Here is a 220871-nt window from a genome sequence, read left to right on the forward strand (position 1 = left end):
CTACTTGTCTTTTCTCTCCAGAGCTCCAGAAAAGTACAGATGCCTTCTTCACTTGTCCAAAACACAATTCATAAAATGGCCCACCTAACAGTAAAAGTATTTCTAAAACATGTTGCTTAAACATAAAGGAAAAATCCCTATCGATTATTTCTCATTACACTTATACTGATTTTCTGTGTTCTTCCATTGTAATGCAAATTATGAATCCTGTAATTTCACACTTCCATTTGTTGATAATGATAAGCAATTTCAGCATGACAGTTAGTGCACACAGTCTGGGTCAGATCTGCAGCTTCATGTCCAGTGAAGATAAAAGTTATTACATGTACATATTGTATCACATAATCACATGCACACAATATAAGTTCCAGGGGGTGCAGGCTGAAAGCAGTGCCCAAGTCAGGAGCTATGGAAAGGTGTCTGAGCATGACCACAGAGCTAGAGACTGACAGAGAAAAAAATTGGTAATGAATAAGGAACACTATTAATACCAGAAGATGCAGAGACTGCCATACGATTTGAAAGGCACTTACCAGGGCCTGTTCAATCTTTTCCTATAAAAAGAAAGGGAGCAGGGAGTGCTTGCTAACCTGGTGACAAGGCATATTATTGTGCTGAAGGAGTGTGAAGCAACAACAAATTAAACTTGTTTGAATTATTCTTTCAGAGCCCACTGAGGAACAAACAACCAGAGGTAATACAGAGTACAGTAGAGATAGTTTATAACAGTATATTTCAATTACAGTTCATATAACTGTTGTTTAAAATGAAAGGCTTTAAAGTCTATACTTAGAGGTGCTGCACTAGGTGCTAACATGACGGCTTGTAAAGCAGATAAGCTGCCTAGTCTACAAACAGCTTGCATGCTCCCCACTCATAATACCTAGTTCTGGCCTCACACAGGTTAATTACAGTGTCTGAGGGCAGATAGGAAACACTTCTTTTAAAATATTACAGTAATCTTTTTTCACTCTCAGGTAGCTTATGCCTCAAATGCAAACCTGCCTTGTTTTTTAGGAACTCATTCAGTTGAGACTGAAGTCAAAAGTCAGCCTACCAGTGGAGCTAGCTGATAACTTTTTGACCACTGACAGCATCCCAGCTGATGATGGTTATCAAGGACCTAGACTTCTTAACAATAATTCTGAGATGGGTTTTTTTTGGTCTTTAAAAGCAGGTGGGAGGGATAGCATAGTTTCTCATGCATTTGTTTAACACATAAAGACTGCAGTTAACAGCTCCCTTCCTGAGATAATACAACAATTTCCACTGTGAGGTTACAGCCCACCTGTTAATATTTTCAGGACAGAGTCTGAGGCTAAAGAAAAAACTCTTGCAGCCACTAAGAACCACCTTAAATATTAGCATCCTCCACCTTTCAAAAAAGACATTCCTCCTGAGCCTTGCCTTCTCTGAAAATAAAATGTAAATACATTTACATAGATTTATTCATACAAATATATGTATACATGTATATATATATATACATATATATATATATATACATAAAACATAAACAAGACCCTATTAAAGGAAAAATCTAAGCCTATTAAAACAAAGCCTTACTCCAAACACAATTTTCCTCAAGAGAGTGATGAGGCTGAGCTGTTACTGACAAATAGCGGATCCATCATTTCAGGTTTGCGCTTTGATATGACTATGAAGAAAGTAAAATGAAAAGCCACATCAAGAATAATGGAGCACTCACTCTACATGTGCCAGAACAACCATCCGTGGAGAAGAGGACACCCTTGTAAGAATGAAGAGCTTGGCACAACTCAGAGCTGGGGTAAGGATTACAAGGTGCTTAACCCTATCCCAAACCTGTAGGTTTTTTGCAGCACCTGAACTGAGGAGGAAGCAAGGGGACCACAAGATTTTACTCATCGATACAGGGTCCACTCATTTCCCTCATCTTCAGAGCACAGAAGGGCAGATGTTTCCTTTTTGCTTACTATCTAGTGAGTGTAAAACCCTGTAATGGAAAGAAAAATAAGAAATAAACAAAACCCCAAAATGCTATTTCTCAAATTCTAAAGCTGAAGGGTTGAGCAAGTGTTTACCTGGTGTCCCTGGGTTTCAAAAGGCAACCTGAATTAGCACGGCTGGACAGACGTTGAAAGGCCATGAGCTAGCTGGGGCACTACAGAGTGGCACTGAGGCAACCTCTTGCAAGGATTTAGCAGCTTTGTTACAGGAGAAAAGTTATACTGGATATTTATGCAAGCTATTGCTAAGCTGTTTAAAGCACTATGCACATTAACAAATAATTGAAATAGCTCAAAGGAACAACAGGATAAATTTATTGTAATCAAGTAATAAATGATGCAAAATATGGCAGGATCCCAAACTCCAGTAAGAATAGGTGTGTGTCTAAGTAGCATCTTGATCAAATGCAATGCCAGCCTGTGAATAGGTGTGTTATTTTCACTGAACAGCCTACAGATACTTAAGCAATACTTAAATATATAATAGGTCTGCCATTCCTTTCTGTGTCAGACAACTGGAGAGACAAATGGCAAATATCCAGAGGAGGCCATGGAAGACCCAGACATCATGGACTCAAACACCAGATTTTAAATAGTGTTTACCTTGAAGCGATATTCCATCTCAGGACATACTGAATAGCGAGTAATATCAGTGAAATGATCCTCAGACTTGAAATTGCAGCAACAGCTCATGAAGAGTGAGTAAGCAAAGCTGAAGTGTCCTATTAATATCATAGCTGACAAAACAACAGTAAAGTCTTTTCTTCTTTGTCATGCAAGCTGTAACTAAAACATGAACTGGCTAATGGCACAATTCCTTAGAAAAATATTATATTAGTATTTTCCTGGAGTATGCCCAGTCATAAAGACGGCATTTCCAGTAAGGAGAACAGAGCTTTGCTGCAGGAGCTGAGAGAATTTTCTACAAAGTATGGAAACTACCTTAATATATTTCACTTATTTTCTTCCTGAAAATAGGAGCTGAATAAAAGTTGTATAAATAAAATGTTATTATAATATAGTTAAAATACTAATTCATATCAGCATTAAGTTACATGTTTCTCCCACCTTTTTTCTTGGAAAAAAAGAGAGGGTGAACACATTCTTGCCTCCTCTAGATTAAAAAAGTTGCTGGCAGAAATGAAAAAGCTGAGGAATGAAAGGAGACACTTTTTTTAACAACTTTAAACAAAACACATAGGTTTTACCGAGTGCTGCTCAAAGATACCAGAAAACCCTATAGCACATACCATTATCACTTCAATCTACCTCTCAAGTAGACTGTCAATCCCATACACAATCCAAACTTTCCATACCATCTGGCAGGAAGTTTACACAGAACCAGAGAAAATTCCTTGTATTCCAGTCCAGATGGACCTAACACTGTGATCTCTGAGGTTGATCTAATTAAGCAATACATTTGCATACTTGTCTCATGCATAGCCAAATTTCTTGGCCCTTGGAGAAGGCATTTGTTTTTTATTGAGAGAATGGAAAACAAAAAGTATGCATTCAAGTATTTATTCAAGCATTAGGAACCTGAACACTTGTGGACAGAGAACAAGAGGCTGAAGTCGGGCCCTCCTGACAGAGATCCAGAAAGATCTCTTCTACAAGACTTACTTGGATTAGAAGAACAAATAAATTCAGTAGTTTTTATCGAAGTGAGCTACTGCACTGTATGCATGCTTTGTAATCAAGCAACAACAACAACAATGTTCTACAATCAAGGAGCTCCATAATATCCTACAGCAACACCTCAGTAATTCTTCTGGATATGATGTGCCTTCCAGTCAGAAACATGAGTTACCAGCCACACACATCTCAGTCAGAGAGCTAACATCTTACACTGGTGACATGGCCCCAGGATTAGTCCTTTGGCTGTTCTGTAGCTGTTAGAGATGTAAAAACACAGGCAGGCTTTCAGCTCCAGAAGTGCCAGGAATCCAGGCACTCCACGGTAACCTGACTGTGCAGGGAAAGCCTTTTAAAATGGCTTCATGACACAAATGGAATAACATGGACTGTGAACTGCACTGCTTCTAACCAGTTTCCAAATTTCACATATAAATAACTTCTGTGCAGTATTAGCAAAAAGAAAGCCTCCTGAAAAGTATACTGCACAATGCATATAAACTGTGTTCATTCACAACCCCTTATACTGACTGAAGCACTATCTGGTTAAGCAGGTAATAGTAACTTGATAAAATAAATATACAGAAAAATCAGTATTGCTCCAGTCCAAGTATTTCCTTTTTCTCTCCCCAAAAGAAACACAAGAAGAAACCGACTGGTTTAGTCAACCCATTAACCTGCTGGAGTCTTCACCTCCTGCCAGAACTGAGCTTCAGGGGAGCTGCTTCTGAGGGTCTGAAATAATTCATTTTTCACTGTTGGTTTCCAGATGAGTCCAGGTAAGGAGTGCAGAAACAGGAAGGGGCAGGGCGGGGGGGGCGGGAAAGGTGGTTATCACAAAATTTCCAGGCCACATTTGAAGCAAGAAAACAGCAACTCATTTTAACAGTGTTTTTCAAGAATACTACCCTCCAATTCTGGAAATTCATAATGTGCCATTGCTTAGATATGTATTCAATCTCTAGGTCTGTATTAAAGAATAATGTAATCCAAAATGTTGGGAAAATTGGAAACTTAACACTCCCTTAAAAAACACGTATAACATATTTAGGACTTTTTTTGCTTAATGAATCCAGTGCATCCTCATTGCACTGTTACTCTGTATCTGAGCCTAACCAAACCCCAAATAGCCTCCCATATTAATTTATAAACTGTGACAGTATTTAAATTATAGATGGCTGAGAAACAATGTCTGGGGTTTTGTATGCTGACACCCGCTGTGGCATTTGCTTAGCCAAGTTTGTCACCTGTGAGGAAACACTAGCATCCTCCAAGATACATATAGAAGAACGTATGGAAGAACACTGGAGGATTATCTGCATTCAGGTCATTTGGTCTCAGGCTTCACTACAAAATGTGTGATTTGCAGCCCAATTTAAAGAAAATCCCACTCTCTCATCCATCTAAGTTAATTTAACAGCCCTCCTGCTCTGAAGTCCAGAAAGACTTTTTAATGAGGATAGAAGTAAAATGCTTGGTAGAAAACTCATCTAAGAGCTCCAATTAACAGGCCAGTTACAACACACCTGAAATCCATGTCTCCACCATTAGCAAAGCAGGAACATCACTGAACCATACCCTTGATTTCACATGGAGAGAAATGTGTGTGACCTACAACACAACAGTGACAGCAGTTCTAACATGACAGTAGCCAGAAATCAAGGGAACTGCTAGATTTGTACAGTCAGTGTGCCTGGGGGGGTGAGGGGGGAAATGCAAATATAGTAATCTAAGGCAAACACAGGCAGCTTAACATGCAAAAGAGGAACTGGATTGTACCAAGTGAAAGAAACAGACAAGAATGTTTTTAATTGCATCATTTAATTATTCAATGCAATGACCCCAAAGTATGTTATTAACATGAATTATTTTTTCTATTGCAACTCTCTCACCTTTTGTAGATACCTATTAGTAACACCAACTTGCAAATAAGAGATGCAGGTTATGAATTTGACCCAAGGCCCACTAGAGCCAGAAGTCTTTTCTCAGAGCTGAGAGGACAAGCTATTTGATCTGCTCTGGAAGACAGAGAAGATCTAGTGATCTTGTTTGTACACCTCCAGACTATGAAAAATCTTGTCCTTCCAGCTACCATGGGTTCATTTTTTATGCCCGCAACAGGAAAATGCATCAGGTCCTACTTCTTTGACAAATTAATAGCTAGGCAAACCAATGTGGCAAGGCCATAAGCTATCACTTTTATTATTAAAAATTACATTAAGACCTAAGAACAGTCTTTGCCTATTTTTAACATGGAGGTTCAGAATTAAAGCAATAAATTTTATTGCCTTTCCACCTAATCATGGCTGCACTCACTTAAGACAGCAGAAGAAAACGAAAGTGGCACCTCAGGCTGCTGAACAGAACTGCACATTTTCACCATTCTAGCTGATATATTAAATTAGCCAAAGCATTCTCAGCTTTAAGAAACAAAGCTTTATCCAAGAAATCACTTTAGAAAAATCATTGGGTGAACTATCAGCTGTAACACAATGGGTTAAAGTTATCAATAATGGTTGCTAGAGTCATTGCTATGGTTTATCACCAGAAAAACAACAACAGCAACAAACAACAAACCACAAAAACCACCAAAAACAAAACAAAACAAAAAAAAACCAACACACCACCACCACCACACAACAGAGAACAGAAGCCTCTGGCAAAAAAAATGGAAGTAGATTTGAGTTTAAAGTGAGTTTTGTATTTTGTAAAGGAGGTTAAAAGGAAGCCTTAAAAAGTGAAGGTGGGTGATTTCTGGCATCGCAGATCAAGCTATCCAGTCAGCTCATGACTTCTACTGCTGCCATTAAGTTAAACATTATCGTAATTGTAGTTCTGTTTTCCTGTAGAATCAATAAACATGTGAAGAGTCTACTGCCCTTGCAAGCATTCCTGAAGCCCTGAATTTTCTGAAGCATTTTGAAACTGCTAAAAAGAAAGAAGTGCTGGAAAGCTCAAAGTTGTTCAAGAGCAGCATGATACATTCAGTGCATAAAGGAAGAATTCCATACAAAACTGCTCCCAATGATCAACTAATTGGCTTCTTTTTGCCCTTTGTATGTAAAAAAATAGTCAGAAGGAGCTGCTAACAGAAAAAGGAGTTTTAGTGGTCGCATCCAGTTGATTCGCAAATTCAGTGGCTTCTGCAGAGCCTGCTATGATTTTGTAACCTGTTTCAAAATCTTGACATTATTGATCAGCACCATGGCTGCCACCAGCTTCCATTAACTCACTATTCATGAGCTTATTACCCAATTGATTTTTATCAACATACCATACCGCAGAAGAATGCCTGGCTGAAATAGCAATGAGTCAATTTTTCAGCTAGATATTTCCCTTCTGGGAAGCAATCCTTTGTAGTTTTATGCATAATATCAAAGCTTCATGTATTTCAAAAAAATCCAAGTATAAAGGATTTAGGCTGTCAGTTATGTGCTTTCAGCCAGTACATGAAATGGTTTTATGAGTTTTTAATATGTAGTAGGAATTTTTTTCATTGACTGGTGGACGCAGATTATACAAATCTTTGCTTAGCTAACACCTCAGAGCACAAGTTGTTATGCTCCAGTACAAATATAGGCAGAGTCAGTGTCTTCAAAGGTTATAATATGGTGACTGAAAAAAATGCATAATGTTGACCCACCTTCATTCTCTCAGCCATTCCTCTACTAATGGTGCTGTTTACAAGCAAAATTACCTTTTCTACTCCTAGCTTAACCTGGGCTCTGGTTGTTAAGTTAGATTTTTACTGTTTGTAAATCAGTGGTGACTTATCTTTACAGAACTGGCTGAAATTCCAGTTACAAATCTACTGCTCTCATGTCACCTTTCCCAGAGAAGTATTTGAATAATTAAAAAAAGAAATCACAACTGTCCTTCATCTCTCAGAATGCAGCTTTACAGCCTTTGTGCCCAAAGAAGAAGCTGCCAGTGCTAATGCACTGACCAGAACGACGCTGAATGAGCATTTGGTGGATTCCAAGTTGGAAAGAAATGTTGTATTTTTCCAAGATCCAGCTAAGAAATGTGGTAAGATTGGTACTATTCTGTCAGCAATATTAGGATTTCTTTGCTCAGCTTTACCTTACCTCTCTTTTTTCCATGCTCGCATCTATGCATGATTTTGATGAAGCAGTCAGTTCACCCTAATAGTGCCTATACATTAACAGCAACGAGTATGATCACTGTGTAACCTCTCCTCCCACACTGAATTTCGCCTTACAGCAGGCAGTAAACACAATTAATAAATTCACTTTACAGAAATGGCTCCCCCGCTTCTCACCCCTACCCACCCTCCTTCTTTCCAAGGAGGTGTTTTCTTTTAAGAAAAAAAAAAAAAGATTGATCTAAGTACCAGAGCCTCAGTGCTTTTTCCGTCAGAGTAGCTGTGCTCATACCACGTGGTGCCTGGCTAATGCTGTGCAGTCAATTATGCAGTATCTGGGCAGAGAAGCAATCACAGCACGTATGAGCGTAATGTTAAAGTCATCACCTGACGTCCCTTTCTTAGCCCAATATTCACTACTGCTGCTAGTGGGAAAGAGTCTCTAAATAACAATCTCATGCCTTTTTTTTTTTTAATTCTCTGTCTCCTTCCCTGTTTCAGTAAAAAACTTGTTTTGTATTAGCCACAATTACAGTCAGGCATATAGAAACAATGGAGGGTTGTTAATTATATTCCACTGTAGCAACTAGTAGAGGTCTCACTTTTTGTACACCAGTATTTAATATAGCAGTAGAAAGACAAGCACAATTACAAGCATTCACACACATTGTCAACATTGGGTTTGGCCATTTTTCTCTTCTTAAAGAGGGCAAGGAAAACCATTTACCATACTTGGACTAAAACCATCTCAAGCTGTTGTACCTTTTTCACTAGCATCACTGTAGGATATACATCTAATCAATATAATATGAAACATTTTCATTATTACATTATGTTTTTAATTTAGGAGTGTGAAAAATGATACCTCCTGCTCTTTTCATAACACTGGTACCTTAGCATTACATAATTTTGCTTGGGAGGGATGTGAAATATTAAAAAACAACAACACACAAAAGCTGAGTTATATACCTGTAATTCCTCTGCTCCCAGTGCTAACATTTACTACCCTACCCTCTGTAATTTCTGCTGAACGCCTCAGCTCTCACCCTCACAGTCAGAAACCTGAATCTTCCAGCTGCAAAGAAAAGGTTATCACTTCAGTTCATTCATGAGCAAATTGCTCCAACTCAGCTGTCAATCAATGGTCCACTCCAGCATCTGAGCTGATTTGTATCTATCATGGATGTTTACTCGACAGATTCTCACAAGCCAGCTAGAGCAGAGAAAATGCATCTAATGACAGCATCATGCCGATGACACATTTTCTGTAGATAACATTTGCATTATGTGTTTACTGTTTGCAGAGAATCTGGAAGACATCAACTGAAAAGGAAGACATATTTCTTTTTTCTGAGCACATATTCCAACAAAAAAAAAAGAAAACACGAGTCCATAGGGAAGCACTTCAGATGGGGAAACCTGGATGTAACTTTGCCTTTTCTTCCTGCTCCCTTTTTACCTTCTCCATTTCTTTTTATCCTACCCCATTACCTTTCTGTCCCGTGTTTTTTTTAATCCCTGTTCTTCTCTTACTTCAGAAAAAATATCTCGTAAGGCAGAAAAAAAGCAGATGCACTCATATCTTACTCTCATAGTTTCAGTGATCTATGGATTTTGAATATGAATAGAGATCGAAACTGATCAACAGATGGTAAGAAACATGAATATTCATGAGTTCCGAATCCCTGTATTGCTCTGCCAGGTATTGTTCAGATGTAAAGAATATACATGTTGTCTAATCACTACTTTTGGAAAAGAAAGCTAGCCATCTCTTTGTCTGTCCTATGAAGAGCACATTTTGGACAATAAACTGTGGTACATGCATGTATCCTTTGAAAAGGGGAAAAAGAACTAAAGCCTGATAAATGTCTTTATGAATCTCTAATGCCTTCTGCTGGAAAAATCAAATCATCCCAAAATTTAACTTCAGTGACAGGCAGGAATAAAATATCTTAAGTATTACTACAAATTAAATACTAATTTGGATTTGCAGCTCCACAACCTAACACAAATCTCAGGCACTCATGACAATGAACCAGTAAAGAATTGTGAAATTAAGTATTTATTTACACTTGGGCAGACATTAACATCTAGAAGCACTCTATTTTATATAAGTAATAAGCTGCTGCCACCTTCTGAAAAAAGCTCAGCATGACTACAAATGTCATGTTTCTCACAAGGCCAAAGTAATGTGAGGTATGCATACTGAGCCAAGAAAATTAGGCAGCAAAACAAGTTCTGCTCCAGCATCAATACTAAAAAACAAAACAAAACAAAACAAAACCTGCTGCACTTACACATTCTTGCTCAAGAAGTTAATCTGGGGGGGGTCTCAAAATTTCCAAGCACAAAGGTAAGTATGGCATCCTTATCCCAACTCCGGAAAATGCATTGGCAGTTAACCATCAAACGGGCTAGAGTGCCTCCGCAGCAAACCAGCAGTACAGTTCCCTCTCTTCAGCCTTCTTTACCTCTTAAATGCCCGTCTGCTAGAAAAAGAGTCTACTCTCCTTGGGGACACCTTCCAACCACAGCTTCCTCATTATAAAGTGACAGAAAGTCAAAAATTCTCTGAGTGGTTGTGCAATCACTTCTTGAACACTGTCAGTCTTGGGGCCATGACACCTCCCTGGGGAGCCTGTTCCAGTGCTCCACCACCCTCTGGGGGAATAACCTTTTCCTAATGCCCAACCTAAACCTCCGCTAGCACATCTTCCTGCCATTCCCTCTGGTTCTGTTGTTGGTGGCTAAAGAGAAGAGTTTAATGCCTGCCCTTCCTCTTTCCCTTGTGAGGAAGCCATAGACCACAATCAGGTCTCCCTTCAGTCTTCTCCAGGCTGGACAAACCAAGTGACTTTAGCTGCTCCTCATACGGCTTCCTCTCCAAACTCTTCACCAACTTCATTGCCCTCTTCTAGACACTCTCCAGTAGCTTTAAATCCTTTTTATCCTGTGGTGCCCAGAACTGCACCTAGTGCTCCAGGTGAGGCCACACCAGTGCAGAGCAGAGTGGGACAATCACCTCCCTCGCCCGGCTGGCAGTGCTGTGCTCTATGCACCCAGGACACGGGTGTTCCTCTTGGCTGCCAGGGACACTGTTGCTCAGACTCATGGTGTGAATTTTGGGCTTGTCATATGCAGGGACAGGAGTTGGACTCGGTGATCCTTGTGGGTCCCTTCCAACTCAGGACATTCTATGATTTTATGACTCTGTGGTTTCTGCAAAAAGCCACCTGCCTCTCCAGAGGTGCCATGACCACCACTGACATCCAGGAGCCACCTTTCTGGTAGAACTGGGTACACCGAGGGTGGTGGCATGAGCAACCCTCTATGCCCTGTAAATGGGGTCCTGCTAATCAACACTGACTGCCTGCTGATCCAGAACTGGGAGCTCATGCTCAAGCAGAGGAGTCCCAAGACTTTCATGCCTGTGAGGAAGTCACGACCTGGTGCATTTGCTCCCTCTGCCATCACAGTGATGGTATGTTTTACTTATGGGACGCATTCTGGCAGAACAGGTAGTATCAGCAGGTACAGTGGCAGAGCAGTAGCAAACCAGTGTCACTGCTGGCAAATCAGCACTTCACAGTCAGTACCTCTGCTATGACTGAGCACCTCTCAAAAAAATTCCTAAAAAATAAAATCATGGCGTTTTAGCCTTATTTTCAAAGTAAATGAAGATTATATCATTTTTCTGGCTGGCTGGCTGCCCCCTTTTCCTATAACCTTTGAATGCATTGACTGTTTTCATCTAAATTTGATAAGAAATTGAAAGTCTCAAAAAAATATAATTTCTAGAAATTTAGAGAACCAACAGACCACATAGACAGAGAAAAGCAATCTTCACAAGCTGCGCTGCTGATGGGCAACTTGCTTCAAAGAATCACTGAACTATAGTCCTGTGATTTGAGGGAGAAGGAAGAAGAATCACAATCTGAACCTAAGTTGCATGTGCGTATCCTGGGCAACACCTAAAGACCCATGATGGCCGAATATGAAACCAGATTTGTCTTAGAAGCAATTCTGAGATATGCTAGGAACATGGCCTAAACTAACACAAAAAACAGGAAGGGCAGTCGAAATACGCCGCCATAACGATAAGGAGCGAGGGCCGCCCCCTGCCCACCGTTGCCAGGGGGCCCAGGGCCGGGCGGGGCGGCCCGCGGGAGGGGCGGAGCCAAAGAGGGGCGGGGCCAGAGCGGTCCCGCCTAGCGGAGCTGTTCAGGGCGGCGGGTGCTGAGCGCCTCGTGCAGCCGGGCGGGGCTGCGCCTCCCCGCGCCGCGCTCGCGGGTGCCGGCGGGGGGAGCCGCTCCCGCCGCTCCCGCCTGCGCGCCGCCGCCGCCGCCGCCGCCGCCTGGGGCCATGGCGGCGCTGGTGCTGGTGCTGCTGGCGGCACTGGGCGGGCGGGCCGTGCTGCCAGGCGGGCAGTGCGCGGCGCCGCTGGCCGACCTGCGCTCGCAGATCTCGGGCGTGGAGTCGCTGCTGGAGGAGTTTCGCCGGCAGCTGCAGCAGGAGGAGCCGGGACTGCCGGCGGCGGACGGCGGCGGGGAGCGGTGCGGCGGCAGCACCAGCTTCTCCGCCAGGCCCGACTCCATCATCCGCACCAAGGACTCCATCGCGGCCGGCGCCACCTTCCTGCGGGCCCCCGGCGCCGTGGCGGGCTGGCGGCAGTGCCTGGACGCCTGCTGCGCCGAGCCGCGCTGCACGCTGGCCGTGGTGCAGGAGCCCGCCCGGCCGCGGGGGCCGGCGGCGGCGGAGCTGGGCTGCTACCTCTTCAACTGCACGCACCGCGGCCGCCCCGTCTGCCGCTTCGCCCCGCACCGCGGCTACAGCACCTACAGCCGCCGGCCCGCCGGCCTCGCCCCGCCGCCGGGTAAGGGCCGCCGCGGGCGTCGGGGCGCGGGGCCCGGCCCAAGATGGCTTCGCGCGGGGAGGACGGGCCGCGTCGTGCCCGGGGAGCGGCGGCCCCACAGCGGGAGGGAAATGGCGGCAGCGGGTCCCGGCGCGGGGGCGGGCAGGGCCGGCGGCCGGGTCCGCTCGCAGCGCGCCGCTGCCATCTGCTGCGCCTTGGGGAGCTGCCGAGGAGGGGAACCGTCCCTGCGCCGGAAACCGGCGCCCCTGTCCTGAGGGGCGGACGAGGAGCGCCGGGCCTTGCAGAGGGACCCCCTGAGCCGGGAGAGGCGGCCCAGCCGTGCCCGGGGGTGCGGGGACTGCGGGTTTGGGAAAACCCGTCCCAGACCCCTCTGCAGAAACCCTGTGCGCGGCCGCGCCAGCAGGGCTGTATCTGCCAGCCGGCCGTGGGGTGAGCATGTCCACGGGCCCCACACCCCCGCGGGCACCACAGCGGCCCCGGCTGCACGGATCAGGTTCCTCAGGGAACTGCGAGCCCTGGAAAGTGTGAACCGGTGGTGACAGCGACGCTGGGACTGGTGCAGTGGCTTGAGAGCAGGCACATACCCTTCTTCTTGGTGATGAGGTCCAAATGTCATCACCTAAACGAGTTTCGCGTTCACTTAATTTAGAATTTTTCCTGCTTGAGAACTTGAGAGTTAGACTGAAGAAGAGAAGGATACTTCACTGGTAGTCCAGAAGCAGCATGGAGTCTCCATGTAACTACCTCTGGAGTCTGGGCCACATCAAAAGCACCAGTTTGTTCAGCTCTGAAGCGTGAGAGCAAGCAGCTGTAGATGAAAACAAATCTTGATTTCTAAATTTGGAGTCTGTTTCCTAGTGTCTGATCCAAGGAACTTACACTTGCCCACCTCCTGTTGTGGAACGGTTGCATCTTAATTCACTTTGTCTTAATTCCATTACCTTCTGTTGGCAATACTTTCTTAAGTGTCCTCTTCTTCATCTTCTTCAGAGATATATCTCAAATTGACGTAGTCACTGCATGCAACATGAAGAAAACCTAGTGGTGGTGTAAATGAAAGCAATGTGTCCAGGTGGCACCTGCTACTACTGCTTGATCATCCAGTCCTGTGTGTTTTACGAGAATGCCAATGGGAATCCCCTGGAGAGAAACAGGAACAGGGGCTCAGTTTTTACAGGAGTTACAGTGCTGAAATATTTTTTGTAAAATGCATAGGCAGGTAAACTAGAGAGCTATAGGGAGGAACTTGTGGCAGTAAAAATGATCCTATGATACCAGAAAAACCTGTGGTATCATTTTGACATTTTCAATAGGAGAAGTATTAGATCCACAGTAATTCTGGGTAATTAAGTTTTATAACCCTGTATGCACTTGCAAAGGCCTAAGACTAGGTTTTGCATCTAAGTCACAGAGAATTAGGCTTCTTTGAAAACCTTTGAAAGTATCTTTCATAAATTTGAGCTGCCTTAATACTGTTAAAACCTGACACTAATGTAGTAATGTATGGCATGTTACAAATAATCATGTTGTTCAAATGATTACCTATTAGGAATCTTGAATTTCTTGAATTCCTTGCATTCTTCGATTTTGGAATTATTGAACGGCTTGCCTTTTTGGCAGCTTTTATCAGCACTTGCCTTGCAAGGCAATTTCAGTTCCTAATCTGCAAATTGCTCTGTGTTCTGTTGGGTTTATTTAAAAGTCTGTGTGCTATCAGAAACGGGATTATGACTTCCTAATGCAATTACAGTGGAGCTGAACCAGAGTCACAAAGGAGAATGAACTTTTATTCAAACATCTGTCAGCCATGACATAGACCAGGGGAGAGAAAAGTAAGACTGAATTGTTTTGCTGTCTGATATTATGTTACCACTGCAGTCTGGACAACAGTGCATCATCACACAACAGTTAAGTTACATCTCTTTTCACTTATGTCACCCCATGACTGAATTTAGGAAATTTAAGAAAGAGCTATTCAAGATTTTCTTTCATGGGGGGATCACATTTTACCTGTTCTTTTTTTCTTTTCTTTTCTTTTTTTTTTGTTTTTTTCTTTAGAGTACTGTGGTGTTAAATCTTCCACTGTTTTCAATAATCCCAAGACAACATTTATGCATAAACATGGTGTCGTCATAATTCAAAAATATTTCTAAGCATTACTATACAGTGATGTCTGGGGTGTTGTGGTTTCATTTATGTTAAGGATCTTAAGTAAACCAAAACCAATAGCTTATTTAATTCCAGGAGCAATTAATGACAGGGTTGTATTCTTCAGATCGAGCATATCTCTGTGTACTTCCAGGACAATCAGTGGTTGGATGAATTTTTGAGACTGAACATTTCAGTGTAAATCTGAGTGCTTCGCTTTAAACCCCATTTGTTCTGGTTTGGCCGTGGATTTACTTTGCACTTGCAGGCAATTAGTGTTGAGTTAACAATGCAACGCTGTATGCCAGTATTGAAAGAAGAGGCAATTGATTTTGCCTTTTTTGGGCAAATTTTTAATTTTTTGATGCAGAAAGAGGACTTGAGTGACTCACCAGAAATGTCTGACACCACTACTCAGTAGTGGTGAGCAATGAGAGGGTTCAACATGAAGGTAAACTACCATCAATGACATTCAGGGATCAGCAGTGAAAGAACCTTTTATAACAAAGCCTTCATTCAGAAAACTAGCTGGCAGCTTCATTATTGGCAGTCAGTCTGTATAAAGGATGGAGAAAGCAGAATAAATTAAGCCTGTTGTGTTCCACCTCTAAGAAAAAAGTGATGCTCATAAAGTTGCAGCCCCTCTTCTAGAAAGTAGCCAGCTCCTGCATCTCAGAGCATTGCTCTGTGGTATCAGCTTCATATTGCTTTTTTATGTTCAGCCTAAATAAAAGTTAGAAAAAGAAGTTGAAATATGCTTTCTGAGCCTGATTTTTCTGCTAACTTGGCTGTCAGTCCTTTGCTCCTGTGAGGGGCGGCTGTAAGTGGCTCCTGAGTATGCCTCCTTGCTTTTTTAAAAAACATGTATTCCCTAGATTTGGAGGTGTTTCGCTCACTAAAGATAATGTATTCAATTGCTTAAAATTTCACTGTGGAAAAAGTCTTCGACTCAATAGGCAGTCTCCTCCCATTCCAGATGTCTTTCTCAGGCCAGTTTTTTCTTTACTAGAGCAAAAGACAGGCTGATTTGCAATTTATCTTTCTGAAGATCTTTTGGTTCTGGTGGATTAGAAGCACAAGCATGGTGCCCCTATCCTTTGGGACCAGAGGCCTGAGTGTGATCACAAACTCATCTTTAGCAAAGAGCTGGCATGAATTTCTGTGACCTGCCTCTGCATGAAATGGTCCTGCCATTGCAACTCAGGCTGCTGGAGTATAAAATCAGAATACCCTTATTTAAGCCCTTATTGAGGGCCCAGGGGAAATGGGGCTTTGCTCTGCATCTGCAGGACATTGATTTAGTGATGTAAGCCAAACAGATGACATGAAAACTCTCTCCTGGGTACAAGTGGAAGAATGAACTGTGCTGTTTCAGACCCAGGTCAGTCTCTTTTGACAGTGATCGGTAAAGTAAATTATCATGTGAAGACTTCACATAATTCATATATACCAAATAAAAGATGCCCTGCCACCATAATGATGGTGTTTATTAACAATGTGTATGGTTTTTGCACCTAAGTGATGCTTTTTAAACATAGTTGGTTTTGAGAACCAAGTGTGTACAAATCAGGCAAAGCTTCTTGTGTCAGGTGGATGAGCAAGAATTGTTTCATATTTTCTATTATTAGAGCCAGTTTTTGGTTATTTGTAAGTTTTCCTAACTTAAGGCATTTGCCTTGAAATTTACTATGCCTGGCCTATTTCTGAGAAAAACAAGAAAGAAATGGTTTGGTGATTTGTCCAACTGTTCTGATGAGCTCCGTACCTTTGAGCAAGTTCTTGAAACTGGAGAGGAGGACGTGCAATGGAGAAAACCTACCCTGATGAGGAAGCACCTTTTCTTTACTTGCACAGCTCTGCCTTGTGTTCAGTAGATGCTTTTCTGAGCTTGACATTAATATCCTTCACAGGGTATTGCACCTGTGCAGGCTCAAGAGCAGAAAGCACCCTGGCACTTCAGGGTGCCGGGAACATCCCATGCCCAGAGAAGAAGTTAAACTCGGGCAGGGAACTTTGGAAAGGTCCGATCTTGTGTCTGAAGTTGTCAAATGCTGACTTGGGGAGCCAGATTTTACCCATCTCTCTTCCCTGCACTGCCTGAAGGTTGCAGAGCAAAGGATTTAAGCCGCTTCTCTCAGGCCATGTCACTGAATGCACCATGGGTTTTGTTAGTGTAGCCTGAAAAACTTGTGGCCAGATTGGCAAAGGTACTTAGTACTCACAATTTTATAAAAAGGGATTGTGTTTGAATATAGCAAAATGCTACAAATCCTAGATAGTCTGAAAATCAAGCTTTGAATGTCTTAAATTAGACACTTAAAATCAGCAGTCATTTCTGATTATTTTCAATCATTATATTATTGTGCAGTGCTTCACCAGGATGCCAGCTCATGTTAAATATTTCACTCCTGTAATGATGTATTATAAAAAGAGACTTAAAAGACTATGAAGTTATGCAGAGGCCTATAAAAGGTGTGCAGTAACTGCCATCTGAATATGTATGCAATTCATATTTAAATCCATTTTCCTTATTTCAGATTAAAAAAACACACTGCTGCTAACAATTCTGTTGTATTAGAGAAACATCCATGTACATAGAGACATTTTCTATGCCATGTATTTCTAATGTAGCTGTTACTTGCTGAAGAAGTCACTCAATATGGAACAGGTAACTAAAATTTAAGTAGGTACTACTTTGAGTAACAAAATGTGCATAGATGAACATGTCCTGTCTTTCAGGAAGGTGCACAGCGCTGAAACAATGCCTTAACCAAGAAAGAATATGTTTTATATAAATAAACACTCAGCTTCCCCTGATAAATAACTAAGTTTCTCTTTTTTTTTTGGAGAAGAAGAAGAATTCGACAAACTTCCACAGTGCAAGGCAGGACAAGATATTGTGCTGCAGTCACCTGTGGACTGGGTGCTTTTGGATGGCCGAGAAAGCTCAGATGACCACGGCATCGTGCAGTACGAGTGGACGCTGCTGCAAGGTGACTCGGCGGTGGAAATGAAGGTACACATGCAGCCTTGCAATTAGCCGGTCACTCGCAGATTCTCGTGTTCATGAGAGCACAGTTTTAAATACAGAGCTAAGAATATTAAATGTATTCAAATGGATGCAGCTACCAGGTGCCAAAATTAGGATGACTGTACAACCTGAGCATTTATTTCATAGAACCGTAGAGCAGCCCAGGTTGGAAGGGGTCTCGAAAGATCATTTGGCCCAACCTTTTGTGTGTCAGGGGGCCTAGGTGAGATTATCTAGTGCCCTGTCCAGTTGCATTTTGAAAACCTCTGGTGATGAGGAACATACCGTGTCACTGGGGAGGTTGTTCCAGCGATTATTTCTAGTGTTTTATACAGTTAATCTGTATCCCAGGTGGCATGAGACAGCCAGTAGCAAACACATAGACACAAATACTCTACTGTATTTCAGCTCTGCTCTCTTTTGCCGTTCTTTGTGCTCATGGCACTTGGTTTTTGGCTTCTGTGATCCAGGTTAAAGACACCTTAGTAGTTCTGCTAAAAACAATAAGATATTTTCACCAACAGTCTTCTGTCAATGCTTATGGAGAAGCTGCAAAGAAATTTGTGATGTAGAGCTTATGAGATATTTTCATATACTCTTTTATTTAATCTGTACAATTTCTGTGAATCTGTGCAACTTGGTTTCAACTAACTGTCAAGAGAGGGATTCTCCATCTTACCATTCATTGTGAATGCTCTGGAAACAGCAGGAAAGGAATGAAAAATGTCTCAAACCCATAGAATCTACTCACAGTCTGTTCATAGCCCACAATATTCAGGGCCCAGCAGGGACTCCACCTAAAGCAGGAGGGACAGGTAGAGGGGAGAATGGGTGGACCACAGACCTTGGTGTTGCTGAGATGCTGTTGATGGATAGGAAGAGCTTAAACAGGAGAGGATGAGCAGCGGGAACAGTGCAAAACCCAAGACGCCATGTGTGCCGGTGCCACCATGAGCAATACCTGACAGTTGCTGCTTGTGTCTGCTGAGCCCAGTAACATCAAAGACAAGACGGACAAACTACCAGGTATCAGTGAACTTACTCGAGGTTTGTAATGATGGAGCAAACCAGAGTTTTGCCTAACACAAAGAGTTAGCCAAGTGGATTAAAACCTAAAATTGTCATCCATGTAAAACTCAACGGAGCAATTGGTTATTCCTTTGTCTCCTGGAGGGCAGTGTAGGTAACATGTAGGTAATTGAAAATCACAATACCATGGCTAGGAAACATGCTACTGGATGAACCCTAAGAAGACAGTTGGGTTTGTCTGGTGAATAGTTACTGAAATTTGTCCACAAGTAGTTTTTTATAACCATACTCTGCAGAAAACACAGCAGGGGCATTCAAAAGTATTAGTTAAGCCAGTGCTACGTACTTTTGCAAATTTTATCTTCTGCCGCAAGATCCACATCTGTGGAAGGGTCAGCCTGTTCTGAGTTACTTGAGGCTGTATTGCAGTTTTAAACTATGTCAAAGACCACTGTCATTGTATCTTCATTTATTATTTTGTTGACTTGAAAATTAAAAAGTCAAAAGGCTTTCATAAGGAGTGCAAACAGTATAATACATAGAAAATGCTTGAATGAAGCTTTAAGAGTAGTTGCTAGATATTATCTGGATAAAACAAACATTTTATTATCAAGAGTTTTTAACTTAACTCTTTGCAGCATTATTTTCAGTAAATAGATGAGATATCATTTGAATTTGTCTGTGATGTAGTAATATAGAGTAACAGAAAATCAGAAGTTAATTTAAAATTTTAAAGTTTGTGTTTTTACTTTTACTCAGTCACTCGGTAAAACAGAGACCAGTCTTATTTATTTAAATTTGCAAAATTAACATGAATCTTGGTGGTTTCTTCATATTTGATAAATGAAAACAATCTTGACACAGGTTTATCTTTAGATAGCTACTTTTCCATTGTGTTCAAATGGGCAGGGTTTTCTTCCACAGATATGTTCTCTGATGATTATCCATGATCATGTAATTTTTGAAGTTGAATTAATAATTGTGATTATTCGTACAATCATCGTTTGCTATCTCTAGTCATTTAGTTACTATCCTGAAGTTACTGGACTTCATGTCATCTATTCTTAGAAAACTTATCTATGAATCCATAGCTACAAGGGAGAATGGGGCTGTGTTTAAATAAGATAAAAGGCAGCTGTTGCACTGCACTTACGTACCGAAGAATAAATAGAATGTGCAGGAGGGGGAAGATCTGCTATAAAGAGATCTTATTGTATCGTAGAAGGAAGCCAGTGGAAATTTCTTTCCAATTGTGACTGACTATTTCTTCTTGGATAATTTGCTTCTTGGATTGCTACCCACATGCTGTAGCTGCGCAGCTCTGTGACACCTGTGGGAAATTCTGGGGCTTTTAAAATGCAGATTATCTGGAAATTTACTGTCTAGTTTGAGCCAAAGTTTGTAAGAAAGCAGGTACAGTTGGGCATTCTCCAAGTCAGGACAGAGACAAAAGGGAAAGCACCGATGTCTCCAGGAGGAGTGGCTCCATTCAGAGGTCAGAGGTGTTTCTTTGGGTCTGCACTGAGAGTTGGACCCCACAGCTCATGAGTTTTAAATACCGTATTTTCTCATGTTGAACAGCAGCAGGTGGTTTTTACAGCATTATTTATTTCTCTAATTCAATAAAGAATAAAATTCTAAGGTGTCTAATACTCCATCAGGAGGTGATCAACAGCAAGATCAGGTAACTGAATGCCTTTTGATAAATAGAAAAGGAAAGAAATTTCAGTTAGGAAATTCACTTACCAGATGAGAAAAATGAATTTATCAGTACATCCTGCTATGAAGCTAGGTCTGCGGCTCTATTGTTATACCTATCGAAAATTCCTGTTCTCTTTCAGGCATGAAAACCAAATATAAATATGCAAAACTAAAGGCCTTTATGAATTTTTGTTTTAATATTAAAGATAGTCACAGAGGCTTTTCATGTACCTTTCAGTTATTTATCAAGATAACCCTGTATGCTTCGTTTGTAAAAACACACTACGTATCAAATACACCTGTAAAGCTTCTTTTTAGTTGCTGAAGTATGTGTAAGTGAATTCTCAGACAGCTGGAGTTATTTGTGACTAGGATGTCACAAGGCTAGAAAAAATTCAGCATTTGATACAAATACCATAGTCATTTCATATAAACTTATTTCTAAATGGCCACTGTACTAGCAATACCAGTTTGGAACCTGTTTTAGATTTGCTATTTTTTAATTATCTAATCCAATTTAAATTACAGTTCAGAGCAAGGCATGAAAATTCAGTGTGGGGCATAGAAAAATTCAGTGTGGCAATTTATAGAAGTTGCAAGTGACTACATTAAATGTCATACTGGACAGAGGTGAGCAGTCTTATTAATAAAGCAAGGCTATCAGTCACCTTTTCATACACCAATGAGTAGCAAAAGTAACTTCTGTGAATATATGTATATTGTCTAAAGACTAAATCAATAGAGGACATAAAGTTTTACTGCCTAGCCTCTAAAATTACATTTCTAACTACTGTAAAATTGAGTTGAATTTATGGTTCCATTTATTCTCCAGATCCACAGCTCCAGGTAACGGAGTGTACCAGGAAAAACAGTACATAAATGTCAAGCATGTTTATTTTTACAAACGGATGCAAACAAAAAAAGAACAAAATGTTGCAGCTTGATACACATGCTTGATTGGGCTGGCTAGACTGAAGGAAGTATTCAACCTGTGTGAAAAGTGTTGTACAGAAGTTAGCTCCCTATTCCTAGAAGTTTATGGGTGGATCCTTTATTTTTTTTTCACTGTGTTTCTTTAATCAGGTACCGCAGCCAGGAACACTGAAACTCTCTCACATCCAGGAAGGCAGGTATATTTTCCAGCTAACTGTGACAGACACCGCAGGCCAGCAGAGCTCTGACAACGTGTCCGTGACCGTTCTGCCCATGGTTCATTCTGCAGTAGGTGAGACAATGACCAGAGCTATTACCTGAGTGACACCTGGGGTGTGATTTTCAGAGCAAGGGTCAGAAATCTTATTCTCCATTTTTAGTGTATTATTTTGCCCTTATTCATGACATAATGACATCTCTTTCAGTTTTGATTTGCTGTTTCAAATGGATAAAGTGTCACATGTTTGTTAGAGCAATACTTTCAAGCATTTAAACGTTCAGCCTTGTATTTCTAATAAGCATGCAGGGTTGGAAAAATTAAATACTGCCACATGTGTCAGGCACATTATAACAGTTCATTGTGTAGCCAGACAGTGCATGGAACGTGACAAGGCTTGTGCTATAGGGAAGGCCTGGTTAAAAGCGTTTGACACTAGGCGTGACACACAAACTAATAATAATACTGACCTGCATCTGTAGTATAAAAGATGGGATTGTTTCTTTTTCATGCATTTCAGCTTTTTTTGTGTAATGGTTGTTATCAAATCCCTGTGTTACTGGGGAAACTGAAACTGGAATTGACCCATCATTTTAAAACTCTGAGCTCAAGGAACACATAAAAAGCATAAAACATAGAAAGTAAGTTAGATTTCAGTGGCTGTCAATTCTGCACTCTTTAATGTAATAATTTCTAATTATATTGTGACTAGCAAGTTGGTAAAAGAGATCTGCTGCTCTGGCACAAAGTAAAAGTTAAACTAGCATCACGACTATGTTCAGCTGAACCAGTGAAAAAAAAAGCTTTGCTCCAGTGCAATATCTCTACACAAGAGCGTGGTCCCAGTGGCAATAAATTGGTATTACAAGAAAACAGTTATGAGTCTGTTTAATGATGCCTGTATTCCAATAATGGATGATAGAGCTGTATTCATTAACATTTAGTTTGGCTAAAGCAGCCAGAGAGGTTTTCTGATTTATTTATTTGTTGCTGTGAGCATCTGTAGTACCTTTTGGGTGGAGCATGTAGAGGACTTGCTGCCTTTGTTCTTCTAACACCCCAAGTCCTTTTACAATGCAAATGCTACTGCAGTATTTAAACCAGCCCAAGGTGCCTTCCTGCATGCAAGACCAGTGCTATTACTGCTGAAATTTGGGAGGTGCATTTTCTAAGTATGATTTTAGGCATTTTAAATAGGTGCCTGTGTTCCTGACAGACTTTCCTTGACATTGTGCAGCTTTTCCAGTGCATAGCAGGGTAACAACCAAAGGCTGTGACTTCCTTATGCAAATCAATTTGCTGTTAGAACATTAACCAGACACTGAATTTGATAGTGCTTTACAAAGCAATGAACTACACCGCTGTTGGAAAGACAAAAGCATGGATGTAAACACTTGATAATTACAAGGTCAGAATGGGTTTCAGGAAAGCTTTGAGTATGCAAAATTATATGTCCAGGCACACTCTCAATTTCCAGGGGAATCTAAATATTAAAGCAGACAGCAATCAGTTCTTTCTGATTGAGGTCACCTATGAGACGTTGTGCTTAGCCCTGTTCTGGCATGTGCAGTATTGGATTTACATTGCTCATGTAAATAAATGACAAGCGTTCTTTTGGGATTTTAATTAGGTTGCAGAAAACATGCCATAAAAGATCCCATGTAGTCCATATATGTGTATGTAAAATAACATCTTGTCAGAAATACAGAATGGGTATGTAGTAGGAATTATGTATCGGAGAAATGCAGTTATAGCCATGGAGATTTCATGTATCTATTTTCAGGACTGTCCTGGGTCTTTCAAGTCTGGGAAGATCTCCTTTCAGCTTAGGCCAGGAGAGTTTAAAGTGCTGTAGGGGTACTGCACAAGATTTTAGGTGCAACAGCCTCCAGGTTGAGTATTCCTGTAGTAAAGAGATTGCCAGGATAGTGATGAGGGTTCCAGGAACAGCTATTAGCTATATTAGTTCCTGTGTCTATGTAGCATCAGATAGCTGAGCCAGGCATTCTTCAACAACTTTCTGCCTTGTTCCTGGTCCTTCTTGACACAGCGTGGTTTTGCTTTTTCCTTGGTGCTGCACATTTTCGTCATTGACTCAGTATTTACTGCTTGGATTTCTCTCTTGGTAATTTTGGAACCGTTTCTCAACAGCCTGTGTCGGGGTTTGCTCTCGCTACCAGTTTATCTGCGATGACGGCTGCTGCATTGACATCACCTTTGCTTGCGATGGCGTGAGACAGTGCCCTGATGGGTCGGATGAAACTTTCTGCCAGAACTGTAAGTACAGTGTAGATTGTGAAAATAACCACAGACTGAACAACTAAGGGGAAATGATGCCACTTCTGTGGCCTCTCTCGCCATGAGCAGCTTGAGCCCACCATAGAGACTTTGATTGGAAATAGCAGATGAGAAGGTTTAATTCCATATACAGCAAATGCTCAGGAATTAAATCCCTTTTCTTCACAGCGTATCAAAACTGTTAAAGGTGCCCAAATGACAGATTTTGTGTTAGAGTTTTCAATATTTAAAAGATCTGTTTGTTACTTGCGTGATGGTTCTGGAAACAAGGACCCTGGTCTTTGTCTGAAAGAGTGTCTCAGAGATGTGCTTCGAAGTGCAGTAATGCACCTTGAAAGAATCTGAAACACTGGAAACATGAACATGTATGGGAACCAGTTGATTCACTGTTGCTCTGTTCACTTTCATTAGTCATCCCCAATATGTGCCCATGCTCAGCTAAGTGAACACAGATCAGTAGCTGATGAATTGGCACGATGGCTGACCACTCTGTCATTGATATTTCAGTTGCTGGATTTCACTTTAGGGTTCACATGTATCTTCTTGCTTAAGAACTAACAGCAAGCAATTGCTAATTTGCTGTGTATCTGGAACTCACATTTCATTATGTGTCCGGAACTGATGAACTTGTTTAGCCTGCCTCAAGGCCCATATCACAGGGTCTTCCATCAGAACACTCCCATTCCCTTCAATTCTATGTGAAAATGATGATTTTTGTTTCCGTTAACACAGTCAGCCCAGGCCGGAAGACGGTGACGCACGCGGCCCTCGGTGCTGCCCAGCAAAGGACCGTAGGACGGACAGAAAACATGGATGAAAACTCCTCTGCAGAAAACACCCAGAAAGCCACTGCCAGAAATCAACCACTTCTTTCAGTGGATGCAGACATGTCTAACCAATCGCTTTCTCAGGGACCAAAGAAACAAATCAGTGGATTTGTGCCAGGTAAGAATTGAAACGAACCGGTTTCAATAAATCTTTCTCAAGGAAGGAAATGTCTTGCACCTTAAATGTAATTGTCTTTTGGTGCCTGGCTAAGAGTAAAAATTTGCAAATGTACAAAATGCAAAAGAAGCTTGTAATAATGAATTTACAACTATGTATTGCTTTATAAAGTCAAGTTTGGTTCTTACCAGGTGCAACAAGAAAGGTAAAATGTAGAAGTGCTAGGAAAATATACAGTCCTAAGGAACAAAACATGTAGTGAAATAAATACAGATTCTGCCACAGGTTCAGCTGTGTAAGCTGATGTATAAGGCTCTTTAAATCTGTAGGGGGTACATTCAGAAGAACATAACAAAGTCTTGTACAGCTTGGGTGAGAGCAATTGCATCTCTCTTGGTGCTAATCAATGACTCTTTTTTTCCTTTCCCTGGAAGTAATAGCTTGATTATTATGGGCACTCTTTTTCCTGAATTGTGTCTCCAGGGCAGGAGAAACCTTTTATCGCTATGGAGAAGTCTTTGACTCACAACAGGCTTGCAGCCACTGTGCAGAATAGTACTGGGGACCTGGGGTTGCTTGTTACCAGTGTGTAGTGATGTTACAGGCAGAGTCACCAGCCCTTGCCTTGGTAAAACTCCAGAAGCTGCAGTGAAACTGTTATGTCTTTTAAGGTTCTTGCTGTTTTATTAAAATGATCTGAAATGGAAACTGAATGAAAGCAAAACTGCATGCACAGAACCTAAAATGAGTACAAGACCTTCCACTTTTATTTCTTCAGAGTTCAGACTGATTCTTGCTGCCCAAGATGCAGCCAATTATAAACAGCTTTATTTTCTCGTTACAACAGAGGAGTGCTCAGTGCCCTCTGCTGCTGACTCTTGTAAAGGGCACTTCTCTGGCTGGCACTTTGATGTTTCTTCAGATGCTTGTATTTCATCTGTGAAGACCCCAAAGGGAGTAATGACTTAAAATTTTGAAGTCTGCCCCCAAACTTTCTCATTCGCGTAGTCCTGAGTGACATCTGATACGTGGCCACCCAAGCCAAACATCAGCTTGCCAAAGGGCATTGTAGGCTCCAGAGTAAAGTCAGCTGCTAAGCACGTCTCAAGAACTACTTGACTTGTGCATCCACAAGTAAAACCAGAATGGAGGTAACCAACCTTGGCAGTCTGTAATCGAAGGTTATAATTGGAAGAGCATGGCACTTTTGTATAGTTTTCTGTGTTTACCCATTGCACAGTGACCTATTTGCACTGGTTTTGCTCTCAAGGTATATATAAAACTAAAAAAATGCAATGAGGCTTCAGTGATTAGTGTACTACCAGAAGGTGTTGTAATCTTTTTAAACAGGCAGGATTTCCAGCTGGCCATGTCTGGTTTTAATTCTTGTGGTTTTAATATTGCTCTTTTGATAAGGCTCAATCAGAACTTAATTTCAGCTAAATTATAATTAAGGACTTCCTTGTAGAAGGACCCCATTCTTACTGATCCAAGCAGCAAACAGCCTAGTGAGTTTTTAAACCACTTATGGATCAGTTTGGAAAAGGGTGCATGTAATGGGGTATGAAGAGGTGCTAGGTGCCTGAGTCCGAAGGGCAGCTGCCAAAACCTGCCTTGTGTTGCTGTCTTCTCGTGCAGACACTTAAACTCCATAGAAGTCACATGCTGTACACTGACGATTCCCGAAGGTCCAGAGAGGTTCAACTCCTGCCCCACTGGCAAGCACCACTGTCTTTATGGAGTTGAGGAGACAGGTGTCTACCCTGAAATTCCACCCAGATCCATTAATTAGATTTCTCTCCATCACTGCCATCTCAAGGGGATTACAGGCCAAATCTAAAAATTAGGTGCTACAAAAATGGGAGACACAGAAACACGGGAGCAGCTCAATGAACGCTACTTGAAAAAGTGTTCAGGAGGGCAATAATTGCTAGATGCATTTTTGAGGAGAGGTGAGCAGCACTGAACAGAACTCATGCCAGCAGCCTCAAAAGTTCACCATTTCCACTGGCAGAATCCTGTTCTGGGATGGACCTGCCGCAGTGTGCTTCCGACTCACCCTGTAAAAGTCTTTGCTGGACCAAGACAAGAACGTTGCTTGTTGTCCTAGAGTTGACTTTGCAAGAGTCCAGGCTCCTTGTATACTATTATCAATAAATTTCAAAACCAAGATTTAATTATTTCAACGTCAACATGGTGAAAATCTATCTACTTAAGATATATATTAAGGGATATGGCCTTACAGCAGCAGCACAGGCTCCAGCATTTCACTTGAGAATGCTCCGTTTGGTGCTACATTTGTTTTGTTTCTTAGTTGGCATTTGCAGATCATAATGGAAATACAAGCCAGGAAGGAAAACATGATATTCTTAGATACAGCGCCAGCAAGGCAGAGCATGATAAGGTGTTAATTTTAAGGGTAATTTACTTACCAGAGACAGCATGTGGCATATTCTAGGTGGCTGCTAGATATGATGCTTGATTCAGGAGCTTTTAGCTGACTTTTTAAAAACAGAAGTTTTTCACAAGAAGTTGCAGGAGTGGAGAGTTGCTTTGTTTTCTTTTTTACTTTTTTTTTGTACAGTGGTCATTACAGTACCAATAAAAACAGGTCCCATCTGCTACTTACTTCCCCATAAGAAGCTTTCATCTCTGAGAGCCCAGTAAAGGTGTCCAATAAAGGGACCTCCTTGTCAAGGACAGCCGTATTTATCCTTTCTCTATTTTAAAAGGAGCTGGGCTAAGCTGTAACGTTTTGGGCTATGAGATAGTTCCTCACAGCAGGAGTATGAGCTTTACGACTGTGAGAATAATACCAGGGTAAATTTGTCCCAGAATCCATTTTTTCCAATAGTTTCTCCATTCCAAATTTTCCTTAACCTGTTTTCTTTACTCAGTAGCCTCTCATGTTTAGCTCTGACTTGGTACAAGCATTTTAAGGATTTATGCTTGAGTATGCAAATGTAAAAATATGGAAATCCAAGGTAAGGACTGTTCAAAACTTGTACCTGACCTAGCAGCGGATCTATTCACAGTAAAGAGGAAAAAAAAATTAAAACCCCAGAAGTCATTGTTGACAATGGGTGCATCTTGCTCTGCACCCCTGCCTTTACAGTGGGATTCCTCTACAGCAGGGTGACTTCAGGGGAACACCATGTCCAAGGTAGAGATAACCTCCTCGGGCACTCAGGGCATGGGGTCTTCAGCAACAGACTCATGGTTTACTTTTGCCCAAGCTGGGAGGCCAAACATTTTCTTCCGTAGTTGAGAGCAGATGCAGGAAGAGGTGTCTGATGTCAGTAAAGGAGTCCTTTCCCTTTGCAGACATATCTCCAGAGTGAAGTAACCCAAACTGCAGCTCCTCCAAAGGCCAGCACAGCATTTCTGTATGGCTGTCCCCAGAGTGCACCAGTGTCCCTTTCCAAGGAGGCTCTCAAGCACAGCTGCATGTTCTTGCACTGCTGCATGTGTAAATTAATATAGAAAATAGTTGCAGTGCAAATGAATATAGCAAATAAATATAAATAGCAAATAAATATAGCAGTGTAAATGAATATAGCAAATAGTTGCACACTGGAGTGAGCACTGGGATGGCTTCTAAGCAGCCAGTCTAGCAACCACAGTCATGCAGATGGGTTGAATTTGCAAGCAGACTGAAGATTTGCGCTCCCCAGCACAGCCAACTCAAGTGTATAAATCACCGTAACAGCTTTGCATTCCCCTGGCACAGGGTCCCTGCCTCTCCCCAGGCTGCCCGCAGCAGCTGCTGTGCAGTGCTGTCCAGGGCTGGGATTACAATGTTTGACTGAGTGCCCAAGCCTTAGTCATGTTTTTGCTGTGGAGGCATCAACAGCAGTAGCTATAGCCTAGATCTCTAATTTAGGGTAACTGGAAAGGGCTATAAATTGCAATTTCCTAGTCATGGACGAGAAAATGAAAAGAAAGTGAAAACAAAACAAAACACACGTAATGTGCTTTATGTCAGGCTCCTAAAGCTGTTTGGGGAAATCTCTGTTTTGTAGTTGATAACAGGTAAGATGTTGAGCCCCTCCAGTCCTGTAAAAACAGCCACAAGTCTTAACAAAAACCTACAAGCTTTATTCAAAGGATTCTGTTATTCTTCTACCCTTCCAAAATTTTCCTGCTAAACTTCTCTCCATATTCAGATACATTTGCCAGATGTCTTTACAAGCAGTTGACTTAAATAGTCCTGTTACTCAAATAGCAGGGAACCAAATTTATAAAACAGGCATTCAGATCTAGCCTTGTCATACAGGTGAGAGCAGCTCTAAGAAGAGCCAGTGTCTTTTTGGTATTTCCAAAATAAAGACAAATATTAATTTAATTTCACTTAGGGAAGACAGAAGCAAAAAATAGGTGCTGGTATTGGTCTCAATTACATTCAGATTATTTTGTACAGCTCTGATACTGTACAGGGACCTTAGAGCCAGTACAGTTTATGCTTAGGATTTCCTTAAGTCCCTTTTACATGTCAGAACAACTTAGAGAGCCTGAATTCTAAGGCATTTTCTGACAGGTGAAGATGTTTCTGCACACCCGTAACCATAATGGCAGGGCAATAAAGCCAGTGCCTGGGAGCCTGTGCTGTGCCTTAGAGTAGGGGGGGACATTAGCACTCACCTCATGCCAGTATCGATGAAACAATTTAAGCTTTAATGAATGGTCCTGTGTCTTTACTGCTGCCACTGCATTCTGCAGCGCTTCAGAGCTGGTTGTGGTGGGTGGGAGCTGCACGTGGTGCACGTTCCAAGCTAATTAACTTAAACACTTCCTTAACACCCACCACTGTATGTAATTCCAATTCTGTTTCACGTTCATAATTTACAGATCTTGTAGCACAGTATGTTTCCATTGGCATTGTCACAATTCTGAGGGTTGACAGCAAATATATCACAGCACAGTCAAATTACCCTTCAACGTTTATCAGGAAAAAACAAACATAGTCATTAGATTTAAAAAGATAGGCTTAATTCTGATTTTTGCAAGGGTGTGTTGGTAGATGAGGGAATCCCAGCTGAGTTACTTTTTGCTCCTGTGAAGCAGAACAGCAGCTGCCTGTACTCCCAGCAGCAAACCGTGTGTTGTCTCTTCTTGTGCGGTTGCAATGCTCTGCTATGTCCCCTGTACTCCACAAAGCTGAAGTGACTCCAAGTCATCCTCTTTGAAATGCTTTCCCCGTGTATTTTTATGTCTTCCAAATACATAAGTTCTGCATCTGTATGTGTCAGGTAATGGGCAAAATTATTTTGTGTAGCCAACCTATGCATTTCCCGCTTTGCAAGTTCCGAGGGTGGTGACCAACATAACTGGAAATAGCCTTATTTTCACCTATATATAACTGCTTTAGTAATATTTTAGCTCAGATTGGTCTATACTCCATTATGGAAGTTTGTAAAAGAGAATTTATATCCATGTTTTTTTCAGTGGAAAATTATCCAGTTGGGTTTGGTTGAGATGCATTGTGGTTTGCCATACAAGATTGAATTTACATTTTAGATTTAGTTTCACTTTATTTCAAAAATTCAAGTTATACTATAGGAGTTAGAAGTTCTTTAACTGTTTTTTTTGTTTGTTTTCTAAATGTAAGCGCTTTCACATTGTTTAATTCTAGTATCTGTGGATAAGTCTTCCTGAGCCACTGAACTGCAATATTAATTTATCTTGCTTGACTTTGTGCAGATAATAGTTCCTCAGGGAAAAGAACAGATGATAAAAATGGGAATGGCATAATTGTGCCAAAGAGAGATCAGCTTGGAGGTGGTCGTCCAGTCCCAGAAACAGGTAAGATTGACCATGTGAATTTATTTGGAATTATGTTAGTTTTTCAGTCAGGTGCTGTAGATCCAGCTACTACAGTCAATAATTGAATAATGTACTTCCATATTCTGAACTGTTCCTAACTTCTACGATCATACAGTTTAGTTTCGCAGCATGAGTTGCTCCAAATATTAGCACCAAAGTAATAGACGAGCTGTATTTTTTAAGAAATATTTCAGATTTTCTCTACTGATTTCTGACTGTATTAAATAAAATGTAATTTCTCTTAACCTCGTTGTAGGTGCTGTGTTACCCTTAGCCTTAGGCTTGGCCATCACTGCTTTACTGCTGCTCATGGTTGCTTGCAGACTGCGTTTAGTGAGACAGAAGCTTAAAAAAGCTCGACCTATTACATCTGAAGAGTCCGATTACCTCATCAATGGGATGTATCTCTAGAACTTGGACTTAGGTCAGTTGTTTTCTCCCATTTCTCCTGTGTCCATGAACCTCTGCCTCTATAAAAGGACCAAAATCTTTAATTAAGTTTCAAGTGTAGAAGAAGCCTACAATATAAGGAATGTGTTCTTCCCCTAGGTGATAAAATAAAAAAGTGGGTAGATGCCTGTGCTCAGAACATACAAAGCATTCCGGCTCCAGAGACTTAACTCCAGTTAGCCCTTGTGTGGAAGACGCTGCAAGGTGGGGCTACCCCAAACTGGGTAGGGGATGCCCTTGCCCTCCCCATGGCAGTCGGGGTCCCAGCTGGGACCCAGTGTGTCGCAGGGCCTGGGCATGGGATCAGCCAGGGCCCAGCAGCCCTGGCTGAGGTGGGGAAGGGAGCTTGTGCCACCATCCCCTTCTCAGCGCTGCCACCCACCGCTGTGCGTCGCTCTGGGGACTGGGACACAGCAGGCCAACACGTTACTGTACTGCCCAGCAGAGACTGACTGATTGGTGTGCTTTCACAGAATGGTAGGGATTGGAAGGGACCTCAAAAGATCATCTAGTCCAATCCCCTTGCCGGAGCAGGAACACTTAGATGAGGTTACACAGGAATGTGTCCAGGCGGGTTTTGAATGTCTCCAGAGTAGGAGACTCCACAACCTCCCTGGGCAGCCTGTTCCAGTGTCTGCCACCCTCACTGAGAAGTTTCTTCTCAAATTTAAATGGAACCTCCTGTGTTCCAATTTATACCCATGGCCCCTTATCATTAGTTGTCACAGAGAAGAGCCTGGCTCCATCCTCATGACATTCATCCTTTACATATTTATAAATATTAATAAGCTCACCCCTCAGTCTCCTCCAAGCTAAAGAGCCCCAGCTCCCTCAGTCTTTCCTCATAAGGAAGTTGCTCCACTCCCTTGATCATCTTTGTTGCCCTGCGCTGGACTCTCTCCAGCGGTTCCCTGTCCTTCTTGAACTGAGGGGCCCAGAACTGGACACAATATTCCAGGTGTGGTCTCACCAGGGCAGAGTAGAGGGGAAGGAGAACCTCTCTTGGTCAACTAACCACCCCCCTTCTAATACACCCCAGGATGCCACTGGCCTTCCTGGCCACAAGTGCATCCTGCTGGCTCATGGTCATCCTGCTGTCCACCAGGACCCCCAGGTCCCTTTCCCCTACGCTGCTCTCTAATAGGTCATTCCCCAACTTACACTGGAACCTGGGGTTGTTCCTGCCCAGATGCCAGACTCTACACTTGCCCTTGTGATATTTCATTAATTTTTTTCCCCGCCCAACTCTCCAGCCTGTCCAGATCTCGCTGGATGGTAGCACAGCCTTCTGGCGTGTCAGCCACCCCTCCCAGCTTAGTGTCATCAGCAAACTTGCTGATAGTACACTCTATTCCCTCATCCAAATCACTGATGAATATATTGAATAATACCAGCCCCAGTACTGACCCCTGAGGCACTGCACTAGATACAGGCCTCCAACTAGACTCTGCCCCATTGACCACAACTCTCTGGCCTCTTCCCTTCAGCCAGCTCGCAGTCCACCTCAATACCTGATCATCCTGACTGCACTTCCTCAGTTTAGCTGCAAGGATGCTGTGAGAGACTGTGTCAAATGCCTTACTGAAATAAAGGTAGATCACATCCACTCCTTTGCCATCATCTATCCACCTCGTTATGTCCTCATAAAAGTCAATGAGGCTGGTCAGGCACGACTTCCCCTTGGTGAAGCCATACTGACTGTCTCTAATGACCCTCTTATCCTTGATATGCCTTGAGATGGCACCAAGGATAAGTTGTTCCATCAGTTCCCCAGGGATGGAGGTGAGGCTGACTGGTCTGTAGTTACCCAGGTCCTCCTTCTTGCCCTTTTTGAAGACTGGAGTGACATTTGCTTTCCTCCAGTCCTCAGGCACCTCTCCCATTTCCCAGGACTTGGCAAAGATGATGGAGACCTCAGCCAGCTCCCTCAGCACCCGCGGGTGCATCTCATCTGGACGCATTCCACCTGATACACTGGGAGTATTTTCGTTAAGGAATTTGTCTGCTTTGTTAATTGAAAGCAATCACTAACTAAGCACCAGCTTTTGTAATGAAATTTGGGATTTGAGGAATAAAGTATTTTTTTTTCATTTGTAGTTTAACCCTCTGTGCAGCTAACAGAGAGTCACGCTTACTAACTGCTAAAATGAAAAAAATCAAGTCCTCAGCGGATGAGTTTGGACTTACCAGTGCTCGACAGCAGTCGTGTGCAATCCCAGAGCTGTCCCTCCTCAGAGCTCAGGGCTTGTTCAGCCTGTTCCATGCCCAGCTCGACACCCTCCAGGCTGTGCGAGAGCAGCACACAGCAGCTTTTACCTGGGATGCTGGAGTGTAGGATTCCTGCTGGTTATCCCGCAGCTCCCTGCAAAGCTTGAAAGCTTCGGCAACCTGCCCCCACCCCAGCAAAATTCTCATAGAATTAGAGCAAGTAATTGATATGTGTGAGTGAACTTCAGATGTGTTAACAGTAAAATGTGTACAGTACATGTTATATATACCTATATATATATATATATATACAGACACCGTGCTGTCTATCTTGTTTGACTGTCCAAGGATGTCACATTCATCACGGGTCCCAATAAAAACAGAGGCAGATGAGGCATGCATCTTTTTGTACGTCGTCTTTTGTACTTCGGTAACTTCAAATCAGCGAGAATATCGCCATGGTATACAAATAGCTCTTCAAGTTGCTCGGTCTTAATTACTTTATGTAAAATAGCTCTAATAAACCTATTTTATTCTTATGTTTCTTGCATTGCCTTTATTTTCAGCTACCGGCTAAAGTTTGGGCTATGAGAAGGTCGCGTGAGAGCAGGCAGAAGCATGTTTCTCCTCTCTATGAAACAGCACTCAAAGAAGCTGGAACATATATGGTGGGGGAAGATGTTGAGACATTTTGTTGTAGGAAGATTGAGAAGAACAGGGCGTCTCCCTCCGTGACCTGTCTCTTCAGCAGTACTTGAGCTGAGCAGGACAGCAGTGGCTGTGTCACCTGCTCAGGGGATCCAGCCACCAGTGCTGCTTGCACAGAGCCCTCCTGCCACATTAGGCAAAGCCTGGTTGTTTGTACTTCAGCATTACAGTGAGTCCAGGAGACCTTCTGCTGATGCTGCCCATTCCTACCTTGGGAGCACGGCCTCTCCTCCATCCCAGCCTACAGCAGGCATGGCAAACAGCATTTTAAATACAGCCTTCTAGGAAAGCCATGCTGCCCATCTGGTTGGGGTATTATTTCCCATCATTCAAATTTGTTTGGGGTTTTAATTAAATATCTAATTCTCCTTCACCATCTTACCATAGCAGCAGGAAAAGTAGTCTTTTCTCACCATGCCCATGGTGCTCCTATTACCGAAACCCATTACTCCAGCATGCAGCCAGGAGGAGAACACACGGTTTGTTTTTGTTCTTTGGGCAGGACAACAGTGAGATCCCACAGGGAGCACAAGCCAGCCACTACAGCTGTGGTGTGAGAAGCTGCTCAGCTCTCCAGTCGCTTTACCTGACAGCAGGCGCTCTTGCTGTGCTGCTGCAAGTGGAACCAACCTTCATGGGTTTCATGTATGACAGCCAGGAATAAACACCTCTAGGCATCACTGGAGTGGGAGCAGCAGACAGCAGGTGTAGCACAGGAGTCGAGCTATCACTATGTTACAGTTCTTTCAGTCTTCCCAGGGATTCTTACTTCTAGGAGGTAAAATGGTGACAGTTGCTGCTGTGCGGACCACCAGCCTGAGGCCTGATACTTCTCAGGTAATTGCAAACTCCCCAGCTGGACTGAAATTTAAAAAGTTTGCGCCTTACCAGAAAACCTGGGCATCGGCAGCTACATGAAGAGCAAGAGAAAGTTAGCAAAGTGACACATCAGCTTGGCAGCTCCTGCAGTGCATACGTGCTGATCTTGATAAAGTGTTTTCATTTAATAGCTTTAATGCTATTGGACTTTAAATAAGTGATCCTGAACTACTGAGCCAGAGCACCTCTGAGCACCAGCAGAAAAACCTGTGACAAGACACCCGTGTTGACATGCTGGGGGTGCTTTCCCCTCTCCGCAGGCTGCTCCCAGCCATCGCCTCCTGCTGACATTGTGTCTGTAGCCCCTTCCCAGCTGCTGCCAAGGTTGGGGCTCACTCCCCAATTGCAAAGGAGTGCTCAGAGCAGGCACTGCTGCTACTCCATCTGCATGGTTGCATTGCCAGCTGCTTTCATGGCTTCTCACACAAACTTCAGGAGCTAGGGAGCTGTATACAGTGTTCATGCTGCAGCAGAAGGCAGATCCTCTGTGTGAAAAATCTCTGTTTGTGGTCTGTCAGATCTGTTTTACCTGTCCTAAATGCTGACATGTGTCTATCCACACATCTTGGAATATGCTTAGTCCACCTAATTTTCCTACCATCATGCTTCAGACAGATCAGCAGGGAATATCAATTGCTCTGATAGCGTATACCTGTGGATATTACTCCTCTGTGTATTAGGAGAGGTCATTACAATTTGTTTTGTCAGTGTATTTTCATGTCGATCAAGACACATGTCTCGGTTAGATCGCATTTTAGGTTTTCAATTGTTTTGCCCTTCAGACCTACTTACATACACTTAAGGGTACGCATTATTTCAAGGTAACAGACAATACTTACCTGAGTTTTATCCATAATGAGAAGTCCTATATTTTTTTCCGTAATGCAGGTAGCTTGCTGCCCACTTTTGCAGAGGATCCTAGCCTGAACATCCCCGCTGTGGTCTCTCCATAGCACTGCAGGATTATCGAAGGGGCAGTTCCAAAAGCACATTTGCAAAACAAAAAGGCTGAAACAGGCTGGTGTGATGCTCCATTTGCTTTTTAAATCCTAGATAAAGCATAAGAGTTTCCATCCCAAACTCCACAGAGCGAGTCAGCTGCACGAACCAATTGCAACACAAACATGTCACCCCAAAACAAAGAGTGAGCCCTTCTCGTAAGCCCCAGATTCACCATAATGCATCACTGAGGTCTGCGCTCGCTGCTTTCACAAGCATAAGGAATTGGGATTTTTCAGTTTCTAACGACAAAAGCTAGAAGAGTAAAAGCAAAGGGAAAAGCTATAAAAGACTCGGGGAGAGCTGATGGGCATAAAGACCAGACAGCTGCAATAAAAATGTAGTAATTAGTATGAAAAAGCCAATGAAACAATCAGCTTGACCTGCATAAGAAAAGTGAAACATCCTGTAAAAGTACCTTTGCTATGTTTTTTCAACTAATAGTTACTTAAAACAAGTCAGAAAGTGAGAATGCTACTAAATGCTACTAAAACATTTGTAATGTAACAGAAACACTTGCTGAACATTCCACTCTGCACTGGAGCTCTTAAAACACAGAGAGAAGTCTAGAAGGACTGAATCAGCACAAAAAAAGCTGGTTTAGAAACAAGTTTTTAAAGATACCTGCTAGAATTTTTGTATGTGTAAGGCTCTTGGCTGACAGTTACACACCACTCATACACCAATGAAAAGTGTATTTTGAGCAGGCTAAGAAACAACAGACAAGGCAGAAAGGTTCAGTGCTGGGAAGAACCGAGAGTCGCAGCTTGCAAGGACGTCCTCAGCTGTTCGGCCAACAGAAATGTTTAAGCCGATTTTAAAGATGCCAGAGGAAGACATTTTAACATAATTCTTCACAACTACCAGCTCCTAATGCACAGACAAGACTCGTTAAAGATATCTAAATTCAAAACAAAATGGGTGAACAACATAGTTATAGAAGGAGCAGGAGACCTGAATGGGTGCAGGGCTGGGAAGGACAGGAAAGTGGGCAGCACAATGGGAAGCAGGGACTATGAAGTCGAATTCCATGCACAAGGGACAACTTTCCTGAGGCTGCCTCTATATCCAGAGGAGATGAGCGGCTCCAGAGCTCTGGTCAGGGCACATGCTTAGGCAGATGCTCTCAATCACGCATTTCCCTAACCAGAAGCCTCTTAAAATGTCCTAGTCCACAAGGCACCTGAAAGTAGAATTACTGATTAACCTCTGATGCCCCATCTCCATTATAGCGAAAAAAGGATTTGGCAGAATATGGTAAACAAGATACTTAGCCTGTTTATAATAAAGACACATAATATGCAAACATGTGCCTAAACATGGTTGAAAAAGGGACTTCAGCTTCTCAGAAGCTTCTCGTTTTCCAGAATATCAGGTCAGTTCCTCAGAAGCATATAACAAAAATGTCTGAATTACAAAAAAAAAATTAGAAGATCAAAGTGAGATCTCAGAGAAACCCCGTCAACAATCTTTATGAAAATAGTCTGTTGAGAGGTTTGTTTAAAAGGCACAGGATTAAGCCTCTCAAATTTTCAAGTTTGGTGTGATGAGAAACAAAGCGAGTTCTTTCCATTTCTCCTTCCTGAGGCTTTCAAGCAGTTTTCAACAGGCAGCTGAATCTCCTCCATACGTAATTCAGCAATAACTATGTCCATTCAATTCATAATTTAAAGAAGTATGGGTTTAGTTCCTGAGCACATTCTGCTGAGCATCTCATTACCACCCTGCCAAGAGCGCGAGACGACAATAACAGCCTTTCATAAGAAAACTCAGAATGCATCAGCTGCGTTACGAATTTGCACTGCGTGTAAAACAACCACCTGGAACAGAAAGCAGCCCTGCAAGTCACAGGTGAGATGTGGGAAATAGACAGGACAGACAGAGGAAAATCTACGGCATTTTTGCTGCACAAGGCCAAGCTTTAGTCCAAACCAATTTCCTCAGCCCTGACTGAGCCATGGCAACCCAAACCTTGCCACCGGATGCTCTGAGCACACAATTGCATGGCAAAGAGTGTAAAGGCAAAAGGGCTTTCTCATACCTTAAGAGTGTCTGTGCACTTCCCACAACTGCTCTTCAACCCTTCACAATTCTAAGTGGGCAGACAAAAAAATCAAATAGAACCAAAGGCGAACTTTATGAACCCACAAAACCAACATAAACCCCATGCTTGAATCCATCTTTTGTATACCACATCTGAACTCCAGTTTACACTTCCTGACGTGTAAAGTCCAGATGTCCTGAAATGCAAAAGACCAATTTCACACCTCATCACCTCCTGCATCCCCCTGCACACATGCTGCTTTTCGGGCAGCACTTCCCCTCCACATTTTTTGTTTGGTTGTTGTTGCGGTTTTTTTGGCACAACGTGCTTGCATGACCTCATCATGCCTTTTTGCTGAGCCAGGGTCACTGCTCATTCAGCAGAATACCTCTTCCACATAATTTGGGACAAAGAACAAGGGTTCCATAAAGATAATTAGTATTTTTGATCTAACTGCATCCTAATATGTCCAAAATCAGCTAAATGGAACCAGAGATACAAATCATGAGCTTAGGTTGCATTACTCACGCCAAAATCAGGACGGAGTTTCTATCGTATCCTCTTTCCGGGAACTGCATTCCAATCAAATCCCACATGTCCTGGGGCACATTAATGAGTAAAAGGAAGAAAACGCTGCTGTTGCAAGAATGGGTTATCACCCTTCTTTCTGGCAGGAATGCCACTATTAGTTCAGAGTTTTCCTCTGGACATTTTAGTTTACCTCTTTGTGCTGATGGTTAAGTCCCCAGTCTCTCCACACTGGAAAACCCTGGAGCTTGTCACCCTGTCACAAAAGCTCTGCACGCAGGGAGAGAACTGCTGCCAGCTGGACGCTCTGGAGCCTGCCATGCAGTCCCCTGCTCCAGGCATTGCTACCGGTTTCAAACTCGCTGACTACAAAACATTTCGGGAATGATCCAGGTGACGTCTATCAGCAGTGCTGGTGCACACTCTCTGTGCACTGGCTTCCCTCCAAAAAGAATTTAAGAAAAAAGAAAAATCTTGAATGGAAATAGTAAATAAGCAGGCAGTTCCTGCTATGCAAACAGAAAGCATCCACATGGCACACCAAACTGCTCTTCTCTGTGGAGCACCCACAACTGTTCATTGCTGTTCAGGATACAGGTACAGGCTCTTGGTTCCTCTGCTCAAGCTCTGGAGGTCTTCTACTGCCTGATCCCTGAAACAGCCAGACAAGCAACTCGCTGGTTCAGTCAGTCTGTGCTCTCCAGTTCCAGCTTAGAAGTGATCAGAACAACCCCGTGAAACATCACTGCACCTCTTACAAAAGCATAGACTTTAATCCTTGCAAGTGGCAGATCATACACTCCTACTAGCTGGGTTCAGCCACAGGCGGCAGGCAGAACTCACACACTGCGCACGCAGCCTGCTCCCCAAAACACATCAGTGTGAACTCACACAGATTCCAAACAGCCAAACAAAACTCCACTTGCATTCCATGTGGTACTGCCAGGCTTGGTAACTGCTGCAATACAGTAATTAACAGAAAACAGACACATAGTTCTGGTCATCTAGTAAACCAGTATTTTTGTAGATGCTTGCTTTATTTTTGGACATGTGAAGTCTTAGAAAAACAAACAAACAAACAAACAAAACAACACCCAACACAACAAACCATGACACCACAAAAAACCCCAGACACTTCGATACAGCTTCCTCTCAATTTGTTTTATTTGGCAAAGTAGCAATTCAGACAGTTCACACAGCACTTTCAAGCTCTTCAAATCTGCATTTCAACTTGTCCTCTTCTCCAAGAAGTTTCTACTTCAGAACCATTGCTCCATCATGGAGGGGTTTTCATTTTCCAGCTCCTAAATGCTACTTCTGGATACTCCATCCTGTCTGAGTACCGTGACTATCACCAACCCCTTCAGTGGAAGGGCTGCACTAATCCCAACAGCCTTGGTCCCTGAAGTCTTACACCTCCTGAAGTGGTTCTCTCCAAAAAAAGTTGTTGCTGGTTCTCAGCTTTATCACCTCTTCCAAGTTAGGCTAGCTTATTACACTGTGTCCAGAGATAAGAATTTGGATACAGTTGAGCTCATATCTTTAATTCCACTGATTAAATTAGTAAGAAGATGTAAATAAAGCTGAACTCAAATTGAATGATACAGTGACCAAAAGGTTGAACATCAGCATGCATCATTTAAGATATTTCACTTCAACACCAAGAACTAGATTCACAGTTGATTGTGGGTTAGTACAAATTTGTCAGACGCAAGTGGGTTTTTCTGAATTGTACTTTCTAGAATACACACTATATTAATTCTTTTGTAAGATTTATCTTTGTGTATGTGCTCCCAGGCTGCAGTCAGATTAGGAGGTGGTACATTAACTTGCAAACATCTAAATAAATTGATACGTGTCTTTTACATATGAATAGGATGGGGCTGACCTTCAAAACTCAAGTTATTTAAAATGTTCCTCTTTCATATTCAGAGGCCTTTGAATTTTAACCTTTATGCTTTCAGGGATTAAGCCTATCACTAAACTATTGCTGTTCAACTATAATGAGTCAAAGATATTTTTGTAGTGATCACTATGGGTTGTTTGTATGCAAGTTACTTTAGTCTATAATCCTTTTTACCATAAAAAAAATAAAACAATGCTAACATGCTGTTTACTTTCACTCCTGGTTGCTGAAATCTGAGCAAGATGACTCAAGACACACTTTGACCCTTTCCAAAGCAGCTCACCTTACTGCACTGCTTTGCAATTTGCTGTTCACATTTTACAGTGCCAAACCAGAAAACCTTGGGCAGAAAACACATTTATAGCCTTCCAACTACTCTTCGTTATGCACATTGAACAACCGCATCTCTATCTATGCTTAGGAGCCCAGGATTTGTTATTCCTTCTGCATGTATCATGTTTTCTTTTTATGGCAATTAAGAATTCACTTTCTGAAAAAGCCAGAATTTTTCCTGGGTGCCCACAATTAGAAAAATGAGAACATTAATACAGCAAGTGGCTTTGCCAAAAGCTACTTTCTTTTAGAACCAAGCTGGATTTTTTTTAAAGAATCTAGCAACCCATATCTTTGTATTCCACTACATACTAATCCTAATCCTTCACACACAAGCACCGCTCTCCACTTTTGTTTTTAACTTTATTTGGCAAAGCAGTGTTGCATAAACTGTTCGGTGACTGGGACACAGCTTACAGCATATTTAAGGAGTTAAATTCATGTGCATCACAACAGTAGTGAGCTATAAACCAAACAAGAATTTCAAGACTCCGTGAGTTAATTTTAGAAGGAAAGGGAAACCCATGTCTGTTATGTCCGACTTGAACAGCAATGTTTTGTAAGAGTGGCCACCCACCTCTGATCTCTTGAAGTTTAATATATACAAATGCCTGGTTTTAAGGTAATAAAGCAGCTGATTGTATCTACTACATGCTAGTCTATGACACCATGTCAAAAGCTTAAAAAGGAAGTTTATGTCCTTTTAGTAGCATCTAGCAGACATCGGAACACACGAAACCTGGTATTACCTACATAGTGTCATAAGGTGCACAGAAGCAGTTTTACCAAGGGACACAGGAGCTGAGAAAAGTGAGTGTTCAAGTACCCCCATCAAAATTAGAGTTCACAAGCTATAGGTCTTTATCTGCCATTCTGCAGAAATTCACTTTGAACAAATGAAAGTAAAATAAAGGCATGTTAAATAAAACAGTGCCCACGTAAAACTTTCCACCATTTCATCAGATTTGCCTTGAGCATCTAAAAAAATAAAACAAACACCACGCTTTTCCATGCTGATAACAACAGTATAACGAAGTCCAAAACAAGCTGCAATGCTGTTGGTTTTCAAAAAGCTTTTAGAACTGGAGATGAGCAGTCCACTGTAACACTATGTTTGGGTCAAGATGGTGTAGCTTTTACAATTCATCCCTGTAGAAAGAAAACACATGTAGTTATGTTTCTCCTTCTCTTAGAAATCACATTTGAACATTTTTTATATTGAATCAGATGACGTTTAAATGCTCAAGCACACAGCAAAACTTGAGAAATCTCCTCAAGTATTTAAGAAAAAAAGAAAAATGGCAACAGCAATCCCATATCTTCTCATACTATTGTGTGAAATATTGTGAAATATGGGTCCCTCTATTTTACGTTTAATGGATCGTTTGTTTTAGCGAACATCCCCCGCATCACACAGCGAGTTACACAGCTACCTGTCATCCAGACTCTCTTGGCTACATGATGACAAATAACTGAGCCAACTTGCTAGACAGAGTATTGGCAAAAAACATTCTCTGTAGCTGCCAAAAGGCAAGTTTAGCTTCAGCTGCAGTCTCTCAAGAAAGCTACGAACACAATCTCACCTCAACCTCATGCAGTTTGTACTACTTATTTTATTTGTTTCGCAGAGGAGCTCGATGAGCTCCTGAAGGAACTATGCTAAATCAAGTCTAGATTATGGAAAGGGGGTGTGTGTGTGTGTTGAAATGAGAAAGGATGCATCAAGAAGTCTCTGTAAATCTACAAGGAATCTAGAAAATGCAGGCTTTTGTTCCTGCAGGACATTGAAAACACATTAAAACAGGAAACCCATAGAACCCATATTCCAACAGTGAAATTATAATATATTAGTGATTTTTAAAAATATTTCTAAAGCATTAACTTCAATGCAAAATATCCATCAAATTCAATAACTCTGCACTGTGCTGGTGGGAAATTCACACAAAAGTGTTTGCCTTTTTTTTTTTTTCCCCCACCACCAGGCAAAAAGCAACTTTATAGATCTTATATTTAGTAGATGCATCATCCTCATGAGCCAAAGCAAACACTGTTTGAATTAAGAAAAACTTCACTAATGTGATTGCTGGCTCCATACACAATAGTATTTCCAGCTATCATGCAAACTAACCCACAAAAATAGTGCTACATGCATATAAGCAAAAGCTTAAATGTTACAAAGGCATCACCCTTCAGGAACCGTATAGCATGGAATGACAGCATGCAAAACATTTGAAAAGCAACAGAAAAAGCTGTCACAACTAGTGCTTTAATTGCTAGTTTTCTATCTAATGCAGCTGGGATGCAAAATTAGTGATTTCTTAGTGACAAATATTTGCATTCTTTGCACTTTGCACTGCCTTCTATTAGTGAGGTACTAACCATCCAGCTTCAGAGTATTGCAGTAATTACAGAAAGCAGAAAAAAGCAGAAGGGGGAAAAACATATCTTGGCAGGGGTAAATAAAAATATGTTTATAGCCAAAGCTTTGGAAGTTCTCCATATTTGCCTATTTCATAGAATGGGTATTTGCTTACTTTAAACAGATAAAAATAAATCAACATTTGATACTCAGTTTAAAATGCACTGCCGGTCGCTTTAGGACAAGTACTTCATTCTTCTAAGGATGTAAGGTATCTAAGGATACCTCCAGGAGCTACATCATCAGTTAATACTTACAACTTCAAGAAGCATATGTAAGTAATGGTGGTTTAGTCTCATATGCCTCATTGCTGGTTTGATTTTCATCCTGATTCCTACCAGACCCTCTTTGTAAAAGCCTTTTACTGTGATAAATAATTTTTACTCTTTAAATCCTTGAGAAAATGTACACCTAAGAAAAATCCCATATTTACTCTGAAACTATTAAACATGATAATTTTACCGAGCCACAGATGTTTGCAAGATTTTTGCACGATGTTGCTAACACACTTAAGGTATTTGAAGTGTGGGATTTTTTTTTCCTTTTACAAAATGGTAATTGTATTTACAATTCAAATAAGTAATATTAACATGCCAATGTTTTAGTTCTTGGCATTTTGTACTGCTTTAAACTATTCCTGACCACATAATAATGTCTCTGTAAGTTACGTATATTCCAGATGTCCCGCTCAAAATATTTTCATATTGTTAGATCATTTACTGTATTAAGTGGATCAGCTTCCCTCGGTAGATTTTTTCACTTGCTCTTCACTAATCTGAGAGCAGCATGCCAGCCCAAAACAATCCATGATGTATGTGTTAAAATTATGCAGCATTTATTTTCTATTGCTATGAGCAGCTGAGCTTGTATGTTCGCTATTGGAATATACGTATCAGAAAGTTATAGAAAAGTCTTAGATCATCAGGCAGGTAACACTTCTCAGCTTTCCACCTAATGTGAACAGCTTGCAGACTTAAATACACATTGCAAAACAGCATCAGCTGATCTGAACTTCAGTTGTATGATCAGAAGCTGTCAAGCTGTGAACTCTACCAGCTCTCAACTACTGGTAAAAACCAGGCTGCTTGCCTGCTCTCTGGTCAGTAAAACATCTATCCTGCTACAAAGCTTAAAAGTAGACTCAAAAGATGACTGCTGTTTCCTTGTTAAAAATATCCTGCTGTCCTCTAGAGCCACAGAAAAGATCTACTACTTAAGTTGTCTTTTTCTCCCCTTTTCTGGCCACAACTATTTGCTGTGATTCTTAAACAACCCACAACTTCCTTCCACCTTCATACTCATTCCACCTTCCACTCCTTCCAATCTGCTTACTAGCTTCTGCTTAGTAAGCAATATATATATATATATATATATATGTATATTTAGGTTTTCAGTCATCACAATAGTCCTTCTCAGACCCTTGGAATTCTAGCAAGAGAATCACTCATCTAGTATCATCAGTTGAGGCATAAGCAACTTTATAAACTCAAGTTCAAGCAAATTTCAGAAGTCATTAGCTCAAAATTACTATTCTAAAAATAAATGTAAGAAAGTTTGAAAGACTTTGGCTTACTAGTAGGGGAAGCATATACAGGAATATTCCACACTTCCCATTAGGAGTATCCAACAACAAACTAAGACAAATCTAATACGTAGCATTTCAGGTAAATGTCAAGAGCTCATTGTGGAAAAAAAAATAAACAAAAAAAATTAAAATCACACATCTGATGAACAATAAGATATAAGCTTGGGATACTGGTCAGTCATCAAGTTTTGTGATATGTCTGCACCTCTTTGATGGAAGACATTCAAATTAAATATTTGAATGGGCATTTATAAATTTATCTGAAATCTGTAACTCACTCTTTTTGATCTACCTCAGTTTTCCTGTCATTAGGCAGCATTTGACTTTCCCTTTTCGATATATCATTCATCTATGAAAAATATGCTGTCATTACTGATACTGTATTTCTAATTCATATTAGAATTCATATGAATTTCAGTATCTGCTCAGTGTTTCAGCAACCAATTATTTCTCCCTTCGTAATTTTAAAGGTACCTAGACACAATATTTAGACTTGTAGCATTTTAATCTGAAAAGGTGTTGTTACAGAGTATTTAGTATTTGCTATGATCAGTCATCAAACTGAAAGAGTAGGTTGAAATGACAAAGAAAATGAAATTTTCTCTGCAACCTATTATATTGGTTACATCACATGCATTTTTGCGTAATACATAAATTTTGAATTTAACCTAAAATGTTTTGTGCAGAGATTTTTTTTTGCTAAAGTAAAATAAAAACTTTAGCGATAATCATTAGTCTGCATAGCCTAAGAAATTCTGGGAAAACAATTTCTGCTAATTTCAACTGAAATTAAACAACTATAGCTCATCAGGGGCATTTGAAACACTGAATAAAAGTTTATAAGGAGAAACATATCAAAATATTTCCTAACAAAAGTGTTTTTCAAAAGGGTGATTAATCATGTTGTATTTACAGATAAGTGGGATACAGTAACAGCCCCAGTCTACTCACTACAGTTTTTGCTCAGAAAGGTTATACTGTCACTAAAACTTTGTATTTTATCAGCAAATGTGAATTTAGCAGTACATTTCTAAATTATTTCTACTAATGCAATATTTTAAGTTTAAAAAGTAGCTTGTTAACTTTTTGAAACAGCTGGATGTTTGGAAATAAAATCCAAGACTGCAACAGAGACTCACTGCTAGGCATTCCTTACACTGTTATTCTCTTTAAATTGTCCCTCCATATAAGTAGTGAGTGAACTCTCAGAGAGAAGTAAAACCAGAGAGATCCTAATTTGCCAATAAGGTACCAAATAAGCTGTGTCCTCAACTGAGTGGCACAGGAAGTCTTCTCTCCTCCCTACTTATCAGTAAGAAAAGATAATAATTAGAAAGTTATCCTTACCAGTCTAATCATGTAAGTGGGCACCTACTGCTGGATCTCTGGTACACTAATGCATTTCATTTTGTACCAGTGATTAGATTCCTGTGTATGTTCTACTTCTAAATGTACCATGGAGCCACACTTGAGAAGATTCCCCCTAATACTTGGAGCTTAAAAATTCTACTGCAGCTGAACCCAAACTAGAAAATTATGGACTAAATTTAAAGAAATCCAATAACATTCACAAAATAAAATTCTTTATCTAGCATCACAGCATCAGTTTATTGAAATCTAAGGAGTCTTCTCCCTCCAGCTAGTCCATATTTTCTTCTGCCAGAAGTTCCAGTTTTACATAGTGAAGAACAATGCAAAATGTCTGCAGGTAGGTCTGACCTCGAACACGCTTGGAGATCAAATGACTGTTGTGCAGCTTTGTAAAGACCACCTTGCAGCCCTATAGTAAGGACCTTTACTAACTTCTCCAACATGTGAATGTCTAAGCAAAACCTGAAGTGGCTTCTTTCTTGCCAACTGGCAGGTCTACCAGCCTAGGAAAATGCTGCTGGCCTATCGATTGTATTTTGTGAAGGGACACCAGTTCTTAACGTGACAAAACTGTTACCTGCATTACGAATGAAACTGTATAATGTAATGTAAACTAAGAAAAGGACAAGCTAAACACAGAGGATGATTCTTCAGCTGCTCTAAAATCAATTATTGTTCAATGAATTCTAGAGTCTCTCATATACTACAGCTCTTTATTACAGAAAGACTTAAAAGATGCTCTCTCAGAGGAATCTCTGATCTCTGCTCACAGGTCTTCAACAATTTCAGAAAGAGAAACTGAAATCTAGGAAGTGCAGAAAAAATACCTCTCTCATCTTTGCTGCTGGCATAGATAACAAATGTTGATTTATAATTACGAGTTTTCTTAGCAGCAGCTGGCTGACCATGCACTTCGGACTCACCAATAAGAAAAAAACAAAAAACCCCGCCATTTGGGACCTTCTGTAAGGTCAGTAGTGCACTGGCAGTTATCCTTGAGAAGGAAATGGGCATTTTCCTCAGATCACAAAATGGACAATTACAGAAAAAACAAACATTACAAGAAGTGGACTTCTGAAACTTCCATGTCCGAACCAAATATAAATGTATGTAGCAAGAAACAACCTCTATGCCACTGTAGTGATCAAGGTAACTATTCAGACTAAGCACTTACCTTTTCTGATAACACCAATGTATATTCTTAACACTTTATTTAGAAAGAAATAATTAAAAACATGAAGTATTTCAGAAAATCACACACAGAATAACACAGAATCGACTGGGTTGGAAAAGACCTCAGATAGCAGAAATTGATAAGAAAATCTGGGGAAAAGAACCCCACAGTACTCATGACAGAAGAAGGCCTAAGGACAATCTATTACTTTTTCCTGAGCTAGCAGAGAAGATGTAGTACAAAACTGCAGAGAAGAGATACAATGGCCTTAGAAGTCTAGTCCTTAATACACTACACCACCTTCTCTAGCACCAAAGGATAATCACTGCCATTCCAGAAACCCTTCAGTAAATGCTGTTTATAAGAACATACGTTGCTGCTACCAAAGAAACCTTAATTGCTACTATAATCAGATCAGGTGGAAATGCAGAAATATCTATAAAACCTCACTGAAAAAAGGAAGGCTCAGGAAGAATACTTCTTTTTTTTGAGTAAGCAGAGCATGGACTCCAAACTTGAATAAGGTCCACCACATTTGCCAGAGTAGGAAAACAACCACAAAGCAAGACTTCCAAGGCCTTACAAGAGGCAGGAAACCCCCAAGTACCCTAGTGAGGGATTAGTGGCAAATATAAAATCTAAAGTTAGGAGTTATAGAGCTCTAAGTCATTTTCAGAACTCAATACATATCTATGAACTTCATTAACAGAGATAATACATTCACAAGTGTTTTCTGCCAGGAAGCAAAACAGAACTGCTGCTTTGTTCACTTGCATACTAATGCCTAGTATGGTTTAAGCTGACAGCTGTGTTAACGTGTATGTTACTGGCCATCCAATTCAGCAAAATGGAAGGTTTACTACCTCTAGAAAGGCCTCCAGAGTTTGCTGTGTTGTTGAACACAAATATAACCCCATCAGAGACAGACTTTTAATAACGTGTCTGAGAATTTCTTTCTGAACGCTGCTCAACTACATTTATACTTCAGGGAAGATGGGATTACCTCCTCCACTTTCTGCTACTTGGAGGCTGAGGGAAAAGTGCTCACCAGATCATCTATATTTCCCACAAAGCATTTTACAAAGATTTTATTTCATTTGTGACATTTCAGAAAAATAAAAAATGAACACCCAACTACCACTAACTTACAGAAAAACACAATATTTATTCATAAGTAGTATTTTATACTTTACCCTAATTACTGGGCAAGCTAGTTATCAACAGTTCATTATAGTGAAATTTAAATTTAGAAAATACTGTGTTTAAAACAACAAATAAGAAACTTTAACACACCAAAGACTAAAGAAAACATGTCCGAAAGAGGCAAAGTGCAACCCATGCAATACTCCTCTTCTGCTTTTAAATTAACTCAGAATAACCTCCTTTTGGTGATGTAGTAATGCAGACTGAGTCACTTTTCATGGTATGGAGGAGCAGAAAGCAATGACAGCAGCAAAGGCAGGCTTTGCGGTCTATCTGCTTAAAATTCACACCCTTTCACCTTGTGTGTGTGTGGAAGAAGTAAGTGGAACAGAAAATCACTTCCACCTGGACCACTGCTTCTCTTTATCTGTTAAAGGCACATATATCACTCCCATCAGAGGCTTCATTTTGACACTGCCATCTTCTAGTTTGTCATACTGTTCGAGCATCTGGTTTCCCCCTGCAGGGCCAACTGGTAATATCAATCTTCCGCCAGGTTTTAACTGATCTATAAGCTAGAACACAACACAGAAATTAGAATGTAACCAGCCACTTCAAAGAAGCTGGATCCAAAGTTTATTACATTAGATTAACAGCTTTGCCACAATTCATCTATCTACTGTTATGCAGTAGATAATTACTTCAATTAGGCAAAATAAAAAAATGCACTGAAAATGAGAGTATCACGACCACACGGTACAACAACTGGTATTACAGAAGCATTCACAATCATCTTACATAATTTCAAAGGAAGGTAAAACTGCAATTGGATTAACTGGGTTGGTAGCAGTTTTAGCTTCTACGTAAGAGGGGAAAATGTATATCACAAGTTATTTTTACAGCAGATTCAATATTTTAAAACTGCTAGTTTAACTGATGCTTACTGTGCGTCAGTACAGGCCCACTGTTGAACATTTTTGGGATAACTGATCTCCCCTTAAACCCACAGAATAAGATTTGAAATTTGTGACTTTTAAAAACATAACTTCCTGGAATAATTTTAAGTTGTCTACAATACACTCGCTACCCAACAGCCCCTCTTTCATTCTGTGAATGGAAAGCATTTTATGAAACCAGTCTAAAATATATGAATATGAGTAAGATAAGTGACAAGTAACACGGTATGTGATAGACTTGCTTGTATTTTTTTTTTTTTTTGCTTTCATAATTAAAGAAGGAGGCTAATCACAGTAGTCTTAAGGAAAATTCAGTACTTCCCAGATGCCAGGAAAAAATATTAATCCCTATTACTAACAGAAGTTACAATTAAGAACTGTTTAATTCACGAATAAGCTTTAAATTACCTTTTTAATTTTCCACTGCCAACACTTATCTGGTAACAGCCCCTCTCCCCATAAATAAATAAATAAATAAATAAACAAACAAACCATCAAAACAGGAAAAATAAAACAAAACAAAACACCAACAAAAACCAACCAAACAAAAATACACCAAACAACCCAATGGCTGTTGTCTGGAAAAGTCTAACCCATCTATATCGCCTCAAACCTCCAGTCCTTCACTATCTCCCATTAAAACTCAAGTTAAAAAAAAGTAACTGATAACTAGCATAACAAAATCATGGTACATATTTCCATTCACCTCATGAAAGGAAGAAGGAAAAAAAAACACCTTATCTGCAAGAATAAACTTCATGTATACACACTCTGAAGTCCCTAGTTAGTCTTCAGCTTTTCCAGCAAGAACTGCCCTATATCCACCCTGAAAACTAAAGACACATGGCATTGTCTGTATTTCCAGCTGAGCATTTCACACCTTTAACAGGCTCAATACCTTGGAACCTGGGAAACAAATACTTAGATTTTTGTATTTCAATGTTTGATAAAACCAAACTGTTTTATTAAATAAAATGTTCATAACCACTGTTGTAATAGAGGGTTGTGCACAAGTCATTTTAAAATAATTTTATTTAGAGTTATTATAACACAGAACTTTTGCAAACCAACAAGAAGGCAAATTGTAACAGAAATAAAAAACCCCACACCATAATGTAATACCATCCTGCCCACTGATACTCCCAACAGTGCAAGTCTACCAAATATTTTACATAGATATGTATGTAAAACGTTCTTTACCACTAAGAGATTACTGAATCACACACATAAAACATAGAGGCTTACTGCTTGGGGCACAATGGGTGCTGCAGCTCCTACATGAATCGCATCATAAGGAGCTTCTTCTGCATATCCCAGTCTTCCATCTCCCACTGCAAGAAAACACTTTTTTTAACATTTTCAAAACGGAAAAAAACAGCTGATCTGCCATATCTATATGTACAACAAGGCTGTGCTCAGATTTCAGCTAAAATTCTGCTGAGCAGTAGTAACATGAAGTCAGTTTTAAAATATTAACACAGTTGTAAAATAGATGCAACAAAACACCCCCACACGTATATACACACTTATAAAAAATATTAAATACTTTGAAGCACCTGAACGGATGGATTTATAATTATAGTTCTTCGAGACACGTAGTTCACCCAGAAAAGGTACTTAAGTATGTGCCCTACCGTTCCAATGCAAGTGACTTTTCCCCTCCTCTACCCTTAGAACATCCGCTTTGCCTTCAGGCACACCATTCCTAAATATAATGCAAATCATAAGTCTAAAGCATTAAATTCAGAAACACGTATCAAAAGACTCCAAAGGTGAGAAAAAGATAACCCAAGTATTCACATGGACTATACACCTGTAACTGCACTACGAGGTGGAAGGAAGTCTGCACCTACATCTATACATTAATACAGTACCACACTAATCCCCATGTATCCCCCTTTGCCAGCAGACTGGTCTCACTATCCTTCCTGCAGACAAGTGCTGGACTAACATGGATGGCCAGGTCAGACCTGTGGCTAAAGCTCCAGGTGGCTGCTTGGAAGATGTTAGGAGTAATTAAGTTATTCAGAGGGCTACTGATGCAGCTTCTGCTCTGGTGGAGAACTCATGAAGAAGCACCCTACCACAGATGTCTCATATCATCCCAGTTATGCAGGATGAAATGAGAACAGACTGGTTTTTTTTAAAGCCACTGAAATGTAGCAAACTAGACTAGACCCTGAGTTAAGTTTTGTAAAAAGATTATGTGAATGTAGTAGCATCCACAGTACTTACAGGAAATCACTGGAAAATTCAGAAAAAGTCAGGCTAGCTCTCTCTGGAGTTATTTAGGAACAGAAGTAGTGAATCTAAGCCATTCATAAATTCATACTCAGTGACTGCAGAAGTCCAAGTAATCAGTCAAGAAAAAAAAAGCAAGGCGGCTAACGAACATAGTCCTCTGCTCAGCACAAGTAGTTGTTTGGGGTTTCATGTCTTCAGATTAAGCTTCGACTTCTGTGCAATCACTATTATTGCAGGTTAATTAAAAGGCCGAATGATTAAGTTCTAAGATCTTGCTAGAGGCTGAAAATTTGTCAACTTTTTGTTTTCCAACAACTCACAAGGCAGGAAAAATACACAATGGCCATAGCAGGTTTCGCTTTGACCTCAGTGATAGGGAAGGCCACCTGGACACTAACAACACCCTTAAGTATCAAAGAATGTACAGGAAGAGTTCGTAATCTTTCACATTGGGTCCTGAAATGAGACCCTGCAAGGACCTTCTACACCCAAAGCTAAGAAGAGAGCACATTTCCCCAGTAGCTGAGAAGCCCCTTAAAATTCAGAGACTTAATTCCTCTTTATCACCAATTCTAACCAGTACAAGCTCCAATGAAGGGCCACAGGCAGAAGCTGCCAAGCAAGAACTACCAATGCTTCAAAGAGAACCCATGCCTATTGATCACCAGTTCCACTAACTCAGCTTTTATTACTGTCACCAGGAATGAAGATGAAAGTTCCAGTATTTCCAGGGTTTAATCTCTCTGATTCTGCTGAAGTTGCTTCTACTGGAACAAGCGCTTCAACGCAGTCAAGTATATAATTTATATTTGCTTATATCTTATTACAACTGTATACCTCCTCTAAAGATAAAGTAGTAACATGTTCCTGTATCAAGCCACTGTCCATCAGAGAAAACAATGGAGAAAGACTTCTTTTGCTCAAACATACAGATACTGCTTTGAATGACCTAAATTACACAGGGAGACAGACCCTCAATCCCCAAGATGGGACATCAGGAACAGTGATCTCCAGTACTGCTGGCAAAAGGAGAGATTGTCAAGATCAAGAAACAGCTGTGAAAGAAACCACTAAGTCATCTGCTGAAGAATACTTGTATTCTGAGACCTAAATGCACCTCGTATGCCTATCCAGAAGTCTGTATGTAACTTCTGCACATATTATCAGTTCACTGATAGTGGTAAAAAGGACTCAAAACATCTATACCCTTTGCCCTTACATCAACAGCCCAAACCAAAGCTACCATCTTCAGAATCAGCACCAGCCCACACCCCCGTCCCCCCAAAACAAAAAAAAAAACACACAACAACAAAACCACGCTCTTCTATTTGTAGCAAGTGCAGCATGGCTCTTTCCTTTTAACATCCACAAAAATTCTCCTGGCTACAGCAGTCAGGTATATGCCCACCCACAATGGGAACACACTTTTAGACATCCAGAATATTTTAAAAAATTAAGTCAGCATTCATATATTTAATGTGATACAACTTATTACATTATTCAATGTCCAAAGGAAACAGCAGCCTAAATTTTGAGCTTGTGCTTACATCCTGAATAATGTCACCCATCCTACTCAGATCTCCAGTTACATGCAGTCTGTTAAAGAAGTGATCACAGTGGCAGGTGGTGATGAGGAGGGAAGTAGTGTCAGGACTTTCTCACACAAAAGGTTTTTGCAGCTTGTTCTTGACCCTAGAACTGATATGCTGATCACAGCACTCAAGCCTTCAGTGTCTCTAAGCAGACCTTGTAAGCACGAGCACAGAAACAGAAGAAAACTACTTCACTGTGGTTAGAATACCCTCATCCCCTCTGGCTATGTCTGCATCAGCAAATAGTGCAGTACAATAGAAGTAGATCTGTATAGCAGAACAGTTTTTGCTGAGAACCCGATGTCCATGCAACATAATGCATTTCAGAATGATCATTCTAGTCTAGTTCTAGTCTTATTGACTTAATATCCATTAGCATATCAAACATTTGATTGCTTCTCAGAGCACATATTCCCATCTAGTTCCATCCACAAGGAATCAAACTTTATGCTCTCCAGGAGTACTTTCAAAGTGTGGTAAGTGGAAGCAGTTGGGATATTGACCTCAAAAGCATCCTCCTGATCTTAAGAGGAAACAAAAAACCAACCACACCAAAAAAAACCAAAACAAAACCAAATCAAAAACCAATCCATAAACTAATACAGACATATCCTAACTATACCTGTATACCTGTTCCCAAGTTCTCAGTGCAGTTCTATTACTAAGACACCCCAAAATAATGTAGATGCTTCAGAAATGCAGTTATGGCACAACTTAAATGTGACAAAGCAACAGAGAACGTTTGAAGCATATTTGTTAGAAGCCAGAAACTGACTTCTCTAATCCTAATTCATATAGTTCCTATCACAAATCAGCTCTGGGTTTCCAAGGATTTTGTTTGTGTGTTGGGGAGGTGGGATGTTTGGGTGTTTTTCGTTTTTGTTATTGTTTTAAGAAACAGCTCTGTCCAGATTCTAGCTCCACAAAGAGCTTCCAGGAACCCAGCACAGTTGAAACATTCTTCTCCACCTGTTTCACAGAAGTGCTACTTGTTCATCTGTATTTTTTTTTAAATGTACCTCACAACAAAACTATTCAGAAGTCTCTTAGTCATCCTTCTAGACAGTCAAACACAATATAGGTGATGATGTTTACTTAGAATTCTAGACTACCAAGAGCATCAGAGTTTGTTTCAGGTATAACCAGAAGCTGAAGTACAAATTGCTCCTCTATAGCAATAAGGGGATAATTTCCATTATTCCCCCTCTGCAGCCCAAACAGTCTCAGTATAACTTTTTTTCCAAGAACATTTAAGGCATAAGTGTTCTCAGTGAGGGACACTGCATTTTGTACACATGTACATGTGTTGATTTGTGTATTTTAAAAAGATGTAGAGAACTCCTTCATTTACAAAAAAAAAACAAAACCAAAAAAACCCCCACAAATATCAAAATAGTACTTAAGAGCCAAACACCACAGATTAATCAATTTTCTAAGCATTCTTGTAAGAAGCCTCAAAATAATCCAGACATTCAAATTCTTTTTAAACCTAACAATTAGAATGATAACAAAATGAATGCTTTCCTCTTGCCAGCTTTGCATCTTCTAAAAAAAACAAAACAAAATTAATTTTTATTCAAAAAAGTATTATTTAAAACAATTTACTAACAATTCACTGTGTTTGTATAGCATTATTTCCTCTCAGTAACTCTGACTGAAGTATTCTGGTGTCAATTAATTACTTCCCTAACATACAAATACTGCAAATTTTAAAAACAAGTGAAATAAACTTCAGTGATGCATACTGCCAACCTAGTACTTTTTCCATTCAAGTCTTTGCATGCAGGTTTCTCAATTACTGTATCAAAAGTAAGAAGGCTTTGTTAAAATGCCCAAATTTAGATAACAGTACATTTATTCAAGAAAAGGTGTGCATTCAAACCCAGTTTTAAATGGCCAATTTAACATGACAGACCTTCAGCATGTAAAGTATTTTTACCGGAAAACACTTCCCTGTTAAGCTTCTCTAATAGAATGATTACATATTATTTAAGATTATACCAGAAGTCATATTCTCAAAACTGTGTAAAGAAGATATTTTTCAAAGGCCTAAAGACAACTTGGACTTTTAAACTTTCATTTGGCTCTTCTTCTTTGGTTTAACTTCCTAAATTATAATTTCACATCCAATTCCAGTCATTTTCAACCAGCTGCTAGAAAGAATATCAGTTTAATTAGTAAGTATATCAGTCTGATGCTCACCAATCAGTTTCACTCTTCCTGAAGACAGCAATGTGGGATCATCTTTTTTGACATTATTTATTGAGTCATCTACTAGTTCTTTGATATGATCAATTCCTACAACTTGTCCTTTGGGACCAACCTGGAATAAAAATATACAGTTGAATAATTTCTGCTAGTTTGATTTACAGAATGAGTATTTCTATCTCCTGAGACCATTTCTCTAAAATAAAAACAGAAACAGTAAAGTGGAATTATATTTTCCCAAAATTATTAAGACTTCTGATTGGAATAAAACATCCTAACTGCTGGAAGCAACTGGTAATTAAAGCTTGTCAGTACAGTCTTATAAATGCTTGTTACAGTCAGCTTTTTGAGATGTGATTCAGATGAGTTATGCTGATTCAGTTCAGTTATACTACTAGTGGAGATTTCTTCTCTGAATTTTTAAAGTTAAATTTGATCATAAGTGTCTGCATTACCTGCAATAGAAAGTAGAAACTTCAAGAACAAAGACTAAAACTATTCTCCTTTGATGCTGAATAAACTTACTTAAAGATTATGTTTTTTCTAGAGAAGACCTTACTTTAAGCAAAATAGTAACTCATGCATTTTATTCTAAGATAACTCAAGAGTCCTATCCTTTCAGAAGCAAATGCACCTATTAACAGTCAAGGACAAACAACCTTCCACCTACCCTTGCCTTCATTAATCTACTTTCAGATTTACAGCTTGCTTCCAGAACAAGAGTGGAATTTTGAGAGCTCATAACTCACAAAAAGGTCACAAAAGATCTGCGTATTCTGAGGGGAAAAAAAGGCCTACTAACAAAAAACTTCTCTATTACAGGCATTTCATCTGCAAGTGCATCTTTATTCCAGAAAAAAAAACAAAAAAAAAACAAAAAAAAAACCCCACAACATTCCAACTTTGGAGAGAGGAAAAAAAGATCCAAATCTGACCATCTTTAACAGGATCCACCTCAAACAACACAATGGTAGAATATGTCCTAGCAGTGCATGTTGACATACAACTTTGCCTTCAGAAACATTTTAATGTCTTGGTTATATTTCTGTATCTTACATTTTAATGTTTCAAAGTCATGGAAAATGAATAACTGGTTATTGATATCATGGGGACTTTTTTATTTTTCATTATGGACAAGTCCTGTGCTAAAACCATTAAAAGAGCAGTGTTATCTCTTCTTTTTCAAATGGAAGACACCCAGCCTAGCCTTTGAAACAGAGCAAAACACATGGCAAGTTTTCACTATGACAACCACAAGTTGCTATTTGGAGGAATGCTTGGCAGTCAGTTTTACTGCAAGCTGCTGAAAGATCCACTGTAGTCCAACAAAGGTTAATGTCATAGAAATTAAAATTTAGCAGAACAGTCACAGCATTAAACAGTCTGGTATCAGGTAAGAGAACCTCCTACTGTATGTCAGTCTGTTAAGCTATTTCTGAGTCCTCATCAATTACCTCTGTCTATTAGCCTGGAACTCTGAAGTGTATGCAGTTGAGACAACAGTGAAATCCCACAATTTTTGGGATCTCCATGGTCTGTTTGGAATAAAAACATACCACACTCTTTTTATAATTCCAGTGCTTTCAGGATGAAAACTACAATTCATTTAATTTGCCAGGAACCTTTAAAAGCAAATAAACTTAGTTTAAGTTTCTATGCTATGTAGTTAAGCTTCTCCCAGCAGTTTAATATGAAAACCCAAACAAAAATCTTAGAGATGCTTTGCTACTCTAAGTAAACATACAGCTTTCCCAGAAGTACCACAGATGAGATCATAATAGGAGTAAAACTGTCAATGACATCAATGTGCACTCAGGTACTTCTGTCACAAACGTGAGCTATTCATTCTAGATCTCAAGCAGACTGAGAAGCAACATCCCCATGATTCAGTAAGCACATCTTCAACTGAATGTTGATAGTGAAACATTTTATCATTATTCCCCATAGCATACTTCTTTCAAGCTTTTGTTACTGTCAGAAAGAACTTTACAGAGGAAGTCAGAACAGTATATATTGCCTTATTCACTGAAGTGGATGAAGCAAGATCCATATTGCACAGCAATAATGCTATCAAACAGAACAAAAACATTTATCGGATCTTTCACAAAAGACATCTGGAAGGCATTCCACAGCACACCACCAAGGAGGATTCAGAAGAGGTACATAACACTCATATGACAATAAATAGTGTGATTAACCTCAGCAAAATCAGAAAGAAATTTCCTTTTTGTGGTAACTCTGACTTCTCTGCAGATGTTTTCAGCTTTTCCTATATAGTTTTAAAATAAAGTGCCCACAACTACGTCTTATTGAAAATGGCTAATCCTCTATGCATTTGTAACCTCTTAGTGAGAAATACACACAAGCTGGATAAAAGTTTTAATGTTTGTAGGATTGAAGTTCACATGCATGGTACTAGCACTTGATTATTGACTACAAAGCTAGATCAAAAATAGTGGGTAGAAAGTTGAATAAGTGATATTTAAGATTTCCTCTAAACTGCAGTTTGGTTAACTTATCTCAACTACCTTTTTTTTTTTTTTTTTTAATTTTGCAGCTAGCACTTAAAAAACAAATATTTTTTCTGGTGCATTGGCCAGTCCCCTAAGTGTTCTTATCTAATTCTTAACATACGAAACCAGAAGCAATCACAGACTCAACAGATCAATGCTTGAAAATAGAAAACTACCAAAAAAACCCATATGATGATATATCAAATGCATCACAATTCCAATTTAACTTCTCAGAAAGACAGAAAAAAATCTAGTTGGCAGTTTAATGAAGGTCTCTGCTAGTTATAAAGCAATAATAAAATCCTGCAATGGAGAAGAAAGAACTGATTATATTCCACTACATAAATTAGTCTAAAAGCACTGTAGTTACAGCCATCATAAAACATTTTTTTCCCCTGCTGTAAGATAGGGTGGAACCACAGAGAATTCCTTACATACAGGTTGAAAAACCCAGAGATTAAGTTACTTAGAGAAGATGTAAAAAAGAGTATAAATTCTGATCTTAGAAAAGATTACATGGATAATACTTATAGTGATGCTCATGCAACATAGTAACAAGGAAAAAAGGGAAGTTAAATTCAAAGACAATTTATATACATACATTGTATTTTCCTGTGGAAAAATAATACGTCTCACTAAGTTCTCGTAACAGAAAGACATGCAAATTGATCACAACAAGAACATTCATTGCTACACAAAGTAACATAAAAACTGGGCTGTACAAGATGAACACCTCCTTCCTTCAAGCTATAAAGGAACACTGAAATATCACCAAGAAAAAAAACTTCTTCTCTAGACAGTTTCTTCACCAACACACAATTTACCAGATCCTTTAACTTCACCATGTAGTATCAGGTAGGGTAAGAAACGTGTACTAATCACACCCAGTGGAGTAAATTACTTTCTACATCAGTCCACTGTATGAAGGGTACTTTTTTTTCTGCCCTTTAGTTCAGAGTTATGCTGCAGTTCAAACAGTTCTGATGGTCAAGTGATTAAACGAAGGATCTCACCATTCGCGAAAAGCATGCTGTAAGAATTCCACTTCCAGATCCTACATCAAGTGCTTTGGCTCCTTCATGTAACTGGTCAGACAGAAGTTCAAGAGCATATGCATGCTAAGAGAAGAAGACAGAAAATTTCAAAATATTTTAAGTGTCTGTTTTACCCAATATATGTTCATTTCTTCAGTGATTTTGGGCAATGCACTGAGGATTCATGTAAGAAATTTCAGAATCATTTTGTATTACAAAAATGTGGGAGGGGAGTTAACTACATTATATAATCATTGTTATTTCATTGATTTCAACAAATTTTGTGCATGTCTGTGTATATACATTATTCTTTTTAGTATATATAGATATAAACTCATCTGACCATTCAAGCTTCTCTAATAGCACACACTTGAATTTAGATATAGTTATTAGGACAGATATCATAAATCAATTTAATTCTCTTCAGGTCTGGTGGTTCTTACTGTTCCAGCAGCATGTGGTCGATAAAGAATTCAGTTTATCATTATGCTATATACATTTGAACACGCTGGGACAGAGGTTAGCTGGGAAGAAGGCAGCTCTGGAGCATCATGAAAAATGTCTATCAAAACTATCTCTTACATAACCTGCACACTTGCTGAATCAAAGAGCATGAAAAAGAAGTTAACTTTTACAAAGGCACATAGCCAGGCTCATATATGAAATGTAGATACACTTCATAAGTTTCAATTTCCTACATGGTGGCCTGGTACAAAAACTAAGCTTAGGTTGCAGACTAAAAAAACTATTCATTCTTTAATGTTTCAGAGATAACCATTACCACACTCTTATGGCTTAATCAACCACACGCAGAAAAACAGAAGTGATTAGAACACTTACTATTAGAACATTTATTGTTAACATTTGCTTAGAGTACGCATTTCCTTTTTGCTCTAACACTTCACATACTACTAGTGATAAACATAGGATAATTCAAAGATAATGCCTTAGGTGAGTTAAAATTTTGAAAACATAATACTTATTTTCTCCCTTAGCCACAGTGCCACCTTCTCTGTCTTTGCTTGAATAAAATCATTACCATTTCTACACAGAATTCCTGGGTTTTTTATATTGGTATCTAGGTAAATTTTAACCCAACTATGTAGTTTTTAGTCAAGAGCAGACTTCTACTATGTTTTGACATGTTTCAAACATTGCAAGGACAAAATATATGCTTTTACCCATACTTCATCTCAAATAAGGAAACATAGATCTAGCACAGATATAATTTCTCTATGTACTGAAATTCCCTCTTAAAGCTCGGTCATGAATGCCCTGGTCAGATGCATTTCAGTACGAAGTATTTTCTTCCTCTCCAAATAATTAAAGGCATTACAGCAATACCACATCACAGAAATCATTGTTATCCACTCCTGAATTCTTATATTTTTAAAAATCACAGTCAGAGTAATTTAGGTTGGAAAGGATGTCTGGGAATCCTGTGGTCCAACATTCTTTCTATACCAGGGCAATTTAAATTAGGCTGCTTAGAGCCCTGTTCAGTCAGCTTCTTTGTATATCAAAGAACAGAATTTCCACAATCTGCAAAACCTGTTCCAGTGTTTAACTACCCTCAACGTGATTTTTTTCTTCCCATTCTAGAAACTAACCAAAATTCCCCATGTGGCACTTTTTTGTCCACTACCCTTCATTCTGTCACTGTGCATCTCCAAGAAAAATCTGGCTAAATCTTTTCTGCGCCCTCCCACTAGGCAGTTGAGACAACAGTATCACAGCAATCAACTGTTCATTAAATTTGCTATGATAAATATTTTCTTTCAGAAGCATCTGGATGTTTATAAAATCACCTATACTAATGACATAAGTTTAAAGCTTACCATATGTGGAGCACTGATTGTTGCTTGGAAACCTGTAAAACGATAATGGAAGAATGTGTTGATCATTGTTCAGACAGCAACCTTATGATCGCTATTACCTTGACTGCACAATGCAATACCTTAATTGTTGCTGTCATTCAGGGCACTATACCCCCTCCTACCCAATGGTTACATAGGTACTCTTTCTTCAGAAGTGAATTAAGGTACATCATCTGAAAGTTATGCTTTGTCACCTCTGGACAATAAAAAAGTTTCTATCATCCTTGATCTCAATTACAATCTCTATTTTGTCACTATATCGCCTTAGCTTGATCAACTGTGTTGAATTCAGAAGAGTAATGTCTCCCAGAATAATCTAATAGCTTTATCACTCAGTGCCTATGTAAAAACCTGGATTTGTTTGTTCAAGTTTGATGTGGTGGGGACCCTAAAACTCCTGGAAACAACAACCTTGTCTATGTTGCAAACAGCACACAACTATGAGAAAATGTGGAGGAACACTCACTTATATTTGTTTCTCTGGAGATGTATAAGCTTTTGAGTATGTTTCTTACAAGATTTTTAAATTTTCGTATACAAATAATAAAATCCCATTACAATTCATAGTTCTGACCACCCAAAAAAAAAAAAGGTAGATTCGCCTAATTCATTCTCTTGCCTTTGAAAGATAAAACTGGGATCTGGATAGGAAACAACTGCCCTAAACCACTGTCCTACCAGAAGATCTTGTCATTTAAAGCCTATTTTCATATTAAAAAAAAATCTCACGTAAAAGTTTAAGGAACCTGACATTGATCTCAAGTGAATCACTTCTGAAAAGAGAGAGATTGTTTCTGATGTAAACTGGATATAAACGATTTTAAAATATTTAAACATCAGCTACACCACCACAAACCGTGGTTTAAATAATAAACACATATTACACATATTAATGTTGACTAAAGGCCACCCATCTACTTGATGTAGACAAGTATGCCAATTGCATTCCATAATAAATTGAAACTTAGTTAAAAGGTATTAAACTGATAAAGAACTAAACATGCTTCCAAATTTTAAAAATTGTGTTCCCATTCTTAAAATATATGACAAAGGCAGTGACAGTTATGCAAATTCGTACAATATCAATCATTCTTACAAGATGCTCTTACCTATAGACTGTGGAGAATCCATGTAAGGGTTGTATTTTGCATAGTGGCAACGGTCTGTAGCCAGCATTACTTCAAATACCTTGTCTGATTTGATTATTCCATTTTCTACAAATAAACAGATAAATCAAATTGGAGGCATTGTTTCTCTTCTGCAACACAAGAGCATGTGAAATACGTTAATATATTCCTAACATGGTGAGAAATCACACTACCTTACCCCCTCTAAGATTCTAAACCTCATCATGCTAGAATTTAAGCTTTGGTCCCTAGATCAAACAATGCTTAGACCAGTGAACTTTGAACAGGACTTCCCCAGCAGTTGTAGATGCTTTTCTGAAACAGTAGAGACCATTTGCAAAGATCTGTCCCCTAGAAAAACTCAGCTTCCTGCACACCTTTGATATTCCTGAAAACATAGTAAGAAACTGATATTACTTTACACACCAAACAAAACATAATTCGTATTTCTAAGAAGCTATAAGTAATTACTGAAAAATATACAAAGGCGATTAGAAATGTGAAGCTGCAGCATTCTTGCTTAGTATTTTATTTTCAAGACCTGTTTCTCTTTTGTGTTAGCAAAAGAAAAAAATCCTATTGTAAATAAACTCCTACAGAATCAGAATTCTTATGCTGGGTCTGGCCAAAGAGTTTTTAAATCTAAACACTTTGCATCTTTGTTCACTTTTCAAGATAAAATGATAATTCTTTTTTTTTTTTAAGTTCTGAAGAGACATTTATGAGTAACAGAAAACTTTAGAAAACAAGTGGAAAAAATCAACCACTTCCATTAAAAGACACAATATAAATTACAAATAACTGACATATCAACAATGGATTGCTTCATTGAACTATTTACTTTAGACAAGGAGGATTTATTTGGAAAGTTATACTTAAAAGGAAAAAATAGATAATTTGGGTACTTTAAAAATTTAACCCACAATGCAGTAACAAAAGTCAGATTAAGGAGCTTTTGTAAGATTGTCCTAACTGAAGTCGCACCACTGTTATTTTAAAGTACTACCAACACTAACACAGCTGTGCCCAGGCTTGGGCTAACTTCTGCAAAGGCTTCTCTGACTGTTTACAGTGTGCCCTCAACTACCCTTTATCAATCATGGAATTTTTTTTTATTTTTTTTTTTTCTTAGCTACTACCTGGATTTAATTATCCTGTGTAAGGGTAGCTTGAATTCAGGGAGCAAAATAACCCACCCAATCATTTTGCTTTCTAGTCTGAAGACAAACTATCAAATAGACCTGCAATAGGAATATACTACCAAATTACTAAGGAAAATAATATTTTTTTACATTTTTTTTTTAGAATTATTTCTATACCTGGTAAGTCCCAGAAAAAGTATATAGTCCCCTCACAGACCACACACATTACACATATTCCGTGCTTTGACTTAATTTATAACTGTATACTGCAGTCCCAGTTAGAGGAAGCTCCTCATTTCAATGCAAGTTTTTTTTTACATCTGAGACAGCAGGCATTTGCAGCAGTTCTTGAGTTTACTTAGTGAGCAAAATTGTACCCCAAAAGAAAACAAACAAATCAATCCATTAACACACTGGCACTGACAATTTAAGATAGTAAGAAACAAAAAAAAAAAATCCCCTGACCACTTGGAATTAGTTTAATATCAGTTCTGTGAAGAAAGCATAGAAACAAACAAACAAAATTGACTGTTAGATTGTCCCTAGGTATCACCAGAAATCAGTGGCTCCAAAAAAAAATGATTACAATAGGGGTGAAGAGAGAAAGGCAGAAGGGTCAAAAAGCAGCAGCTAAGAAGCACTCAGGAAAGATATAAAATAGCAATTTATTCCTTGAGATTGTGTATTGCGCAGATAGATACATACATTCTAGAAGTTACAGGTAGCCAACTGCTCTTCCTTTTGCGCCTTGGGGAAAAAGCCATGAAGAGAATACCCGGATCAAGTTTCCAGCTTGAAAGAGCCACTGCAGGCCCCTACGGTAAGGCTGAGAACCTCCTACAGTTTTCAGGGGACCCTCTCTGTACTGCTGTAACTTCAGGCTTCTTCCAAACCTCTTCTTTCACACTACCCATAATTCATTTCCCCTCTTAAGCCTGCCACCTCTCTCATCCACTTCTGTTGTCTTTCTGCTTAAAGCAAATTCACCCTCTCAGCATTTCAAATTTCATTCCACCTCCATTCTATTACTTTAGTTATATATTTCACTCATTCTTTCCCCAAATTGTTTAGTCAGAGTATAGGAGTTCCATGACAGAGACTGTCTGTGGATGTCTGTGCAAAACAAAGCACAAAACTTTGTTTCAGCCGAAGTATGTACAACTTTATCAAGTGTGATGCTTACACTGACAGGCAAACGACCCCCTCAAAAATTAAAATAATAGCTGCTTATAATCTACAAATTCTGAGCACTCAGGATGCTCTCATTCAGCTAACACCCCTGAGATTTGCTGACTGTAGTGTCATCTTTTTCATCAGTAAATCAAAAGTGACTCACTCACAGAGTCCCCAGCATGTTATAGTTGGCTGTATTTTGCTTTTGTAAACTGTATCCAAGATTCTCACCTTATCTTGAAATTTCACAGGTGGTATACAAGTTTTTATCTCTTAGTTTGAGAGTAGAGAACTGAAAATTAGTTCTGTTAGTTCTCAGTAAGTCCTTATCTTATCTTGAACGGATAGAACGTGCTGAGGATGCGCATCTAAGAAACCTGAGTATTTTACATGATTTTATAATGAATATAGGAATAGTGCGCATGTGCAGTGACAAAAGGTGAAAAGTTCACGAGTGACGAAGACTCCTTACTTCATCCTGAAGACCCCCTGAACGACCACCAGAGGACACTGCGCATGCTTAGAGTAGTTCCAAGGTGTTGCAACTGATATTGTGAAATAATGATGTAATCTGATGAATATGCAATACATACATTGTAACCCTACTGAATATGTATGTAACCAAATTGTATAAATGTAGTGGAGTTCGAATCAGTGGTCGAAGCCAGCTTTGGGTGCGAACCCCTGGTTTCCCAGCGCTGAAATAAAAGCACAGCATATAACTACGTCCGTGGTTATGAGTCCTGTTTGCTAACAAGCAGAACCAGAGGGAGAACCTGGACCTCATGTCTCAGCCATGTACTTCAATTACAGAATAACGTTCCCTCTTCATAAAATATACACCCACTCAGATATGAATGTGGAATTACAGGGTATCACATTATCCCCCTACAGATTAAGTCTGCTTTTCAACTTTGCTTATTATGCAATGGTGAACAACAGAATTAAAACAAACAAACAAAAAACCCAAACAAACAAAAAAATGAACCACTCTTGGAATACTAGTGCTATTCAGTCCTAAGTAAAAACAACAACAAATTTTAGGTTGGAATTTAGAAAAGTAAGCAAGCCCTAAACAGTAAAATCAATACTGACTTTGTAGTAATTTTTTCTGTGTTGACAACAAAATTAGTTTTTCTTTGTCCCATGGTTTCATACAGAGGAAACACAGCAACAAGCAAGGTACTGAACTTCAATCAAAGTTCCTTCCTTCCTGCAGTCCCAAGATGACCAGCTGCCACGATCTTAATTCTGTCTGGAACAAACCCCTATCAGATTCTGAACTGAAGCCCAGAAAACAAGTATATAATCTAAAAAAGTCAATACTAAAAGTCTACATTGCAAAGAAGAGGGCAATTTCATGCCATCTCTCAATGCCAAAAAAGCCCCAAGACAGCAGTAAATGATTTATGAATAAAATGCCAATGCAAAACATTTTCTAAATCTTAAAAGGAAGCTATATATTGCAGGAAATGATAATGTGCACAGAAGACTCTTCTTGAGGAGACTATGAGGTTCCAAGACTCTGATAATTTAATATCTGATTTGTTGGAAGTACTGATTATAACATGTTTTCCAGCAAAGGCTAACACACAAACATACCAGCTTATAGCTTAAAATCAAAAGTAAACTCTATGTATCAGAGTTATATCAGCACAACTCCTAAGCTTCAAACGGCTGAAGCCAAAAAGTAACCACTTAAGAGTGGAGAACAGCCTGCAGAGTTCAACAGTTACTCTGCAGAAGCTGTGGCAATGACAGCTTGACATAATTGGAGCATGTTTTGAAAACTCACTCTGGTTTGCTTCTTTTCCACAAATAACACCATGAAAACAGGAAAAGAGCTCACAGAGCAGTCCTTAGACTTGAAGGTGGAAATATACCACTGTTGAATGTAACCTGGGAAACTGGGCAGTTGGCTGTCAGAGAGCAAGGAAAAAAGACCTGAAGTCTGAAAAGACACCAGGGACTTGCAACAAGTAAACAACTTATCTTTTTATTTAGCAACAAATACATTACTGTAAAGCTTATATTTCAAAGAACTGCCTACATCACTGATGGTATCCTGACTATCAACCAAATAAGTTTCCAACCAAGCCATAAAATACTAGCAGTCAACATTTGCACTAAGACTAGCTTCCAGACCACAAAAAGGATGTCTCATTGCCACATGATAAAATCCAGCACACGAGCTCACTATGCAAACTATAAACAGCTCTTCAGACACCTCCTGTTGCTGGCTTTACATAAAGAAAATGCTCCTGCAGATCCCAAAACCATTTACTGTGGGACGATTTCAGCATCCACGTAGTTCGGTTTCTCCCCCAGATTACTTTATCCATAAGCACTGCAGAGTATTTCACTTATGGAGATGACTTTTCAGGAGAACATATATTAGAAAAAAAAATGAAATCAAGTAGTTTAAAATTTAAGTGACAACAGTTTCCAGATGTCTCTATCTGACCCACACAAACCAGCTAGGAACTTTCAAGAGGAAAGTGAGCTGGAACAGAACCACATCTTGATTTTCAAGCAATGTGAAGTTACTTGGTTTTAAGCAGCTGATCAACTGATGTTTTTAAGGTCAGGGTCTTTTTGTGTCGGGGGAGGAAGAAAAACAATGTGAAAGAAAACAATTCAGTTAACAGAATTTTTTGTAAGTATAAAGCATAGGGAGATTTCACAGTAAACCTTAAACACAAAGAAAGCACTTTGAACAAGAAGTGATGGATTAGCATCCCAAGATCCACAAAAGGACAGTTGACCCCAAAACATATAAAGCCCTTTGTGCTTAAGAAACTGAAAGTAGGTGTTTGGAAACCCGCGTTTTTTAAACCACTTATACATACAAACCTCTTGAGCTTTGCTCATAATTTAAGATCATCTGCCTCAAACATTCAGCTGCCTGCCTGTTCCCACTATGATCCAGATTCACAGTAACACATTATTCAAACAGAATATTGCATACTGCTAATCCAAAGGAATCAGTTGAGTTTGTCATTCAGAGACACAACAACAGAAAGACTGAGGAAAGTAAGGGCCTGTCAGAACTAATCTTAGAGTCCAGAAATTAAACACAAAGTTTGAATCCCATGAAAATCCCAGAGGCACATTTTTTTTTTTTAATGTTACATTAGCATCTAAATGCTACTCAAAACATGCACAGATAAAAACCACATGGGAACCAAAGCCAGGTTCAACATGACGAATTCATATACAGCCCTCAGATTCAATTAAATACAAACTTACTTTCCAAAATTTCACTTGAAATTTATGGGAGTACTCCTTCCCTACTTAATAATGATCAGCTTCAAAAACAAGAAGTCAGTTTCAGTATAATGGATAAGATCTCTCTATTAATTTTCATGGATCCAAAAGTCTGCAGATTACTAATTTAGACATATTTAACCACAGCCAAAGTTGAAAAGTTGGTATTAACCATTTTCTTCTCTGGGGGTGGAGAAAGGCACGCTAATTCTTTGCTCATAGTCCTATAATGCATATCTTTATCACAAAAGCTGTCTATAACATACTCACATTTATTGAAATGGTTACGTTGATTTTTCCTAAATCTGCATCAGCAGCTGAGTGAAAGAAGTGACTTTAAGGTTAGGTTCAACCTGCAAGAACACAGAACTGCGTTTTCCAAACACTTTAACGCCCATGCACAGATGAGCAATGCTTCACCTCTGAGTACACATTGATCCTTCTCCATTTGAAAGGGCTGAACTTCACCTACAAATCACACAGAATGTCAAAACTCCAGAGCTCATTACAAAGGGGCAACAATCATTAACAGTAACTAAAAACTGTTGCAGAGGGTAAGATAAACTTAGCCGGATAGGACAGACAGATAAGCAATTCTAGTCACAGTAAGGCCTGATTAAAGACTACTTCAATACCTTTAGTAGATCTTTAAAGAAAGGCAGATGCTGAGTATCTCATACCTTACTGAGCAGATTCCATGCAACCACTTTGCTGATCCATTTCAGAAAAGCCAATGCTGTCAAGAACAGCAGCCAGACCACATAAGTTGTCTGTTATTATGAAGATGGTTTCATTAAAACAGGCACTCTTACTATGCAAAAGCTGAAGAGGATCAAAAGATCAGCAAAACATGATGCCAACTCTTGCAACAAAGCTGTCATAATAGCAAAAATACAGAAGTATTTCAAAAGTTATATTTGTCTGACCATCTCTTCTAGATTTTGACAATGCAAGCGTTTAAGAGTACTTTGTGCTCAAGTCCAACATTGCAGTATTCAGGTACTGAAGTCTTAGTACATAACTCACAAGTCAACCGGTCCAAAAGATGTATCATTCAAAAAATTGACTTGTCTTGAGTTCTGAAAGAGTTTACTCCAAGAGTTTACTCTGAAAGAGTTTACTCCAAGGGCAAGAAGGAGGACCCGGGTAATTATAGACCAGTCAGCCTCACCTCTGTCCCTGAGAAAGTAATGGAACAGCTTATCCTTGGTGCCATCTCAAGGCATATCAAGGATAAGAGGGTTATTAGGGGCAGTCAGCATGGCTCTACCAAGGGTAAGTCATGCTTGACCAACCTCATAGCCTTTTATGAGAATGTAACAAGGTGGATGGATGATGGCAGAGCGGTGGATATGGTCTACCTTGACTTCAGTAAAGCCTTTGACACAGCCTCCCACAGCATCCTCACAGCTAAGTTGAGGAGGTGTGGTCTAGACAATAGAGTAGTGAGGTGGGTTGCAAACTGGCTTAAGGAGAGAAGCCAGAGAGTGGTAGTCAATGGTGCGGAGTCTAGTTGGAGGCCAGTATCTAGTGGAGTGCCTCAGGGGTCAGTACTGGGGCCAATATTATTCAATATATTCATTAACGATTTAGACGAGGGAATAGAGTGTACTATCAGCAAGTTTGCTGATGACACTAAGCTGGGAGGAGTGGCTGACACGCCAGAAGGCTGTGCTGCCATCCAGCGGGACCTGGACAAGCTGGAGAGTTGGGCGGGGAATAACCTAATGAAATTTAACAAGGGAAAGTGTAGAGTCCTGCATCTGGGCAGGAACAACCCCATGTTCCAGTATAGGTTGGGAAATTACATATTAGAGAGCAGTGTAGAGGAAAGGGACCTGGGGGTCCTGGTGGACAACAGGATGACCATGAGCCAGCACTGTGCCCTTGTGGCCAGGAAGGCCAATGGCATCCTGGGGTGTATTAGAAGGGGGGTGGCTAGTAGATCGAGAGAGGTCCTCCTTCCCCTCTACTCCGCCCTGGTGAGACCACATCTGGAATATTGTGTCCAGTTCTGGGCCCCTCAGTTCAAGAAGGACAGGGAACTGCTGGAGAGGGTCCAGTGTAGGGCAACGAAGACGATTAAGGGAGTGGAGCACCTCCCGTATGAAGAAAGGCTGAAGGAGCTGGGTCTCTTTAGTTTGGAGAAGAGGAGACTAAGGAGGGACCTCATTAATGTTTATAAATATATAAAGGGTGAGTGCCATGAGGATGGAGCCAGGCTCTTCTCGGTTGCAAACAATGATAGGACAAGGGGTAATGGGATCAAGCTGGAACACAAGAGGTTCCGCTTAAATTTGAGAAAAAACTTCTTCTCAGTGAGGGTGACAGAGCACTGGAACAGGCTGCCCAGGGAGGTTGTGGAGTCTCCTTCTCTGGAGGCATTCAAAACCCACCTGGACATGTTCCTGTGTGACCTCACCTAGGCGTTCCTGCTCCAGCAGGGGGATTGGACTAGATGATCTTTTGAGGTCCCTTCCAATCCCAAACATACTGTGATACTGTAATTTTTGCCAAAATTTGGTAATTTAAATCAAAAGTAAAAACATTAATAAGGTGAACCTCATCTTAAGATAAACTTTTACTTTAAAAGTGTTATTGGTTTTATATTCAGGTATTGTATTCACAGAAAAAAATAATTCAGAAGAATACGAACATTATGCGTTTCTTTCCAAGCTTATTAATGGCTCTTACTGAGCTGTTGATACTACCCCAAGGTGGAAGAAACAGTAGCATCAAAAGAAAGGCTGTGAGTTACATTGAAACTAAATCATGCGAGATTCCCAGTTTTTAACATACCCGCAAGCAAGGGTGATCACCTCCAAGGGAACAGATTTGCAAAATTATTTCTATTTTACTACGGGTTACCAGGCAGCTTTGGACTACCAAACAAACAAACAAACAACGAAAAAACCCTATACATTTTTAAACTAAAATGACTGATTATGAAGTGTTGTGATACAAATAAGCAGCCAAGAACAGGCTCTCCTTTTTCCTGGATGACTGAGAACTTGGACTCTGTTGCACTGAATTTTGGGGTTGTTGTGGGAAAAAGCAGGTATGTTTTTAAAATTACATGGACACATTGTCTAAAATTGAGGGGGAAAATTATGCCAAAGAACCAATTAAGAACACCATCATAATTTACACACAGATAAAATGTGATGAATGTTTTAAAAGTTATTCTTCCTTTCTGTTAACATTTCTTGTTTTCTGAGATGTTAAACTGCCTTGATTTACTTCAAGATCTCCCTCTTAAAAGGTTAGGGGTATAGAAAGTCCTCCAAAATATTTCACTGACATGTGCAAATCAGTAAGAAATACTTAAATCACTAACAGGAAAGCCTCATGGCAGCTCTTTTAGGCAATTATTTGAATTGCTAACAACAACAAAATCCCAGTGCTCAAAAAAAATAACATCATAGATTTCAACTCTATGCCACCTGAGACTTTAGCTAAATTTATTTTTTTTTTAAATTTAGATATTCTTAAATGTTAGTATGTTAATATCAGTGAATGTGTAAACTTTTTAAAAATAAAATTGAAATTTTCAACTGTTTCATTATCCCGCCATGAATTACAATGCTCAGTCATTCATGCCTCAATACTACAAGGAAAGTGTGTTTACCAAATGCACACAACAGGCAGCATAACTGCTTGTACAGTGGTAATACTAAATTTGGGTTAAGTGTTTTTTATTTGTCTAACTTTCCATTGCTATTTCGCTTCTTCATGTTCATCCAAGTTACGTTATTCTTCCTTGAGCAAAATTAGACAGATGTAGAAGAGATTTGGACAAACTAAGGGAAATAACACAGAAGGGGAAAAAAACAAAACAAAAATAATGTTTCGTTTTTGCTGAACCTAGCTTAGGCTTAGCAATGCCATATTCAATGCCTTCACATTAATGGCAGTTCCCAAATAAATATATCCTCAGCAATCAAACACCTGCAACAAATGTGCAGATTCATTATAGGCTACCCTTCACCATGATGAAACTTGCCAAGACGTCATTTCTAATTATTTAACATCTAAGTAATAAAATACTCAGAGAAATACCTTTAGCATATCTAAGAACAGAATTCACAAAGCCTGACAATATTTGAATATGTATTGATTCAAAACACAATTCACACTGAAAAATTAGGAATCTGGTCTCAAATGAGGCACAAAATTCTATGGAATTTGTGGTATCTCATAAATTACAGTTGCTAATTTTTATGATACAGGTTTATTGGATGATGAAGAAGAAACAGTGTAGCAGGAAAGAAGCCCACAGATGGTTAACATTATGCAGCACTCGAGCCACAGTCAAGTTAATTCACCTTCAATTTTGCCTGGAAAGGTGTATTCAGGAGAATGTATAACACCACGAAGCTTATAACACCACTGGTATGACATGATCAGAGAAATAAACAAAGAAAGAGCATCATATGGCAGCACACCATATTGATTTGAAGGAGAGAAGGAGAGGTGCGATATAAAAACTTAATTAACTTTGATGGATTGTAAATTGGACAGGGACCAATTTTTCAGTTCTGCAGGTGGGGAAGAAAACATGATTTCTACGATGCTGGCATGTAAAGCAATAGGACTTGGCAAGAGCCCAAGAATAAAAGACAGAATGAGATTAAAATGATCCAATAGTAAGATGAGAGAACAGTGGACAACTGAAGATAAAGAGAGGGGGAAAAAAAGATACAGATACAGAATCTAAAGATCTTAAACCAAGCAAGATAACAGTACATAAATCAATTAACCAGTCTTTCCCTGTCTTCTCAGCATCCCTATACAGTAGGTTCATAACAAAAAGAAACTCCAGTCACAGTTATGTATTTAAACACAGTCAATTATTTCTATGTTTAGCATGATTTCTAACCCTACAGTAATCCGCATTTAGATAGTTTCCTAGAAGTGTCATCTTCTAAAAGATCTTTATTTAAATATTTTTAGGGCAAAATTTTGCTCAAATTTGAAAGCCTGTGTTCAACTATTTTCAGTTAGGAAGAACCCAAGATTGAAGTAACTACTCTGTAAAGGAGAAAAAAATATTTTTAAATAACTTTAAAGCTGGAAGAATCAAACATTTAAAAAAAAAAAAAAGTCATTAAAATGAGAAGTAGTTTCGAGAATCACTGGAAAACAAAGCAGCTGAACACCTTGTGGAAACAGCACATTCAAGGACAGCATTTTTATTGTGAAGAAAAAGTGGATTTTAAGCAAATTTATTTTGTATATGTCACAAATCACGTATGTATAATGCCTCAAATGAACGGTGCAATAACATGTTTATGATGCAACAAACAGCTAAAAATGAAAACAATAAAACAAAAAGTCATGGAACATTCTTCAGTCACTTGTCTCTATGCACTGAAAAATATGCAGAGTTCCAGGGCCCTCTTCATTAGTTTGTCTCTTTTAAGACACGAAAGCAAAGATAAGACTTGTAAAGAACACATGCCTAAATCTGCATATAAACACACAAACGCACTTACCGCTGCTCTAAAACATCGATCTTTACCATTATAGAAAAGTTAATTCTGTAGTTAAGGCAACAGTGAAATGAGCAATAAGCTCATGTTAATATAGTTTCATGAAATTACAGCTCTTTATTGCCAAAACATCGAAGAGACAGTAACTGTCAATAACAACTTACAATAAAGAATTATCTTTTAGCTGTTTCAAAGGAAAAGAATATGTAGCCTACAGGAGTCTTCCAGTGAATGTTTTTATTTGGAAGCAAAACCAGTTTAAGAAGCTCCTACTCTCCCCAGCGCATTTACACCCAAAACAACGTTCACTGTTTCTCTAACCATTATAGTACAACAGCTTCCAGATATTGAGGAGTTTAAACCTCAATGTTTTGCAAGGAAAGTAATGAGAAAGTAACCCAGTCACACAACACAGTCTCCCTCACAAGCAGTTCTATAAGCACAGTAAAATGAAGACTTGTGGCATAGGGGCAGGAGCAAGAACCTCTCAACCAGGCTGCAGAAGAAAACATACTGTGTCACTACAATCCGCATTATTTCCTTTAAGTTATGCAAATTACAGTTACCCACAAGATAAACATTAAGACAACATGAAATTAACCTAATCGGCCTTGCATTCTTACTTCTGTCATAAAAATGCCAGAAATGCTCTGCTGCTTAGCTGTTTTTAGAGAAAAAAAGTTTCATACATTGAGGGATCTACTATTCAAAAAGAATTACCTAGAATATTTTAGTCTTTCTGTAATCAATTATTTGAAGTTTCTTTAAAATATACCTGAGAGAAGTAGGTATCATATAAAACAGTATTTTCTTCTAAACCTGCTCCCAACTTTAGCAACAAGGTATGATCTTACCTGGAGAACTCTTATTTAAAAGTTATGGTCCATAAGGTGCAACTGCTCCGCACTGACAATGCCCTACGGCATCACTAGAGTCAACAACACAATTCTGCTGCAAGATCAAAAATATTTGTGCCTCTGCAATATTTAATTTCCAATCCACTATTTCACACCCCTCAAAATATTTTGGCAAATATTTTTGCAAACCAGAGGGGGAGAGGGAAATTACAGACTATAATTTTCCAGGTAACTACCACCACTGTATATTTTGAGATTAGCATCTTAAACACGTGTAGTTTACTTCCCTCATCCTATACTGGCTGTTATTGTTGTGTACTAACTATAACAGTTTTTAATTTGTTATTATTTGCAAAGCCCTAAACAGCTTTCCATGTGTTGAAAAACAGTGTCATTGTTTTCTTCAACAAATAAATCAGTTTTGCCCTCAGATTCTCAGAGCCATGGACAATTCTGGCAATAATGACCTTTTGGATATATTTTGGAAGTTGACATTCATTTTTACATCAGAAAGTCTTCCCCTGCTGTGTTAAGTGAACAGAATTTCACCAAAACAGTATTTCTAGCCCTTACAGTTGAAAAACAATCAAGCCAAAAAATGCATTGCAACTGTCATAACTAGAGAAAATATTATCTATTTGTTAACGAGGCAGTTTTTACAGTGAAACTGAAAGTCACTTCAACACACATTGTGCTACTGGATGGAAGAGTTCTCAAAAGAGCAGCAAAAGAAAATGCTGGTAAAGACCACAGAATCAAAGGATCCAACATAATCAAATTGGAGAAAACCACAAGGATGGTTCTCCTCCAATGCCTCGAAAATAATGAGGTCAAACAGGTGAAGTTGTCTGTGGACTTGCAGCACAACTAAAATAGGAGACGACTGCCATAATACAGGCTCCAAATCTGCATCCTTTTATGTCTAGGATATGGACTTGAGGAGAGGAATGGAAAGAGCAGGAATAAAGAAAAGACACTTCAAGTGTATCTAATACAGGTTAATTCGAAATTAATACAAACAACAGAAGCTCTGAACAGGGAGGTGCTCTCAACCTGTCCTCTCAGCCCAGATCACATGTAAACGAGCCTGCAGACTTGTGCTGATGTATGTCAGTGAAGGGCACATGCCTAACACCTTCCACATACAGCACGGGGACAGCACAAACCTCCGGTAAGGACAAGGAACGCCAAGTGCCAGGCAGACACGGGAAAGCTATAAGAGAATGTGAGTCTGTAACCTCAGCATAGTTCCTTTCCTGTCCCAGCGGTCCTATCCACCTCTTCAAAAGGAGCAACTCGGGACTGGGGCGAGAAGCGAGTATTTCGGACCTCATGAGTGGCCTGCTGCCACACGTCCCTTTCACCAAACAAAAACAACCTCGGCCTCCCCACTGCGGGAAGCCAGGGCCTGAAGGACCGAAGGACAGTCGCTGCGCGCCCGCCGACACCACCGCCCTCCCGACAAGGGGCCTGGGGCACCGCTCCCCACCGCCCAGGGGCGCGCTGACTCGGCGGCGACGGCAGGTGCGAAGCCAGAGGGACACCGAGCCCGGTGCGTGCGGCGGATCACGGGCCCTCCGGAGCTGCCGCCGGGGCCCCGCCTCGGCTCCCACAAGAGGGTTACGAGCAGGCGGGGACAAGGCGGCGGGAACGGGGCCGGAGAAGGGGGGGGAGGCGGCGGGCTGAAAACAGCCACGGCCGCCACACAGCGTTTCCCTTTCGGGACCGCCATCGGCGCCGCCCCTCCCGCCGCATCTCCTCCCGCAACAACAGCCCGGGCCCGCCCTGCGCCAGCGGCCGCCGCCCTCCGCCCGGCTGCGGGACGGCGGCGGCGTTTGCCGCGCCCTCCCGGGAGGGACCCGAACGGACACCCAGACACACACCCCCCGGCTGGGCACCGCCTTCGCCTCCTCCCCCCGCCGGCACTGCTCCTTGACAGTTGGCGGCTGGGCGCGCGCCGCGGGAATGCGAAGTGCGTGCGGCCGGTAACGGTCCCTGCGCGGCTGAGGCGAGAGGGGCCCCGCCCGCGCCCCCCGCCCCAGACTTACTGCGGAGGTTGTGGATGAGCTCGGAGTGGCTGCTGCCTCCCGACTTCCAGGCCATTGCCAAACACAGTCTGCGGAGCAGGTACAGAGCCGCCTTCAGCGCCGCGACTGCGCACAGCAGCTTCCCCAGGAAGGACACAACCTCCAGCGCCGACACAGGCGCCGCCTCCTCGCCTCCGCCCCCCCCCGCCGTTACGGCTGCCGCGCGCCCGCCGAGGGGAGGGGCCACGCGCCCACTGCCCCGCGCGCCCGACATTCTCCGGCCGCCGCGGCTCCGCCGGCCCGCGCTGCCCCCCGCGCATGCGCGCCCGTTGCCCCCAGGGGCGCGCGTGGGGAGATCCCCGCGCGCGCGGAGGGGGTGGGGTCGCTCCGCCGCCGCCCGTCAGGGGCCCGTCTCCTCCCGCCCCGCCGCTGTCCGGAGGCTGCGGGCGGAGGGGAGCGCGGCCGGGCCGCTCGCCCGCTGCTGCAACAGCCCACGCGGGGCAGCCGGCCTTCCCCGCCTCCGCGGTCGCAGTGCCACCGCGAGCACCCGGTAACACACGAGTGCGCTTACCGCCGCAGCGCGTCGTGGCCACTCGCGCGGCGCAGGGAGTGCGGAGAGCGCGCGGGACGCACCCGGGCCGGCGGAGCACACGGAGGGCCCAAGCCCCGGTGCCCATAGCGCCCTCCCGCCCAGCCTCCGGGCCCTGAGCCCGCCCCTCCCCACAGCCGCAGCCTGCGGCGCGCGGGCTCGGCGGCTGCTCCCGGTTCGCAGGTTTGGCTGCAAGGGTGGCGGATGCCGCGCTGGCAGCGAGGGGGCAGCCCTGCCCCCGCCCCAGAAGCGGCGGGGCTGCGGGAGTCGGGACGGGTCCGTAGGCTTGTGAGCTAAGGAGCTCCGTGAATGAATGAGTTAGCGGAACAGCGCGTCGGTGCTTTCTTTCCCCTCCGCGCCCCGGCTTTGGCCGCTATCGTGACAGGAGCCGGCACACGCCGCGTACCGAAGAGGCGGGACAGCGGGGCAGCGCTCCTCGGCCCGGCCGCACTGCCGCTCACGGCGGCGCCGCCGGCTCCGCGCAGCGGCCCAGCGCGCGCCCCGCCGCCCTGGCAACGGAGCCAATTACCGCAGTCCCGCGGCGCGGTACTTTGCATGGGGCGCGCCTATTGGCCTCGGCCAGCCTGCGCGGGCCAGGCCTACGTGTTGGAGGCTGCCATTGGTCAGCGGGCGCGGGCGCGCCGTCGGCCCCGCCAGCCCTGACCCGGCCGGGGGGGAGGCGGCTGTCAGCGGCAGCGGCGGCAGGACAGCGGCCAGGGAAAGGAAGATGTGACTAGGAAACGACACAAAAAACGGGGAGGAGTGGGAGCTTATGAGAGTTGGCACCTGCGTGTATGGCTAAGCGCTGCCAGGGTACCAGTGATCTACAGCAGCATCTGCTGGCGCAATGCTGTTCCCGGACAAACTTACAAACTAGAATTCCTTTCAAAAGGTGTCTAGGCCATAAAATCAGTAACTCAGAATTTAATAAATGCCAGAGTGATGCTTCCGGTGTGGCCTTTTCTCTGTCCCAGTGTAGGCGCACAGTGAAGTAGCAATCTGAAGGGAGAAGTAGCACCTCTGGTTCCTTCCCCAGCTCTGGCCTAATGCACTTAAGCACAGAATTAACTTCCTACAGTCAAGTAGTATTCCCGGGTGCTCCTAAACTCCTTAATTTTTAATTTTGTCACCGATATTCATTTGCCACCTGTTATTTATATGTGTTTCTGTTGTTCTTAACAGAAAGCAAATTCCATTGTGGCTGTTTTGGGAAACCTACTGTCAGTGCTGTGACTTTTGCATTTGTCCCCCCTTCTGATCCCGGTAAATGAGCTCTCACAGGTCCGGGATTCCAATTTTACAGTGCTTCCTCTCTTAGTCAGGCACCACAGTGCAAGTATGTCATCTGCTCGGTACCAGACAGCACGGTTTTCAGTTCTTTGCTTTTGAAACATGAAAATAGTGATAGATAACTATGAATAGATAGGCCCTATCAATTGGATCACGTATAAACATTAGAGAAAATAAGGTATCATCCATCAGATATAAATTCAAATCTTATATTGTTTCTTAAAAGCATTCCTGATCCAAGGACATACACAGCCTAACATACCCTCATGGGAGACACAAGTAACACCATCTTCTGTGTGAGAACCCATCCTGGGAGGGATAAGCCTGTTCCAGCTCCACGCAACACATATACGACATCCCATCAATGCTGGTTCAGGTGAAGAAAATGAGGTGAAGGTGGGAATCTGGTTTTCTGTTTAGCAGTCAAACCAGTGCAAATCCAGCAGGTGCCCAATGCATATACCAGGTCACATCCATAGACTTCCCAGACCTTTCCCAACTGATTCTTTTAATCCTGGGGGCAGATTCACTGCTTCATTTTGTATTCCCCATCTAACTTCTCCTAAGCATGATCTGGCAACTGTTCTACAGTCTGTGAGAGACTCCCAGCCTATCCCAGAATATAAAAGGTCTCCCTGTTATATCCAGTGGGCTGGGAGAGAAGGAAAGAAGTCATGCAGTTAGAGGAATTCCCGAAGGGCAGCAAGTACAGAGAACAGACGGACATTGTAAAAATACATACACAAAAATACTTCATTGTTTTAAATGTAAAAGACATTTTCTGTTGTCAGATGCAAGCAAAATGCATTGCTCTCACATAGAGAGGCTGTTGGCAAGAAACTAGCTGGCCTGTGTTTAAAAGCATTCCAGGGATACTTACCCCCTTGGGAGACCAGAAACACAAGAGAAACCATTTACATACAAACTGCTTACTGAGACCAGCATGAATTAGGGTTAAGCTTGTCACAGAGCATCGAGAAAGAGCCCACCTTTATCTCTTAGGAACTTGCAGACTTGCCCAGGTACTTTCGGAATGAATGTACCTATTGGCCATTTCTTGGCTATGTTCTTGGCATGACTATTCAGAGAATGACAGGAACGTAAGTGTGAGCCTAAGCACTATCTGGGGTGTCTTGGATGGATACCAGGCATGTGTGAAGGGAACAGCATTTGGCTCTGCAGGTTTCCGGGAGCTTTAAGACAAGCCAAGTTGCCTCAAAGGGCCCTGAGAAACTAACGTGCACCGGTAGCGGCAGGATGCACCCATTTGTGCAGTAAACAAATGTGAGGGTCCCTAGCTCTTTCTGCTCTATAATTCCAGGCCATGAGTCTATTTTTAAAACTTATCCAGAGTACATCCTTTAAGATAAAACTAAAAGGAACACAGACATTCTACACCAGAGTAAAAGACAACCAGAAATTTAAAAAAAAATAAAAAAATTCTGGACATCAGCATTCATGTGAAACTTCTCCATCTGCTCTGGCACTCAGCATTCTTGCATCCTCTTCCCCCGCACTTGTCCAAACCCACATGAGCACCTTGGTCCCTGGGTGCCCACTGTTGCAGGCAGCTCCATCTCCCACAGGTACAGCCACCTCCCTGGACTCCCCAGGGAGCTCCTGCATGGACAACTCTGTTAGGGAGGAGGCTCGGGAATGCCAGCAGCCAGAGTGGGTCACCACTTGATTATTCTGACACAGAATACCACGAATTTTAAGCACATGCTGGATCTCTCTTCCACACATTCACCCACATCTCAATCCCTTAGCAGTACTTACACGAATTTATACATAAAGCCCTCCATGCTACTTTTTCTGGTTCATCCCTTGCTTTCTACCTCCTGAACCCATTCAATTTTTAAAGTTCTTTGAATTTAAAGATTTTAAAAATTCTTTGAATCTAAAAAGCATATGAAAAATTGATCATCACTGCCTGATCTTATCTGCTTATGCATATGCATATCACAAGCAGAAATTTCCCTATGAAATGTTCCTGCTGAACATTTCCATAGTTATGTCCCAAACCTCACACTAATTGGCTTCTACACCTACACTCACTCTTCTCCCTGCCTTCATTCTTGTTTTAACTTAATCACTCTCCTTCCTCTTAATTCTTTTCCTGCAATCTCAAGCCAGCTTGGTACATACCTCCATTTTTTACTTCAATTTCAGAAGTTCACATTATTTTGAACTTGGCATCCCTGCTTTCTGCGCCCTGCACTTAAAGAGGAGGTGGGAAGGACCCAGGCGCATCAGTGACCCCCTGTGTTAGAGAGCAGCAGAACTGGGACCCCTCCATGAGGGAAGGTGAGCCTGGAGCCAGGCATGACAATGCCACTCAGCAGGATGCCATCCCATGGTGTCCGAGCGAGGCAAGCAGAGCAAGGCTGGGCACAGTAATGGTTTTGCCATCAAGCAAAAGCAAAGTGACAAGTCAGGCCTCAAGTCAAGCCATTCACCCAGTCAGGGACATGGTTGGGCACGGGCCATCCTATGACACAGCTCAGGCCAGGAGCGGGTGCCCAGCCCAGGTGGGAACCCCGGGTAAGGGAGTGTAAGGGTTACGAACGCACTCAGGGCCCTGGCACTCTGCTTTTAAGTCTGCTCTGCAGCTCCCTGCAGAGCGACTGCGCTTGTTCAAGAGATCAAACTGGGCACAACTCCAGGAGTTATGACCAGCAGTAAATACGGCATCTCCAAATAACCTTCTTAAAATATTGCTGAATGATAATTAGAGGAAAGCAGATTATAAGCAAATAGAGTTCAGAATTAGCTTTATCCTGCCCTAGTACATCCACTGATCTAGTAAGTGCCTGCGTTCCCAGGCTCCCTAACCTCTGGCAGAGAGAGGCATGCTTTCCGTTTTCTTCCTTTTCACTCACACTCCTAGCTATAGCCGCATTTAAGGACAGTCCATAGATGGTTCTCGTTGTCTCAGCTAATATGTTTGGACCCAATAGCCAGAGTCAGCTTCATCTAGACTTAATGTAATTTTTGACAACCTTGGAAATATTCTAATGAGGCATATTTTCTCTTGGTGTTTGTTTCCTCCTTTTGTTTATTTAAATCTGATATTACACTGAAACAACACACTAACACAGTACACATCTTTCATAATGACCAAACAGAGAATATATTTAAAGGCTTACAGAGCAGTCCTAAATCCATCACAGCTCTTCCCTCCATCACATAGCATGCTGCCAACATTTTCTTAAAAAAAAGTGTAAGACTGGAAAGAAAAATTGTGATTCTTTCTTTCCTTCTCAATGAAAATAGCCTCTATGTCCAACCTACTCCTCTTAATACTACCCAAATGCTTCTGAACAAACAACCTGAGCAATGAAATAAATCACCCAAGAACACAAGAGAGAAAATAAAGAAATCACAAAGTAATCAACAAAAACATTTGCCTAATAAAACATTTCAATAATCCCAAAGTATTCTCTCTTCAACTTTTAGCTGTCTGGTCTGTAGCTGTATTCCGAGGCTGCCTGTTGACCTTTCTCACGAGTGTTACAAAAATTAGCAGAAAATACCCTTGGAGTTCACAGTGACTTGCAGGATTGCTGTTAATTTAATAAAGGGCCCCAAAGTTATTGACTGCTGTACAATAATAATGATACTGTGGAGTACAACAAAGCTGTTTTAAGGCTTACGGTATGGTAGACTATAATAGCATCCAGCTTTTTGAATATGTTCAGTGTTGCACTCTGCAGTACCTAATTATTAAAAAAAAAAACCCAAACATTCCTCAAAACTGAAGTTAAAATGATGCATAAATCATATAAAATATCACTGATTTGGTATCACATCTGAAAGATTACAAAATTTCACAGCAGACTTGATGAAAAACTCAGAAATGCTGTGTAGAAGAAATCTGACAGATGGCTTTGGCGGGCAAACGGCAATAGCACAGGCAAAAGTTTGGCCAAGCCACTGCTGCTAATGCTGGTAATTTCACCTGGCAGAACCTCAGAGAGCTGGCAGTGGCAGCTTTGGAAAAAATGCAGCAGAAAATTGGTTTGTAAAAGTAGGAAGGTGCTTGTGAGAAAGCCCTTCACTGCACTGCAGTGACTGCACAGACAGTCCTATCCTCCAAAATGACAACATAGCTACTATGTCAGCCTTAGCTCATTTTACAACCAACCTCTGAACTTTATTTATTGCATGGTTGTCTAGGTCTCCAGTGAAATACGATAAAGGAAGCACATGTACGTTCTTGTTTGATTTAATGCACTATTTGGGACATTAAAAAATATTGTTGTGCTTCCTTCTGTCCAGGTAGGAATCTGACTGAAGGAGGAGGATATCAATCACAGATATTTAAAAGCAAATCTAGACTGGAAATCATCAGTTGCTGTACAAGTCACTATTTTCGGAAAATAAAAGTTGGCGGCCTTGTGAGGATGTAACACACCCGTGTGACATTCTGGGGGGAAGGCAGCCCAGCTGCGCACACAGGTGAGCACACTGCCAAATTCACTTATTTGCTCCTTTCTCTCGCGGACCCGATTCCGCGCGGAACTGGGCGGTACGCGCGGGTGGAGCGGTGGCGGTCCGTGCCGGCGGGGCCCGCGCACGCAGCGGCAGCGCCCGGCACTCTCTGCTCCTGCGTTCCCCAGGACGGGAACGCAACCGCCGCGCCCACTCCTCCGGCTGCCGATTAGCTGACAGCCGGCGCTGATAGGGCGCAGCCCGCCCCGGCCTCTCCGCCTCGGTAAGCGCTGGCAGCTGGCGCGGCTGCTACATACGGCGGGTCCAGGCCGGCAGCCGCCTCGCTTCCCTGCCATGGCTGGCCCCGGTCCCGGCCCCAGCCCGCCCGGGCGCGTTCTCGCTCGCCGCCGCACCACAAGCTTGTCCCTCCGCGCTCGCCGTCGTGCCGCAGCCAATCAGCAGGCGCGCCGCGGGTCGGGCGGGAGCCGGCGCGCAGCGTGGGCGGCCATGGAGGATGTGTGCGCCAAGTTCGTGTCGCAGAAGATCAGCAAGACGCGCTGGCGGCCCCTGCCCGCCGCCGCGCTCCAGCCCCCCGACCTCTTCGCCACCGGCTCCTGGGACAACGAGGTAGCGGGTGGGCGGGCCCGGTGCCGCGGCGCGTGCTTCCCGCTGGTGGGTGGGACGTGCGGCGGCACCTGCTGCCCCCTCGGCCCTCTCAGTCTCCGCTTAGAGAGAGCCGGAGCTCGGCGTGAGCGTTGTCCGTCCCGGCGTTCCCTTGGGTATGCCTTGCGTGCATTGCATCCCTAAAGAAGCCAGAGCCCGCCCCGCTGCTCGGCAGGGCTATCCCGCCGAGTCGGCGCTTCTCTCAGGCGGGCGATGGCTTCCTCAGGAGCAGAGCGGCCTGCAGCACAATGCTTTCCTTGGCTGTGGAGAGAAGGCTGTGACATCTGGGCTGGTTTATTGTTAGAGACTTCTAGAAGCGTTTTAGAGTAAAACTGATGGTGTTGTTTCCTCACAGGATAACAGGATCTCCCTTTGGTCTGTTGGAGACCTTGGAAATGTGGGCCTCAATGGTGAATATCAAGGAGAACCTCAGCTGCTGTGTGACATCAGGCACAATGGTGATGTTATGGACATGCAGGTAAAATTGCTGTGCTGAACAGATCTGTATTTTTTAAGGGCTTGTCACTTAGGAGAAGTTCAGTGATAGTGATCTGTCAAAATGCTGAGATTGACAAAAAAGGTCTTACTAAGAAGAGAGACGAAACCAACCAGAATCAGATTGTGGTGGGGTTGTTTTGTTTGTTTTGCTTTGGGTTTTTTTGACTATACCTACCAATAATTTAGGTTACTCTAAAATCAAAATGATCATCTGGGTTCTGATATCAGCCAATAGTATGCTTATTGTTATCTATCTTTAGTTTTTGGATCAAGAGAGAATTGTGGTTGCCTCATCAACAGGAACTGTAACTATATTCCGTCATCACCAAAATAACCAGGTAAGTAACTTGCACTGGCTTTAAGCTGCTATTCTGTGTGATACAGGTCACTTTGATCTTAGGATAAGATTTCTCAAAACTGCTAGAGCAAGACACATCTGCATACCAAAATCAGTTTTTTTGAAATGTGTTTTAAAAAGCTTTGGCTTCATAAATAAAAGAAACAAAAAAGCATTCTGCATACATGCCACATAAGTTAGATTCCAGAGCTAGATAGGTTGGGGTATCCACTACTGTATTTGTGTAACCAAATGGTCCATTCACTGGAAACATACTTGTAAGAGTCAGGATTGTTTGGGGAGAGTAGGTATTAATGGACTCGTACCTGCCTTATTAAAGTTTTTGCATTCTCGAACTAAATGACTGATGTGGAATTTCTTCTCACGAGTATTGTGTGAAGGAAGATATGTAAAGTCTGTAGTCTTTTGCTTTGATTGTAAATTGCTGAAAATAAATGCGTGATGACTTTTTATATATTCACAATGACACAATAAAGACTAATATCTGTTAACAGTTTGAGGTGGTGCCTAAAATAAACTAAATTCCTTGCAATCAAAATCTAAACCAGACCTTGTATTTTTTGAAGGCCTCAGGCTCTTTTGTCCTGGGAAAAGATTGAAGGGATAAGTCTAGTAAAAAACATTTTCACAGTTCATAAATAGATTGTGTTCTTTCTGATTTCTAGCTCATGTGAAAAAGGTTTTTTAGAGAATAAATAATCCATGTTCCATTGAAGGGTTGTATGCTCAAGAGTTGAGGAAAACTTAGATCTCTGATTCTTATTTGTATAGGAGAGTAATTCCTGGGAGTTAGTGTGACTTTCCTGGAGCTTGTTTCTGGTTTCATGAGTATTCTGGAAGCTTTGGTCTATCAGGATCATTATTTAACAGCAGAATTTCATGTCTGGTTACTACTTAGACTTTATCTGCCAACCAGCGGTGGGAGAAAGCCCATTATCATGTGGATCAAGACACGTCTTGTGGTGGAGCAGCATGTACCGGGGTCATCTGCAACAACCCAGAAATTGTCACTGTTGGAGAAGATGGTAGAATAAATCTCTTCAGAGCTGACCAAAAGGATGCAGTGAGATCTATAGGTATGTCAAATAACTGTTCAAATTAGTTTGATTTGGAGTGGTTTGTTTGGATTTAACTTCTCAAATGATAACACCACAAAGTCAGTTGAGAATTGAATTAAATATTCCAAGTTGATTGTGTTTGCTCCAGACTATTCAGGTATTCCTCCAGACTTCAGATACTTGAAGCACATTTCAGATATATTTCTATGGTCATTCAGATATTTGGCAGTTAATGTTTTAACAAATGGAGTAGTATCACGCCTAGCATTCCCTGTAGGCTTCTGGTTCATCTAGAACTATTAAATGCCAGGACTGTATACATTAAATATGGTTAGAAGTATTGTGTCCAAGTTCTTTGTAACTGGAGGTCTATAACTGGCTCTTCTACCATACTACTCTCATGGAAATAGAATACAAGTTTGTAGCATCTGTTGGAAATGAAATTTAATAGAAGAAATAACTTAAAGGACAGTAACACTGAGTTTGATAGCAGCATTATTAAACCAGAACCTTCTCCCTGAAACTTCTGTTTGACACAGCATCTGTGTTTCTCCTCAAGTGAAATCTTTCCTCCAGCAGATGAAGGAATTCACACAGTGATAAGCCAATTAAGGAAGGAAGTGCTCTGGGATTTCTAGAGGGGATACTTGTGTGTGCATGGCTGTATATACACACACAAGATAAATCCTATTAATTGCCGCCCTTTACTGAAGCTCCTTGAGAATTCCTGTAGGAAACCTTTTAATACTTTTTTTTTCTTTCACAAAACACAGTAACTTCTCCTTTGAGGAGTGAGAACATTAACTAGTTTAAAAGGATTATTTTATTTTTGAATTTTTACTTACAGATACTAACATAGAATGTTCTGATACAAGTTAAATAGAGTAGAATATTTTGCTGACTCACAGGAAGCACATGTCCACACAAACAAAAAAAAATCGATATTTTTCGCTGAGTAATTGCTAAGATGCTTACATACAGATTTAACCATGTGTAGGATTCAAGCTGTTTTCTTAGTGCTCACTTGATAGTACTATGTAAATATACTTGCTTTGTGATTGCAGCATCAGCCAGTGTTATGCTGCAGTAAGACTTTGCATTGAGATTTCCTGGTCCATAAACATTTAAGAAATCACGTGTAAATTAATTGAGAAATGTTCTTTTGGAAATGGGAAAGGAAATGTTAAAATAGGCGTGGTCCATAAATAAGTCAATCATACCTATGACCTGGTAAGTGAAGCTTACCTGGAGTTATGTGGAAGGGGACTAGCACAAACTCATTGACCAGGGATTGTTGTATAATAAAAGTTGGAGAGGGGAGTGAGAACATCTTGGAAGATGCTTTGAAGTTCTTCAGGATGGCATTCTATAATGTAAGCAATTCTTCGTACTGCTTCCCAATTCAATGACATCTTGATGTTTCCCATGTGCCAAGACGAACCCTCAACATGTTTTAACATGAAGATAGAACTCTTGTACCTCATGAAATATTTGTAAAGGAGTACTTTGCTGTTACTGTTTAATGGATTTAACAGTACCATACAAAGCTGATGGGTTTATAGTCAGTTGTGGTAGGAAAAAAAATCTTCAGAGTTAAAAACAATGTAAAAATCTTTCCGAGCCATAAAATATATCATTGCTAAAACACTGTTATTCTGTTACAAAATTTTAAATCCTTTAGAACTTCAGTGTTCAGTAATCTAACACTTTTTAATGGTATTTTGGTGTGTGTTTGTTTGTTTTTTCTTTCCCTTGACTTTCATTTGAATAGTAGGCAGAAAAATTATTCAAATATCTGGAACTAGGCATCAATGTAACTTGTCTGTCTCAATATCAGAAAAGGTTTCCATCTTATGCAGCAAGAGATTTGCGTATATTTTCAGTATGGGCTTACACAAATAATTTTAAAATTCTTGAGGTATAAGTAGACTTAACAATGTTACCCATCATAATCAAGGTGATAATTTTATATACAACAACAACATGAAAATATAAGAAAATGGTGTCTATATTATCTCCTAAAGCCTGAAAAGTTTCACCTCAGTGCTGTGAAGTGTTTGACACTGTAAATTATTGTGACCAAGAGAAGCACTGGAGAAAAGGACCTGAAAAAAAAGAGCCTTGCTATTTAGTTAACAAGCACAGCATAATTCTGGTTTGGCTGTAAGGACAAGGATGGATATCACATTGACATTATTGGAAAAAGTCTAAAGAAAGTTGGTGAATTAAGTGCTTCTGCACACAACTGCTTAATGTTCTCAGCCAGAGTTACTGTTTCTTATGTTCAAAGGAAGAATTGCATTATGAAAAGCTCCATTGCTTGCCTCCTGTCAGCAGATGCAGAGCATATAAAGAAAACTCTTAGGAAAACCATGGACCTGGGTAAATAGATTATTCTTCTTAGGAACTATAGAAAGAAATCTTACAGATCAACAAATAGTTCTGTAAGCACCAGAGCAAATTAAATATAGCTTCTTACAGATTTGTCTCAGCAGTGTTTGATATAGGAAGCAATGGCTTCTTATTCATAGGGTACCCTTGCAAGACTTAAAGTTCACATGACGCTGGTCTGTCTCCGCCGTTGAAAATGCAGAAATGTTGTATCGATGTTTAAGCAGCTGTGTTCTGTTTTCTAAAGAGTTCTTTTATCATAGTTAAATGGAGACTAGCATTCCACAGGTTTACCTGACTGCTTTCTTTATCTCTCTTGCAGACAATGCAGACAGCAGTACACTCCATGCAGTGACTTTCCTTCGCACAAATGAGATCTTGACAGTAAATTCAATTGGTCAGTTAAAAATATGGGATCTCAGACAGCAAAGAAATGAGCCATCTCAAATATTTTCTTTGTAAGACTTTTTTTTTTTTTTTTTTTTAAAAAAAAACGTATTTACTGAGAAGGATGTGTTTCTTTATATAATCTGATTTAAATATTTCCTGACACCTTCTTGACAATGGGATCATGATTGGTTTTTGGTTTGGTTTGGGGTTTTTTGCTGAAAATCCTAAAAACAAACTTCTTTGGTATTTAAATGATCAAAAGCAGATTCTGCGTAATGGCTGAATTACTATTGTGGTTGAGCATTGTATTTAGGTGGTCTGTATTATGACTTAACTCTTGAAGGACTAGTGCAGCTGTACAATTGATCTTTTTTTAAGAAGAGAAACCAAAAAAACCAACCCTTCACCTAAAACTCTTTCCTTAATTGAATATACTTTACATCTGTGTTTCTCCACAAGCTCAGTAGAAAGTTTCTGGCACTTGAAATGAATTTCAATGACAACTTTGTGTCTTATAAGGTATTGTGAGAAAACAAACTGAGCTAGACTCAAATCCTCTTGCCTGTGGAATAATTCCCATTGCTGTTAATAGGCTGTGGTTTATGTACCTGCTTTTGCAAGCGCCCAGTCTGCCTTTGTAAGTCTTAGTATATGTTGAAACTGTGATTAGAATATGAATTTCAGGGTAAACTTCTATTATTGTAGGTATACTTAGAGCAGACTTAGACTGTTATCTGTATGTGAGGTTTTCCCACTCCTGTAAAGCTGTTGGATACTCTGTAGATGCCTGTATACAACAAGGCATAGAACCTGCTGCTCATCCAATTGTAGCTTCCTGTTATTGCCGTACCTTTAATTTCCAGTAGATGTCATGCGGCTTCAGCCTGCAGTGACCAGATGCTGCAGGAATTGAAGCTGCAGCCTATGCAGTTACCTTGTTCATCAATGCTCAAAGAGATAAAGAAGAACAAAATAGAAACTGAATAAAGAATTCATGTTTGGTTAGTGTTGGTTTTTTTTCCTTCTCCTTTGCAGGACAGGTGACAGAGTTCCTCTGCACTGTGTGGACAGGCATCCCAATCAGCAGCACATTGTGGCCACGGGGGGCCAGGATGGGATGCTGAGTATATGGGACATCAGGCAGGGTACTATGCCAGTGTCCCTGCTAAATGCTCATGAGGCAGAAAGTAAGTATCTGAAATGGAAGGGAGAGAAGAAGGTGACATTTTAGAAAAGTTTCTGATTTCTGTAAAAAAATGAGGTGGTGTTTCTACAATAGAAAGCAGTCACATAGTTGCTACTAAGTGTGTTTTCATACAGTTGGCTTCAGTTTGTTCCTTCTCTGTATGTGAGACTGTTTTTATCTAAAAGCCAACTCTATCCAAACTAAAAGTAGACTTAGTAACCAGTTCTTCAATGAATCATTAGATGCATTTAATCAGAATGGCTGTGATTCTAGAAGGGTAGGTATGTAAATAGTCATAGAAATTGATGCTGTAGTATGCACTTGCAGTAAAGCAAGAATGCAGTTACTAACAAACCTGAAAACCTGAGGAAGGAGAGTGAAGATGGTACAGATCCATCTGGTACCTCCACAATGCTGAAACAGCTCACCTTCCTGGTAACTTTTCATTAAATGAACAAGACAGCAATTCATTTCCTGCTCAAAATTTCTTGATGCCACAATTATATTTAAGGAGTGAAAATATTTCTTGAGAAGTTAAGTTTTACTGTTTTACTGACTTAAATATCTTTTGTACAGTTGTGTTCAGACAAAAAAATAATGCGTGTGCTGGGAAGGAATGCATGCTGTGTGCAAACTGAAACTTGATAGCAGGGAAGATGGCATGAGAAAGTATTCAGAATGCCTGAATTGAGATAAGATTTTAACCTTTAACAATTTCCACAGTACTGAAAATGCAACAAAATAGCCTTTTTTTTTTTTCTTTCTTTCTTTTTCCTCTCCTCCTAGGGGAGGGAAAACAGCACTAAATGACGTAAGGATGGAATTTTGGGTTTCTTACCCACACACACTTAACAATTGAAGGTTTTGGTGAGGGCCTGGGTTCTTGATAAGTGCATGTCCACATCATGCTGGCCAAAGCACTCTGAGCAAAATACTTGATACTTGTTCTTGTTTGATTTTTGTTTGATACCTCCAGTGTGGGAAGTTCACTTCCATCCTTCCAAGCCTGATCACTTATTTACGTGTTCTGAAGATGGGTCTCTTTGGCACTGGGATACTTCCACAGATGTATCTGAAAAACCATCTTTTCTTCATCAAGGTAAGGATGTTTGAAGTCGATCTGCACTGAATTTGTCAGTTGGCAACATAATTTAAGTTGGTGTTCTCACATGACCCAATTAATAACACAAGCCTAATACAGAAAATTACAAGAAAGCCCTGATAGGCACTTTAGGATAAAATAAGGCAAATAGTTGTGTGAGTTTCTTGTGGTCTGCATTTGTTTTATTTTAAATGTGCTGTACTCTGTCCAATGTGTGAAGGGGCACATCTGTTATTTCAAAGATAGATCGTGTTCACTTAAAAAGCATCTGTATATAGCAAAGAATATTGTGTCCAGTTCTGGGCCTCTCAGTTCAAGGACAGGGAACTGCTGGAGCGAGTCCAGCACAGGGCAACAAAGATGATTAAGGGAGTGCAGCATCTCCCTTATGAGGAAAGGGTGAGGGAGCTGGGGCTCTTTAGCTTGAAGAAGAGGAAACTGAGGGGTGACCTTATTAATGTTTACAAATATATAAAGGATGAGTGTCACGAGGATGCAGCCAGGCTCTTCTCGGTGACAACCAATGGTAGGACAAGGCGTAATGGGTTCAAATTGGAACACAAGAGGTTCCACTTAAATATGAGAAGAAACTTCTCCTCAATAAGGGTAACAGAGCACTGGAACAGGCTGCCCAGGAGGGTTGTGGAGTCTCCTACTCTGGAGACATTCAAAACGTGCCTGGACACCTTCCTGTGTGACCTCATCTAAGTGTTCCAGCTCTGGCAGGGGGTTGGGCTTAGATGATCTTCTGATCCCTAACGTTCTGTGATTCTGTGACAGACATGAAAGAAGCCTAAATGACACATTATTATCTGAGTCTCTGAGGGAGATATGCAAAATGTTATAATACCAAAATAATTTTTCCCTTAATAGCATAGTGGAATTACAAATTCAGGGTCATAATTGGAACTTTCAATGAATGAAACTGGATCCCTTTGTATTGTGGCTGGATTTTTATTAAGGATATGATACTGACTTAATGTGAACATTCATTTTCACATTCTAGTCACAAAGACTGCTTAATTGCTTGTCACTTCAGACTGTAAACAGTAGGGAAAGTTTCAGGTGTCATCTGTTGCCTTTGGCCTCAAAGTTGCCATTCAAAGCTCAGTTCTATATAGGAAAACAATAGCATAAGTGATTCAAGTTGTAATCTGAATGTTTTCAGGTATACTAAATAGAAATTGTTTAGCACCACTTCCAGACACTTGTTAATTTTAGACTGATTGATAGTTCTCAAACTGTGAGACGTCAGTTTGAATGTAAAATGTTATCTGGAAAAAATTCAAAGTGAAATCCAGGTGTATCACTTGCTGCAGACTAAGTAGGGAGAAGAGATGGTAGGGCATAAGTGTTACTAAAGGGAAGCTGATGCCCCAAATGTATCATGACATTGTATAGAAAGAATTTTGTTCCTAGGTCTGTCCTTGCTTTAGTCTCCAGCTAGAAAAACTTGCAGCTACTTACACTGTTTGTTCAGCAAGGTGAGTTCATAACTGTACTGACCTATTTTTCTTAACTGAGGACAGAGCTGCTAGCAGGTTTCTGTGATCACCTCAAGTACTTGACTATTTTTTTTTTTTAGCATTTTTTCCTTTGTTTACCAAAGGAACGACATCTATTAACTAATCTGAAAACTGACTTAAATATAAAATGATGTTCCCATTATGTCTGTCCCATACCTATTATGTTTCTCCAAGTTCTGATAATGCATAAACTAAATTGGAACTTATTTCCCTCTCTTTCTTTCAGGAGGAAGAAGTAGTACGTATTTTTCCCACAATGCCATTAATCAGTCTGTAGTAAGTGCCTGGCTAAGCAACGATCCTACCAAAGACCGCATGGAAATCACCAACTTAATTCCAAATCAGACTTTGTCCGTGAACAGTTTAGATGTTTTAGGACCATGCCTAGTATATGGTACCGATGCAGAGGCTATTTACGTGAACAGACAACTCTTCGCGTGAAATGACTCCAGTGTCCCTCTGAAGTACTGATCACCTTGAACTACTGGGAAATGTCAGGTTCATTCTTAATGATGCTCACTAGTCTGTTGTCAGCATGTGGGGCAGAGGCCTCCAGCTTGGTTCTGGCACTGCAGAAGAATTGTAAGGTACCTCAAATTCTGAAAGCTGTAAGATGCTCCAGGATGGGTCACTTATTTCTTCCCCGGTGCCTGTTTGGTTTCGGTAAGCAGGTCGCTAGCGCAAGATATTTGCTGCAAACTGATGCCCATAATACACACGTGCATACAAAATGAAGAGAAGGTAAACCCCTGATTATTCCCGCCCTGGTGAAGATATTTTTCAAGGATTAATTCTAAGGCCAAACTATGGGGTTCTTTGAAATTCTTTTTATGTCACCTGAGAGAGGGTTTTTTTAATCTGAGTTTTATTTAGTTTTTATTTAGGGGACCTAACTTTTTATGTTAGCTCATGAGAACTGGAAAGGAAAGCTGTTGAAGCTGTGAAATGTGAAAGGTTCTATAGGAACCTTAGCATTTTGGTAACATTATTTTGGATTATCTACAGCTTCATCATGGATGCTGAATGTTAAAACGCGATAATGTGCTGGTAACTCTCATCAGCTTTTTCTTTTTATAGTTGAGGTCCGAATTGACAGATGTGTTGGCTGTGTTTTCAGATGTGAGAACAAGACTCTTTCTAAACTGGAGACATAGTCTTTGTCACAATCAAAATTTCACATCTGGTCTGTTGCAAACTTTGAAAAGTTAAATCTTATGATTGGTGTTGTACCTACTGTTTTTTGCAGAGAACCCTTTCTCTTTTTAATAAAAAGCTTTGCACAGGAATACTGGTCTGACTGCTAAATTAGTTTGAATAGATGTAATAATCTTTTCAGGAAGGTAAGTAACTGCAAGTTATTTGTACTGATGCTGGGGATACAATTTGAAAGATGGAAGGAAACCTCAGGACTCGGGCAGCAGCACGTCAAGCTACAAGGTTTTATATGGCATTTTCCATCAAAACCGCGTTAGAGTGCACTTTACTTCCACGTCAAGGAAAACGGTAAAACGGTGTTCTTGATCGCTTGCGATAAGGAAACCTTACCTGCTCTGGATCCCTGCCGGGGCCAGGGCTCTCCTCTCTTCAGGAAGCAGCGCACGGAGTTGCCAAGAAGAATTTACTTCGAAATGGAACGTTCTGCCTGAGAAGAGAAACGGTCGAGCTGCATCTCCGAGGGATAAGTGATGGGTTTTCCTCCCTGGTAACTTGGGCACGCCGGTCCGCAAGGGGTCCTTCCTTCAGGCGTTAATTGGATCACGGAGGCCCGACAGAGCCTTTTTTCCCCTTAGAAAATCGGTATTTATCCCTCGAAGGAAGCAGCGGCGCCCGCAGCCTGGCGGGGGAGGCTCCGTGCGCTGCCGGGCTCCATCCGGGTCGGGGCTGCGGGGGGAGCGCTGTGCGCGCAGGGCAGGCTGGGAGCTGCCCATATCCGGGAAGCCCTCCGCGGCGGAGACACCGACAAAATGGCGGCGCCGAACTGAGAGGCCCGTGGCGGCGGCGGCGGGCGCTGGCGGAGGGACCGAGGAGCCGCTGCCGGCATCGCGGAGGGCCGCGGCGGTTGTCGCTGCGTGGGCGGGGCCGAGCCGAGCTTCGTGCGTCCACGCCCGGGCTCGGGGCGCTGCCGCCGCCGCCTTCTCGCCGCAGGTAGGTCGGTTGTGCCGCGGCGGGTTGGGGGCGGGAGGCCGAGGCGCGGCTGCAGCGCGGGGACGACAGCGAGCCCTCTCCGCGGCGGCCGACCGGAGGATCCTGGGGCTCTTCTCGCTTCGTCGGGAGCGGGCGGAACGCGGCCGCGGAAGACGGTGCTGTCGCCGGTGCCCCGCTGGGGGTTGGTGCCTCCGCAGGCGGCTTCTTCTCGCCGGGAACGGCTCCTGGGGAGGGGCGGCGGGACCCGCGCCCGGACGCCGCACAAGGGCCCAACCGCCGCCGCCGGGGCTTGGGCGGCGCGGGGAGACAGCGCCGCACGAGAGCGGCCTCGGGGCGCGGCCTGGGGCTGGCTGGGCGGCAGGTGTCCCGCTGCCGTAGGCAGGGTCGGGCTGTCGGTGGTTGTGATGTGTCCAGCGCTCCTCCCGGTGCCGGGAGCCTCCTGGGCCTGCTGTGCTGCAGGAATTACCTTGGTACCTGCCCGTGCAGCTTACAGTTTGGTCCTCGGTGGCTGTCCTGCCGGTAGCCAAAAAGATCACTCTTGCATGCTCTGCAAATAACTGCTGCTACTGCCGCCGAGAATAACTAAGGGTACGTTTGTACGTGAGAAGAGGTTATGTTTGACTCGATGATCCTGAGGGTCTCCTCCGACTAAAATGATTCTATGATTCTGTTCCGTGATTCTAAGAGCTGTATCCTGGTAAAGGAGATAGCAGAGCATAAGAGCGGAAACAAGCAGACTGAATGCACAATGTTCCCAGTGTTCAGCCAGCCTTGGGTCATTTGCAGCTCAGTCTTCGCTGAACATATGTGCTTGTGTTTATTTGCTAATGTCAGGGTCCAGTTTTTTCCTCATCCTATGGAAACTTTTAGCATTTGAAATGCATCCTTTGGCAGATTACTTTATGACTCAGTGACTTGTTATCTGAAAAGCAGCTTCCTTTTGTCAGCTTGAAACAAGCTACTACAAATTTAGTTTTATATCTCCCAAATTCTTGATTTTTTTTCTTTTCCTAGCAATAAAGTGTTGTGATGATGTATAAAATAAGTTATAAGAACAGGTACATGATAGCAAACCAAAATAGATTAGTATGTGGCAATCAACACTTAACTGGAAAAATGAGTATTTAAAAGTATGCTTAAAACTTTTGGAGATAAGAAATGTTGCAGAGCTATTACAAAGAAGTGTATTTTTTTCCCCCAGAAAAACTTGGAACTCGTTGACAGTTGCATGCATGTGTTTTCATTCAAATGCTTGTTTTTAAGTGCAATCTTTCATGATTACACTGTAAAAGACAAGTAATTTTTTTTTTTTCTGTACAGTTTCAACCTGTAGAGGAATATACTTTGTCCCCATATGTTGAGAAGACAGGAAAAATACTTTAACAGCTTTAGGGAAGCGGTGAACTTCATCAGTGGAAATAACCGCATTAGCAAATAGATCTATCAATTACTTTTAATGATACAAAACTACAAGGGAGAATAGATGTCAGTTCCCTTGGCTACAGTTAGTGTTTGCTAGTTAGAAGTACAAAATTGAGGTAGGTTTCTTATTGAGCAGGCAAAACTTTCTTGCTTTAAAGTATGTGTGAACGTCTGTAAGAGGACGCGACTTTTGAATTTCGAGGTTTATATGTAAAGCATGTTGAACGGTAGTCAATGGTAATACTTGCTTTCTTGTACTTCATTAAACCAGAGGACCAATTTAATTTGGATTCTGAGCAATTAAGACTGTAGTGTCACATACACATCAACTGCTATTAGCCAGCACTGCTGCTAAAAGAAACAACCCACCAAAAAAAAAGCCCCTGCTATTTATCTGGGTAAGTTCCTCAGCTTGATTCATTCTGTGTGGCCTTACGAACAATTACGCTGGCGCTAGTAAGTGGTGGGAGATAAGTGGACTGTCTGGTTTACACTGGTAGAGCTCTGCTTCTGCAAAAAATTTGTGTGAAAGTGCAGCTTTATTTTCCAAGACTGCTTAGTCCATATCCTGTTATACTGCAGTTGCCAGCAAAATAATAGCCATCAAACACTCACAGCATCCCTTGTCTTAAAGTTCTCAAAGCACTTTAGAAAGAAATGCAGTTCTCTCAGTTTTCCATCTAAAGAGGTTGGAGCACAAGCTGACTCCGACCCCCCCCGCCGCCCCAGTGGTAGGCTCTAGGTCTCCTCATTTATGGTTTTAGTGTCTGTTAATTTAACATTGATTTCTCTGAGGGGTGTTATATTTGTTTATCTCATCCACCTGTGATGTAACCATAAAGTGCATATTGAAATAGCAGGTGAAACAATGGTAAAATATGTAGATGCAAACCAACTGTTTTCTCCTGAATTCCAGGCTTTTGGGACTTGTTAAAAGGAATAAGTTGTGTATGGGCATTTCTTCTTTCATTGGTATTTGTCTGAAACAAGATCAATACCAACTGTTTTATCTAGCTTACCCTGCCAGTGGTGGACTAGTGATTACTCCTAATTCTAACTGGGTTGGAACAAGTAATCTAGATCACTGAGCCTCTAAAGTATCTGGCCTGGTTGTCCTATGTTTTGGGATGAGTTTATGCTGGACATTTCACTTTCCTGGAGGTGATTATTCTCTCAAGCATTAGTAGCATATATCCTTGAGTATATATGTGCTTGAGTATCCTGGATAATGAAAGAGTGACTTTTTGTAGACTGTGTGAAACTTAGACACCTGTTTAATTCGTGTCTAAAAAGAGAAACAGCTACATGCTGCTTTAAGAGACAAAAGATGCTTGCAGACACCTGAATTCTCAAAAATAATCCTTCAGAAAACTAGGAATGCAAATTTTTAACACTTGGAGAAACAGAAACAAGTAAGAAAGAACACTTCAGTATTGGTATTGCTGTTAGACGTGTTATAGTGAAGGAACAGTTTGAGTTGAGCTTTATAGTTGCCTATGAAGAAAAGACAGTGCTAAAGTATTTAAATTTTGTATCCTGCACTTAGTAACTGATCATCCTCTGTGGAGCATTAGAGACTTCAAAAATTCTATTTTATGATACTCTGAAGAGGGTAATGCTGTGTAACCTCTTCAGTGTTTCACCTTAGTTGCTCTGTCCTTTGCTGTAACAGTTACAGTCTTACAGTACTAATGAGTGCACAGCACAAATGCAGAGATTTGAGTTCTCTGCAGGCATAGGGTTCTTCCCTGATGAGTTAGCACCTTCAAAATGCAAACATTATTAATTTGGTTTTGGCAGAAAATTCTGTTTCCCTTACCACGTGTCACAGCTATGCTTTCAGTACATTTGGTGCTGGAGTTGTTAAACAATTTTATAGTAAAGAAGTTCGATTATGTTTTATTTGTTTTCTTACCTCTGCTTTCATATTCCTTCATGTAAACTAAATTTTAAAATTACTGAACTATTGATGAAGACTTGTCCAAGGAGACTCAAACTAAGAGACTGTGACAGCCTTAGGAAACTGAACCCTTAAACGGGTTTAAATGGCAAATGGTACAAGAAATCATAAAGTTGCATGCAATGAACTAGGCAGGTATTTACTTTGTACATATGCAACTGCTAAAGAATGGATAAAATCATGGTAATTATATACTCTCACTGGTGTACTTTGTGCTTCTCACTTCCATCTGTTAGTGGAGCTTGATGTCAGAATTGTTGAACAGCTCAAATATCTGGTCCTTACTCTAGCTGTGTAGCAGAGTTGGCACCTTCAGCTGTGAAAGCGTTGATGGACAGAATGTGAGTGGTGAACAGAGACAGCACCACCAGAGGGGTGTAGGGATGCTGCAGCGCACACAGCAGTTCGTATCTGCTCTTGGAAGCCTTGTCCACCACACCATGTCCCTCTTTGCTCTGTCCACATCCTTTGCAATTCAGGACTGTTTGGACTTGAGGCACCTAAAACGTGTTCCTGTTAACGGACTGTTAAAATCCCGGCACAGTTTGTAATTTAGGTTGAGTAAAGACTGTCTGAAGAAGTTGCTTGGCATGTTTTTAGTAACTGTGAAGACAGTGCTGCATGTGAGCGTTTCAGTGCCACCAGTGAGTGCTACATTGTGAACTCTTTTGCTGCTGTACATATAATAGTATTTTCTCTGTTGTTTTGTTAACAGGATAGCAGTTTTGGGTTGTGACACACTCCAGCACTACAGGAACCACGATTTAACGGTGAAGAGCCCCTGCTTTCACAAGTTCTCAAACAACCAGCCAGTCTTCCTTGAATTTTGGTGTGTGCAAGTCCTTGGTGGAGGTTGCATATATAGATGTTTTCATGAAGAGAAGTGAGAAGCCAGAAGGTTATAGACAAATGAGGCCTAAGACTTTTCCTGCCAGTAACTATACTGGCAGCAGCCAGCAGATGCTACAGGAAATACGAGAGAGCCTCAGGAATTTACCTAAACCCTCAGATGCTGCTAAAGCCGATCTCAGCATGGGCAAAGTGTTATCTGAAGATCCTAGACAAGGCCGAAATCCCCCCAAATTTGTAACATATCATAAAGTTTTGCAGGAGATAAGAAACTCACTTCTGCCTTTTGCAAACGAAACAACGTCTGCTGTCAAAGGAACATCAGAAGTTAATCGACAAATGCTGCAAGACTTACAAGCTGCTGGCTTTGATGAGGTGAAATATTTTATTTTCAAGATTTGGTGTTCTGCTTACTGTAAAACTATTAGTACGTGTCAGAGGAGGTGTTAATCATGGAATGTTTGAAAAGCATATGATAAGCAAAATAGCTTCTTCAAAATCTGATACGTTTCTAGTTAGGATGTAGTGAAACTGCTAATAATTGATGACAATTTTGCCTCTGACACTCAGTGGAATTTTGGATTGTGCTCAGTTAAAATATGTTGATAAAGTATGGCCATTCTAAATTGAAAGGGAGTACCACATATTTTGGAAATGAATTTTAATGAGCTTTTTACACCTATGGTGTATACAAACTCAAATTCTGTGGAGAAATAAATTTGGCTATCCTTACTTTACACGCTTTGTTGGATAGAGATAAAATGACAAGGTACGTGACAGATCCGGTTGGAGAATATCTTCTCTGTGGTATGCTCTCAAGACAAAAATGTCAAGTCTCTTGAAAACCTTGGCAATAAGTAATTATTCTGCTGTTATTTTCATTACAACAACAGAGAACTAAATTGTTCGTTGTTTTTTTGTTTGTTTGTTTTTGTTTTTGGTTTTTTTTGTTTGTTTGTTTTGTTTGTTTTTTTAATTATTGACTAAACCTATCTATTTCCATTCATTCATTTCAATAAGTGAAAGGAGTCTGAAAAGTGGTTTCCAGGAATAAAAAATTAGTACACTTATAGCTTCTGTGTTTTTACTGGGATTTGCACATTGAAGTAGATTACACCTGTAATCTTCAGGCCTTCTCTGTAAACCTGAGTACAAAAGCAAGTTTAAGCAAAAAAGCAAACCAGTCATCTTTCCAAAGAAAAAGGCCCTGTTACTACAACAGGGATTGCCTTTGCAGGAGAGCACTGCTTGCAGTAGTGACAGCTCAGGAGTTCTGCTGGCTGTGATGCTTTGATATTTATGGAGAGATCTACCTCTACTAAGAGGAAGCTTCTCCAAAACTACCAGCTGGCTTTTCCTCAGCAACATCTCAGTGTCAGGTGGTGATTATGGTTTTACATGTTCCTTTTGCTCACTCTGATACACAGCCCAGGCGGTGCTTTCAGTAAGAATGAAAGAATTTTACAATGATAAATTATTTTGCTTCTGGTCTGTGGTTTGTTCCTGAGGTTGTGGTGGGGTTTTTTTTGGTTGTTGTGTGTTTGTGAAATTTTTTCTGGTTTTTTTTTTTTGGTTGGTGGGTTTTTGTTTGTTTGTTTTTTTGTTTGTTTGTTTTGAGTAGATTGGTTCTCAGATCCATTTTTATGGATTGTCACTGCAGTCATTTTTATAAACTGAGGAATGATATGTGGCTGAAAAATAAGTTAGTAAGGTATCTTGAGTTAGTATTTTTGTTGGAACCTTTATCTTGAAGCCTTTTGCTCCTACCCTTTGTTCTTAGATAGAGCTGAGAATTCCCAGGACGCTTGTGGTTGTATGGACCTTTTTTCAGGCATGGTGCCAGCATCAGCCATTTCTACCATGTGTTAACTCACAGTTGTGTTGTCACAATAGTCCATATGGCATTGGCTCGTGAACACCACCAGGAACAGATATAGCTGAAATAGGAAAGCATTTTTCTTGGGGGGTATTCAAGAGAGCAAGTAGGAATGAAATGAGAATGCATTTTGAGATGGGATTGTTTTATGGACTGGATCATAGCTGGGATGTGTTGGCCAGCTGTAAGCGGCTAATTTTACCTTTTTATTATTTTTTTGTTGTTGTTATTATTATCATATTGTATGTCATAAATGTTCTGGTAATTCTTCCCACCCCTCAAGTCATAGATATTACTTAGTCTTATGGCTGAACAGATAGATAAACATCTATCAGTGTCAGGTATATGTAGGCCTGTGTGTATGTATAACATACATGTAGATAGTAATATATATATGCATAGTAATTATGGGAGAATACAGTTCGTTATGTTTGGGTTTTTTTAAAAAAAAAAGAACAAACCACCCTAAATAGCTTATAGGAAATCTCTGTTGCTTATTATTAATAGGATTCAAGTGCAGTCATTGTATGTTCTGTGTAAGGTGATACTCTTCAAGACATTGAATACTTCATGTTAAATAAGTGACCAAGGTGTGTGTTCTTCAGTTAGAGGGGAGAGAGATCCTTTGGCTCTTACTCAGGTGCTCTAGTTATTGGAGGGGGAACCAAATTTCATCTCTTAAAATATTCCTGGTTCTGTACTTTGAACGTCTATGCATCTTTATGGCTTGGTGTTGTGAACTTATAAGTTTAGGTTTATATATTGTATAATTACTTGCTAAAAAGACAGTAAATTTGGGTTTGAAACTAATTAACAAGAAAATTAGAATTGATAGGTAGAAATGAAAGATGGGTCCTATAAAAGTGTATTCAAATTGGAAATTAAATGCTCTGGACAACATAACCTTCTGCTTGCACAATAATCAAGTAGCATACTGGTGCTGAAAAGGTATGTTTTGCAACAGATCAGTCTTGTTTATAATAGTAGAAGTCTTTGCAGACATAAGTCATGAAGGAGCTATGAAATGAAAAGTTGTATCTGCTTTTTCCAACAATGTCAGCTGGTCTGTAGGCGTTGCAGAAACGTTGTATGTATTTATTTTAAAATCCTCTTTTAAGGTTCTGTGCTATTAACCCGATTTAGTTATTGTTTCCAAAGGTTGTTTTGTAATTTTGTATGTCTGTAGTGTTAAAAATATGCACAGGCATGGTGAAAGTATAAATGTGGGTTTGAATTTGACATTGATACTGACCGCTTCCCATCTGAGCCCTCTTTCATGTCCCATTGATTTTTAGTAGGAGGTGAATGCTGTAGTATGTAGGTAACCTGTTCAAATATAATGTGAACTGAAATGATTGCTTTGATATGACAAAGTATGTCTGTAACAAATCACTGAAGACGTTGTGCTTAACTACATGGAGTTATGCTGTGGATTTGTTTCAGGCTGAGCTGCAACAATCCTGTGCAGTGCCTGACTTTTAACTACCTCTGAAATTCTGCCTTTTGCCTGAGCTTGGTCTTGTTCAAGTTAGTGGAAAAACCATTGGTCCATAGTGCGTTTTCCATTGACAGAGCTGGGATTGGCCGTCAGATCGAAACTTGTGTTTGAACTTCTAAGAACACAGGACCTAAATCTATTGGCAGAAATTCTGTTACTTTTGTGGTAATGTTGTCTTTGTCATGAAGAATTCTTAGGTAGAAACTAATGGATATTTGTTGACAAAAAGTCATGCTGACTTGAAGGAAAATGAGCAAAAGCCAAACTTCTGAATTTTACATTGGGTATTTTTCATAGAATGACTTAGTTTGGAAGGGACCTCTGGGCATCATGTAACCAGATGTTACCTGGGTAGTGTGTATAAGCAAACCATTTGTATGAATAGCAAAGTGACAAGAATTACATCAAACTACAATGCTTCAACACATCAGCTTTTTTTTTTTCCTGAAAATCCAGACTGTATTAGTGTTTTGGAGGATCTGTTGTGGAGAAAACAATTTAAAACTAGTTTTGAATTGTTTGGGAGAAGTCAGTTATACTTAAGCAAAATTACTGGAGTATATTTGGCTAAATAACTGTGATTTTTGATATATTTGTAATTTTCTTGTAATTTATTTTTTTATATAATTTTCTCTTTAGGATATGGTTATACAAGCTCTTAGACAAACTAACAACCGCAGTATAGAAGCTGCCATTGAATTTATAAGTAAAATGAGCTACCAGGATCCTCGTCGGGAACAGATGGTTGCAGCTGCAGCAAGACCTGTAAACGCAGGTATGAAACCACCAGGTAGGTGTATCCATGGTAACTCAGTAACTCACTGGGTGTATTCTTATAGGTGAAAGACGTAAAATAGCAAATTCCTCGTTCATGTGCTCACAATGGAATGGAAAAGATGTTGAGATACCGTTTTTTTGCTTTTAAATATAATGCTGTATCATGTAATTCTTCTGAAAGATAGGTGCATTTGACATTAATTTATTTTTATAACTGCATGGTTTTAGTATTGTATGTCAGTATTTTATACAAGGAATGGCATTAAGATCTCATTTCAGTAATTTTTGTCCCTCATTAGTGTGATGCACATATTTTGTTCTCAGTGTCAGGTGCAATTTACAAGTCAGTTGTGAGCAATGAATTTTTATTTTAATTTTTTGTCTCTTTTCACACACTGTCCCACACAACAGCGCAGTATGTATGTGTACTCGTATATATGTGTTATTTGTATATGTGTGTGTATATTTATAAATCATATGGCAGCAATATTTGTATTTTAGAATGTCCTGTTTCAAGATCCCCCTCTATACTTAATTTTCTGCTTGGTTCCGGATTTTGTTGGTGTGGTCTGTCTTAAGGCAGACTTTGTTTTTATAAAAGTTAGGGGACAGTCTATAGCTTTAGTAGCAACAGAGTCAGGATTTAGCTACTTGCTGTTATTGCGCTCGACATGCACAAGCACATTTTTAATACATCTCAATTTTTTTTTTACCAGGTTTTAGTAGCATACACCTAAACAAACAGTAACTTTCAGATGCAGCACAATACTGAACTTCTATTTGACTGAAGTTGAGCGCTGAGCTGCTAGCCCTGTAAAGTTACATTTTAAATCAACCATATAGGTACGAGGAAGAATTAGTAGTTAAGAGTAGCAAAATGCAGCATGATTTTAATTTAGTCTGTGAAACACGGTTAGTCAGTGCTTGTATGAAGCTGTTGGCTTAATGGCATAATATAGCTGTGATTTTCATTGTTACTTGCATAGATAGAGTAATTAACACATTACTGAAGATACAATGACTTGCAGCAGTTACAGTACTGTGTTCGCAGTAATAACATTATACAAAAGCGTGGTAAGACTGCATGTGCTATCAGATCCTTGCATATTATTTTGTTTATATGATGCAAAATAACATCTGTAAATATTTGTAGAGTTTGGCTCTGTAAGTTTTATACAGTTTTGCTTCTATGCAACAGTGTTACCCATAAAGACATAACTTTAAAATTGAAGTATTTAATCAGTTTCACATGCAAGGAGTATAACAATTTTTGGTTGAACTGTATGCATACAAGGGTGTAAGCGGGCTGTTGGATTTTTACGGCATTCAGTTAAGTTTTAGTTTAAAAACACTTCATTTATTATAAGTGTTAAACTGGAAGGCATAACAACATGATTAAGCCTATTTTTCTGTGCTGTTGTTTTTTTTGTGTTTGTACTGAACATCTCTTCTGAGAGTTGCTTGTATGCATGATTAAGAATATATAGTATGCCTAATAATTTTGCATATTATTGGTTTCCATTAAAAATTGAGTGCATCTGTAACTGAAGCAAAATGCATCTTCAGAAAATTGATTTCTAAAAGCTCTGATACTATAATTTCATAGCTTTTTTTCTCCTTATACTGAGTACTGAGCATATTAACCTCAGCATGCTTTGTATTACTAGACAGATAAAATTTTCATGTGAAGCGCAGTGGATTATGCTGTGTCAGAGAATTCCCATCTGATTTCAGTAGTAATTAATGCAGAAGAATAAAATATTCAAAGCCATAAATAGAAATAATTTCTAATAGTATAAATGCTGTGTCTTCTTCTTGTAAAAGCAGGGACTGTACAACAATCAGTTAACCGCAAGCAGAGCTGGAAAGGTTCTAAGGAGTCCTTGGTTCCTCAGCGGCATGGCCCTTCCCTGGGAGATGCTGTAGTTTATCGCTCAGAAAGTCCCAGCTCTCAGCCTGACGTAGGAAGGCCATTATCTGGATCTGGCATTGCAGCGTTTGCTCAGGCTCATCCTGGCAATGGACAAAGAGTGAATCCCCCACCTCTACCACAGATCAGGAGCGTCACTCCTCCTCCTCCACCTCCTCGAGGACAGACACCCCCTCCAAGGGGGACTACTCCTCCACCTCCTTCCTGGGAACCAAACTCTCAGACAAAGCGTTACTCTGGAAACATGGAGTATGTGATCTCCCGTATTTCTCCAGTGCCACCAGGAGCGTGGCAGGATGGTTATCCACCTCCACCTATGAATCCTCCACCCATCAGTTCTTCCACGCAGGGTCAGAGAGGTATGAGCGCTGTCCCCATTGGCAGGCAACCAATCATCATGCAGAGTTCTGCCAACAGCAAATTCAGTTTTCCCTCAGGAAGAGCTGGAATGCAAAATGGCAGTTGTCAGGCAGAATTCATAGTTCACCAGAATGTGGTGTCTGGGAACTCAGTGAGTCGCCAGCCACCCCCGTACCCCATGAATCCAACTAACAGGCAAAGTCCCACAGCACTACAGATGCAGGCAGGAGGATCTGCTCCTCCTTCAGCATACACCAATGGGAATCTTCCTCAGGCAATGATGGTGCCGAATAGAAATAGTCACAACTTGGAACTTTATAATACAAATGTAGCTGGAATACCTGCGTCCTGGTCACAGCCTTCCCCTGTGCAACCGCAGTCATCACCTGGCAATGGGCATGACATACCCACATGGCAACCCAGTGTTCCCGTGCGGTCAAATTCTTTCAACAACCATCATGGCAACAGGCAGAGTCACTCTAGCAGCTCTCAGCCTTCGGCTACAACAGTAACGGCTATAACACCAGCTCCCATTCAGCAACCAGTGAAAAGCATGCGGGTGTTAAAACCAGAGCTACAGACTGCCTTAGCGCCCACGCACCCTTCCTGGATGCCACAGCCAGTGCAAACTGTTCAGCCTATTCCCTTCTCTGAGAGTCCGTCTACAAACATGGCAGTTATGGCTCCTGTTGCGGAGGCTCCAAATTACCAGGGTCCCCCACCACCTTACCCAAAACACTTGTTACACCAGAATCCCTCTGTTAATCTGTATGAGACAGGACCCAAGCTCAACAAAGAGGAACCACCTGTTTTATCCAAGGAGGATGAGACTGAAAGGAATTTTGAATGTGTTGATTCAACAGATAAGGAAAAGAAACAAATTACAACATCACCTGTTCCTGTTAGAAAAAACAAGAAAGATGAAGAAAGAAGAGAGTCTCGCATTCAAAGCTATTCCCCTCAAGCCTTTAAATTTTTCATGGAGCAACATGTGGAGAATATACTGAAGTCACATCAGCAGCGCCTACATCGGAAGAAACAACTAGAGAATGAAATGATGCGGGTAAACTGTTTTTCTTTCTAATTTTATGCCTAGAACTGTTCCTGTATTAATTTTAAGAAATATGTCTTAATTGTAGAATGTTTAAATAGTAGAGATAAATAGAACATTCTGGTATATTATAGTATTGAAGTCTATTATTAGTTTTTGTGTTTGAGATGTGGCAAGTTTTTAGATCTTTTGTTTACATACTTCGTTGTCTTAGAAATTTTTTAAGTAAGATTTTTGCATCTCTAAATGTAGTTCATCTGGCTTACGTATGATAAGGCAGGAGCAGCAAAATAATTATTGCATGAACTGAGATTTAACTAGAAGGCTCGTAACTTTTTGTTACAGGTTCTAGTTAATCCTGATGTTTGAGTTATACGCAATATTTAATTTTATTTTATTTTTTTTTTTTTAAATACTGCAGGAACAAGCAAAGCAGAGACAACTGGTAGGCTGGTTAATGTGTTTATATAGTCACCCAAACAGTGATACCTTTTATATTCTGCAGTTAGTTTCCACTAGCGATAGGGTTTTTTAAGTTCAAATAAAAAAACCCAGTATTTAAAAGTTAGATTTTTAGAATGAAAGAGATGTGGTAACTTTTGCCTAAGTATTTTATAATCCAGGCTTTTAAGGGTATCTATTTAAAACAAGGGGTGATTGAAAGGGATAGTGATTCTTCACCATGAGGGTGGTGAGGCACTGGAACAGGCTGTCCAGAGAAGCTGTGGATGCCCCATCCCTGGCAGTGTTTGAGGCCAGGCTGGATGGGGCTTTGAGCAGCCTGGTCTATGGAAGGTGACACTGCCCATGGCAGTGGGGGGTTGGAACCCCATGATCTATAAGGTCCCTTCCAACCCGAACCATTCTATGAGTAAAAACCAGACATCAACACAAACATGTAAAATCAACTTATTTGTGGCTACATGAAGTCAGTGGTCTATTTCTAGGATTTCAGTGTTGTACTAAACCAAATCAAAAGGGTAAAAACTGGAGCTGATGTATACATATATCTTTTGAAAAAGAAAAAATAGTGAAAAGTAATGAAATAAAGATTTGCAGAAATGGAAATTTGAGATGTATTATTTATATATATTTCTTAACAATTGTAGTTGAAATTTTGACAGAAGTGTAAGGTACCTTGTAATTCTGTGAAATAATGTATTTGGCTTATGCCACTTTGTTCAATTGCTGTTTTTTAAATCCATCTTTTCTTACTCTTTGAAAATTCTTACTGTAAGCTGTAGTGTTTTATAAGTATTTGCTTAATCACGAATATGTAAATGTTAGCAAGATTTCTTCCTGGAACTCTTTCTAGCTCTTTATTCTTAGTCTTCTCTCTTTCCTTTTCACTTCCACTAACAGCTGATTTAAACTGTTAAGGTGTGGGAAGCTTTCCTGAACTCTGTAGCCTCCATCCCTGTGTAGACAAGTAAGATTCTGGAGCAACAGTATTTATTAAGAATAGCATGATCCCTTTTTATAGGGCTTTGCATGCAATCCTGCATCAAAATTAAGCATGAATTTATTTTGACTACTTTTCAGTACTTAAATGTAAGATTATAATTAATGTTGATTTGCAAACTTCACTTTCCCTTCTTACTGTGTTGTGTTCCATGGTATTGCAAGCATAAGTATTACTTATATGAAAGCACTAATATAACTTTTCTTGATATTTTTCCCGTGCATTTAAAGCCCCCTAGTAAATGTCTTTTCTTACATGAAATGTAATTTATAATATTTGTACTAGGTTTGAAGTTGAGATGTTTAAATACAGGCTGAAGGATGCAAAATGGGGTCTTACACTGCAGCAGACCTCTCCTTTTTCATGAGGGTATAGGAGAGGAATCCCACAACAGTGAAGTGTATTTTGGGTCTTCATGAGAAGAAGAAAGGGAAGTTCAGGGGGATTAAACAAGTATTGAATCCCTTATTTTTCTCCCCTTCGGTAGGAATTTTGAAAGGGAAAAAGATAGCAGAATGCATCCCTGCAGAAATACCTACCTTCACAGGATGCTGTATTTCTAGCATATGTGATGTATTTCTATCCTATCAGGTTTCCTAGAGAATAGGATGAAACTGTCTCAAAAATACTTAATTTAGATATGTGAATTTGTCCAAGAATTATGATAGATGTTTTTTGCTGCAAAGAGAAACTTAAGTCATTATTTAAGGCACCCCAAGATGAGAAGGGAGCAAAATGAAAGCAAATTGTGTGATACCATAGAACAATTCAAGAAGCTTTCCTGTCTGGCATTGACAAGAAATAGTTGGAGGTGTATGTGCGTGACTTTTGTGCAGCTGATAATGCTGGTTAGTTTTTGGTAAATGCTGGAGCTGAGGAAAGCTTTAGGGAAATACAGCAAAGCAGAGAGCGATCAGTTTATGATTAACATTTGTTTTAGTGGATGGCACAGGAAAAAGCGAAGATGGGTTTGTGAAAGACATGACAAATTGTGGTACTTAGGCTGGTTTTTGGAACAAAACTGTTAGGATGCAACAACTAGAGAGCATGTACTAGAAGGTAAAACTGTCACGGTTTTGGAGACTATTTGTCTATCTTGTGGTGATTAATTACTGTACTGGGTCTCACTCCTTCTAGGGTTTTGTTGCCATCTAGATTATGTTCTTTGCCAGTTTTCTAACTGATCAGTGGGGGTCAGTTTGTGTGCAAGTGAGGCTGTACTGAAGCACACTTCATGGTCGGATGGGACTTGAGAAGGTGGCCTACCATTCTCTGAACATTAATAGGGTCAGGTCTTCAAATGTCCTCTTGACATTTGTAAGTCTTCAAAAATCCCTCCTGCATTGAAGTGTGCCTTACACATGTTCATTCACAGAAAACCTAAGATGTTTCTGTCCTGGAAGACAATGCCTGAGTATTCCTGCAGTAATGTGTTGAGAAAGACACTTTCTTGATTCAGAGTAGGGAGTAATAGTCCTGACTACCTGTCTGATGTCAACAAAAAATATTTTCTCAAATTTGAGACAGCCTTCCCCATTTAAATCCTACTGAATTGATATTTCTTGTGAAGTTTGTTTGGATACACAAGCATTTTGTATGCATTTTCCTAATTGCATCTCCTTTGGATCTGTTTTTATTACGATGCCTGTAAGAAAGTTTCTGTGTTCTAACAGTATTTTCTTTAATAGGTGACATATAGTATCCTGAAAGCATTTTTTAAATACTGAGTGATATCTGATTGATCTTTTGCCTTGCCTTTTTTCTCAGTCACATCTCTTGTATTGTGTTTCAAGTTATGTTTTAAGTTAGGCAAAGTAGAAGTCATCTATTAACATGTAGTTTATACAGGCCTAGACTAGTGGTTACCTAATCCTGATGGTGGTCTTGAGTACTGTTATCCAGACAGTGTCTTACACATTGAAGCATTAAGGACATGGAAGCAGCAAGATTTGGTATCAAGAATTGATCAGATTTGACAATAAGAAACTGAAAACTTGCAGAATAGCACTTGAGTAGCAGTTGTGATGTTTGCAGGGATTCATTTTGGCCAGGTTCAGTTTTATGATCAGAATGTCCAGGAAAAAATAAGAAAATATACTTTAGGTTGGACTTGGAAATCATTGCTGTAGGATAATGATTTCAGGCTAGCTAGGCAGATAAATTAATTGAGATGCTATGAAAAAGGAAGTATATCAGATCTTGAAAATGCTGACAGAAGACAAAAGAAGAAATGAGCTATGTGGAGGTGGTGTCACAGAGAGGAGTATAACAAATTAAAGATTCTGAATGGCACTTTAAAGGAGTTGAAGCCAGCAAAAATACACTAGGAGGAACCTGGGTTGGAATATGTCAAGAATGCTCAGAGTGGTTCTTGTAGATAAGGGTTTCTACACTGTAGGTGATGAGTAACATGGGGCCTTTGAGTGTTTCAGCTATCAGAATGTTAGTGGCATTGAGCAGAACACCGTGGATGTTCAGTCAAGATAGGGGTGTGCACATAGATGGGAGCCAAGAGCTGGTATGGTGGGTAGGAGTGGGCTACTTCAAAGGAATTTCTCTGCTCAACTGGTTGGTATAGAGAGTGGAGAGCAGGAGAGAGAGTGTGACCAAAGTCTTGTTAGAAAGAGGGAAGATAAGAGTGAAGATCAGGTCTTGGCTTGTGGCAGAGGCAGGTGCTTGGTGTGTGTGGATGGTGGGAAAGAGTACCGTGTGGATCTGGTTTGTGTTGCTATGAAAGGAAGTATGAGAGTGAGAGGGACACATAGTCCCTCCTGCAACTGGAATTCCTCTGACACAGTCAGGATGTTAGTGACTTCTGCTCTAGCTGGTCTAGGAAGTGGAAGCCTTTCCCACAGCAGCTCCTTAGTTAGCCCTCAGCAACTTACTGCTTCTGGGCACCTCTTGGCTTGCTTTAGCTTTGTAAAGAGAATCAGGGGGACATGTGATGCACACTGTTACTCTGATAAGTGTTATCTGCACTGTTTTTATCAGTAGTTTTTAAATTACCCTTTCTCTCCTGGAGAACACAGTCCCTTCTCAAGAACCTCCTGGTGCATGGCACCTCCTGCATTTTGCTGTTGAAAGTGATCACGTTTTGTTTTTTTCACTCCTGTATGTTTTCATAGAATCCTAATGTATACATTTTTTAAAAAGGCAAAACAAAACCCCTTAAAGTATTGTTTCCCATGCTGTATATAAGTATTTGGTTTGCTTTGCCTAAGTCTTGTCATTATAAGATCAGCACCACAAATTAAGAGTACTATTCACTCTTTGGATTTAATTCTGTTTGCTGCACAGGTTGGATTGTCACCAGAAGCCCGAGATCAAATGAGAAAAATGTTGTGCCAGAAAGAGTCTAATTATATTCGACTAAGAAGAGCTAAAATGGACAAGTCGATGTTTGTAAAAATTAAAACCCTGGGAGTTGGTGCATTTGGAGAAGTTTGTCTAGCCAGAAAAGTGGATACTAATGCTTTATATGCAACAAAAACTCTGAGGAAAAAAGATGTACTGCTTAGAAATCAAGTTGCTCATGTTAAAGCTGAGCGGGATATCCTTGCAGAAGCAGATAATGAATGGGTGGTTCGCCTGTACTATTCATTCCAAGATAAGGACAATTTGTACTTTGTGATGGACTACATTCCAGGAGGTGATATGATGAGTCTCCTAATTAGAATGGGTGTCTTTCCAGAAAATCTGGCACGGTTCTACACAGCAGAACTGACTTGTGCAGTTGAAAGTGTTCATAAAATGGGCTTCATCCACAGAGATATTAAACCTGACAATATCTTGATAGACCGTGATGGTCATATTAAATTGACTGACTTCGGGCTCTGTACAGGTTTTCGATGGACCCACGATTCAAAATACTACCAGAGTGGTAAGAGAAATATAAAAGGTTTATTTGTTACTTTGTTGACTTGTCATTCTTTGCAAAGAATTAAATAATACATTAGTAGAAAGATGACTGTGCTGTTTCCTTTCTGAATTATAACACATCTAAAAATATGTCTGCACGCCACTCAAATTACAGAAAGCAACGTTTAGTTAGGGAGAGTTTTTAAGTGTGAGCAACAAGGAATGCTCTAAGTTTGTCCCACTAGTGGCTTCTGAAATTTGGAGACAGAAAATCACAGTTGTGGCAGGGTGATTACATAAGCAACAACCCTAACTCTGTTTTAAAGATAGGACTGATGTTTCAAATGTAGTTGTTCTTGAAAACTCTGCCATGAGTTCAGAGTGTCTCGTGTACTTCCTTCTAGTATAACCTATTGTTTTCTGAGAAAGTTTTAAGTAGGCTTTTAAAAATCCTACTTGATTACTTAACAGTTAAAAAAAATAGCAAAAAATTTCACAGTTCTGACAGTGGTAAAACACAGATTTTGTAATAACCTGTTTTTAATTAAAAAAAAATAAAAACATAACCTTCAAACACAAATTTGAATGTACTTTTAACTTGTCTTTATAAAAATATAATGTATCTTAGGCCAGACTGTTACACAGTCTCTGGAGAGAAGTTGAAGATTTAAAATCTGATTTTAGTTTTTGATGCTTTAAATATATATTTTCTTTCTATTTACGTAAGAGCAAGAACAATATACATCCTTTTCCTTCAATGTGATTATATTTAGGAACAACTGAGAAAAAAATCAAACTTGATACTTTCTCATAGTTATGTCAAAAATTAACTTAAAAAAACAATGTCCTCAAAAGTTGGTATTTTGTATCATAAGCAAAACATCAAAATTCTGACGTTGATGATCTTTTGAGCTCTCAAATTGTGTGTTGAAACAGATTGTGTCTTATAACAAGAGATCTTATAAAGAAAATTTCATACTAGTTAAGAACTAAAGTAATCTTCCTGAATTTTGGCATCTTTCTCACTCAATTATAGGTGATCATGCACGTCAAGACAGTATGGATTTCAGCAGTGAATGGGGTGACCCAGCAAATTGTAGGTGTGGAGATCGGCTGAAGCCCCTTGAACGCAGGGCTGCACGCCAGCATCAGCGCTGTCTGGCCCATTCACTTGTTGGCACACCCAACTATATTGCGCCAGAAGTGTTGTTACGAACAGGTAATGCATTTGTGTACTGTAATCTTGCTGCAAAGTAACTGATATTCAGTTTGCTTCATCTTCCTTACACCACCACTTTTCCCAGATGTATAATATTTTTGCAAAAAATAAATGATTGTTAATATGGAAATTTTAAACAAGTATCTAATAGAATTCTCTTGTAAACCTTTTTTTTTCCTTAGAAATACAAGATTAAAATTATACTAAGGCTTTGACTACCTTGTTTTGCCTTCATTTCAGGTTATACACAGTTGTGTGACTGGTGGAGTGTTGGAGTGATTCTCTTTGAAATGTTAGTGGGGCAGCCTCCATTCCTGGCACAAACTCCACTGGAAACACAAATGAAGGTAACTTTAAAAGCATTGTATTAATAGTCTGAAAAAGCAGGCTTGAAATTTACATAGTCTGTCTAATTTGTAATGGAATCAAAGGTGGTGTTTGAAAGTGCTGCTCTATCCAAGCATGTTACAAACTAACAAGATTTTGAACTTTACTGTGGCAGTGCACTTAATTTGTAAAGGGACTTCAGGGGTTACGTTCTTACCTTTTATCTGGTCATACAATAAACACACCAACTAAAAATCACATTTCAGGTCTCAGATGTTCCCTTTCACTTTCTGCAGCTATTCCAGTTATTCTTTCCTTCTCTTCTTCCAGCATCTGGGTGTTCTTTTCCCACTGCTTAGTTTCTGTGCCCACTTACATTATCACAGGAAACCCTGTGCAGGTATCTGCAGGTGCTCAGGACACAAAGGCAGAGGAGCAGCAGATGACCCTGGCTGCTCAGGGTCATTGGCAGCTTAAAGCCACTGGTGTCTTCCTTCCTGAGAACCAGCTGTTCCAGAGAAACCACCAGGACAATCTTCTGCAGGTTGCAAATGCAAAAATGCAAAACTGCATTCAGCTTGCAACGTATTAGTTGGCTCAAATGTAGTGCACTGTTGATGTTTTGTTTGTGTGTTGTTTTTTTTTCTTAAACTTTTAATCTGTTCATCTTTCCAGTGGATCAAATAAACCAAAATTCATTCACCTTCCCCTCTTCTTAAGATTGTGCATAATCTCAGGTTCCAGGCACTAGTTTTTATGGTATCTTTGTTAGGTTACAGCAAGGGAGCTCTGTGCCAGACTCTAGTTTAAATCTGGAATGTGAATAAACTTTACCTGGATTTTGCCAGATTTACAGACAAAACACTCCTTGTGTTTCTGAAAGAGCAGTTTCACATTTTCTCCTCTCTAGTGTGCAAAGACTTAAATGTGTTGAATAATTCCGTTGTGGCTGTTTGGTTTTGTTTGTGTTTTTGTTTTAATTTTCACTATATTTTTTCCTTTTTATGAAATTGTAAACAGAATGACACCTCTTTTTTCTTTAAAGGTTATCAACTGGCAAACTGCACTTCACATTCCATCTCAAGCTAAACTGAGTCCAGAGGCCTCCGACCTTATTATTAAACTCTGCCGCGGGCCAGAAGATCGTTTAGGCAAAAACGGTGCAGATGAAATAAAAGCTCATCCGTTTTTTAAGACAATTGATTTTTCAAGCGATCTACGGCGGCAGTCTGCTTTCTACATTCCCAAAATTGCTCATCCTACGGATACGTCAAACTTTGATCCGGTTGATCCAGATAAATTGTGGAGTGATGATGATAAAGAAGGGAACAGAAATGATACACTTAATGGGTGGTACAAAAATGGAAAACATCCTGAACATGCTTTTTATGAGTTCACCTTCCGAAGGTTTTTTGATGACAATGGCTACCCCTACAACAATCCAAAGCCCATTGAGTATGAGTATGGTAGTTCCCAAAACTCAGAACAGCAGTCAGATGATGATGATGATGATGAACAGGCAGGTAGAGGGCTTCAAAATCGTGATCTGGTTTATGTTTAGTAGAGGAATAAAGATGAAAAACTAAGTAAACTTATTTTGCAGCTGCAAATTTTGAAAATGCTATTCTCTTAAGAGAATTGAGAGGAGATTGCTAGGGTAAATACGTGCCTGCCTTTTTTTTTTTTAACACTAAGAAAATCGTGTCTTCTGTTTCCCCTCTCTGTACGTTTTGTTTCCCCAGAATACAGAGAAATTATTCTCAAATCTTAATTTATTCCAGCATTGTTAATTGTTTAATTTAGAAGAAATTTGATGTTAGGTGAAAAAAAAAATCACTTGAATTTTATTATCTGTTCTTTGTACTCTAAGTACTCAAAATAGGAAATAGTGATCATTATATTTTTTTCCTAAAATGATGCCTGTTATCTATTTGTACATATACTGAATAATTTTAGAAAATGAAGCTCTGCTGCAGAATTTTAATGACAGTTTTTCCTTGCAATGACCAAATATAAAATCTGCTTTACACTAATCAAGCTCTCTGATACATTTTTTTGAAGAGGAAAAAAAAATTAAAAGAGGTTGCTGTATCCTCACTTCTCACTGTATTTAGGCTGATTATTCACAGTGTTGGAAAAACTGAGCCATCTGTCTGGTGAAATGTTTCCACCTGCTGAGGTAGTGGCATTATTCTCAACTTTGGAACAAGAAAGTGTCAGTCTTGGCTATAGTATGATTGTAAGGTGATAAAGCATTAGAACTAGTATTTTCTTAAGTAGTAATTGAATTTGACATTAGTAACTCTGCAGCATGTGGCTGGTACTCTCAAAGCGGAAGAACTGCTCCCTCAAAAACAGCTTATCTCCTGTCATCAATTCTCTTGTGAAGAGGAAAAGAGCTGTAGGAAAAACACTTTCTGAAATCTAGTATAATTTTCTGACTACAACCAAACTGTAAAGTGTGTATAGTTCTGCTTTAGGTAGAACTTTTAGTTTGAAAAATAAATTTCAGAACAGTTTATTATAAGTGTGAGATAGTAATGGGAAAAGATTATAAATGATGGCTTTTGAGATTGTTGTGGAGGCCAGTTTCATTGGGCTTTAGCAGTTTTCCTCCTAGCTCCACAGACAGTGGGAAGTGCCACACACTGGTCTAACTGAGCCCCCAGTACAGTTTCAGTGGTCAGTCTTCCACAGCCCAATTTAGAACACAAGTAGGAATTTTGAGCTGTGTCTGCTGCCTTCTGCATGGCTGTTTTGGTGGTGTCCTGCAGGAGGTGAGCAGGCACCCCGTGAGGTCTCCTGGTGGGAGGGCACTGAGCCTGGTGAGGTCACTGGGAGCAGCGATGGGGGTAACCCTCCAAGCAGCTTCCCTGAGGCAAGACTGGGAGTTAGAGGTGAGAGGCAGAAAGGATTATGTTTCTCTCCTCCTTTCTCCTGAAGCTAACAGAGTGGTAAAGAAAATGCACTATTTTTAGTAAATTTCCCCTTTGGAATTGAATTCCAATCGATAATCTCATAACGGTGCATCACTGCTTTCTTAAATTATTGTTTGTGCCATTGCACTGGCATTGTGACTATCTAAACATTGTTAAATTGGTGTTCATAGCTGTTCTCACAGCAAACACCAGTTACTCGTTTACTTTTCTCACCCAAGCTGGTTTAAGAAATTCTAGTGTGCTTTTGACCACTTGTTCTCTTTCTGTGTTCCAGTTCAGTGTCTCTTTGTGCCAGTGCAACTGTCTACAGTACTGTGCTAAATACTGGATCAGTGAGAAAATTGCTTGGTGTTTAGCGTTCGGAGGTTTCGTTCTTGTAAGTGTGCTCATTTGAGTGATCCAGTTTCCACTGTGGTCCAGAAAACTAGTTATATTGGCATAACTGAAGGAGGAGTGAACTGAAATAAAGAGGGTTGGCAGTGTGGAAACTACTTAAATGGACTTTGTCATAGGAGAAAATATTAATGAAAGTTCACCCCTCTACTGTGAAGTGCTTATCATGGTTAGAAGATGGTTACGAAAAATTATTTTCTCAAGCAAGTAGTTACTTTCTGTAATGGAAATGGGCTTATAGCTTAATAAGAGTTCATGTTCTGTCTGCCTGTTCCACAGCTGTTGAAATAGAATGGCTTTTAAGATTCATTTCATTTAGTTTAAATATTATAAAATGGCTGCAGTCTATAACTATTCCATTTTCTATATTATGTAAAATAGTTTGTTTTCCATGTAAATAAACCTTTAAAGACTATCCTCCTTCATAGTAAGTATCCCAGTAAAACTGGTCTACTTATCTTGGAGTAAAGTATAATATATTACTGGTTAAAGGTAATTTAATCAAGCTTACCTTACCATTTGTGAAATGTGCAGAGCAAATAATGTCAAGTCTTCATTAAACTGACTGTTAAAATTGCCTTTTTATGTGTGTTTCTCCTCTGCCTGCATTTTGTGATGTTACATTCCTGTTTAACACTGTGGTCTTTAGCCAACGTGGTGTTTTTTTCTTAAAAAAAAAAAAAAAAAAAGAGGCCCTGTAAAGGAATCATGGTTCTATAAAAGCAAAAATCTTAGATATTATTTTACCATTTTGAAACAAATACAGGAAGAGCTCACGTGTTTAGAATTTGGTAGACGCTTCTGGCATTTTCTGTTGTCTTGTGTTGGAAGTTGTAATATACAGTGTTTGGATTTTGCCAGCTATATGCTGCAGTGTTATGTATTTCCTTGCAAAAATGCAATGTGTTACAGTCCAAGTTCTCTGAGAAAGTTAGTTACACATAAATGTTGTCGCAACTCTCCAACATGCTATGCCTTACCCATGTTTTGAAACTTCACGTTTCGTACATAGATTCAGAGTCTATTGAGATTCTTCGTAGCTGCTGCTTATAACATGGGTGTTTCACTGGTGACTTGTGATGGGGATTGGTTTGTTCAGGCAGTTGAGAAGGGCGGCTCCTCACCAGCAGCTGTGGAATTCTGCAGTAAGTTTTAGTTCAGGTTATTTTCACTTTGTAAAGCATGAAAATAAATTTCTCTTTATGTGCCCTTGTACACATATTAATTGTATTTATGAAATGTTCTATAATCCTATAACTGTACTGTAAATACTATTTGATATTCAGTGGCATTCTATCCTAGGGCAGGCCCTCTCGCTGTATCTTTTCTATCCTTGATTTGTAATAGAATCTATAGAATATATGGCTAGAAAGTCTCTTTGAGACTGATGTATCTTCTGCTGTTGCAAAGCTGTGAGTGGGAATGATTTATTTAGACTCCTTTTAATATTATTCAGCTAATAGGTAGTGCAGTGGGTGTGTTATCAGATGATGCTGCTGTCACCCAAGATACTATTAGGTTTGGGTTTCACATGTCTTCGGTGTTTCAGATCAGACCTTTAATCTGTTTGCTTTAAGTCATCCAAAGCAAAAAGATAATAAATTCTTTCAATGTTGTAGTAAAATGTTTTGAATGCCTTAAGATGCTTTTGATAAAGGCACTATTCAAGTTTACTGATTTATATATATCTGTATAGATATATATAGATATATTCCATGTGTGTATATGTATATATAATGTCTTTTTTGTATTATAAATATCCTTCTGTCAGTTCTTTTGCATCCTCCAATTAAATACATAGACCACCGCACAATTCCGATTAAGCAAATTATTCATTTATTACATGCCTAGTTAGTAAACTTAACAATCTTGCATTATCTCACGGCTGTAGTAAATTACTACGGTCTTTTGAGTATTCTGTACTTGTCTCTGTCGTGACGTGGGCATCCACTTTTGCCAGGTCTCTGCGTACCTGTAGTCCAGCTGCCTGTGTAGCATGTGGTCTTTGAATGCCCACTGGTACGTTTGGGTTTTACAGGGTTGCGTGGCAGTGGCTTGGACTGTAATCTCAGAGTCCCCTGATGTTTGTATGAAAAGAATGTGTGTCTTCTATGCTGACTTCCCTAGTCAATACCCTGGAGTGTCTGTCCCCTTCATGCAGGAGTGCCAGATTGCCTGTTTTTATGTCTGTACCCGACAGCTGAGGAGCTGAGGCTTCCTTGCCCCTGCTGACTGCAGTGAGCATGTTTGACCTGGGGGATGCGAGTGGATGGTTGCATTGACACTTACTTAAAAGTTACTTCAGAATAGCAGAAAGAATTTCAGCGCTCGTGAACAGCCTAAATGAATTATCAGCTACTGGTAATCAGTGATATTCCTGGGGTTTAGAAATTGTTTCTGTTTTCTCAGAATCCGTTTCTGTTGTGTAATACCTGCTGAGGTAATAAAAATATACATGAATCTTCCTAAGAAGTTAAAATTGAATTACTGGTTTGGCTCATCAAATATGAAGTGCAAACATTAGTTACCCAAATGCATTTGCTTTTTTTTCCTTCTCCTTCACCCCCCCTCTCCTCTGAATCCCCTTTACTCTGCAACAGGTCTACTGATTAACAAAAAATCTGCATATGTTTAATAGCAGAATTGTTATTGTACTTAGCTGTCATCTCACGTGTAACCTGTTCTCAGAAGCATACATTTTGATGTTCAAGGATTCAGTGTATCTGTGCTCTGCCCCTGTCCTCTGCTGCCTCGTTCATAAAAATAATTAAATCTTAATTATTTATTACGCAGACATTATGTATCATGAAGCTACTCCTTTTCTTGAGAGACTGCAACATATCACAGCTTTCACGTTTATTACGTCTTTAAGTTCACATCTCAAACTGCTAATGCAGAAACCAGTGTCTTATTGCAGAGTCTCTATTAGATCCTAATTCTTCTGCCTTTGGCTGGGAGATGAACTGGAAGTACAGCAGCATTTTTTGTTCTTCAGCCACCTACAAACAGGTTTATGAGAGCTGGAGGGATTATCCCCAGGTGATGTGATACGGTAACACTTAGAATTTTAGAAACTCATCAACAGCTTTCCTTACCTTATGGCTAATATAGAAATGGTTGTTTTAAATTCAGACACTCATTAAAGGGATAGACTAAAATTGCCAATTTAACAATGTTCAACAGTTAAAAATACAAGAGCAAAACAGGAAGAATAGATGTGATAAACTTAATTAAGACACTACATAATGCTGCAGGTCTTCTGAGTTCACCCTAATGGACTATCATAAACCTGCTGCATTGTGCCCAACCTTTAGATCCTATTTGTTGCTAAGCAGCTGTATCTATTTGCATGGGTGATAAGCAACTGCTCCGTCAGGGGCACCACTCAAGGACACTTGCATGGCTTACCCAGCTCGGCATCTGGCTCGCCTAAGCTCTGTGCCATGGGATGTGTTTTCTTTCCCAGAACAACACCGATTGTCACAAATCAACGAATACGTGCAGAAGAAAAGAGGGATACATGCTCTTCACGAGGCAAAACCCGTCTTTGTGGATTATGGAAAGCAATCAGCTGAATGAAGCACGTCTTTAGCGGTAGCCTGTCGCGGCAGGCCCGGCCTGTGCTGGTAGCACCCGGTTACTCACCGTGATGCATCTTTCCTTCTCGGAAGTATGAACTTGCTGGGGTTTTTGCCCTATCTGTGCTCTCAGGCCTTTGGGAAGAAATTTAATCCCCTTTAAAAATAACTAGGGCTCTTCCCCTCAACTGCCGCCGCGGGCTTTCAAATGGTCTCAGCGGAGCGGTCCTAACCGCGACCGTTTAAGTATCCACGGCGGCGCAGGCGCAGTCCGACATTGTCACCTTCAAGTGAGAGAGGCGGGAAAGTTTTCCCCGCGTCAGCATTGGTGGTTCAGTGGTAGAATTCTCGCCTGCCACGCGGGAGGCCCGGGTTCGATTCCCGGCCAATGCATCTGTGCTTTTGTCCACTCCTTTGTTTTCTCCGCCTTATTGTTTTTCTCTCAAAAACTTAGGAAAAAAAGGCAGAAAAGCTCATCGCTTTCAGTAATAATGCTAAAACTGACACTGTGATGTTGTCGGCTGGTTGGGCGAACCTTCACCCCCCGCCCCCCCTCAAGTACTGCCGCCTCGCCGGGCTGGAAGTGACGCAGCCGGATTTGCCTTCAAACTGCCGGCGGCGGCGGGAGGAGGCGGGCAAGGCTGGGGGTGGGGTTAGCGCGGCTAGGGGAGGAAGAAGCGGAGGGGTCGTGGCTACTAGGAGCTGCTGCTGCGCTGGGGCCGAGCTCTGGAGACGAGTAAGTGAGTGCGAGAGACGCGCGGTGCCCTCCGTTTCTTGTAGGCGGCTGGTGTGGCTGTTGCGGGCTGGCCGTTGCGGGCTGCCCCACCCCCTCTCGGCCTGAGGCGGGGGGCGACCTGCGCGCCCCGCCTGGCCCGGGCCGCCCCGAGGGGAGCCGGGCGGGAGGAGGGTTTGTTTCGGCTCCTCTGCCCCTCGGCCCAGCGACCGGGCGCTGCTTTGGAGAGTGGGTCGCCCCGGTGGTTGTTGTCGTGACACCCGTGACTACCGTGCTCGTCGGTCTGATGTCACTGTTGTAGCTCGCAGGTGCTCGAGGCGTCGCGCTGGCGTCCCCAGAGTCACCGACAGGTGACTGGTGCAGGTGTGTGGCCGCTCGGCACCCCGCCCCGCGGATCCGGGCTCGGGGGCTGCGGGGCACCGATTCAAACACTGAACTGTGGTGTGTACTTCTCCCTTCACCCTCCACATATATATATATATATATATATAGTTTCCTTAGTGAGGTCAGCTTTTTGCAGTCATGCTAGTTTTATCTCCAGAGAGAAGCAGCAGGCATCAATTCTAGATACCCATTCTGATGCCGGCCGTTCAAAATTTTCTGAGAAGCTTGCTAATTTGATGTTGACCATCTCAAATAATGCCAGCCCCCATGAAATGGGGAGTAAATAGTAGGATTATATCTTTAAAGTCTTTTGAAAGGTTTAGCCTTGAAAACATAAAATCATCCACCACCAGTGTATCTAATTTTTTTTTTTTTGGCATAAACAGCTAAGTACGCTTATGTTTCTGGTTGCTGGTGGTTTTTCACTCACTACCGTTACTATTAAATACAATAAGTGTATGAGAACCAGTTTGTTTAATATTAAGTAAGTCTGACAACTCTTCCGTTTCCCAAGTATCCAACTTCCCAACGCAATCGCGTGTCGATACCAAATGTTGGTAGGAGTGGATGTTATGAAGAAGAGCATTAAAGCTGGAAGGGAGCTCTGAGGTGATGCAGTCCAATTGCAGCCCTGCCATCAGTAAAAATCAATTCCTGAAAGCTGTTACTTCGGAGGTTTTTTTCTCTTCTGGCTCACTGAGAGAACTTTATGAGTTTTACATGGTTGCTTTGATGTCAAAGCCTGTATAGCAGGCTGAAATAATGGAAACATGTACACTGCCAAAATTCAGGCTCTGACTTAGTCCAAACATTAAGGCTGCACTGAAAGACTCTTTGAAACTGTTCTCCTCGTATGGCTTTTGCTGTTCTCTGAGTCGGCAGAGTAGCTGACGGGTCCCCTGTTGTAACTGGGTAGACTCCAACTTTAATCTTCCCTTTCAACATCTGCATATCGATCTCTTATTTTTTAAAGTTGTGGGTGATTTCTTTGTGAAACAGGATTGACACTGTGTTCAGTTACAGTTTCCCAAATTCTAATGTATGAATGTGAGCAGAAATTACTTTAGTTGTTCTTTATTGTAATTCCTTAAAGTCGCTGTGGAAAACATGATGTATGCGCGGTGTTTTCTTGATGATGGTCAGTCTGTTGTCTTTAAAATATAAAAATAAGTTCCAAAATCCCATTCCCAGAAGTTTTAGGTATTTTGAGCCTTTGTTATGTTTCAACCCCGCTTCTACATTCTAGAAGTATTTTAGGTCCTTGGAGCAAATAACAAAATCTATTCTGTTAGTAGAGATGGGTTAATTTGACGGGTTTATTTTGTTAATCTCAGGGAACTATAAATATAGCTACTGTAGTGAGTGAGTATTCTTACTGTGAAGTGTGTGTGTTTGCATACAGTGTAGAATTAAACTTGCAAGACAAATTGCTTGGGTTATTTTCCTTCTGTCCTGTTTGTTGTAAACTTTACGAGCTTGTTACTATTTCAGTTGCTGTTGGAATATAGATAACTTCACTGGGCATGATTCATGGAAAGGTCATAGCTGATAAGTGCAGCCTTGCTGCTTTGACATCCTGTTACGTGACAGTACTAGGTATTTGTAAATACTTTAAAAATTACTAGGTAGTGCAGGATTAGTTTTTGGTTTGGGTTTGTTTGTTTGTTTTTTAATTCCTTCAGGTCTAGTTTAACTCTGGATTTGTGCATACTCACACCTCTCCCATAGGTGTCTTGCACCCTACTCTGAGCTGCCAGAGCATACGATGACTTTCTACTGCAAACCTTAATCTGGTTTCAGATTAGTACTCCTTTAATTTTTCCTGGTTTCAAACTGTTTCAGCATCTTCAGTTACAGGTGCAGTAAGCCTATGGACTTGCACTGGTGTATGAGCTCTGACACTATTCAGGTGGCAGCAGCAGTGGCATGTGCAGCAGAGCCAGCAGCTTTTTCTGCCCCACTTGTACATAAGAGCCTTGTACTTGGAAGCCACTTCAAGCTCTTCTGCTCTTATGACTCAACATGAAGGAAGAAATTAAACTGACTTTCTAGTTTAAAATAAATTCTCCTGCATTTTCAGTACCACTGATAAAACAGATGTATTCCTGGGTTCTCATTGGAATTAGTACTTGTGGTTGTCATGGAAGCATTATAAATTTAAGTGATTACCTTTTTTTATTACTTTTCCCCCCTGTGAGATGTTAACTTCTTCTTCTGTCTCTGCTCCTTCTTTCTGTCTTTTTCTTTTCTCACCTAAAAATCACATTTATGTACAATGCTGTTGTTTTGGTTCCAAGTGTTTATATCTTTCTGGCTTAGCCTCATTTGTTTGTTTTCCAATTCTTGCTATTTTCACATTTCCAGATGAAAATTATTCTTACAAGCTTTTTTTTTTTTTTTTTTCTGATATTTAAACAGAGTTTCTCTTCTGCTTGGATTGCCCTACAGCATTAATTCAGTGTGGAAAAAAAAAATCTATAGCTCCTGCCTGCATTTGAAAGTCTAGTTTGGCTTTAGTAACTTGCTATTACTTGATTTTAAAAATGTTTATTAGCATCTTGCTCAACTTGTGATTTCAGTGGTGTTAGTCATCAGCTTGAATTCTCAGGACAGGCAAACAGGTGTATCTGGTAGGATGAGCAGGAGTGGAAAAGCTTGCTCCTAAAATATAGCAGGGAAAACTTTGTCAGCTGCTGTATGGATCATCACACAGATATTACCAAACATCTTCAGGCTCTTTCTCCTGAGGTGAAAAGCAACAAAGCTCCCAAGTCAAACAATGTCTTCAAAGCCTAATTAGCCGGGGATATGGTAGCCTTTGTGGTTGCTGGTCACATTAACTCTTATCAGCTTGTAGACATCGTTGTGGCCAGCTCAGCGAGTCTCTTGCCGGAATGAGATTATGTAGCGTAGGTCCTTCTGATAGCAGGTCTCCGGATTCAGCCCCATGGGTCCCTTCTGCATGGATGGGTGTGGGCGGTCAGAGGCCTGTCTTCAGCTCCTGCTGTTGCCAGAGTTTTGCTGTTTGGGCTGAAGCTTCTCACAGCAGCTATCTGCTTCAAGAGAAGCTGAGGAAGGAAGCAAAAAAGAAGAGGCTGTTGGTGCAGGAATGGATCAGCTGTGTGTCCGTTCATAAAGTTACTTTGGAAAGAGACAGAAAACGGAGTGTAAGTCTTCAAATGTGTGATTTGTACTTAGCAGCCACTCTTTACAATGGGAAGCTAATATTTTAGCAATAGATTGTCTCGGGTGTGTGGAGTGTGGCTTCTGAAACCTCAATGTGTCCAAATTTGACCATGACCTGGTCTTCAAATGCGTTCAGTCTTAAGTCTGCTTATTGCACATGTGAGTTTAGTACTGCTTACGTTCTTTAAATAGTTGATCTGTATCAAGTATGCTTCATCCCAGGGCTTAGCTGTAATTGCTTGTCCGCAATTGCTTCTTACTGGTACTGGCTACAGGTACCGAAATGAGAGCAAGACGACACTCTTGCAGGCATGTTTATTTTCTTATTTTAATGTTTTCTGTGCTTGGTTCTAGGAAATTAGGAGAAGAATGGGGAAATTCTTGGTGTACAAGAGACAGGAGAAGTGGAGGCAGTGCAGATATCTTAGAGAAGAAGGGAGTGGGATGTGTGAGTAATGGGTAAGAACATAGGATGGCTGCTATATGGACCGTGGCTGTAACATAAAGAATGCCTACTGCTTCTACTTATTACTGTATTTGTATAAATAATTTATGTGCTATTCTAATCTAAAAGTGCAGATTCTGCTAGTGCTACAAACTAGAAGTGTTCACAGTCCATTATACTAGTGGAAAAGTAGCATGGTTTGAACAACGGGTTAAATAAAGTGAGTAGCTACACAGTAAATGTTTAATTGTGGCCTTTCCTTACCTTTCCGTGTTAACTTAGCAGCCTCAACATTTTTCAAGAGTCTCTTTTTAAGTGTAAAAATGGAGGGGATAGGAAGGTGCAAGCTGGGCATGGAAGATGAATATTTGTTTTGAAGAAACATTGAATAAAACTGAATAATTGTAAAATTTAAAAAATTGAAAAATAGTGTTCTCCACAAGACAAAATCAGAGTGTTAAACTTGTATGTGTGGAATGTTAAGGCAAAAAACCCCAAAACTTAATGCATATGGCAGAAGGGCTTTGCTTTATTGTTTGGAGTTTTTCTTAAACCACATGTATGGACAGTGTTTTAGCGCTAAGAGTGAAATACCGATTTATCTTACAGTAGAATAAAGAGAGAATGAGTGTATGCGATTGTGGGTTGCAATAGTGCATTTCAGTCTGCGTATCTTGTATATGCTTTTCAACAATCTTCGTTGCATTAAACAATTCTATGAAGTGAAGCGTTTCATTTCTAGTAATAGAGAAACACTTATTTTTTTATGTGGATGACTTTCATTTTAGGACCTTTTTCTAACTAGTGTGTTTCCAGCCTCTATATTTTGATGTACCAAATGAGGTAATTAGCATAAGCAAATAGTTGCAAAAATTTGTTCTGGTCCCAGGATATTTTTTTTCCTTAATATTTTCTATTTTTTTCAGCTTCATGTTGAACATGAGCCTTGTTATGATCAGTGAGAATGTAAAGCTGGCCCGTGAATATGCCTTGCTTGGAAATTATGACTCTGCAATGGTCTACTACCAGGGAGTTCTTGACCAAATGAATAAGTACCTCTACTCTGTCAGAGATACGTATCTGCAACAGAAATGGCAACAGGTAAATAGTACTTTTCTGGGACGTTTTGAGGGAAAAGTATTAAAGTAGCAAAAATTGCCTATCTTTTGGTAAACAAAAGTATAAAAATACTTACACCATTCTCTGATAAACTGTCGTGCTGTTATAAATAGACTTTTTCGTTATTATATAGACTTATTTAAGTCGTCTTTATGATTTCTTGCTCTGACAATGACAGAACAAGCAATGGAACACAGCCCTAGGGAGCCAGTGCACTTTATGTCTTGTCAGCTTCTTACTCATGAGTGTCCCTGTTATGCTGAAGTTTTTTTGGCTGGTATAATTTTGAATAGTCTTATTTCCCTTTTAGTGTTTTAGTAGTGTGACTTATGGATCCTTCATAGGAACTGAGTTGTGGCTACCATGCTAATTTATCCTTAACATAAACCATCTTTTTTTTAATTGACATTCAGTTTATTAGGTTGTGCTATTTTCTGTCATACTTGTTTAATATGCAAAATTTGTCAAATATCTCTTTGCTGTTAGATCAAAAGTTGATTTGTTTATTCTTTAAAAGTGTAAGGAAGGCAGAAAAAAAAAAATCTTAATATCTGATGTGTGTTACTCTTGTCTATCGAAGTAGAATCGGGTAGCTTGTGAAACCTCATGGCATCCATCCAGGCATTACACAGGCTTGAACAGAGGTCTGTTACAAACTTATTTGCAAAGTGCTTAATCTGCCTTTTTTTTTTTTTTTTTTTTAATCAGGTTTGGCAGGAGATAAGTGTAGAAGCTAAACATGTGAAAGATATAATGAAAACACTAGAGAGTTTTAAACTAGACAGTACTCCATTGAAAGCTTCACAACAAGAATTACCAGCTCATGATGCAGAAGTCTGGTCTTTGCCAGTACCTGCTGAACGTAGGTAAGAGGAAACCTGAAGAGCTAAATTAATGTTTATCAGGGCAAAGTGTGGTCTGAGTTCAGCCTGATCCTGTGTAATTTTTGTTCTAGGATTTAGATGTGTAATACTTCACACCAGCAGGTTGTCGCGGTTTGTGTTGAAGGAGATGCCATTTTGAGGCAGCTTGCTTCAGAATGTTCCAGGGCTTTTATCTTATGTGGTCTTGACTTCTTGACTAATGTCAAGCACTTTTTTTGCTGCCTTTGTTTTTGTTGTTTTTTTTTGTTTTTTTTTTTTACTGACAACATAAACTCTTCATTCTGTGGAAGCTCAACTCTCTTCTTGAATTGACCTTGTTGCTGACTTTAAAATGACTCTGCACACAGTTGGATGAAGAAGTATTATCAGAGTAACAGTAAAATCTAGAATTGTCCAATCTCAGTTCTTTTTGTGTAGCAGGGTGGTTGCCAGATCTCCTTTGTGAGCTCGCCAGTTAGGCAGGCTTGAGCTCAAGGGAAGGGGTGGGAACAAGCAGCTGCAGGCCAGCATGCTTATTTCATGAGCTTTGAATTATGCTGGGTTAGTGTCTGTGGAACCAAGGCCTTGCCATGTGGTTTGACAGTGGAGCTGCTGCTGAAAGGGCAGTCCTGTCCTCCACAGTTGCCCGAGATTTTTCAGTTGTGTCCTTGTTTGCATTGCTTAGCTGGCTTAGGATGCTAAACTGGCAAAAAGACACTGTTTTATGGGGCTAGTGCTTTTTGTTGTTTGGCTTTTAGTTTTTTTTTTCTTGCTTTTTCTCCTGAGATTAGCTATCTAAATTGGTGAATTGGAGGTTTTAACACATGCCAGTGCGTGCAAAGCAGAGATGGAACTGCGTGCTTAAACAGAAACCAACTATTAGATCAGCTTAGCTGTACTGTCAAACTGTTCTTTGAGGCTTTGAATTTACAAGCTGTTTCTCACAGACAGGTAACTTCAGTCTTTATGGCTACATTCTTACATTTTTATTATTTTAAGCCTGCTTTCTGAAAGAAATGGGTCTTGTGTGATCATACTGTTTGTTTATCTCATTTGGTAACTTTGGAACACTGCTGGCCCATTTCATTCAAACCTTAGTGTCTGGGAGGTAGAACTTTTCTAATATTTTTAAGCTTTCTAGAGAAGAGATACACACTCATGTTTCTAAAAAGGGAAAGACTTGAGAGAACTGTTTCTGTTCCATTTGTCTTGCCAGCTGGTGAAGTATTGAGTTGTGGTAATATGAAGAAAGCCACAGGGAAAATGTGGGCCATATTGCATTGAAATAACCACTGTAAATTCCTATACTGAGATAGCAGAACTCAGAAATTCAGGTGGAAATTAGATGTGTAATCACACTATTCCTTTATTTTGAGCTTTGGAATGGAATTTGGATGTGTCTAGGTGCTCATAAATAAAAATGAAGGTTGGTAGATACTCCATTTGGAGAGTGGAAAGACTTTAGCACTTATTGCCTTATCATTAGCACATTCATGTTGCCTAATACACATTTCACTCTGAAAAAGATATGTACAATTCTGACAGACTTGCTGCTGTCAATCAATTAAAGACAAGTTTTATGAAGGTAGTGGATCCTGGTGTAGCTTGAATGATATGTCAAAACACATCTTCTAGTCAGTAAATGCTCTTCACCGAATCATAGTATCTCTTCCTTTTTCTGTTCTCTAGAAATATCCCTGACCTTAAACTTGACTGCTAGCTTATTAATGCTGGAATTTTAGGAAGGCCCACGAGAAGGCCCATGGAAAAAGTATATCTGTGAGAGTAACGGATGTGCCTGGGGAAGAAACTGAATTTTAAAAAAGAAATCCATAATACCAGTCACGATACTGGTTTATTCATATGTGCTTCTAAAAATGGTATAGTTTCAAACAACTGGAAGCCTCACATAAATTTTCTTTCCCAAGAGGTGAAAATAAAACTGTCATTCCCAAGAAATCTTTACATTTCTTTGGGTAGGAGAGTGAGGACCATTGTGATAAGGAGAAAATATATTGGGGAAGGGTGTGTGTGTGTGGGGGGGGGTGTTTGTTTGTTTGTTTCCTAAAGTCCATAATACTAGGATTACTTTAGTAATTAGCTTGTTTTAAGCAAATGAGCCCTGAGTTTGTGGCAAAGGACAAATGGATTTTCAGTGACTATTTGAAAATATCTGTCTTGTTTCTGACATACAGATTTTTATCTTGAGCAAAATGTCTCGTAACGACTTTATTTGGTTGTGTAGTGCTTACCAGTGACTTTACACTGAGGCTTTTTGCATATGTTACAACTAATTAGACCTTCGCCAGGACCCAGAAAACGTCAGTCTGCTCAGTGCAGTGATTGCAGAGGTCACAATAATCGTATAAGTGCATCTGTCAGAGGCCCTCACCGACCATCCTCTCGAAATCCCAGTGATAAAGGGAAGGCAGTCCGCAGCCGGGAAAAAAAGGATCAGCAAAATAAAGGAAAGGAGGAAAAGGTAAGCTTGCAAATAACTTCATGAAGATGAGAAACTCAGTCTTGCTTTTTTAATATTGAGTATATTACAAAATTAGATGCCTATAAAATGTTTCTTCTGTTCAAGTCAGCATGCTGATTTGAATCTCTCCTTGTAAGGTATCTTTGCTTTATGGACAATCTGTGTTACGGATTCATTAAAAAAACACACACACACTCATCTGGAGGAAGTAATCTGGTAAATGGAGTTCATTCCAATGGGAAGTCCTTATGGATTCTTGAATTGATTTTGTATATTTTAGACTGAGTTTGACTTGCCTGTTCCAAAGCATTTCAAGATCTGTTCAATCTTGAAGGGAGACCTCTACATATTTTTTGTTGAGATCTGGTATTAGATCCAGATTCTTTTCAGTTTAAAACAAGAAAACACCCAGCATATACTCCAGAGAGAGAATGATCTATGATCTCTTAGTTGCCATTAGAATACTTTAATTTTTGCTTGTGCTCTTGTTTCCCAGAGTAAGAGATTGTACTGAAGACTCTCAGTTCATAGTTTTCCAGAGTCTGAATAAATTAAATATCTATGTAATAGTTTGTAAACTTCAGCAAGCTTATGTTGTAGCAAGGTGTCATGGTCTGTGGAAATAGTATAAGCTACAAGGATGGAATTGATTAGCTGTGTAAACTACTACTTTTATTAGAAGCTTAATTACATTGTCTTGAGTGAGAGTCCCCTCTCACTAAGGATACATGCACACAGAGACAGGATAGGTATTTTTACTTTTTTACTGTTGTTCTGTCATCACCAGTGCTTGCTGTTAAGTGTATTAAAAAAAAAAAAAAGGGTATGTGTGGTGCGTTTTATTTCCTTTCAGTTGCATGGTCTCTGCTGTTTGAGCCCTTTCAGCTGTGTAGCTTCTTTGCTTCTGCTCTACTGCAGAGCTGCTTCTCTGCTGTTCTTGTCCGTGCTCCTGTTATCAGTTAATTAACTCTTTTTTACTTCTGTGGTCTTCCTGCAGATCACCTTTGCTCATCTTGTGTAAGGAAGTTCTGCTTTTGTGTGTCCCATATTTATGGCATATGTACAACACTCAGAGGGTTTGACATACCCTAGCTCAGTGTGACACTTTCCTGAGCCAGTCTTACATGTAATTCTCCCTACCCAGCTGCTGTCTTATATAGTTTTTCATTTCTCTGGGAGAAGAGGCTAAGACTGTTATACTTGGATAGATGTTTGCAGTTTTGATTACCTACTAAGGCAAAGAAACTGCATCAGTACAATATGCTGGCTTTGGGGAGAAGGAAGCGGGACCAGGGCAGTACAGAAGTGTGGGTGAACCAAGAGATCTTGCAGTGCAGCAGGAATATGGATGCTTCATAATTTTCATGCTGGTTTATGTTGTCGCCTTCTAGAAATATGATGCTACTATGGACTTGTTAAAAAAAATCCATTGGTACTACAACCATTGTTAGGTATTGATGTTGTTATATCCTTTATATATAGAACAAATCCACATCTGAGATTTCAGAATCTGAACCAAAGAAATTTGATAGTACTGGATATGATAAAGATTTAGTAGAAGCTTTGGAAAGAGATATCATTTCTCAGAATCCAAACATTCGATGGTAAGTTTGAATACTGCTGCCAGTCTTTCTTAGTTCTTTCTTTTTCCTCTTATAGATATGACAAGAATTAACTATTTTTAATATACGCTTAAATATTAAAAGAACCTACAGATTTTATTTATTCATTAAATAGGCAACTAAACTCCTTGTAGTTGAGTATTTTTAGAACTTTTTTTTCTACCCATGGATTCATAGAATAGTTTGTGTTGGAAGGGATGATTAAAGATAACTATTTCAACCCTCTGCCATGGGCAGGGACATCTTTCCCTAGGTCAAGTTGCTCGAAGCCCTCTCCAGCCTGACCATACAAAGCTTCTGAAAATTTTCTAAGAGTCCTGAAATCAATTTTTGAGATACTAGAACCTTATATGTTGCAAAAGAGCGTCTGCCAGTGTCTCTTCATTTAAAAACCTGCTTTGCTACCAGGCATGTAGCAAGATTAGAAAACCAATTAACAAAGATGTTATGTCAATATAGGAACCTTTTGAAATCTTACTGGATGTCATATGACTGCCAGTATAAAATATAACCATGTGTCAGTACCTTTACATAAATGTGTTAAACATTAAACCTTACACAAAGGTTGTTTTGTGTTCTGAATGTTTCCAAGCTTAAGTGATTTTTGTGAGGATTAAATGAGCAAAAATCTTCTGGCAAATAAAGTAGACTTTAAAAAACCCTGAAAAATCTCACAAACAACTTGGTATGCATGCAACTGCCATGTATTTCAGTTTAATACGTAAATATTTGTTTCAGTTTTTATATTGAATCTTAAATCACCACTTCAGATTTGAGACTAATTCTCCGTAAAGAGTTCTCCGTAAACCAAAATATTACTTGGGCATGTGCTGTTAAGTGGAATGCCCCGAGAGTTACCCTCAAGAAAATAAGACCCAGCCTGTAAGGTATCTAAGAACTAATACATTTGTAACTCTGAACAAGAATTCTAAAAATTCTCTTTAATTCAGCTCCATCTATTAGTCTTCAGTAAATTGTTCTCATGATGATGAAAGATGGTATTCACGTTTCAGGGACAGCCGGTCTCTGGGCAAAAGAAGAAAGCATCATTTGTAACTAACATAAGTTAAACCAGCTTGCCTTATTCTGTTTATTCTTTCTGTGAATAAGAACAAGAGTGCTCTAGTGAAATACTTACTGTGTCTCTCTTTGCTTTTGCATCCAGCTGGAGTCTACTAGCTGGATGACAAGTGCAATTGTTGTAGGATTTTGCCACTAGAACGTAAATGAATCCAGCTCATTTTCCTGAATTATGGAAGAGCTATTACATAACAATAAGTTTAATTGCATATTGTTTTGAGGTGTGGACTGGTGCCTTTGCAGTCTGTCTGAATCTGTCAAACAGCTTTTTCTCTCTCTTTTTTTTTTTTTTGTCAGGGATGACATTGCTGATTTAGTAGAAGCCAAAAAGCTGCTTAAGGAAGCTGTAGTTTTACCAATGTGGATGCCGGAGTTTTTTAAGGGAATTAGAAGGCCATGGAAGGTATGAAAATAATCTGATCCTGTGGTCAAAAGTAAGATTCTGAGATTGGACCTTGGCGGAACAAGAAATTTCAGGTGGTTTACAGTTCATATAAATTCTTTCCACTTTATTAACAAAATTTACGGTAAATAGGACTAACAAAACAAAGATGTCAGCCAGATACATACACTGTCTTCAGCTATATTGTTGCAAGTATGCAGTAGTAATTAATTACTTACCTTGGAATAACTTTTCAAGGGAAAGTTTATATCTAGGATTTTAGTATTACGCTATTAAACAGATTGTGAAATTGCCTGTCTGTTTTGATTCTTGTCCTAAAAGTGGTTCTTTTTCATTTTAATAGGGTGTACTGATGGTTGGTCCTCCTGGTACTGGAAAGACCCTCCTGGCAAAAGCTGTAGCCACTGAATGCAAGACTACTTTTTTCAATGTTTCTTCTTCCACACTTACCTCAAAATACAGAGGAGAATCTGAGAAACTTGTTCGTCTGCTGTTTGAAATGGTGATTGAAGTTTCGGAACATAAATAGTGAGATAATGAGGCAGAGTTACTTCTGGAATAGGGAAACCTTGCCAAGATTTTAGAACTCATAGCATACCAAAACAGCTCTCCAAGCTTCAGACACTTTAGGACCTTGTGATTCAGCCATGTGCATTCAAGATCTGGTTGTTCCTAAGTAGCTTTATAAAAACTGAAAAATTGTTTTTGTTCTCAGGATTAGCTTCTTATATTAGAGGTACCTCTCTATAAGCTGATGAGCGCTGTAGAACTTACTTGAACACAAAACTGGAGATAAAATCTAATTGCTTTCTGGGTGAGAACCCTACTCAGCCTGAGCGTGTGTTGTTGTTGTGGGTGGTTTTGTGTTTGTGCTTAAAATAAGTGGACTTCCAAACTGTAGTAGGCTTCAGAGAACATAATACTTGAAATTGGCTCAGAATGTGTAAGTCTTTTTTTCATGTGTTAATAGGTCTGCTGTGCAGTGCCTGCCAGGGTGCCCACTACTGAAGGGGGCAGCATAGTTGCAGTTACAGTAGTCAGAAAAGTTAGGAAATAAAATACTTTCTACAATATAGTGTGATCATATTAAATGAGTTTATGCCATGCCTATCAATCAAAAATGCATATGTGCAAAGGACAGCACCTCAGCTGCTGTAGATAGCTTTTATTACTGCAGATCCTGTCTTTCACCTCTCTTGTTTTCAGAAAGGTTAGGGTTATTTTGCAGTTGACCTGTATCTCAGGCAGGTTCCATACACTGGTGTCCTAGCCTGACATTCCTCCTAGCTTTAAATGGGTTCTTATTCAGGCATTCTGTGATGACTTTGATGGTTATTCCTAATGTATAGAACTGCTTTTATCTTATTAAACATTTGTTTATAGCGCTAACAGTTACAGGACTTGACCAGAAATTGTTCTACTCAAATGTTATTAATGAGTGTACAGCTGCTTTACAGTTGTGTGCACTGGTCAAAGAGAGGGAAGGTTCAGTACAGTTGGTACTCAAGACGTGATTCCTTGAGATAAATGTGTTGTTACTCAGCTCTGAATATGCTGCTGTTTCTTAAATGTGAGCAGACTGCCATTTAACTTTCTGCTTTATCTTTTTATTTTCTTTAGGCTCGATTTTATGCCCCGACAACTATATTTATTGATGAGATAGACTCTATCTGTAGTCGCAGAGGAACTTCTGAGGAGCACGAAGCTAGCCGACGTGTAAAGGCAGAACTGCTTGTTCAAATGGATGGTAAATAACTTGATCTCTGAGGAGTGCTGGATTGGAGGAAACTTGAGGGAGAAAAAAGAAAATCAAAACTTAATTCTTCAGAAGCAATTTGTTTGAAAGCCTTACATAAAATTGGGGTAAAAAGATAGAAATGCGCTATTCCAACTGTCGGTGTGGAAGAAAAGAAGTTGCCAGTTATTTAACAATCTTTTAGCATCTGAGCAATGACCTTATATTACTGACCCAGAATAATGATTATTCAGTGGGAAATAGGAGACTTCAAAACTGCACAAGAAAAGAAGTATTAATTGCTCTTCTCAAGCTTTACCTAGCACATAACTTACTTCTGCAAAACCAAGTAAAAAGTGGTTCAAAAGAACTGTCACCTGTTCCAATATAAACTTCAAAGGCAATCATTACACTCAACTTATTTGGGATCTCTTTTTTCCTACTAATGATATAAATAAAAAATGAAGGTAATTTTTTATAGAAGTGGTTGGAAAAGTTTTCTTTTTAAAACACTGAGTTCATTACAGCTGTTTGGTTAATATTTCACAAATGAACAAAGTTTAAAAGTAGGTAACACTATGCAAAGTTGCTATAGAGGCATCCTTTTTATACTCTAGGGAGCAGGGAGAAGGAAAGAAGCATCTGAGAAGTGCCACTCTATGGACTAATTTGTGATCTAATTCCATGAGTCAGAAGATTTGCGTATTTATTTCTGGTTCTCTGATGTGATACTCTTTTATGTTTGACTTTAAGTAGTAGTAGAGCTGTAATACTGTTCTCATAACTCAAGTATGTGCATAAGCTAATTTTATAAGTAACAACTATTTGAAGTCCTTTTACTTGAGCATTCATAAATGGTGTTTTATATGCAAATTTTCAGGCAGACTAGGTACAATGGCTATTCCACAGCCCAATCCTGTGATTAGAAGCAAAACCAGTAAATGCAGAGGGTAGCAAGTTTGATGAAATTGACTTCTTCATATAGCAGCAGTTTCACAGTGCTTTAGAGGCTGAGATGTTGTCTCTGCCTCTGAGAAGCTGTGATTCAGTCCACCCAATTTAAACATTCGCTTCAGCAGTTTGTAAGAATCCACTTGAGTATGTGAAACACTTGGCCTTGATTCAGAAGTGAAGAACTTTGTAGGGGAGTAATTGGGCTTTTGCGTGGCTATTAGTAAGTACTATTTGAGTGGTGGGGAATGTCTTTTTGTGTGTGTGTTGATAGTTTTGATGTTTTGGGGGTTTTTTTTGTGTATGTGCTGTTACAGGACATTGATGTGAAAATTCAGACAACTCTGCTGTAAAAGCGTTTCAGCCATGGTAGAGAGGAACTTCCTGATCTGAACAGTGACCTGTGCCACTGCTCCTGGTTAAACCAGTTCTCCACTTTGGCTTGCAGGCTGTCAAATAGATGAAAAGCTCAGTGCTGTTGCACTGAGTGATTCTGTTGCACTTGGACATGCTAAAGTGCATTAGAACAGCTCCTTTAATATTACAGAATTGTAGTTACTGTTCTCTCCATACATGGAAGTTCACGAACTGTATGTACGTTTTACCTTCTCTTTTCTCCAATGCAGGTGTTGGAGGGGCTACTGAAAATGATGATCCTTCCAAGATGGTCATGGTACTTGCTGCTACTAATTTTCCTTGGGATATTGATGAAGCCCTAAGACGAAGACTAGAAAAGAGAATTTATATTCCATTACCGTCAGGTATGAAGACTTAGGGAGATAAGTGGTTAAAAAGACTAAAATCTAAACTTTATCAATATTCCTTTAGTTCTGAACACCTGGTTTAAAAATCTAATTGATCAATATCAAATTAATTTATGAATGCAGGACCAGGTTAAACCTGAACATGTACTTTTGTAGAAAGTGATGTCCTTTTTCTCATTCTTCACTCTTATCCTTCTTCAATTCATTATTTATCTTCAGAAAGCAAGTTGCATAGACTTAATTTTCTATTTTTTTATTAGCAAAAGGTAGAGAGGAACTCCTAAGAATAAATCTGCGAGAGCTGGAACTGGCTGATGATGTTGACCTTGCAAATATTGCTGAGAAAATGGAAGGTTATTCAGGTGCAGACATTACCAACGTATGCAGGTACGTTAACATTGCATCATTTGTCTTACTACTGCTACAAACTGAGAAAACAGTTTCTAAAGTAACTAATTTACATGACTAAATTGTTGGACAAAAACAGGCTGTAACTTGTTTTTTATATATGGCTAAAAGGTGAAATACTGCATTAATGTTTACCTAGATTTCCATTTGAATATTTTCATATAATAATGATGAAGAGCAGTTGCAACAGAGTAATCTAAACAAGCTGTGCTTCAGGTAAAATTCCATGTTCTTTCATGTACACCAGTTTCTTTGCGTGAGGGATATTCACAGGATGGTAGACTTTTACTTGAAGAATTGCAGTCATTCCACTGAGGTTATACCACTTCCTGCGGAACATCCATGTGTAAGAAGTGATAGTGGCAGAGGCCAGAGTAACTAAAGTGAAAACATCTTCCTTGGTGGCACAGAACAGGTGTACCTTATTGTGTGACCGTGCAAGAGCTGTGTACTCAGCACGTTGGCTTTAATGATGAGGCTGACTTGAGTTTTCTCCTACCTCCTCCATCTCCTCTCCTGCTCAGTCTTGTTTTCATACAAGCATTTGTGGGCCTATTCTATAACCTAGATTCCTGAAATAATTGACTAAAAATACATTCTATCCCTTCCCCCAAACTTTTCCTTTCTTTCAAAAATTAAAAAGGGAAGGAAGAGGCATGCTCTTCTAAGAGACTAATATCAGTCATCTTGCTTACATCTAAAGACTTGCACTGGCACAGTTGCAGCAGTGTCCGATTATGGAATCAGCAGTCAAGGATAAAGAACTGAAACTTCTTCAGATGCTGTTGTCATCTAATAAGCATCTGTGTAACTGTGCTTTCAGGCTTTGGAGGTAGCACTGAAGTGTGGCAGAGCAAGGCTTGAGCTCCAAGTTGTGCCAGCGCAGCTGTTGTGGGGCTGTACTTTGAACAGGCTAACTGTTCTGGGTTAAAACCACCTCCTCGTTACTTTCCTCAAACGTGGATCCATTTCTTGCCTTGATTCCTACTGCAGCTCTGCAAACCCTTCTGAGCGTAACTGAGCGGACAATAAGCTGTGCTACAGGGATGAATGTGAGTGGCTTGTACGCTAAACTGCCACTAAAGGCTCTCTCAGCAGGGTTGCTGAAGGCTGAACTAAAAGTTTGGAGCCGCAGAACTGTTTCCTGCACAAACCTTGCACAGTGTCTGGGAAAATAATGTGTCGTGCAGGTTTGTTTAATTTGTAGGATTGTGAGATGAATTTGTGGTGTTCTTTTGCTCAGTCTTGGTGTTGGTTGTGCTTTGAAAGGAGTTTGTGCTAATAAGTTCACATTATGTGAGAGACTTTATTTGGCCTGCTGCTTTGTACATTTTAGCTGCTGCTCGTCTCATCTGGTCTGTCCAGTGTTCATTATTTGTAATTAACTTTATACTGGGTACTGATAGACTTGTTTTAAAGTCAGAATACTTATGATGTTTTTCAGTTAATTTCATATACACATACTACTGTTGCTTTTTCTTTTTTAATTGAAGTCCATTTCTACAAATACTATTTTTTTTAAAAAAGGCAAGAAAACAAAACAAAACATGAAGAAACACCTGAGTCTTTCATTTGTGGCTCTTTAGAGATGACTGAGGTGGCAGCAGCCAGAAATCCAGACGAGGTGGGGTTTGGATGTGCATGATTTGAAATTAGTAGGAAAGTATTCCTATTACCCTGTGTATTTACACTTTGTTAATGGTGTCAGGAAAAACAGATCTTAAATGTCATTATTTCATTTACATTGAGACAAAAAGACATATGGCTGATTTAAAAGGGCTTTTGTATGGTCCAGACACACAGTATATAAACACAATAAAGTTCAAACTTGTAGACTATAACAGTCCTTGCTAGTGACACAGGAAAAACTTAAAACGTGAGCCAAGAAGTCTGGTTTGGTCAAATTATTTTCCTATCTTAAATAATTTGAGATTAAATCCAAAGTTCATTGTGCCAGAGTGAAAACCAGTCAGAGATTAGTATACTTCCTAACAGTCAGCATATAACCATAGAGAATAAAGGTGGAACTTTATTTTACAAAGACATTCGGGAAATATAAAATGCATCTAAAGTCCATATTAGATATGAGTATGCACTGACTTTGAATCATTGTTCTAAGCAGACTGTGAAAGTTGAAAGGTCTTTGGAATGGAACTGACCCCCACTGTGTGTTCCAGTGGGTGGCTGCTTATTTTGTGAATGTGGCTTTGGTGCTTCTCCAGGCACTAAGGGTGCATTAAAGTTAAGTACTAAGGGTTGATGTTGGGGTGACTGGCAGTAAAATGACTTTACAGAAGAAAGCGGTGACAGCTGCACTTGAATTTTATAGGCATGTTGGGATATGGTGAGGTTTTTTTTTGTTTGCCTGAGTTATTTTTATTTTGGTAAACTGCTGCCTGGAAGCAAATTGGGGATACTTCCCCTCCCTCTCCCCCATCGCTGCCCTGCCCTGCCTCCTCCCCACCCCTGGCTTGTGTAGCATTGGCTTTCAGTTCTCAAATGATTATATAATAACAAAGTGTGGTGATATTTGGCTAAGATGGAGTTCAACAACGCAACTTTTTTTTGCATAGTTCCAAAATTCTAGTTACTGCATTATGCATTCTAATTGCTGACAGTTAATTAGTAAATTAATGAAGTCTGTCAGTTATAGTTTCCTTTGGGGGGAGGGCATGAAACTGAAACAGAATATGCTGAAACCATCTTTGAGTCCTCCTACAAGACATCTATAAGGTTTTATCTTTGGATTCTCACCTACCAATATGACATGATACTGTTGTGACATTGCCAGGACCATCCTTCCATCTCTTTTACTGCTAGACAAAATAAGTAGCATTTTCTTATAAGCTATATAGAACAATGAATGTAGCAGGAACTTTAGTGTTTCAGTGTTATCCATTTATCACCTCAGTGGCTCATTACTGTTGGAAGTCCAAATGCAGTCAAACTTAATGCAGCAAGAAAATAACTCACTTGTAAAGACACTTGATGCTTTTTGAGGCCAGAAGCTTGAGGAGCCACAGGCTGAACAGATTTTGTAGTTTAACATTTAGCTGTGAATGTACAGGTTGGAGGTAGATACTGTCAACCCCTCTGTCTCTACAAGCGTGATTCCTGTTTGAACCAGGAAACACTCAAAGCATTCCAGCCACTTCTCCTATACATAGGAGGAGTAAAACCATTACTTTGCCTTTTTCCTGTTTAAAAATACTCTAAACATCAGCTACATCATAGGCGTGCAGTGACATTAGATAAATCAGTTCATCTTTACCTCTTCTGGCTAGCCTGTGAATAGGGGCCGTTCAAAGATCCAGCAAGAATAAATCCATGTTTGAAAAACATGAAAAAGCATAGTACTGTAGGTTGTACAAGGCTGCTGAGCCTTTCAAACAGCTGAACTCACCAAACAGCTGGACTCATTGAATAACTTTTTTTGCATCCTTAACAGAGATGCGTCGTTGATGGCTATGAGAAGGCGCATTGAAGGCTTGACACCAGAAGAAATAAGGAATCTTTCCCGAGATGAAATGCACATGCCAACAACTATGGAAGACTTTGAAATAGCTTTGAAGAAAGTTTCTAAATCTGTATCTGCTGCGGACATTGAGAAATATGAAAAATGGATAGATGAATTTGGATCATGCTGAGTTGTCTTATCTTGAAGAAGCCACCTTACATCTTAAAACAGCTTTAGAAGTAAGAAGTAGTGTGTCAGTGCACTGCGTGCTCTTTTTAACTTTTGTAATTTAAGAGCAACAGATGTCTAAATAAACTTTTTTTTAAAATGCAAATTCTTTCTAGCTTTCTTTGACCTAGCTCAGAAGTTACACATTTTTCTCAAATGTGAAAGACACTGATGCGATCTGCTTTGATCCTCAGGATTTTAAATATCCATAAATTTAATACCAGAACTCTTGCATCAGAGGGTTTACACTTGAAAAATAGCTATTCCACCAAAGAAAACCAAGCTAGTCCTGCTAAATGAGGAAGGGATGCTGAGAACTAGAAAATGGGATGAAGAAAATGCAGTTTCACAGATGGTTTTGCTAGCTCATCTTAGAGAATTCTACCCTTAAACTGTTTCTAAGGTATTAATAAAGAACCTGTACAAAGGCTGAGATTTAGAACAGCAACCCTCACGCTATTCACAGTCAATAGAGTCAACTGAAGTTTGAGCAAGGGGCAGGATCATCACTGGTTTACAGTGTCTAGTAAGTAATATTAAAATACATCCAGCCCGTGTAAAGTAATCCTGTGGTGTGGTTTCCTTGTCAGTCTGAGAGAAAACAAAAACTTGCTGGCATCAGTTCTGAAATATGTTCTTCTTCCATGACTCTGTGGTGCTGTGATCTTCAAAACTCTACGCTGGTAGGTTGGCTCCCATTCTACACGTTTGTTCTGATAAGGCTGTTCTGAGAAGGCAGCGTGTTATGTGTATGCTCAGTCGATTGATGTAAAAACCTAAATTCTCTTTTTGCATTACTTGTCAAGTGGAATGTAGAAGCAGTTCTCTGAAAATGGTTCTACAGTAACCATTTAGGTCATAATTTTAGATTTTGCTCAACAGTGGCCACTGTAACTAAGGCATCTATCGTTTCTGTCCATCCCCTATTATTTTGGAAACACTTCTTCCTGCTATCTCATCTCAGAGCAGCCATCTGTAGTTCTGCTTACAGCTGAACTTCATGCTTTTTAATGAATCAAGTCAGTCTAGACTTGTTTCAGCTGGTATGATATATGCACGCTGTACAAAATTAACTGTGGAATTCCTGCTCATGTGTCTCTTCAGATGCTGCAAGGCAGATGGGAAGGACACAGCATAGTGAAAAGTTGCAGTCTGAGTAGAAGGCAAGTGGGTCCCGACTACACAGTTCTGTAAATGCCATTGTTGTGACCGTTTTGTTTACCACTATGTTGTGAGGGACAGCTGGACGTGCTGAAAAGGGACTTTCACAACACTGCTGGAGATGAGATGCTTGGGAAGATGCTGAGATGTGGATATTGCTGAGAGCTCATCAATCTCGGTGGACCTGGCACGGATGAACCCAGAAATGAAGGGAAGATGTTCAGGTGAGTACACAAGTGTGTGCATTTATAGACTTCCATCTCCAAAACGGAAAATAATTTTTCCTGTTTCCTTTCGAAAGGATAGCCATATGTGTCAGGGTTAAGAAAAAGATGCAGGATTTTGAATGTGTCCTGGGAAAATAAGACCTGCCATCACGGGCATGCAGGATAGTTGCCCTTTCCTAACTGTGGGTTAGTTGTGGTAAGGAGTTTTAAACTGGTTTACAAAATGGTTCGGAGTGGTCCCAGTTTGAAGTTACACTCCTGTGAAAGGTGTAAGACTTTTGTGACTCAGGAAAACCATGTGCATGCTCAAACAGAACGTTAGTGCTTTGACTTAAGACTTGATAGCTCCAGTTCCATAGCACAGCAGTGTTGTCTGGCAATCACTGTGTTCAAGACTTGCACTATTTTTAAGATTTAATTTCACTAACCTGATGGTAGTATTTCTTTTCTTGTGCTTTATAGCTTTGTAGAACACAAAACAGAAGAGGATTCCTTAGCTCATGGAAATCTGCCAAGCTGTGAAGAAGTACCAACACTTTTTCAGGCTTAACCAGTCATTTGTGTTGCAGCTGTTTAACAGAGTTGAATCTCCTTGTTGCTGTGCAGGTGCTTGGTTTACAGTTTCATAAGTGGGAATGTAAAGAGCACATGCTAACAGCTGCCAGATTCTCATCTGCAATTCATACAGTGCTTGTGCAGTATGGAAGAACTCTTGTATTTCACTTTTTTTTTTCTTTCAATGCTAAACTTCAGCCTTGTACATCACTTCTGTTTGAACTATGTTAATGAAGGGTCCAGGGCTATGTTCATTAAGTGGAAAGAACACTAGTTTACACATACATAGGAGTTTGTCTACAACCATTTGAAGATTTGCCCTCTGTGCAGTCACCCCTCCTGTGCTCGTCTCAGCAGTTTCCCATTTAGCCATGGATGACAACCACCCCTGTGTGTTTGCACTCAATTGCATTCTTGGTGCGGAGGCCTCTGTATCTCTAGCATCACCTGTGTCTTACATGGCTCTGTTACCATTACGGTAGCTCTCTTGTGGCACGGCCCTGCAAAGCGCTGCTCAGAGCTCCAGGGATGTCAGCCACTGTCACAGGTTCCCAATAGCAGAGTGGCTGTCCTGCCCCAGCGTTTCCTGGCTCCACACCTGCCCCAAGCAACCACCCAGCTATGACACAGCCCTGATTTCTGTCACCCGTCCTTGGCTGAGAAATGTTTGGCAGTGTGCCTGTTATCCTGGGATGTGCTGCTGGGTGGTGGGTTTTATTTTAGGTTTTTGCAAGGCGAGTCAGAGTTAGAAATGTTTCCGCTACCACTGCAGGGTTGTCAGTTTAGTGACACAATTCAAGTTGTTCCTGTTACAGACTGGCTGTAAGGACAAGTATCTGAATAACTTAGAGATCCCATCAAACTTAAGATAATCTTTCCTTAAGGAGGGAAATCCTAGCTTTTCCCCCTCACTATAACAACTTAAGCTGAACATAGAAAATTCTCATCACTTAAATGATAACTGTGCTCAGTTTAATGCCAGGTAGTTAAGGTTGGTTGGTTGTTTTTTCTAGTCATCCTTCTGACAATTTTTTTTCCTAAATAAGAACAATGAAAGCTAAAAACTAAGTACCCTACATTTGAACATTTGGCAAACTGCTGTTTAATGAAATGAGATATAGATGCACACATGAACACAGACTAATAAACAATTTAAATGTTTATTTGAAAAACATTAACAGTACAAATCAGCATGGGCAGACTGGGCCTACTTAGCAAGAGTAAGCCAGTACTTTTGCAGAATTTTGTAGAATTTTCTTTTGAGACTTCACATAGTACAGATGTCACAGATACAAAAAGCACACTGTTTACAAGTGCTAACAATTTTTATGAGTGGAAAGGGCCATCAAAGTGTAAAGTGCTTGAAATATAAATCTGCCTTTTTAACTTTTGCATATATAAAATGTCAAATTACTTGAGTAACTCAAATGTTTGGTAGTGATATTTTCCTTGCAAGGCACACTCAACCTTAAGAGACCTGAAACCAGGTTGGGCAGCTTTGTTCAGGCTTGCAGGCACAGCTGATGTTTGCAATACTCCTTCATCCTTTTCTGAGGAATGCTATCTGGAGACTTCAGGACACCCGGAATTTCATAATCTTGCTATGTGGGACAGCTGGCCTGGTTTATCTGTGGGTGTGAAGGCAGCCAGCATCCTGTTTGAGGTGTGGAAACGTGACTTCACAGAAGTTAAAACCAATGGTAGCCCCCAGGGTGGAAAGCTGTTTTATTTTGATGCTACTGAAAAGGCTGCATGTTCATGGAGAGGCACAGGGAAATCAGCTTTGGGCCTTGGCCTGAGTGTCCCTTTACTAATTAATCAACTGACTTTGTTTTCTTAGTAGGAAACAAACAAGGTATTAAGGTCAAGTGCCAAATTTTGGGTCAACTAAAAATTGTTTTTAAAAAACAGTAACTCCAAAGTAAACACAGTTTTAAGTACATGCTTTCTCATCTATATTATTTTTCCTGTCTGGAAGATCTGAAAGCAAGCTGATGGTAATCACAGGTACAAAGCTGACTTGATCCAGAAGAAGGATGCCTCTGAAAGGTAAGATTACCTGGCATTAGAAAACAATATACAAAAGAATTCCGTGTTCTAAAAATTAGATTTTTCCTTAAACTCCCCAAACTTTGTTTAAATCAGGTAATACCTCTTTTATGAAGCTAGAATGAAAACTTGATGGGAAAACTGGTTCCAAAATGCACTACCTGTGGTTTCAGAGCAGTTCCTTCACCCAGTTTCTATCTCTGAAGTATCAGCAGTGTAGGCTCCATATGCTCAACTTCATAGTAGCCTAAAACTGCTGCCTGGAGCTACTTTGTCAGGCACTAACTCTTTGTCAAGCACTAACTCTCCAAGTCCAGCTCAAGCCTCTGGTTCTATCAGTGTACTGCAGAATGGCATTCAAGACTCGGGATGAGGTCCTGACTTGTATCTGAGACCATGTCATTCACCAGCTGAGACCTACTAATTCTTACTGGTTTACAATCACAAATTAAACCTTTAGCACTTCTTACTGGACCACTGTGTACTGGTAGCAAGAAAATGACACTGAGGTTTAGGGGGTTGGGTTGGTTTGGCATTTAAAAAAATTTTTAAAAGCTGGGGTACAACCATCCTTCCAGCCCCACGTTCTCCAACTGGAAGAGAAACTACTGCAGGTTGATTCCTCCGCTCTGTGCTGGGCTCTGCCACGGACAGGCCATCAGACACTTTGCTGAACGGTTTATTGGGACTTTTTGCCACCACCGCCAGCACCAACTGCTATGGCTTGTAAGCTGTCTACAGAGGGAGCTCCTTGGAGAATTCTCATACAAACTTGAGGCCTTTCATAACCACTATAGTAACTCCATCAGAATAGGAGTTTTAAAAGACTTAGTTCTTGGAATTATTTTGGTCTAGCTTCTACCCTCCTCTCTCAGAGCTATGTTAATGGTGTCTCACAATATAGTCCTTGGAAAACTTCATAAAAATTTGGCAGTAGGACAGCCAAGCTAAAGACATTTCCCATGAAAGATTTTTCCCATCTTCCTCTGAAATGCCTGGGTCAAAATGTCACTTGCAATAGAAAGTTGCCAGCAGCCTTTTCACTGAATTGTTACCACTATCTTCCTACAGAATGGGGCTACTTCTTGAAACATTTTTTTATTCAATGTTTTGCTGTAATCAGAGGAGGACAAAAAAAAAGAAAAACAGCAAAAATTACTCACTTGTTTTCACAGGAAGGCAAAATCACCTTTAGGACTTTAAGAATAAGAGCTGCTCCGACAACACCAACTACAATGACTTCCATCAAGCTAAAGAAGATGGGTAAAGATCGAAACCAGAATCTGCACAACCCTTTTCTCAAGTCTTCCACCCACTGACACATCACCTACAATCAAAGAGGTAAAAATAAAAACGGTGCAAAACATAGCAAGTGCAGTTCTTGTAGCTACTGGTGACTCACACTACATGGTGATAGTTTTAATTAAATTTATGTATCCATAAGCATACGTAGAAGCAGGATGTAACTGACTGGTGACTCAGACCTCTTTCTTCTGTGAAGTTTGGAATGGGTGAAGGTTTAATTCTCTGCTCATCCTAGCAGAACTCCCTGAAAGGAAAGGCCACTTTGGAAAATAAAGGACACTTACAGAGCAGGTGGAGGGTGAGCTGTTTGCCCTGGCTGTAGAGAAGCCATGATATCAATACCATGGCGATGTACAGCAGGGAAAGGGTCACTGACAGCCCAGAAGAGGGGTAGCACCTTCTCTAGTCCATCTGTAACTTTCAGCCTACTGTTTTGGCCTTCCTGTCCCAGCAGTAGGTTATAAAGTGTTTCTCTCAGACCCAGAAGAGGCCACCAAGCCCATCCTTTCCTAGTCTGGAACTGAAACTTCTCAAGCCATTGCTGTGGTTCTTACAGAGGGTGAGACCAATGGCCCATCTCCCAGAGGGGCAAGCAGATTTAGAAAAAAAATTATGTAGCTTAAAGCTAAACAATATTTGAAATTGTTATAAATGCTTAGGTTGGTATAATGTAAATATCATAACACTGTCATGATATATCTGTGAGGTCAGAACATTGCAGGATTTAGAAACCCATTTGATTCCTATGGGAGTCAAAAAAAACACAACAATTTCTCACTGCTAAGGGGTAATTTGGGTAATTTAGGAAGGTTTTTTCCTAAGTTTCCTGGAGTATGTCTGTAAAACTCCGTTCTTCTTAGTGGTTGGCTGTGAGGATTTATTAGACTTCTGTCGAAGTCAGTTACTTTCAGATACCTCACACCATAGAAAATCCCAGTCTTTAACAAATACAAAGCAGCAAAATGACACTCTGAGAAGTCAATACTAAGTTAAATAGGAAGAGCAATTACTTCTTACAGAAATGAGTTAATACTTACTATGTTGCCTTCTTTTTTTACTAATTAAAAATAAGAGACTAAAGACAAAGGCCTAGGAATATTATATACTGTTACCATCTTTAAATGGATGTTGTGTTTAGTCTTTACATGAGGAAAACCCACTATCTGAATCATAACAACACTGGGTTTGTTTTGTTCCGTAAACATCCACAAAGGAGGAAAACATTTGTATGTGTTTCTGTAGACAATATTAAAAATGGGGAAGGAAGTTTTTCCCCTCAAACTGTAATACTGAATAACACTCAGCTCTATCTGCAGCATGTTACTACAAATTTTCTTCCTAGAAATGTCACCAAAGTGTATGCATTTAATCTCTGGTGAAACAGTGGGAGAGAAAAAAAAACACTGCTTCTTTTGAGACCAGTCTTTAAAGGTATATACTAATAATTAAAACCAAACAACAAACAGCAAAACTACCTTGTAAGAAGACTGAGGTTCTATCCTAAGAGGGGTCTCTGGTAACTTCCCAGGTAATGTCTCTTCATCTACTGTAGTCTCTGCTTGCCGGGTGAGGTACTGACTGGTAGTTTGCAGTGGATCTTGAATATCTGAAGAAGAAAAGGTGGATTTAGTGAAGGGCTTGCTTTTTATTTGACTCACTATTCAGGAAAACAAAGACACACTGCATTTCTATACTTATGGTACAGTTCTCACACATTTACCACAAGAACACAGAAGGCTGACTTTTTTTTTTTGTCTACTTGAGTAGTGAACTTGACAAGAAGCAGGAGCGGTGCTACAGGGCCGCCTTTAGCTGCGCCTTAGCCGTGAATTTCAGCTGTCGCCAGATTAAAAAGTGATGAACGAGACCAAAATATTCATCCCCTAAGAAATCCTTGAGAGTTTTTGATTAAACAAATCTGAAATTAGATTAAGACATCAAATAACTTCCCTTACTTTTAAGTTCTTCAAGCTTAATAACATAAAACTATTCTCTGGTTTGGAAGTGACCCAGACAGGTATTTCCTCTCCAGTTTTCTCTTTCATTCTCAGGAAAAAGGGGGAGCTTTACAAAAACTTCCATCATAGCACTGAGAAATTTATTCCTGTGAGATGTCTGGGCTACAGAGTAACAAGTATCAAGTGCTTCAAAGGAGAACAGGTTTAAAAGCAAGCAAGCAAAATACCTAGAATATAGAAGAGTTAAATTTAGGTGTTTAAAAAAAACAAACCACATAAAACAAAACCCACTTCCTTGTTAATGAATAAACTTTCACTATGAAAAACACAGCACTAACAATGTTCTTTTGCCCTTGTAAAGCAATACATCACTATGGATTAAAACATTATGTAACAGTTAAACGAGATACCTTTTCCTGAGAGGTTGGGAAGTGTAAATAACACATCGTTGTCCCTTGGGATGGAATAGAGCATGCTCTCTTTCAATGGGACAGTGTAGTTTGAATGCCTAAGTACTCTCAGGTCCTTTACCAAAATATCTATTTCTGTTACTTCTTCCTGCTGAACCTACAGGAGATGCAAACGCGTTGATATTACTGAGTTTACAGTGAAGTACGCAGGCAGAGAAAACCAAAACCATCACAACACAGAAAACTCCAAGCCGTTAAGATTTAGACATAGGGAAGTTACGACTAAGTATTCTTTGTTTTTATGTACCAAACCTCTATAGGCTATACCGCCTTAGAAAACATGCTGAAAAGAGTGGGTCTCTCTCCCCTTGCAAAAGTCACTCCATGGGCTTTTAACTAAGTCCTAAATAGCTCATTACAGTCCTCTTTCAGGGAGGCATTTTAGGGCATGGCAAACTCAAGCATGTAGTAACAGAGCTCTTGCAAACGTTTGCTGAGGTAACACTGACACTTCTGCTTTTGTAGTGATGTCGCTTTTTTTCAGCAACCGAAGTTGTTTTCAGCAAGTTTTCTTCCTGTGATGCACCAGACCCATTTCACTTAATGATCACTACAAGCATCACTTATATAGAACACATTCCACATAACTCCTACTAACATCAATAACTGCATTGTAAGGCCAAGAACTGACAGAAATCCAGAGTATTTATGACCATAATTATAACTGCTACATAGAAATACAGCTAACAGAAGGAATGAAGCATGTGATAGAGTTTCATTCATGTTTTCAGGGCCATAGGCCAACCAACACTTTCCTTTTTCTTTGAACATATGCAGAACAGTGCAATGAAACTGATGAAACTGATGAAACTGATGACTGTTACCGTCATCTGGTAACTAATGAGAAAAATTGAAAGCTTTTGACTTAAAGAACAATTAAGGAAACAGCATCAGCTTTCTGGTTGTTCCTAACAGCTCCCTATGAAAACCTGAAGTGCATTGTGATGCCTAGTTTGAGACCTGAAATACAACAATACTACTGTGTAATGACAGAATCAAACCAGGATATACCAGCCTCATCACATCATGTCATTAGAAAAGCTTCAGAACTCTCAGCAGGTTTTTTTCATTAACAGTGTAACATTTTGACATGGTGCAGAGCCCTCTAAAAAATACTACATGCTGGCCATGCAATTAATTAAGGATCAATGATATTATCATCATTTTCCTTAAAAAACCAAAAAGGGCAGGAAAACATAAGCCAGCTCCAAAAGAGGCTGGCCACAGGTACTGAAACAAAACTAGCATAATTTTGCTGGCTTCAGCAGCTCTATCTTCTCTCCAGAACCTCTCTGGTTAGAAAAATAACTATATGTTATAGGTGATTTTGAGAACTCAGTTCAGCACATTATAATCTCAGCTAGAACTGTAAGCCCTCACGTTCACTGGTATTTGTGTAAATACAGTTAAAATTTGAGGAAGTTTTTCCTGTTCATCTCAAAATCCATGTTCATTATCAAGAGTTTTATTCTAATGAATTAATTCTCTTATACGCAAAATATTCTAAGGCTAAGGGTGTTGTGGGCTTTCACAACAATCCCATCTGCCGTAAGAGTTTGCTGCTGCAAGCTGTACCCCATGCTACATGCTTGAAACACTTTGTTAGCTTGGAATAAAGAATGGGGAATACCTCAGGACTCAGAACAAGCCCATCCCCCTTTTATTTTGTACATTATTGTGTAAGTTAATATTGCTTGTCTGTCTGACCATGCCTGCATAAATGCACATATTGAAAGAGCATGTGACAGAGTTAATGATATTCTAATAAGCTTAAGGGAAGGTCATTCAACACTTAATAATTAAAATACGAATAGAAGCGTTAAAACTTGAAGTCTCTTCATGAAACGCCCTCACTTCTATACCGGCAACTTAGGCTGTATTATCTCCCTCAGTACTGTGCTAGCTAACATTAGATCATATACTTTGTGCTCTAACCACCAGCCAGACACATGTAAGCCTTTTAATCCTTGGTAACTACTTGCCTTTCCTGAATTTAAAAACGCACAGAATGTTGTGTTTGTGGGGTTTTTTACCTGTTTTCCATCGACTTCTGTTACTTCTTCCTGAATGACAACCAGCTGCAAATCAGAACTGGACGCCAAAGGCCACTCGTGAACCATGATGCGAACACTGACGGTTCCCAGGCGCTGCTGATCTGGTGAACTACCCAAGTCTCCATTCTCCACTGTTAACATACACAGTTTTCAAAGAGAAAGCACCCCAAACAAAAAGCAGTATACAACCATGGGGCAAACAGCTGCAACTCTGACACATATGGCTCTGTACGCATAGCACCTGAATGGAAGCATCATTACAACTACAGAGCACCACTAGAGATGCCTGAACGGTTGCATGAAAGCCTGTACCGTGCTGACATCCTTAACGCTTCCAGAAGCTGCTGTTATAAGCAGTAGTAATCTGGACAACAGGTAAAAAAAGATGCCATGATCGTTTACCACTGCATCACCAAATCAAACTTGGAGCAGGTCTTATGATACAACACAGCAGACAGGAGCAGCACTGTATAACCGAGGGAGCTCACAATGTCGCATCCCAGCCTTTGAGGTTTGTGTTTAAACACCCTAAGCAGCACTCTTTGGCTTGGCTATTGCTGCATTCTTGTTTTAGTTGTCCAAAGGAGTTCATAAGATTAATGCCACAGCCCAGCCAGCCACCTGTGTAAACATCTTGATTCACACATTTCCCTTTCTCTCAACACAGAAACAAACATGCTTTTATCCAGGCACTCAAGATGAGTGTCAGTTTCCTCATATGTATTTTTTCTGCCCCCAGCTCTATTTTCATATGTTACTGTGACACTTCAGCCTCTCTTCCTACTCAAAAGCCTTCAGCTATTTCAACCACCTCATATTCCACAAGTACACAGAGAACTGCCTTCTACCCTTGCTGTTTCTGGATAGATGCAGTATACTCCTCCCAACTACCTCTATTAGAGGTGAGGGCATGCTAGAACTGCACTGCTGCAGCAGTGCAAGAACAGAGGTGACAGGTATCTCCAGCACACAGAGAGCGAGGTACCTGGGCTGAGACTGAACTGGCCCCCGTTACTAAGCCCCTGGTGCTGTGTCACTTGCAGTGATGAGCCTGAGATGCAACCTGGGGGAACGTCAGGCTGCTGTCCTTCAGCTAAAAAGTTAACAGCTCAGTGTGTTGATGGCTTTTATGCTATGATCCCTTTCCTCATGAAGCTATTGTGCTTATTTTAAACATAGAAAAATACTTTTGGGCATCATTTAGCAGTATCTTCCATTGCAAAAATAAGTGGCAGGAGAGAAAGAGAAAGGTTCCCTGTAGGTGTGAGCCAGAACGCTCTCCCGGTTGCTGCATGTCTTCTGACATCCAGCAGCAAGCACACGTGAAAGGACCAAGGCCTCCAAGATGACAAGTAGCGGAAGCTCCCTGTGGTCCCAACCCTTCCATGCATCAGGCTGCTCAATCCCCACTACATTCCACAGGACTGAAAGACAGGCACACTTCCAAAACTGACAACTGCGGCAGCTTCAAGTGGGGATACACGCATCAGGTATGATATAAGAACAGTGTCAAGACAATACTGTTCAGCAGACTTGGACTCTAATATTCAAGACCATTAATATTGGCTCAAGTGTGACAAGTACATACATTCAGGAGTATTCTTCCCCTCTGTTAACAGGAAACAAGCATCTTGATATTCCTTTAGCCTTTTAGAAACATTATCTGAATCTACTGTTGAGGATTTAGTTAGTAAATAGTATAAATACTACAGGTAACAGACGTACTGTGCTGAGGACTCAGACCTGAACATGGAGATAGAGTTCCAGGTTCCCAGCTCAAATCAGTATTTTTCTCACTGATTCAGATTCGCCTTTGTAATTGTAGTCACTGCCAGCTATACAGCTATGATTTGGGAAATCAACAAACTACAGTAAAGTGCCCAGCATCTCAGAATTAGTCACTCAAATAGTATCTATTTTTCTGGAGTCAGTCATCTTGCAGGTAAATGACATTTGGTCATGTTTTCCTACCCTAGGACAGAAAAAAAACAGAAGCAATAGGAATGTAACTATCCCAGTAAGAGAGAAATGAATTACTGCTCTCCCGCTCCACAAAAGAAATAGTGTCAAATTAATAATTGATTGTGCTTGGGGAGGAAGGGTTCAAGAAACAAGGTCATGGCTCAGAGAAGCAATTTAGAAAAAGCATTAGTAGTCTCTAAGTAAATGTCTGATTGTAAGGAGAGGATGACCTCAGAAACCAAGCTAGAGACTGACTGCACCTGTTCCATCAAGAGATCATTCCAAAGACAACAGAAGCTTAAATCAAAAGAGCGTAATGGCCCTTTTTTAATTAATTATACAGTATGTTCTGTGTATCTCAAAAAATCACAGTACTTGCTGGTCTTTCACAAAATGTGTAACATCGATTCACTGGAAAAAACCAGCAGTTTCAAGATAATCTGAAGTCATCAACAACTGCAGGACACCAACAAAACTGCGGTATTTGTGCTATAATATCCTACCCAACGGGAAGTTGTTTGTCCAAGAGACAGAGAAATAACTAATAGATCTTCCTAAGAACAATTCATACTTTTGTTACTGAATTTCTTTTTGGATCTATGCCAGCCAAGCCAGGGACACAGCCATTAGCAGGGTGGAGTTGCATCCTTCTGTTTACATTGTCTAGCTTGTAGTGCAAAACATTCTTTTGAAAAGATAGGCGGAGTCTGGATGTCAGATTAGACCATTTACATATAAGGATGCGAATGTGACTTGAGAACAAGGCAGTAAGACTTTTTCCACACGCTTCAGTAGCAAAATTATCCTCTCTTGGGAAATGGTTTGCTCCTACAATGCTCAGGTTTGCAGAATACGAGAACATGTAGTCACTGTAAGCTTTGGTTACCAGATAACAGGGAAGCCAAATACCCCGGGGAAATTAAAAAAAAAAAGAGAATACTCACATATTACTGTTTGACATGTTATGTGTGCAACCCCGCTTTTCATAGGAAAATCATTTAGATATACCTGTCCATTAACGTAGGTGATATTAAAAACAACCTGAAACAAAGACAAACAGAATGAATGTATGGTTTCTGGCCATATGCTACAATTCTGTTCACAGAAGAGTGCACTTCATACTGAGTGGTGTTAGACAAAACAATATATTTGCATCCACATGCAGACTTTTTTTCACTCCATATTAATTCACTGAATAAATAGAAAAACCAGACAAACCTGTCCTTTGTGAAATTCTCCATTGGTTTTCAACATCATAACGTTGACTCTGATTGTTTCCTGGAAAACAACAGTGAAAAGAGATGCAGGTTTCTGAGGGAAAACATAAACCACTGCAGGCCACAGGCAACTTTCACACACTGTCCTGACAGTAACAACCTACAATCTCCAGAGCACATGCCCCGGCTTTCAATCCAGCTGACAGAAGAAAAAGGAATATGCTTACATGTTCCATGTTAAGAGTTGGTTTGGGTTTTTTCCCCTTTTTAATAAAGACGATTAGCGAGAAAGAACGACAGCTGCATCCCCTTATGTATAAGGTTGCTTGGTTGGTTGTTTTTTTTTAAGACAAGGTAAAATAATAATAGGCTAAATTCACAGGAGAATTTGTTTCACGTTGATAGAACGGAAAAGAAATCTCTCGCATTAGCTGAAAAATAATAGACAATACAAGGTAAAAATCAGATTCTCTGTAAATGCTTTTCAAGTGCTCCACTTCTAGGTGAAGTGTACTTTAACACATGTTAACCTATACTAAAGAACACTAATGTTTTTTCAGTGTAAGCAGTAATGCTGTTTCTTTTCTTTGGTTATCACCCTCCAAACTCCCAGCTAATGGGGATTTGCTTCCTTCTTTCAAACACTAATTGCTGTAATTTATCAACTCACCCATTGTGTCCCCTCATTTCACCCTCGCAGTTTCAGGGGCTCTTTTGCAGATGGGACCCTAAATCTCCCAGGCCTGCCCTTGGCAAAACCTGCGTAAAAAAGCCAAAACACTCTTGGACGTATCCAAAAGTAATGATTGCCGCACTGCTTTCCTGAGTCACCTCTTCAAAATTAATGTTAAGCTCCCTATTTGCCTTTTAGGAGCCTTAAATGATTCTAATCCCACTTCACTTTCCTTGGGAAAACTTCTCCATACCTTCAGCATCTTCTTTAGCTCTGTGTCACGGTTTCACAACCAGCAGCTAAAATGTGAGTCATGTCTCACTAAAAAGTTGAACTTGCCCAGAATTGAAAATAAATAAATACATACATACATACATAAAAGGGCTTTTCGTTTGGGTTTTTTACAAAACACCAAATTTTCAGCCAGGAAATACTTGAAATATAGAGTACGTAGCATAGCATAGTTCCAATTCATGAACAGAGAGCTTCTGAAGTGCAACTATGTAAAAAAAATCCTTAAAACAAGGGGTGTTAAGCAGTATACTAAGGTACCCAGGTCTATCAAAACTGAAAAACAGCACCCAAATCTGATTCAACAGAGAACTGGCAGCATGAGAAGCGTGGTTTAAAATCTAACACAAATAACCTTTAGGTTGGAAAGGACTTGTCATTGATGTTTCAGACACATTGTGAAATCAGTAGGAAAACTCTCTGTCCACTAAGACCAAAGAGAAATCTTTTTCTCAGTGCTCCTTCTATGAAACAGGTGTTTATACTGAGTTTTTTCAAAATTTAAATCCTAGCTAATCAAAGTAAATGAAAATTACCAATTTACTTAGAGAACTGGAAGTCTATTACTGAAAATACAAACCAGATCAGTAATACAATCATAGGATGTAATCTGTTCTGTCATCCTGTAATTTCCTCAATCCACTTATTTTCTTCTCAAGGTTTAAGAATTCTGTATATTAAAAAACAACAAACAAACCCTCCCCCCAAAAAAACACGAACAAACAAAACCACACCAAACCCAAAAAATACCACTCCAAAATGCCTACCTTTTAGCTCTTTATCCAACATTCAGAGCTGTACTTCTTTCACACCCTCAACCTGCTTAACAGATTACCAAACCCTTGTGTCATGACTTCCTAGGTTTTTCTGTTTTCTGGGAATTCAAAGGCCCCAAAAGATGGATTTTCCAGGCAGTCTTGATATTCCTTTGGTTTTGAGGCCTTAATTAAATTTGAGTTCCTTTACACAGAAAATATTTTGCAATCTTTTTTCAACATCTACAAACTGACTCACTGAGATTACAAGAAAAAGGAAATGACTGTGACTGCTGAAAAAAGGAAAATCCCCCTTAGATTTTTAATCAAATGCTTTATTTGAAAATGAAGGGCACAGGGCAAGATAGACGTGCCCAACAATAGAGCGTTATCATACAAAGTGAGCTATATAAGCAATGACAAATTTTCTTCACAACTGCTATCAGTTCTCTTAGTGTAGTATCCACAAGCAGAGTCATAAATTCAGGTACATACTTTAAACTTGCACTTGAAGAGCGTATTCCATGTTTAATAAATTTAAGTATTTCGGTGGATCGCTCCCATGCTGTTGGGGTTACAAACCCAGAAGGCAGCACGCGGACAGGACGGCTGCACGGCTCTGCTGCCTCTGCCGCGAGCAAAGACAGCGCAGATCCCTCCTCTCCCGCGCATCCCCCGGCCCTTGCAGCTGCGCCAAGCCAGTGAGCCCATAAACATCACTACGCTGTCGGGAAAACTTTTCCTTTTTTCTGACGGACTGTTTCTCTGTCAGTGCGACAAGGAAGGAAGAGGCAGACAGGTATGGGAGAGGCAAGCGGGCACCTGGCAGGACGGAGCCGGGCCACCTGCTCTGGTGGCCACAGGCCGCTGGCGGCTGTGCTGCAGGCTCTGCCTGTCCTGGCAGCATCTCCCTCTGATCACAGGAGGGGTGACGTGGCATCCTCTGAACAGCACAGGTTCATAACACCACTGGTTCATAACACCACTCAGTAACTTAGAACAATGATTAATACTCCACCACAGCAGCTACACGATGACCCTTGCAATTTTGTGTTCACAAGAATTGAAGAACTCCTGTTCCTGCTATTCCTGTGACCCTATGTTTAAACAAATAAATTATAGCAGCATTTATCTAATTTAAATCTTCAATCTCAAGTACACAGTGCTGAGCACCTAGAGGCTGACTTACTTAGCTTCAGTTAAGAGATAGGAATAATATATCCATGTTTTCTTCTGCTGTTTATAGCCATAGAAACAGCCATCAATAGAAAGTTGCTCACATCCAGATCCAACAAATGCTACGACTGGTGACTTCCCATACCCTGTGCATTCATTCTCCTGAGTTTTCATATGTTCCTGTTTCGCCTCTTCACTAAGCACTCCCAAAGACTTGGTGCCAGTCTTGCTAAGAAACACTTCAAAGAGATCTCAAAGTTTTGGTGGTAACATATAATCAGTTTTCAACTGTTCTTACTCAAAACATTCCTGAACTGATACAGAAACACAAGGACCAGAGGAAGACCATCTTTTCCAGAGTCAGAATCAACTATATTGATGTCATTCCTGACAGCTGTTAATTTAACTTATTCTTCAGGCTCTCCAGTGATGTCCAAAAATTTCACACTCTCATTAACTATTTAGGGCTCAGATAGCTTTAACATAAAAAGTTTTCCTAATGTCTAACCTGAAGCTTCCTTGCTGCAATTTATGAACAGGTTATTCGTTACTCTTCACAATGTCGTCCCATGGAAAACAACGGTCCTCCAACTCAGTCTTCCTGATTTTACACTAACACTCCCAGCTCATGTAACCCTTCTTAATGCTGTCATAGGACACAGATGTCTCTCTTGAGTTTTCCTATGACTTCTCATCACTTCCTTAGTGCCTCAGCAATGATATTCACAGTGCTAAGAGCCACAGCACCTGCAAAGAGGGCAGCACTTATATTGCAAATATACGCCATTCTCTTCTAGGACAGCTAGGCAACAGCAGTAACAGCATGACAACATATATGACAGTGAACTAGTGGATTTTTGTGAACTTGGATCAATAGAGATAAGCAGGTAGTGACCATTTTCTAACCCTTTCACCACGTGCTGCAAGAGAACACAGGAGCGTTAACTGGGGCAGTCTAATTGCAGTAATGGCAGAAAAGCAAGATGGGGAAAAGATGGCAGTAAAGAATATAAAGCATCTGGCATAAGTTGCAAGGGAATATTCTTTAATTCTTAAAGACTGCCTTTACCAATGCCACACAAATCTATAGAAAACATATCACGTAATCTTAGCCTTTTACGAAAAAAGCCGCACAAGACAAATCTGTTGGGTCTGATCACGCAAGAACTTCAAAGGGATCTGATTACAGAATGATGGAAAAACTTCTTCCCTGAGCAGTGGGTACCTGTTGGTTCAGTTTCTCCCAGCACGGGGTAACTGCTAAGTCCTACACAGCTGCATTAGTCACATCAACCCCATGTAAATCCAGCCGCGAGCAGCCAACCCACTTAAAGCACAGCTGCTCTCCGCCGGGGCTCTCGGAACAAGGCTCTTTCTGCACTGGAAGGCTGTGGGAAGCGGAGCGGGCAGCACTGGGAACAGATGGCGCAGCGCCCCGCAAGATGGCCAGCTGTGCTGAGACTTGGAAGACAGGCAATCCCCTGGCAGCCATCAGGAGGGCACTGTCGGGATATCCTGTTCGTGACAGGAAAATATGAAGTCCCAGGAAGGTTGCCAAACAGATAAGAAACAGGCAAAACTAATAACTCCTTTCTAAATTTGAAAACAAATTATAGGAAAAAAGTGTTCAAACAGACAAACAAAACTACCAGCCAGACTCACAGCATTTCAGTCCTGGCACTCACACGGACAACTGGCTCCAAGTAGTGTAACTGTGTATTTGCAATCTGGGCTCTGTGATCCGTGCTTCTCCTAAGCCTTTCATCAGACTCAAAACCAGAGCTCTGCTGTAGGATGAGTCTTAACTGCAATCAGGCATAACTGAGTGAAGAAATAATCATGGTGAAAGTTTGACGTGACAAGTTTGACTTGACAAGTTTGCAGGACTACAATTAGTCCCTCACATTTTACAAAATTTCGCTAAAAAATTGTTTCAAATAAGGCCTGGCATTATTAAACTGCACGACAATATTTAGGGTAAGATAATGAAATCCAGTATTTGCTTAAGAAACTAAAGCAGAACCATCTCTGCTGATATAAAAATCTAACTTGATGCTTTTGCTTTGCTTTTCTGAACAAGCGCACTTATATTTCTTCCTTATTTTGCAATGCTTCTTAGTATAATATTGCTTAACCTCTCCTTTGCCCTACATACATTGCTAGAATTAATTCTCCCTATTAGGTCAACTCATACTATGAGTATTTTATAAGGAGTTTTAACGGTCAATATTTTGTCTCATGTCACCAGGACATGGCTGCACTATACTGCTTTAATTTAATCAAACAGATATGGAAAGATGATGTCACATCTTTCAAACATGAAGTTCAGCGTCAGACTGTTAATAGAGAAACTGGCATAAAGCAATGAAACAAACATTGCAGTATGTCACTATGGACAAGTTTTTTCTTTTATTAAAATACATGACACCCGCTGCATACGTACTCAAATGGTTGATGTAGTGAAGGCTACTTTCTTCTGTTGTGAAATAATCCATCCAGGCAGAGGTTTCTTGCTGCCAACAAATATTCTGAAAACAATGTTTTTCAGGCAACTAAACTAAAAAAAACCCATCTGGTAGGCAAGTAAGCCATTCAGAACATCGCTAAACCTAAATTATCAAGAGGCAAACAGAGTAGGCAAAAACCCCATCATTAACACTCAGTCCACTGTGCTTTTAGCCAGTTCCTACCAGCACATTGAAAAAATACTCCAAAACACAAAACCTAACTCTTGACCTTGCACCAGAAAACATCTTTAATGTGAAGGCCGGTTGCCTTGTTGCGTCGTTCCGTGACTTTTTTTTTATTTTTAATTTTGTCTTGTATCAATCAATCTGTAATCCAGTTTTGCTCATCCGAATTCCAGGAAGAGAAAGAAAAATCAAAACACACATGCTAATGTTTAGAAGAAGAGTCCAGATTTCAAAACAGCTTATTTAAGAAATGACAAGTGTTGCACAACCATGGAGACGTTCACATTCTGGAGTCAAACAAAAGCATTTCAGCCTTACAAAACGTTATTCCAATGTTTCAAGTTTTTTCTCAGTCCTTCCACTACGGTTTCTGTAACATCACGGCCATCAACTTGGAAGAAAACTTCAATAAATACCATGTACAACAGTTACAAAATGTGAAGTTATCAGTGCTGTGCTGCCAGTGGTCTCACAGAATTGCAGAGGGCAGAGCCATGGCATCCAGGCAAAGAAAAGCTGAATATGTTGATGCTGCCTGCTCCCAACCCATCTCCGGTCCCAGGCCATTCTCAGAAAAGACCATCACTTTTCTGACCCCATCGCCCACTGTTGTTAAGCTCACAGCTTCTGAAGCCAACCTGACAGCGCAGCATTCCTGCTCTGACTGTTCCCACTGCCTAGCCACTTCTGTTCCCATCAGGCCACCATAAACCAGCTCCTTCTCAAAAACCAGCAATTCTACTCAAAAACTTTCTCAAGATGCGTTGTTCCTTCTACAGCAAAAACAATCTTGTATGTACAAAAAGAAACAGTACAGGAAGAAACACAAGCTGGTGGTTTTGAGATTTTAAAAGAAAAGCTACTGAAGTAAAAATGTATATGTTCCCTTTTTGACTCTTAAAAGAGCTTTTCCACATATACTTATGCCACCACACCAGTACAAAATTTAAAAAGTGCAGACAGTTCCAACTAGCAAAAACTGAGCTGACAGACCACGTAAGCGGTACGGCACAAATGGACAAACACAACCCCGCAAACAGCACAGCTGTGCCTGTAAGGCATTCTCCCAGCTACTAAATCAAGCCCTATCAGCAAGCTAAAATACACCTGTTCTATTTCTGACCCCAAGCTGGCTTCCATGGGACCCACCCCGGCACCCTGCACCACCGCACTTTCAGATCCAAAGATAGTGTGTGCAGATGTGCCTCCACATCTCCTACCACTGCCAGCTTGTGACACACAAATGACTTTAATGCTGTTACGTTGAACGTCTGGTGTGAAAGTGGGACAGTTTCTAGGGAGAAGGTAGGCAAGAGCATAGGTCTATGTTTCATTTCATGTGTTTTCTGGCAAATTGAAGCTAGCAGTCCCTTTTCTCACAGGGATAAGCGAAGTACCTGAGCACCGAGCTCTCTCTGCTCTCTTCAGAGCACCTGAATTCAAGCACAGATGCAATGTTAAAGGTGTCTGAAGATCTAGATCCCCATTTTGAAATGAGAGCTAAGCACATCTCTCTTCAAAATATTCATATAGAGAAGCAGGAACAAGGAAGTAAGCTCAGGAATCTGTCTTTGCAGCACAGGATGCGTCAGTGCAGTGCCTCTGTCAGGTTTTCTTGGAGAGGTTTTTACTTAAATGAAAACAAAAAAACTGTGGAGGAAAAAAGGCATAATAAATTTACTCCCATGACAGCAACTTCACATTGGCTAGACAAGCGACTACTTCCTTCTTTGCAATCTCACATTTCGGAGATCACAATTATAACAATTAGAGGATGTATTTAGCCGTGATTCAACTACAGACAGAAGTACCCAGCTCTCTTCTGTAATTCTAGAGGTCAAATCTCACCAGTGCCATGGCACATCTTATTCCCACCGAGAAGATCTCCTAAGTAGTACCCAAAAAATTCCTTCCACTCTTTAAAAAAACACCAAATTTAATTTAAAACTAATCTTACCAAGGTACAACATAGGTAATGGAATGGAAAAGCAGACAGCACAATGCCCCATAACATACCAGTGTATCAAAAACCTTTTTGTGGTTCAAGAGTACAGAAATCACTAGAAGCAAACGTGGACCTAATGCACTGCATACTTCTACAGCACTGAACTATCAAGATGAGGGTAGAGCAGCATAAAAATGCAATATAAATACATCTACATTGGACAGAAGTAACTCTTTCTCCCCTCAACCTGTCAGGTATTTATTTTGGCATATCAAATCCTATATAAATGAAAGATTGAAGGGGGGGGGGGGGAACATTACATGCACTGAGTTTGCGACAGAAGGATAATTTTGTCCTTTTGTACTACTTTTGTACATTTTAGACCGAAATGTACCTGAGCAGCAGGACAAGCACTGGAAGTAGGAAGAACAGACCTTGGCTGTCAAGCGCTACAGCTCGAAATAAAAACAAACCTCGTACCCACCACACGGCCCTTCAGCGCCACCGGCTTCGGCCACCTCCTCCCGCCGGCGACACCGCCCGCCCGGCCGGGCCAGCCTGCGGCCGAGCAGCCGCGGCCGCTGCGGCCAAGAGCCGTCCGCGCCACCGCCCAGCGCCCCGGCGGGGTCCGGCTCGCCCCGCGGAGGCTGAGGGACAGGGGCTGAGGGACAGGGGCTGAGGGACAGGGGCTGAGGGACAGGGGCTGAGGGACAGGGGCTGGGGCTGGCCCCGGCCGCCCCGCACGCCGGCAGTACCTGGTCCAGCTGCAGGGTCGCGGCCGGGCCCAGCAACACGGCGGCCAGCGACAGCAGCAGCAGCAGCTCCCGCCGTCCCAGCGCCGCCTCCATCTTGCGACCCGGGAATTAAAACAAAGTGAAACATCAACAAGCGGCGGCAGGGGCGGGGCCGGGAGAAGGCGGGGGAGGTGGCGGGAGGGGGCCGGGCCGCCCCGCTCCTCCCCGCTCCTCCCCGCCCGCCGCGGGCAGGGCGCAGCGCCCGGGCTGTGGCACTAGCTGTGGGCCTGGGCGGGGCCGGGGCACCCTGTGAGCTCCCCGCTGAGGGCTGACGTTGGCTCGGGAATGAGCTTTTATTTTTTGGAAGAGGAGCGAAATTTTAGCGAAACAGCTGTATTTGTGCTGTCCTGCCCGGCCCGGCCCGGCCCGGCCCGGCCCGGTACCGCCGCCGCTGGAGGTCCCGACCGAGGCGTTGCACAATAACGCCTGCGCCTACAAACGCCCGTTACCGTTAACAGACGATTACAGCCTTTGAAAGCACTTTGCATCATAATTACCTACATAGCCAATGTTAATAATTTCACTGTTTATGAAGCGGCCAAGGTACGCTCGTCAAACCAACTTACACCCTTGGCACTGGCAGTTGGGCACCTGCTCTACGTGTGAACGCCAAGGCAATGATCCTGGGCCAAGCTGCGAGCACCGCACATCCATAAAGGTTTCTTGAAAGCAAAAGCAGGCAGCGTGCTCCGGGGAGAGCAGAAAGAATCATCAGAAAGGAAAAAAGCACAAGGTAAAGCCTAAAGAAAGCTAGAAGGAGACTTAATAGCAGTAGTCAAAACCGTGGAAGTCCATGACAATGAGAAAGCAAACAACCTGAATCTCCCAAGTGCTTGGTGTCTGTGGAGATAAAAAGTGCTTTATTTGCAACAAGAAAGATTGTTGTTATCTGTCAGCCAAAAGCTTTCTAACGGTAAGGGTGGCAAACATCTTAACAACTTGTCTACGGAGGTTTTAATATCACCAGGGCAGGGCAGTAAATTAGCTGTCCTGTTCAAGCCATCTGGAGCATAATTTTATATTGCTCTATGACTCCCACTTGGTTGATAGCAAACATAAATCATTAAACTCACAGAAATGTAGTATTTTATATGCAGTTTGCATTCATGAGACACTGGTATAAACATCTGGCATGAGATACAAGGCACAGGAAAATGAGGCCTCGGAGAGTCATATATTATGAGGCACATTTCACACATAATATGTGAAAACCTCAAATATTTCATCACTAAATACATTTATTATCAGTAGCTTCAGAGATTAGAAAAAATAAAGCTGATTAACTGCCTTCTCTGTGATAACACAGGTCAGTAATGGAAGAAGGGATAAAAACTCTGACATCTTCGTTCCCACCACCTCTCTTTACCATCACCTAGTTTACTCGTCCTTAGGATTTTTTTATTATTTTTTTTTCAATCTGTTGTGTTTGGTAAACTGAAAGAAATAGGCAAAGGGTCTGCTCACTGTGCAGTCTCATGAAGCAGAAAACTACATGGTAAGTCAGCTTCCCAACAAGACATTTTGCTGTCCTGTAAGGGGCACCCAAGAGTCTTCGGGATAGGAGGGCGGCGACGAGAATGCAACTCGTGTTGGTACGTGCAGTCATTTGCATGTGCTGGTGGGAGGAAGTTTAAATTACCTAAATTTTTAACTATGAGTTGCACTCTGTGCGTAAATCAGAGTGGGGGTTACCTCCCAACAGGACTGGTGAATCCTAAATGAGCAAAAGCAAGCTACAATACTACAGTGTTTTCTGTACTAGATTCATTATTAAAATGTTTACAAAATGTACTGGAGGCATAATTGATGGCATCAGACTGTAAAAAAATACAGGGAAGCAAAGACTGCTGACCTGCAGAATTTATAGATTCAGCAAAGTGCAGGCTGGGTTCTCAGCTGACCTCGAGGAATTTAGTGTCTCACTGAAATGGAGTAAGAGATGAATGCCTCTTCCTTTTTGACTGTCTCCTTTTGCAAGTTTCCTGGTAAACTGCCTATCAAGCAATGCCTTCCTTCCGTTATTGTTTCCCTCACTCTTCCTTTTTCTCCCAATATTTTGCACCCCCTTTTCTTCAGTCCTCTTTCTTCCTTTCTTTTTATTCTCCTGGAACTTAATTAAAACTGCAAAAATCATGCACTAAAAATGCTTTCAACATACTTCTGCTTTCCCCAAATTTCAAAGCTTTCCTTAGTCTCACATCACAATGGATGTCATAACAGTTTTATTTAACATAAATGGTAAAATTCCTTGCAATAACCAAGTAATGCGTGGTCTGGTTTCACAAGTGGTCTCCCCTTGGGTGAATCAATAACCACTCGATGCTGGGACAGGCTGGGAGCCTGTTCCTGGTATTTATAACTATTAAAATTTGTAACATTTTTAGGTATATTGTACTGAGACTGACTGCCACTCGAGCTGCTGAGTGTGCCAGAAATGCTGTATTTCAGTGGGTTTATATTTAAATTGCAAGTAAGGTTTCTGTCTTTTTAAAGTGATCATGAAAAGCCACGTTTTCTTTGAACCTTCTTTATAGCCATAGGTTATTAGAAGACAAAAGCCAGTGTAAAGAACAAGGAAATTATTATTTAATTTATTTTATGACTAAAATAAGTTATAAAAGTCTGGCCTAAGTAGGTGGGTTGCTCTCTCATTGAAGTGCAAGGTATGAGTTCTTTAAGTAGCAAGTAAATAGTTAAACTTCAGTCAGCATAGGCTTGCATAAAACTGATGTACTGCTTACATCCCTCTTAAAGTTTCAAAGTAATAAGTGTAATGTGTACTATAGTGCTTTCTTCTATCAATAACTGCCATTCAGGATGGCTTAAAACCAGCCTTGAATCAATTCAGGATTGATGTAGAGACTGGGAATAAGCACACAAAAACAATACAACACTGCAAAATGCTTGATGATAGCATAAACAGCTTTGAAGACTAGCACACTGTGGAGGCAGAAATCAGCTCCCCGCAGTGCAGATCTTGGTCCCAGGACCAGACCACTATGTCTTCAGGACCATCACGCAGCAGGATAGTGGTGAAGAGTGGTTAAATACCCTTCCTGGCTCTTTATAGGGATGCTGTTATGTATCCTTATGTATCCTATGTATGATACTACTCTTGCTGCTTCTTAAAGAGGAGATCCTGCTCTTAACAACCTACGTGCACTTCTTTGTACTGTCCGCTGTGCACTCCTGCTCCCCCTGCCTCCCCTTTGCTGATTCCCTTTTACTGTGCAGCGAGTCAGTTTGGGTCACTAAACTGGCAGAAAACAAATTCAGCAATAAAACAATAAATTGTTTCCCATCAGATTAGCGACTTGAATCAATTCATTGTGCAGTGAGTGCCAGAGTGTGATCCGGAAAGAGGTGAAGACAGTGCAGGCCGTAACAGCAGCTCTGCGCAGGGGAGCAGGACCTCTTGCTTTGCCTTCGCATTAGGACAGCTGGAACACGTGAGACCGAGAACCACCACGCTATGGCATGAGTTGGAAGGGAGTAAATTCGATTTGCTGGTCTGTGTTTTCAGTGTTGCCCCCAGTACCATAGGCTCCAGGCAAATACTGGGACTGCTAATAACTTCATAGCCCTCTAAATAATAACTGTGAGGTAAAAGGGGTTTTATTTGACTATGTAGCATAAGCACGCACCGCCCTCAGTGAGCACCATGCTCAAGAGCTGAATGATCAGCCTCAAGACGCCTGCTTTGCCGGAGGAGTTTGCTCCTGGGGGTGTCTCCATTTTCTGCTATCCCCTTCAGGAAGGGCTCCTGGGTCCTCCACCCCGGCTGCCTCCCGCCCTGTCGCCGCCGCGGGGAAGAGGCGTCGGGGCGCAGCCGCACCGTATTTTCCCGTAGCCCCTGGGCTTGCGAGAACCAGAGGAACCGGGCGCGATAGTTGGCTTGTTTGATCCCGAGGATGTGAAAAGCTTCCAGCGCGGAGCTCTCCCTGCGCGCCCGTGGTGCCCGCCGTCCCCACCGCCCGGGGCCTGACGGCGAGCGGCAGGGCCGCGCTGCCTCCGCGCCAAACTCCTCCGCGCCGCCAGAGGGCGCTGAGCGCCGGCGGGCCGCGCCGCCGGGGGGAGGCGGGTGGCGGCCATGGCCGTGCTGCTGGAGACCACGTTGGGCGACCTGGTGATCGACCTGTACACGGAGGAGCGACCCCGCGGTAGGAGCGCGGCGGGACGGGGCCGGGGAAGCCGAGGTGGAAACCCTGAATAAAACGCCGGAAGGGCTGGTGGTCGCGTCCGCCCTCCGCGCCCGGATGGCGCCTGACCCGGTCAGGAAGTGCCGGCTTTTAACCACGCGGCCTTGCTCATGGCGGCCGCTGTGGCGCTGCGGTGGGGGGGACGCGCCGGTCGCTTCCCTGCGGCTCTGGGGGCTGCGAAGGTTCCCGAGGCTTCCCGCCGCTCGGGAAATGGGCCATTGGGCGGCCCCGAGCGCTGCCCGGCGGCGCCCCCGCCCCTGGGAGCGGGCCCGGCCTTTCGCTCGGGTGTCGCAGTTCGAGGCTTCGCTGCCGGCGCGGCCTCCTCGGGAAGCGGTGTCAGTCAGGGCAGCTTCTCCCAGCCGTGCTCGGCGTGTCACCTCGGGTCTCAGTCCCGGGATTAGATCCCAGTGGGTGCCAGGGTCTCCGTGGCCGTCAGCAGGCCCCGCGGGCTGCTCGTAGATAGGTGTTTGAGGGACTTACAAACATCACGTACTGTTGATAAGTTGTTTGGTTTTGGTTTTTGGTTTGGTTTGGGTTTTTTTTTTGTGTGTGTGTGTGTGTGGTTTTTTTTATTCGTTTGTTTTTTCTATTACGCGTTTATTATATGTGTAATGCATGGTTATTCAGAAAACTGAGACAATGTAATATATTCTAAATGGAAAAGCAACTGTGGTATTGTTTCTTAGGTGTTTGGAAGAATATCGTGGAGAAAAAAATGCACGTTTCTGTATAGGTAGCTGTAGTTAGGGGTCTGCATCGCTAGAGGTAGGCTTGAGGGAGGCAGGTGTTACCTGTGTTACTTCTCCTTAGAGCATTTCTCGCAGTGTTTATATTATAGGTTGTATGCTGATAAATCTTAGCACAGTCTGCTTTGAACACACTTTTTCACACCTTGAATATACGTTACATTTGTACTTATTGTATCTGGGATTGTCATTAGTAAATGTTGATATAATTTCTTACAGCTTGTCTGAATTTTCTGAAGCTCTGCAAAGTCAAGTACTACAACTATTGTCTTATTCATAATGTCCAGGTGAGTATTCTCAATTTTTTTTTTTTTATGGTTGAGGGCCCAATATGCAGGGTTGACCCTCATCTTAGGGAAGTTTGTAGTCTACCTGGAGCCCGGATCAAGGATATAGCTAGAGAGCTCCCCAAACTGGTGCACCCGACAGACTACTACCCGCTGCTGGTCTTCCAGACAGATGGGGAGGAAGCTGCTTCCCGTAGTCTGAGGGGAATGAAGAACGACTTCAAGGCCTTGGGAAGGATGGTGAAAGACTCAGGGGCTCAAGTGATCTTCTCTTCACTCCTTCCATCTTCAAGTAACGATGTGGGATGCAATAGGAAAGTTCAGTGTCTAAATGATTGGCTCCAAGACTGGTGCTACAGGCAGGGCTTTGGATTTTTTGATAATGGTTGGTTTTATAAGTCACCAGTCCGGACAGTGTCAAGCGGGAAAGGTTTATCTCGCAGGGGCAAAAGGATGCTGGGGCAGGAATTAGCTGGGCTCATTTGGAGAGCTTTAAACTAGGCTCGAAGGGGGATGGGGTTGTAGCTGGGCTTGTCCCAGTGGGGCAGCATTCTAAAACTGATGAGGACCGGGTGGCCTCCTGTGCCCCTAGGGAGAAATTGGTGTGCTCTGCTCGCTCCCTGAAATGCCTGTACACCAACGCGCGCAGCATGGGGAATAAGCAGGAGGAGTTAGAATCCTGTGTTCGGTCGGGAGATTATGATCTGGTGGCAATTACAGAAACATGGTGGGACAGTTCACATGACTGGAATGTGGTCATGGATGGCTATGCCCTTTTCAGGAAAGACAGCCCAGCCAGGCGTGGTGGTGGAGTTGCTCTCTATGTGAGAGAGCAACTACAATGTACTAAATTCTGCCCAGGAGTGGATGACGAGCGAGTTGAGAGTGTATGGGTCAGGATCAAGGGGCAGGCTGGCAGGGGTGACACTGTTGTGGGCGTCTGTTACAGGCCACCAGATCAGGCTGAGGAAGTTGATGAGGCCTTCTATGGACAGTTGAGAGTGGCCTCACAGTCACAGGCCCTGGTTGTTGTGGGGGATTTTAATTTCCCTGATGTTTGCTGGAAGGACCATTCAGCCAGCCAGCCACAGTCCAGGAGGTTCCTCCAGTGCATTGATGATAACCTCTTCATGCAGATGGTGGAGGAGCCGACTAGGAGAGGTGCACTACTGGATCTCATCCTCACTAACAAGGAGGGTCTGGTCAAAGCAGTAAAGGTTGAGGGCTGCCTGGGTTGCAGTGACCACGAGATGGTGGAGTTCAGCATCTTGGGTGGCAGGAACAGAATAGCAAGTAGAATTGCAACCCTGGACTTTAGCAGGGCTAACTTTGGCCTTTTCAAGCAATTGCTGGGGGAAATCCCATGGGCAAGACTGCTTGAAGGAAAAGGGGCCCAAGATAGCTGGATTGCATTCAGATATTGCTTCTTCCACGCTCAGGATCAGAGCATCCCCACACGAAGGAAGTCAAGGAAGGGAGCCAGGAGGCCTGCGTGGTTGAATAGGGATCTGTTGGGTATGCTCAAGCAGAAAAGGAGAGTTTACAGGTCGTGGAAGCAGGGGCTGGCCACTTGGGAAGAATATAAGGCTGCTGTTAGAGGATGTAGGAAGGCAGCTAGGATAGCCAAGGCCTCCTTAGAATTACAGCTGGCGAGAGGGGTCAAGGACAGCAAAAAGAACTTTTACAAATACATAGCTGATAAAACTAATACCAGAGGCAATGTAGGCCCACTAATGAACGGGGTGGGTGCCCTGGTGGCAGAAGATACAGAGAAGGCAGAATTACTGAATGCCTTCTTTGTCTCTGTCTACTCTGCCAGAGGCTGTCCTGGGGAGCCCTGTACCCCTGAGAGCCCGGATGAAGCCAGGTCAATGGAGGAGTTTGCTTTAGTCGATGAGGACTGGGTTAGGGAGCAATTAAATAGTCTGGACATCCATAAATCCATGGGTCCAGATGGGATGCATCCACAGGTGCTGAGGGAGCTGGCTGAAGTCATTGCTGGACCGCTCTCCATCATCTTTGCCAAGTCTTGGGAAACGGGGAAGGTGCCCGAGGATTGGAGGAAAGCAAATGTCACTCCAGTCTTAAAAAAGGGCAAGAAGGAGGACCCGGGTAATTATAGACCGGTCAGCCTCACCTCTGTCCCTGGGAAAGTAATGGAACAACTTATCCTTGGTGCCATCTCAAGGCATATCAAGGATAAGAGGGTCATTAGGGGCAGTCAGCATGGCTTTACCAAGGGTAAGTCATGCTTGACCAACCTCATAGCCTTTTATGAGAATGTAACAAGGTGGATGGATGATGGCAGAGCGGTGGATGTGGTCTACCTTGACTTCAGCAAAGCCTTTGACACAGTCTCCCACAGCATCCTCACAGCTAAGTTGAGGAGGTGTGGTCTAGACAATAGACTAGTGAGGTGGGTTGCAAACTGGCTTAAGGAGAGAAGCCAGAGAGTGGTAGTCAATGGTGCGGAGTCTAGTTGGAGGCCAGTATCTAGTGGAGTGCCTCAGGGGTCAGTGCTGGGGCCAATATTATTCAATATATTCATTAACGATTTAGACGAGGGAATAGAGTGTACTATCAGCAAGTTTGCTGATGACACTAAGCTGGGAGGTGTGGCTGACACGCCAGAAGGCTGTGCTGCCATCCAGCGGGACCTGGACAGGCTGGAGAGTTGGGCAGGGAATAACCTGATGAAATTTAACAAGGGAAAGTGTAGAGTCTGGCATCTGGACAGGAACAACCCCAGGTTCCAGTATAGGTTGGGAAATTACATATTAGAGAGTAGTGTAGGGGAAAGGGACCTGGGGGTCCTGGTGGACAACAGGATGACCATGAGCCAGCACTGTGCCCTTGTGGCCAGGAAGGCCAATGGCATCCTGGTGTGTATTAGAAGGGGGGTGGCTAGTAGATCGAGAGAGGTCCTCCTTCCCCTCTACTCCGCCCTGGTGAGACCACATCTGGAATATTGTGTCCAGTTCTGGGCCCCTCAGTTCAAGAAGGACAGGGAACTGCTGGAGAGGGTCCAGTGTAGGGCAACGAAGACGATTAAGGGAGTGGAGCACCTCCCGTATGAAGAAAGGCTGAGGGAGCTGGGGCTCTTTAGTTTGGAGGAGACTAAGGGGGGATCTCATTAATGTTTATAAATATATAAAGGGTGAGTGCCATGAGGATGGAGCCAGGCTCTTCTCGGTGGCCAACAATGATAGGACAAGGGGTAATGGGATCAAGCTGGAACACAAGAGGTTCCGCTTAAATTTGAGAAAAAACTTCTTCTCAGTGAGGGTGGCAGACACTGGAACAGGCTGCCCAGGGAGGTTGTGGAGTCTCCTTCTCTGCAGACGTTCAAAACCCGCCTGGACATGTTCCTGTGCGACCTCACCTAGGCGTTCCTGCTCCAGCAGGGGGATTGGACTAGATGATCTTTTGAGGTCCCTTCCAATCCCAAACATACTGTGATACTGTGATACTGTGAAGTTCACAAACATGAAAGCAATATCTTATGTGTTCTGCTTTGTGACAGAGGGATTTTATTATCCAAACCGGTGACCCCATGGGAACTGGCCGTGGAGGGGAATCAATATTTTGGTAAGTAAAACTTTTGTGTTACTTAATCGACAGAGAAGTTGTGTAGGAGAATAGGGGTTCCAGTTAGATTGTCTTCAGCTCTCTTGGGGTAAAATTGCTGGAGGAAGGTAAGAATGTTGATACGTAAGCCTCTCTGGTTGTCATACCTAAATGCTTTCTAATTTCTACTCTGCCTTTGGCCATTTATATTTTTTTATGGACAGTATTCTATCTCTGACCTTAGAAGTGAAGTTGCAACTAACAAGTTGTACATAAATTTCGGTTTATTTAAAAGTTAGCAAATAACTATAGGTTTGGTTTTCTAGGAGAAGTATCATAACTAAGTGCTCTGTAGAAGGCAGAATCATTAGCAGTTTGTTACTACTTTTTATTTCTGTAACAAAATGTATTTAACTGAGCAGGAGGGGAATAGAGAGGCTATACTTGATTTCCTCTGTAAGAAAATAATCCTATTGCTCTGAAAATTTGAGTTCATTTTAGTCACGTTGAATGTGTATAAGGAAATAACTTCTTCCTTGTTTAAGATGTTTTCAGTGGTCATGCACATAAAAGTTGAAATCATTCAGAGAGCTAGGATGGAAGTTAGCAAAGTGCATATGTTCTATATGATGCCCTTGAAATTGTTACTAAAAGTAGAATGAAAATTGCAGAGCAGAACTAAACCTGGAGTGCTGCAGAACGCAGTATAGAGAGATCAAGAAGTTTGAGCAGAGGCAGAGTTGCTAGACCAGTATCAACTTTTGTAAGTCTGGTCTGTCAGAGCCTCTTAAATACAAAACCTTAAAAACCTGGATTACATGGATCACCACTCTGGTGATCCTGGAAGCACTGTAATTGTGCTAAGCAGATGCAAGTCTAGATAGGTAAATTTGCCAGTCTGAGCTCTCTCTGCACGTGGGATGTTCTGCTCTTTTGTAAGGACTGGTCTTCTGGGGCTCTTTGGTGTGTCAGATAGGGAGGTATAGTGTGCTGAGACAGTGGCCAGTTCTGTTGCACTACTAGCACAGTTTATCTGTGACAGTTTGTCTTTTCTATGTCTTCATTACCACTGATGTCCGTGAAATTGGAATTTCTGTTCTTGCTACCCAGGAAGCTGGTGCGGGCAAAGTTTAATTTGAATCTTCTCTTCATAGAGGTTTACACACCTGCTCAGCAAAATGTTACTATATTTGGGAAAATGTGTGTATTGACCATGCCTCTGTCAGTTATGGAGTGAGACAAAAGGAGTGATGTCAGGGTTAGGCTTGAAAAATTAAAAATAATGTAACAATTTGCTGTACCCCGTATATCTCAAATTACTATATGCAGTCATCTATGAGATGAACTAAGTCTACACATAGTTTTAGTGACTTTTCATATATCTTGGAGGCGAAATTTGTCACATCAATGATTGTTTTTATTGTGTGAATTAACTTCTTATGAAACCTATTTATCAAAATATGCATTCGGTTCATGCCTTAGAAAAATGTTATATGCTACGTTTAAAAACATAAATACCACCCCTTTCACCCCCCCCCAAAAAAGCCACTATGAAGTGCCTCAAAGAAAAATCTGTTGTTCCCTGTAATATAAAGTGAATTATGTAAGTGTACAGGTCCATAAAAATGTGCATGGATGCAATGTCAATTCTGCTTTTATTTGAATTCCAATGTAAAATTCTTTAAGATGTTTTATTTACTGTTTCACAGCATTCTTTTATCTCACTTTTAAAAATTCCTTTGCCTTGTAACATATTTGTTATATATATTTTCAGTCAACTGTACGGTGATCAAGCTAGATTTTTTGAGGCAGAAAAAGTACCAAGAATTAAGCACAAGAAAAAGGGAACCGTGTCAATGGTGAACAATGGCAACGATCAGCATGGATCACAGGTCAGCATAAAGTGTTGGAAAGCCTTGGTACACATCTGAATAACTAAATGAAAATTCCTTGAATTTACGAAAAGGCACAACAATGACAGCATAATCTCAATAGCATCATCTTGTAATATGGTTAAAAGGCATGTAAAAAAACAGCCATAGGTAAAAATAGTATTTTGCATAGTGTCCCGGGTGCCACTGGGTACATGTTTACAGACAAGAAGGATGAAAATGCTCAGATTCAAATCCTGTCCTAGATTAATTTTATAAATTTTATTTGTTTGAATTCAGACCTCTTTTTTTTTTTCTTTGTTTATTTATTTCTGTTAATACCTTGATGTGATTTTCATAATTTATAGAATGGTAGTTAAATGGAAGTGAAAAGTAAGGAAACTGGATTTTAAAAGAATCTTAAAACTTTCTGGTTATAACTTCATGTTAGTTTCAAAACTGAAATCATAACACAGTGTCCTCTGTATGGTTATGTAAAAGTGTGCACTAATAATACAATGTAAGTTTGCTGTTTTATCCCAGTGCTGTTATAAAAGAATTTTTGAAAAGTGGTGGTGTTCCTTGCTGTTCCCTGTTGCCATGCACAAAGTTTTTGCTGTAGGTATATTTAAAGCTCTAGTCTCATAGAATGATCTTATTTCTAAATTATTGTTTTAGATGCATTGTCACTTTTATATATTAAAATGCCTCATTTGTAATATCCATGTTTTGATTGTAGAAAGAGGGTTTTTTAATAATGGAAGAGCAATATAAACTAAGATTTTATTCTGGCTAGAGTTTGTAATGTATGGAGTTAATTTTGCTGCTTCCTTGCATTGTATGTATAAATTTGTTTGGGTGGGAGGTTTAGGAAGAAGCGATGATGCTTACACTTACATTTGAGAATACAGCCTTTTAGCATATACACAGGTGTATGGGAATTAATGCAGTTCCCAGGAACGTTATTGTAGCTTCTTCCTTGGAAAAAAAAAATCTAGTAAGGAATTATGTGGAGTTGGCTTACAGATACAATGTAGTTTAGTGTAACCTGTACAGAGGAGTGAGATGTTACCAGACATATTGTAAAGGGTGGACATAATGGTTGTGTTTTGTTATTTGTGCATATTTGCTTCTTCCTCCTTTGTTCATTACCAAGTGTCCTTGGTCTTTGATTTGTTACCAAGTGTTCAGTTGGTATCAATTTTGGTAGCTTCAGTTCTGTCCCAAAGCAAATCACCTGATTTGTGTTAAGATGCATTTCAGTGCTGGGTTAAGCTGATCTAACTCATTGCTTCTGTGTTCTAGTTCTCTCGATGCTCCTGCATCCTGGGTTTGGGGAGAAAAGGGTTTTTGAGGGAAGGGAAGGTAGAACTGTGGAAGCTTTTGCCAGAATTGTGAAAATGCACCTGCTGAGTGCAGTTTGATGAACAGGTGATTTGAGCTCAGCTCACTGCTGTTGGGAAGGGTACTCTTAAACTTTCTGTGCTGGCTCTGCCTGCCGCAAACTTTGCTGATCTTGCTCCACAAACCTAACTGGCAGATAACTTGTTGGCTCTTCCTTGGCCAGTCTTTTCTGCGAGATTACTGAGTCAAACCCATTCACAGGAAGGTCCAGTGAACCAGTGGTGCAAGCTCGTGTGCAGGGAGGCTTGCGTGAGAGTCTCTCTTCTTTGGGTAGAGGCTGTGAGCTGTCAGTTGGCTCACCGTGTTCTCAGTGCTCATGGAAGAAGACTAACCTCCCACAGAAGTTAGGAAGAGGGTTTTTTTCCCCCACTGATTTCACTGAGAGTTGTGCTTCTGCTAAGGTAGAACTCAAGCCCTGAATTTTTCTGTTTACTGTTACTAGTGTTGTATATTCTTTTTTTTTAGTTTCTTATTACTACAGGGGAAAACCTGGATTACCTTGATGGTGTGCATACAGTATTTGGAGAAGTGACAGAAGGCATGGATGTATTGAAGACAATTAATGAAACCTTTGTAGATAAGGATTTTATCCCGTATCAAGATATCAGGTGTGACTGCTTTTAACTTCCCTTTTTGAGGAATATAAACAATCAAATTATTCTTTTTTTAGAAACAAGATTAGCATAGCGATATCAGGTGACCTATACATGGTATCTTAAATACTCTTCTATTCCACTGTTATTGCTAAAATAAATAGCTACTAAAATAAACAATTGTGTAAGAAAATGTGCAGCTATGTTGCCTTTACGCAAGCATCAGTGCTAGTATTTACAAGCATACGGTATGTTTGGCTGTTGGGGATGTAACTGAGAATCAGCGGGGCTGGTTTCCTGTTACTTGGGTAAAGAGTTTTATTTGCATGTGACTGCTGATCTTGATTTTGTTTTCTGTAAGGATAAATCATACAGTAATTTTAGATGATCCATTTGAAGATCCACCTGGCTTATCTGTTCCTGATTGCTCACCGGAACCTACCAAGGAACAGCTAGATGTGAGTGCTTACAGTAGCTTCTTGGGGAAAAACTGGAAGAAATAATTGAATAAATTTGTCCCTATTAGTGGCCAGCACGAACTTGATAAAAATAAGAATTTTGTCTTTAAGACTTGTCTGTCAAATCAGAGTGCACTATTTTTAGTACAGGAGGATAAGAGATGCTGCTGTACCGTGCCAGTTTGAATTCCGATATATGAAATGCTTGTCTGTTATTGGGGGCTATTGCTGTGTTTAGTCAAATACAGCTGCTTAATCAGTCAAGAAAAGAATAAAAAGGTGACTTGGGTGCTCTCTCCTGTGACTATGGTGGAGTTAAGTTTGAAAGTCCTAGTTTAGATTTCTAATTACAGTGTAGATAAGCAGATCATTCAGAGTATTCACCTTTGGCATTACTAGTTTTTTGTATTCTCTGGTGGAAGACAAAAATATAACTAATATTTATTAATATTAAAAGTGTCTATTGCTGTTTCCCTTTTAAATGTGGAATAGTCTGTGTTTCACTGAAAGTAATCTTGGTTATTCTTTGAGTTACATCTGCAAGCATGCATATTGTTGTGGTGTATTTGTTCAGACAGAAGATAAAAATGTAATGGTAATTATTCATAACATACTCATAGCATGCAGTTATGGAGGTTGCTATGTGAGATGATCTCCTTGTGTGGAAACAGTTGTTTCAAGCAATGAATAAATTTACTCCAAGGAATATTGGTTATTTTTAAGCTTAATAGATATAATTGCAAGATTGGAATTAGGCTTGTCTGCACTGTGTTTAGTCTCTGACATACCTTCAGATATATTAAATGGTATAAGCAGTTTAATAGCTCACTGCCAATGTCGTGCAGATTTGAAAGCTTATACTTAGTTTTCTTCCCCCCAGCCTGTCTGAAGATACACCTTTTGGTGTAGAAATGTCTGTAAGAAGGGCAGCATTCTAGAGATGCTGATGAGGAAGAAAATTAAGCCTCAAATCCTACCTAGATGTAGATGTATAAAAATAAAATTCTTGTTGTGGTATACTGTATTTAATAGTTGAGTCTTATTAGACAACCACAGGTATTGACACTGTTCCTTATCTTCATTTCTGGTAGATTAGAAATGAGTTAATGTTTGTGGTGAGATGTTGAGTACGAGATGGGAGTATAAAAGAACTCAGACTGTCTAGCTGAATATGATTCAAATTGGGTCTGAAAGTTCATACATAGTTCATAGTGCCTGAAACACATGAGGATAACATCTTCTCTTTTTTAATCTAAGTGGGAAGAACAGAATTAAAGCCCAGTTCTGCAGAGATACAGTGCTTAAGCATTTTTCATGTCTTTGGGAGTGAGGGGGGAGGTAATCGAAGCAACATTTGGAAAGTGATAAAGAATTTTTGGCCATGGCTTTGTAATAAATAGCTTTTTCTTTAATTCTTCAGAGTGGCAGAATAGGAGCAGATGAAGAAATTGATGATATGAAAGGACGGACTGCAGATGAAATAGAAGAAGTTCAGGCAGAAAAAGAAGCAAAAACTCGTGCCATTCTCCTGGAAATGGTGACCATCTTTCTGTATTTACCTTTTAGGTGTTGCTCCTATGTGTGTGCCTGTTATATTAAGCCTAGGAGGATCTCTACTGTTTATCTTGAAATTGCTTATCTGATAATGATGTTGTGGCTCAGAATCTCTGCTATTAAATGTCTGTGGTAGAATGAAGGAGCCGAGTATGAGCACTGGAGATGGTTTTTGGATAAAACCAGTGATACTTCATTTTTAAAGCCAGGATTAAAAATGAACCAGTGTAGACTTTATCAAAACTTGCTGGAAATGCATCCAACTAAAAAACGTATCATACACAGTATGCTGCTGAATGTCTTTAATCCTGGAAAAGGTTTAGCACATGCAGGAGAGAGCTGAGCTAATTTGAGATAATGTCTTCCCAGTACCTGTATTGGCACTGAGATTGTGTTATTAATGTATGTAATGGATGTTTTCCATCTGTGGGATTAGTTGAATTTAACACTGCTTAACTTTATGTTCTTCTTTCTTAAATACAATGTTTGGTAACTGCTGACAGTTGTAAACTCTGTATAGTAACAAAAATTGTGAAAAGGCTTTGAAGTCTTATTTTTTTTTTGAAGAAAACAAGCAAAAAAGCACAGACACTGTTGAACAACTAGCAAATTCAAATTGATGGTGAATAGATTGCAGTGGACTAATACCAAGGTCATTCCAGATGTGGCCACAGTGTTGCAGAAGATCTGCAGGTGTGGGCTCTTGTTTTGCAGCAGCAGTGGGGCTAATGACCTGTTTTCCAGATAAGGTTAGCTAAAAAAGGCAAGTGGAGTATGTGGGCCAGTGCAGTAATTTTCAGTGAGTATTGCTGAGTAGTGTGCGATGGGGAGCTATGTTACTTAAGATGAAGAGATGGAGAACTAAGTGTACTGCTAGTTACACTGATTCGAAAAAGCCCAACTATTAGTTCCGTGTTCTTTTGTCAAAACAGTAAATTTCTCGGAGAATGTCTTCTGCTTAAACTCTTTTTGCGTTCTTTTTTGTGGAATTTGCTTCTTACTTGTGTTATTTTCTTCCTTTCTGTTATCTGATGTGCATTACCTTCTTGTTACCGTATTAATTGGAAGACAGAGATAAGTTGTTTAAAATATCACTAGTCTTTCGACCAGGTTTTAAAAGTAAGTGCTACATTTCAATAAGAGGAGGTATGTGTATTTGCATTTTTCCCTTGTAATTTAATTTGCTGTGTCCAAAATGGGAATTTTGATCAAAGGTTGCAAACATGAAGGTTGTTTGTGCTGTAAACAAGTCTTACTTATAAGTCAGCATGAATGCTTTTTCCCTTCTATCTGAACGAAGTTGTGTAATTGCAACTGCTCATCCTTATCAAGCTGTCTGAAATTTAAGCTGTTGCCAGATTTCAAGAAAAGGCAAGTTTATCTTAGGTGCAGACAGAGACTAGGGAATGGATCCAGTCCATTTTTGTTTTTATAACAGAGTGGCTCTAAAAGTACGCTTTCACCTTTTAGAACCGCGTGTTTGTTATGTTATGAACAGGGAAGGCAAGGTAGATATTTGTGACTTCCATGAAGTCCCAGTGGTGGAATTGCAAATAGATTATCGTTTTTAGGTGCTATGGAAAACACTTTTTTGTGACATTGAGTAGGAAAAACATTTAATAATTTTTGATTTTGTGATAGGAGTGTGTCTGAGATAATTCAGAAGATCTGTTGCCAGTGTGCTTGTGGCAATAAAATGTATAGAGCTTTAGGCAAAAGGGATTAAAGTATCTTTCCATATGCCACAGGTAGGAGATTTACCAGATGCAGATATCAAGCCACCAGAAAATGTACTGTTTGTTTGTAAACTGAATCCTGTGACCACAGATGAAGACCTGGAGATAATATTTTCACGATTTGGTCCCATTAAAAGGTAATTATTGTAAAATAGAAAAGAAAACCTTTGTTGAAACTGAACTTGGTTCCCGTCAATCTGTTCAGGTTTGGCTGTTAAGTAGTAGTCTGGCATCTCTAGAGGTTTATCCTGTGCCTGCATGTATTTGGATGGAGACCACAACAATGGTGATACAAATTCAGATCTAGCTGGGTGAGTCTTCTGTCCCAGCAGTGGTTTTACGTGAAAGCCTGGGGAAGTGTAGGAGTAGGGAAAGCATTTGATACTATCTCCAGCCTCCCGTCCTCTCCCTCCTTTCAGCAGCTTTTATCTCAGATGCTACATGAGCTTGGATATAGTTTCTGGGTTTTTCTTTTCCATGGGAATATGCATGGTTTGGGGATAAAGCAATAAACCTTTCTGGCATTGGATATATTCCTTGTTAAGGTGTTCCCTGTGCCTGCTGCCTTTTTCAGTTGTGAACTTGACTCCTAGTAGTTTCAGTTGGTTCCTCTTGGTACTGGTATCAAAAAACATGACAGGCAGTGAAATCTGTTGTGAAACCTACTGTCCTACACCTCTCTATCCTATACCCCCGAGTCATCTGTTTTTCTTGCTAAGAGTACCGGTATACATACATCGGTATACATATTCTATGCTTTCTAGGGGAATTTTCCTTACCTTGTTTTCCTTTTCTCAACCTTTTCCTGTTCTTTTGTTTTCATCTTGAGAGGACCAGAGCGGCACAGGGTATTAAAGAAATTACAGATTTAGAGTGGCATAGTGGCTCTCAACTCCTTTTCTAGTTAATATTGAAGTTTTTTTTTCTTTTTCTTTGTGTGTGTATGTTTTTTTGGTGGTTTTGATTTTTTGTTTTTTGTTTGGTTTTTTTTTTTACTGTGCACAATTAGCATTCTTCCCCCATGCTCATCTTGTTGCGTTTATCTATGTTGAATGTCATTTACTATCTTGTTCAGATGGTCTCCTAAGAACTTGTCTGCAATTTTTTCCATCTTTATTTTTGCCACCTTTAACAGCTTAGTATCAACAGCAGACTCTGCTGATGACCTCTTTATGTTCTCAGTGAGAAATGAGTGTTTACTCTTACCTTGTCTTTCACATGTTTGTCAATGCAAAGATGTTTCTTATGCCATTGCTGCTTAGTTTCCCCAAAAGCCTTTGGTGCAGGAGTTTATTAGAATTTCCAGAGGAATTTTGAAAAACTGCATCAAGTAGAATATCATCCCACATAAGCATATTGACTCTTTCAGAGGACTTAACTGATTTATTCAGATGGTTGTGAATAGGTCCTATTTATTCAGTTGCACGCTGTCTCTGTTCTGCATTTAGTTGCTACCAGCTTGTATAGTGCTGGCATATGGGCCAGCAGGCTTCCAGCTCCTTCACTAAACTGTCTGTGTGTGAGCAAAATCAGCATTGTTTGCCACTCTTTCAACTCCAACATGATTTCTGGATGTCCTGGGGGTTTCTTATACTTTTTTTTTTTCCTCCATCAGTTTGTTCAGTACCTCTTCTGCAGCGCTTCCACTTTCAGATAGATTCTCTGAATAATCCACAAAGAAAGGTTCAGGCACAAGGTTCTTACCTTCTTTCTCATTGATGGCTACTGCAAAGAATTTATATAGCTTCTATGCATAGCCTTGTTTTCTCTCTCTTTTTTTCTTTTTCTTTCTTTTCCTGGCTTGGTCATCTTTTGGATCATGTCCCCTAATCCTGATTTGTCACTTCTTCAGTACACAAGGGGGAAGTCTCACCTTATTAAATCTCACCTTAATACTTCATTTCCTGCCCTTGTTGCCTGTCTGACCTCCTTCAGCATCCTGTAGTCAGAATTCTCATGTCATACAAGAGTTTGATAATACTGATGTATTACTGTATTGTTCCCATTTTGTATCTACTGATTCAATACTTAGGCTTCTTATTTTTGCCCAGTGAACTGTCTGATAAGAAGATGGTTGCTAAAGAGGTGGTTGTCAAGAAGAGAAAGTTTTTCACATGGTGTCTGTTTAAACTTTCTCTAAAATGACTGAGAAAACAGAATGTGATATTTCTTGTCTTTAGTGAAATGCAAAAAACCAACAACAAATAGTGTTGGAAAACAGATCTCTTGTTATACACTTTGTATTAACCACTTGCAAATTAAGTGTAACAATTATTCAGGTAACGCTATGTGCATTTTTTTTGTGTGCAGACACCTTCACATCAGTAGAGGTCTCAGAATCAAGTGTTATACCTTCAAGGTGTTTTTGTTGTGGTGGGGGTTGTTTTGTTTGTTTGTTTGTTTTGGGGGTTTTTTAGCTGTTATTCTCCCTTTTAAGCAGTGCTTCCCTATCCTATGTTTTTTGCTTCAGCAGCATTGACATTTTAATTTCATATAAATTTTTCAGCTGTGAAGTGATTAGAGACTGGAAGACTGGTGAATCTCTTTGTTATGCTTTCATTGAGTTTGAAAAGGTATGTTATTTTGGTATACTGTATAGAGTCTGCTTGTAAATGTTCATTTTTGGTCTACTTCCATTAAGGAAAAACAGTGAAATCTTCAAGTGTTGGGTAGCTAATATTGTTCTCTTACTGACTGAGTTATAGAAGTTGTAGGTCCTAATCAAGACAAACATTTAAATCTTTCTCTGTTCAACCAAGCAATACACATACATTTTTCTTAGTTTGTCTTGAAACCAGTAGGAGGAGAAATGCATGCCATTTTTTTCCTGGAGCACTTTAGGACTTTGAAGAGTTAAAGAAGGGAGTGCTAGGAGAAAAAAATAGGCATGCTGCATGAAAGAAAGGAGGGAGTCTGAAAGAAGGTAAATAGTGTCCTATATTGGGCTTGTAAATGATGCTTGCTTTAGCATTGTGGTGCTCTTACTGTGAGGCTGATAGTAAAAGTTCTTGTGATGGTGCATAGTTTCTTGTTTGCTAATCTCTCTAGTCTGTGAGGAAGACTGGAAAACACTTTTCTTTAGCCTAGTTATGTATTTAAAATGGAGACTTATTAGCTGTCCTTTTTTTCCTTATTTTTCTGGATGTTTTACATGTGCCAAACACTTAGCTGGATTGTCGGATTTTTAAAATAGTGAAATGAACTGAAGAAATGGAATTTGAAGTGTTTACATTTGGACAAAGAGTAACTTTATTTTGAAATGGCACAATGCAAGAACTCTGCTTTATGGAATTTTAGAAAAAAATGTATGACATTAAGCAGCTGAATTTGTGTTTGAGCTCTTCAGTGAATATTTCTATGAAATAATCATGACTCAAAATTTTCTGGAAACATTAATATCAGGAGGAAGACTGTGAGAAAGCCTACTTCAAAATGGACAATGTGCTGATAGATGACAGACGGATACATGTAGATTTTAGCCAGTCTGTTGCAAAGATTAAGTGGAGAGGAAAAGGTAGGTACCCTTGCGATTCTTTGGCTCTCATAATTTATTAAGTCTTAACTTCTAGACTTTAAGTATTATATAAAGAGAAGCAATTGTTACGAGTTTAAATCTTCTCATCTTCAGGGATATGAGTTTTCCTGGTACTGTAATAAATAGAGCAACACAGCTGCTAGCTCTTCACTTGTTCCATATGAAAGAGTAGAACAGTTTACTACTGCTGTTGTATTAATGTTACATTACCATGGATTGCCTTTTTATCAGATGTATTTTTGCCAGTAAAGTATTTGTTCCTTTCAAGTTCTAAAAGAGGTGGTTTTTTGATATTACTTATTAAGAAAATAATACCCAGTACATTGTTACTTTCTAGTTTCCTTATTCGCTGTGTGACGTTTGGTTGTATACAAGAAGAAGTCAGTATTCAGGCCAGGGATTTCCCCTCTTCACCTCCTCTGGGTCAGGCATATTGCATAGCAGGCTGTATTTTGTAAAACCCAGATGTTGGAGGATGTTTGGGGAGGTAAAAGATGGCGGGGGGGGTGGTTACGGTGCTTATTTAGTTGTTGAGGATGTGAGGAAAACTGGAATTGGAGAGGTGACTGCATTGCAGTGGTGACGTTCTTGTGTGTTTGCCTAAAAATGCAGTCAGCACTCAACTGTTTGCCCTGAGGCCTAGTTGTGGACACTGAGGTACTAGAACTTGTCCTGCACAGAGCTGAGATGACTTTGTAATCTATACCATACTCTGCAGTTCATCCTGTTCTAAGTGACTACATGGAAGACTTCTCTTTATCTGGATAATTTAAGTCTAAATTGTGCTAAATATTGGAAAGCTAACTGTATTGTCATCTTGTTGTAGTTATATGGTACTTAAAAATGTCCTTCCATCCTGAGTAGCCACTTCTGACCCAGCCAGTTCATATTGCCATTTTAAGTATGACCATGAGATGGCAGCACATTGCTGTAGAATAGTTTATTAATATGTGAGCTGGAACTGTCAAGTGAATAGTTGGAAAATGAAATTTGTCATGCCCGTCTTTAATCAAGACATGTCAAATTTTTTTATAGTTTCCCATTTGAATTCCAAAGCTGTAGCTGGCTCAGGTTTCTCTTTGCGCAGCCCAGAATAAAAAGTCATTTAATAATGAGAATAGTCTGTAGACATTCATGGTAACAGAATTGTAAGTAGTATGACATAGAACCTGTAATCACAGTTGGGCTAGTTGCTAAGTCCTGCTTGGTGATGCTGTTCATGCATTGTCTCCACTGGACATGAGTGAGAAGAAAGCCATATGTTGGTTAATGGCATTTGCAAGCAAGAGAAGGACAGAAGACCACAACTTGTCCTGCTCTCTTCTACTCTTACCCAGATGTCAGTGTTGTTTCTGGAACTGTATCCTGCTATGAATCTCCCTATGGTTACAGAGAGCCCTTAAATTCATAAGCAGAGCGTAGTCATAGGTATGGATCTTGTTTGTTTGTTTGTTTTCAGTTGACGGAATTGAATATATTTTTCTGTGGACAGGTGGGCGGTATACCAAGGATGATTTCAAAGACTATGAAAAGGAACGTGACAAATCTTCAAAACTTGCTCTGAAAGAGAAGGTAAAACCAAAGCAGGAGTATCCTTTTCGGTTCAAAGGATTTTTTTTGCTCTAAGTACAGTTTATGAAAACAGCTTGGAAAAGACTTCTTAAAGCTTGCCAAGTAGGTGTTTCACTGCTGCTTCATACAACCATTTGTTGTTTGACATGGAATTACACATTTTTCATGTTTCATTTGATGACTTTGATGAACTTAGTTAAATCAGAATGTGCTGTTTCACTTCCATGTTGTGTGCAAGTAATTAATGTTCCCAGCCCAGAGCCATGGAATGACATGTGGCGTAACAGAGTTGTAAGTAGTTTCACAAGGGACCTGCTGCATCCAGAATGAGACCATATTAGTAACTAAATCATGCTCTATGATTCTACTTTGCCTGTGATGAGCATGAGAGAAGACCACAGCTTGTTCAGCTGTCCACAGGCAGGAAAGGAAGGAGAATTGGGACCTGGCTGTACTGTTTAACAGCACAGAATTCAGTCAGTTTAGCACACGGAGTTTTTTCAATGTGTATGATCCTGTTCTAATTGAAATATATACTAAGTCTTGGTAAACCCTGGTCTGATAAACATGGGTCTGTTTCTTGTTTGCTTTCTGAGCTTTTATGTTCTGCTATTTATTAAGTAACAGGTCTGTCCTTAACCAACACTATCAGTACTAAGTATGACCTTGTGCTGGATGAGGATATAGAAGAGTCTCAAACGAGTCAGTCACACTTGGCTAAAAAACAGAAGAAGAAAAAGCACTACCACTCTGAAGATGAAGAGGATGACAAGAGGACCAAAAAATCTAAGGTACTAACCTCTTTGTGCATTAACTTGATACCTGTTTATTGTTCTAATAAGAGAAGCCAGGAAAAAGAAGTCTGATGTTGGACTGAGGATATGGTGTGCAAAGTCCCATGAAATACAGCAGTTGTAAATGTACAGAAGGCTGATGTTAGTATCTGATTATGAAAGAGGCTTTCCAAATATTTGTGGACTTTTGAAGCTTGGCACATCTGAATGGCTTTTTGCCAAAACATCCTGAAGAGGCATTGTAGCCTGTCATAAAGTAGGAGATCTTCAGCACTTTGAACCTGTTTTTCACATATCCCCACTCATAAGCCAGTAGTTAATCATATTTAATGAATGCAAACTATTTCTCATTTTCTTGCCAGGCTAGCATGTGTTGGCTTTTTCCCCCATGGAATCAGACACACAGTCTTTTTGCATTATCTTTTTTTAGTTTTCCTTAACTGTTTTGGAAGCCTTTTTGTAAAATCTGTATGCAGGTTTGCTTGCATCTGTATTGTGCAAGCATACGGTGCTGTAGGACTCGGACTGTGGAGGAGATCATCAGGAAGCAGTATCTCTGTTGTTCCTTAGCTCCACTACAACCTGTCAGGTCAGCATTCTCATGTTTCTGTGAACTTGGAATAGTCAAGATGTTGATGTTTCATGGAAGCGCTGTCTGAAATGATAAAGTGGAGGGTTAACCAACATTGAAGTGTGTGAGCATTAGGAAGAACTGAGCTAAGCTGAAAAAAAAACCCCACAACCCAAACCCCAATATTTATAGTAAATAAAGCCATTTTCCTGGCATGAGTTTTGTGTGCCGCTTTAAGTTCTGTGTACAGAGTGTGTACATGATTTGGTTGTTCCATTGCATTGCTCCTTGCTGTGATACTAAAAAAAACTGAGCCCCGTTGCTCATTTGTGGTACAAGTCTTTTTGTCACTCTTCGTATCCTAATTCAGTTGGGATCGTTTGGGTGGAGGGAAGGGGCCTGTGCAAATAATGGAAGTCTTTATTGGAGCATCTACCTACAGGAGGACTGAATAAATGTTGGTTTAGACTTCCCCTTATCTTTTTGACTCATTGAGACAGATATTTCTGGAAGTAGTCTTTGTTCTTGATGGTTCAGAAATTATACGTGTGAAACTGTCTGGTTTTGCATTGTCAGCAGAGAACATTTTAAAATCCAGGAGATGTCTCAACCCCTGCAGGTCATACAAGTGCTGGCAGCAGTAGACTGTTAACCTCTGTATAATTGTTACAAGTGCACTGCAAGACACATTAGCAGTGGATTTCATAGCACAAAAACGCGAGCTTCGTACTGTTTCCAGGCTCTGGAAATTAGTGGTTTCTAGTGATTGACTCTGATGTCTTCTTTGTCTCTATATCTTTTTGTGATTTAGTCACCTGCTCCTATTGTGATTTGTTCCTGTAGTCTACTGCTTCTGTATTCTGGTATCACCTTCTTTGCCTCTGCTTTTCTCTCTGCTGCTCACCTTTAGCTGTTTCAGTGTAAATAGCTTACCCTTCTTATGTCCAAAACCACAGGTGGAGGCTTACGCTGCTGGCAAGCAACACAATTGCCCCTTGGAGCTGTGAAAATGAATTTATGTGAAGAATCTTTCTCTGTGTCTGTATTTTAATATTCTTGTTAGTGTGTATTGTATAGTATGTACATACTGATAAGTATGTAGTCAGTCTGATTTACAGATTCAATAAGTGTCTTGGGCATGGCCCTTTCCAAATGAAATCTGCAAACAGCTTAGGTGACAAATCCCATTTAGCATATGCAAAATGAATGGTAGCATTTTTAATATAGGCAAACAAAACATTTTCCCTTAACCCTGTTTTGGAAATATTAGAATATATTTGAGGTAAGAACTTTAAAACAAAAGAACAGCAGACCTTCTTCAACTAGTTGGCCAAAGATCAAAGTAGCCATGCTTCAGACATAAACTTCCACCCTGAGCCGCTAGTGTGGAACAGATTAACAGAGAACAGAGTATTATAATGGGAAGTTCTGGCAACTGAAACCTTTTTGTGCTGCCAGCTCCAGCTATGACTGAAGGGGGTTTATTTTCTTAATAGTTTCCATGATGTTGACATGTTTGTCTGTTCTCTTGCTGGTTTTTCTTTAGTATATTTTGACTCATCCTTTTCTTAGTCTGACACCCCTTTCCTGAATCTTCAGCCTCTGTGTTGTTGTTCTAAGAGCATATTTTTGAATGTTGTGGTGTTTCACTTAATTCCAGAGGGCAGAAGGGGTAGGGTTGTGGCTTCCTTTTGGCAGGTAACAGGATGTGGGTCTGGAGCAGGAGGCAGCTCTGCTGTGTGGGTTTGTGAATGTGATTTGGTAGAGTCTTTTTTGAATACAGATCACGCTTCTGCCTGAGATACATACTATGTCTTTGTTCCCTTTCCAGTTTTCCTTGTGTTTTTTGGTTTCTTGGAATTTTATTTTTTTAAGATAACTGGATCAGTGGAGGAGTGTTACCTATCCAATTTCTGAGACAGGGGCTTCCTGACTTCCACGTTTCTGTAGTGTATGGTTTTGTCAAAGATATTGATTTTTCTGGTTTTAATTTCCTGCTCTTATTGCTTGTTGGACACTGTTCTCTTTATATTCATGGTAAAGTTTAATCAAAATCTCCCTCCTGAAAAGGCTGTCTCTATTTGTTTGCTCCTTTTAACCTGTATCTAGTGGGCTTAATGTATGTAGAGGTGGCTTATTTGTTCTACTTTTGTGGTCATGGTATTTCTAGCTGATTTACCTGGAAGTGCAGTTTGGCAAGCCATGAACTTCCAGAGTCTTTCGCCCTTTTTATATTTCTTTCCTCACGTGTGTTCACCAACACAGTGCTGGATTAAGAATTGGGATGGTCATCACTTATTCATTGACTGACAAGGGGCTGTGATCCTGGATTGAGAAATCTGCACTTCAACAATAAGAGAGCCTCTTTTTAAGTAGGAATCTTTTTCTTCATCTTCCAATGGGAAAACAACATGTTTCTGACTTGGATAGGGCATAGAAGATTTGATTTCAAAATACTGTAGTAATTTTAAGTGTTTAAAAAATTGAATTGTTTTCTCTGCCAAAGGTTTTAAAAAGTTAGTCTTATTTAAGTGGAAAGGTAACTGATTTTTGGGGGGAGGAACTAAGATGCAATTAATTCTACTAATTTAAATGACTACCTTTTTTTCTTTATTTAGTGATCATATTAAGTACTGTGACAACCTTTTTGTGGCATTTTCAGACTTGCCCTGTGGACCTATACTCTAAATGCTTCTGTGAAGGTCATTGTGCTTAGATGGCTCCATGCTTATATGACTTTTTTAATCCTTTCAGTAAGTTGCCCTGCTCTGTGTCATTCAGCGTAGACTAGTTATCTTCACTTTCGAGTCTTCACTAACCTGGGCCAGTAGCCTGTCTCCAGTGTTGGCTCAGTGGATTTGTCAGCTAAATGCTGTTCTGCTTTCCTCCTGTTTCTCTTTGTGCTGGAAGGAGACTTCAGCAACAAACTAGCTAGAAAGCAGCAGTGCACCAAGCCCACCATCCGTGTTTTTTACCAGGATTTTTTGTCTTGTTCCTCTCTACTCCACCACTGTTTTTTCCATCTTCTGGTGTTTACTCAGGTCCTTCCATAAAGGGGCTTGAAACCTGTCTTGTTCAAACAGATGGAGACTGAGGCTTTTGGGTACAAGAGTAGTATGGCTGTGCATCATTCTGAAGATGGACAAACTTCTTATGAATAGCTGGAGTCACCACTCCTTTTTGATGGAATCAGGTTTTAAAATCTGTACTGGAATAGAGGTTTGACAGTAAAGATGTGAAATAAGTATTTGTCCACCAGTGAGATTACTGTAACCAACAGTAGCAGAAATTTTTTTTAAACTATCCAATCTGTGATTATTGATGTGTGTATTGGTCCAGGAGTTGCTTATTTTAACTCCAGTATTTCAGCGTTATCTACGTAATTCTAAAGGTGATGTTTCCTCTGGGAGTTTGCTCTGGGAACCATCCTGATCACTGCCTTTCTGCATAAAAATTCTGCTTCAAGTAGAATGTTTCTCCACCATTCTTTTAAATAAGTTTGGTTGTTTGCACATGCAGTGTAGGTTTTAGCCATACAATTGCGAATGCTACTCTCATAAGTAAGTATTTTAAAAAATGAAAATTGTATCTGAAATGAAGAAATAAATTCTGCGTAATTTAATGCAGGCATTTTTCATAGTTCGTAATGATCTGTGTCTAATAGTGGTGTTACTAAAATCCTGTAAAATGAATAAAATGGTATCTGTCTACTAGAGCGTACAATGATACTAAACTTGGAAGTGATCATGCCTTCAAAACAAGTGCCGAACACCTTCTCAATAGCAAGTTGTATATGCATCTTTCTGCAGGATTATGAAGCTCCTTTTGAATTTTGTTTTGCTGTATATCTTAGTTGAATAATCAAAATAGTAGCAGTCCTTGAAAACGTTAGTTCACATGTTGTGTATTAAGAAAATCTATTTAGAGTTTTAGAGTTCAACTTTCTAAGTGATCTTTATCTTTTTACTTTTCAAATTGCCATGATGCTAGGGCCTGTACAGGTCTTGAAGTCTCCACATAATTGTTCTAGAATGTGCTGTGTCTTAATCTTGTTAGTGTGACATTTCACAATCTGTGTAATTAAGCCATCTTTCCTTCATTTCCTAATGCAGTGTCTCAGTGTCTGCTGGGTGCAACTAGTGAAGTAGGTGTTCTACTGACAGAAATTCCTCCTTTGTTACATAAACCCCATTTGTCTCCAGAGCAAATCTGTTCTATGTGCTGAGTCACTCAGCATTCTTGGTGATGATATGCAGAAAGCCTGGGAAATTTAAAAATTTCCCCATTTTTGGCTACCTGAACTTGCAGCATTTTTTTAAAGAGTTTTTGTGTGTGTGCTGAAACACCATTACCACTTGTAGTACAGTGTTGGTCTCTCCTTTTTAGGCCATTTTAAATCAGGTAGACTTGTACCCGTTAGGGTGTATTATGTCTGTGTATGAGTGTATCCTCGTGTATTTTTCTTTATGGGTCATACCCATCAGCCTGCAAATTGCAGCTAATTTTTAATTACCTAATTGTCTGACTGATTCCCCAGGTTGCCTTTTCTTGCAGACTTTTAGCTTCAAGGAAGTAAAATAGTTTGTGTGCGTGTGTGTGTAGTTTTGGTCTTTGTAACAGTGTTGTTCATTTTTCCAAAGCCTAGAATTTAGACCATTAAGGGTTATTACAGGCAGGTCTTAAAAAGTGTTCTGCATCTTTGTAGCACTGGAATGCTTGTGGGGCTTGAACCAAAACCTATGATGGAAATACTTCCATTGCTTAGATAAGGAGTCAAAATCCAAATCTAGCTTTGAAGCTTGTGTAGTGCTTATTGAAGAGTTTGATACTATCCAAGTTGAATACCTGCTATAACTGTTTTTTGCTAAAGTTCCTTAGGAAATACAAGTAGTAGCATGCTTGGCACCCATGCTACAGACTTATCATCTTCATGTAGCTACAGTGGGGATTTTTTAATGTGTTATCTTTTTCAAATCATGGATGTCAATCTATTTCAGGTAGTACCAGCCTTAGCTAAGGAACCAACCATGCTTGACTCTTTCCTAGTTTTCTCCATGTCTTCGTGGTTGTCTGTAACTGCACATCTATCCAATTCCTCTGACAGGATTCTGATCGAAAACATGAAGGAGAACGCTGTAGAGAGAGGATGAAGAGTGAGAAGAAAGACAGGCATCGGAGTCGCAGCCGATCTCAAGAGAGAGACTACACGTACAGCAAACAAAGAGACAAATACAAAGAAGACTTCCGAGTAAGAGACTGGGATAAAAAAGCACGCAGAAGCAGAAGTCCTAAGAAATCAAAAGACAAAGAGAGGTCCAAATACAGATGAAGGACAAAAAAAAGAGGGGAACTCAAATATGTTAAAATCTGTTTCTTCCAGCGTTTCCAACATTCTGTCACATGGATATGCAGTTACTGGATAAAAATAGTTGCCTTCTGTTGTCAGCTTGGCCTTATAATTCTACAGATGCCCAGTGTCTGACTGTTGGAGTAAGCCTTGATTCCAGAAAGGTTGTTTCAATAAAGTATTACACTTTAGTGAAATGATTTGAGTCTTCGATGAGGAATATTGTCTAAAGTTTTTTGGAAACATAAACATGCACTAACAAGTGAATTGCCTTTCTCCCCTGTGAAGAGGTTTGCAGAACGTACCTCCTTTCTACTAGGAGGTTGTGTTTACCTTTCAGCACTTTCAGATGCTATGGTACTGAGAAGGCCTGGGGAGATAGAAATGTGCTGTGCACACTCCTTCCAGAAAGTGAGTAGATACCATTTGAATATGAATACTCAAAACTCTTTTTTCCTTCCTTTAAAATTAAGTCATTCTGGTTGGTTTAGTCCTGTCAGCTCTGTTTGTTGGCACCAGTGTGCAGCAGTGGTTAAAGGCACTGAATTGCTGCTGTGCTGCCTGCAAGGGCGATGGGAGTGCTGCACTGTAATCAGTAGCACCTATTTGCTCACTTATTCACACAGATCACTTGACCTTGTGGCATTGCTGGAGGATGACCCTCAAAACTGAGATTCAGTTGGTACTTGGCCCATCTGGCTTCTGTAGTGTCAGGGGGATTGAGCTGCTATTCGTGTCAGGCAGGTTTTGTTGGGTGGGTAAGAAAGAAGACAACGGTCACTAGTAGAATTAGCAGAATAACAGAATTTGTAACTTGCGTTGTACTTGCCAAAACTGACGTGGGATTAATTTTCAGGTTTTGTGGCAGAAGGAGGTAATAACTCATAATCTATAGAGGAATGCAAGTGGTGTTATCAGGGCCTGGGTCCTAGTGAAAGCTGACGGGCTCTTAAATGTCTGGCTTGCTCTGATAAACAAGACCTCACCATTTAAACAGTGTTAGCCAGTATGATACATTCTAAGAACAAGTGTGTCGTCTTCTTTCTCTCTAAAGAAAGAGAGATCTCACATTGTTAGGAAGGGAGGGGAGACATGAGTAATAACATTTGTCTTTTCTTCCCTTTCATGAAATGTGACATCTTGGAGGCATTCTGCTTTGATTAATAAATTTAATTTTTTTTCTTTTGTGATTGTGTTTTTTCTGCAATATTTGCTGTAGTGTCTGATTGTAATATGTAATAAGATTTTATAGCTTGATACCTCTTATTGGAATGTGATCTGCAGGACAAAGACCAAGCCAAGAAGAGTTGCAGTAGCTCTGCCTGGCCAGTGCATTTGGATGGGCTGTGTGCCAAAAGTGAACTTCTGATTGAGATGCTTCTATGGGAAGGCTGGTACTAGAGGAACAAAAGCAGCTGCCTACCCAACAGGCCAGTTGCCTAGAATATCCAGCCCCAAGCTGAGCAAGGATAGTGAGGGTATTGTGTAATATATGGGAATGTGCTTTCCAGCAGCATCTATCCTGTGGTTTGTTCAAGATTAAGTGTATCTGGCTAAGAAGCTGCCTTTTGCTGAATCTCTAATTTTTGTGTGCTTCAAAGCGTGGAACTGGAACCGCCTCCTGACGAAGGTTTCTGAGCCCCTGGGTACATGCAGGGGCCTGTGTAGTCCCTGCAGAGTCTGAGCAGAGCGTGGGGCTCGTGGTCCCAGGGGAGAGTTGGACAGGAGAGCTGGAGCCAGGGACTGAGCACTGCTCACTGAGTACCGCTCACTGTTCCCATCATAAAGTTTCTGCCTTCAGTCTGGGCCTAAAAAGACTTCCACGGAACTGTGCTAGACCAGGATGTTTGGGGTAGTGCTGCCGCAGTAGGTTTGCTCTTCCTGCTTTTAGCCTGCTTTTTTTTTTTTAAATAAGGTTTGCGCTGCCACACTGTCCTCAGTTCTTCTTTCATAGCATGTATTTAACGTGCAAAAAATGTTGGCTAAATTTCACAAGGATGTAAGGATCTGGAGATGTTAATGCACTTGAGTTCTTGCTGCTTTTAGGAAATGGCAGTCGCAGAAAGACTAAAAAAACACACTGGAAAAAGAGCCTGGATTCCTGCTGACCACCATGGGAGTGATGATAAAAGTGACTCAGCAGCATGAAGAGCTTCAGCAGACATTCCCAGGCTTCAGCCAATCTCCAGCCACCTATGGGACATACAGAACTTGATATTTAAAACCAAACACCCTATTTCTGGCAAATGTGATCATTTCTCAGCAGCAGAAATATTCGTTTGTTTTTCTCCTCACAACAGGTAAATACTTAAAAAATGAACATCTATAAAAGTAGTGCATGGAAGTAAACAGTCAATTTGGATAGGTGTCCTCAGGACCATAGAATCATTTCAGTTGGAGGAGACTCTCAGGATCATCCAGTCCACCCATAACCTAACCTAACTCTAGCAGTAAAACATGTCCATAAGAACCTTGTCTAAATGCCTTTTAAACCCCTCCAGGGATGGTGACTCCACCACTTCCCTGAGCAGCCTGTTCCAGTGCCTGGCAACCCCTTCCATGAAGAATTTTTCTGTGAAGAATAAAGGATTAAAAATCAGCTACATCCAAAAGGCTTCAGGTCTCTGATTTTCAGAATGCCCTAGTGCTTTTTAAAATGTATCCAGTATCTTCAGATGGATGAAATTACCTGTTTATATTTTCAAGCTAAAACTTTCAAATTCGGATGTTCAAAAATGAGGTGACAGCATAAAAGCTCACTATTTGAAGGCAGGTACTTAATTTCAGGTACTGCTAAATAATACTGAATTTCTGGGCTATGCCAGAACTGCAGAGGGATCACAGTTCACCTGGGGTGTGCATGAAGTGCGGAGCACTCTGAGTTAGACGGGATTTACTGCTACGGTCATCGGAAGTTATGGTTGTGTACATGTGGTTCTTCTGGAAATGGTACGAACGAGCTGTGTGGTCAGCTGAAACCACAAATGTTTCCTGCCATTCCTGTCCTGCCAGAGGTGTTGGAGCGGACAGGACTTTTTGTTATCTGGGAGTTGAGGAGTTGGCTTGTTTTGTTCTAACGAGAGTTCACACTTCCCTGTCCACGTTTCCTTTTCGTCAATGCTGTCTCCAGCCGTGGTTTCAGTATTGACCTTTGGTGCTTGTGGTAGTTAAAAAACAAAACAGAACAAAAAACCCCACCTTCCTCTATAATGTTGAGAATAACACTGAATGTGTCACAGCGGCAACATCAGTGTCTTTGCATCGACTTAGCCTGAGGCCTGTTTGAAGGGGAGCTCTTCGTACTTTAGGTCCACTGTTCAGAGATTAGAGGCTAAAAAATCAGCTGCTTATAGTAGTTTTCTATTGGATTCCCTTCTCTGTAAGAACTTAAAAATATGATGGAGGCTCTGTATACTGCTGCAGTCTGTGGATAAGAGGAAGTCAGAGACCTCTTTTGTAGTCATGTATTGCAGTTCCTTTAGTTGTCTAGCTCTCCCTAGGCTTGAGGTGGACTTGATGAAAACCTTGTTACGAGTGGGGTCTGGTCTTACAGCACCGACAGCGAGAGAGGCTGGGGCCTTGCGATAGAGTCCTTGCGTCAGTCCCATGGACTTCACGCAAGTCGGTAGAAGTAGCAGAAGGATTGTATACAAGCAGTTGGTGTTCTAGCATGTGTGACGTGGTAAGTGGTTTCCCAAAAACATTCGTGATAAGCCTACATTCATCCTGGTGTGTGCTCTGCCTGGTGACTGTCGGCCTTGCTGATGGCTTCCTGTTTTGCTTTTCTCAAAGATCGTGAGTGTGTTTATGAAACATAACCCTGGGTTGTGCTGTGGATGGGTTAGGGAGCTGGCAACATGTAAGTCTTCTTCGTCAAAATCCTGTTTGGGCATAATGCCTTGGTGCGTTTGCTCTTCCTTGGGGATGTGTGCTGCAAGATCTGTTCTGTGTAGTCCCAGGCATGGATGGGACAGTGTGTCCCTGGTTCTGGGCTGCCAAGAATCTTTACTCTCAGTAGGTAAAGTTGTACCTGCTTCCTACCACTTGTCAAATAACACAAACAAACAAAACCAAACAAAACCCAAACAACAACAACAACAAAAAAGCAACAAAACAACCCAACCAACCACAAACCCCACCCAAACAAAACAAAGCACCCCCCCACTAGTTATTTGGACAAGCATTTTTAATTGTGCATGCATTTAAGAAGTTACATTTAAAATTTTCAAGAAGTTCAGAAGCATTTCGGACTCTATTGCTGCTCTTACCTTTGTCCACCTCACCCTCCTATAGCCTGATTTTTTCCACATAAATCTTGTATGTTATTGACAACAGGATTACAGGTTTTGCTCGTAAGCTTCCTGGAGCACAGATAATGTCAATCCTATTGTATCAGTCACATGTTTCATACATAAGGATAGTACAAGCAATTTGAAAAATGTTAAATTACACTGAGAATTATGTAACTACTTACTACAAAGTAGTAGTTTTGTGTAAAACTCTTGTTCTGGTTATTGCCATAATATGCTTTTTCTCAGCGAGCAAACCAGTAACACTGTGGTTAAATGCAGTAGCTGTGTTAAAAGGCAGCAGAAAACCTTACTAAGGTTTAGGTCTTCCAAGCATACAACAGATCATTGAGGCTGAAAGGTGGTTCCAAGAGCTTTCTGAAATCTTAAGCTGAACAGCAGTAAACTTTTCAACTTGAAACTTGTTTGGGACTTTCTGATTGTAAAAGGTACTTTTTATTATAAGCCCAGTGGAAAACACTTGAGTAATAGCAGTACCTTTTTATATAAAAGGCAGAGGAAAAACAGATCTCTTAGACAAAACCAAGCTGTGATCCTGCTACATCAGATCTTAAGTTGGGATTGTAATTTTCCAAGAAGTAAAAGAAGTTACCGTTGGCTGTACCAGTGAAATCAGTTCTTCTCCCTTCTCCATGTTCTGTGGTCAGATAAAGTGCTCACTACCGTGGCATAGATTTGGGGAGGGAAGAAAGGTGGTCATTTAGGTAAGCATGTAAAACATACCTCTTCTAAATGTACTGACTCCTTACCAGCCTGAATATAGGATTGCCCATCAAGAACTCATCTGACACTCCAGCAGGACCTCTTAAGTTAGTGATCTAAATTTTTTAGGGTGAACACCTGTCCTCAAGTCGAAATTTCCGGTGTCTCCAACAGGGAGAGAATGTCACTGGCAGAAAACATCTAGACTTTTCCTAATAGTGTGTAAAAATCATATTTAAAACTGGGAGCATAGCTCTTAACTGTGTAATGGTGACTTGTTCTTAGTGAACCAGGAGACTGAATGGAGGGTGTATGGCTTGAGGATCTGACCCAAGCCTTGTAGAAGACAGTAGGAAGATATTCTTGCTTGAGGCAGGATGGGGAATGTATTAGTTCCAGGTAGTATTTAAAATATTCCTGGTAATAGACCTGAATTTGATGAAGCATTTGCTTGATCCTGTTTTCTCCTGGTTAGGGTCTAACGAATTTTCACTGTCATACTATGGCCACCTACGCTTGTTTGATTTTCCCAGCAGGTGAAGGTTTTCAGATGAGGAAGACGGTAATAACGCCTTTCTGTGGTGCTGATGCAATAAATGACTGTTTCCTTTAGCAAAGCAAATAGCTCACTGGGGTGTGTTGACCAAAACACCTGCGGTGTTCCACACTACCAGTTTCAAGAGAATGTTTTTCCATATGAAAGTCTGACACCATCAGGAAAGTGGTTTTGCACAGGGAGCCTCCTTGAAAGCCATGCTTGGCCCTCTCTGTAGCCTCCAGGAGCTCCACAACAAGGCTGTCTTGCTTTGAGGTTGGTAATGATCCTTTCTGGTGACGATCTGGCTGTTTCACAAGCCAGTAAAACCTCAGTCTTCAGCTCAGCATAGGAACATCCATTAGTGGGGGCATCTTCCTCTCTGGGCATCTTCCCCCACTGCAGCTCTTTCCCTCTTGAACATGACGATACCACTGAGACGCAGTAAATCTTTGCACTGGGAAAACACAGCATGCTTGTCAGCACAAAGGAGCACAGCAGAGAAAGGAAATGTCTGTGAAACCACAGCCTTGGGCACTCAAATGCTTATCTGTGCTGGTGAGCGAAGAGGTTTGAGCCCATCTGAAAAATTAAATATGATCCTTTCTTTCACGTTGTCAGTTCTGTCTCTCAACTAGTTTCGCCTAAGTAAAGGCCCGTAACAGATTTTAGGAATTGGGTAAGGGTCTTCCTGGCTGACTATGATTTGAATAATGTTGAAGTCTTCTGTTCATGGCTTTTTACAGTAGACAGGTTTAGTAATTTCATTACAAATGAAAGAAGAGTGCAAAACTGATTTTCTTCTTGTTTCTTTATATAAGCTCTGTTTTGTTTTGTTTTCCTTTTTTAACTACATAAATAAGAAAAGAAGTTTTACTAAGAAGTAGGAGTTAAAACGATACTATGCAATGTGGTGTGCTCTGCTGTTTCTTCCTTGCATTATAAATAACACGGCAACTTTCTGTTTCCTTTCCAATAATACTGCTCTGCAGTGGTCTTGTGATGAGGCATGTGGCATGCCTCTGCAAGCTCAAACGGAGCAAAGATCCATCTTCTCCAGGGACATGGAGTCAAAGGCTCTGGATGTTCTCGTATAGCTGTTCAGGGCAGCGGGAGGTTAACACGTTTCTTTAGCTGTGACCTTAGGGGACACTTTCCTATTTCTGCAGCCACTAACCTGCCCATCCAGATCTTTGTGGATTTGAGGAAGTTCTTTGCCAGAGGCAAGACAGGTGAGGCCATACGCTGTCCTTCCATCCCGTGACTGCCTGGGCACCGCTCTAGAGCAGCAGGGCTGCCTGGGCCCCAAAGGGTTCCTGGGAGCCTGGGCACAAAGCAAAGGCACGACCGTCCCACTGGAACTGGCTGGCAAGCAGTGGTGAGGCTTGCTTAGCAGCAGCCATGCTTTGGATTAAACAGGATGCCACCACAAAGGGTTTGTCCACCCTGCTTCCTCCCACAAAGTACGCAAGTCATGGGGAATTTCTGGCCGGGAAAGGGCAGCCCTGCTGTGTTTTGTCACCTTGAGACAGTGGCAGAGGTGCTCTCCTGCCCCAGCGGGGTACCCCCGCATCCATGGACCCTGGGCAGTGGGCACTGTGCCTGCAGAGCTGTTCCAGAGGTTAACACCACCTCAAGTCTCCAGACCTTCCTGCTGCCTAAAAGTAGAACTGGTGCATATGTTTGTTTGCAGCAAGGTACGGCACAAGCAGAGGAAAACCTCAGGTTTCTGTGTAGAGGCGCCTGTCGGTCCTCACTGGGAATGGACTGTGTCTCTGAAGTCTTTCAGTTGAGGCATCAGTAGGTTAGGGGGTTTGGTTTGGCTTTTGATATTTTACAATGGCCTCTTAGAGCAGGTTCCTTCAGATGTGGGGTTGTTTGAAGGAGGCTTTGCAATATCAAGTGCTAAGCAAAATGTTGATATTTTAAAAATATTTTTTTCCATGTGTTCCTGAAGGTCAGAACTGTGCCAGACACAGGGGGAATGAGGCTGAAATAACTTGGTAAAGCATCCCCAGTGGAAAACTTTTCACTCGCCCCAGAATTTATATGCCATTTTCTTACAGCCCAGTGTTGCGGATCCCTGACAGAGTGGGTTTGACTAATCTTTGCCGGTGACTCAGAACAGAGATGTGTTTGGAACTTATTTTTTCTTTTCTTTTTTTTTTTTCTTTTTGAAAAATGAAGTGAAAGTTTATAAACCTGTAGAGTTAAATGAGAGCTCAACCAGCCAAATGAGGAAGTAAAACCTTCCTATAGAATGAGCTCTAACCTGCTCACTGCACTTGTTTGCTCTCAGTTGTCATCAGCCTTGCTATAAAGCCTCTAAGTACAGGCTGACGACTTCCTTGTGAGCCCGGCACTGCTCCGATTCCAGCTTCTGGCTCATGAATGGTGCGACAGTGTCGCTGGGGTACAAAAATTGCAGTGGTCAGGTAAGTTGCAGAGCCGGGGGGCCCCTTCTGGGCACGGCTCACTCTCTGGGGGGATTGTCTCTGCTGGTTTTAACAAATGCAATAGGAAAGGTGGGGAAGAAAAAGGCAAATCTTTTTCTAGTCATAAAGACAACGAATGACTAGTCTTGTTATTAAGAGTTTATGTGCACGTCTAATTTGCAAAGGTAAAAATTCTTATTTTTCCGAATACAGAGCAGCCCGTTTTCTTTCAGAGGAACAGCTCATGGAAGGGCTCAAATGGGCTGGCAGGCTGAGGTGGTTTGTGGTGGGATTCTCAGGGGCAGAGGAGGAAGAAGAGGTGGCCCAGACCAAAGGTGTGAGGGGGAACACAGACATGGCAGGGAGCTGTTGCTGCATTCCTGGTGTTCCTCAGTGTGCACGCCTAGTTTAGAGAAGACCCAAATCTTCTCTGCCTTGACCAATGCCAGGTCCAGCTGGGGCTGTGACCCCTCTGTGCCTGCTTGGGCAGGATGGGGCTTTGGTGGAGGCTTTGAGGAGCCTCAGCTCCTTCTGAGTCAAGCTGGTCCTTATTTTGGTTCTATGGCCTGAGGCAGCTGGTGGTGCTGCTCAAACACACCCCTGCGGGGAACCTGGTCCTGCTCTGGCTGTTTGCAAGTGAAGCAGATATCTGGCTGAAGGACTAGGCAAAATCCATTCTTCAAAGCTGTTCAAGCTGAAGAATTATAATATAACAGCCAATATTTAAAAAAAAATTTCTACAAAAATCTCAAAATATTATTTTCTAATTTTCCAAATCTGTCAAAAGATAAAAGACCTTAACATGTCTCTCAATTTTTTAGTCAAAGGTAATTTTTTAAACAGCTAAATTGTTAAGATTAAAATAGAATTTTGGAAATGTCACTGAAGCCGGTCCTGCTCTGTGTGTGCATGTGCGTATGCAAGAGGGGGCACAACACTGCCAACAGGGAGGGGTGCTTTTTAAGCTAGAACATAGGATGGGCACACAACCACCTGTGGATAAATTTAACCAGGAAATGAGAAGATTTTGGGTCTCAGTGGAGGGAAAAAAAGAGCAACTTCCCAGCTGCGTCTCCTGAGGTGACGGGGGAAAGCGGCAGGAGGAAATCTAAGTAGTTTGAAAACAAAGGTCATAAAGTTTATAAGTGGGATTTCACAACCTGTGATAGCAAAAGCTGAACTCTGTGATGCACAATTTATCCTCTTGTCATATGTTTTTGTGCTGGTTATAAGCATGCAAGTGACCTGTTGGACTTGGGCGCGCTACTGACTGTTTACTAATGTGTAAGCTAGTGATTGTATTATCCTTTAATTCTCTTTAGAAGGGTGACCTCAGTGTTGACTGTGACCAAGGCTTTTATCTCAGGGTTTCAAACTTTCCCATCCGTAGTGAAAACGCTGCAGTCGCCATATTACTGCTTTTTAACGTTTGTCCAAACTACAGCAGACACCCAGTGGTTAACTTTGCAGAACTACCATGTTTCTGGTGATGGCTGATACTACATCATATCAACCCCCGGCAGCAACCCAGAGCTCAGTGTCTCCCACGCGTCGCCCCAGCTCACCGAGCCGAAGGGTGTACAAAAGGATCAAGCTTTGCAAAACGCCGCCGCTGTGTGCCAGGGTGCCAAGGGTGCAGATGCTGCCACTGGCTCGGGGCTTCCTGGGATGGAGCCATGAAGGTGATGTGGTGAGCAGCCTTCATCCAGCTTGTGCTCACCTGTGCTGCTGCTGGCGAGGTCTGTGCCATAAGACGGATGTGGCCTCTGCACCCTCTGCAGCTGGAAAGCTGCCTGCTAAAATTCTGGGTTCAATTGAACCTACTTTCTGATGAAATCCAGGAGAAACATACGCACAACACAATGTGGTGCTAATGTGGAAAAATGATCTGATATACCTGTTTTTTAAAAAGCGTCAGAGTAGATAGAAGTACAATTTTAAAAAATAATAGTGATGGCTATTAAAATACGTGTTAAATATTTTATTTTCAACCTGAGGACTGATAGCAATGAAAGTTTTTCATTTACAATAATTTATTGAAACTACCTAGACATCCAAAAAAACCAAGTAGTATATGTTAAGAGTTTGGAACCACTGACCACATACCTGGAAGCAGGGTTTGCTCCAGCCCGGCTCTGACAGATTCAGCTGTATTTGAGTATGAAGGTACATTAATGGATTTCAGTTCAGAAGGTAGCTATTTCAAAGATGAGAAATAATTTCAGTAATGAAAAAGCAGGCAAATTCCTTTTTGTTTTCAATCCATGAATTAAAAACAAGGATTAGATGTAAAAACTGTTGAACTTGTGGATTGCACTGTGAGGAAAAACAGTCATGTCCACGGGCTAAAATAAGCAATGTTTTGGTTTAGCTGGGAAAATGCACATGACAACTGCTTTCCCCTTATGTATATGACATACTTACGGTGGTTTTTATGCTACTGATGCTATTTGTCACTTTTAAGAGAGTGCCAGATTTCTTCCACAGAAGAATACCTGAAAGTTATAAGGCTACATAGAGCAGTAGAGCTGCATGAGGTGGGGTTATTAACTGATTATCATGTTTTCCTGCTGAACTAATCAGTCTTAAATTAACTGAACCCAACATGGATTTCTTCCCCATAGCCCAGGGAGTCCTTAATGTCTTGGGGAGAAGCTGCACTTGTTCCTCTCCTGTCTCCAGTCCCTCCTGCTTTCCTCCAGATGGTTTTGGCTTCTGAGCTGCTGGAGCAGGGCAGCGCTGGGCAGGGCTGAGAAAGGGAGCCAGTGGGTGCGATGTGGTTATGGCTCTGGGCTCGTCATGAAGGAAGTTACTTGGTCAGTTAATTCTGCGTCATTTGCTGGCCACGGTTAGTGGAGGGACAAGGGCCGCCCTTATGTCCTACACGTGGGTGGATGAATCACTCCCAGCTTTTATCCAGGTAGTACCAATAATTGCAGAGATGTGGTGAGAGAAGTTTTGGTGCAAGCACACCAACAGTGATCGAAGATGTTTGGCTTGATGGATGAGTAGTGACCGTGTCTGTCCTGCCCTTGTCACAGCTGGTGGGCTGGAGCAGCTCTGGGTATGCCTGTGTATCCTGCCCATCACTATAATTTACTGTGTGGACCAGAAATGTAAATAGTGCTTTTCTGGAGAAGTTTAAAGTAACTTTTCCGCTACTTCTGCATACTCATTTATGAATTATCAGTTTCTCTTGACAATAAATATAAGTGAAATTGAAACCACTTTTCAGATTGCCTGATTTCCAACCGCTGCCCTGAGCACTTTCAAAAAACAAGCTGCTTCTCTGAATGTAAAAGCCCTCACTGAAATAGCAAATAACAGGAAAAGAGTAAGTCAGGCATCAATGGAACAGATGAGTGACAGAATCTTATAAGGTATGTCTGTGAATATACGTGTGGACACATATTAAGAAAGGCAAAACTATAAAAAAAATTCAGAGTTCCCATCTACTTTGCAAATGACATTTTTCCTTAAATCACTCAATGAAATTTTCTGTACTTGTTAAGTTGCTATGGCATCTGAGCTCATCCAACAATATTTGACAGATTTTTATCTGTGGCTCACAAACCACACTGAGCAAATTGAAAATCCCCGGTTACACTGTCATTTATATCATTTCCTGTGAGATAAGTTTGAAGAACAAACTTAACGCATACAGTGTGTCTGTGTATGGGCAGGGTTGCATAGCTCATGAAGCAGGATGACACTTGTCTGACATAATGCCTGGACAGTGACAAACACTGCACGGGACACTCCAGTGCTTTTATAAATAAGAGCGGACCAGAAGAATGCTTTAATGCTGAGAGAAGACTGGATGGTCTCTTCAGAGAGAAGACAGCTGATCAGACACTCTCTTTGCTGTGTGCTGGGCAAATAACCGAGATTGCACGTTCTTTAATGCTTGAATTTTGTTGTTTTTAATCTTTCCCTCACCTAAAGCTGATGCCTGTTGGATGAGTCTGGGAAGACAGGAGCACCAGGTTTAAAGGAACCTAAATGCCTGCTAAGATGGCACTGGCCAGTTCACTTTCTAGCAAGCCAGTGCTTCCACACCCCAGAAAAGTTCCTACAGCAGGGGTGGAAGTGCATCAGAGCAAGCTGGATTTTTTCTGCAAGCTGGGCTATGGCAAGCAGGACATTTGCAAAGTGTTGGAGAACCTGGGCCAAGAGGCCCTGGAGGACGATGTGCTGAAAGAGCTGATTCGGATGGGGAGCAAACCTCAAGCTCTGGAGAACCAGGCTCAGCCTTCCCCGCTAAAACTTGTTGCCCGTGGCTCCTGTAGCACTTCACCGGGATTGAAATGGCTTGGGGAAGATGAAGGTGATTCTTCCGATCATTTGAGACCCATTGTGATCGATGGCAGCAATGTTGCAATGAGGTAAGCTCTGTTTCCTCAAAGGGATATATATCTTTCTTTGAAGATTTTGAGTTTTATAGCTGATGTTCTGAAATATGTTTTTATTCAGGTGAAAGGTGCTTTGGTGTATTTGATGTATAAAGTATGAACGACCCCTTATCCCCGTTCTTTGGCTGAGGCACAGCTTCTAGGGACCTGCTGTATCTATGCTTATAAATGCGCATGCTCAGTGCGGTCACCGGCTTGCTCGGCACGTTGGCTTTCCACAAGCCACCAGCGAGCTCACTGCTGCGTACGGCAGCGTGATCCCGCAGCTCGCTCTCTCTTTCTGCTTGCTATTCATCTTTACGAGCCTTTTCAAATGGGTACCTATCTGTATGACTGGTGACTGATGCAATAAATGACTGGTGACCAGATAGACAGAACAGCCCAACTAGCCTAAGGAGGAGAGGGAAAATAAAGATGGGTGGCTCTGGTTCCTAACAACATCACAGCTGTGCTGTTTGGACTTGCAAGTAAGCCCCAACAATGTTCCCAGATTGCATATTTTCGTTGGTTTTCAGTTTGGCTTCATTTTTTATGGAAGTATCAGGGAATTTATAGTTGACTTGTACTGAATAGTCTCTTTTCCTCCTTAATTAATTCTGCTTCTGGAAAATGTCACAGCAACCCATTCTGGCCTATTACATTTCCTAAGCAGTGCCGTTACGCTGTGAAACCACTCTTGCTGGTGGGGAACCTGGCGCATCCACGTAGATGGGAAGTCCAAGGACAGTTGTGGCTTGGTCTCTGTTTACCTGAGCAACACAAACAGCCAGAGGCCCCAGCAGTCGAGAGCCCAGGACACTCTGGTGATTCAGCGTTTTTCCCTGTTCACTCCTCTTCCTCCTCAGCATGGCCAAGCCCGTCCTTGCAGGTTGGGACAGGGCAGATGAGGCCTTCCTTCTTCCCTTGGCTTTGGTGTGAGGTGAGATGAAAGCACATCTCCTCTGGCTGGAGGGCAAAGGGGACAAGCACACCCCCCCAGAGCAACTGGAGACTAAGCAAATTATGCCATCTTCTGGATGAAGGGAGAAATCCCATCTGAAAATGAGGGTTCCTTGGTCAGCGCAGTGAGAAATACACAACAATGCAAAATTGCTCAGCCTTGGCTGGGCCATGAGCTCGATACCCAGATGTTAGGATCTTCTGTCCCCGTTTACATTGTCACCCAAGACCCTCCTTAGGATGTCCTTCTTGCCTCTCTGCAAAATAAATAAACATCCATTCAGACAGAGCAGCTGAGCTGAGCATCTGCCCTTTCATTGCGTTAGGGGTGATACTAACCCTGACTGGCAATGTGCTTCTTTCTCCTGGCACAACCTCGTCCTTGCCAATTTACCAGGGCTTTTTTAGAGCAGGTAGAGGTGGACAAGGCAGAGAACAACATTGTTTCTAAGATGGCAGAAGATGCACCCTTGCCACCGAGCAGGAGGCCCAGAGTAAGTTGCTGGCTAATAAGATAATGCATGTTTTGAGACTGGAGTACTCTGGGAGAGCTCCAAGATCATCCCACTGTGCCAGCCCATGCATGGGAGCTTGCTAGACAGAGCTTATTTAAAGCAAATGTCATTAAAGGTATGTGCAGCATATAGCTGGAGCTAGCATGTCATATTGCTTTCCTAGACCACATGCCCACCTAAATGGGTTTTCAAGAAACAACACGTGCTTCTAGCCTGTGAACTTTATATGTTTTTGTATAATAATTTCCAAAATATGAGTCCAAGACATGCAGGGAGAAGGTAAGGTTTTAAAGTCCTGCTCCATTGCATGACAGACATTGGTGTTCAGTAATGTTGACACTGCAGCACGCCATGCATGTACATGCTATTTTAGGTGCACGTTCCCCAGATTGGGCTGTAGCAATGTAGCAGCAACTGGATTAAGTGATAACGCTGAGAAACAATTCCAGCTGCCTCTTCTTGCTCACTCTGCTTGTCCTTTTGGCCAAATTGCTTGTGCTTCAGTGCTTTACCTTCTGTGCCGGGGCTACATCTAGAATTACTTTCCTAAAGCTGACAAGGTTGTATACATGAGTAGTCAATGTTAAAGCAGGCTGTTGTTGAACTTTGTTTGAGTTGTGGTATTAAAGATGTACCTAGGCTTCATTTTAGATCCAGTTATATGAAAAAGTCACCTGCACTTCCAATTCACCTGTCCATCCAGGTGACTTTATACCTACCCCGGGTAGGCCACACAGTATCACAGTATGTTTGGGATTGGAAGGGACCTCAAAAGATCATCTAGTCCAATCCCCCTGCTGGAGCAGGAACGCCCAAATGAGGTTACACAGGAATGTGTCCAGGCGGGTTTTGAATGTCTCCAGAGAAGGAGACTCCACAACCTCCCTGGGCAGCCTGTTCCAGTGCTCTGTCACCCTCACTAAGAAGAAGTTTTTTCTCAAATTTAAGTGGAACCTCTTGTGTTCCAGCTTGATCCCATTACCCCTTGTCCTATCATTGTTTGCCCTGTCCTTTAAAACTGAACAGTTGCTCTAGAATGGAGATTAGATGCACTGAGCACTTCAGACCATTTATTATTGGGGGGTGTTTTTTGTTTTGTTTTGGTTTGTTTGTTTGTTTTTCAAAGACTGCCTATTGCCTGTGTAGCTATTAATAAACAGCTGGGTTTCTCCCTCCAAACTGCTCTATTTTTCATTTGTAGTCACCATTTCAGCACTGAAAATTTTACTAGGTGCAAGATGGAGCTTTGATTACGAGGCTGATGTAGACAAAACCTAGATTTGAATTCCTGGGGGATGGTAGGGAGAGAGCCTTTTAAGATTGCGGCATCATCCTTGACTGGTCCATCACTGCAGGCACGTATAGTAACTGAGAGAGTCGTTTACAAGGATGTTTTGCAGAGATGAAAACCTGAGTGAGACTGCGGTGATATTATCCAGAAAGCTCAAAGTACAAGGATAAGGTTTCTGTAGAAAATTTGGATTTTTTTTAGGACTTTGTGTAGAGCTTATTTTTGTTTCCTTGTGCAGAGGTAGTTAGATTACCACCCTTTACACATGCATCACATTGTTACTAGTGTTAGATAAGGGAATGACAAGCAGTAAGAACTTTCAATAAAGGGGGGGACAAACTTAGGGGAGATATCACCCCAATTGTTTTTCTTAAAGTTGTGTTCTCTGTGTTGCCTGCATGTTGATAATTCTCCTGAACCCACCTAGACCTGCATCCTCTACAGCACGCATCCTAGGTCTTTCCCACTTCTCTTTGCAATGAAGACAAAATCCACCAACTAGGGCAAGATAAAGATGGACCTGAGGTGCCTGTGGCCATCTCCAGTGAGGCCCTGGTGCCCTGGGTTAGGTTCTCCATGTTTTCCTTGCCCCATAGTTCCACTCCTGTTCCCAAAAGAGGTCAGCAGCAGGATCACCTGTGATCACACTTGCAGCAGCTTTAGATGTTACAATCCCCTAGTGTCACTGTTACCACAGAAGAAAGTGCCCACATTTTATTTCTCATAGGAGAGCCTTGTGGGTTTCTGCTTGAGCTGGAAGAAACTCTGACTCCTCAAACCATTATCAGACAAGACATGTGAAGGGCCTGACACAGCCTAAGGTCTTGCTGGTACTTTAAGACCCAAGTTCATCCAGATAGAGGCAGAAGGCTTGGCTAACAGGCAGGTCATACTGATAGTAGATAGGATACCTCGGTTTTCAAACATCCAAACTGCTTCAGATAACAAGCTTCCGGTTTCACTGGAGGAGGTGTTTGGTCTGTCCAACCAGGCCACCCTACCAGGTTGCTTTCTTGGAAAATGATGAATGACACAAAAGTTGTTTGGTTTGCCTTTTCATTACTGGCTCGGTTAAAGAGGACTCTAGCTTCTTGAAAGCTTTTCCTCACCATCCTCTTCCTTTCTTCTTTTATAGTCATGGAAACAAAGAAGTATTCTCCTGCTGGGGGATCCAGCTGGCGGTGGATTGGTTTCGAGAAAGGGGACACACATACATCAAGGTTTTTGTCCCACTCTGGCGAAAGGAGCCTCCTCGACAAGACAGTCCAATTTCAGGTAGGTCACTGTCTTGGCCATAATTTGGCAACCCTTAGGTGCATTTTGGAGACAGGAGGTGTGAAGAGTCCAGTATGGTTTTGCCCTGTAAGGATAAACACAGTGGAAGTTGTGTATCAAGTTTCCATCATTTAAATTAGTCATTAATTAATTGCCACACACTCCTGGCTAGCAGCTATTATAAAACTGCATACAAGGCTTTGTTACACTGCTTTGGGCTTTCTGCTTTAGAAGCACAAGTTACTGCCAGCTGAGTTAAAGAAAATGAGATTGTCAACTCACAAGTCTGCAGAGCTTTTAAGGCTGGTCAGGAGACGATTATATTATTTCACATATTATCCAAACGTGGCCGTATCTGAAGTGTTCACTACTGCATAACTGTTATCTGCTAGCCTTTTACTCTGATACAGGAACTACGCGGGTTCCTCTTCCAGGAGAAGGAAATGCACCATCTGAAGTCTGTGGAGGGTGGTGAGATTTAGTTTGTGTGGAAGTAGATCAGCCGTATTTGTGCCAGCAGCTTGGCATCTGCAGCGGTTGGGGGGTCTGCCTTTCTGTGTAGCAGGAATGACAAGAAGCCAGAGTGTCCTCAAGGGCAGCAAAGATGTTGTTTTGTTTATTTTACCAGGCACATTTTATCTCCCACTAACACTCATGGTTATGAGCCTTCTAGCATCTAGTGGGATAAAAGGGAACTACAGGGGTTCAGTGTATCTCTGGTGTGGAATTCAAGGCATCCTTCTATGGATAAGACTAAAAAGATTTTTGAAAAGTATCTCAAATGTTATGATTAGATGCTTTTGTAAAAGACCTAATTCTCAAGTTGTCAAATAACCACCAGATATCAGTGCATCTGAAAGTCACACCACTTTAAGTTGTCTAAAGAACATGATTGAGACTTGGTCATTATTAATAGTTTGTTGTGGGTTTTGTTTTTGTTTGTTTTCCCCTTCTGTTTCTGCCAACCACCCCACCAGATCAGCACATTCTTGAAGAGCTTGAAAAACAATCGATCCTTGTGTACACCCCATGCCGAAAGGTGAAAGGCAAGAGGGTAGTTTGCTATGATGATCGCTACATAGTGAAAGTTGCTTATGAGAAAGATGGAGTAATTGTTTCTAATGACCATTACCGGGATCTCCAGAATGAAAACCCTGAGTGGAAGTGGTTTATTGAGCAGCGACTACTCATGTACTCTTTTGTCAGTAACAGGTAAGAGACAGCTGTTGCTAAGCAATCTGTAATTTAAACATTATGTCAGCTCCAGCATTAAAGCACCACCCATCAGTGGCAGAGTACGTGATCCTTTTTCTGAAGAGGATTTACCACAATTTCTCTTATCTCATTTCTTCAGTTCCAGCTCCCTCAGCTTTGGTCTTAAACCCCTCATGTCACTCTTCAATGAACTTCTCAGTTTGAAAGGCAATATTAGTGACCGCTTTGCTTCTTTCCAATCCAAACTGAAATGTTAACCCAAGGCCTGGTAGCCTTTCATTTCTGTTTCATAGCAGGATAACAGAATTAGATCGGTGAGAGGAGGCTCACTAGCTGGCAGTATTTTTAGTCCTGCTACAAGGCAGAACAGCCCCCTTTCCCATGCTTTTCTAATAGTAACTTTCTAGAACAGATGCCACATCAGATGGAGGCACTCTCTGTGGGTCAGGATGGAGACTTGGCTCTCCCACCACCAAGCCTGGGTGTGATTGCTTGGCACTGGGTTTCAGTTTCCCTGTAATGCTGTTCACAGAAATGCAGTTGCCAAACATCAATATACTGTATTTCTCAAAGCTCCAGTCCATTATCTCCAACTACCACCAGGCTTCTTCCCTAGTTACTAATGGGTTACAAATATTTATATGATATTTTCCTTCCTATTTCGTAGGTCTTTTCAGGACCCTTTCCTCAGAAAGCCTAGCTGTTACTCTGAAGCTCATTTGAATAGTTTCAGTGGAACCTCCTTGCACAACTTTGGGAACCTCTCAAAAACCACAGCCTGAAGTTGGAGGTTTCAGTCCCATTATGCAGCTGAACAAATTCTTGGTGGTGCCGGGGTGGGTGCAGAGGGGCAAATTCCCTTCCCCACTTGCCTGCGACTCCCTTCATCTGACAGAGACTTGTTCCACGGGTGGGTGTTGTACAGATTCATTTGCAAACCAGTCTAGAGATGCTAATTAGTTTTCTTCCTGAAACATCACATTCAGGCACTGGCACAGGAGAATAAACAGTTTTATCTGAAGCATTTTTGTGGGCCTTGTAGCAGGAAACCTTCACTGAACCCTTGAAGAAGGCTGGGCTTGTTTATCACACCACATGCACGATCAGCTGTAGCTCTGAACTAACCACTGGCTTTTTAAATCTCATTCTCCTACAAGTATGTAGTAAGAGAAAAGTGAGCTTGCTGTGGAAGGGAGCTGCCAGTGAGGATGGCAGGGCTGGGACCACAGGAGAGTTTGCTGCTGCTTCAGAGAAAAGGGAAGTGATGGATGGGGCTGCCAGCTGGCCAGAGCTATACCAAGCCACCGTGTATTCCCAGTTGCTTTAAGTTATCAGGAAAAAACAACTACATGAAGCTGAAGTATTGGCTTGGCAGGCAGGAAGGCATGTTGTCTAGTAGCGCAGCCTGAAGGCTGGGCTACAAAAGGAGCACAAGGATTTTCTTCCCTAAGCTTGTGCCACAAGCTGTGATGGCACTTTAGCTCCAAAAGCTTGAGGTATTTTTGTTACCCCTGTGACTTTTTCCTTTTTCAGGTTTATGCCTCCTGATGATCCATTAGGCCGGCATGGACCCACTCTTAATAACTTCCTCAGCAAAAAACCAGTGCTTCCTGAACCAAAATGGCAGCCTTGCCCCTATGGTGGGTGTCTCTCTGTGCTTCCTCCTGCCCCTTGCTTCCTCATGGCACTTTCCTTTGGCTAAGGGCAAGCGTTGTTGCCATGTACTGCCCATACACATCATTGTGTGGTAGAGTTTTTGGCCAGGGTGGTGCTTTTTTCCCCTCTTGCTTAAGTGGCTTCAGCCTCAGCAGCAGTTTCTGGCTTCTCCATCCTCACCTGGGCACAGCACCCAAACCAGGCAGGGTGGACTTCCATTACAGCACTCGGGAAAAGCCATCCAAATTCTCTTCCCCCCCAAAACCAGCTTTCCAGTAATGTGGAGGTTTCTCAGAAGTAAACCTCTATACCATTTTTTTTTAAAGCAACCCTTCGTAACAGCAGGTCTCCCAGCCCACTGAGTGCAGCAATTGGAACATGAACGAATTTCAGACACTTTCAAAATAGCAGACACTTCCTTTCCCTGCTGCTTCACCCTGCTATTTAGGTCAGCAATACTTAAATCTAGGGTCAAAAGTACTGAATTGGAAAATAGCACTTCCCATCTTCGCTGTTTGTCCTCACCCCACCTGTGCAAATGCACAGTGCTGGGGAAAAGTGATGAGTACGTTAATTGACGCTGGTGCTAGTGACAACCTCTTGTTTGTGATTCTTTCAGGTAAAAAATGCACCTATGGGAACAAATGCAAATTTTACCACCCAGAGAGACCACATCAAGCTCAGCTCTCAGTTGCTGATGAGCTCAGGGCCAAAACAAAGGTTCCGTTAAACCCGGGGAAAGAGGAGGAGCAGCGTAACCACTCACCGTACAGGACCGGGGGGGAGCCTGCACCGCCTGATGTCTGCACAGAAACACTGCGAAAAGCCAACGGCTACGCAGGGGCTTCCTGCTACCCCGGGTGGTCCCAGGGGAGCCGTCCTGAGCAGCTGTCTGCCACTTGGGCTGGTGGCCCCAGCAGCGGCCTGGGGCCAGACCAGCAGTTGCTGCAACCAGAGCTGCTGAGACACCAGCCACTCCTGGAGAAGATGTCAGCGCTGTCCATCAGTGACGACACGTACAGTTACAATCGGTCAATACGTACCTCTCAGGACAGAGAAGTAATGGACAGTCCTCATCACTGCAGTGACCTCAGGCACAACCTGTACTCATTTCATCACCCCCATAGCTCGGACCACACCTGCCCTTTCCAGCAAACAGTGCTCCCGCCTGTGCAGGGTGGGATGTGCCCAGAGCACAGGTGGCCTCAGGAGTGCTGCGCCGTGCACGGGGTGGGTCAGAGGAGCCGCTACATCCCTGCTGGTGCTCGGCACAAACCGGCCCTGGACACGCAGCACCACGTCTTGCCACAGTCTGCAGCTCATCCCCCTGACCTGCCGCACTTGTACAGCGAGCATCAGCTGCAGCAGCAGCAGCGCTTCCCCAGCCAGCCCCCTCGGCAGCCCTTTCTGTTAGACTCCAGCAACAAGCTGGGCTTCTTCCAGAAAGCCCGTGCTTACCCCCATGCCTCTTACAGTGACTACTGGCCCACCCCAGCTGCAAGGCCACCTTCTGTCCAGCAAGCAAACATCCACAGGGAGCTGTGCTCCCTTTTCCCTTATGGTGAAGTGAACCACATCATGGCTTTGTACCCTGATATCAAGGATATTGCTAGCTTGACTTTACTGATTCAAAGACACAGAAACTTGTGAAGCCTCCAGATCAAACTTTTCCCAACAAGCACAAATCCTGGGGCACAAAGCTAAGGCATAATGAAGTGCTATTGAAAGGCTTGATGGCAAGGGCTAGCGCTGTTCCAGGAATCAAAGTCTAAGCATCAACCAACTATGTTTCATGGGGCATCAGGTCAAGACAAAGGCCCCTGCTCGCTGCAGAGGGACCTCATTCACCTCCCATGGAAGTGAATGGGAGGACTAAGGGGAACTGGTCTGTCAGCATTTGAACCTCACCAGTAAACTGTTTTTTTAGGATGGTGTAGATCTTTGTTGATGCCTTGAAACACTAGACACGTTTTTAAAGTCTTAACCTACTGTTCAACTACCATTAAAAAAAGCACAAGTCCCAGAGTCCCTGTGACTACTTGATAAGCTGGCACATAAAAGTAATTTGGCCTGTTTCTCTAACCTGTGCTCTCTCTGCTAGAAGGCATCTTTAGATACATATTATTATCTTCTAGCTTTCAAAAACACATCTTGCGTTTGTTTATAAACCAATGCTCTGAACCCACAGAATAGCCAGCAGAGTTGGTGGAGATACTCCTGAGCACTTGAAGGTAGATGCAGGTACGTTTCTTAGGGATCACACACAATATTGCCTCAATCATCTTTAATAGTAAGACCAGTTGTTCTGTGAGTACCCAGGCCCCTGAGCTGGAAGACAGGGATGGGGAGCAGAACGAAGCCCCAATAATCCAAGGGGAAATGGCGGCAACCTGCTACACCACTTAGATACAAGTCTAGCGGACTGGATGGGATCCACCCAAGGGTTCTGAGGGAGCTGATGGAGTGGTCACTAATCCACTTTCAATTATTAACAGTCCTGGCTACCAGGGGAGGCCCCAGTTGACTGGAAGTTGGCAAAAGTGACAACCATCTGCCAGAAGGAGGATCTGGTAACAAGCAATAGGACAAGAGGAACTGGCCTCAAGTTGTGTCAGGAGAGGTTCAGATGGGATATTAGAAAACATTTCTTCACCAGAAGGGTTGTCAGGCATTGGAACAGGCTGCCCAGAGAAGTGGTTGAGTCACCATCCCTGCATATGTAGATGTGGTGGTGGTGCTTGGCAACATGGTTTAGTGGTGAACTTGGCATGCTCAGGTAACAGTTGGACTTGATCTTAAAGGTCTTTTCCAACATAAACAATTCTATGATTCCATGTATGTCAATCAGAGAAGTCATCTTCAGTATAAGTCCTGATGTGGACTGAGGGTTCACAGTTGGTTTTGAATTAACAGAGGTGATACCAAAACAGGAAAAAAAAAAATTGTTGGCTTAACCTTTAACTACCAAATGTGGTCTCATAATGCAACTATACAGCTGTTTTATGAAGACAAACATCTAAACTATGTTCTCTTCGGACATGTTTGATTTTCAGTAAGCTGTAAAGCTGCTAATCACTGCATTATGCCACTGAATTCTTCAGTTTAGAATTCCAATGTTAAGCTTGATCCTGAAAGTTTTTGGCATTATACCAAAGTTTAAATACATTAATATGACGTGCTTTTAAAATGTTTTAATATATTATTAGATGGTCTAGACCACTTTATGCTCTGAATAATGTAGTGGTGGGTTTTATTTTATTAATTTTATTTAATTTTTTTCCCATTCCTCTTAGCACTGCTGCTTCATCTAGTCCAATGTTAAGGTGGGTTTTACAAACTCTCTGGCCCCACAATATCTCTGTTAGGTTCTTCTCTAAAGTGCAATCAGTGATGTTGGTCCCAGGCAGGAATTAAACATGGTCCTCACTGACAGCTCTGAATTCTCTTGCTTTCAAAAAGGTGGCTAAGAAGTAATAATTTACCTTTAGTAACATTATCACATGATGCATTTTTGAAAGTGGTAATAATTTGACCTTTTCCATTCTAGAAACTGCCAGCAGCTCTTCTTTGGTGGTGGTGTTTAAAGAATCTTCCAGAAATAAGTATACTGTATCCATTCAATCTCTTATGGCCACGTGGCTGGCTCCAAGAAATTCTAATTTGGAGGTTGAAGTTATTACTTACCTTCACAGAACATGATGATAGTTTTTTCCACATGCCATGAATTTTCCACTAATTATGGTCATAAAATATATAACTGAATTACCAGAATGGCTTATAAATTTATCCACTGCATATTACATAAAGATTAGAAATGTCATTAAAATGAAACTATGGAATAAACACCCTGTGAAATGCTTTGAAAAGTACTTGAGTTCATCAGCCACCATTAGTCATGCTGAAATATGCCACACACCACACTTTAAACATTTAAGTGACCTGAGACATTTCAAGGATCAAATGTCTATATGGTGCCTATGCAAGGCCAGGCTCATTGGTTTGCCTAACAGCCTCTACTGGAGGTTTCCCAACTACAGCTGTACACATACATACTGCTGTACACATGTATACACACAGAGGAAATGCAACACGGGGTGGAAAAACACCTTCTGCAAACAGAGCAAGTCCCAAATGACAGCGTTCAGAAAATATACACACAGTACTGGAGAAGGATATAACCATACACGCCAACATTTATTTTTGTGTCTGGAATGTATGTTACATATTTCAATATAGAAAGCATTTAAAATCCACAGGAAAATTGGCATGCTGCCTTTATGCAGTGGCCCTCGTCTTGCTGGAGACATGCGCATAAGCTTTTTTCCTTTTTGAGGATGCACAGGAATTTGGTGGCTCTTCAAAATCTTCTCTTGATGTCTAATAAATTATTTTTCTTCCATTTCTGTCTCATTTACTGGGGAAATCTTTCAGTAAAATACATAGAATGCATGTTCTGCTGAGAAAGTGTCTGAGAAAATAAATCAGACTTGGGCTTTGAACAGAACTTGATTCCTCTTGGCTCTTCTGCTCAGCAGCGGGTTTTTTCTCAGAGGGCTGCTGCTGGCAGGGCAGCCGCGCTGTCACCGCTGTGTCACCGCCTGCTCCAGAGGAGCCCACCCAGGGCACAGGCTCTGTCGAAATTTCCCCCAGCACAAGCATCTGGGACTCAGGGCTCTCTGCTGCTGAGCCTTTTGCACTTTCCAAGGCTGGAGGGGTTTCTTTTTTTTGGCTTTGTCAGCTCCCGAGGTCAGGGAAGGGGCTGCTGACAGAAAGGAGCAGGCAGGTTTTGCATGGGCAGGGTGGGAGACCGTTCCTATTTGGTATCTCTGCTGGGATGCATTCAAGTCCAACTCTTGCTGCAAAGCTGAAAATGAATACATAAGTCCCAACAGGCTTGGGAAGCCCTTGATGTTCTTTGCTTTTTGGTTGTCAAGGCTCTTTTAGAAGAGGACTGAAGCAATGGGAGCAATGCTCCAGGAGACAGATTGCTTTCCTAAGGAGATTTACAGAGTTGCTGAATTCATTTTAAGATTAAAAATTAATAATAATTTTAAAAAGTCATAAAAGAGACTTCCCTTCTCTAGTCTCACCCTTTCCCAAAAAGTTAGGAAGCCATAAACACCCTCCTTTGTGAGGGGCTAGGGAAACTAGATACAAATCTTTCACTGAAAAGCCTGGGGTGGAAGCCACCCCTGCAACAGCTCCTCAGCATAAAACATGGGAAAGAAGGTGGTCCTTCGCACCCAAGGCAGTCACCTTTGCACCTGGGCAGCTCACCTCCCACCTCTTCTTAAATACAGAAGTTTATCCCTTGCAGAACACTGATGACAAGCCTACTATTTTGCTGAGCTTAGATACCATAAAAATTAATGCCATAAGACAGCCTATGAAGTAGATAATCTTGCTCTGTATTAAACACTTGTATTTGCCAAGTATTATGAGAAGTTTTGCTAATATTTTAACTCACTTCCCATAAGAACTGCTACAACTTGCAAACTTATCACAAACAACTAAACAGAACAAGACAGGTTTCATAGCTTCTTTCTTCCTTAAAAATATTAGATTGCTAGGGAAGAACAAGCAAGCCCTGCACTTCACCAAGTATAACAGACCACCTTCACAAGTTTAAAAACCCCAAAGCCTCTGGTGAAAGCCAGCCACACACAGACTCCTACCCTGGACACAGGTATTCTGCATACATATCTGTAAGATGACAATTCAGATATTATCTTTCACTTTTGCAGGGACTTTCTCCAAGCCAGGAGTCAGAACATCTAATTTTTATTCCTGGAGGTGTAAGTTATTCGCTCTTTCACAGTAAGCCCTTTGCTTTGCTGCCTCAGGGTATGTCTGGTCTGCAGTCACACATACGTACAAGACCACTGTAGTATTTACCTCCCCTGCTGGCAAGATCGGGCTACTTTCAACTCTTGAGAAGAACATTTTAATATTACAGCATCACTTGTCATTTGTATTATTAAGAAAGTGCTATGACTTGCGAGTGATAGTGAAGGGATTTTGATAGCATTTTAGCCATGTCCCTTCTCTGCCCCAAGCTGGGCTCACTGCTTGAATTCTTGCAGCAGGCTCAGAGGAACTCTTCAGTGAGATGTACTGATGTGCTGACTTGGCAAATGCAATCAACATGGACATACAAATGGAGCAAAGTTGTGAACACAGCGATTTGTGGGGGCAGCAAATGCAAGGTGGCAAGCCAGGAAGTTAGGACAACGCATGCAGGGCTGTCAGGGCTTTGAATGCCATGAGGAAATCAGAAGATGTGCTTTTGCGGAAGAATGGTGGCATGAGAATCGCTCATCTAACCACAACAGCTCCCTCTCTCTGGGTTTTCTCTGTGCCACACAATTCACTCAGCTTCCCTAGTTTTTCCACAGTTCTTTCCTCCAGTTCTTGCTGGACTCAGAATTTCCATTGCACCCTTTACAGAGCGGGTTGCAAATCACAAAACGCTTCATTGTCCCAACCCCTCTCCTTCCACCTCCACAGAAATCACCCACCCACACCTAAACCCTTCTTTCTTGCTCCCTGCTTTTCCCTGCTCCCTCCCCTCCTCCTCTGTTGTGCTGGGTACTGCTCCCAAATCCTACCTCTCCCTTCACCCCACCCTCCAGCTGAAAGGTTTTTAGGTTTGTTTGTTGGTTTGTTTTCTCTTCATTTTTGTTCAAGCCTTGACATGGATACCTTTAGCCTGCCAGAGACCTGATATGCTCAGGCTGTTTTCCCCTCCCGCCTTAAAGCAGCCTTCCTAGCAAAAGCTGTGTGGGGCAGGAAACTGAGGAGAAAGTTACATTCACACCTGCTTGTGCTGGCTTTCTACGGCTTTCTCTTCTCTAAAGATCAAATGGGATGCTAGCAGAAGCTCAGCCACTATATGATCTTAGCTACCTTAAATCCTACTGTAAAAGTAACAATTATCCTCCACCTGCCATCACCAAAATAGCATGTTTGCAGGAGTTAGTAACACTACGGGTTTCATATAGAGAAGAAGCGGGCATTAGGGCACTAAATGGCAAAATGAAACCATAACCTCGGAGCAGGCATCAAAACATGAGTGACATAAACCTAGACAACCCAGATAAATGGAAATAATTTTTTCTCGCATAAAAGTAGTATTAAATAACATTAAAGAAATCTAGAGCTGGTAGAAGAAACTGTTGAATGTTACATCAGGTATGATAAACCTCAGAAAGGTGCTGCCCTCCACAATAAGATTCAAAAGGGTGGCTGCCATCCATCTGCATACTTGTAACACAGAGCAAAGCAGGATCCAGCTCTCTTCTGCGATTGTCAGCTTGCTGTATTCAATATCTCTATTGCGGAGACTCCAAACAACTGAGGAAACTGCTAGATAAGAAGCGATATCAACTGTAGTAAATGAATGAGCTACAGCATTGAACACGAGGACAAGACAAAGATGCCATCACTGTCTGATGATTTGGTTTCCAGAGTAGACCCAGTTTTACTATGGGAATAATGTTTTCCTCTCATTGGCAGCAGAAAAGCAACAGGTATATGAGAACAGGCCAAGAGGACTAAAAAGCAACCAATACTTGCTGAGGGGCTAGCAAGAGAAGCACAGAGGAACGTGATGGCTTTTACCACTTGAAATGGTAAATGGCAAAATGCACTTCATAAATAAAACCACATTCTGCAGCTCCAGGGAAAGCGAAGGCATAAATGTCACCATAGCCTGGCGAAACCTGCACTCCATCCGATCACCACTCTGAAAGCGGTGCTAAAGAAATTGTAGCTGGGAAGCAAACTTGCCTCAGATTTGTTATTGCCAAAAAATACACAGCCATTGGCAGGCAATTATAAACGTTACTCAAAACTATAACTGGAATGAGAAATACCGAGTTTTCCCTGCAGGAGGTCCTGTTAGAAAGAGACTGCAGGGAACACAGAAGCTTGTAAAAATGTTATTTCCAGCAGGGAAACATTCCCAGAGAAGAACTTCAGCATCTGAATATCCTTTTGCTCATAACATAACATGTGACATGTGGATTTGGAGCCCTGGCTTCATTTAAAGCAGCAGATGGAAGTTCTTTAAACCCTTAGAGCATCTTTCTTAAGCTACACAGATCATATCTAAGCCTTGCAGAAGAGGGGAAAAAAAAAAATTAGTACCATTTTAAACTGAAGTAAAAATAACAGAATATGATGGAAAAAAGGGATAGAGAATCCAAGTTCTGGAAGAACAGAAAAATAGAAAAAATACTCTCCAGTGGTTACTTCTGTTCACCTTTCATAATATTGCATATGCACCAGGGATGGTGTTTGGGAGACGCTGGTTTAGGTCAGCCTCCACACTTTGATGTCCTAATATTTGTGTTTGTCCAAGGGAGATTCAGTAGAGTTGTTGAAAGAAAAGGTATGACCAGCCAAGTGGAACACTTCTAGGAAATGTCTAGTAATCGACATCTGTAAGACATACACCAATAACACATTTTTAAAAACCATGATGGCCAAGTCCACCACAAGGTGTCAATGTGGTAGCAGCAGAAACAGGATTTGGGGCTCCAGGGCTGCCTTTCAGAAGCCAGTCCCATCCACTGGCACAAATCCCATCCGTGGCGGTCGTGGGCACTTCATCCGTGTGTTGGACAGAACCGACACGACGTGGCAGCACGTGTTGGAGTTTCGGTTTTGCCCGGCAAGAAGACAGCTTCACCTGGGCCTCCTGGCCAGGGATGCTCCTGCAGGTTGAAAGAAATACATGTACCTGCAGGCGAGGCTTGAATACACTGCTGAACCCATCCCACCACCTTCACCTGGCTGCTGCTTCGTACAGGGAGCTGAGATACAAGGAGGCATTGTTAGGCATGGACGTAACTTTAGCGTGTGTCTTATGTTTAAGCAGCCCTTAAGGTGTGTGTGCCTGATCAGGCGGTCTTAGGAGCTGCAACACCACGTCAGACCATGGAGCAGTAAGAGCCAAACACAGGATTACTTGAGTAATGGGTTTCAGAAAGGGGGAATTTTACAAAATCTACCCTTTGTTCCATCTTTTTATTCTCCTCTCACCTGTGGTTGAAGCTCCTGCTGCCTTGACATCCGCAGCTGACGATTTATCTTGGCTGGGGCCCAGGCGCTGCTGCCAGGCTTCCCTTTCGGGGCAGCAGCCCTGGGAAAGTCACCCAGGGTCAAGTTTAGAGTTCCAGGTTGGCACATTCTTAACGCAAGCCAAAAATAAGTGTGAATGGGGATCAATTTTATGAATTTGCTGAGCTGCCAACTATATTTTAAAGCTGAAATCTGAAACTAGGTCTGCCAGTTGGATAAGCATCACAGCCAACCCTTAGACAGAAATCAATTGGGAAAACACTTTCTCTTCGAGTCCAGAGGGCATTGCCTTACAAATGTTATCTCTAAAGTCTTTCCAGGTGTATTTTGCACAACATTGGTCAATCTGAACACACAGGATTTTAACTAATTAAGTTTATCTTGCATATGTGTCAATCAAGAATTAGGCAGATACACGGCAAGTATTTCATGCATGCAGCTGTAAGGCAGCATTACGTGGGGGTAGTGGGAAAGTTTCTTCCAAAGCAATTCCAAACTCCCAATTTCCTATTGCCTTCTTTTCTTTGCATTTTTGGAGAGTGAGGTCACCGCGGCTGTACACATGCCCAAGGCCAGGTAGCTGGGTTGTGCATTCACATCTCTGTAGAGCCAAAAATAAAACTCTTCACTAGCCAGGCAGAGGCTGCATGTACAACACAGCACATGGGGGCTTGAGCTCCCAGCTATCCGAAACCTGCTTGCAGCCTTGTTTCTCAGCTCCTTGCCAGAGGCACACATCAGCCCCTCTGGTCCAGCTGTCACATCACCCCCGCAGCAACAGCGCTGGCTTGGAGGCAGGATTTCCTGAGCCTCCCAATGGAGCCTGTGGTTGCCCACAGGCTGGGAGCTGATCCCTGACGCTGTGCCATCCTCGCTTGCATTTATTCGGGTCTGCCGTAAATACTGCATCTGTGGTACCTAGCAGAGCTCAAAACATAGCCTTTTTTACATTCTGCAAAATGCAGTTTCTGTCCCATCTCAAGGCCGAATTGCACCATAGTCATTAGTAATAATGCTACAAATTTACACATGCTTTCCAGACCTTATTGTATGTACAAGAATCTGTAAGAACAAAAGACACCCCCATCCTTCTTGCACACATCTAATTAATGGGAAAGTTTTACACTTACCTTTTCAGTAAAATAGCTCTCAAGAGCAAAGCAAAGTGAAAGCAAAGACTGCAGGACAAATGGGAAACAAATATATCTCAATTATAGATGATTTGTTGAACAGCTAGGTTGAAAAACTACTGAGCTGTACAGTCTACTAAATTCTAAACTACACAGATCCATAAGGAAACTTCTGGAGGACACAGACACTGTTATGGTGCATATGTAACATATGTACTTTGCACCAAAACAAAGCTGGGACCCAAAAGGACCCACAGCCCAGGCTGCACACAGGCTTTTGCTAGAACCCAGGGGTGCTGCTGTGGCTCTGCCTGGAATGCTGCTCTTCAGCGCACGGCATCTGACGCAGAGGGTGATCTGTGCTGAAAGGGGCACACAGGTGAAAGTGAAGGTTCCCACAGGCTGGCCTTGATGTGATTTTAAACAAAGCAGGAAACATGGGCTACTCTGCTGCCTGCTCAGGGACCAGACAGCTCTACATGGGGTTAAGAGTCCAATACAACACTGCCAGCTCAGGGCTGACTCGGCAGCCAGTGTGCGCATCACTCAAGCTCTGCACTATCACATATGCTAGCAGGAAGGTCAAGAGAGAACAGCAAAGTGCAGTCTGGGAGCTCTCTGTGCCCCTGCCATGGTTTAACCCCTCACAACACTGCACCAGGGCTACTTGCTCCAGAGCAGAAGGGGCTAAAAGGGCAGCCCAGGTATCAGAGGCTGACAAAAAGACCATCTGGAAGAGGTCAGCGAGCATGCTGGCTCCCGTTACTGCCTGAGGACACGCAGAGAGAACTAGCTGTGTCTGTTCCTGACAGCTGGCAGGCACCCTCTCAAACCACCAAATAAAACAATACCCAGAAGCCGCCAACAGAAACTGCAGGTAAGGAGCTGCTTTTGTAGCTCAATACAATACAGCAGGGCTTTGGGTTGGAGAAGACCACAGGAATCAAGCTCTTTCAAACATAAGCCATGCCTGTTGCTGTAGAGGACCACACAGGAGTTGCTAACAGATGATTAATGACAGACAGAACAACCCTCTGAGCAATCCAGTTTATGCCACCTACCTCAGGCCTTTGTCCACAACTACTTCACTGGTGTGTTTTACTTGTTGGCCTTTTATGAGTTTGGAGTGAAATGGTTTTACTCTTAAATAATGATAAGAAAAAAGAATTCGGCTATGGCAGAAAGAGCAGAATGCAATTGTGCTGTGAAATGAGCCGTGTCACTTTTCTGAGACCTGGCTAGCGTCACACAAACAAAAATTTAGAAAAAATAATTTAATCGACACTAGATAACAACTTCCTTTTGGTCTCAGAAGTAGCAGTCCTTCTGCACTAGCCGTGACCAAATGATGGGCAATGCTGAGATTAACCATTCCTTGTCACCCCTAGGGAGGGTGTACAATTCTGATGCCAGAACACAGACTTGTAGCTCATGAATAGCTCCACAGAGAATGGGAGCATCACAGAGTACAACCCTGCAAACTAGTAATGAGGACACTTCCAGCTGGGGTGTGTTCTGGAGCATTACTAATGCATTTTGCCTTAAAGTTTTTGTAAGATGGGTTTCATACGTGAAATTAAAAGATAGTGAGTTGAAATTACCACATAGTAGCCTACTACCTCCTGAGGCAGTACTAAAACTAGAACTAATAAAAATGTTTTAAAAACTAAAGAGAAGAGCATGGCTAGAATGGGGTGACAGACTGACGTTCGAGAGAGATCTAGGTGCTGACTCAAGTTTTGAACTAGACCACTGTATGCACTCAAAAATCAATAGGTTCAGTCCTGATAGCAGGGTACAGGTATTGGTCCAGGAAAATAATGGGATAAAAAGATAGGAGAGTATCAAGTAAGTAAAGGAAAATGAAAACTAATGTGAAGCAATAAACCAGGAGATGGATGATAATTTTTCAACAAAACTGTTATATGTAAGACATACTTTTGCATGTATCCTCTTTGAACACAGCTGGGCTCTTGACGTGGGAAGGAGGTATCTGAGCACAGCATCACATGGCATGGATATGCCTGACAGTTATATTGGGTTTAATTATAAATCAAGGGAATAATACATTATTTCTCTCCATCACCCAACTCTACTGTTGCTTCAGGAAGCACTGAAAAGCAAAACACATCACATTTGCCTTGAAAAATGGTAAAGTCTGTTTTACAGAGCAAAACTATGGGTAAGTTTGAAGCACAGAGCTTGATGGGCAGCATGGTGGGGCTGGCAGAAAAGCACTCCCTGGTAGGACCTCGTGGGGCAGCTGCAGGACCCATTCCCAAAAGGAGATTTCCTCTCAGCCCTTGCCAGCTGGCAGTTCTGATTCATGTGGTCCAGAGTCCCAGGGCCAGAAGTGAAGCTCAGAGAGTCAGAACACGGGCAGCACAGCACTTTGTGTCCTTAGGGGTTCGAAAAGCCCAGGTGATTTAACGTAAAAGTATCAATCTCAGCAGAAAAGAACAGGTTCATAATCAGTATTAAAGAGGGAAAGCATTTGTTATGTCATTCAGTTCAAGAAACACTAATGTGACATTATTTCTCATGTTCAATGCACCTGTGGCAAGGATTAGGAAGGCTTTTTAATGCCAAGAGTTAAGCTGCCTTTTCAATTATTATTTCTTTTTAATATCTATTTTGTACATTTTTAGATTTTTTTTTAAAGTGAAGTACAGCAGGAGCTTAGTTGCACTGGCACACTATGAACTCCACTTCTTGAAAATCTTAAAATTCACAAACATGAAGAAAAGACATGAAGCAATAAAGACAGGTATGTGCCTCCAAATGCTTTCAGAATCGCAGGGGAACAGCACAAGAAACACTGCAAAATGAGAAAGGTCACACTGCCACCGTGGGACAGACAGACAAGGACCTGGGCAACTTTC

At 41.1% G+C, this 220871-nt stretch overlaps 9 protein-coding genes and 1 non-coding gene across 36 annotated transcripts; 7 read left to right on the top strand and 3 right to left on the bottom strand.

The window, feature by feature from the left end:
* The first annotated feature begins 11962 nt into the window (after window positions 1-11962).
* Window positions 11963-33923, top strand: LRP11 (LDL receptor related protein 11). 4 transcript variants are annotated; one of them, XM_065057462.1, is made up of 8 exons: window positions 11963-12601; window positions 17599-17765; window positions 21594-21735; window positions 23812-23937; window positions 24691-24903; window positions 30604-30705; window positions 30983-31150; window positions 31276-33923. In XM_065057462.1, the coding sequence occupies exons 1-7, from the start codon at window positions 12091-12093 to the stop codon at window positions 31135-31137; spliced, it is 1416 nt and encodes a 471-aa protein (XP_064913534.1). In that variant the 5' UTR covers window positions 11963-12090; the 3' UTR covers window positions 31138-31150; window positions 31276-33923. The 4 variants fall into 4 exon arrangements, with proteins under 4 accessions (XP_064913534.1, XP_064913535.1, XP_064913533.1 ...); XM_065057463.1 differs by having other exon boundaries at window positions 33274-33923; XM_065057461.1 differs by having other exon boundaries at window positions 11965-12601; window positions 30983-33923.
* A 5613-nt stretch (window positions 33924-39536) lies between these two features.
* On the bottom strand, window positions 39537-77049 carry PCMT1 (protein-L-isoaspartate (D-aspartate) O-methyltransferase). 6 transcript variants are annotated; one of them, XM_065057473.1, is made up of 8 exons: window positions 76978-77049; window positions 62007-62111; window positions 60859-60890; window positions 59000-59104; window positions 55468-55588; window positions 50675-50760; window positions 48879-49048; window positions 39537-41930 (listed from the first exon to the last, which is right to left on the bottom strand). In XM_065057473.1, exons 2-8 carry the CDS (start codon window positions 62071-62073, stop codon window positions 41918-41920), a joined length of 594 nt encoding a protein of 197 aa, XP_064913545.1. In that variant the 5' UTR covers window positions 62074-62111; window positions 76978-77049; the 3' UTR covers window positions 39537-41917. The 6 variants fall into 6 exon arrangements, with proteins under 6 accessions (XP_064913545.1, XP_064913546.1, XP_064913543.1 ...); XM_065057474.1 differs by having other exon boundaries at window positions 48832-49048; window positions 76978-77047; XM_065057471.1 differs by lacking the exon at window positions 76978-77049 and adding an exon at window positions 76554-76825.
* Window positions 77050-82447: 5398 nt separating this feature from the next.
* On the top strand, window positions 82448-92753 carry NUP43 (nucleoporin 43). Of its 2 annotated transcripts, none has more exons than XM_065057465.1 (8): window positions 82448-82925; window positions 83314-83436; window positions 83717-83794; window positions 84713-84890; window positions 87586-87721; window positions 88689-88840; window positions 89816-89938; window positions 91694-92753. In XM_065057465.1, the coding sequence occupies exons 1-8, from the start codon at window positions 82650-82652 to the stop codon at window positions 91906-91908; spliced, it is 1281 nt and encodes a 426-aa protein (XP_064913537.1). In that variant the 5' UTR covers window positions 82448-82649; the 3' UTR covers window positions 91909-92753. The 2 variants fall into 2 exon arrangements, with proteins under 2 accessions (XP_064913537.1, XP_064913539.1); XM_065057467.1 differs by having other exon boundaries at window positions 82456-82922.
* Window positions 88689-96971, bottom strand: LOC110362745 (uncharacterized). Its single transcript, XM_065059530.1, has 3 exons — window positions 96950-96971; window positions 93013-94065; window positions 88689-88848 (listed from the first exon to the last, which is right to left on the bottom strand). The coding sequence occupies exons 1-2, from the start codon at window positions 96969-96971 to the stop codon at window positions 93269-93271; spliced, it is 819 nt and encodes a 272-aa protein (XP_064915602.1). The 3' UTR covers window positions 88689-88848; window positions 93013-93268.
* Window positions 93405-117346, top strand: LATS1 (large tumor suppressor kinase 1). 4 transcript variants are annotated; one of them, XM_065057436.1, is made up of 8 exons: window positions 93405-93612; window positions 97710-98218; window positions 101857-102007; window positions 103819-105347; window positions 110095-110677; window positions 111692-111874; window positions 112115-112221; window positions 113247-117346. In XM_065057436.1, the coding sequence occupies exons 2-8, from the start codon at window positions 97868-97870 to the stop codon at window positions 113760-113762; spliced, it is 3420 nt and encodes a 1139-aa protein (XP_064913508.1). In that variant the 5' UTR covers window positions 93405-93612; window positions 97710-97867; the 3' UTR covers window positions 113763-117346. The 4 variants fall into 4 exon arrangements, with proteins under 4 accessions (XP_064913508.1, XP_064913509.1, XP_064913510.1 ...); XM_065057437.1 differs by having other exon boundaries at window positions 103822-105347; XM_065057438.1 differs by having other exon boundaries at window positions 101857-101992.
* Window positions 117347-119433: 2087 nt separating this feature from the next.
* Window positions 119434-119504, top strand: TRNAG-GCC (transfer RNA glycine (anticodon GCC)). The gene has a single exon. It is a non-coding gene; the product is annotated as a tRNA-Gly (tRNA).
* Window positions 119505-119616: 112 nt separating this feature from the next.
* On the top strand, window positions 119617-139077 carry KATNA1 (katanin catalytic subunit A1). 8 transcript variants are annotated; one of them, XM_065057458.1, is made up of 12 exons: window positions 119761-119851; window positions 123769-123873; window positions 124786-124960; window positions 125687-125844; window positions 128140-128323; window positions 129806-129927; window positions 131323-131428; window positions 131772-131930; window positions 133049-133175; window positions 134741-134875; window positions 135139-135265; window positions 138735-139077. In XM_065057458.1, exons 3-12 carry the CDS (start codon window positions 124790-124792, stop codon window positions 138931-138933), a joined length of 1488 nt encoding a protein of 495 aa, XP_064913530.1. In that variant the 5' UTR covers window positions 119761-119851; window positions 123769-123873; window positions 124786-124789; the 3' UTR covers window positions 138934-139077. The 8 variants fall into 8 exon arrangements, with proteins under 8 accessions (XP_064913525.1, XP_064913528.1, XP_064913530.1 ...); XM_065057460.1 differs by having other exon boundaries at window positions 119761-119847; XM_065057457.1 differs by having other exon boundaries at window positions 119777-119847; window positions 123769-123862.
* Window positions 139078-142055: 2978 nt separating this feature from the next.
* GINM1 (glycosylated integral membrane protein 1) lies at window positions 142056-160396 on the bottom strand. Its single transcript, XM_065057468.1, has 8 exons — window positions 160218-160396; window positions 151931-151990; window positions 151657-151753; window positions 148730-148881; window positions 146637-146793; window positions 145744-145874; window positions 144127-144290; window positions 142056-142956 (listed from the first exon to the last, which is right to left on the bottom strand). The coding sequence occupies exons 1-8, from the start codon at window positions 160308-160310 to the stop codon at window positions 142848-142850; spliced, it is 963 nt and encodes a 320-aa protein (XP_064913540.1). The 5' UTR covers window positions 160311-160396; the 3' UTR covers window positions 142056-142847.
* A 3868-nt stretch (window positions 160397-164264) lies between these two features.
* Window positions 164265-189675, top strand: PPIL4 (peptidylprolyl isomerase like 4). Of its 8 annotated transcripts, none has more exons than XM_065057446.1 (14): window positions 164265-164416; window positions 165421-165488; window positions 169012-169076; window positions 170830-170947; window positions 171470-171544; window positions 172796-172938; window positions 173285-173381; window positions 174802-174918; window positions 176684-176808; window positions 179178-179244; window positions 180074-180185; window positions 181699-181795; window positions 182431-182569; window positions 188248-189675. In XM_065057446.1, exons 1-14 carry the CDS (start codon window positions 164347-164349, stop codon window positions 188470-188472), a joined length of 1518 nt encoding a protein of 505 aa, XP_064913518.1. In that variant the 5' UTR covers window positions 164265-164346; the 3' UTR covers window positions 188473-189675. The 8 variants fall into 8 exon arrangements, with proteins under 8 accessions (XP_064913518.1, XP_005507692.2, XP_064913520.1 ...); XM_065057445.1 differs by having other exon boundaries at window positions 164325-164452; XM_065057449.1 differs by lacking the exon at window positions 164265-164416 and adding an exon at window positions 164534-164862.
* Window positions 189676-189818: 143 nt separating this feature from the next.
* Window positions 189819-212174, top strand: ZC3H12D (zinc finger CCCH-type containing 12D). Its single transcript, XM_005507634.3, has 6 exons — window positions 189819-196472; window positions 200418-200857; window positions 204765-204904; window positions 205882-206116; window positions 207653-207759; window positions 208395-212174. The coding sequence occupies exons 2-6, from the start codon at window positions 200475-200477 to the stop codon at window positions 209423-209425; spliced, it is 1896 nt and encodes a 631-aa protein (XP_005507691.2). The 5' UTR covers window positions 189819-196472; window positions 200418-200474; the 3' UTR covers window positions 209426-212174.
* Window positions 212175-220871: the final 8697 nt, after the last annotated feature.

Source organism: Columba livia, chromosome 3 (assembly GCF_036013475.1).
Source record: "Columba livia isolate bColLiv1 breed racing homer chromosome 3, bColLiv1.pat.W.v2, whole genome shotgun sequence".
Lineage (NCBI taxonomy): Eukaryota > Metazoa > Chordata > Aves > Columbiformes > Columbidae > Columba > Columba livia.

Coding starts and splice junctions, on each gene's coding strand:
- LRP11 (XM_065057462.1), top strand. CDS start 12,091: ATGGCGGCGCTGGTGCTGGTGCTGCTGGCGGCACTGGGCGGGCGGGCC. Junction 17,766..21,593: donor ACTCGGCGGTGGAAATGAAG/GTACACATGCAG, acceptor TTCTTTAATCAG/GTACCGCAGCCAGGAACACT. Junction 30,706..30,982: donor TCGTCCAGTCCCAGAAACAG/GTAAGATTGACC, acceptor ACCTCGTTGTAG/GTGCTGTGTTACCCTTAGCC.
- PCMT1 (XM_065057469.1), bottom strand. CDS start 76,256: ATGTCGGGCGCGCGGGGCAGTGGGCGCGTGGCCCCTCCCCTCGGCGGG. Junction 62,112..76,003: donor GCTCATCCACAACCTCCGCA/GTAAGTCTGGGG, acceptor GTTTATTTGTAG/AAAATGGAATAATCAAATCA. Junction 50,761..55,467: donor AGGAAGAGTGAAACTGATTG/GTGAGCATCAGA, acceptor GTTTTCTTGCAG/TGGGAGATGGAAGACTGGGA.
- NUP43 (XM_065057465.1), top strand. CDS start 82,650: ATGGCTGGCCCCGGTCCCGGCCCCAGCCCGCCCGGGCGCGTTCTCGCT. Junction 84,891..87,585: donor GGATGCAGTGAGATCTATAG/GTATGTCAAATA, acceptor TCTCTCTTGCAG/ACAATGCAGACAGCAGTACA. Junction 89,939..91,693: donor ACCATCTTTTCTTCATCAAG/GTAAGGATGTTT, acceptor TCTTTCTTTCAG/GAGGAAGAAGTAGTACGTAT.
- LOC110362745 (XM_065059530.1), bottom strand. CDS start 96,971: ATGAAGGAATATGAAAGCAGAG. Junction 94,066..96,949: donor GAAGGAATATGAAAGCAGAG/GTAAGAAAACAA, acceptor TAATTCCTGCAG/CACAGCAGGCCCAGGAGGCT.
- LATS1 (XM_065057436.1), top strand. CDS start 97,868: ATGAAGAGAAGTGAGAAGCCAGAAGGTTATAGACAAATGAGGCCTAAG. Junction 102,008..103,818: donor CGCAGGTATGAAACCACCAG/GTAGGTGTATCC, acceptor TTCTTGTAAAAG/CAGGGACTGTACAACAATCA. Junction 110,678..111,691: donor TTCAAAATACTACCAGAGTG/GTAAGAGAAATA, acceptor ACTCAATTATAG/GTGATCATGCACGTCAAGAC.
- KATNA1 (XM_065057453.1), top strand. CDS start 124,790: ATGTTGAACATGAGCCTTGTTATGATCAGTGAGAATGTAAAGCTGGCC. Junction 124,961..125,686: donor TGCAACAGAAATGGCAACAG/GTAAATAGTACT, acceptor TTTTTTAATCAG/GTTTGGCAGGAGATAAGTGT. Junction 134,876..135,138: donor TTATATTCCATTACCGTCAG/GTATGAAGACTT, acceptor TTTTTTTATTAG/CAAAAGGTAGAGAGGAACTC.
- GINM1 (XM_065057468.1), bottom strand. CDS start 160,310: ATGGAGGCGGCGCTGGGACGGCGGGAGCTGCTGCTGCTGCTGTCGCTG. Junction 148,882..151,656: donor AACATGTCAAACAGTAATAT/GTGAGTATTCTC, acceptor GTATGTTAACAG/TGGAGAATGGAGACTTGGGT. Junction 145,875..146,636: donor TCCCAACCTCTCAGGAAAAG/GTATCTCGTTTA, acceptor TTTCTTCTTCAG/ATATTCAAGATCCACTGCAA.
- PPIL4 (XM_065057445.1), top strand. CDS start 164,347: ATGGCCGTGCTGCTGGAGACCACGTTGGGCGACCTGGTGATCGACCTG. Junction 165,489..169,011: donor GTCTTATTCATAATGTCCAG/GTGAGTATTCTC, acceptor GCTTTGTGACAG/AGGGATTTTATTATCCAAAC. Junction 180,186..181,698: donor GATTAAGTGGAGAGGAAAAG/GTAGGTACCCTT, acceptor TTCTGTGGACAG/GTGGGCGGTATACCAAGGAT.
- ZC3H12D (XM_005507634.3), top strand. CDS start 200,475: ATGCCTGCTAAGATGGCACTGGCCAGTTCACTTTCTAGCAAGCCAGTG. Junction 200,858..204,764: donor GGCAGCAATGTTGCAATGAG/GTAAGCTCTGTT, acceptor CTTCTTTTATAG/TCATGGAAACAAAGAAGTAT. Junction 206,117..207,652: donor TACTCTTTTGTCAGTAACAG/GTAAGAGACAGC, acceptor TTCCTTTTTCAG/GTTTATGCCTCCTGATGATC.